Source organism: Thunnus albacares, chromosome 3 (assembly GCF_914725855.1).
Source record: "Thunnus albacares chromosome 3, fThuAlb1.1, whole genome shotgun sequence".
Lineage (NCBI taxonomy): Eukaryota > Metazoa > Chordata > Actinopteri > Scombriformes > Scombridae > Thunnus > Thunnus albacares.
Window position 1 is genome coordinate 26,098,916 of NC_058108.1, and position 254,699 is coordinate 26,353,614.

The 254,699-nt window shown below is 39.4% G+C and overlaps 8 protein-coding genes across 23 annotated transcripts; 2 read left to right on the forward strand and 6 right to left on the reverse strand.

Moving 5' to 3' along the window:
• The first annotated feature begins 11,911 nt into the window (after nt 1-11,911).
• On the forward strand, nt 11,912-72,207 carry tll1 (tolloid-like 1). The gene is made up of 22 exons (XM_044347296.1): nt 11,912-12,973; nt 14,660-15,146; nt 34,874-34,996; nt 35,191-35,271; nt 36,363-36,536; nt 36,636-36,753; nt 38,907-39,085; nt 40,852-40,957; nt 42,226-42,350; nt 43,922-44,037; nt 44,278-44,380; nt 45,345-45,461; nt 46,189-46,334; nt 51,697-51,892; nt 52,023-52,148; nt 53,466-53,626; nt 53,732-53,912; nt 60,001-60,126; nt 63,623-63,750; nt 68,040-68,253; nt 68,597-68,847; nt 70,595-72,207. Exons 2-22 carry the CDS (start codon nt 14,966-14,968, stop codon nt 70,727-70,729), a joined length of 3,087 nt encoding a protein of 1,028 aa, XP_044203231.1. The 5' UTR covers nt 11,912-12,973; nt 14,660-14,965; the 3' UTR covers nt 70,730-72,207.
• Nucleotides 72,208-77,867: 5,660 nt separating this feature from the next.
• Nucleotides 77,868-95,444, reverse strand: stox2a (storkhead box 2a). 2 transcript variants are annotated; one of them, XM_044347298.1, is made up of 5 exons: nt 94,254-94,332; nt 86,122-87,542; nt 84,340-84,492; nt 80,142-82,671; nt 77,868-78,268 (listed from the first exon to the last, which is right to left on the reverse strand). In XM_044347298.1, the coding sequence occupies exons 2-5, from the start codon at nt 86,297-86,299 to the stop codon at nt 78,067-78,069; spliced, it is 3,063 nt and encodes a 1,020-aa protein (XP_044203233.1). In that variant the 5' UTR covers nt 86,300-87,542; nt 94,254-94,332; the 3' UTR covers nt 77,868-78,066. The 2 variants fall into 2 exon arrangements, with proteins under 2 accessions (XP_044203233.1, XP_044203232.1); XM_044347297.1 differs by lacking the exon at nt 86,122-87,542 and having other exon boundaries at nt 94,254-95,444.
• Nucleotides 95,445-100,828: 5,384 nt separating this feature from the next.
• Nucleotides 100,829-109,025, reverse strand: casp3a (caspase 3, apoptosis-related cysteine peptidase a). Its single transcript, XM_044347319.1, has 6 exons — nt 108,831-109,025; nt 108,307-108,455; nt 103,174-103,302; nt 102,840-103,015; nt 102,616-102,727; nt 100,829-102,509 (listed from the first exon to the last, which is right to left on the reverse strand). The coding sequence occupies exons 1-6, from the start codon at nt 108,875-108,877 to the stop codon at nt 102,277-102,279; spliced, it is 846 nt and encodes a 281-aa protein (XP_044203254.1). The 5' UTR covers nt 108,878-109,025; the 3' UTR covers nt 100,829-102,276.
• A 1,218-nt stretch (nt 109,026-110,243) lies between these two features.
• LOC122979662 (oxysterol-binding protein 1-like) lies at nt 110,244-122,536 on the reverse strand. 8 transcript variants are annotated; one of them, XM_044347311.1, is made up of 17 exons: nt 121,501-122,536; nt 120,439-120,609; nt 119,507-119,715; nt 118,958-119,117; nt 118,718-118,829; nt 118,424-118,622; nt 118,148-118,262; nt 117,935-117,998; nt 117,664-117,831; nt 117,334-117,579; nt 116,926-117,046; nt 116,531-116,634; nt 116,239-116,334; nt 115,499-115,683; nt 115,131-115,360; nt 114,707-114,754; nt 110,244-113,231 (listed from the first exon to the last, which is right to left on the reverse strand). In XM_044347311.1, exons 2-17 carry the CDS (start codon nt 120,570-120,572, stop codon nt 113,089-113,091), a joined length of 2,334 nt encoding a protein of 777 aa, XP_044203246.1. In that variant the 5' UTR covers nt 120,573-120,609; nt 121,501-122,536; the 3' UTR covers nt 110,244-113,088. The 8 variants fall into 8 exon arrangements, with proteins under 8 accessions (XP_044203246.1, XP_044203251.1, XP_044203248.1 ...); XM_044347316.1 differs by lacking the exon at nt 114,707-114,754 and having other exon boundaries at nt 118,433-118,622; XM_044347313.1 differs by lacking the exon at nt 114,707-114,754.
• A 97-nt stretch (nt 122,537-122,633) lies between these two features.
• On the reverse strand, nt 122,634-125,488 carry sart1 (spliceosome associated factor 1, recruiter of U4/U6.U5 tri-snRNP). The gene has a single exon (XM_044347317.1). It carries the CDS (start codon nt 125,131-125,133, stop codon nt 122,812-122,814), a length of 2,322 nt encoding a protein of 773 aa, XP_044203252.1. The 5' UTR covers nt 125,134-125,488; the 3' UTR covers nt 122,634-122,811.
• Nucleotides 125,489-125,562: 74 nt separating this feature from the next.
• Nucleotides 125,563-146,506, forward strand: pcm1 (pericentriolar material 1). Of its 8 annotated transcripts, XM_044347301.1 has the most exons (41): nt 125,563-125,740; nt 126,104-126,174; nt 126,940-127,054; nt 127,356-127,604; nt 129,139-129,465; nt 130,802-130,972; nt 131,572-131,691; nt 131,982-132,168; nt 132,456-132,565; nt 133,124-133,397; nt 133,492-133,642; nt 133,994-134,206; nt 134,464-134,630; nt 134,894-135,123; nt 135,420-135,562; nt 135,696-135,825; nt 136,216-136,386; nt 136,481-136,653; nt 136,847-137,056; nt 137,148-137,424; nt 137,527-137,672; nt 137,768-138,006; nt 138,616-138,796; nt 138,893-139,197; nt 139,410-139,571; nt 139,821-139,877; nt 140,103-140,275; nt 141,237-141,368; nt 141,978-142,107; nt 142,591-142,758; nt 142,885-142,982; nt 143,181-143,315; nt 143,421-143,624; nt 143,712-143,771; nt 143,876-144,026; nt 144,629-144,777; nt 144,869-144,929; nt 145,019-145,215; nt 145,335-145,427; nt 145,528-145,651; nt 145,801-146,506. In XM_044347301.1, the coding sequence occupies exons 3-41, from the start codon at nt 126,959-126,961 to the stop codon at nt 145,824-145,826; spliced, it is 6,390 nt and encodes a 2,129-aa protein (XP_044203236.1). In that variant the 5' UTR covers nt 125,563-125,740; nt 126,104-126,174; nt 126,940-126,958; the 3' UTR covers nt 145,827-146,506. The 8 variants fall into 8 exon arrangements, with proteins under 8 accessions (XP_044203236.1, XP_044203234.1, XP_044203242.1 ...); XM_044347299.1 differs by lacking the exon at nt 126,104-126,174; XM_044347306.1 differs by lacking the exon at nt 126,104-126,174 and having other exon boundaries at nt 125,564-125,740; nt 137,768-137,862.
• A 217-nt stretch (nt 146,507-146,723) lies between these two features.
• On the reverse strand, nt 146,724-153,245 carry asah1b (N-acylsphingosine amidohydrolase (acid ceramidase) 1b). Its single transcript, XM_044347318.1, has 14 exons — nt 153,101-153,245; nt 152,911-152,957; nt 151,358-151,448; nt 151,177-151,263; nt 150,988-151,066; nt 150,363-150,437; nt 150,216-150,261; nt 149,979-150,123; nt 149,782-149,836; nt 149,608-149,689; nt 148,714-148,845; nt 147,756-147,879; nt 147,513-147,569; nt 146,724-147,419 (listed from the first exon to the last, which is right to left on the reverse strand). Exons 1-14 carry the CDS (start codon nt 153,167-153,169, stop codon nt 147,330-147,332), a joined length of 1,179 nt encoding a protein of 392 aa, XP_044203253.1. The 5' UTR covers nt 153,170-153,245; the 3' UTR covers nt 146,724-147,329.
• A 2,227-nt stretch (nt 153,246-155,472) lies between these two features.
• On the reverse strand, nt 155,473-167,765 carry frg1 (FSHD region gene 1). The gene is made up of 9 exons (XM_044347321.1): nt 167,624-167,765; nt 165,799-165,866; nt 164,667-164,789; nt 162,640-162,697; nt 162,053-162,167; nt 160,434-160,538; nt 160,141-160,232; nt 157,041-157,151; nt 155,473-155,631 (listed from the first exon to the last, which is right to left on the reverse strand). Exons 1-9 carry the CDS (start codon nt 167,761-167,763, stop codon nt 155,595-155,597), a joined length of 849 nt encoding a protein of 282 aa, XP_044203256.1. The 5' UTR covers nt 167,764-167,765; the 3' UTR covers nt 155,473-155,594.
• Between the last annotated feature and the right edge of the window lie 86,934 nt (nt 167,766-254,699).

Here is a 254,699-nt window from a genome sequence, read left to right on the forward strand (position 1 = left end):
GTGGGGATGCATGATATTGGATTTTTTGCCGATATACGATATGCCGATATTTCCAACTCATTGTGGCTGATTGCCGATACCAATATATGCACATATTTTTTTCCAGCTGGCTGAGGAGACTATTATGCATGCAAGCATAGATTGTACTAAGTATGATCAAGAAAGACAATATATGAAGGAAGAATTTAGGAAGACAGACAGGATTAATGTGTAGGATTTAATCTCTGGTCCACACTCCGGAGAAAGTGGCGATAATGCGCCTAATACGCTGGTTGCCAACCGCTGTTATGAACCAAAAAGAAGAAGAAGAAGTTTTTTATTTTTCAAACAGCGTGGTACATCCTGTCAGCCGAGGGATTTCCTATTTGTGCAGCCGAACACCGTAGCACCTCGACGGACTGTTTCTCCCTGACGGTCCCGGTGCTTCCTCCGCAGGCTCCACTATGGCTCCACCTCACTCAGCTGCCCGTCAGACCCGCTCCTTCTTCCCACTTTAACCCGAATAACAAACCGGGGCTCGGTGGTCTAGTTGGATCCACATGGAGAGCCGGCGCTAACGTTAGCTGGGAGGCTAGCAGAGCGTTAGCCGCAGCACGACCGGAGGGACACACAGCCAGCTAGCCTTCGCTAGCCTCCCAGCTCATGTTAGCCCTGGCTCTCTATGTGGAGCACTGAGCCCCGGTTTGTTATCCGGGTTAAAGTGGGAAGAAGCAGGGGGTCTGACGGGCAGCTTGAGTGAAGTGGAGCCTACGGTGGAAGCACCGGGACCGTCAGGGTGACACAGTCCATCAAGGGAAGCACAGTCAGGCGGCGGAGGAGATGGCGACATATCGGCATCTCATAATCGCCAGAATTCGCCGATGCCGATATTTCATTTAGAGCTTTTATCGGCCGATACCAACGACGTGCCGACAATATCGTGCATCCCTAGTTATTTGATATGATGTTGAACTACAACACGTTCCTCTGACATTGCACCCCCCTTTTTTTCTACTAGCATTAGTAAATGCTTAACACAGTTCTTAATTATTTTGCTCTTCATTTATTTTTTCAACTGTAAACCAGACTGATTACACGTGATGAGCTGTAAAACAAAAAGAAGCAAAGAGAAATCTGACGGGTTATTATTAATATAAATGTGTTACAGACACACACAGACAAATCTGAGTGACTGTGAGTCTGTATGAGGCCAAGTTTGTCTGAAGTTTTTAATCCAGGGATGGTTTGACTGTGTACATTCTCTGTGTATATATCTGTAATGCTTTCCCTAAAGCAAGAATCCATTGTTCCCTAACTATTCATCCCCCGATGTACAAACACACACACACACACACACCGAGCAAGGGTGGCACTTTTAGTCCAACTATGCGGTTGAATCAGCTGTTTTAGCATTAGATGCTAACTCTGCAGATCAATGGCCCCAGCGGCCTATTAGTCATACCGGCCCTATTAGCATCTGCTATTAGCATCTCCTCATCAATACCATTGATCAAGCTGCTCTGGCCTCAGGACAGAGCGGGACACAGAGGAGACCTGGTGAGAGAGAGAGAGAGGGCAGGATATTCATCTGATCAGAAAGTCAACATCAGATATTAGATCACATTACTGTAGGTGATGATTTTTTAGAAATACACATAACAAGTTTGTGTCATGCAGCTCACAAGAAGAAAGAAGAGTTTCCTGAGATTATGCCATTAATGAAACATGATGACAAAGTGTTGACAGTAGCACTGAAACAATTAGTTGATTAATTGATCAGCTGATCGACAGAAAATTAATGAACAACTTGTTGATTATTTGCTTGAGTCAATTTTTCAACAAACATTTACTGATACCAGCTTCTCAAATGTGACATTTTGCTGCTTTTCTCTGTTTTATAACATAGTAAACTTTATATCTTTGCACTTTGGACTGTTTAACAGACGTAAAAAGGACATCCGAAAGGTCACTTTCTGGTCTTGCTAATCGTGATGAATATTTTCACTGTTTTTTGACATTTTAAAAACAAAACAATTAATAGAACAATCGAAAATCTGCAGATCAACTGTGGGGCTGCAACTGACGATTATTTTCATTATTGAGTAATCTGTAGATCATTTTCTTGATAAGTTCATTAGTTGTTTGGTACATTAAATGTTAGAAAATGTGAAAAATGTTGATCTCTGTTTCCCAGAGCCCAAGATGACGTCTTCAAATGTTTTGCTTTTTGTCCAGAACAGCCCACAACCCAAATATATTCAGTTTACTGACACTGAAGACTAAAGAAATCAGAAAATATTCACATTTGAGAAGCTGGAATCAGATAATTTGGACATTTTTCTCTTAAAAATGACTCAAAACAATTAATTGGTTATCAAAATAGTTGTTGATTAATTTAATAGTTGGCAATTAATCAATTAATCGTTGCAGCTCTAATCAAATGATACTGAAAATAATCATCAGTTGCAGCCTTAGTCATTAATTTTTTTTAGCATTAATGGAACATTGTTAGCAGACTTCCCAGTATGAACAGTATTTAGGTAAAAAATCTCCCTTCAAAAGGAAAAATCTCCCAACAAGAAACCCTTGTTTTCTGTTGTTTTTCTTGTTCATTTTTATGACATGAGACAATATTATATTCTAAAATTGCTCAGCAGCACAGATCATCGTAGACAACAGGGACTTTTTGGAAGTATTAGATTTTTAATATACCAAAGAGGAATATTTTTGCGTAGGCTTTCTTGTTCATAGCTCTCTTTCAAAAACTTCACATCGACGCTGGAGTAACAGATGTTCATTGTGACAGCTGTACGTCTTCCTTTGTCATTACCTCTTTGATCCTGCAGATGACAGTAGTGTGCTGATGACCTGACAATCACTGAGAGAAGATTGTCCCTAAGGGGCATTGCAGCACAGTTTACTCAAAGAGCCAAATCAGCCTCTGCAGTCCCTCTGTAAGGATCCACAGTCTGGTCACAGACCGTTATTTTTGTGTGGATTTAAGCTCTTGCATCATAGGAAGTGGCTGTTGTTAGTTGTGGAGTTTGTGGACTCTGTGAATGTTCCTAATTAGGGAGTGTTTTTCCCTTCAGAGCCCACCGACTCTCAGAAGTTCAAAGTGGCTGCGGGCCCATCTTTTCAACAACCTCATCTAACTGGAAAATTGTACTCATTTGGGCAAAAAAGTACATGTAATCTTTTTCATCTGATATGTAAGAAAGGGTGCACAAAGTGGACTTATTGCCGTGAGAACAATAAGAACCGTTAAGAACACGAAACAGTACATCTCCTCTTATCTGTGCTGTGTGTGTGCCTTACATTAAGTGAGTGCTTGGTTACTTTACTCTCAGTTAAGAATTAAATAAGGCCAAAGATCAGTGGAGCAAACTGCCAACAAACAGTACGACAGTAAGACATCACTGTAAAAAGCACTGCGTCATTAAAGCAAAAGTCATAAGTAAAAAGAACATTTTTAATAGCTGTGAAGTACTTCTATTTATTTGGTAGATTCTAAATAGTGTCAGTTTACTTGTACTCAGTATTCATATGATTTTAAAGACTTATGTTCTTATTTATTTCTAAAAAAAAATTAATTTTCTCAGTGTTAATCAGTGTAATTACTGAATTAATGAGTCAGTTAAAATGTGTTGACATCATCAACAACATAAAACAAACAAACCAACAAACAAACAGTAGCTTATTAACACTTCCCAGCATGAATTGAATTTGGGTTAAAGCCTTAGTTTAGTTTTTCCTGTTAGATTACAGGTACATGACACTAGAGCTGCAGTGATTAGTCGATTAATCGATTAGTCAATCAACGGAAAATTAATCGCCAAGTATTTTGATAATCAATTAATCGTTATGTGTCATTTTTTTAAAGAAAAATGTCCAAATTCTGTGATTCCAGCATCTCAAATGTGAATATTTTCTGGGTTTTTTCATCTTCTATGATAGTAAACTGAAAACATTTGAGACATCTGTGGACGTCACTGTAGAGTTTGGTAAACAGTGATCGATATTTTTCACCATTTTATGACATTTTCTAGACCAAACAACTAATGACTTCATCAAGAAAAAAACTGACAGATTCATTGACAATAATTGTTAGTGGCAGCTTAGAAGAGAAATAACTCTCTCTACCCCTGTACTCTTTATGTTTATGACAAATGTGCTGATGAGTGGTAGCTACTTATCATGCCTCTGAATTTTTATGTGAAGATGACTGTAAACTTCAAAGATGAAACTAATGGAGAACTGACTTGAGAACTGCTTCAAAGAACAGAATAGGGTCAGAAAATAAGATTGCAAAACTGTACGTAGCTTGGAAATGTTCTGTTTTTTCTGTGGCTCTGCCAGTCTATCTCTTTCCAAGAGGTGCATCAAATAAAAGACCTCCGAAGCTCATTCGATCATTTTACCAAATGTCTTTATGAAAGCTGGAAAAAGACTTCAGTTTTTACAGTGTTCCAAAGTTGCCTGTCAGTGCTAAAAAGTCTTTCCTCAGAAAACCAACTGTCTCTCTCTCTCTCTCTCTCTGTCTCTCTCTCTCTCTCTCTCACACACACACACACACAGTATAAGGTCTCTGCTGCTTATTTCTACAGTCTCTCTGAAAAGGAAGCATATCTGCAGGGAGCAGAGGCCAGGACGCATATAAGCACACACATATATACACACACACAATCCCAAGTTCCCGAAGAAGTGCTGTATCAGCAAGGGGCTACTGTTTACATTTATACACACTCGCACACACACACACACACACACACACACACACACACACACACATACAGCATCTTCGGCTTTCAGCTTTCAGCAAGGTGGTATGAACAGGAGGATTTAGTCTGTTATGGAGTTATTGCACTTATCTGACTGTCAACTGTTCAACTCACCAACATCTAACTCAGCATCTGGTCTTTTATCCAACTGTCAGCCTCCTTTTGCAGCAATGAAAAAATGCCAACATCAACAAATAATTGAATCAAATCATATCTGGATCGTATCTCTTGCTGAACGAGATGGGAGGACACTCAGAAGAGGAGAATCACCTGGAAAGACCTGAGGAACATGGAGGCAAACAGGACGAGTTTCCTCATCCATGCCACATATGAAGTCCTTCTTTCTCCTGCAAATCTAAACCTCTGGCTGGGAGAGGATGCTGCCTGTCCCCTCTGTTCAGTTCCTGCCAACCTCAAGCACATATTGATCAGTTGTAACACCAGCCTAACACAAGGCAGATACTACCAAGTACTGAGGCAGCTGAACTTGAGGATAAAAGAAGAACAACCAGTGCTATGCCACCGAATGCCTGGGTCAACCCTCCCATGTCTAACACCTTTCCTCCAAGACAGAAAGAAAAGAAAAGTAAACTCCTTACATCCAGAGTCAGGTCCACTGAACGGGGGGCCAGGGACTAGAAAATGCTTGTCGACCTAGTCCAGAAACTCACCTTTTCCCTGGAAATTGCCAGCACCAGTCTGAGACCAGATCTAATTCTCTGGTCCAAATCTCAGCGATATGTCTTCATTGTCGAGCTAACAGTCCATTGGGAGGATGCTGTGGCCGAGGCACATGAGCAGAAGAGGCTGCGATATGCCAACCTTGCAGCAGAAGCAGAGAACCAAGGCTGGGACGCCAAGGTACACCCAGTTGAAGTGCGATACAGTGGATTTATGGCCAACTCCATAGCAAAGCTCCTGAGGGAGCTGGGAGTCAGAGGACAGGCCAGCAGGAAGACAATAAAAGCAATTGTGGAGGGCGCCGAGCCAAGCAGTCACTGGCTGTGGCTGAAAAGGAAGGACACCACCTGGGCCAACAGTTGACCACCAAGAGAGGCCAGCAGTTGGCTATGGGACACACACCTGGGTCTGATCAGCCTGCGGTGAGCCTGCCTCAGCTGAGGGTGTATTGTGAGTGAAAGGCCGAAACCCCCAAGGACACTGAGGTACACATCTGAAGATGTGTCCCAACCATATAACATCCTGTGGTGGGCAACTTTACGCCCAACATCAGGACAACCCCAGTCAAGTAAAGTACTGATCTACAGGGATTGTAACACCCAGTCCTGCTAACCTATCTAGTCTAGTCTCTAAGTTCACTTCAAGTGAGATTTCACCTCAAAACACCCTGAAATAAGATAATTCACTCTCTAGAGTCAAGGCAGTGTTTCATCATTACATCTTCATCAAGTATGAAGATGAAATGTTGTAACTGTACTAAATAAATTGTCCTTTTGGCAGCATCTAGTCAGTGTGCGGGCACCTTTTTCTCTTGCCCTCGCACCTGATATCATGTTGCGTACACACTTTCTTAACAGCAACATCTCATTTTGGGGCAGCTGTTAAGTGGGCACATAGCAAATGCTGATGTTTTTGAGTGTGTGAATGTTTTACAGAGCCACTGTGCCATAAAGTACGACTCGGATCGGGCTCCTTCCTCAACCACATCATTACTGACTCATGTTTTGTGTACAAGAACTGTTAAGATGCACAATTACACATGCACACTATTATTTTACATTTTGCATTTCTATTTTTTAAATTTAATTCTATCACAATTTTTATCTCCAAAAACAGTAAATAAAATTCAAAATTAATGACACGCAAGACTTTTCATTGGGTGTCGGATGTCGGTGCACTAAATGTAAAGCTGGAGTCGGGGCACGTTCAGACTGGAAGCAGGTGGAAACACCAACAACTCTTAAGCTTGCTTATTATTATGTATCTAATCCATATGTAAACAGACATGTAAAAACAACTATCCCAGAGAAGTTGAATGGTTTGGTACCATCTTGCCTATACAGAGAACAAAAGTAAAACCTTTGCTCACCCATTGTATCTGGCAACCTTTGCACATAGCTGGATACGCTTCACATGAAGTGAAGGCCGGATGGATAAACTGCTGTTAAGAAATAGTTACAGCATGTAACCACAAATTGTTGTTCTTAAATTTCTGTTTGTGTCTGCATTAAACAAACAAGCTTGAAGGCCTAGTATTTGTATTTTTTAACTTTGGAGAGAGCCGGCTAGCTGTTTCCTCCCTTGCTTCTAGTCATTAAGCTAAACTAGACTAACCACCTCCAGGCTTTAACTTTGTACTTAACACACAAACATGTAAATGGTATTGATAATCTCACTTCACTCTGGGAAAGAAGGTGAATAAGCGTATTTCCCAAAAATGTCGAGCTATTCCTTTATACACTTTAGGAAATAATCTTCTGTAACTTAAAGGTTAAGGGGAAATTTCAGAGAATATGTGGAGCAAATTTATGGCTGATGCAAGGAGACCTACTGTAGATAACTATGTTGTCGGTCTTGATTTATAGTTGAGTGTTGGATTTCTCCCATTGGTGTCATCACTGCAACACTAAACTGATACATCATGCTTTAGTTATATTCCCTACAGTAACTGTCTTTACATTCTTTCACTCATTTTGTGATATGAGTAATAGTGGGAATGTCTGCCTTGTTTCGTTACTTGATATGAGACTATTCCCTGCTGTTGCTGTGTTACTTTCTTCGATTGAGTGTGATAGAGAGATCATGGCAAGCAGAATGTTAGTGTTGGAGATAGCCTTGCTAAATGTTCATCACTCAAAAAAGGAGAGGATAACTGTGGCTTTTTCAACTTTTTAAATGTTTTATTCACTCTCATCCATCTCTACCATCAGAGAAAATACAAACTGCCCAAGCTGATCTATCCTAGTTTTGCTGTCGCCATGTGGCATCTTCTTAACCACCTATAAATCAACCTTAAAAGGTCATGGGTCTGAGACAACTGCCCCTCTAAGCACAGCCTTACATCATTTTATAATCAGGTGTCAAACAAGAGGATATCATGCTGAATTACTGAAACTGACTGTCTTTTATCCTGGTATTCATTTGTTTTTCAATCTCTTCCTCCTTGCAGCTGTAGCATCTTCTCACTACAACATGCATCCTGCCTTCATTCCTCTTCTCCCCTGTCGGTAAATTCCAATGGCACAGAGACAAAAGCATTCTGTGTCATCTTTCCCCTAACGCACGATCAGATCGTAAACGTGAGCCACGAGCTGGCACATGCACACCCACACAGTCACGCCCACGTGCACCAACACACAACAGGCAGCGGAGGAGAGATGAAGGTGGAGAATCTGAGGTGCAGAAAAGAGGAAATAAGAACAGGAGAGAGAGAATGGCATGCACAGCTTGGCATTTAAACAGAGGATTTCCTCTCTGTACCTCGTCTTCCCTCCGCTCTCTCTGTTTACATAAAGAGAGACTACTTCACATAGCTCTTATGAGTGTCTGTGAGTGTGTTTGTGCCCTGATGTCTGTGTGTGTGCTAGTTAAAAGATAAAAAGACTAAGTTTCACATTGGATCTTCATGTGTTTACTGGAAGTGTAAATCCATGATTTGTTAAAAAAAAAATGTTAATATTCCTCTTAAACTTCCCCTTAAGTTGCTTCAAAATGAATGCTGTCTCATATTTTTGTTTATTTGGCAGCAATAAAAATTTAAGGAATAAAACTGCATAGACATTTTTTGGAGCTACTAAACAAGATCTGAGCATTATCATTTTTTATTTTGCTCTGCTGTGGTGTCAGCAGACTGTCTTCCGGTGGCATTTTAGCCAAAAGGTGATGGATGTCTCTGGCCACCCATTTGCTTCCTCTGGGGGAATTTCATAACACACTTAAGACACTATCACAGTCAGCAGGCCTGAGAGGAAATATAATATTTACTTATTTTATCTTACCTCAGGTATTCTTATTAGGGATGTCCTGATCAAGTTTATTTTGGCCCACATCCCATTCAGAGTCCTCTAATAACAAGTATCTGCAGAGTCCAATCCAGCAGGGCTTCTTATATCTACCTAAATCTTCATTAAAAAAGTACTGTATCTGACACAGCTTCTTGATCCTATACTGAAAGTCCTGGTTCAAACCTATTGAGTTAATCAGAGTAAATTATTGAAACATAAATGAAAGTGTAACTGGAGAATGTGACTCCTGAAGGTGACGTGAAGTGAAGAGAAAAGACTTTTGTTGGAACTACATGGTACAAACACGGAGGTCAGCAAAAACAAGATTTTCAGCTTGTAAACTTGATTTTTTGGCCAGTTAAACACACCTATTTACCCATTTATTTGCCCTTTACAGCGCGACATTAGTATCCATTTAGAATCATCTTTCTGACCAACTGGCCTTCTCTCCTTTTAGCCTTTTGGTCTCCACCATCTCCTGAGGAAAATATCTGGCTCTTTAGCTGCTAAACGCTCTTATATGTTCACCAGCTAGTCGCTAATTTTGTCAGTCAGACGTTTGGTTCTCGACAGGTAGTGTAGCCTTTTTGCTGAAAACAGTTGCCTGCAGCAGCTGGAAGGTTGATGAACCAAAACAGAAAAGTTGCGGCAGTAAAACCAAAACAAAGACCCAAAAACTCCATAGAGATGAGGGGAACTGCAGGAGAAACTCCTCTGTGGGTTCATCACTACAGGTGACCTCTGTCACATAGCTCATAGGCATTTGATTCCTTGTTAATGTAAAAATATAGATTAAAGTGCAGCTTTAAGTCTGATTCCAGTCAAGTCTCAAGTCAACAGTTTTGGGAAACACTATATAAGTTTTTGAAATGTGAATGCTCCAATGCTTTGGCAGAAGTATTGCATTTAGAGATATACTGACAAAGTGATGATTGTTTAGAACATAGTAGGGCTTCAACTAACATTTATTTTCATTACAGATTAATCTGTATGGTTTGCTCTATAAAAATGTCAGAAAATTGTGAAAAATATCCATCACAATTTCCTGAACCCCAAGGTGAGATCTTCAAATTGGTTGTTTTGTTTCAGCAACAGTCCAAAACATAAAGATATTCAGTTTAGTAACATAAGACAAAGAATGCTGCAAATCTTCACAATCCAGATGCTGGAACAAGGAAACATTTGGGTTTTTGCTTGAAAAACAGAAGTTTCTATAGATGTTTTGATACATTTTCTGCAATGAAAATTGATTATTACTGGAATACATTACAACTGGCTGAACTCAAACTATAAACAGCCACTCATCTCCATCAGTGAGAAAGCTAGAGACTTTCAACAACTACCTTTTGATTGCTCAAAAGACAGATTTTGGCCAATGTTTACCTATTTAAAGTTAAACAAGTACAGTGCGAACCTTGTGGACTTCAAGGCTACCGCATATAGAATTGATGGGAAAGTGTGTTTGAGGAAAACAAAGCTAATAATAGTGCTCCAATACCTGCAAACCACAGCACTTGGGGGAGTCTCAGGGGGCTGCTGCTCAGATTGAGGGTTCCTCCTAGTGTGTGTGTGTGTGTGTGTGTGTGTGTGTGTGTGTGGTCAGTGTGCTGGGTCAGAATGCTGGCGAGGTACTTTCACAGAGTTTCAGAGACGCACTGATCAATAAATGCTTTAAATAGGGACACAAATACCTGCACACAGCATTAATCTCAATACCTGGATCCTATTTAAGAAGGAAGCATTTTGCTGAATAGATTGGATGGATGAAAACCACACAGAGGCACAGTAAGTGGTTGGAGAGGCCCAAACACCACTCAATGCCTTCCACAGTGTTAATTAGCAATTGCTCAGGAGGGAAGTCCAGACCACAGACACACACATAAACACTCACACACATTATGTTGTATAGTGGTTTTTCCACAGATTTCCCCAAGTTTTGGTTTATTTAGTTTTAGAAACTTTATTTTGTTTGGCTGCCCACGCACAGTGACAGTAGTAACACTAACACACACTCCAGCACATATTCCAAGAAGACATTTAGCTCAGGGAGCAATTTAGCCACAAAGTAAGAACAGCGTGTTTAATATGGTTTATCCATTTATAAATAAAATGCCCGAAAATGGGACCAATTAAACGGACAATAAATTTGAAATGAAACTTAAATGATTAACGACTGTGAAAAAATACAAATGAAACACAACCTTATAACTTATGTCAAGAACACAACAAGCAAGTATCACTTGTCATTTCAAAGGTTTCACAATTGTGGGCACGAAAACCTCCCACGTCTTTTCTTTGGAACATCTTAGCATCCGTATCCAGTCACTTTATAGAAAACTAAAAACACAAAACCTTCTAACTAAAGTATGGTTTGAACTCTGGTTATTTCCTCCAAAAACATTTTTCTAATGATTCAAGAATCAAACCATTATAGAACCAGACATTTCAATAAATTTCTTAACCATGTTCCTGTCACTGCATAAAACAATATAAAACAAGGCACCGACCACAAAACACAAATCTTGCTTACTTTTTTTTCCCTGGGGAATTGCAACCTGAAGCCTTTTTAAATACAACAGTAACATTTTCTGATCTCATATATTTATATAAGGAAATAATTTATGCCTGTTTATTTTTGCTGAGAATTTCTCGTCTTTTGTCTTATAATATGAAATTCCCTCTGCACTTCAAAATGTTTTGTTTATTGTTGCTTCACTGTGCAAGATGTGGGTTTGACACTAGGAGGCTGTTTTTACATTAATCTGTTCACATTAAATCAAAACATGTGCATATACGAGCATGATGTGTGACATCACAACTAGTTTGGAAGCCAATCGTGGTCCAGTATGCGGCTTTGACAAGTGTGATGTTGAAACTTGAAACCTCCAGTGCACATGCGCTGAGAATGTGAAAGAGACAACTTGTGTCTAAACTTGGTTAAAAGGGATTAAACTTTGGAAACAAAAAATATTTGCATATTCATAGATTCTGTATTTTTCAAGAAACTTTATTGTGGAAAAACCATATCAGACATAAATTAATCAAAACATTCAAAGCAAGAATATTTCTATATGTCTTAAAGGATAAAGCTGCATGGTGATTTTCTATATTTTTCTTATTAACAACTCTCATGTGCAGAGCCAAACCAACAATAAACTGATTGTGTGTGCATCCAAAGCCTGATCTATCTTATTCCTCTGTGCTGTAGACCTCCTTTGCTGTCCAAAAACTATTAAAAACATGTTAATAAGCTACACTGTTGACATGTTGCCCTAAAAATTATGGCAACGTTAGTTTGTTTAGAAAAGAGATCATGTTTTAAGTCTCCAGAGAGCAGTTCCTTGTACGGCAGACACCGCTGCGTGAGAGTTTCGCTAGCTTATTGTGCTACATAACACAACCTCTTGACATTGAACTATATTCTAGAGTCTAAAGTCAAGAGGTTATGATATGTAACAGAAGTGAAGCTCTGTAAGCAGAAGCGTCTGCTGTACAAGGAACAACTCTCCTGAGAGTGGAAATCTTATCGCTGTTATTTGTCTTTGCTGTTTCTAAACAAACTACCGTGATGCATTCAGGGAAAATTAATGAACATGTCACCCAGTGCAGCGATGTGGCTCACTGACATGTTTTTAAAAGTTTTCGGACAGCAACGGAGCTCTAGACACAGAGGAATACGATGTATCAGGTTTTGGATAAACACACACAATACTTGTTAGGAGGATGAGTTCATTTTGGTGTGGCTCTGCACATGAGATTTGTTGACAATAACAAAAATCTAAACCTCCAGACATATCCTTTAAAACACGTATAGAGGGGATCTGTAAGGTTCAGGTCGTCACTTGTTTTTGGGGACAAAGATGAGGAGCGAGTTGCTCCACACTAAATAAATTCCGTGTGTGTGTGTGTGTGTGTGTGAGTGAGTGTGTGTGCGTGTGTGCTGCCTCCAGGGGATTGTGTCCATGCTTCGGGGCGTGTATAGTGGACAGCTTGCGGCTGGATTGATAGAGTGACGTCAGCGCGCCGCTACCTCTCCCCGAGGGCAGGATTAGTCGGGAGCAGCAGAGACAGCGCTCCGGTAATCTCCCGGTAATAAATGGGGGGAGACGGGCACGTTCGGAACTGCCGGTACCGACTGATACCGGGGGCCCCCTGAGACTCCTGAGAAGATTCCTGCATTTGAAGCATGATGGGTCGCTTCGTGACGCCGCAGCAAACCAACGCGCACCGGGCAGGTAAACGCAGCAGGTAAGCTGTGCAGACGCAGGGTGAACTCGTCTCAGGAGGATTTACCTTGGCAAGGTGTTCACAGGCTGCACCGCTCGTCTGTCAACAACTGCTGCAGCTTTATTTTTACTGCTCGTGTGTGTGTGTGTGTGTGTGTGTGTGTGTGTGTGTGTGTGTGTGTGTGTGTGTGTGTGTGTGTGTGTGTGTGTGTGTAGATTGCACTTCGGAGATTATAGGTGGTTGTTGACAACTTTGCAGTCCGTGCAAAATTAGGGGAAAAGACGCCAGTTGTTTTTTTTTTTTTTTTTACTGACTGCAAATGTTCTTTTCTTTTTATATAAACCTTCTATGGTTTCACACACACACAAACACACGGAGTAGAGGTTCATTCACTGCACTTTTGGGTGCCAGGGATGTAGTGGAGGATAAACCCACATGAACTCAGCTCACTCATCTGTTGTTGACCGACCTTTATGACAGATTAGAGGAGACATCATAGGTGAATGACTGGTGCAGCACCACATTAATCTGTCTGTCTGTCCGTCTGTGCACCTTGGAAAAGAAAACAAAGGGGTCAGTTTTCCGACTTTGCTTATCTCACAAGCAAATAAATAAACAAATAATGATATATAAAGAACTGGTTTTAAATAATTGTTTATATTTTCTATGATTTATGATAATTTAACACATTCTCAAACATTCGCGTTATTTTAATTGTGATCACCCACTGAATGCTTATTTTAGACTTTATTTCTGTTCCACCTTGTGCTGCATGTTAGGTTACTATAAAGTACCCCACCTATATCGAGATCGATCCTGCCACATCGATAGTGTTCTGCATGCTGAGGCCTAGAAGGCGCACCTCTTTTTACGCACTAAGCCCAATTAAGTTCCTTAATTGTTTTAATTGCATTTAGGTCTTTAACTTAGATATCTTCTCAATTTTCTCCTTCTGAGGCAGCAAGTGAGGGGAGGAGATGCAGTAGGCAGCAAGAACTGACTTGTCATGACCATAAAAGCATCCTCTATACAACTATCTCTGGGCGTTTTATGGTTTGGTTGTCACCTACTTAGCACCTGCCTCTAAATAACCAGATAACAGCTATTATGCAGCAGGTCTAAAAGGTGATGGATGCTGAAACCCACAGGCCAATTTGTAGCCTCCGTGTTACTTTTACCGCTACCGGTTTTTACTGTAAGTTCACTTTATGTTACGGATCTGTGTGAGAAAAGGTCCAATAAGCTGAAATGATCAGGGCGCGCTTCCTTCCAAGTGTGAAAGAGAAGAGGGACACATGACAACAGCTGCAAAGGCTCAGTGAATAAAGAAAAAAGAAGACAAAAAAAGTTTTCGTTCTGCACCACTTGAGTCGAACAGCACAGGTATGTGGCGGTGTGTGTGTGTGTGTGTGTTTGTGTAGGCGGTGCGCTGGGTTGAGAGAGACAGTACCACTACCGGACACACAGAGAGAGAGAGAGAGAGAGAGAGAGAGAGAGAGAGAGAGAGAGAGAGAGAGAGAGAGAGAGAGAGAGATTGCACTGAGCGAGAGAGTGTGAGACAACAGTGCTGGCTGGAAATATGCGAGGCGGATGTTTCTTGTGTGAGCAGCAGACACACCGCCGCGCGTCTTTGCGCTCACAGATCATCCAGTCCTGATCCCCTCACCGCTTCTCTCTCTCTCCCTCTCTCTCCTGTTTGTCCCACAGCAGCCTCACCTGCGAAGCCACCACCGAAGACAGCGGAGCTCCTCAGCGGACACTTTGCTGACTGACAGACACCGGGACGCACCGACAGATTCTTTCAGTGCACTTTTACCAACCATGGAGGAGAGCCGGGTAGAGTAACTCCCAGCAGCCTATAGTGTCCACAACCAGACTGTCAGAGAGGAGACCGTTCTTCACAATGACCCGTTAAATTCCTGCCGCCGATGCTTTCTCTGGAGAGTGGATTGACCATCTCCTAACAGCAGAGGAGACGAGCAGAGGCCTTTATTCGTTTATTTCAGTCTTCAGATGGACCGAGTGCCCTCGGCACTGGCCGCTAAGATGCGCTGGATCACGCTGGTGCTCGCCGGCTTGACTTTCTGGGGCAAAGTGACTATTTGTAACTGTTTCGACTACGAGGAGCCAGACTATGATTATTATGAAGAGGAGAGAGCGGAGACCATTGACTACAAAGACCCATGCAAAGCTGGTGAGTCCTGAATTTATTCTATTTGAGTTTTTAATCATGAAATGAGATTTTTTTTTGCGCGTCTGCCCATAGTGATCCGACCCTCTTACCGAGCGCGCATGGCTCAGAGGTGGCACGTGTATGTGTGTATGAGAGATGGCAGCGGGTGTATGTGTGTGTGTGTGCGCACTGGTCCAGATGCCGCTCTTTCCTCCCCACCCTTCATAACCGATAAGTCAGCGCCGTATCCTACGGGTGGATGCACGTGCAGCCTGTCTCATCTTCGAGCTGCACTTTTCACCTCAGAGCGTGCATCACCTGTGGGCAAATTTCTGGGCCCGACAGTGGCCGAAATGTTGGTGCATGTGAGAACAGACTGTGCATGTGCGCGCGTGCATGTGTTTATGTGTGTGTCTGTTTGCGTATGTGCGCGCGTGTGTGTGCAGATGTTAAATCAACCATCAACGAAGATGAGAAACAGCTGGACTCAACTGTACCAAAACATACGCGGATGCACGCTCTCTCTCTCTCTCTCTCTCTCTCTCTCTCTCTCTCTCTCTCTCTCTCTCTCTCACACACACACACACACACACACACACACGCGCGCGCGCGCACGCACAGTGATAAAATTTTTGTTGGACATTTAATGACAGTCTGGGAGCTGCTGTGGAACAACAGTAAAACCACGTTTGGTCTCATAATATGTACAGTGTGTGTGTGTGTGTGTGTGTGTGGTTATACTGTATATATGCGAGAGGCAACATTTATTGCATTTACGTTATACATTAATGTATATTGATTGTGTGTCATTGATTTAAATAGCTTTTTATACACAAAAATGTAGTTTTCTTCAATACATTATATTATAGGTCTCTTATAGATGTGTGTGTGTCATATCTTTGTGTGCTCCACCCGAATGAACTCATGTTTTCAACATAAAGTCTGGAGATTCACTTAAGATTCACAATGCCTGTGTTAAAGTACGCTTTCTTTCCTTCTGTCTTTTAGTATTATGTTGTATGTTTTCTATGTGTTGGCATCATCCATCTGCTGTACTTCTTAGTGTTTGTTATAATTTGAAAATTTTCAGTACCTGGTGCCAATACTTGAATTTCAGTTCAGATACCACTACAATAATTTTTCAATATCTTAGATTAATTCCCTACTTTGAGGAGTATAACTATGTTTTTCTAAAAACCCTATTTTCGTTTAACACAATATGCCAGTGTTGTGATTTAGAAAAACTTTTTATTCATATGTCTTGTAACAAAGCTTAATGACCACAATGTTGAACTCTTTACAGCACCAGCATCATTACTCAAGAGCAGGTGGAGGAATCTGAACCGCTCCTCTCCTCTCCTCTCTTCTCTCCTCTCCTCTCCTCTCCTCTCCTCTCCTCTCCTCTCCTCTCCTTTACTCTCCTCTCCCTTTGAACCTCTTTTAGTTATTTTTATTACCACCTCTTTTCCTGCTGTTTTTGCAAAGTTGCAAGGGAGACATTGTGGTGTTGTAAGACCAGTAAGCATCTTCCTAAGTCAAGATTTTTTATTTTGGTAACACCCCGCCTGTGTGCATATGTGTTTGTGCGCACGTATACACATGTTCATGTGTGTTTATGGCTTAATGATGTCTGCGATGACACATTAGACTGATAAGAGCTCCACCCAGAATACTGAGTGTCCACAAGCTGGCCAACACACATTCCACACATACCAAATACACAAACCTGACAACCCTGGACACTGGCCAGTGTGTATGTGTGTGTGTTTGTTCATGTGCATGTCACACTGATCTCTGTGTGGGTGATTTTATGTTGATACTGCAATCCCATGACTCTGTGGTTTTTAGTTATGCTAAGAACTTACAGTGTGTGTGTGTTAGTGTGTGTGTGTGTGTGTGTGTGTTTGGATGGAAGCCCGGCAGGTTACAGGGAGACAGTCAGTCTCCATATGTTTGAGTAACTGAGCGACTCTTGTAGGTTAAAATAACTGAGTGTGAAAACGCTGATTATTTGCTGGAAATATCAGCGTACACAGAGAGTGTATTTATACTTAACATGGTTACATTTCTTGCAGCAAATTCATGCACGCATGCGCACTCAACGTTTTCCAGAGCTCCCCATAATTATTACCTGTTTCAGTTTTTTTCCAGGTTTGTTTCATCAATTTTCTTGTGTGTATGCTTTCGCTCAGTGTTGCTTTAAACATTCAACAGCAGCAAAAGTCCTTGTCTGGATTACATGGTACAGTCGCATGTTGTTTTCACATTAAAAGCAAATCAAATTGCTGCCTCGGTTTATTCGTGCCAGTTCGACTGCTGGTTTTCAGTCCATCTATCCACAGACAACTAAGAGACATGTATTCTTAATGAATATACAGACATTTTCTGTAGCTACCCAACAAAATGCACGTGTGAGACAAATCTCAGCACTTACAGAACAAAGACCTCCAGTTGTTTTTATTGTGGCCATCTGTTTATGTCCCTCCAAAGTTTTGCTTTGAGGTCCATCTTAAAGGAAAAGTTTGAAATTTTGGGAAATATGTTTATTTGCTTTCTTGGTGAGAGTTAGATGAGAACATTGATACTACTCTCATATCTGTCCAATATATCTGTCCAAAATATGAAGTTAAAGTCAGGAAATGGATAGCTTAGCCAACTCCAGGAAGCCTCTGCACCTGGCCAAGAAATAGTTGAACACACTTAAAACCCCAACCTGTTATTTTTACAATTTGGTGTTTATACAGATTAAACAAACAAAGATATAATGTGTTAATTAGTGACCTTTAGAAGTGCTGGTGAGCAGACCTTCTGTCCTAGGCAACATACTGTACTGTAGCTTAATATTTGGCGGACAGAGAACGGTATTGTTTGACTTGTCTAACTCGCAGCAAGAAAGCAATGTATCTTCCAAAATGTCAAACTATTCCTTTAACACACCTGTAGACCACTTCACCCTCATGATGCCTAATAAGTATCACTAATATAATTGAAACAAATACATAATGATTACAAGAGTTTGACTTAATAATAAAACTTAATTCATACAGCACATTTCATACAAGATGAAATTCAATGTGCCGTTCGTTCTTTTCTTACACTCTCTCATATCATGACAAGCTTCTGAATGAGGTCTACATGTGGAGCCGTTTTCGAACAAACTACCGTATCCATTGCCTTCAGGGTGAAGGTGAATAGTGCAGCAATGTGGCTCACTGATGTGCTTTTAATAGTTGTTGGACAACGTCGTAGCTCTATGGCACAGAGGAATAAGATGTATCAGGCTTTGGATACACACATGATACTTGTAAACAGGCTCAGTTCATTGTTGGTTTGGCGCTGAGATTTATTGACAGTAAGAAAAATACAGAAAATCAGTAGCCTCATCGTTTAGTGAAAGAATCTCTCTTTTAGGAACAAACTTGTAAAAGAAACTCTCTACTGTGTTCAGACTGTTCGAATGAACGTATCAGCACATGTCTGATTTCTTGTCTTAACCTGATTTCTTATAGTAATCTAGTTTTTGTACAAATCAGTCAATGTAGTCAGGTGTAATGCACAATATGTCTGCAGAAATAAGTCTTCCAATGTAAAATAAAACTGATGAAAGGACCATCCACAATCCTAGTAACATAAAAACATCTCTGTCATACATCTACCTGTATGTAGCATATCTTATGTATCTTCTGTTAATGCTTGTCTCCATCATCTTTTTAGATGTTTTTTTAAATGTGTAAATTTTAAATGTTAATTTTTACTTGATCTTTACACCGCTGGGCTTCTGGGTGCACACCCAGGAGACCCTGATGGTAAATGGAGCCATGATCGTGTCTCCGTCACAATGTCTGGCCAAACCCATGACCTGCTGGAGAGGAATCTCCTTGTCACAATGATGTGATTCTGTTAACATGTGCCAAGTTACTATTGTTTTTAGTCAATTAACCAATTAATCATTTGGTTTCTGTTATAGTTGGCAGGACAAAAGCAAATTAAACTGGGCTCTGGGGACTTATGATTGGGATTTTCTTTTTTGAGATTTATTATTTTTCCATCACTATAGTAACACAATTCACATGTAGATACACAGCTCACTATATACATATTGAAATACTGTATATATGGTTCTATAAATATAAATCAAATCATTCTTGCACCATCTTATGCTCATCACCCATTTATACATCCCACTTAACCCCCACCCAACGGGTAATAAATGATAATAATAGTGAACATGTATCTTCCCAACGTCTACATGTTTACCACAAACACAAACCTTTAACAGCTTAATTATCCTCCGACATACATACATAAATGCGGAAACACATGCACATACATTCAGAAATTTCTGGGGAAATACAACCAAAAATAAACCTTTTTGCATGCACGCACGTGACGGGCATTTTCACTATTTTTCGAGAATGAGTAATTGGAAAAATAATCAACAGGTGACTCAGTAATGAAAATAATCATTAGTTGCAACAATAGCAACCCATTTCAGTGTGTAAAGAGTCAGCGTCCGTGTCCTTCTGTGTGTAACTCTTGTAAGAAGTGGAAGCGCGGCTCATTCCAGGTCTGACCCTGTGGCATCGGTCTGAGTGGTTGGTATTCCGCCTCCTGTTTTTGCTGGGAAAACACGAGGGGAATATTTGGCTGTCTGCTTATCTCCTCCGAGTCCCGCACTGGTAGACAGGAGAACACACACTTCCAGGCCTTTGTGAAGTGATTTCCCTACGCGAACACACACATGCACACACACGCACACACTCGATACACACACACGCAGAGCTCCCTCCATTCACCCGCGCTTATCTCTTCCTGGTTGTCTGCATCCTGCTACTCAGCTGGAGATGACACACACGCGTGCACGCACGCACACACACACGTACGCGTGCACACGCTCCTACGCTCACTCAAGAGTCATTCATGCTTCCTTCCAAATCACTGTTCTCATAAAATGCTCACACACACAGAGTGAAAGCTAAACAAACCACGGTGTCCGAATGAAGCTGCGGGTCATTTCTTCAGGAGTGACCCAAGAGACCGACTGCCTGCTCTCTTCTTCAAATACAATAGTGGTGCATAGTAACAGTATAGAACAATGCATGCTGTACATTTTCTCATCCACACACGTGTCTAAGCTCACATCTTACAATACAGGATTTACAATAAGAGTTTATTGGGCAACAAAGGTGCACAAAGGTGGTTTTTGCACAGTTTTGGCAACATTTTGGATAAAAAAAATGCATTTTAACTCTTATGATTTTAAAAACAGTTGAAAACAAGACTAGTGGTTTGTTCTACTCATCATGTACAACTTGAGGTCCTCTTTTTAGAAGCAATAACTAATATGCAGCATGACTGCAATAGATTCCTCCCAAGATACTGGAACAAGAAACTCTTTTTTTTCCCACCTCCACACAGGGATCGGAAGACAGGGTCAGGATTTATACCATGATTTATTTGCGTGAATGTAATTGTTTGAGTGTTTTTGTAGCTCATGTTTACTCACCACAGAGCTGAGCTGGCACATTAAAAGGTCAGGATTCGACTGATCTCAAAACTGGAAAGTTCAGTTGTTTGTTATTTTCCTCCGAGCCTCTTCTTCCTTTTTCTTCTTCTTTGTGTGTTCGTAAAGTGGACTTATATAGTTTGGCAATGAGCTTCAATTTTCTTTCAGGGTTAGAGCTGCAACCATTAGTCGATTAAATTGATTAGTTGATCGACAGAAAATGAATCAGAAACTATTTCGATGATCAAATAATTGTTTTATTTTTTTTATTAGGCAAAAATGCTAAAATTTGCCGGTTGCAGCTTCTCAGATGTGAGGATTTGACGCTTTTCTGTGTCATACGTGATAGATTTGATCTGTTGATCAGATAAAACAAGACATTTGAAGACATCGTCATATAACAGGCCTTTTTCACTATTTTCTGACATTTTGTAGATGAAGCGATTAATTGAGAGAATCCAGGCCAGCCAGGCTTGCACAGCATCAATCACCACTGATCAGCACACAATGCATGCCAGTTAGATTTGTGTCCAACTTGATCCCGACTTACTCTGACGTCATGCACGCGCAGGCAACGATAACCTCACGAGATCAAGGTGGCTTCTGTTTTTAGAGCCAGGCGCCGCAGCTGATCTCCACTGACTGCAAAACCCAAGGGCATGATGGGAAACGCCTAGCTGTCGCCTGATCAAAGAGCTGATTGGCTCAGGTGTTTGGATCAACAACATGACGTTTATCTTCATGTTTTGTTTGACTGTAAACATTTGAATTTCAGTAGTCTGATCCTGTACTAAGAATTCAGATGTGTGGTTAATGACACGTTTTATCAGCAAGAGACAGAAAACATTCAGTAACCAAATCTTACAGACAGACACAATATGAACATTACGTCATTATTTAATTCTTACAGCGTTATAAACTGAAATAACATAAAACTTTTGGTAAGAAGTGTGACATGAAGATTATTCTCCTCTGTACAGATGTGCAGTACAGTCTAAATATTCAGCTAAAGGATATAATGTCTATTTCTGCTTTTCCTCTCCTCTTGCATTTTTAGTAGGTTTGATTTGTGTTTTACTTTATTTATTTATTTGTTTTTGCATTACAAAATACTATTTTCATACGATATTTGAAAATTCGATATGTACAAATTCTAATGTAGAAATTCACATATAGGTTAAAAAAAACAAAAAACAACTTTAACTTGCATATATTCAGCTATTCATTCATTTAAAATAAACAAACACTTGTGCAGGAAAGGCAGGAAACCAAAAGCTTATACAAAGACCTCTCCCAAACACTCAAGACAAGATAGATTAATTTTGTTTTATTTGAATGAGTTTGACAAGTCAGCTGATTTATGGTTGGCATGTTGGCAGGCAAGTAGTGGTCCGCTTGCTGCTGTGGTTAAATTTCTATGAAAAATAATTTAATAGACTAATAGAAGACATTACAGAACAAATGCTGTTTTGATTATCACAGGGTACCAGGTAATTTAAATAGGCTGTAATCTATCACACAGAACATTATTAAAATAATGTTAGTGATTGAGTAGCTACAAGCTTGAGTAGATTGATCTGATAACATTTTATTAAATTGGGACCAAATCTAACAGGATGTAACTATTTCTGTGACTTCCTGTATATTCTTGGAAGGCTGCTGGAAACTGTCCGCCTTGACTGCAGTAAAAAGGAAATTAAATAACACATCCTCATAAAAAAAGAAAAGAAACAACAACGGTATAGGTCTGAAATTCAGGCCGGCAAAAACAACCTATAGTTTTGTTTAAACCATCTAGCGCCTGTAGTAATGCACTCCAGCTTTCCAACACCGTTACAAATCACTGTTAAAAAAAAAGTCATGTTTTATGGTTTGACAAGACTGTGGTTAAGGTCTGGTGAGATTTAGGAGTAAAAACCACTTGGTTGGGGTTATTGAAAGATTGTGGTTTGGTTTAAAATTATCATTTGAAACGTGGTTTATACTTCCTTAAAGTTATGCAACCTTCATCATAATGGCAACAGTAAACACCACAACGTTACGGCTTTTAAAAGCCCGGCTTGCGTTTGTGACACCCATGATTGGAAATTGGAAGTGAACATTTGAAGATATCTCCTGCAACAAAGTCCACTATCTATCCAGCCATCCACCCAACCCAACTTCTTTCAATAAGGCGAAATCACCTTATCAAGTCACCTTATATTCATGTTATCTGAACTGCGTCACTTTCCCGGGTTATAAATAATGCTAGATGACGTAAATGAAACTGTAGGTTGTGTTTGCCGGCCTGGATCTTAGACTTTTATTATAGTTATGATGTGGATGTGGACTGTGTACTCTTTATAGGTTTTTCTTGGCTATTGTGGGTGACAGTTGCTGGTCGTTCATTAAAGTTGATTGCTCTGGGCTGTATTGTTTATGGGCTCCAAATAATTTTAAAGCAGGAAAAGAAGTGAGTGAAAGCGCCAGAAAAACAACACATATCTAGTAATTTTATCTTTTCTGGATTTGGGAGTCATTTCAGTTGTTCATGTAGCTATTTTGATACATGTTTAACTAACACTTTAGTATTCTGTCAGTGGACAAAGTATCTTAAACATGTGTATGTGTGTTTATGCCCATGCCCACGTATACATTATGTGTGCTTTGAGCTTTTCAGTCAGCGAGTGAAGCCCACCATGTCGTGACAGTGAGCTGCAGCTACTGTTCACCCCTTCCCCCATTCCTCAGTAGGAAGGAAACTAGAGCAATGTGTGTATGTGTGTGTGTTTGACACCATGGCTGCGTTGTGTGTGTGTTTTTGTGTGTGTGTGTGTGTGTGTGTGTGAGGCAGAGAACGAGCGGTCTCACTCATATTATATTAAACAGGATTTTCCCGAGCAGAGAGCTCCTGCCACTGAGCTTCCGAAGTCTTCCTCAGGATTCCCGCCTCAGCACAAACTCTCCGGCCGTGCTGAGAGCCGACTGTTTGTTTTGGAGTGTCATTGTTCCGGAGCCGGAGAAGCCATGAGTCAGCAGCGCCGTCACTCCGCCCACCTGCCACGCATTGCTCAATTATTAAATGTCTGGGTGCTTTTATGTCAACTAGCTTTTCCTGGTGGTATTTATAGCTGCAAAAAAATCATTCATTTTCACCTATTATTGGCTGAGGAAAAGTCACCTTCTACTTACAGTCTTTTTTTTTTTTTTCGTGGTTCCTAGTATTGTAGGAACCCAACTGTGGTCACAGATGCAGCCTCACCACACTCCGTGACAGACAGTTACACACCCCGAGCTAGGCTAATACTTTAGCTCCTACACAGAGTCGAACCAACAATGAATTGATCTTGCTAACAAGTATTGTATATGTATTCAAAGCCTGATATATCTTATTCCTTTCTGCCGTATATCTCCGTTGTTGTAAAAAAATATTAAAAACACGTAAATGAGCCACAGCGTTGCACTCGGTGACATGTTCGTTCACCATGAAGAGTTTGGCCACATCAGTTTGTTTAAACGGCTCCAAACACTAATAACAGCGAGTAAGGCAGAGAACACTGAGCATGCGCGGGAACACGGTTCAGTTTACAGAGCTTCGCTTGCTTGTTGTGCTTCATAACACAACCTCTTGACTTTGTGCTTCATTGTAAATTTCTCCAAGAGCATCAATACAAAGTCAAGAGGTCTTGATATGTAGCACAACAAGCTAGCAAAGCTCTGTAACCGGAACCGCATCCCCACATATGTGCAGTGGCGTCTGCCTTACAACAAACTACTCTCCAGAGACTGAAAATATGATTGCTGTTATTACTCTTTGGAGCCGTTTTCTAAACAAACTACTATGATGATGATCTTTGGAGCGAAGGAACATGTCACCCAGTGCAGTGGTGTGGCTCACTGACGTGTTTTTAATTGTTTTTGAACAACAATGGAGGTCTATGGCACAGATGAATAAGATATATCAGGATTTGGATACACACACAACACTTGTAAATAGGATCAGTTCATTTTTGGTTTGGCTCTGCACATGAGATTTGCTGACAACAAGAAAAATATAGAAAATTGCCAGCCATATCCTTTAAATAAGTAATAACTGAACAATAATGTGAATAAATATCCAACATGTTAAGCGAAAGAATCTCTTTTTAGAAGCAAACTTATAGCAAGGAGCTTTCCACAGCGTTCAGACTGTTCAAACTTGTGTGCGTGTCAGTGCATTCAGCTGTATTGTATGATTTGTCTATGGAAATGAGTCCTCTAATGAGTAAAGCTGTGCAGTCGCACCTGATGAGAAGACAATCTGTCTTCAATCCTCATAAGTCAAATCCCTCCTTGACACAAAAATGTGTTTTTCTTCTTGTTCCTACACTTGAACGCTGGAGCTTCACTTTGCAGAATGATGTATGTGCACAGTTTGACACTAAAAGGCTGTTTTTTCCCATTCATCTGCTGAAAGTGGAAATTTTCTCTGTGCTCATCTGAAATTCTGATTGTAAGGGCGGGCCTTCGAGCATGATTGGTGACATCACAATTAGTTTGGAAGTCAATCTTGGTCTGATATTTACTTTGTCAAGTGTGATGTGGGCACTTGAAGCCTCCAGTGAATAAACACTGAGAATGGAATTAAAGTGTGTCCAGCAGTTAAACTTCTGAAACGAACTCTATTTGCATATTCGTAAAATCTGTCATTTTTAATAAGGGAGAAGGAGGAGATGTAATTTTAAGGATTTTAACATAACATAGAAAAAAAAAAACATATCAGACACACATTATTGTTCCCAGCAGAGTATTTAATTTTTTTTTTTTTCTGTTATGCATCTATGCACAATATCTTATGTATCTTCTGCTGACACTTTTATATATAATATATAATCTTAAATGTATAAATGTTCGATCTTTACACATGTCAGAGTGTGTCAGCATGCTGGGCCCCTGGGTGCACACCCTAGGACACCCTGATGGTAAATTGAGCCATGATCGTGTCCCGTCATAATGTCTGGCCAAACCCATGACCTGCTGGAGAGGAATCTCAGTGTCACAGTTATGTGATTAGGAGGTTACACCAGCTCTGTGTGTGTGTGTGTCATATGATATTATGTTATTCTGTCTCATACCGAACATTTCTTTGCCTGTTATCCTCTTCGGTTTATGTGCCGGAGTGCTCTTTAAGTGTGCAGTCCTTTGAAGTCACTGATGTTCCTTCTGCTTTGCCTTAAATATTATAATTATCTACATTTCAAATTCAGTTACAGTGTAACAAAAACAGGGACTGTGTTTGCAAAGTAACTGAATAACTTTAGAAAGATATTTTGGTACTCTCTTCATCCCTGGCAATTTATAATCTGTTTCTTCTCTTGTGTTTTTGGCCTGTAGTGCTCTTGTCAGGTCACGGAGACCTAACTAGAGCACGCACATTTGAATTTGTGGTGATTTATGTTCGTTCAAATAAAAAAATAAACAGTTCAACTGATGACAGCCTGACAGTATTTTCCTGTTAATTGGATTTGTTTATGATCAGTCTGGACTTTATTTCCTGGTCATTTAAGATGTCCAGTTGGAAGGAACTTTGTCTATTCTAGTCTGTAGACAAACACTGCTGGAGCTAAACACTCTGTCAGCGTAGAGGTGTGCAATTGGGTCTTTGTCAGTTTCTGGGGCTATGTTTAAGCCAGTAGAAGTGTATGATTATGTGTGTGTCTCAGGGTTTGTGGTACTATGACATTACAGACTATCCTTAACTCTGCAGATGGACAATAAACATCTGTTGAAGATAAATTGTGGTAAAAGGGTAAGCTAAGTTTGTCTGTGCCGCTGGTGATCCGAAAAGTTTGTAATTATCATGTTTTCGATACAATTTTGTTCTTCAGTTCTTCATGATCACTCACATAAACACTACTCTTTGTTGTTCAAGATATTTCCCCTTATGTCACTGAATTTGAGATAATCACCTCTCTCTCTTAGACACGTGCTTGCAGGAGGGTGGGGGTGTGAAGTTTTTGAGCTTGGACTAAACATCTACATTTTTCTTTTTTTTTTTTTTCCCTTGGAAAGCACATTTTTGACCCATGACATTAACAAACTCAGCCTCTAGTCACATTCCAACACCTTACAAAGCCATGGGGCACATCGTTATTCCATAATAAATACTCATGAAGAAAACTATAAACAGTAATCTCAGTTTGAATTGCTACTTAAAGTGATACTTTGCTCCACAATGGACAATGGAGGTTGGGATGAGTATCAAACCTCCATAGAAACTTAACATCCATAAAAACTACCCATGTAGCATAATCCAGCCTGGTACGCTTAGAAATGACACCCATATTGGACAATTCAGCGTGACTTGTCCACTGCCAACATTCAGTGCCAGTGCAGAGAGTAGTACAGAGCCAAAGTGAAACGTGTTTGTTTGGACCAGCATTCTGCTCTTTCATCGTCAGTCCTGCTCTATCCAAGCTCACTCATTGACTCATTAGTGTGATGCTGCTCTTTCTACAATTAAAACAAAGTATGGCTGAGTAGAAGTTTAATGCAAGTTTACCGTCATAAACATAATGAAGGTAAACAGGTGAATGAAGGTTGAGTCCAATATTTTGTTTATAGAGAAAGAAACTGTAACTGAGTACAGTACAACAATAACTGAGTTGAAGGCAGGTTCATCAGGCCAATGAGTGAGCTAGGACACAGCGGTTCTGACCAATGGCAGAGCAGGATGTGAGCGCTCAAACAGGTGCAGACTACTCAACAGCTGGACAGGGTCATGAGTGAGGATTGAGACAGTAGCAGTATATTTAAACATGTTCTGGTGAAAATAGCTCCGTTTGGAACATATATGCTGCCGGTTTGAGAACTTTCTATGGACATTGGACATTGTGAAACTTGATTTCTAAACTTATTGGAATCAGTTATAAAAGCTGTGATAGGGTGTTTTCAGACCTGCACTTTTTAGTCCAGTTGAATCAGACTCTGGTTCATTTCCCCCCGGTACAATCTGTTTGGGGAGGTGTGAACACAGTAATTGCACTCAGGTGTGGACGAAAACAACCGTACCAAGACCATTTAGAAGAAGTGGTCTCAGTCAGGTTCCAAACAAACTCTGGAGCGGTTCATTTGTGGTGGAAACGTGATCTAACGTCGATCTGACCCGACTACTAGGCGTACTCTGTGAGTTTGAGCAGAACGGTTCCTGTAGCCAGGTTTGCTTCTCACACTGGGATGCGGATGAGTGAATTTAATAGTTGTTAACAACTAGCCAGAGAATTAATTCAGATCAGACCTGGACTAGCGCAATAAAGTATGTTATATTTGGCCAGTGCACCTTCCCCCTGTGTTTACGTTCTCGCTCCTGCCTCGGACACATCTGACCAATGAGCAGAGTGAATGTTCTCATGTGGCTTGCAGTGAAGCATTTTGGTTCGCTTGGATTTTTCTCAGCGTGAAAAGAAACCAAAACAAGGGGAAAACACCAAATTTACCAACTCATCCACTGATTCAGACCAGAGCAAACAAACTATAGGTTTGAAAACTGCTTAGTTGACTGAAGCCTCTGTTTAATGCAAACTACAAACTTTTAAAATCCACCTTTTCAGCTTACAGGGTTGAGTGAATCATTGAACTTTTGGGTGGAGGAGTTTCTGAGCCGGCATTTTTGTCCCCTTGCCTCATCATGTCAGACACTCAACACTGTCAGCAACTGTCAGCGTACAGTGAGCTTGAAGTGCAGCACCTGCTGTTGCTCACAAAGGGTTAATACGAATCAAGCAGCTTGCACAATGATTACTTTTGGAGAAAATCCTCAAACAGGGCCGGGATAATCTCTTTTTAATATTACAGTACGGTCACAGTCACAGTTATATACAGTATAATAATATCACACAAGTGGAACGGCTCATACACATGCACATGTTCACACACACACACATCTTAGCCCACCTACAGTGTGACCTTATATTTGCTTAATGAGGAGCTTAGTGAGGTGTGTGTGTGTGTGTGTGTGTGTGTGTGTGTGTGTGTGGGTGTGTTTGTGTTAGATACACCCCAGTGAGTACAGCATGAGTGCATAACTCAGCAGTGCATAATTCTCTACTGCATCGTCCCTGTAAAATGTCAAAATGAACAGAAAAACTGATTTAAAGTGACACATAATGTGGGGAATAGATCCTTAAAAGTACACTGATGTATCTGTTGGCATCTTGGGATGCCAACAGATACATCTGGGATACTATGGGAACACTTATTGAATCATATGTAATGGAAAAAACACTGTAGTAGATTTCACAGCCATCGAGTCTGTGCCAAACTCAACATGGCTCACATTATGGAAGATAGTTTAAGAGAGAACTGAAACATTAAAGCATCAAAATTCAATTGCCTTCTCGTCATGTGAGAGCTGCTGTTACTTCTCAATGGGTTTGACCTCATTTAGTTTTAGTGAGGCTCAATCGTTCTATTGTAACCTTAGTAATTGTACTCATTACGTCTTGGTTAACTGTGAATATTTAAGTTTACCTTACTCATTTATGTTCTGTTATGAGGACAAAATTCAGTTTACATACTTTTGATGTCATAATTCTGCAATATTATTTTGAACTGATTCAGAGATTTGTTTTAGTATTATTTCTGCAAAAGCCATTTTTTTAGGTCCACTCAGCATTTTAACTATTGTTATTATTTATATGTAACATGTTAGTTTTTTACTTATGTCCCCTCGCATCAGTGTAATTTTATTTTCTACATACTGTTGTTCTCCATATGATTTCACACTCTCATCAGCAGGAATCAGCGGGACATCATTTTTCTTTTCCTTCCAACACCATTATAAATCACTGCTGAAGCATAAATCCGTTGGAGAGTCAAGAGACTGATATAACCCCAGACAGAGTGATGTTCTCTGTTTTTTTCCTGAATAATCTTAAACAAGATTATTCAGAGAAACTGTAGGTCATTTATCACCCACAGCCCAGAGTGACAGTGGGTAACACTACTACATCAAGAATTCAGGGTTAAAAAATGCCAAACGGAGCTGTCTTTAACTTAAAACGATCACAAAACTAAATGTAAAGCAGGAGACAATTGAAATGTGTCATTGAATGTGTGAGAATAACAAAAAATGCAACATCATTAATAAAGCATTGAAAAAAAATAATTGAGCAATTGCACTTAACAGAGATTGGTTTTAAATGATTTATTCATCAAACACAACAATAATGAAATTGAATTATTAATTAGCACATTTAAGTTCATTTTATTATTATTATGTATTGTTTTACTTTTTATACCACATCTTTTAATGGATTTAAGTCATCAATTTAGACATTTTTATTGTAATGTACAATTAAACACTGAAAAAGTTTATAATCAGGCTGTTTTATACTCAAGCTATAATAAGCTGCTACTACAAACTGTAGCAATACTAATATGTTTTTCAGTAAAGTAAAGCACTGTATGTTTCTGTGGACATTATTGCATAACGATGAGCATGGTCACATATCCAAAATAGATGAGGTGCATGAATGAACCTTCAGAAAGCCGACGTTAGTCCTATCTGCCTTGATCAATACAACGCAAACCGGTCTGCTCGTTCTTCAAACAGCCAACATGACGAGAGGAGCTGGATGCATGTGAGGGAGTTCTTCTTCTCAGTTTGTATTTGGTGCATTACTCCTGTGTGTGTGTCCCTGTGTGCTGGAGTGTGTGTGTGTATGTGTGTGTGTGTGTGTATCTGCTGCAGTGCCCCTGCTGAAGGGCGAACAGTAAGGCCCTGGTCAGCATGATGTAGGTCTCCTGGGACGTCCTGGGGTTTTTGGATCAATACCTTTTCCTCCTGCATCTCCCTGCCTCACTGTCCTCACCCCTCCTTACCCACTGGCTTGACTTTGGGCTATTTATGGTATCTCTATGGATTAACAAGACCCCAACAATCAATGGGCCAAACTTACTATCACTGTACTCTCCCTGCTCCTCTTGCTTTGTATCTCTGCTTGTGTCAGCTCCTTTTCTCTGGAAAACTTTTAGTCCTTGTAGTTTCCCTTGTTGTCCTGAAATATCTGAAGCTGCTGGGAGTGTAATGTCCCAAACACACTGCCCCACAAATAGAAACAAAAGCCAGGGGAATATCATTTCTAACGCAAGTGCAACATGATACAGGCTACCTTTGCAAGGATTTTACAGAGATAATGACCTTTCGCTGATGAAGTGGCTTTGTTTTTAGGTGTAAGAGGACTTTTTTTGCAGCCATTTGGTAGTTTTTGCGGCTTGCTGTGGTACCACTTGGGCTGGAGAGGGGAGTGTCAGTACAAATTATGTGGCACAGTGCAATTTGGTGTTTAAAAATAACATCTGTAGCAGCACCTGCTCAGACCACATCTTAGTACAAGCGCTGCTGTAATTTTGTTGTTTTTGAGGCTTTATATGGAAAAGTCACCCACATCAACTCCTCTAGAATCAAATGAAACTCTTTTATATAGTATGTCATGTTCGACTGTTCTACTTTTTTGACCAGTGATGAAATGAATGAAGCCCTTTTTTTAATACTTAATTAAAAAAGCACTCAAATTAAACACATTTTATTGATCTGTAAAGTTTGTTGTCGTTATTGTGTACATAATTGTTTCCAACCGGCGATATGCGTCACAAATCAAACAGCAAATAAGATGAGCTGGTTTGGTTGGTTGCGATTCATGCCAGCTACAACATCACCAAATGATTACCGGTTATCATTTGGTGATGCAAAAGGGGAAGGGGATAAGGATGAATGGCAGGGAGGAATGTCCAGTGGCCGGTGAGGAGAAGATGAGGTTCCTGGCGTGGACAGGCAGAATGGCAGAAAGGCAGGTCGGTGGAGCAGACGGAGCAGCGGGTGAGAAGCGGTCCTGGAGTACAGAGAAAACAGGATTCGCAGAAATGGAACAAAGCACAAGGAAGCAAAAAGTCTCTAGGAGTAAGCAAAGATTGGCCTGAGTACTACCACAGAGGGTAAAACAACAATCTGGCGATGAGTGGGCGAAAGTAGATATACTGCAGGATGATGAGCTTGATGGGAGACAGGTGTGTGTAATCAACCAGGAGTCAGGAGAGCCAGGGAGGGAGTGCCACGCCCACGCCACACAGACACAGAGACCAGACAGGGGAAAAGAGGGGAGGGGGGATAAACACAGGAAAATGCTGGGAAATGCATGAGAAATGCAGGATTAAGGCCACGGCCATAACAATTCTCTCAAAACCACCACCACTGGTGCACCAGCTGTGTGATGGTGTATCTGCTCAGGAAATGACCATAATGTTCATCATGGCCAAGTATTTCTGCAATATAAACCTGTGCCAGCACTTGTTTGTGCTTATACCCTGTGTGACTGAAACTATAGCGACTGACACTATAAACTATATGTATATGACGTTTATATGATGTCTCTTTAAAACTGGTGTTTACAAAAGATTAATTAATTATAACAGAGAAATAAGATAAAACAGGTTGAAAAAAAGTAAAGCAGTAAAATAAATAGATAGTTCACGATTTTGGTAAATACGCTTTGCCTTTTTGCCAAGAGGTAGATAAGACGATTGATACCACTCACCATATCTGTATGATAAATATGAAGCTACTGCATGCAGCCAGTTAGCGTAGCATAAAGAAACAGGAGGACACAGCTAAACTGGCCTGTCCAAAAATGAAAAAAATCCACCTACCCACATCATAAATGTTCAGGCCATACAAGTTTGAAAAACACAATGTAATTTTGAAACATTTCTCAGTTTTAATACAATTTTACATTTTAAATTAAAATTTTTACCATTTTTCTTTAAGGTTTTAGATTAAACCCCTTAACAGCTGCATATTGTCTACATAACATGTGATGATACATACAGTATCATACAGATAATAATAACTGCTTTACAGCAGCTCTATGCTCTAGATCAGACATTATCCTCATATCTATCTAAGAAACATATCATAGGCCACCATTCAATTGCACACACTCCCAGTCTCTATCTGATATGATGATTTGTAAACCATCTGCGGTCATTGTGGTTTGCTCCTCACTGCAACAATAGTATGGAGCCGAGCACAATGGCACCCTGACCCTGTGTTTCCTTTAGTGGCAATCCTGATTAGCTAAATGACAAGCTTCTCCTATGCCATTGTTAATGTATTAGTGTCTTGAATCCCTGTGGAGGCCAATAACTCCGTTCCGCTAATCATTTAGCGATGGTTATCGTTCAGTTGTTCATTGTCAGAGGCTGGGAGATTTACTGTAGATATGGAGGGAGAGGGGGAGGTAAAGAAAGTGGGTGATCCAAAATGTACTTTGTCTGATGCTGAGAGGTGTGTATTCGAAACACAGCCAAACACGCACCACAGTTAAAAAAGGATGCAGATGGGGATTGAAACAGGATAAAAGTTTTTTTGGGGTAAATGACGGAGAGAGGCAGATGAGGCATGCTTTCAGACTGTGGGAACACGGGTGATTGCAAGGTTTAGAGAGAAAATTTATGTCCAGTGCATGCTTTTTGCACTGGTCTATATACTCTTGCACACGCTATTGCAACTTTTATGAAACATGTCATTACAGCCTGCCTGTAGACCTGATCTGCCTCTCAAAATCTGAACCTTTGCGGTCGTTGTTGTGCTGACTGTAGCAGTTCCTTGTTGATGATTGGTGACCAACATTTCTAATCAGCCGGCGACACAGAACTTTTATTTTGTCCATCCCGCATGGGAACATGATCTTTTTTGCAAAATAATAGACACCCACTGTTGACACTCCATGTTTAACAGATCCACATACTGTTAAGCAAGATGGTTTACACTCCACCTAAGTCAAAAGACTTATTTTTGCTGAGAGACAGATCACCATAAAAGAAAGGTTAATAGATAATGAGCACACTGCTTCAAATTTCTGACCTAGTGGGCAACAGGCGGAATTATAAAATTAACTAAATATCCACTTAACTTCTCACCTCTGGGCACTCCCACAATAGATGTAACAAAGAACCTCTGCTACCACAACTATGCCATCATAGGTCGGTAAAACTGTCCTCAATTTTGTAGATACAGATGTGATATGAGCTCTGCACAAAATGGAACTGATGATCAAATTACATTATCAGTTTCTCAACACATGACATTGCAGAAATCCACTATGGGAAACAAACGTCCTGGTTGAATTATGTTAATAATGTCTCATTGCTCATTCTCTAAAATTACCATTACTGCAACAAATGATCAGCATCATACAAAGTAATCAATGGGTTTGCCTGGTTTTACATCATTGCTGTCCAGTGTTCTCGTTATGGATTTATCTACAGCACAGTTTTATTAGTTAGTATGAGTAAGCAGGGAGGGAGGAGCAGTGGAGGGGACAGCAGTGAGAGTGTCACTTGCCAAAAGGCTTAGACATGGCCTGATATCAGACCACTGTAAGACCACTGGGGCTGACTAGTGACTCTGAGTGTTTGTATGTTTGTGTTCGAGAGAGAGACAAAGTTGCTCTGACAGATATCAAACACAAGTTTCTATGCATTCTGGTGGAGTTGATGTGTAATAAGAGCGAGTGAAACTGTGACAACTCTGTACTGTGGTATGACAGTGTTGTTATAACACAGACAATCAATAACCAGAGTACAGAAAACACTTGATTAACTTCCTGGCAAGTGAAACGTACCTTTACACCATGACTGTACTGGTGTGACATCTAACCTGCTGGCTGCTCAACAAGTACACATTGTATTTCCTTAATGAGAAGCTCTTAGAGCTTTGCACTGGAGGTCTTAGCAGGTCGAACAGTTTGTACCAGAACTGAACTTAGGAGCAACTGAATCTAAGCCTGAACAGCCTTAAAAAACAGGACATCATTAGGAAAAAGGCCCTAGTTAACTGGATTAGGTTTTGTTAAGGTCCAGTGGTCCAGAGGCAAGACAATCAAGCATTAGAGGACAGTGACTCAAAGGAGCTCTAGACAGAAGTTTTTTGTTTTTAATTAAAGTCAGTGTGCATACTTATATGTGTATATAGCTTGTGTGTATATATCTAATATGTATGTGTGTTTATATGTCTGTGCCACTTCATGTAAAGCCACTCATTCACTAAATGGGGAGGGACTAGGGGGGAGGTGTGAAGTTGTTTTCTCTTTTTGATAAACTTTTGGAAAATACAAAGTTGGGCTTGGTCAAAAGCTCCAGAACAAGTGAGTAAGTTAACCTTGAGTTGAGATTGTTTTGACGACTGATTATGATGATAACTGAGACGCATTTTTCTTACTTCCAGCTGTTTTCTGGGGCGACATCGCGTTAGACGAGGAAGACCTACGCATGTTCCAGATTGACAGGACGATAGACCTGACGCAGCACACGCACATGCACACACACTCCCGACAGGGACACACATCTGGTGAGTGAACTCAACATATCACTCTCACTCCATAATCACCATGTAAAGCTCTATCATGTTTCCTCTCACACACTCTCTTCGGCTGTAGAGTGAAGCCACTTGAATAGTAAGGAAGCAGACAGGGGACCACCCGAGGATATCAACATTTATGGTGCATTGTTTGTGTTTTGATTCTTGGCTTTCGTGTTTGTCAGGTGGCCTGGAGGAACACGAAGTAGCAAAGAAGAGAGGATCGTTATACCTACTGCTGGAAAGAATACGTAGATTCGGTTTCGGTAAGGACCCTAAGCCTCACTACATGCTCTGATATTTGTTACAAATACGTTAAAGGGCATATCCAATTAACTTCAAATCCTGTATGCCATATCTAGTATTCCATTATGACTTCTTTCAGAAAGCTGTTGGTGTCTGTTTATTTCAGCACTGTATAAAAATTGACTTTTCTGCTGAGATTTGATGCTTTGATTAGACTCCACTAACCAACCTGGAAACATTTTATTAATACTGAGCTTCTATAGGAATGCAAACTCAACTTTTTGCACATTTTATTATGTGTATTGGTAACAGTGGTAGGGCAATATGGCCTTAGTCATTTGGAGTTAATAGTCTGAAGACGCGTTCACAGTATTGTGGAAAAACAGCAGTGAAATATCAGCCTTTACATTCAGCTAACACGCTGTCTGAGTCTCTGTAGTGATTTAACTACTGTCAGTTTAAGAATTTTCACATCACAGCCTGTAGGTCTAGTTTCATCTTGTTATAGAAATGGTAAATGCATAGAAACTAAAGTATTTGCAAATAGCTGTTTGCCAATGATAAACCTTCCAGATTCATACACAGCACAAGAAGCTTTTTTTTTTTTTTTTTTTTTTAAATTTGCAATAATGTGCTTTCATGCAAACCACTGGTCCTGTCAGGCCTTATTTTATGACAAAGTGAGACATGTCCAAAGCCTCCAGGTGTCAGCTTTGTAATGAAGTTGTTTTCAGTACCACAAGTGTTGCTAGTTACAAGATGGTGAAGTTGTGTTACTGAAGCCGAATCAGATCCAGAGCTACTGAATGTTTGAGTTGCCACTTAGTGCAATTCAAGTCATTCAATATACATTATGAACTTTTCAATTAAATATTTAATAAAAACATATATTGCACTGCTAGAGCTATTTCTGTTTCAGCTTTATTACTCTCTGATCTGAGAACAAACTCTGAAAGGTCGAGTATAATAAGTGGAGTGATCCAATAGTCTCTGAGCACATTTATGAGCTGATATTTATAATAATAGCCCAGTAATTTACTCTGTTTAAACACACGCACACAACCTGATCAAGATAAATTGGACTGTGGTTTCTCTCTCCTCGCTTCGTTAGACTATCTCCCAAAGAACTTCAGTAAGGGAGCTGCCAGTCTCAAGAGCCAAACTGGGAAAGGTGGGAAGACTGGGAACGTCGCAAAGAGCCGTATTCCCAGAGCTGCCACATCCCGAGCTGAGAGGATATGGCCTGGAGGAGTTATTCCCTACGTCATAGGAGGAAACTTCACTGGTAAGCAGCTCCACCGGACCGCTGCCTGTACTACTTACAATAAAGTACACATCGACGTGTGATTGTGTAAAAGTAGGATGTAAAATGTGTGTGTTTCAGGTAGTCAGAGGGCCATGTTTAAACAGGCCATGCGTCACTGGGAAAAACAGACGTGCGTAACTTTCATTGAGAAGACAGACGAGGAAAGCTACATAGTGTTCACCTACCGACCCTGCGGGTGAGTTTGGAAGATCTCTTTGTGTGTGTGTGTTTGTATGTGTGTGTGTGTATACCTAGAGTTCAGTAGTGACCTTGTCACAGCGAGAGACGATATGGTCACTCAACAATGGCTCTACTTTCCTTCCTGTCCTGCTCCTGTTTCCCCATCCCACCAATCACACTGCTCCGTCTAAGTGTTTGTATGTTCGTGCAGTTTTTTTGTTCATATTCTGCAGAAGTGCATTGTTCTGCAGTGTGGCAGCACGGTGGGGTCAGAGTGTGTTTGTACAGCGGTGGCACTTCACTGACTGGTAGTAAGTTTAAAGGTTTTAGAGTGGCTGAGATAAGGACGTTTGGGTTTAGCTCTCCAAGCCATTGTTATGCACATGGTTGAAAGAGTAGGATATCCAGCTATATCTGTGGAGTTGCAGTATATATTAGCACTACATTACCCAACAACAATTTCGATAATAAACTGATCAATCGTTTAACTCATTATGCCAAAATTGCCAAATAATCACTAGTTTCAGCTTCTGAAATCTGACGATTTGCTCCTTTTTTTTGAGTAGTTTATTGTGAAAGGGTTATACAACCAACAGGCAAAAACTGTTGGTTGTGTAACCCTCTGGGAACTTATATTTTGCCAGAACATATAACTTTTTACCATCCACTGTTCTGCGCACAAGACACTAACACTATGATATGAGGAGTCACATGAATACAAACATGAAATTCATGTACTGATAGAATAGACTCTTATCTTTATGGTTATTATAGTCATTTTAAACTGAGTATACATTTGAAACCTTAACCTCCATACTCTCAAAGGATTTCTGACAGTCCATCAATGTAAAAGTGTCTAATGATCAGAAATAGCTGATTTGTTCTCATGTAGGTGGACCACCCCAAAAAGGGGGGTATATTGAGTGAACTATTAGGATCCAGGTAGTCATTTTGGATGGTTGCACCATTATATTGAATGTTTTTTTGCACACACTTTCCACACTTTAAGTCTGAAATATTTGTATTCGTAGAAAAATGGAGATCTCAACTAGAATTTAATATGGCTGGTTATCAAACCTCAATACATTTTGGTATTGACCAAAATATGTTTCTAACATTGCATATTGAAAAATTTCAAGCACTTAAAGGTAGAGTGTCCGGTCAGATTCAAAATCGTACTTATTTTTTGATTCGATAGTTTCTGATATAAAATATAATTTTTTCCAATTTTAAACTGTATTTTTTAGGTAAGTTCTTGTACTGCTTCTTGTGTTCAGACAACATTAAACATTTGATCATTACATTATCAAACATTATCAAAAACTCAGGTATTACAATATAGTATTACAGTATATCAGCACAAATATCAAAAAAATTGAAACGACCAGACATAGAATTTCATAGATGTTATGTGGATTGAACGATGATCTTCACACTACAAAGTTCACAATGATGGGGTTAATGATGTTAATACTTACAGGCATTTGGAAGAGCTGAAGATCTGCGTGTTAACTGATGATGCCAGTTGTCTCGTGTTCTGTGACAGGCTGGCTGCATCAGAGATTAGACGCTTTAATCTGATGTATAAATACCCTGTTGCTTGGATGTGTGGTGTGTGTGACAGAAAGAGAGACGGAAAAGTAAGAAAGGAGTGACGGTTTATAACAAAACCAAAGAACATTTTTGGCACCTGTGTGTGTGTGAAATAGTTGCACTGATCAAGCTGCATTTCCTACAAGAAAAGACTCTATCTACTCCAGTGACTCCTGATCCTTCTCCTGCAATCAGCTCGGTGGATAACTTTAATCAGATTTGTTAGCCTGGCACGGATGTCTCGGCTACCCAGAAAAAGAGAATGAGTGTGTGCGTGCGTGTTTGAGTGTTCTGTGAGAAGCGATATGTGAATTCTCACAGCTTATTCACTTCGGGTTATGAAACTTCAGCCTTATTGGAGTGTTGTATGTAAATAAATCCTGGCACTTTTCCTCTGGTGGATGTAGTACAGGGCAGGAAATCCTGAAAGGACTAAGTGTATTTGTGTGTGTGTGTGTGTGTGTGTGTGTGTGTGTGTGTTCATAAAGCACTACTGATGCTCTTTCCACTGCCAAATGTGTAGTAAATGTCATCCGCCTATCTCCCTGCTATCAACTTCCTACTAATCCTTATTAGGTGTTGTTCCTATGTGGGTCGTCGTGGCAACGGTCCCCAGGCTATCTCCATAGGCAAGAACTGTGACAAGTTTGGCATCGTGGTGCACGAACTGGGCCATGTCATTGGCTTCTGGCATGAGCACACGCGGCCTGATCGTGATGATCATGTGACCATCATCCGGGATAACATCCAACCAGGTGAGACTCATTACCCAGGATGCACCTGGGTCTCTGTTTAGAATCATTCAGGGTTGTTTTCTAGCTGGAGACAAATGAGGACATTTACGGACAACATGTTTGTCCGTTTTCAAATTCACACTCGTGTGTTGCTCTGTGTGAGTGTGAATGAGGCTTATAATGACTGTGAAGTCACCTAGACCCCCAGACTGTCTGTCACGTTTCCTCCCACACACTCCTCTGCACCGCAAGACATTCACAGTCTGACAGGTGTTAAATCAAATGACATACCAGTGTATGTCAAGGATGTATGACAACGCTCCTAAGTTCCCTAATCTATTCAAGCTTATAATACATTTATGTGTGTATTTTTAGCAGTCTGAGGGTCAGATTTACTAAGAAAATGGCATTGCACAAATTAGATTTTAAATACAAAACATTTAATGATGAACTACATGTGAGAAAAACTATTACTGTTGGTCAAAATAGGCTATTACTCATGAAATTATTTCATAATTTTAAGCTTATGTACAATTATTAACAAGTTAGGAGCCAATAAACACGTTCATGGGAAATAAAAAAGGAAAGAACCTAGTTTCAGCTTGTAGTGTGTTTTACAGTTCCCTGATGGTCAAGTTTGATGAAAGTCCATCAAAATTAAAACACATTGCACAACTCTTCTCCAGTACAGTGTGTTCTTCGCCAAATGTTTTCAGCTTTCTCGCCTTCGTGAGGCTGCTTATGTTTTCCCTTAAGTATATATTTCATAGATTCACCATGTGACCAATGAATCACTATAAATACCACACAGACAAAATTAAAGAATCAATCACTTTTTTTTTTTTTATGATATACAAAAACTCAATAATTCAAAGAGGAATGGTGATGGCTGTACAACCAGTACCTATAATCTTTTTACAAAATTATCTATAAAAATGTACTCTTTCATCTCACTCCATCAATCAGTAAAAAAGTTAAATATTCATCTTTCAATTCAGTCAATAAGATTCTGCATCCAGACTAGTCTTTTGAAACATAGCGTATTTACATAATTCCCATTATTTTAATGTGTATGAATAATCTTAGTCAATTCCAAAGTGCATCTGTAAATTGAAGTGAATTCATCCATCTATTAACATAATTTCCCATATTTTGCAAAAACATTTTTCATTCGTGAGCAAATACGACCCAGTAAATTCTACAAAAATGGCTTTGACGAAGGTTTGATGAACAGAAACAGAAAAATATTTTGCTCATTAATAGTATCCTAATCTAATAATTTTTCTTTCAAATAATAAGGTTTTAGTTATATTCAAGCTCATATTTAATGCCCCTTTCTTTACCCCACTACAACCTTCCTTCTGGCTCGTGTAAATCCAGTCTGGGTTTAGATGAGCACCTGGTCTTCGGAGTCTGAGAATCTTACCCACAACATCTGTTAACATGTCTCCTCTCTTTTATTTGCGTAATCCTCCCTTAAATGCACATGCAATGAGGAGAGGGGACCACCTTGCAGACACAAATGACATGCAAACTGTGACTCCATCCTGATGTGTCTGTTTGATAAACACACAGCATGTGTTTGGGGCAGAATGCGTCACATCTGTGCCTGAAAAACAAGCGCGAATGCCTTAGGAAATCTGATAATCTTACATTCGTTTTTTTTTTTTTTTGCTGTGTGATAAAACTGAGCCTTCTAATGCTGCTGTCTCTGCATGTGTGCAAATGTGTCTGCGTGTGTTTGTGTGTTTATGTGTGTGCGCGTTTGTTCATTGTATCTTTCCCAGGCCAGGAGTATAACTTCCTCAAGATGGAGCCAGGGGAGGTCAACTCTCTTGGGGAGCCATATGATTTTGATAGCATCATGCACTACGCCAGGAACACCTTCTCACGGTAACCGGCAGCCAACATCATATCTGTGTAGTTTTGCTTTAAAATTTACAAACAGATCAGATACTTGATCTGCTGAAACAGCTCTTTCTCAACCTTATAAAGTCTGCTAAAGTTGGCTCTGTGATTTTGTGAAACAGAAACCTACCTTGATCGTTTTTTGAGTGATTCTGTATGTTGTGATTTATTCATGTGGGGTGGAGCAGATAGTTACCCTTGACTAACCTTCATCACCCACTGCAAGTAAAGGCTTGGTGCAACATGTTAAAGTGAATATAGAAAGAGCATAACTCTCTTATTTTGGGATTTATAGCATTAAATCATTTTTGACATTATTATTAGTGAAGGGAGCGTAGTTCCACTCCTGCATATATGTCATGAGTGACTTGCTAGATCTTGGAGGTTTTATAGTATACTCAACATTTTTAGGTCAGACAGAGTGTGATACAGTTCAGAGCAGAGCAGAGAGAGTTAATATTATTATTTGTAACTGGAATACAGCAAAAACAAATTACAAATGCTGACCTAATGTCTCACTAAGGCTGGCTATTACTTTAGGTTAAAAAGCTATTTCCCTCCCTTTTTACTTTTGACCCTTTAAAACAAATCAATCTCTACTTTTTCCACTAGTCATCAGTTGGATATGGTTTACCCTTGTGACCATTTTTTTTAGTTTTTTCCTTTTATTTAAATATATTTTTAGAGAGCCAAAGAGGTAAATGATGCAATAATTCATAAAAAGGCAAATGTTTGAGGAAAGTCTGAATAAACATATTTTTTTATAGCAGAGGGCATGTTTTTTTTTTCTTTTTTTCTGTAATATTAATCATCTCATGACCCAGCAGATTTATCTTGCAACCCCATGTGGGAGTCTCGAACCCCCAGGTTGGGAACCACTGGCTTAGATTATCTATTTAAATTAGACTTGTGCTTGTGTTAACATTTACAGCAGGCCGTGATTGTACTATAGCACATTTAACATGCTTTCCATGAGTGAGGATGCTTTTTAATCTCTGCCATAGCTACTGCTATAACCCTGCTCAGCTCCAGTTAACACATAAGAGGAAAACTTTTAAAAACACAACAGTATGGGGGGAACTGTATTCGCATGGAGGTCGCTGTTTTTGGAAATGACTGATTCTTCTGAGAACATAGGAAGTTATATTACACTGTTTTGAAAATGAATGCATGCATGTTGTAATCTCTTATTGAATTTCCCTGAAATCAGAGCAGGATGTGTTTGGTAACTCTCTGTTTTTTTCACTCTAAAGGGGTATGTTCCTCGACACCATCCTTCCATCCAGAGATGAAAACGGGGTCCGGCCTGCTATTGGCCAACGGACCAGACTAAGTAAAGGAGACATTGCACAGGCAAGGAAGCTGTATAGATGTCCAGGTACTGATATATTTACTATGAGACCACAATGTGTATATGTGCATGTGTGTAAGGAAGAAACTAAAGATGATGCCTGTTAATCTTCTCGTATCTTTGGTGTAAAACTAGACCACCTCTTTAGTCTCAAAAGTACAGAGTTAAGCAATTGTTTTTCCATGTGACGCTTCCCTCTGTCTTTTTTTGCGGGGCTGTGCCTTAACACACACACATCATACACAGTCTTACCGTCAGTTCTTGCACACACCCCTGCTGATTTGGCGTCCCTCTGGTCCCTGGTTAGCCACTCTGACGTAATCTGGATCTGCTCTCAAATCGAGCTCTGTAGTCGTGTTGTAAAGGTTTACAATCTCAAATGTTGCCATCTCTCTTTGGCCCACACACACACACACACACTCATACCCCATGAGGAGTTCACACTTTAGGTCATCATGAGCGTGTGATGAAATAAATATGAAACAAACGGATTAAACATCAATATTTACAAGTTGTGTCACAATTCTCTCACAAATCTTTCAAATTTTCTGGCACATCGTTTTTGTTTTATATCATTTAACTCAATAAACTTTAAAAATACTGTATATCTGGAATATTTTACCTTTTAATTTTCAATATATGTGCTTAGACAACAAATGATTAGTATAAATAAGTGTAATATATATGTAATTTTAATAAAGCCCTTTTGATACTGGAATGATGGAGTGAGTGTGTGTTAGCATGTCCCAGCTGGAAATAGATAAAACTTCAACCTTATAAGGTCATATTTGAGTGATACCATATTCACTGACAGATGAACAGAGCCCCAGGGCATTGTGGGGGAAAACAGCATGCATGATGGGATAGGAGGGGCACATTTGGCTAACCTCCTTTTGAGAGGGAGCGACGGCACTAAATTCAGAATGAGGGATAAAGAGAGCAATATTGTCCGATATTTTCTTTGTTTTTTTGTATGAATATCCATCCAGCTGTTACGGTTATTTTTTATTATTTGTCTTTATTGTGAAGAATTAAACATCTGTCACTCCAGTTCACTTACAGTAAATGACTCTTCTACAGGGCGATGATTAATTCTGCTAAATGGTGATGGGGCCTAATGATTGTGGTCGGACCTCACATGCACACTGATTCACAAAGGAATACAAACGCGCACACTGTAGCCTCCTACATGCAAAACTAAAAGAGGCCAAAAGCAACATGAAACATGAGTTTGTTTGGGAGAGTAATTTTAATCCCTTTACTGTTTTCCGATTCAGAAATGCAGTTCTAACAGTTTCCATATGGACAGATCAGATATTATGGACATAAACTCAGGCACAAAAACAGTGCATGAAGCTGTTTTGACAAAATGTCTGTAGTTTATTTATTTTGCTAAATTGGCAGTAAAAAGATGAATTTGTGCAGATTGAGAATAATAATAGATATGAGAGCCATGTGTATTTTAGTAATGTACCAATCATAAGTATCAGCACACAGCTGAAAGGATTATGCATTAACAGCAGGACTTACCACAAAAATGTAACTCCATCTGTGTATGTGTGTGTTTGTGTGTTTGTGTGTGTGTCTGTGTGTTGCAGCATGTGGAGAGACACTCCAAGAGTCAACGGGCAATTTCTCGTCTCCCGGTTACCCCAACGGATACCCTTCATACACACACTGTGTCTGGAGAATATCTGTTACACCCGGAGAAAAGGTGCACACACACACACAAACACACACACTCACACACACACATAGTAGCCCCCTGCAGTGCAGTGAATGTGCATGCATTGCCAATAACAATAAGAGACTGCTGACAGAATGACTGTATATTGATTAAATCCTCACAACACAGGTAACACCCTCTTCCTCTGTTTTGTCTCCTCTCGTCTGGTCTCTGAAGTGCAAAGATTTGTATTAAATATGTTTTTTCTAATCTTTTTCACTTCTCCAGATTGTTCTCAACTTCACCACCATGGATCTGTATAAGAGCAGCCTGTGTTGGTATGACTACATTGAGGTTCGGGATGGATATTGGAGGAAAGCTCCACTGCTCGGTAAGAGCAACAGACAGTCAGCCATTGGCGAGCTGAAGGAGAAGGCCTTATTTAGTTTTTTTCTTCATTGGCTTTTTAATTGGCTTCACACACTGTGATCACCTTAATGATGACAACTGCATTGATTGTAAGGCAGCGTTCAGACTTAGAGTAGTGCTGCATAAAAAAAACACAAGGGGCTGCATTGATATGGCTGTGTTGCTATAGATACAGTTGAGAAAATGAAATGCAATCCAGGAAGTTACATTTTGGCGTGGTGGGTGAGCATTTTTGCCTAAGGTCGGTGCTCTAAACCCCTAAGCCACCTCCAGGATGCCAGGAAGTCCAGTTTGATGGATAATCAGAGGTTAAGATGCTGCACAGCTGTTTAAGCTTCTTTGAGGCAGGAAATACAGCTCTGAACAGTTATCATGGCAGAAATTTGCTTGACCAAACCCCCAGGATCAGGGCTGTGAGGTGATTTTGATATAGTGGCTAGTCAGTATTGCAGGGCATGTGATGCACACTGCCTCAAGACACAGCTTTTTCTGGGCGTCACAAACACTGTGAAATAACTCTTTGTGTTATCAGAATTCGGAGGAAGCCTGAATATTTTCAGCACACTGTATGTGCCTGGCGAGCAGCTTTCTTTGGAATGAGTGCGGTACCACCTTGGAATATGATATCTAATTCTCTTGATATGTGGTTTGTGCTTACATGGTTCTACGTGACATTGCATTGCACTGCAGCAAAAAATCAACCAGAATCAACTTTTTTGCCAAATGACACTTAATATTTTAGTCAGAGCCCTCTGTGACAGCACCACAGCTGTGCCAATACTGTGGTCTTATTGAAATGAACGAGGAGGCTACATTTTCTTATGCAGGGCTTTTGTCATCCTGAACTCAGACTCTCAACAATTTTCCACACATGTTCCTAACAAGGTGTGTGTGTTTGTGTGTGTGTGTGTGTTCGTATTTCACAGGCAGGTTTTGTGGAGATAAAGTTCCTGACGTCTTGATCTCCACTGACAGCAGAATGTGGATTGAGTTTCGCAGCAGCAGCAACTGGGTGGGAAAGGGCTTCGCTGCCATTTATGAAGGTAACTTTTCTACCTCAAAAACAAACAAATATTCGAACAAATAAATATATAAACACATGAAAATACAGAGATTGTAAACCCACTTTACACGAGGGCTGGTTTCAAATTTGATGACTGACAGTGACTTTTGTTAGAAGATGTTACACATAAGGGTTGAAGGATTTCCCACAATTTCAAAATCACTACTTCCTGGGATGTATTACTATTACTGGGATTCCCAGGATTTCTAAGCATGAATGACATTTGATTTTAACAAAATAATTGCATGCAAATTGATTTAATACGATGTTTATTCAGATTTTGGGGTGTTTTTCTTCCATATTCAATAGTTGATGCGGTAGTAGACTAAAAAGTAGACAATAGGTACATTACTGAGATGGAAAATTGCACCAATCATCTGATTTTATGCTTGAAATAACAAAGTACTGATAGCTCTGAACTCATTCTGAGGGCATGTGCTTTGTTACGACAGTTACGTGGTAGCGATAATGAAGGCGTCTTTGTTTCAGTTGTCAGTAGACAGGCAAACACATGCCAAAAATCCAGTGTTCCTGCAGGTATTTTTCCCAGGACAGGGGAGCAGATTTTGGCATGGAATACTGGGAAATCATGGGATCTCAATTCCAGGCATTCAACTCTGATACGCATGAATTTCGAGTGTTTTTGGTCAGTGCAGTTGATGCTAATCCATCCTGTTTTTCACTCTCTTTCTCTCTCTCCTGTGCAGCGATCTGTGGAGGGGAGATCACCAAGGACTCAGGACAAATTCAGTCTCCCAACTATCCTGATGACTACAGACCCTCCAAAGAGTGTGTGTGGAGGATCACTGTGTCTGAGGGATACAACGTCGGGCTCAGCTTCCAGGCTTTCGAGGTGACTCACTCCCTGTGTTTGTTTGTGTGTGTGGTGTGTGTGTATGTTGTTTCTCTACCTCCTTCTGAGTGTGTATGTGTGTGTGTGTGTGTGTGTGTATGTGTGCACTTAGGAATGTCTGGGTCATATTTCATGCATGTATAGCTGCTAGGAAGTTAATAAAGGTGGTGTGTGTGTGTGTATGTGAGTGTATAGAGACACAGAGCAGGCAGCTGAGGACTGGTGTTGTAGTTTTTCACTATAAAAATGTCAGTATGCTAAATGACTCGATCTGTACCCATACTGACTTTAAACATGTCAGGTCAAAGGTCGCCTTTTCACAGGGTAAGATCAGCCTCTACTAGAATTGCATTGGTCTCAGACACTTTCTATTCTATTCTACTCTATAAAGCAAGCAGTGCCAGTGGGTGCAGTTAATGTATGTAACCACACTGTCTGCTTAGTGTTAGTCAACAACATAATTGTTTGTGGAAATAGACTTAATTTTGACCCTGCTGTTTGTGTCTGAGCCTGTCTTGTCTATTTCCTTTTTCATTTTATATGTTTGACTTTTTCTGTTCTAAAAGCATAATGTGAACAAATTGCTTGATAGAATTTGGTTCAGAGGTCCTTCCTCATAGTGCACTGATGAATGCACCACAGTAAAAGTCACAGCTGTGACACTAACACCAATGCAAAGACTGACCTAAATTAGTAAAGTAAATAAATAAATAAACAAACAGTAGAACTCACAGACGTGTCTACAGTAGCTGAATTTCTTTATCTGTAGTGGTTCAGTCTGTAAGATCCTGTCAGTGTCAGATGCTGCAGGCCCACAGATTGTGTTAAAGAAAGATATAGTTTGTTTACAACCTGGGTATTCACTAAGTAACCATTTTTCCTTTTGGTTATGATTTTTTTCCAAATCAAGAGCTGAAACTATTAGTCAAATCATCAACTGAACTATATTGACTGAAATATAATCTGTAACTATTTTGATAATTGATTATTCATTTCATTCGGGTTTTAAGATTGAAGTAGGAGATTTTTCTGGTTTCTCTCAAAATATGAATATTTGCTGGTTCTCTTAGTCTTCTGCAATGATAAATTGAATGTCTCTAGATTTAAGACTGTTAACAAAACAAGCAATTTTATATACAATGATTAATTGATTACTTGAGAAAATGAGATGAATTGATAATGAAGATAATCAGGTGTTCCCCGGTCCAACAGTCCAAGAAACACGGGCAGTCAGACAATTGGACAATAAACCAATCCAATTTAGGAAACTTATTTAGGAGAAGATTAAGGCGAAATTCCTGATTCTGGATTCTGAAATGCTGACAGCCTCTTAGAAAGAAAAGAGGGGTTGGGCCACATGGTAACGCCAGACCCATCAGAATTCCAACGCACACAGTCCTTGCCAACTGACAGGGCATAAAGCTTACCAACTCACTTTGCAGATGCAACAGCGAGGAGATAGGCAGTCTTACCAGAGAGTCATCTGAGGCCCCTAATAGGGGCTCAAACGGTGGGGAACATAAAGATTCTAGGATGATAGGCAAATCCCATGAAGGCACCCGTACAACACATAGGGGCCACAGCCAAGAGCACCTTTCAGAGAACAGCTTACCAGAGGATGTTACCCACAGTTCGATTGCCCACCAAAACATGTCAAGCTGAGATGGCTGCAGCACACACTTTAATGGTAGAGACTGAGAGCCCCTTATCCGGCAACACCTGCAAATATTTGAGCAATATAGGCACAGAGAGAAGATCCTCTCTTGGTGGGAGAAGCAAAGGCACTCCATTGAGAAGCTGATGGATCACAGGGTACCATATCCTCTCCGGCCAGTATGGAGCCACCAGCAGCACTGTGTGGTTCCATCTGTCTATTCTGTGAAGTATCAGCATGAGTAGTGGAAGTGGAGGGGAGGCAGTCTGGCCAGGGGTGTGCCAGTGTGTCCTGCTCCAATGGACTGATTGGTTCTGAGAGGGACAATGTGTTGATGTTTCCGAAGCAAACAGGTTGACATCCGCTCTGCTGTACCTCTCCCAGATCATCTGAACCACCATCAGGTTCAGTCTCCACTTGCTGGGAGAGGGCTTTTGGTGGGAAAGCTGCCCTGTTCTGCACACCTGGCTGATGCATTACCCTGCCCTGAGACTTGCAAGGCAAGGTGAGGCCCACTGAAGGAACCTCTGAGCCTCCCTCAGGGACTGACTGGATTTGGTATTGTCTGAAAAGACATTTCCCTTCTAAGAAAGGAAGAAAATGTCTGAGGGCTAAGTGTACTGCACACAGCACTCACATTTATGTGCTGGAGCCTCTGCTGCAGACTCCAGGTCCCCCTGACTGTCCTGTGGTTCCACACAGCCCCACAGCCTGAGAGGGAGGAATCTGTTACTACCATCTCCCAGCGGGAGGGAAGTGAGGCCGAGGGAACACCACGGCACAGATAAGCCTTGTTTTTCTAGGGTTCCAGAGACCAGAGGCACTTGCTTGAGACCATCACCATCCTGCTTTGGTGCCTCTTGGGGTCAAGGCCCAAACCCTAGATCCAGATCTGCAAGGGGTGCAATGAAAGGAGCCCTAGTCAATTTGCCCAGCAACCGGAGGAATAGGCTGTATGTTATCCTTGTGCCTCTCTGAAGCAAGAGATGAGGCTGAGAATGTTGTCCAGACTCTGAGGAGAGGGAGAGGCCCTCATCAATACTGAATTGAGGCCAACACCAATGAACACGACTCGCTGAATGGGAACTAAAGAACTCTCTGCAAAAGTCACTGTGAGCCCCAGCTGGGTCATGTGGGCCAAAAGAGTCGTTGTGTCACAGATTGCCTGCTCCCAGGTTGGTGCATATATCAATCAATCATCCAAGTAAGGAGGAATGCGCATGTCCCTGGCAAGCAGAGGAGAAAGTGCTGCCGCAATGCACCTGAGAGCCAGAGACATCAGAGGGTCGTTGACAACATTAATTCTGGCCCCAATGAATTTCGGGGACTGATGGCAAAGGTGCCTAGCATGAGTTGGCAAACTGTTACTTGACTTTGTTCACTTGCACACTATGCTCCAAGCCTTGTTGGGCTGCATGCCCAAACATCAGGCCTGGAATGACAGGCGGTGTGCTAAGTGTCTTCCTGCACCCCTCTGACAAGGGATACTGGACAAGCCACACTTGGCGCTAGGCCAAGGTCAAAGTGAACATCAGTCTGCCAAGCTCTTTGGTCATAAAAGCAAACACCTGGAACGGAGCATTACTCAGGCTGTGTTGAGGCCTCCAGCAATCTGGAGAGTCTGCAATAGAGATAGAACAAAAGTTTCTAATACAGCCCATTTGAGCTGCTATATCATAGCTCTTGGTAAGGAGGTCATCAGTGATTCTACAGTGTGGGCTTGGACTTTGAGCATCCAGTCTAAGGGCTTCATCTGGAGATTCTATCAGAGAGGTAATGGAGGCATCGATGGCAGGCATTTGGTCTAGAACATACTGGGTGGTATCCATCTTAGCAGCCAAAACCCTGCAGTCACTTGGTAGATGGAGGAATGCCTTGGGGTCTCGCCAGCACTTCTGAAGTTTGTCAGTGTATGGTACAGAGGGTGGAACTCTAAGGGCAGATGGTTGTGGAGTGCACTTGAAAAAGTCTCTAGAGGGAGCAGCCTCTACAGGGGCAGCATCCAGACTAAGCCATAAGATGGCCAGTTGGATGGCTTGCTTATCTGTGGAATGACCCGCCTCAGCATCCTTTAAGGCATCTGCTCCTGACCCGTGAGAACCTGTCACAGAGGGGAGGGGGGACTCCCTCTCCAGTTCCTCCTGTGCTCCTGTTTCCTTATCAGTAAAAAGATTCCCTGAGGCCGCAACAGATAGTGAATCCTCATCATGCTGACTAGCAACAGAGGGTAAAGTAGCTAAGCCATCACTCTCATCATAGACCTGGAGTGACGGCTCTGAAACAGCAGTGACAGCAGCAGTGGACGGCCCGCCAGGCGGTAAATTAAGAAGGGCCTTAATCTGGGCAAACTCAGAAGCCAATGTATCTACTTTAAGAGCCAAAGGTTCATCACCCTTCCGTTTCTTCTTAGTGTTGGAAGCGTCACCCTGTGTATGCCTGTGGCACTTAGAACCTGAAGGGGCGCTGATTGCAGGCATTCCTGAAAGAATAGAAAAAGTAAGCCAGCCTCAGCAATGCTACTGTCAGACAAGCACGTTCCTACCCCATACAGACACTGCCAAGGCGAGTGCACTTCAGCGTGTGCACTTGCTATTATAGTTTGATAATAGCAAAAGAGTGAGACACACCTGCCTACAAATCCGAAGTAAACCAGCACCTATAGCACTGTAAAGCTAGCAATGTGGCAGTAGAGCGAGAAACACTCAGCTACAATTCCAATTAAACCAGCACCTATAACACGCGTAAGGCTAGTGATGTAGTGGTAGAGCAAGAAACACGCAACTACAAATCCAATTTCCGCTAGTGTCGCAGGTAATTCATACAAGTCACCCTCGCAATCACGTGTAATTACCGTTAACAAGTATTAAGTCAGTTGCCAAGGAGTGAAAAAACACTCTCAACTATGGTTCCCCAACCATTGACACAGTTGTCATAACATGGTGAAAACATCTCAGCGAGACTGGTTGGCAAAGTATAAAAACACAAGCTAATACAGCACACAGTAGTTCTTCACCCGCAATGGGGAGGGGAGAAAAGTCCAATGCTTTGTGATTGGAGTTTCGGCAAAACTCCTGGCGGGATGAGCACTAGCTATGCAGCCTCTGGAAGACAGAACGTAGCTCCAACTGATAAGTTATGAGGCTACTGGCATAAGTGGTCAAGCACTGATGCTAGCTAATGCTAACAACATACATGACGTGCACATTTAGGCAAGAAGAAAAGGAGACGACTGCTGGTTGCCAGGCCCCTTTATCAGGTTGCTTGTGTCAGCCAGTTCACACATGTGACTTTGTCGGTATTATGTCTCAACCTCCTGCACATGCAAACCATGCATATCCAAGTATTATATTACGTCTCTGGCAGTCAGAAAAAATGAAATAGAGCAAGTGGTTTAGATAATCTACCCACTCATGTTACCTGCCCTATTGAACTATGTAGTGAAGGCACTGTAAACAAAATGTTATCCAAGTTGATACAAATGATCACCAAAACTACAGAAATGAGGGTAAAAATATATTGTTTCTTCCTCAGGGTGTGGTATGGACTTGTTAATTAGGTTACAGTGATAGTCTTTAAATCCCTGAAGACAGAAGAAATTAAAAGCTGCATATAAAATATTACCTGTGACTGACAAACGTATGACAGTGAAGATGTTGAGTTATGAATCTCACTGTGTGTTTCTGCTTACACACCTGGATGTTTGTGTAGATTGAGAGACATGACAGCTGTGCATATGACTACCTGGAAGTTCGAGACGGCCCTCTGGAGACAAGCCCTCTGATTGGCCGATTCTGTGGCTACGACAAACCCGAGGATGTGCGCTCTACCTCACACACACTCTGGATGAAGTTTGTCTCAGACGGGACTGTTAACAAGGCGGGCTTTGCTGCTAACTTTTTCAAAGGTGTGTGTATGATTGAGAGAGGCTATGTGTGTGTGTGTTTGTTTCAGTTGATTGTGTTTTCTCACCTGGCTTTTTAGCCAGAGCATTCTTTAAGTGTCTGAAAATGCGTTCTGACGTGTGTGTTTTTCAGAGGAGGATGAGTGTGCCAAGCCAGACAATGGTGGATGTGAACAGAGGTGTGTAAACACTCTCGGCAGCTTCAAGTGTGCCTGTGATCCAGGCTATGAACTAGCCCCTGACAAGAAGAGTTGTGAAGGTAACAGTGTGTGTATGTGTGTGTGTGTACACGTTTGTGTGTGTACACGTGTGCGTGCGTGTGTGTGTGTGTATGTCTGGAATGCTGAATATGTGTTTATATGTGCATTCCATTGTATGCTGCTGTGTGTCTCTGTAGGATATGAGTCTAACTCATTAGAAAAAAAACATCCGAACAGCCTCCATCAACAGGAAAAAACATCTTTCTGACACAAAGCCACATTGCCTTGTTGTTCCAATGCCACGAATGCTGTGAAGGTCCTTTAATCCCATGAAATAGATTAACTACCCGTAATGACCCACATACTGAAACAACTGAACAAACCACTTCTGAAGCAGAGAGAGAGAGAAAAAGCTATGCTAGTCAAACATCTAAACTGTGGTTATGCTATATTTCTTTGAAGAGCTGTGGTTACTCTGGCATCCCCAGTGAATTAATGTGTGGGAAAATTGTTTATAAAGTGGATTTTCTCCTCTATAAAAGTCCATATATATATATATAATTACAGTGACATTTTGACAAATTTTTATAAAGATGTCTACCATGCCCAACTCAAAATAGTCACACTAGGGAGAGACCTAAACAAGGTCAAGTACAACAATAATGAATAAGGTTCAAAAAGTGAGTCTTGATACCAATGAGGTTTTGGGATAATGGAGTCGGGGGAAAGCACAGGGCATGGCGTGAGTGACTTACATTAGTAGTTACCTACATCCCCTTGAAATTAACAAACATTAGTAGCAAAGACTTCACATACACTTTTCACATTTCCTTTGAGCTGAATTTGATGGATCCATGATATTCCTGCTAACGTCAGTAGAAGCAGAGACAGCAGTCGACAACAGATTTGTTTATCTTCCACATTCCTTTCTTAATATCATCACATTAAAAACACAACCCTCCTGACTAAAATTACTTATTAAAAATACACAGCTGTGGTCTTCATCAAAAATGTGGCAGTACAATCCTTAAACATGAAAACTTGTGTGTTTGCGCTCTCACAAACACACAAGTTAAAAAATATTAATAACACTGAATTTGAAACTGAAACTATAAAAAAAACAACAACTGATCAAGCATTGACCAGATTCACGCTCACCAACAACTCAGTGGATTGTGCCAGAGTTAGGGGAATCCCACTCTCTAATGTGACATAAAAAAATGGGAAACAAAAAGCTCAACTCCTACATTTTTCCATGCAGTTCTGCTCTTGTGGTTTGTAAAACATGTAAACACTGTGTGCTGAATTATATTTCCCCTCTAAGCGTGTGTGTGTGCGTGTGTACATCTGATTTGTTTGTATCTGTGTGTTTGCAGCGGCGTGTGGCGGTCTTCTTTCTAAGCTCAATGGGACCATCAGCACTCCTGGCTGGCCTAAAGAGTATCCACCCAACAAGAACTGTGTGTGGCAGGTGGTCGCTCCCACTCAGTACCGCATCTCTATGCAGTTCGAGGCTTTTGAGCTGGAGGGCAACGAGGTGAGTGCATCTGCGTGTAGTATGTTAATTAGAGCAAAAGGAAGTTGCTAGACATAGTAGCCACTTTGTGGATGTGTGTTATAAGAGCTTTATTTGTGTGTTTAGGTGTGTAAATACGACTATGTGGAGGTGCGCAGCGGCCTGTCACCTGACTCTAAGCTGCATGGTAAATACTGTGGCACTGAGGTCCCTGAAGTCATCACCTCTCAATACAACAACATGAGGATCGAGTTCAAGTCTGACAATACTGTCTCCAAGAAAGGCTTCAAGGCTCACTTCTTCTCAGGTAAGACACGTGTGTGTGTGTGTGTGTGTGTGTGCTTGTCAGGGGTGGGCAGAGCTGTGTATTGAGTTATATCTTGTTCAAAATGTGAGTTTTTGGAGCATACTGAGCAAACAGATGAACAGGGGATAAGTAGGTTATGGTGCAGCAGTGGTTTGATACTTTTGAGACGTTTTAATAATGGGTCACCGCTGGAATCTATTATAACTGACATAACTGACAAACTATCTGTGTTTTGAGTGTTTGATACTCAATAGACACATTTTGTGTGCCACTCCTAATATGAAATGCATACACAGGAGAAAGGATTGTCATAATAGTTTACTCAGTGCTTTGGTGGTATTAAGTATTCACCCACAGCATCTTCTTAATTAGTTTTAATGAGGAGATAATCACTTCTTAGTGGTTAAGTACGTCACCTGCACACTACATTTCCAGCCTAAAATACTGATAATGGAGGATTCTGCAAAACCTCCCAATGCCAACATGTTTGGACGTTTGATGACAACATTATGTTAAAACTTTAAACTTGTTCCTACAGGCGCTATGCTTTGCAATTTCTGCGTATTTAAGGTGTGGTTACAGTACATTTAGGCAACTGAAACTGGGTTTCTTGGGTAGGGAAATTTTTAAGAAGGTCAGTGCCAACATGAACATCACACGTCGCCCTGAATAAATGCTCAAAGCACTCACTGGATGTAAAGGGCGTACTGCAGATTCATACAATGCTAGTGTAATTCCTGAGAGAGTGGGCTGACTATTTCACATTGCCAAATTTAAGTTGTAATAGTCTTAACAACACTCTGGAAGAGCAGAAAGTGTCCTCTGTCCTCATCTGCTGTGTGTAAATGTGTTTGTGTATGTTTGCTTGCATTTGTGGACGTATCCATATATATGTGCTGCGTTGATGCAGCAGCTGTTTTCCTGCCTGTGTACATGTGCTGTGTCTGTCTCTGTCATGCTTTGTCTCCTGAGCCTCCACCGGCTCTCAGGCCTCCTGCACCCACCCTGCGCTCTGCCCTCTCTCCCTCAGACAGGCTGGCACTGTGTCAAGAGCGTATGTTTGTGTTTGAGTCATGCCAGGACATAAAGCGCGGCCGCTCTCCCACTCGTGGCCGCACCAACAACAAGCTGGCAACCTCATCAAAGGTCAGAGGTAACATGACCTCTCAATCGGCATCTCTGATTGGATTCTGGTCTACCGTGTGATATGGAGAAATGGATGGATCCTATTTTAACGGTGTGGATCGTTTCATTATCCATTCTCCTCTCGAGGGAAACATGTGCTTTGTCCCATTTCCATAATATAGTACACACTAATACTACATAGTATTACTACTAAAGCTGAGCGCTAATTCAGCATTCAACCTTTACTGACTTTTCAGTGGAATCATTATGTTATTGCTCTACAAATTTATGATTCTGAGCAAGTTGTAATTAAAATGTAACAAAATTAGTTGTTCAAGTTTTTGTTTTACACACTTGAAGAGCTTGGTCACACATCAGTTTTATTTTATATCTAATTATTAAATATCCTCGTTCATATGTTTTTGTGCAGTGGGAAATAAATGAACTGTAAACTTTTATAGTAAAAAATAATAATACATGATTTGCACCAATAGACGGGAAGCTACAGCCATTTTCAAATTTAAAACAAAGTTGTTGTTTTTTAAATTTGCAAAATGTAATACTTTTATCATCTGCATTGTCCCAGGGACATGAACACTGTTTTCAAGCTGTGACTAGCTCCCCCATTGCATTTTAAGACAATAGTCTCCATTAATTAACCTGATGCTCCAGATGGTTTGTTACACAGAACCATCTGAGAAGTCGTCCATGGAAACTGTTAGGAAAAGGGCAGGTGCTTTCAAAAAATACTTAGCAGGTGATTGGATGAACCATCTGTCTATCACCGTCTTACCTTGCAAGGCAGCTGGAATCGCGAGATCATAGGAGAATCCTCATAGGACACAGATTGGTCCAAACCACCGGTGGTTTGGACACAAGCACATAACTTCTCGCGTGATCTTGTGATCTCACGAATCCAGCTGCCTCACAAGGTAATCCTTTAACAACAACCCTCAAAAATTCAGCAATGTCAGAAAGCATCCTTTCATCTTTGAGTACACTTTATTTTCTTAGTTTCCCAATGTGACCACACTACAGAAAACACACTTAGGGCTTAGCATGTAGTATGAAAGTGGGACACAGCTATGATTCCCCAGTAAAAACAACAACAAATATCCCCTACTCGCTGTCGCAGGGATGAATTTGTTGGATGTTAACATCACATAATAACAATTTTAGGAAATTGTCCTGAAGAAAAGATCTAGATTTCTCTTTTCTTACTCTAACATTTACAGTAACTAAAAGGGCAAAAAGGCAACTTCAATTTAGCTTTTAGGTACGTCATCCTGCTTCAGGAGAAGTAGAGCTGTCAACTGGATGAGCTCGTCAAAATTCAACCACCTGCAGAACACCTGGGACAGTTAAACCGCTCAGTGGAGCATGGTTGCACAGAGAAATTACTTCCTCTGATACAGATAATGTGTGTGTGTGTGTGTGTTTGTGTGTATGTGTTAAATGTTGCTGTGTGAGTGGCTCAGCTATTGTCAGAAGCTTCCAGGGATAGCTTTTGGTTGGCGACCAGCCAGCAACTTTAGGGAGGTCCCTTCGGCCTCCCACAAACTACTAATCCATGTGAGTGTGCGTGTTTGTGTGCATGTGTGTGTGTGTGCATGTGGACATTGTGTGCTTGACCCGAAGAAAGCTACAATGAACACTGTGTAGCATCAACCGCAAAGCTTCTTAGCCTCTGATAGGGTGAGACTGAGCCCACAATAGCACCGTAATACCACATCAGACACACACACACATGCACGTGCACACGCACGCACACACACACACGCACACAGGGCAAGCGAGAGAGAGAGAGAGAGGGGGATTTAGTGGTTTCATTAAAAGCAGATCTAGTTTGATTCACAAGCTCTTGAGTTGAGGTGAGACTCAGCGTCTGTGTCTAATCTCACATCTCTTTATAGGAATCTGTCTCTCACTCACAGTCACAAAACTCACCACACACTCCCTGTACAGCTCCTGTCTCCCTGTGCGGTCATCTGTCCATGTCCACCTCGTTGTTTCTGTCTCTGACACCATCACTTCTGTCAATGTTCCCGCCCCACACAGAGCCAGTCTTCTCCACTTTTTCCACCTCCACCCCCGTGATCCGCTCTGTTCTCATGGTGTTCAGCTTCAGCAAAAGGGCTTTGTCATCACCTAGCCACACTGAGGCGGAGGTGTTTGGGTAGAAAACGCCACAAATTAAAGGATGAGGGAGAAAGAAAAAAATGAGCGAGAAGCGAGAAAACACCTCATTTGTGTTGGCTCTTTAAAAACCCCTTAACAAGCAGCAGCCTGCCAGTAGGTCAGTCATTATAAACTCTTGCTGCTCAGCCAAACATTGTTCAGATCCACAAAACTTTAGCTTAGATTTTAGTGGAGATTGCAAAGTTTCCAAAGATATCAAATATGTGAGGCTGAATTGTGGAAAAAATGTGTATAAAATGACACACGAGGCATCTGGAATATATCCATTTGATGGAACTGTGCAGCCATAAAAACATGCAGTCTTTGGTTTGAATGTTTTACTGAGTGTAAACATCATACAGCTTCAATTAAGAGCTGGAACAAACTGATACAAAATAAATATATACTGTATGATGTCAGAGGGTATGGAATAAACTGACTTTTAGCTGCCTTTAAGCTACCAAAGGAGGAACAAAAGGGGAAAACCATTTGTTAAGTACAATATACACATGATTTAATGTGTTTGGCTAATTAGTAAAAGCCTGAAACTGTTAAATAGCCTTGCTGTTCCACCGTTACTGTATCAAAATGTAACCACTTATGTTAATGGGGAAATTAATCAAGCCAAAAAAGGTGTTAATTATGTCATTTTAGGTGAAATCACATAGCACAACCACTTTATAACAGCAGTAAGGCCTTGTTATAGTTTCAAGAAAATCAGTTCTCCGCGTTAGTATGCAAATTTATGGAGCAAAGTGCCTCAAAATCTAATCAGTTTATTTATAGGGGGAATTTGTGGTCTACATTTAGGCGTCACCATGACAACTTAATGTCCCACATACCCTACCATGTACTGTGGTGGTGGATCATAAAAAATTACAGAGAAATATGTAGGTCCCCCATATCTTCCCAAATTTATAACGTAACGGGATCCAAATGACAGAAGCTCTCATCACATTTTACAATTTCCCTTCAGTTGGCTGTGTGAACACATCAGGCTGATATACTGCAGCAGTTGCGGTTTGGCCCAAGGAGAGTACAGCTGATTTGAAAGCAGCTGTTATGGTCAGAGACGTTTCAGAGCCAAGGTTCAAGTTTGACCACAGAACAGTCATCATAACCTCGACCCTGAGGAGCAGCACAAAGACAGTTTTACGAGACAAAGTCCCACACACACTAACTAACTTAATCCTTTGTAGCATCTGTAGTTGGATGTTATCTTTCTCATCATCTATTAATGCCAACTTTTGTTAGTATCATACTTTTCTTCCCTCTAACCTCTCTTTTATAAATCTTTAGAGTCAAATGGTAACAATTTGGGCTGCAGACAGCGTTTAAAGCTGTGATGCTTCTACTTTGTTGACCATCTCGTTTGGCTTTAACTCTCTAATAAAAACCTTAAAGGATAGCTTCACAATTTTTCAAGTTTTTCTTAAAACAAGTGAGATACCCAAATGAACATTGAGACAGGTTTTGCTTGCTGTAATCATTCCTCCTGTTCATACTGACCATTAGAAGAATTCCCCCAAATGGGCTTACAGTGTAAGTGATGGGAAACAAACTCCACAGTCCTTGTTTTGAGCAAAAAAAATGCATTTAAAAGATTATCTGAAGCTTAACTGAGGCTTCAGCAGACTGAGTTAGTCAAATAAAGTAGTCATCTTCCACAGTTACAGACTTTTCAGTAAAAAATTCCCCCTTTGTGTCTCGACGGACAGTGTTTTCCTGTTCAGCTGCAGTGGAAGGTTCATGACAAAAAAGAGAGAATTTCTTACTAAAAAGACTCTAACTTTGAAAGGTATCGACTTGATTTTAAAAATTTTGGACAGCTGAAACCTCATATTATCTTCAAATAAATGTTTAAATACATTTAGCATGGAGGCAGGGCTGTGGATTTTGTCTCCCATCACTTATATTGAATATATACCTAGATAGCATACAGAAGTGGGCCACTTCAGGCAATGATGCGGCACTGCTGGCCTTCTTCTGGCCCGGATAAAATGGATGTGAGCCTGAAATGGCCCACATGTAAACTAGCAAATATGGCCCAAATATCCCAAATCAAATGTGGGCCTTTTTTGGTAAAGATGCGGTGCTCTTGCTGGATGTGGGCCAGTTCTGGTTTATCTGGTTTGTTCTTGGTTGACATACGGCTTGCTTGTGGCCCAGATCTGGGAAACAGGAGTGGACCGCCATCATCGTATCATATGTGGGCCGGATGAAAGTGCTGACAGTGTCGGGTGTGGGCTGGTTCTGGGCCACAGCAATTTTGCTATCTGGGTAATGGCCAGTATGAACAGGAGGACTGATTACAGCAGGAAGAATGTGTGTCAATGTTCATTTGGGCACCTGACTGTTGTTTTAAGACAGACTGTGAACCTATCCTTTAACTTTGTTAAAGTTGAATAGTGTGCTGTCCATCTTGCAGTCTTCTTCTATTAGTTAGTGGACTAGCACTGCCAGATGTTTTTGTTCATACTTTTCTTTATTAGTCATTTGTCACCTTCTCTTATTTCTGCTGTACCTTTTTCTTTGTTGAGTTTGATTTCCCTCAGGGCTTCTCTCCATATCTGTGTTTGCTCCCCCTCCTCTGCCTTTCCCCTGTTTTGCGTCCCTCCCTTCTTTTCTTATCACATCCTTTTCTTTTTCAAAAAGCCTCCTCCCCTTCCTTAAGGTCTCATCCTTCCCCTCCTCTCCCCTGATTGACCTCCTTCCCTCCCCCCACACCACCCAACCTCTCTGCTGATTCCCCATGAGTGATGTGTTGCATGTGTATCTCTCACAGACAAAGATGAGTGCAGCAAGGACAACGGCGGCTGCCAGCACGAGTGCATCAACACAGTGGGCTCGTACGTTTGTCAGTGTCGCCATGGCTTTGTACTGCATGAGAACAAACATGACTGTAAGGAAGGTGGGTTTCACGTACATTCACATCTGCACACACACTGGCATAAAAACATCGGAGCGCACATGCATGCGTTCGCACATCCACACAAGCATGTGCTCATTCATAAAAACAGCCATCGACCATCGTACAGCCCGTATTCTGTCTATGATCATCAGAGTCCACATGACAGCAGACTGGTCCTTTCCATTTGAAGAGAAGAATTTTTTTTTTTTACATACATTAGATGCACATATATTTCTACAGTGTATGTATCAGACATTTACGTCTTAAAGAAATGTTTTCATTCACCTTGCAAGCAGAGTTGTTGACTTGATGCTTTAGACTTGGGCTTGAGTTGGACTTAAGTCACAAAAATTAGGCTTGAGTCCTCCATGAAAGCAAAAACATTCAAGTCTCAAGGTTCGATCTGGTGAAATCCTAAAGCAAAACAAAAAAACATCAGCCAGGCTTTGCAACATATATGTTAGTTTTGAAGGAAGCCATTTCCTTTTAACGGTCAGCCTTCAGAGACCTGAAAATCTTGAAACTTGACTTCCAACTGGCTTATGACCTGTCCTGGACTTGAACTATAAATTTTGACACAAGGGAGTAGCAGCAGTCCCGCCATAGATACCTTTTATGGAGATAAAAAGGTTTGCAGTAGCGATACTGAAAAGCAGTAGATGACTCAATCTTTCCTTAAAGTTCCTAAATTCTGTCTTCACTATCAACTATCTCCACCAGCATTGAAAGTTACTCCATGTGGTATCACTTTAGCAACTGTAGCCCCCCCATGTAGTTACATAACCCCTTAACTCAAAACTATAAATAAAAGTTTACGCTAAAAGACATCACACTTGACTTGACCTTGAGATTTACTTTTACTTTTTTATTTTTTATTACCTTTGGCAGTATTTTAATTTTTTATTGACAATATAGTTGATTGATGGCCAATGAGGGACTGATTACATCATGTGCTGATGGTTGACTTTGGTTTAAAATCAGATTCCTGTGGCTGTGAGTATGACAGGAAGTGATGAAAGATGCAGCACACGGTTGATTACAGCACAAATAGCCTATAAAGTTATAAAACTATTACACAGCGTGTTTTTGCCACAAAGCAAATGCTGTGTGGCCCAGTACTGGTCCCTGGCTCAGGGGTTGTTAACCAATGTCCCGAGACTGAATCGAAAGGCCTGAGACTGCACTTACCCCAAATTACTTTAAAACAGCTCTGCCTGCAAGTCACCAAAGCTGTGTTCACTGTGATGTGTGTTTGTGTTTTTGTGTGACACTCAGAGAGGGGAAAAGGTTTCAGTGTGACAGAAAACATTATTTATTGAAAGCTATTAGGACATTCCCATGTGCACACACACACACACACACACACACACACACACATACACACACAACCAACTGTTGAATTGACATATTTTACTCAGCTCTTTGAAGTTGAACTTTTGAACATGAACACACACAAACACACACACACACACACACCACATCAATACACACATACACACCTCAGTAAGGCTCCCTGTGCTGCTCATAAAAAGACTCATGTTTCAAACATCTGGTTACTTGAAAGCCTGTAGCGCTGTCTTCCTCTGTGTGTGTCTGTGTGTGTGTATGTGTGTGTATATATGTGTGCATTAGACCAGCCTGACCCAGTAACCTTGCAGAGTCATCCAAATCCATATTCCCATCACTGCTTATTTCCGTGTGTGGCGATGTACTTATGCACATATGGGAGTGTGGAAGTTTCAACATGTGGCTGTTCGGATAGCGTGACGTGTGCTGTTAACAGATCGGATTGATAGAAACATCACCTTTAAGTGACAGCGGTCACCTGCCTGAAGTATGTAACACTTTGAAGAGAGAAAGGCAAAAAAACATAAAGTCAGTGTTTTATTGAAGCTTTGTGGTCTCAGGGATCGACTTCATTCCTTTTCGTGATAGGAAAACATCTGTTAAAGCTGAAATTGTTGAATTATTTACTACTGTTAATACTGTGATGCTGTGGCATTGTAAACAATTACATTTCCTGTCACTGTTAATGTCTGTATATAATACGTTGCATGTTAGACAACTTTCTTTTACATTTATACGTTGTTCTTGTAAACTCATCCATCTCATTCTGAATAAAAAAACTGTCTCTCTCGAACACATTTTGTTTGTCTTGTGCATGCCTCATGTCTCCCATCACCTTCACCGTGTCATGGCATTCATCTTACAACTTACATACAAGCACCCACACATTGCCTCAATCTCTGTTCCTGAAAGCTCTTACCAAAGCTTTTGGTGCATTTTTTAACTGATGCAAAGTCGTCAAGAGGAAACCAGTCAACAAGAGTTCAGCTTCACCCGACAGAAGTTGATACACAGTTGTTAGCACGCTAAGATGTTAGCTCACAGCTGTTCAGTTGTCATTAAGTACAGTGAGTTAATTTGTACCGATTGAAATTGGAAGTTCTTTTGATTTAATGAACATTTAATGGACTGAACAAGTGCAAGAGTTTGTGTTTGATCTATAATATAACCCCTCTTATTGCTTCAATTTATTTCAAGATGATTTATTGATGAAGAATGAGAAATTAATTGATGGTGTTTTTCCTAACATATTATTGTGTAACTTTGTAGCGAGGGTAACAAACTATCCGGGTTATCATCCATTTATTCATGTCTATATTTAAAGTGAGAGGTTTAATATTTGGATAAACCTACGCTACATTACAGTAATGGTTTTTCAATCACCCATCAATGACAACTGAAATCAAGCTTCTACTGTATTTTGCAAGGTGAAACTGGTGGCAAGGTGCCAATCAGAGTCACAGTGTAGTTAGTACTCTTGTCTTTGCAATCAGGAACAGAAGGCAGTAACTTATTAAAAAGAAATAACAACACAAAGTATCTTTATAAGATGTTAGGCCACCACCAGATGCTGGAACAGTGTTAATTCTTAACCTAATTCAGGTTTTTATCCAATCACAGAGGGGTTGTATTTTAGATAGCTGTGTTTGCAATGAATACTATACTTTGTAAAAACAGTTAAAAACTGTCTAAATGACAGAAAATGACATTTCCTCTGTGCTGGGTGCATATGACTGATTTTTGCTCCTGCCTCTATATATACAAATAACGTTCAAAGTTCAAATAAAATGAGGAATAATGACATTAAAATCAAATATTGTACGTAATAGCTGACTTGTATTTCTAATACAGATATTTTCTGTCTTTCGTTTCTTTGTGTGTGCAGTTATTTTGCCATAATACTCAATTAGTGCAAAGTACAGGAGGCTTACTACAGTATTAGTTTAAAGCATGCGTGCATGTCTTCATGTGAAATTCACACTGAACTTGTCACCAGGATGTGTTTCTTTGAAATCTTTTCTCTCTCTTTCGGTTCTCTGGTTTCTCTCCTTCCTGTTCCCTTTCCATTTCCTTTGACCTTTTCCTGTGCAGCCATGATTTTAACTTCCTGTGTGTGTGTGTGTGCTTGCGCGTTTCTGTGTGTCTACAGCTGAGTGTGAGCATAAGATCCACAGCCCCAGTGGGACCCTGAGCAGCCCCAACTGGCCGGACAAGTATCCCAGCCGTAAGGAGTGCACCTGGGACATAACAGCCACGCCGGGACACCGAGTCAAGATAGTAAGTGTCCTTAAAAATCAAGCAGACAACAAATGTTTCTGGGCTTGTGAAGGTTTAGGTTTTTTCTTTCTCTCTTTAGACCCTTGTCTTAAACATTACTATCTTGCCTCCTTTCCTCATAACAATGCATTATTCTGGCTGTGGGGTCATATTGTATGTAAAAGCCCCAGGCTGCCCTCCTCCCCTCTTCCCCCCCGATGATCTCTCTTTCCCATGTTCCACTTATGAAACCCAAATGTGAACGGGGTAGAAAGTGCACGTTTGTATATTCGGGCTAACTGCAAGCGTGTGCTCATGCGTTAGAAAGAGGCCTTGGGCAGTGGCCATCTGTGTCCTCGTGTCTTTCTATGTGTGTGTGTGTGTGTGTGTTTTGCCTGCAAGTCTGCACACATGCATCCATTTGTGCATGGAGGAATTTATGTGTCAACACACTGATAGTCGTCTCCACATTTTCAGAGTTACTGCAGATGTATGTATTCATGAATAAACTGACATATAATCAGAAACACAGTCTTAATTGAGGAACTGATGAACTGAACTGGAGCTACTCGAGAAACTCAGACAAGCAGCATTTCCTAATCTCTCTGTAGAGAAGATGCAGTGTCATGTGTATTATGGATTAAAGATAGTCGAGGGTGAACATTTCAAGTCTGATTTTTTTAGTTATTTGTCAATGCAACTACTTTAAAGTCAAGTCTTAACGCTCAAACAGAAGAAAAGAAGTGAGGAGCAGACAAAACATTTGCAACGTCAAGGTGTAAGACTCATAATATTCTTGCTTTTTACCAACATGTGCGCACAGACAACTAGCTATGATTCGCACAAGTTGTGTGTATCTGGAGGATTAAAAAGCATATGCACCAGGGGACAGATCAGAACAGAATCATCCTCGGCTGATACCAACACTTTCACTTTCGCGAGAACTCCTGATTTTACACAACTTGAGCATAACTAATCTTGGTGACTCTTGAGGATATTACAACATTATTAATATCAAGATCAAGCCAGATAAAGTAGCAGAACTGACAAGTTGTATTAGTTTCTCTTCAAAATGTTCTTCTATTGTTGTTGTCATTCATACAGTAACTTCAAACTGATTGTGTGATGACATGTAATGTTAATTTGTGAGAATGCACACAAGCAATCCTCTATAGGAAGGCGGGATATGTGTCATTTAAAGCACTAGAGCTACAACTAACAATTTATCTTTGTTTTTAACCTTAACATTATTTTTTAGATGTATTGTTTGTCATTAAAATGTCAGAAAATAAGGGAAAAGCCCATCATAATTCCCTGAAACCCAAGGTGACAACTTCAAATTGCCCACTTTGTCTGACCAATAGTCCAAAACCTGAAGATATTTGATTTACTATCACATAAGACAAAGAAAAGCTGCAAATCCTCACAACTGAGAAGCTGGAACAAGAGAACAATTAAACAGTTAATCGGATATCAAAGTAGTTGCTGATTAATTTTCTGTGAATCGTTTCAGTTCTAAAAAGCATTTATATCTGGAGCTTAGAACTCAAATTGATCCTCACAAAGATACAAGTACAGGGGCACGCATGCACACATTCACACAGCGTGCTTCAGATAATCCTCCCAAAGTCCAAGTTAGTGTCACACACACAAACACGGTACAAACTATACAACACGCACACACACACACTCAGGGTCTAGATAAACACACATTCACAGTACAATCTGTAGTCCTGCAGAATATTACAATTTGGCTCCTCACCTCTCTTCCACTCTGCAGTCACATGCTGAGCTCGCTGCATGGTATCAAAACCGTCATTAACTGTCATTTAGTTTTTGATAATCTCTTATGTAACGGAAAACACATTATGTCATCAGCAATGATGTCACGTTTACCAAATTTTTTGCACCTGTTCTGGATGTCTAACTACATGTGATGTACACACAAGTTTGGAAATTCGTTCTTGTGTGTGTGTGTGTGTTGAGATTAGCGGGGTGCTCTCTATATCCTCGGTAATGACATCACAGCGGGATAAATTTAATACCAGAAATCTGAACATAGACATGAAGGTCATTCTGTTACTGCTTCTTCACTCTGTCTGTCTGTCTCTCTCACCCACACACGAACACACACACACACACACACACATATGAACTCTATTCTCTCGGGAGTAGTAAACAGATCCGCAGCTACAGTTTGAAAAACATCTGGAAGCCATCACGTCCCCAGAATCAAACGCTTCCCCTCTCGGTAATGACATGCTCTTTTTTTCCTCCTTCCGCCTGGTTGGTAAAAATCAATGCAGTGTGGTGGTTGTGGTGGCGTGATGGAGCAACGCTCAGGAGACAATCAGAGACGTGTGTGAGTGTGTGTGTGGGAGAGACAGGCCTTCAAGGTGTTATGACTCATTGTAGTCTGCTTCACAAACACAGTGACTTGATTAGATTATGAATCGTGACACTGTGTACATGCGTGTCAGCGTGTAAGCAGTGTGGGCAAAGACAGAAGCAGGCAGGGGTTCTGCTTTCTGCTCTGAAGTATTACAAAATATGAGATGTAAATATATTTATTTTGGTTTCGTGAAAAAATGTCAACACAGTGTGAAGCTGGACAACACTCACAGAGCAGCCTGAGGTTGAATAAAGTCTGTTCGCACAAGTTATGATCAAACAAATGACATAAAAAATAACGATGGAAAGTGATTTCAGTCTAGAGCTGCAACGATCAGTCGATTAATCTATTAGTTGATCGACAGAAAATTAATTGCCAACTATTTTGATAATCAATTAATCAAGATTAGTCAAAAAGAATTGCCACAATCCTCTGGTTCCAGCTTCTTAAATGTCAATATTTTCTGTTTTTTTGGCCTCTCTGATAATAAGCTGAATATCTTTGGGTTGTGGACTGTTGGTCGGGACAAAACAAGACATTTTAGGTCACATCTTGGGCTTTGGGCATTTTCTGACATTTTAACGACTAATCCATGAATCGAGAAAATAATCAACGGCGTGTATGTGAAAATAATCTACAGACAAATTGATAATGAAAATAATTAGTTGCAGGCCTATTTCAGTCCTTTTTAAACATGATCTAAACTATACTGTTTACTATGATGAAAATAAAGATCTTAGTCATACATTCTCTCACTAGCAGAAGTAAATGTCAGTCTGATTATTACTGGTGACAGGACTTAGATATCTTTTGGTTAATTAAAGGCTATGTTTGTTTGCGCAGTAACACCTTTTAATGTTTTCTATCTCCTCCGTTTGCTCCATTAACTATCAACTCTGACCTTTATTCCACTGATACAGAACTCAGGTGTGAATTCCTGTGTTTTATCTGATGATAAGATGCCAAGTCAGAAATACAAAGAAAGCAAATGACCCCGAATGAAGACAATATAATGAAGGCTCCAACAAGGAAACTCTCCTCTCCTCAGTCGTCCTCTCTTTGTATCTCTCTTCCTCTCTCTATTCCTTACACTGTATCTGATTTTACAACTTTCCTCTCTCTTTTGGATCGTGTTATGCTCACGTATATGTACAGTATAATCTATACATTTGTGACTTTTATGTTACCCTTCAACAAATAAGAGCATCACTAAGAAGACTGGCTGCCTCTATCAGCTGCTACACTGCTCTGAGCAGTAGTTTGTTTGACGAGCTTACTTTATTCACTGAAGTTACGTGCGTTACTGCACAAGACAGGGAACTGACCGGTGTTATTTCAGTGCAGTCGGAGCCAAACCTGTCAGAGTTTCCCTACAATGATGAATGCATGCAATAAGACAAAAAGGTGACAAAGGCAACAGGAAAACAGGGTTTATGGGTCTTAATTTTAAGAAAAACAAGCACTAACAGTAATACTTATATAAGATAAAGGGCATTATTTGTTTTGATTAAAATTCTACATTTTACAGTTAGATACCAAGGTGAAATTGTTTTATAATGATACATGAATGCTACATGTATCTGCCATCTCAGCTCTAAAGGGTTAATTCACCCAAATTACAAAAAAGAACAGATTTTCTCACTTTGAGATATCAATTTCTGAGATTTCTGCTGTCGACCCAATACAATGGAGGTGAATGCAGTTTAATTTGTGGTGTTCAAAGCATTGACAAATAACATTTAAAAAAACTCAACAGCTCTGTGTCTTTAAGAGACATGTCTGGCTTAATCTGTATAATCAACAGCTTCAACAGTTTTCACTGGAGCTACTTTCTAAATAAATATATAAACTGGAGAGCAAGGTCAACAACACATTTCACTCAGCAGTCTCTCTCTACATTTTCTCTCTGCCCCTCCAGACCTTCAATGAGTTTGAGATCGAGCAGCACCAGGAATGTGCGTATGATCATCTCGAGGCCTTCGACGGGGACAGTGACACAGCGGCTATCCTGGGTCGACTGTGCGGCAGTAAAATCCCAGAGGCCCTAGTCTCCACCAGCAACAAGATGTACCTCCGCTTCATCTCTGACGCCTCAGTACAAAGGAAGGGCTTCCAGGCTACACACTCCACAGGTGTGTGTGTGTCTGTGTGGAGGATTACTTTTATTTTATATCTCACAGAGTTTTTCAGACTCTACATGTGAGTTTTTGTGTGTGTTAAGAGCATCACTCTCTGTCACCAGCTTGGATTTCCCAACTTTGAGTAGTTTTTTTTTTTTTTTAAGATCAACGTCTCCCTCTAGTGGTTCACAACATGCATCACATTCAAGATGAGAATCAGTTATGAAACCTGACCTGAGTTCACCTGAGACAACACCAAATCTACCAAATGCCTAATTTTTCAGGTCAAAATGTATTATTGTTTATTAATCATGTAACTTACCTGATGATCTTTCCTCCATCTATGTGTCTGCAGAATGTGGAGGTCGTCTGAAAGCAGAAGCCCGCCAGAAGAACCTCTACTCCCACTCCCAGTTTGGGGACAACAACTACCCGGGTCACACTGACTGTGAGTGGCTGCTGACGGCAGAGCAGGGCTATGGCATTGAGCTGAGCTTCATCACGTTTGAGGTAGAGGAGGAGGCCGACTGTGGTTATGATTACATCGAGCTGTACAATGGGTACGACGCCAACTCACATAGACTCGGTCGCTTCTGCGGTTCAGGGGTAAGCCATGTTTTTATTAAAATGATTTCAGTCTTTTAGTCCCTTAAGTACGAATCATGCATACTCTTCATATTTAATGATCTTTTTTAATGTATACTATATAGTTTTAGCTTTCTGAATGTAGTTTTCCTCCTGTTCCAGGCAGCCATTAATTTACATTTATCGTAATTTGGTATGATAATGATTATTATCAGACTCCTGAAGGATATTCTGGCAATATTCTATAAATGTCTAATTGTCAACAAATTTCCTTAAAAGACCAAAACCAACAATGATCCTACTAACAATTATTGCCTGTAACCAAAACCCTGATATATTTATACTTATTGTTCTACATCAATGAGCTACACTGTTGTTCAGCACTGTAATTTATTTCGAATCAATCAGCATTCATCTTTCCACTGCCATAAATCCTCACTGGAGCACCAAATATGTTTTAATCTGCAGCTGGAAATAGTCCCAACAAATGCTCTATTTATTCCTGTTTGAATAACTTTGCTTAAAGCTACAGTGTAGGAGAGTCCTGCTAGCTGAACGGTTACTGCACATGCCACATAACCTCAGTGTCCCTGATTTGATTCCAGCCAGGGACCCTTGTTGCATGTCCTACTAGTCTCTCTCTCCTCTTGTTTCCTGTCTGCCTCTTTACCGCCCAGTGTCCAAAAGATAATCTTAAAAAAAACTACAATGCACAGCTATTTTAGGAAATTGCATTCTTTCTTAGGAATGTAACTATATATATGGGAATGAATGGGCCTCAGACAGGTCATGAAAGTTGGAAAGTTTCGACAGACGGACTGACACATTGTTGATTTTAGTTTTTTCATGGTATTTGTTGACAATAAGAAAAATATAGAATAACATTAGTCTTATCTTTATCTACAAAACATGCACCTACTTTGCATCTTTCCTTACAATTTGAAAATCATACTGTTCGGTTTTGTATCTTTTCCTACTGCTCCAGGCAGCCATTCATTTCCATCCAGTATGCAAATCTAATAGCAGGGTCTTGAAATTTGCTTGGTTTTGTAATCCATCAGATTTAATCTGAAGTATATTACTGTGCTGTGATAATGCAGTTTAAGTTTAAATTGATTTAAAAGGTCTGCACTGCATTATCAGATAATAATAATGTAACTTTCAAAAAATATTTTATAGGTTTTTTGCCTTATTACTGGACAAAATCAGATATTCAGTTTACTATCATGTATGACACAGTATAGCTTCAAATTCTCACATTTGAGCAACTAGCAAATGTTTAGCTTTTTTTCTTTAGAAATTACTCAACAAATATTTAATTATCGAAATAGTTGCCAATTAATCTTCTGTCAATTGACTAATCAAATAATCTAATCAAATAATCATTGCAGCTCTAATTAGCACTAATCACAAAGTACAGCTGAGGCTGATGGGAGTGTCATTGGTTTTGCAGACAGTTTTTACATCATAATGGTGCAAGATGAAAAGTCAGGGGATCACCGAAGTTTTTACAATTCATCTCTAGGTGAACACAAATGTCTGTGCCAAATTTCATGTTGATCCATTCAGTAGTTGAGACATTTAACTCCAATCCACAAATGTGAACCATATGGTGGCGCTAGAAGGAACATTAGGGAATTAAAACCCGAAAACACACCTGAGCTATGATATAAAGTAAATGTGATTTGTAGTAAATAAGATAAAACTAATCCTATGGACCTTTAAATGTCTGACAACTGCATCACATGTCTCTATCTTCCCTCCATAGCCCAGGGAGGGGATTTACTCGCCTGGAGATGCTATGCTGATCCGTTTCCATAGCGACGACACTATCAGTAAGAAGGGCTTCCACATCCGCTACACAAGCACCAAGTTCCAGGAGAGTCTTCACACCAGGAAATGACCTCACACGCAGCCCGTGACCTCTGACCTCTGTGCAGCCCCGCCACTGTTACCCTGACCTTCACCATGGCAACAAGAAAAAGTACAGCCTGTCCCCCCCCCCCCCTCTTCTCGGACCCACACACAAACGTGGACGTTGTGGACATTTGCCAGCCACCAGAGGAAGACGACTCTCACGTGAACATTTGTCTCCCTTTGTGGCTCTGGTGGTCATCGCGATCTGAGACGAAACAGGAAAAACAATAAGATATCAGTTTGATTTTCAACAAACGTGGGGAAACATGCTGACGAGTTTCTTGACTTGAGTGAGCCATTTTTTGTGGAGGAGATGGATTTTCATCACTGCACATCAAGCTGCTCTCGTTCGATGTGGAAAGAGGGTTTAAAGACACTCAAACAACTTCACACACTAGATTCATGTTCAGAATTATAAACTATGGATGCTTAAAGAACTAAAGAGCTACAACCTAAATAAAAAAAGAATGCATTCAACAAGGGAGTTTTGAGTCTGACTCCTTGATTCTTGAACTGTGCGACTTACTGTGATCACACGGCTGCTCATCACCCACAGTAACTGAGAAGAAACTCTAAACAGACGTTTTTATTGCCTTTGATGCCTGGGAACTGGTCTCGACAGCCCAGCTCAGAACGGCTGCAGATGATTTTACTTGTCATGTCTTATTGTACAGCCCATGATGTTTGTGTTTACTGTACGTGTGTGTGTGTGCATGTGTGGGAGTGTGTGTGTGTGTGTGTGTGTGTGTACAGAGAAAAGAAAAGGCTCAAGCCTGTCCTTGCCCTTTTGCTTAAAGCTTATGCAGATGACCATCGTTGGAATGGACAAATAAAAATAAAAACAAAATGCAAATGGAGAACTTTCCAAAATGATCTGTGATGTTAATGTTACGCCTTGCATCATGTTGTTTGTGTGTGTGTGTGTGTGTGTGTGTGTGTGTGTGTGTGTGTGTGTGTGTGTCAATTCTGTTTTTTCAGTTTGTCTTCTAACAAACTTTCATGGATGTCCCCGATTCCTCTTCACCCCAATAATCATGAGATTTGTTTTTTTTTTTTTTTTTAGTGGATATTGGAAGGGAATATTTTTCACAGCTGTCTCTCAGGAGTGACACGATTCTGATTGAAAGGAGAGATTCCCATGGTGCTAAAACAAACATACACTGAATGACAGATAACTGGAACTAAAGGTTTTCAAATGGAGACACAGCGTGCAAACAGCACACTGCATCAACAACACTAGTCCTGTGGAACTACATTATTGCCTTAGAACCAAATGTATGCTATCGGAGGTCGCTCCTATGCTCTTGCACGGGTTGTCTTGTGTCAGCGGAGTGTTTTCGAGGTTTTTTGGCAGCGTATTTCATTTGTTTGAAGATCTTGAATGGTATAATTGTGAAAAGAAACAAAACATGGGAAATGTAGTCTGTGTGTGAGATAGAATGTCTACGGTGCATGTGTGTTTTTGTGTGTCATTTTTGTAGCTGCTCTCAGAGATACATACACACACGCTTACATGTCATAAACACATAAAAACACATTTGTGTGCATTTTTCCCACCCATATTTGAACACACACACTTCCCTTCTGTATATTTGGAGCGTGGAGAGAAAAGTGCTGTAAAGTTGAAGGAATACCAGGTGCACACAGGTTGCATCATTTCTGTGTTCAATGCAAATGTTGTATACATGCATTCTGTGTAAGTGTGTGTTACTGTATAGCAGATTCTAGAGAAATATGTGAGTGTATGTCTGTAAGCTGTATGTTTTTAAGTTGAATCATTCATTGCTGTACGTGCCAAGCTCCAGGTGACCCTGATCCACTGTAGGTTTGTTTTATCATTCCACCTCTGTGTCTGTAGTTCAGAGACACTGACATGACGTCCTCTGCATCAGTCATTAAAATACACACAGGTTAAAACCACACACGTCTGTGTTTCATCAGTTATCGCTACATTCTGTGAATAAATTTGTTTTTTTGAGACCTGTTTAGATGAGAGAGTTTCTATAAGGGCTAAATATTGATCCACAAATCGAATTTGGGCATTTTCCCATCATGACAATATCATTCTGAAAGCACATTTGATAGTATTTGAAGACTCAAATTATGTGCATACCAGGTCTGTGGTAATTTATGACAACATTTTTCACTCAGTGTCTATTATTTGTGTTTCTACAGCCATTTTATGTTTTCTGTGTACAATCTGTGGAGTCTGAGTGTGCAACCAGAATAATTAAAGCAGCTATAATCAATATTTTTCATTATGACAATGTATCAAATGACTGTGTAATGTGAGAGGCTTGTAGTGATGAAACTACAGAAAATTATCACCCGACTCCTCCACCCAGCTCCTCACAGCTTTACAGAGTTTTATAGCGAGTTTCAGCTCATTGTTTTCAATCTGGCTGCAAATTTACCATTTTGGTTCATTCTCACCACTCTCATAGAGCCGTTTTCAGCCACAGCAGGCAGCTGTTTTCAGAGAAAAAGCTCTAAAAACCCACCGTACACTACCTGTTCAGCAACAAACGACTAAGAGACACAGTTAGTGACAAGCTGGTGAACATAGTGGAGCATTTAGCAGCTAAAGATATTTCCCTCAGGAGTTGGTAGAAACCAAAACAGAGCTAAAAGAGAATATTGGACTTACGATCATCGGACAGAAACACAACTGAATGAGTAAATGAGCAACTGTTTGCAAACAATTTCAATGTATCAACTGAAAAGGTGACAATACCTCAATGATGTGTTCACAACTTGCTTCTGCTGCCTCCAAGTGGCCAAAAAAATCAGTAAACGCTACATGTAAGAATATCCCCAGCTTGTCCTGTCTCACTTTGTACCTCAAGAGGCGATAGTGAGTCACTGTAGCATCCAGTCTGCCCTCAGAAAATGAAGAAGTGGCACTGCCCCAAACAACTGACAGCAATAGTGGATATTTTGAGTCAGGCTAAAAACTGTTGTAATTTTCGAATTGGGACCATTATTATTCCACTTAATTCCAGTTTTAATATTTTTTCAGGCGAGTAACCACTTAGATTCCCAGTATGTGGTCAGTTTATCCAAATAACGCTTGTTTGAAAATTTGCTCTGATGTTTTCGGAAATGCCATTGGAGCCATTGGCCAGGTGAGACAAGCAGGTCATCTCGGCCGCTAGCAGCCCAACACCTGAGATTATCGGCCAGTCAACATTCATCGTCATCCCGGGGAGCAATGATCCGTTGAGCTGATCTGTGCAGCTCTTTAGTAATTTACCGCTGGCTCTGATGTCTCTGTGGGATTTTGATGTTTTGACGACGCCATAGCACAGACTCACTGTAAACTGTAGGCTTCTTTATCCTCTTACGGTAGACTGAGGGCAGACTGGACACTACAGTGACTCACTATTGACTCTTGAGGTAAAAGGTGGTACTATGAAACAGGACGGGCCAGGGCTAATTTTACATAATATAGTACCTTTAAAGACTTCTCAGTGTTAAATTAAAATACATTTTTTAATTGCTACATTTAAAGGAATAGTTTGACATATAAGCAAATATGCATATTCGCTTTTTTGCTGAGAGTTAGATGAGAAGATCTATACCACTCTTGTATCTGTACAGCAAATATAACCACTAGTAGCTGGTTAGCTAAGCTTAGCTTAGCATAAAGACTGTAAACAGGTGGAAACAGCTAGCCTAGCTCTGTCCAAGGGTTAAAAAAAATCGAATCAAATAAAAAATGTGTCTACAATCACTCCTAAAGCTCACTGAATTTTCACATGAAGTATAAAAACAGAATAAACAAACGAGATATAACGTTAAGTACAGTAATAAATTATGAATTAATCATCTAATTTTAAAATGCAATTGCAAATTGAAATCAAATATGGTTTTTATATTTATTTTTGAGTATGGAAGTTCTTTCTTGATATTTGGGAAACAGTTTATTTAACAAAATAAATAAAGAGTTTTTAGAGCTTTCAGATTATTAGAGGATTAAATTTTATTTTCTGTTGTTACATTTATTTATGTGAGCCACAGAGCAGCAGCAGGAGCTCGGATTGGCCCGCTGTTGAGCTCTGACCACAAACACAACTCTTGCCAGCATCACCATTTCTGACCAACACACAACCTTCCAATTAGATCTCCTGTGTCTGCTCTGTCATAATTTTACATTCAAATTGAAGCAACTGATTTATAATTCCTTTTCAAAAGTATTAGTTTATTAGTTGATTACAATAAAACACTGAAAACCTCTGTATTTACTCTGGTGGCACACTACAGACTCTATACCAAACCACACTGTTTCCTGATAAATACAGTGAGATTCTTAAAATATATAATGTTTCTGTCCAGGTGAATAAGAAGTGACATCTTAGAAAAATATAAAAAATACATTAGCATTTTTATTGTTGTTTCAGGCAAGTAACTATTTAATACACCTTGTTTTGTTGGTCTTTGTACCATCTGTGAACATATTTTGACCCATTTAAAACACCACAGCTTGGTGGTGAGCGAGGACAAGCCACTTACCTTTATAGGATCAGTTTGATGAGCTTCAGTTGTCACACGTTTGGTGAAACACACACCCCAGCTGTTGTCTGCCACTGATATATTACCAGTTACCCACTAGAGGGCGTCCGGTTTGAGCTTTTCAAAGGTCAGTGCACTGAAATGTTGCTACAATCATTTCACTAATTTATAAGGGTTTTACATCAAAAAGAATGGTTGTAGGTTTACAAGAGTATGAGCTTACAGAACACTGATTGAACATGTGTAAAATTCATAAATACTTGTTTTACGGTGAAATAATACTGGTAATTTGAGCTTTTACTGTGAGAACAAGGCTATGTTGTGCAAAATCTGCTTGCACTGTGAACTTTATTAGAAGAATTAACACTTTATGTGGAACTGGGTCAGCCAGTTTCACAATGGTGTCTGACCCTGTGAAGCAGCAGCAGTGTTAGATCTGCTCCTGTGTTTTTACTTTGTCTCCACCTACAGTTCATCCACAGCACTGCAGTCAGCCTACAACTATTACTATACCAATACTGGACCACGCTTATAGGTCAGTTCCCCCAAATTACAAGAAAATATATTTTCTTACACATGATAGTATCTATCCATGCAGACAGTTTTGGTTTCATTTGCTGAGTATAGAACTTTATTTGTGCAGCTCAAAGCACTGACATGTACAAAAAAGCAAACTTCAGGCATTCACTCTTATAGGAGCAGGAGCAATGTGAAATGTATTTTTAAGAATGTCTTTTTTTAAATTCAGAGAACCTGATGAACCCCTGCAGAGCTTTTTTTTTTGCAAGTGACTCATGAACAAATCATGCAACCAGTAAACACTTTTAATTATAAAGTCATCACTGTTCCTGCTTCTATGTATCAGTACCTGAAGTCTTATTTGTACACGTATGAAGATTTACTCTTGCCAGGCAGCCTCAACATCATCTCATGGTCTCCACAACTCTGTAGTTCCTTTAGCTTTGCACCACATATACAACACTACACACATACCTCCACTCATCCGGAAATGCTTTACGCCACTCACTCCTTCCATATCCCCACAATCTACCTTATTAGTGAAATAAACTTAATTAGCATTAGAACCCTTTGTGTGTGTGTGTGGACTCCATCTCTTGTTACAAGCCTGATCCAAGTTTGTAACAACATGCATTGGAAAACAACATTTAAAAAACTTCCAGAAACAATGTCCTCCTTACTCTTGGATGATACATACTGCACTATCAACATTTTGTAATCGAAAAACCATTTCTTCTGAAAATAGAAAATGCTGGAATCTGGGTGAACTGACCATTTTAACATCTATGACAGCTGAGTCTAATGAAATTGTAGCAGCTGTATTCACACTATCTGTCATTCTGCCTACATTTTCCACAGTGCACCATGTGTATACCTTCAGGAAGCAGTTAGATGAAAACTGGAACACAAGGAGAAATAACAGAAATAAAAGAAAAGCGAAAAGGTCAGAATTACCAACATAAACCCAAACTATTCTATAATCCCACCCTTGAGACTCCAGGAACCTGTTAAAATTTAAAAGTCAATTCCTCTTTATAAAAAAGTACATGTAATGAGATTAAAAGTTGACATTGGAAACACTAGTCGACAAAACAATCTCACCACAATATCTACAATTCCATAACAACTGGGCAAACTCAGTCTGCTGAGGAGGATCATGTCATATGAGTGAAAGCTCCAGAAGAGCTACTTAATGGAACTTGTGGTACAATTGTTTTCATAACTGCTGTTTCCATGGTGAAGAATGAAGTTTCAATCTCAACCTTTCAGCTAACATGGATGAAAAAAGTCCTGTAAGTGCTCAAATAAATGGAAATTTGAACTGGGCAAACTCAATCTGCTGAAGAAGATCATGCGATACAACTGAAAGCTCCAGAGCAGCTACTAAATGAACGTGGTGGTGAGATTATTTTGTCAACTGCTGTTTCCAAGGTCAAAAATGAAGTTTCAATCTTAACTTTGAATCTAACCTGGACAATAAACGTCGTTAAAGTGCTCAAATAAACGGACATTTTAACTGAGCAAACTCCATCTGCTGAGGAAGATCATGTGATACAACCAAAGCTCCACAGCAGCTACTAAATGAACATCGATTGTTTTGTGAAGTACCTTCAGTGTTCTGTAGTGTATATGTGATGGATGAGGTGCAGCTCATTTTGGTCACATAGCATCTTTAATACCACCATTATAATAATTAGGATATCAAAAGTATCGAGTATACATACATCATTTGCATTGCGGTACACAAATCTGAGCTGATTTATGTTTTTATATCTTTCATTCGTTGTTCTCAGGATCAATGTTTATTGTCTCGACATTGTGCTGATACATTGAATCGTCCTGAAGAACCGACGCTATTTCAGGAAGGAGAACATTTAATTGGACATGTATTGTTAAGTAATATAAAAAGTTTTTGATATTTCCAAATGTAACTTGAATCCTATAGTCTACTACTTTCCAATACCAATAATCAAGAATCTTGATATAAGCCAAACTAGAGTCCATGTCACCAAAATCAAAGTACTTCAGGTAGGTTTCTTCACCTACAGTGGTCTTGATATTCTCTTGTTTTTCTTCTCTTTTTTGCAGTAAAGTTCTTGAAGCTGTGGGAACAGTCTCTTGAAGCCATGCCTGTTTTTGTAACAGTCCCAGTAAATGGATTCTCAGGAGTCTGAAGATGTGTGTGTGTGTGTATGCGTGTGTATTGGTTGAGGAAAGTGAGGGTCAAAATGGTGAAACACCTCACGTCCTCTCTCCTCCACCACCTTCAATGGTCTCAGTCTGTGCTGCCTGTCAGACGCTGGTGATGGAGGCCAGGCAGTTCGATGACTTCTGGAGTTTCTCAGGCTGCGTGGTGGGGGGTTCCGGGATGGCGCGAAAGCTGAATGGCAGTCCGATACTACTGGTGCCAATGTGGCCTGGGCTCAGTGCTGGATTCTGCCGTCTATTGCTTTCCACAATGCTGGATGTGTTGGATGCAAGGCTTTCACGTGTCCTGCACAAGAGACAGCATGATGTTACATGTTTTTGGTTTCAAAATACATCATGAAATAAAATATCCAATTAAAAAATTGACAAGAGGATAGAGAGAGAAAGAGGATTACATAAAATTCACAGTTTTAAGCCATATATTGGAGACTGAGGATAGATAATCTAACATTAGTAAAGAAAAAAGCAGATGAATTGTAGTTGCTGAGAAAAGTAAAAACAATACAATGAAAAAATGAAAAAAATGAAGAGAGAACAAAATTGAGATGAGAAAAATCTAAGATCCACTTGCTAGTTACAGTGCTTCCTGAGCTTTCAACTCGTTATAATCAATGGATGGAGTATGAAACTTTGGTCAGGTGACAACTTGAGATTGTTAAACTAAGACTGTTGAGTTGAAAGCTCAGCAAAAGGCTAGTATGTGGACCTTGTGTTAGGATTTTTAGCCATGCTAGGGATGTCAGTGTCCGCCCATAGTTGGTTCACAAATTTCGTCCAGACTGAAATATCTCAACACCCAACCCAGTGGACTAATCCTAATGATTGTGGTGATCCTCATCTTCATCGAACTGCAGGTAAAGTTTTGCCCATTACTTTAGTTTATGACCAAATACCTGCTAAACTAATGACATTCCCATCAACTTCAGCTGTACCTTGTGTTTAGTGCTAATTAGCAAATGTTAGCCTGCTAACAGGCTAAACTAAGATGGTGAATATGCTAAATATTATACCTGCTAAACATCAGCATGTTTGCATTGTCACTGTGAGCATGTTAGCATTTAGCTCAAAGCACTAATCTTGTTTTTCAAATATTTCTACAAAGTTTTAAAAACTTAGCAACAAGCGTTTACAGCTGATTCATCCAGTAATGATGATTACATTGTACATTTGTATTAAAAAATAAATATGAGCTTGTGTAAGGACTCAACATTCTTATGAGTTAAATGTCATTCATATTTTTTATAATTTCATGAATATATGTCATTTACTACATTACTTATTATTTTCATGTATGTTATGTAGAAGTCTGAAGTATGAACACACTTTAATTTACATATTTAGCATCTTTGACCCTGAACATCTCCACAGTTCAGGGTCAAAACTGATGCAGTGAGATGTGAGCATAAAGATACTTCACAGCACAACGTGTCTATTCTTGGAGCGGATTCTGCTGTAAGAAATGTCACTGTACTGTTGAGAAAAACTGGTACTTCTCATAGTTTCATCAACATTTTATGAGATGAGATAGCACCATTGGAGCATATTAGAAAATTGACACTCAAAATAAAGATAAAATATAGATTCAGATATGAAGGCATAACCTGAATTGGACTGTAAATGCAATGTTGCAGCCTCTCTATCGTCCTTTGTGATATTTATTTAATTCAGTTTGGTGGCATGGCCTGTTAAAGTTTAAATTCATGAGAGTGTGTGATAGCGGTGGATCAAAATGGATCAGAACATGAAGCTGTCAAAAATGGGGTGACCAAAGCTCCACTCCTCCACTGAGGAAGACTGTGAGATGCAGCTGAATGCTTTGGGGAAAAAAAATAGAGTGGACGATGACTAAAGATTATTATTTTTTGTCAAAATAAAAAGGTTATTTGGACTTAAAAGTGTACATTTACTACCATGACACCTTTAATTTAGCTATGTGAGTGCAACCATGTGTGTCACTCAAGTCTTAGATACATTATCCAATAAAGGGCACATATGTCAATATATGGTTTAACAGCAGTCCTGACATTTGGGAATATTTGGAGTCCTACTGTGTTCTCCCCGAGTATCCCTCCCACACTCACAGACTTAACATTTTAGGACCTGACAGTTTTTATAGTGTTAGATTGTAATACACATGCACACTTCATTTTTGCACATACCTAGGGGAGTTGAATCCACTGTCCACCGTGACACTGCTGCTGTCCATGCTGTCTAAACGGGCAGAGTGGGCCGACTTCTGGCTGCTGCTGTTCTCGGTCTCCTTGGGGCTGAGTAAGGTCAGATTGGTCTCCAGTTTCCGCTGCAGATCATGGTCCTTCTCCCGCTCCAGTAGCCACTGCATGGTTCCCTCCCCGCCGCCACCACTGCCTCCACCGTTACCACCCCCTTCCCCGTGGTCTTTGTTGTCCTCTGCCGTCGCCAACTCTTTGTGCGAGTCCTCCTCTGCCTCTTCTTCTTCCTCATCATCTGATACATTATAATAGTCAAAGGAGGCTGAGGGGACTGTTGGCTCTAAGCAGCCCTGTAAAACTGCAGGTGACGCTGAGGAAGTGGCTGAATTGGAAGGCTGCTGGGGCTCAGGATTGTCAAGGGCCTCTGTTGATTTGGCATGTGAGGCTTTCCGCAATGTGCCGGACTTGGTGTAGCTGCTGTCCACGTAGCCTGTGGACAAGGCATTGTGTGGAGGTTTGAACAAAGTGTCCTTGCTGAAGATCTCTTTCCTCTTGATCACTATACCACCTCCTCCCCCTCCAGGATCTACATTGTGTTGGTGTGGCGTCAAACGGGCATTTTGCACCGGCTCTGGCGTCTGGCTTGGCGTTAGTCGGACCGAGCCGTTCTGTCCCTTTGCTGCCGACAATTCCTCTTTGTACTCCATCGTGTGAGGAGAGGTGAGGTGAGGCGTTTGGCGGTCAGCCGGAGAGCCCTTTCGGAGTCCCCCTGATGAGGTTAATGTGTCATATTCTGATTTTGCCTGAGGCGAAGGGGCAGTTAGGATTGTTTCATTTGACGTATTGCACTGGAAGTACTCATCTGTTGAGGGCTTAGGAGAAAGTCCCATTAGCTCATTGTACGTTGGCAAGCTGTCTCTGCTTTTGTTCCTCTCCATCGTACTCCGGATCCTTGACTCGTCCAAACTCCCTTTCCCCAAATCAGGCACATTAAAATCAGAGTGGAACTTAGCAGCAGAGAACATGATCCTTGAGTAGTGGGAGGACTTCTGCGTGGCCCGCAGGGTGCCGTCATCAGTGTAGTAATGACTACGCTCCTCAAGACTGGGGTCAAAGTCTTCTGGTGCCCCCAGTGTTGGGCCCTTGAGGGAGTTGTCCATGGACCGAGAGCGTTCTTTAGCTTGATCTGACCTCTCGTGCCGCGACTTCCTGTCCTGATTGTGACTGTGACTTCTTTGCACTCTGGACTGGCACGTCCCACGTGAGGGCTCAGGGAAGGGCATCTCCGTTCTCCTCTTAGCTAGCTCCCCAGACACATCCCACTCAGGGGTAACAGGGCAGTACGATTCAGTAATGTTGGGGTTACTATGGACCAGGTACGCTGCGCCTCCACTTCGCCTGCGCTCCATGGTGTACATGGCCTCCCGAGGCGAGCGGACTAACGAGTGGCTAAAGAAGCGGTAATCCCTTTCCATGAACACCAGGTCCCAGTTTGAACCCTCGGACGGGTCTCCCCTGGAGGTTCGGGGTTTGCTGTGTGAGCGGGACTTACCATGTGGCGCTCTCCTGTGGCCCCTCCCCCTCCTGCTGCGTGCACTGTGCTGGGCCGAAGACCCCGCCTTGTTCTTTTGCGTACGCTCTTCCTCCAGCCTCTTCATCACAGCGGTGTGCCTTGCCACATTCTCCACTGTTAGGTCTGGGTTGATTCGGCGGATAATCTCCATCTCCACCTCTCGGGGGATGGGTGTGGTTGGCACATCCTCGTCACGAAGAGGCCACTCCTCTGGGGGGAACTGGGCTGAGAAGGTGGCCAACTGTCTCATTTTGTCCTTCTTGAAACTCAGTCTGAAGAGTCTGAGCCCAAACCTTTTGGACTGCTTCTCACCACTTCCGCTGCCACCACTTCCTTCTTTCTTTTTGGTCAGAGTGTCAGTTTTATAAGGGAAAGAAGTGATGCTTTTGCTCTTATCGGCTGGCTCTTGAGGCGGCGGTTGCTGGACAGGAGGGGAAGTGGGGAGAGGGGGATAGGGGTATGACGGCGGTTCTCCTCGGTGCTCCTTGGCTGACGTGCTCGGTGGAGGTTCTCCACCATTGTGGTCCTTGGGCGGTTTACTTTGATAGGAATCTCCCCTGTGCTCCTTTGGTGACTTACTTTGGAGCGCAGAGGCGTGATGTCTGGGCGGGTCTTCGCGATAGGAATTATATGAGTCATTATGATTCTTTCGTGCAGGCCTCTCTCTCAAGCAGCCAGGTGTGGATGGTGTGACGTTGCCAGACTGAGGCGAAGTGCATTGCTGAGGTTGCTGCTGCTGCTGCTGCTGCTGCTGTTGCGGTTGGCGCTCTTGCAGCCGATCATCCAGGTGATACCACTTGTTGTTGGTTCTGATGAGGGAGGGAGTGATAAAGTAGGTCTGGGGAGTGACAATGAAGTAGCCCTCTGGAGTTGGATAGATCTTCCTCTCTCGCACCAGCATGTTCAGGGTATGTCGCAGAACCTCCGAGCTGGGTGTAGGCACGCCTGCAGGAAACACAGATATTTAATGAAGTTAAAGCACAACTTTATAAAATTTTAGTAAAGACAATGTCAATATTGTGTATTGTATTACATAAACAGATCAAATATGGGACTTTTTTTTTTTTAAAAGATTTACGATAAAAGAGATCTGTCTTGCACTTGGTGAGATGAACTATTAGAAAAGTTTTTCGAAAAATTAGCGGTGGAAGATGGTGGAAGAAAATGATGTGAGCTATTTCATGATTTTTTTTCAGGCTATGATGAAATTATGGCTGACTGCAGTGGGAATTTTAAGTGTAGAAAAAAGCTGTTGTTAGATAACTAAAAACCAGAACATGAATTAACTAAACAGACAAATAGTAATAATCCCAACAAACAACTGATTATTCACACATTTCCAAACCCTCTGTTAACCGACTAAACTGAAGTGTTGTTTAACCTCAAAAACTGTTTCCCTTTAAATTACCCTTCACATTTCTTTGAAATAGATAAAATCTCTAAACTGTATCACAGTATCACATACTGTATAAATTATAAATCTATCTTCATTTGCCTGTCTACTTTGAATTAAATTTTTAAACCAAAGCTGCTGTGTTTTTATGGATATACCATTCCAACATGGGAATTTGGAGAATTCAGCCTGACATATTCAGCATCTATGGAAATTTTGGGATCTCGCTAATATTTAAAGTAAGTTTCAGTTGGTTTGGCCCCATAGTATAAGAAGTTAATAGGTTTATTTTAATGTTCCCTTCTCTTTTTATATTTTTAAAATATTTTTAAAATTTTTTTTTAAATCCTCAAAAAAAAAAAAACCCTGAAAAAGATGGAATGGTATTTTTTTGCGTAGCTCTTTTAAAATCTTTAGCAACATTTTACATGATATCAAAGGGGTGTTTTTTTCCCAGTTTTCCTTCACTCAACTAACTTTTCTGAAATTGACTCACAGACTTAGTATATTTGTACAGAATACCCATGAGTTGGGTATTTTAATATTAACACAAAACTACAATGTAAGATTAACCCGTATCTAAGAATAAATGGTGCCAAATAAACCAAACATTTTAGTTCAAGGATGAGTCCTAAGGATATTTTAATCAGGATATAAAGCACCATCAGTCACCTCAAGAGCTCGGCGTACAATATGTTTCCAAATCAACATTAAAAGTGGTCCACCATTCATAACCTTTGTCTAGAAAAGCCTTGTGTTGCCTGACATTACATCACCCTTGTGTTCATTTTTTTTTTACACAGAAATGATGCAACGTATAAGTTCAACTCCTTTCCACTCTTAGTAGTAAGTAAAGATGAATTTGAAAAACATGAAGATGATCACTGTGTTTAGTACATTTTAGGCCTGCTTGTCCAACATTGTTTAAGAATAAACCTGGATTTAATTGTGCTATTGAATCATTATAAAGCTGAAATATCTCAATTCTTAATTAATCAATTAATAATATGTCATGGATGTCCTCAATAGATATTTAAAGATATTTAAAGCCTACAAAGATCACAAACCAAGGTATGACACACACACACATAACTATATTTAATTTATTTTCTCTTGCCTAATATTTCCTAAATTTGTAATTTTTCCAAACGCACATTTAAAAATCTGTATCTACATACTTCACTGCAGCCGTAATTTGGGCTGAGGTCAGATGAGCGTACCTGGGAAGCTGGCAGTGAGGTGCTCCACCAGAGCCTCCTGGTTGACAGGCTTGTGGGCAGAGTTCATAGCAGAGATGGCCAGGCACAAGATCTCCCCCAGCGGGATGAACTGTGACTGGCTGATAGGTGACATACTGATCGGAGACACGTCACCTGCAGAAGGAGGAGGAGGAGGAGGAGGAGGAGGAGGAGGAGGCACAAGCACAACTGTTAGATCATGAATGAACAGCAGGCGCAGCGTGTGAAGCTATGATGTAATGGTCAAACAGCAGCAGTTTGCATGCTGCCTGGAACGGCTCCACCCCTCCTCTCTGTGCTTCCTTAGCCTCCTGTTTCTCGTAGGTTAGCAAAGCGAGGCAGCTGCTGCAGCAACCGTAACCGTAGTATGAGATCACCTGAATCTTTTTCAACCTCGGTATTCAATTCACAACATCTCACAAATAGAAAAGGGAGCTTACATGATCACTGACTGCATCTCAGTGGGTAAAAAACAACATATAACTGACTTTAACATCACATTGAGAGCTTACACACAGAAATTCTCTGTTGCCTTTGTTGAATTAAGCTGGCTTTGCTGTCAGCAGTGTGGCATCGTGAGTAGTGAGATCATCCTACAACCAGGCGGCCCGGCTTCAAGCCCCTCTGAGAGCAAACATCTGCCCTGCTGAAAGGTTGTACAAGCAACAAGCTGAATCCACAGCTGACCCTGTCCTCTGACCTAAATCCTGGCGATCAATAGAGAATCACACGATATGATGTACAAACTAAACACCAAAACCTCCATATTCTGTTTTTTTAATCTGACATTATGTTTCCTGATGTCTACATGGTAACCTTAAAAAAAATCAATGTTGCCTGATTGACAACTGTTTTAAAAGTTTTGCTGTCCACAATTTTTTCACCTGTGCTGAAATCTGTGCAGGGCCCTGCCTCCTCACCAGTGTGCTAACACTTAGCTGAATGGTCAGTTAAGCAACACGATGACGTTATCTCTGCTTAGTATCACAGCCCCTTAAGCTTTATGTGGCTTTACAAGGCTTTACTCGGTTTTTAGTAAACACGAGAAAATCTGGATCTGCTGCAGATTTGGCTAAAAAAAAAATAAATCACCATGTCCTTTGCATTTATAGTATTTTACATTTTCTTTTGCAAGTATATATGTGTGGGAATGATTTTGTAGAAAGACAGCAGAAAAATGCAAATATTTATAATAAAAGGGAGTAAAATTATCAGATTTCCTTGGTAAGGATGTTAGTTCATGAGGTGAGTTGGCCCAGAAGTGTTTTTGTAATCTCCACAAACACAAAATTATCATTTGTCACAATATTTAGGGCAAAGGTGATGCAACTGATGTAACCAACAACCACTCAACTTTCAGGCAGTCAGGACGATACCATAAATCATTAAAAACCATTTAGATTGAGCAAAACATGCCTTTTTCCAGTGTTTTTCCATTGGTTTTATTTAACTTTTTAAATAGGGTTCAGATGGGAAAATATGTCAGTGAATAAAGTTACAGCGATTTGAACCACTAAGACAGTTTAATGGATTTTAAAACCAAATGTGTGGTTGATAAAGAAAGCTTCAGATTAAATAATTCAAAATATTGCTCCACTTTCTCTTTTTTAAAAAATTTCACATCATGCGATATATTAGAGGAGTAAAAAAGGAGGAATAACACGAAAATATTGCCCGGTTTGAACCCTTCCCTTTGCCCCCAAAATTTGAGCAGCTCTGTGTAGGGAGGGTGGAGTTACTAGCGGTGGGAGTGTCAGAACTCACCTGGCGCACGATAACTTGGCGGGGACGGAGAGAAATGAGGAGGAGGAGGGGGAGGAAGATGCTGCTTCTGCACACGGATGTCTTTCTCACTACGGGAGAGATTGTGCTCCAGCGGGCGTTCGGTAAGCTCCGAGCTGGGCCAGGCCCGCCGCAGATTGCTGCTACGGTTCTTCTTCATCGTCACCCCTTTAACCAGGTGGTCTTCAACCCCGGGGGCTTCTGGGATAAGGAGGGGGGAGGAATGGGGAGGAGGGGAAGGAAGGAGGGAAGTGGGAAGGGGGGGTGCAGGGGGAGGTCGACCAACCTCAGGCTCAGTGCCTCCCCCGCATCAGTAAGAACGTCCCGCTAGAGCGATCACACACCAGACATGGCAGGAACCAGTGTGCACCTTCACACACATCCACACGTCTCATTTACATCCACAAGCAAGCTACAAACGACTGTGTTCGCACTGTGGGTGGTTGTCATCGGCTGCTGGGCTCTCCCAGGCTGATCTGGAGTGACGGCAGCGGCGGTGGAGGTGCAGGTGATTGCGCGAGGCATCACCCTTTCATCGGCATCAGTCCCAGCCACCATTTGTAGCATCCCCATTTGCATGCGTAGGGAGGCACATTACGTAGCCGCTCTGATGTGGGAGGAGGGAGCAGGAGAGAGGTGGGGGGGCAGGGGTAGAGATGAGGGAAATGGGGCATTGGAAGCAAGGAGGACGGTAAGGAGAGATTTCAGTGGAGGTTTTGGGATCCGCTTGTTCCTTTTGAGTAGAAAGTAACAGGGGAAGGAAGGTAGGGGATGGATGGATGGTCAAAGATTCAAAGCTTAAGAGGCCCAGTCTTCGACAATAGCTCAATTCACCACAGGAGTGCTCGGCCGATCCCCGGAAAACAAAAGAGCCCACTTAAAAAAAAAACTGAAATAAAAGCTCCATTCACCCTAACGGGCAGTGAAACCTCAATAGTATGCCAAGCACCGGAGACGCCACGTTCACCTCCATCTTTATCCGATCAAGCACAAGACCCCATCGTCCTTTCGACAACAGCACACCAGGAGAGGGTGGGGAGAAAAAAATGGAGAGCATAGAAATAAATAAATAAATTCAAGAATAGATATCCACCGTTCCCCGCAATCCAAAGGAAGAAGCTCCCGAGCCGATCGCCGTAGCATCCATTCATTAACAGGGGGGGATGCAAACTCCAGTCAACGGCGAATCTCTTTCAACGCTAATGCTGCAGCTGCTCCCAGCACCTCCAGGAAGGGTGTGTGAGTATGTGTGTGTGTGTGTGTGTGTGTATGTGTGAGTGTGTGTGTGTGTGTGTGTGTGTGTGTGTGTGTGTGAGAGAGAGAAGAGAGTGTGTATGCGCGCATCCGCCTGCTGCGCGCGATTCTGCGTGAGCATGCATGCGTCTGTGTCTGGGTGATTGAGGCTGAGGGGAGGGGAGGAGAGGATGCAAGAGAGGGAGAGAGAGAGAGAGAGAGAGAGAGAGAGAGGGAGAGATCGAGGACATACATAAGGCAGAGAGGAGAGCAAATATCAACAGCTCTGAAACACACACACACACGCACACACACATACAATAAAAAATATTTAGCCCTCAGATGATGTCCGGGGAATAACAAGAGCTCTAAACCTTTGGCTAAATTTCCATCCTCACCCTCCTTCCCCTCTTGAAGGATGAGGGGCCCCTGAAACCACCATCCATCCTCTTTTTGTATCTAACCTGACAGTAACACCAAAGCTGAAGACTTGACAACCAAAGAGAATCATTTTAAAAAAGGTGGAGATTTATGTCTTTCTCATCAGTGTTTCCACCGGTTGATTCAGTAACTACAATGTGTGAGAGCTGCCACTAAAAAAAAAAAAAAAAGAAAAGGAAAGAAAAGAAAAACCCAAGCATCACCTTAATCATGTCCAGAGTGGCAGCTCCTGCTCACTTCAGACTCCTGCTGACTCACATGTGTGGAGTGTGTATGGACGGTTGGAGGGATAGAATAGGGAGCAAAGTGAGAGGGCAGGACGGGGCACGGGTGGAGGGGGACAGTGTCACAACCAATCTGCTCCAGTTCACTGATACCAAAGAGAAAGAGGAGAGGAAGGGAAGGGAAGGAGGGGTGAGGAGGAGGAGGAGGAGGAGGAGGAGGAGGAGGAGGAGGAGTAGGAGGAGTGGTGGTGGGGTTGGAGCGACACCACGCCAGCCATTTTATTTCTCAGTAGTGCTGCAACAGCCTTTGTTGCCATGACGACGCAAGCCGATGATCTCATAGCTGTTACCTTTGAGTGCTGTCCCCTTAAAGAGCCAGTTACTCAAGATAGAAGCAGACAGACAGCACACAGACAAGGACTGACTGTCCTGTTATGTGGACAGAACATCCTGCATCGCCGCTGAAAATGTGAGATCCCTCAACACTTTACAAATTGAGCTCTGCAGGACACATTTACACCGACTGGGAGGAGGGGAAAAAAAATGGCAGGATGTCTTGATAGCTAAGGGGAAAGAAATTTTCTGAAAAATATCTATAGTGGCTGCAATGATTTTATATTTATTGCTGGAATTCCCCTGGAAAAGCCTGGTGCTGAGTTATTGGTTAATCAGTTAATATATTGACAAAATATAAAATAAAAATAAAGTTCATTAGGATAATTGTTAATTGTTTCAGTCATTTTTCAACAATTCACTGGTTTATGCCTCTCACTTGTGAGGAGTTGATGCTTTTCTTTGTCATATATTATGGTAAACTTAACATCTTTGGGTTCGTTGTATAAAAAAAAGCAATTTGAAGACATTACTTTGGACTTGGGGAAATTATTATGGACATTTTTCACTACTGTCTGACATTTATATGGAGAAAAAAATTCACTGGTTAGTCAGTTATCATCAAATTAATCAATAATTGTTTCTTGCAGCAAGGTGCGGGCACAGCGGGCAACTGCCCCAGAGCTCCAGAGCTCACCAAAAGCCAAACAGTTACTGCATGCCAAATGATTTTTTGTGATTTGATTAATTGCTATTTTTTAGAGGAACTGCATTATTTAAACATATATTAATTAAGGGCGAGCCTGCAATATTACTTAATCCCAAGACCCTCTTTAGTAGGAGGGCCCTGTGTCAAAATCTAGTTTTAAGACCTTTATTATTTTAGTTTGGTAGGAGAGTGTTCGGTAGGGGTCCAACTTGCACCAGGGCCCCATAATAGCTTAACAGGTATGGCTGGTGATTTTCTATATTTTGCTTATTGTCAACAAATTTCATGTGCAGAGCCAAACCAACAATGAACTAATCCTACTTACAAGTATTGTTTGTGTTTCCAAAGTCTGATAAATCTTATTCCTCTGTGCTGTAGACCTCCGTTGTTGTCCAAAAACTATTAAAAACATGTCAATGAGCCACACTGTTGCACTGGGTGACATGTTCCTTCGCCATGAAGAGTTTTTGGTCACGGTAGTTTGTTTAGAAACGGCTCTGAATCACATTTTCACCCTCCAGAGAGTAGTTCCTTGTTAGGCAGAAGCCACTGTGCATGCAGAGGAATGCGGTTCCATTTACAGAGCTTTGCTAGCTTGTTGTGCTGCATATCACAACCTCTTGACTTTGTACTACATTGTACGTCCTAAAGAACTATAGTATATAGCCAAGACTTGCAGCTCTAGAGGGGATTAATATGTTTTTTATTATTGAAGTGTCCATTTGCTAGTTTAGCAAGCTTTATGGTCAATCTGACAAAAGGTTGTTATCCATATTTATTTAAAAATGTCATCAAGATATAAGTTGCATTGTATTGAAGCTGTTAACAGCTGTGTATGTCTCAAAATCCTGTGCATCAGCTCAGAGTAAAACAACACCAAGCTAGTGTAGACTGGATGTGTCTTATGGGTCGCGCTACATATTACCAAGTAGCAGTCTTTATTAATGATATCAATAAATCGATAATAAACCAATGAACCATTAAATGAGCCCTGCATGCAGGACAAATCCTAGATGAAACAGATACTGATGTTGCATTGTGTTTAGATTTACATAATGATAGTAGGATTTACTATCCTGCTGTTTAAGATAGTAGTTAGCCATTATGTATTTAGCTATAAGACACTAAAGGATGTATGGCTTGTTGAAAACAGGATGATTTTTGCCAGTGGTCTGCCCTCCAGTGGAACATCTATGACAACACATGTCTTTCAAAATTCAACTCTATAGTAGGCCAGACATTGAATAAAGAGACAAAATAATGTTCCATCACAACAGCCTACATACCACATCCTGATCTGACAGTAAGATATATGGCAACAAATCTCTCCGCTGCGTCAAACATTTCCCCCAATTCTCTGCTGCGACCCTCCCTTTCCTTCCAATGGATGCGTCTGGTGCAGCAGGGAATGCGGTGAAATAGTCCTTTCCTGAACAAATGCTCCACTTTTCCTTCCTTAAGAGCCTCCCATTCCATTGTTTATTGCCAGTCAACGGATACAAAGTCCCTCACTTAATCAGATTGAATTGTCAGTATTAAAAAACATTTTGTTACCACACAGCTGAAAATCCACAACTTTTGTCTAAATGTATTAGTCCAGCTACGTTTTTGGCTGTCAGCCCTGATCAAACATTCTCAGGCACTTTGTGGGATAATCTGCTTTATGCGAAACTGTAGCAGTCATATGAGTGAATGCACTAAAACTCTGACTTCAAAATGCATTTCACAACAATATCATGATGCATGCAATGACTTCACTGAACTGTAATAATCAAGTTATTTAGACTGTTAATTATTTTCTAAGTGGTGTGAGATTTTATTCTATCCTTGTTATCCTGAAGGCTTAATAATGCCTAATCAAACACAGGTTGTGTTTAAGTTTCCTTCTTACAGTGAAAGATATGTCCATAAAAAATCCTGTTAGTAAAAGATCATATTGTCATATCATTTAGTAAGCATACAATATGCCAAATACCTTCTACACACATAGTTAATGAATGGCCTGTAGGTGAAAATTTGTCTGAACTTTGTTTGAACTTGTCATCTGACATCTTGACATGACAACCAAGAGTCACACAGATACTTGCAGCTCACACTAGAAAATCAATACTGCAGTGGTTTGCATATTATTGTCATTTTTGTAGGACATTTTCCATAAGAATTAAAACACAAAACAGGAGAATTCTGGACGCCTTAAACTTAAAAAAAACTTGCATGTTGAGCTGTTTCAGGGGCTCTGAAAGAGGCAAAACAGTTAAAATGTAACTCCTAGTCGAATTCACAAAGGCTTACTATTAAACCAAAGATTGATTACGCTGCTCAATAATATTGTGGCCACACAGGTGAGTATGAAAAACACAACCACCTGCACTTTTACATGCATTCTGATAACAACACAATGACTTCTAATCATTGATCCTGACCTGAATTGATTTTCCAGGTTATTATCCAGTATGGATTATTACTAATCTGGTTTAGTTGTGAAAAACTGACTCAAAATTATAACATATACGCTCTGTTGGTTTAAGCATTATAGAGTCTGGTGAGTTATTAGCTTTAAGACAAACATTCCACAGCTTATCAGTGTTTGCTTCAGTAGTGTTACTGAAACTACGACACCTCTTCTGACGGGCAGAAAGAGAGACAAACCACCGACTGACACACAATCACAATCTAGTTGAAGATTTACCTTTGGACTACAACATAGCTTCAAGTATTACAGCTTTCTAATTCAATACAATCAACATCTGGCAGCTCAATGTAGAAATCTGATAACACAAAAGGAGCTGGAGAGGAGTTTGAGTGTTCAGTACACACTAAAATCCACAGCTCAATCAGCAGTGGGCGTACAGGTTCAGTTCTGATAAACATTAAGTGACTAATCCCAAAGTTAGGTCTGAAAATGATCTTCTAAACCTGCATTAATTGTTTGTTTTTTGGCCAATTGGAGGCGTTAACACAAGAGTAACATAAAGTATTATCACCTTTTAAAGCTGTTATCGCAAATGTGTTAGCAAACAGTCGCCTAGTCCACCAGATCAACATTAGCATTTATTTGGAGTCATGTTTCTGGTAACCTGATGAGTGCAAATTTCGCTCTCCTTCTAGCTCTGTTTTGGTCTACACCAACTCCTCTAACTCCACCTCTAACTCAAAGGAAAATATCCAGTTTTTAAACATCCGACTATGTTCCCCAGCTAGTCATTTTGTCTTTCTGCCGTTTGTTGATGTGCAGGTGGGTTTATCAGAGCTTTTCTTTTGCTTAAAACAGCTGCCTGCAGCAACTGGGGAGGACGCTGATGAGAGCAGTAACAATAGGGCTGCAACTAACGATTGTTTTCATTACTGATTAATCTGTCGATTATTTTCTCCATTAGTTTATGATATTAATATCAGAAAATGGTGAGAAATGTTGATCAGTTTCCAAAGCTCAAGCCCTCAAATGTCTTGTTTTGTCCAAGTCAACAGTCCACAACCCAAAGATATTCAGTTTACTATCAGCACTCTGCTCTTTGTCTCAATAGGTTCAAGCTTTAGTTCATAGAATAAAGGTGTTTATGGGTGGCCCAACTCTGCTATAAAACACTGGAAACACCCTGATATTTTTACGTTTATTCCTTAAAATTGCAGTACAAATGCGTGACAAGTGAGTTTAATGATGTTAACCATGTTTTTATTTAGATACAAAGGTATCATGCAACCAATGTGATGACCAAACAGTATTACAAATTTAAGTCTACATCATCCCTCCCACCTGCTCCATAACTTTTTCAGGTTCCTCTGCTTCAGTTTGATGCTGCTCACTGAAGCTCTTTTGTCTGAAGCTCTATTGTGAATCGGACATAAATTAAATCATCTATGGCAAGCTGCACGCCTCCCTCTTCTTTGCACACTCACGCATAGAAGCTTTTGAGGGCAGTATGAAGGGTGCAACGGTTAGACTTGCTGACAATACCACAAGTCGTCCAAACCTGTCCTGGCACATACAAAAATTATAGCCTTGTCAGGGGAAGATGAGTTTTAGTGTGGGAATGTTGAAGTGGAAGAACTGGGCTTCAGTCTTGAATCTTCTATCTGGATGAGTAAGCCTATATGGCATGAGGAAGCTTAGGTCGGAAGGTTGAGATGCTCCCTAAACTCCTCTCATTAGACTAGCTTCTACTGGCTTCATGCAACCTACCAGCAGAAATCCAGCATTGACTCATAGAGGGAGTAGATCATTTCAGATAAAAACCTCTGGGAAAAGTATTTTAAATCACACTTACAAAAAAAGGAGGGTCATATTAAGTTGGTTATCAATCAACAGTATTTGCCAGCTCTAAAAGAGGTATGAAATCAGCAGAGCTCTGAAGAGCCACGAACTGCAGCTAAATCATGTCAAAAAGGTATTTAGCACACCATAAAATATGAGAAGATACGCCAAACACTGAGAAGCTACATGGACGAGGAGTAACAGTAGTCCTAAACTGAAACCGACCAACAGGTGTGAGACAGACAGTAAAGTAAAACCCCAAGTGTTCATAAGCAACGTGCAAGTCAGTTACAAGTCTCTCAGGTCTCTGAAGGCTGATCTTTATATTTTCAAGCATATTTTCTTTTGAATGCATGGGCCAAATAAATAGATGTTAAGGGCGAGCAGTTATGTAAGACTTGGATGTTGTGAGTTGGTGTTATAGTGTGTTGGAATGTGGTTCTGAGTTATCTGTTAATGCGGTATGTATGTGTAAAGGTATAGCCACTGTTTTGATAAAGTTAAAGGGATCCTGATTAATTAAATGAAACACTGAATGGAAATTTAATCTTTTTAAATAGTTTTATTATTTATTTTAAAATCTAGGACTTGAATATTTTTTGTTTTATTGATTATTTCCTTGATTAGTTAGTTATTGCAATTACACCGTCTATCCTACAACTGCACAAAAAAGGGGAAAACATTGCTTACACATATATGAATAACAGAAACCTCATGATGCCTCAATGCTTTGTCTCTCTCACTACTGCACCCTTGAACAAAATACCAAAACACACCTATATGTGTCTCCACGTCAACCAGTGTCAGTGTCAGGGCAGCTATTGGCGTGTACAGCTGTGTAAATTGTTACAGCGTTGTTATGATTGCAGCTCAACTGTCTTAACTTTTTAATTACCTGAATACATACATATCGGATACCCACCCATGCACTTGATGTCAAAGCCCTGTGGTGGTTTTAGGGTCCGTCTCGTCCACCCGTTCCTGAGGACTTGAAGGTGAACTTCTTTCCCCTGGATCAGCAGCACATGCTCATCTATCCAGCCGAGGAAGAAAATCTCCGACAGCGCGTGTGTCAGCGCCTTGTTCCAGTAGTGCTGCATGTTGGTGGCTTTAAAGTCAGCGAAGACCTCGTAGCCGACGTGATGCTCTAACTTTACTGAGAGCACGGCTTGCGATGATGATGATGATGACGGTGAATCCTCTTTATCCTCTCCGCAAACCCGCGACAACACCAGAGCCAGAGAGTGCGGAGCTATTTGGAGCAACTTCTCCATTCCTGTTGCAGGCAGAGTTAACTGTAGTCCACATGAAAATAAAAAAAACAAAAAACCGGACTGCTTCTTAAATGTGGGGCATTGTTCAATCCATTCTTAGGTTTCTATCCAAAAAAACTGGCTGATAATCTTTTAGGTGTGTTTACTACAAGGTGGAAAAAAAACACACTGCGCTTGTTGTCCAGAGTCCGCAGCGGGATGTTGAAGAACTTTTACGCACAGGTGCTCCATGTAAAAACCAGGGAAATCAGCAACCTGACACGCCGTCCACTGGAGCCAACTATCCCCAACTGTCAAAGAGTATTAAGGTCTATTTTCAGCGACAAAAGAGGCGAGGACTTGTGCTGCGTTCAAGTGCTACTCGTAAACTCCTAATTTCCTCTTTGGAGTAGCATCCAAATCCTAATTTTTTGAAGCTGTTTACCAATGTTATCTAATTGTGAACATTAACATTCAATGTAATGTATAACTAGGAACACTAAAATAAGTTTAGCAAATTTGTGGCTCAACACACACTAATATAATGAAAAGTTGCCAGAAATATAGAAACACCTGTAATATGCAATGCAACATCAAGTTTCCCCTCTGTTTTCTTATTGTTACTTAACTTTGATGTTTGAGCTTCACTGTGCAGACTGATTTATGTGCAGAGTTTGACACTAGGAGGCTGTTTTCACTTTCATCTGCGGAGGTGGGAAAGTTTCACCAGATTAAAGATCCCCTCCAGACATGTTTTCAGACATGTTAAAAATCTGACGCTTGGAATAATAAATTGTATATGACATGGTTTTTCCACAAAAAATGTTCAGTTGCCTTGTTGACAGTCCTTGAAATAACATTTACTCCTTCTTCCTGATTAAAAAATCCTCAATCTATGAATATGCAAATATTGTTAATTTCAAAGATTTAGAAACTGGATATTAAACGTCTCCTTAAGTCCATTCTCAGTGTATGTGCCCTGAGGGGTGTACCACGAAGCAAGATTAGTGGGTTAGCGAGGTGTGTTGAGCCCAAAGCCAGGGTTTTCAATGTCACGAAGATGGCTCTCTTTTCACCTGGCTACATCACCATGGTAACTTATACTGCAAATTTAACCTGGTCCGGAGCAGTTTATGTTCTGAGTTTCGGCTTAAATCGGCAATAAAAAGTGCTGCCCTTTCACTACCTACCTGATTTGCTGCCAAGTCCATTTAACACCGCTGGTATTGCAGCTAATAGGACACCAGTTAGAAAATTGATTAGTCTTTTATCATACTTACCATTGATTTGATATGTCATGTTGTAAATTTGTAATGGTGCAAGAAGTTAGGGTTACTTGCAGGATGGGATTTTGTTAAAATATATCAAACTGTATTTCAAAAAAAGAAGAAAAAACTAATAAAAAAATGAAGAAATACTTAATACATACTTAATACAAAAATAAAATAAAATAAAATTGACCATTCTATTGGTATTTATCACAGATAATAGGGGAGACCAGGGACAGTTGTAACATGGGATGGTTGTAACACGTTGAATTCCTCCAATTAGAAACAAGCTACAGTGGTTACACTCACTCTGCTTGTGCTCTGTTAGATTGTCTTCTTGTTTACAAAAAAGGAGCCACATTTGAAACTCCCAGAGAAAGTTACAAGCAAAAGTGTTTTTTGAGGTAAAAATTTAACTTTTCTATCAGATGTATTTTTTGGATACTGTCCTAAGATCAAATGTTGAGGAATCCAAACAAGTATTATTAGAATCACTGTTTTATAAGCAAAAAATAGAAATGGCTAACATGTGTCAAACTAGCAGTCAAGCTAGTTCACATGAGGTGAAAACATGGCTGGTGATACTGGGATGGTTGTAACGCCTTGTTGAACCAAGTTTCATTTATATTTTAAAAACCTAAAGGCCTACATAAACTAGATAGATAGATAGATAGATAGATAGATAGATAGATAGATAGATAGATAGATAGATAGATAGCAAATTAATTGTAAAATGTCATAAAATTACATGCTAAGTTAATGATAATCAGTTCCACATCAGTGGAAACAGGGCAAATCAGTCAGGACAGTGGCCAAATCATACGGCATTTGCCATGTGACTCTGTACTGAATGTTGTCCTCAAACTAATCCATTTTGATTTCATGTTTAAACTTTTTTGAGGATGTGTGTTCTACCCATTTAATAATTTTCTTGCATATAATTTGATGGCTTCCCCTCTTTTTTGTCATGAAGTGTGAAAAAGGGTCTTCATTATTAATACCTTTATTCATTAAAAAAAAGAAATGAATAGTCACAATAACATGAATGATAAATAATCTTTTTCATTTTGAGTATATGATCGATTAATTATGTATATTTTTGACATGTTACAGCCGTCCCTGACATGTGTTACAACTGTCCTTGTACACTGTGACAGTTGTAACAGTGGAGTGACTGTATTTAAATCAATTTTGCAACCTGTACATATTTCAGAAAACCACTTAAATACATTGTTTCAGTAGTTGGCACATTGCAGTTTATAATATAGCAAATGGACTGTTCCAGTTCCAATGGTTTTTGATTTATTGGGAAAATCGCAAAAAGTATTACAACTGTCCCTGGTCTCCCCTATTCAATCTATAATATTAATTTCACTTTGATTTGGCCAAACTCTAAAGTGATTTCCACTTATCCTTCATTATGGGACAAAGTCAGACCTAAATGCACTTCTTGAGTATAATGTTTAAATCTGCAGCATCAAGTTTAAAGTTTTAGAGCTCTGGATGTGGGAGGCATTGAGTGGTAAAATAAATATGTTAACTAATTTCGAATTAGTTTTTTAATCAACGAATTTACGCAATCAGCAATTTTATGCCAGCATTCCTCTCTTGCCTTATTTGCAGCAACAGCATTGCTTTTTGCTGTGATAATGTATTTATATTATTTATATATAAATAGCTCTCCATTATAATGACCTGTTCCTCCTGATTGGAGCAGGCAGCACGTGATCGGTCCGTTTTGTGCGGAAAAAGAGTCAAATGACGTGCCAAATGCCCCCTTTCATGCGAACGCGCACAGAGTCTGAAGCAGAAAGCCTGAGTTAACAAGGACATTTCATAACCACCATTGTGATACCACTTATCTCTGATTGTGAGTTTAGGGTTTGTCTAACCAGCTCACACAAAGAAAGCCTGGGTATGTTGAACTTACTTTGTAGTAGCCTACACCTCTCTGGAGGCTTCAAGTGTCCACATCACACTTGTTGTGATGTATACTTGCCCTCAATTGGCTCCGCACTAGTTGTGATGTCACAAATCATGCCTGTAGACATGCCCCTTTAACTCAGATTTAAGGTGAGCACAGAGAAACACATTTTTGACTGAGGTAACTGTTGTTGTTTTTTTGGAAAAACCATAACAAATAACAGACACAAATTGTTATCCAAAGCAGAGTATTTTATATGTCTTAAACATATCTTTAACTTCATTGCAGAAATCATAAACAACCCCCCCCAAAAAACCCATTATAAAATATATTATAGGGGAGAACGGGGTTGGTTGTCACATTCGTTAGACGTTGCTCCCTAGAGGGCGCAAAATTGTTACCATTAAAAAGTATGAGGAGAAAGCTATAGTTTAGTTTTTTCTTAGCTACGCTACAACATATGGTTGTTAGCTTTGCTGGTAGCAAAAAAATCCCAGTTGGGAATGCTTGTCACATTCTCTTCAAGGTTGGTTTTCACATTCATGAACATTCAACATGAAATTAAACTTTTAAAATTATTTTTTTAAATTGCCTCCATTTCTTATTTTCCCCCATTAAAATAACAAAGGGACAACCAACCCTGTTCTCCCCTACTAAAACACTGTAAAAGTCACATAAAACAATCTACATCAGTGACTGCTTAACATAAAACCTGTTGTACATTATGCCATCATTGTTCAGTCGTCAATGATTTAAACAAGAGCACCGTCATCAACCACCAATATCACACGGAAGACTGATCATCAGCTCATTCATCGTGAGAATTCCTCACCCTGTCAGACCTGGTCTTTAGTAGTCTCCATCCAGAGGGAGATTCAGATATTTAATACCTTACTTAACAGTTTTTGTTGAGGCTACGTAGTTGATATTAGACATTATTAAGCCATTGGTGTGTGTAGTTGTATTGGACAACATTATATTATATTATATTATATTATATTATATTATATTATATTATATTATATTATATTATATTATATTATATTATATTATATTATATTATATTATGTCCATCCTATTCACATATGTGCAAGAGCAAACAAATTTGAAACACCATACAAAATCATGCAATCCAGTATAAAAACACAATAAAATTCAGTCTCAAAAACTGCCACAGAGCTGAATAATAAATCTTTGAATAAGTTCTACAATGGTATTATTTATTAAATGGCTGCTGTACTGGATTGCATTACAATGCAATGATAGAAGGGTTTCTCAGGTATTTACTCAGTATTTTTTGGCAGAATTCAAACGACATTCAGTTGTTTAAATAAAGGTGTGTCTGCTCATTAGCACCTCCATGTGGAACAACTCGCAATTAACATGTAGTTTGCAAGTCAACCCCATAAGGATACAAACTTAATTGCACATTAATTGTACAAATGATGCCCTGTGCTTATGTAATATTGAGGAGCCAGATCATCAGTGTTGAATTTGAAAGCAATTCTAAACTTTAAAACTCATTATAGGTGAGGAGTAAGAGTGAATATGTGATTCAAAGAGTGTTTATTTGATACCACTCTGGTTCTCTGTTCACACTGCTTTTAGGTAAGGGGCTGCTTGGACTATAGCTGACATGGGGACAACCAGATAACCAGTCAGCTCCCAGTAAATACACACTGGTGTGTTTATCTACCGTATAGTCACCATAGGTAGGCAGCACAAAAGATAAGATGAGGCCTGATGTAAACAATAACCACAATTACAACATTCATATCAGATTGCAGTGATTTACTTTTGATTTCTAATCCTGCAGATTTGATCCAGTCACACATATAGCATCTTCTTATCAAGGGTGAACAAGATTAATACACAATATGTTTGTATAAAGATAGTTTCAGGTGGCAGTGTTGAGGTCTAACTTGTTAAATCAACATCTATTCTGAAGATATACTGTATTTAGTTGGCATAAATGGGTGGTTCAGAACATTCAACATGTAGTAAGCAGCCTGTTGTTTGTGAAAGCGGTATAGGTAAAGTGCTTCTGTGCTGGCAGTGAAGGAATCTGAGGCCCAGTTTTATTTGGCCCAGGGCCTCAGGATCTGGTGGCCCAGTTCTTCACACCTCCTGGTATGCCAAATCTGGAGTAATCCTGCCTGTTTACACTTGTTACGCCCCACCCTTAGTCGGCCCTATGGGGCGAACAACACTCCATTTACCCAAAGTAAAACCCTAACACCTTTTAAAATACCCAAACCATGGGATTTATTAACAAAAACATACAAAACAACCAAGACACTAAATAAATACTATAAACAATCAAAATACAGAAACACTAAATAAAATAAAATCCCAGGCGGAGAGGAAGCAAGACCAGCAGTCCACAAACAAGAAGCCTCTCTCTGCAACTGGAACCAGGAGCATTCAACCCTTCCTCCCTGGCCAGGTGCACCTCATTGTGGACTGATTATGTGGAGGGGACCTGGGCAGCGCAATAGATAGGAGAGGAAGAGGACAAGAAACACAGGCAACACATACAGCCATAACACCACCACCCTTAAAACAATGAATAGTTTGTCCCGCAATCACACGAGTACAAAAACATTTAAAATTCAATGTGGCACTAATATAGCACATCACAGTTCACTGTGACAATTACCACCTATTTATTCATCGCAATACATTTTATTTTGAAATTAGTTGACTGCTACTTACCAAGGCGGTATGTTAAGGTAAAACACAGCTAAATATACAGACCAAAATCATTCAGTCCACACCTGCTGATCACTTCACCACCTGTGAGCATATACAAAATTCATATTGTACTTGAGCTCTTGCACCTAATACTTTTGCCACTTATTACACAGACAATTCCTCAATATGAATATCATTGGGACTATTGCTGACAAAAGGTGTCAACCTGGGTCCAGACGGTGTACACAAGTAGTTGTATGGGAATGTGTGTACTTTAACTTGAGGAATACATTTTGATGAAGTTAATATTGTTGCAGTCTATGAGCCAAAAACAAAATGAGACTGTTTTACAACACAGAACAATGAAAAGTGGTCTTTATTTTCAGGAAAAAAAACCTCACAGGATAGCTGCTTACAAAATAGTGACATGATAAAAAAAAATCCAAGGAGTGACAATAGCAAACTGGCATATTGATATCACTAAAAAAGTGGATTGTCAAACAACAGCAAAGTGATTTAATGTATTTTGCTGTAAATATTTAATGCAATCAGTTGACTTAAAAATGACCTGGACTTGGATCAGTACACAATCATATTGTGCTTGTGTGCCTGTAACGAATAACACATTTGTTGATTTTCATACACATTTCCACAAAAGTCTGTAACTACTGAAGCAATCTGAAAAGGAATCCACGTTTCCGCTGGTCTTTAAAAAGTACAAGAAATACAAAAGCAACAGCCCAATAAGAAATGTAAAGTTGTGTTCAAGTATGAGTACCTCTGTAAAATATGCCTGACATAATAGCACCTTGCAGGTTAAATGGTTTTACTCGTGCATGCTACAAAAACTGGGCTAATTTTACATTCACAAGCAACAGTTCATACAAAGAAATTCATGTTTAGAAAATAAAGAAGGCTATGAAAAATATTAAAAACAGAATCCTGAACTTTATCACTAACAAACAGACAGCTTATGGATGTTTCTGAATTTGCAACACAACATTATCCTTTAAATTTACTTACTGAGTACTGGTGTTGTTTGTTTAGGATTTGCATAAATTGTCGTGTACAAATTCACTAAATGATTGGTTATTTTTGGTTGTGCAAACTGTGCAAATGTTATATGTTTACACTTTCTCAGTAATTTAAACCAAAGAACAAGAATGTATACAAAAGAAAAGAAAAAACAAGCACAGAAATTACACACATGATCCCTCATCACAGACTGTTGTGTTGCTTAGATACTGAGCATAAAATAAACTGCTGAGTCATAAAAATGTTGGTGTTGGAGAGCAAGAAGCCCATCTATGGTTTCATAATTAAACAAATACAGAAGGTCAAACTTCCTATCAAACTGGCTCCAGATACATTTCCCTGAAATGTGTGTATTGTAAACAGCAAAGAGACGTCTACTGGTAACAAATTGTGAACTTGGAATAACAAGGCCAATTTTATCTAAGATTCGTGATTTTTTTTTATGTTGCTATTTTTTTTTTTTTAAAAAAAACCTTTTTCAGGTTAAAAGTTTAAAAGAGAACACAAAATAGTTTTCCTGCTGGGAACAAAATTTAATTGCCGGATATGTCATAACTGTAGTCAACACAGAGAGAACCTTATAATGCAAAGCTTGTGAAATGTGACAGCAGTTTTACATCACATCTACTCTCCCAGAAATATGTAAGCTGAGCTTTCGTGAACCAGTGTAAACTAAAATAATTCAAAAATATCACTCCGTACAAATCCCTCAAGCTTTTCTTCTGCAGATGACGGCCTGCCAGGCTAAATTCTTCTGATGTAGAGACAGCATCAAGGAGTAAAATACATCTCTTTGGTCAGCATTGACACAATGCATGGGATTTGTTTCCTTGCATCAAAACCGGGTGAATTGGAGACAGACTCAAACTCTACCGCCACCTTGTGGTTCACTCGTGTCATGATGTGCTGGAGCTCCACTCCTTCTTTTCCGTATTTGCTCATCATATCGCACAGTGACTGGATGAACCAGGACCCGGTCATAGTATTCCTCCAGGAGTAGTAGCCTGTAGACATGTAAGTGAAAGAATGATGAGAGTGTCAGTGCAAATAATAAAAAGGAAACAATGAGTTTACAAAAAGACCTGTGTGAGGGCAGGTATGACTATTAACCTGGGGCTGTGGAGAAGGCATAGAGGAAGTCTGCTTCCACTGGGATCTTGGTTTTGCCATCGTCCGGGCTGTCTGCTTCAATGCCTGCATCCAGTTCAGTACCTCTGCAAGCCTGCACCGTGCGCACAGAAACAAAACAAGATCTGGTTACAGGTTGGATACTTTAAGCGAAAACCGAGGTCAGTGAGTGCAGGAGGGGATAAAAAGACAAACTCTTACAATACCTGGATGAAAAAAAGTTTGGGCTTTCCCACGAGTGATTTGCAGCGATCGCCCCGAAAGAGTGATGTGAGGTATCTGAGCTCTATTGAGCGATCTGTACCAAAAAACACACCTTCATCTCCATGACTCAGCAGAACACAGACGAAAGATGCTGAGCAGCTGTGATCTTCCTTTGACACTGAAAAAAAAAAAGGAATTGTACTCTTTATTACATTTTTTAGACAAGCTAATACGTAAAACAGCAATTGAAAGGAGTCAATCGTTTGGAGCCATAGTATTCATTAGTGTGTGTGTAAAGGTTTTGGGTGATTTCTATGAATTCTGAATCGTACTTACCGGCAGTTAAAACCTGTGTCATCTGGTCGACTGACTGGTCATTGTAAACCTTCACTTTATAACCCAACTTGCCAAACACTTTCATCGCGTTGGCTGCATCTACGTCTGTACCATTTCGTTGATTCATGCCTTTAAAAAAAACAAGAACAGAAAACATTTTTTTGTGGTTATTTGAAGAACACAACAAACACACAACTGCTAAAATAATTTTAAGGGACTCACATCTCTTTTTCTTACAAGCTGATTTTGTCTTTAGGACACAATGTAGGCAGTTTTATACAAATGATATATTGACCTTTTCCCTAAAATGTTAATTCTGACTAATTATTTCCAATAAAACTTTTATCTTGCCACTAAATCAATACTATAAAAATAGTGTATTATTTTTTAACTCTTAGCTATACCTTGTTGAACCTTTTCAACTCAGAGCTACTTCACCCAGACAAGTTTCTCCCTCCAAGTGTGCTGACCAAATCTTGTTGGATGGAGACTTGATTTGACTTTTGTTTACAGCTGAATGATGCTACCTTTTGACAAAGTTGAGGAAGCACAATTATGTTTCGCGCAGTCAGACTACACCATCTAGCCACCCGGTCACTGCCGATCTGAAACCTTTGGGTTTAAGTTTATTAGCCTCAACTTTGTTTGTCTCTTTGTGAGAGTGAGGCTACTCTGGTATTTTATACACAAAATATTTATTCACTCTTGCACAAAATGCTGCATTTTTTCTGAAAACATATGTGTGCATCAATGCACTGAAACAGGATTTTTTTTCTTGCTCGAACAGCTGGAACTATTCACAGAATTTAGCAATACAGGCTTAACTACTGTTGATATTTACCCCACTTGTATGCTGTACTTGCTCTCGGGGCATTGAACCATCTGTTGATCAAGCAGTCATATGTATTCAGTTAGTCCTGCTAGACAGGTTTGTCAAATATGAGTCTGACAGTAAAACAAGACTATCATACTGCAGCTCTGATGCTCTGTGGGAGCACAGACTGGAGCTGTATCCACTTGCATTGATATCCAAGGTCTTCTCAGCCAGAATACTTTACATCACACAATGTCCTGTTTCCCTCAAAGGCAGACAAGGACTAAGGTCAATGTAAAGTTTCATACAGTATCTCCACTTATTATAAGCCTCAGGTCTTTATATGCTCAGTGAAGGAAGTGAACAAACACTCCCCTACAGATCCTGTACACACAAAGGATGCATACTGTGTGAAAACAGCTGCAGTGTCTGTCTTTCTTACCTCAAGACTACCAGAATATCTGTGTTTTGCCAACAGAAATACATGTAAATAATGTAATGTAATAAATGTAATAAACTTGGGAGAGGAACTAATCAAACCGTGGGTACCCATGTGATAATGTGATGCATGTCAAATCACACTGCAAGTCATGCGGGTCCATGAAATTCCTTATGTGCCAATGACAGTACGCTGCACAGGGATCTAATGAATTATTATCAAATGCGAGGCTACATATACAAGGATTATTGCGGCTGCCTGCTTATTCTCATTCTCTAAAGTCAACATTAAAAAAGCCACAGAGGGCAACCAAATCAAACTAACCTGAACATCTAATTAACTAGCCGGAAGTGTGGTGGTTTATCATTAAATGGTATCCACAGCAGCAAGTGTAATTGGGTCCCCTAGCTCACCTGTCATCTCATGTGGGTGCGAAAGCAAGGGGATGGAGGTGTCTGATCTGCCATATTGTTCAATGAGATGGTGAAACCTTACCTACTGTTATCTCCACAAACATGTAGCTTTGATTCTCAAACCAACATGTCAGTTTCAGTAAAGACAGGTCCACCTACCAAACACAAACTTATCCACAGACAAAGGCCAGGTGTACTCCAACTGGGAACTGGAAACACTATGACAGGGATATCACAGGCACGTCTGACGCTAGCTAACCTTCTAACTACTAATGAAAGATTCAACAGTGTACATGTGAGCCAACTGACCCATCAACTGTAGGCTAACTTGTTGCTTTAGCCCACATTAACTAAGCATTTCAAAATAACACTTAAGTTCCCAGTGTGGCTTTTTCTGAAGGAGGCCCAAGAGAGGATTGTTGGAAAATAACCATGGTGCTAAAACATACTTGTCGACATTGGGCTTTGAAAATAATGGAGATTTTCCAGGACTTCACCTGACCATAACTTTTTTTTTTTTTATTTATTATTTTTTATATTTATTTCATTATGAGATGGGTTTCTTCTCTAGGCTCAAGAGATCTAATCACCAGGTGCCTTTATTGCCTGCCCTGCTGTAATCGAACGGATGGTTGATGTGTTCTTTGTGCCTTTTTGGGCACACTTATGTTTAACAGACCTAGCATGCTGGTTAACATCATCCTTCCCACCATGACCAACACTAACGTCCATCCTACACACCTTGCAAAATGCACGGTTGTTTCCTAACACTGCCATTCGGGAACTATTCCTTTGCATGCCTTTTGTCAGAAATGGGAAAACAGTCTCCCACGTATTTAAATATTTACACAGAGATTTTGTTTTTTCTTTTACTGGTGTCTCACCCATTTCGTTAAGGGACAGTTACTAAGGTCAACAACCTTTTAATAGCTTAAGAAAACACCATGTTAATAGAGTTGTTGTGTAGTGTTAGGACCTGTATTAAAAGATCTGTAGATCCTTTTATAACACGTTTCAATCTTGTGCTTCGTTAGTGGGGATGCCCTTTAGTGTACACTTGAATTTGCAAGTGTACACTTTGGACATTTTGCAAACAGACTGAGCCTTTAAAAATATTTACCAGAACAGTAATTCATCTAGATACTGGTGTAAGTTCCTTACCAGTTTTCCTGCTTTGAATTTGTTCATGTCTCTCCATCACCTGTCACCTGGGCTGCTTCTATGTGTTTCCCTTTCCTCAAACTTTTTCTTTCAATCTTGAATTGGTTGCATCTTCTTTACTCTCTCATTGTTTTCCTTTCAACACCATAACATCCTTCAATTCTTCCTCACTTCTGTCCCCTCTCTCTTAATTCCTTCATTCACACTCTGGAAAAGTAAGAAGCCTTCCTTTTAAAAAATCTGACAGAGCATGAAGCAGAACTTTGACTTGTATAGTGTCAATTTCAGTAATTGTGGACAAACAACACACAGTGGGAATGAATTAGCAGTCAAGCTATCCAATCTATCAAGCTCCAGGCTCTGAAGCCAATCTGACATAGCGGTCAAACTGTGGAATAACTACTTCTGGGTCCGACGGGGAAAAGGAATGGCTTTAAAACGGTAGATACATTTTTCTGAGCATCACAACCCCTGCAAAATGAGTCATTTCACTGTCAGAATTTGATCCATTCAGAGTGTGTGTAGAATGTTTTCATCAGGGTAATTTCTTAACAGCAGGAAGTGGCTTTTTTGGCTTCATGTGCCACTCAGCAACTTTCATAGGAATGTACAGAGCCCCGCCTCCAATGCTGTGTCCAGTTCTCTTTATACATCCATGATCTGAACCACTAACAGCTGTAAAGTGATGAAAATTTGTTAACGCCACTTCAGAATTTGAGAGGTGTGTAAACGCCATTTATGTGTGTTTAGCTAGTTAGTTAACGGGGAAAAATGGGAGATTTAAAAGGGAAAATTACCAAATGGGAGCATGGTAGGAGATGGGTTGAAAATATGGGAGAAACCTGGGAAAAATAAGGGAGTTGACAGGTCTGCCCTAATATCAAGAGAGAATGAAGCAGTATGGCCAGGACCCTCCGAGTGGCACCTCGGTGGTGGCCTGTGGCACCTCGGTGGCAGTCTGTGGCACTCTTGTCAGCAGTTGAAAGACTTGCTGTCAGGTAGGGCGGGGCCAAACTTCCTGGTTTGTTTTCATGACAGGTCAGCAGCTGTAAGTCTGTTTTGGGATGGTTGTCGAGAAACCATGTTCTACTTTCTTGTTTTTCATTCATTTTATGTAATTACTTCCACCAAGGAGGTTATGATTTCGCCCATTTTAAAATAAAAAGGAATAAAAATACACTCTTTCCTAAACCTCCATTGTATTATTGCAAGAGTGAAATTGTGTTATGTACACATAATGGTGTAAACACAGGTTTAAATATAATTGAGTGAATATACGTGTAGTAACATGTAGGCTACTTCATAAAGAAAAAATGAAATAATGAAATATTTTTTATCTAAGCAGAAGCAGCATGACAACTGACACTGACATGGTTAGATGGTGTGTAGATTCAAATTGCAGATGTTGTGGTTACGAGATAATTGTCTTAACCAGCATTACTTTATTTAATATTTTACAACTTAATCAAGTCAGTGTCAGTCATCACTCTGCTGCTGCTTAAATGTCATAAAAAAGTTAAAAGCAAACAAAATTGTAGATGAAAATGTGAAAACATGTAGCTGACTTTTTTTCCCATAATTTAATCTTTTATTTATTAAGTGGCCTACATGTTACTAAACTTATGTTTTAACCTGTGTTTATGCAATTATGTTTACATAACACAATTTCACTCTTGCAATAATAAAACAGGATTAGTGTCACTAATTGGCACTTGGAGGATCATGGCCTCTCTCCAATGACGACATCAAAGAAGGACTGCAAGTAATTACTTCCATTACCTTGTAACTAATACTATAATTTATATTTTGATTTACTGAATTAAATGTAAATAAGCGTCAAAAACCCTAAGGGTATTTAGTTTACAATGATATACAGAATGAAGAAAAGCACAGAAATTCTCACCTCAGGGGTTATGTGTAGGGCCACAACTAACAAATATTTTCATTATTGATTAATCGAAAATTGTGAAAAGGGTCGATCCCTGTTTCCCAAAGCCCAAAGTGACGTCTTTGAATATTTTGTTTTGTCCGCAACAGCTCACAACCTACAGACATTCAGTTTACTGTCATATAAAACTAAAGAAACCAGAAAATATTCATATTTAAGAAGCTGGAATCAAAGAATTTCCATTTTCTTCTTTAAAAATAACTCAAAACGATTAATTGATTGTTGAAATAGATGGTGACTAATCGATTAATCAACTAAGTACTGCAGGTCAGGTTATGTATTATTCACAGCAGCTTCAATTTGAATATGTTTCATCTGACTGACCCCAAGCCCTAAGCAAATGACCAAAACCACAAACCTGTTCTTCTATCAAAGTTCTTGTTGTTGATGATGATGCATTGGCCAATGCTGGGGAATTTGAGGCTATATCTGAAGCTGTGGGAGTGGGGCTTAGCATCCACATCCATGTCCATGGGAGCAGGGGCAGAAGAAGCAGACCCCTCCGGCCTGAAGGACAACAAACCATAACAAGGTTTATCATGTTATATAAGAGCAAGCAGCAAATAAATAATGCGACACACACACGGAGAGAGAAAGGGGACTTATTACACAGGAAGCATTTAAAATACCAGTTCACTACAGGCCAGCTTTAGTGCTTTGTTTCATATAATAATAAATAATTCAATGCTCCGGCGGTTTATATAAATATAAACTAGCTAATATGTAGCTAACAGTGGGTGAATTAATTTACTAGTTACAAGGTCGTCAGCAGTCTTGGAAACTAACGGAGATAACCAGTTTCCGCAACAATGCCAACAATAAGACGCTGTATATAAAGAAAGCTAACGTTAATTAAAATTAGCCAAAGTGACCATTACTCACTGTTTTCTTGCATCTGCGTGGTCCTCTCCGGGTCTGTTAACCGACATGGTTCAGATTCAGCTATTTAATCACAAAACACAGCTTAAGATTGTACGCCCTGAACGGTAAGCAGGAAACCTTGCGAACCACTGAAACCGATATCAAGTTGTGCTCAGACAGAAGTAGCTGCGCTTCGCTAGTAAACAAAGATGCTGATGTAATGCTGAGGGGCGCTCGTTTTACTCCCCGGCGCCTGCCGCGTGGGAGGCGACTAAATCTGTAACCAGGATCTTAAAAATACAGAGGTCATGGTTTCAATTGAAGAAAAGTATACAGCAGTGGTAGAAGAAGTACTCAGATCCTTTACTGAAGTAAAAGTACCAATACAGCAATGTAAAAATACTCCATTACAAGTAAAAGTCCTGCATGAAAGATCCTACCTAAGTAAAAATACATAACTATTAGCAGCAAAATGTACTTAAAGCATTGCAGTAAAAGTAGTGGTTTGGTCCCTCTAACTGATATATTATTAAATATGATATCATTAGATTATTAATACTGAAGCATCAGTGTGTAAGCAGCATGTTACTGTTGTAGCTGCTGGAGGTGGAGCTACTTTCAACTACTTTATATACAGTTAGCTAGTTTAGTCCAGTGGTTCCCAACCTAGGGGTCGGGCCCCTCCAAAGGGTCACCAGATAAATCTGAGGGGTCGTGAGATGATTAATGGGAGAGGAGAGAAGAAAAAAAACAAAGTTCTGATACAGGAATCTGTTTTCAATTTTTGTACTTGTTCTCTAATCCTTGATTTTTGGTGAAATATTGAATCATTTGAACATTAATCTAAATGGAACCATGTGAGAAGTTTAGAGGGAAAAATCTCTAAACAACTCATAGACATTGAGTTTATCATCTTTGGGCCACACATGGATTTTTAAATGACATTTAATGTCACCTGTTGACAAAAGGAGGAAACATGATGCTAGCTCATTATTGTGCTTTAGCAGTAAGCCTTTTTATAAAAACATTTTTGAGATATCAAAGTAGGGATATAACAGGTGTAAATAATAAGTCATGCTGTCATCACTTACTGGGACAATTTCAAATGTAGTAGTATGTAGTTTTTCCAGGTCTATATTTGTAAAATGACACCTGTCAACAACAGGGTGTGGCAACCTAACAGCTGGTTACTATCTCATAACTACAGAGTTCAACATTCCCACATAGACTTCAGTAGGATATTTTTCAGAACGCTTAATATAACCCCAGTCAAATTGGATGTTGTCTGCACTTCATATAAAGCTCACTGAATTGATTTTTTTTGTTTTCATTCCTTACTTATGCCCACATGAAGAGGCATCTTTAACCACTTAACCAGTATAAGCCATTTTGTGAGGCCATGTAGAAACAATTAATGACAACAAAAGATGCACGTCATTTCTATTCCAGACTTTAATATTGTCACCCTCTAACACAATCCTGCTAAAAAACTGCAGTAAAGGACAGAAAAGGTGAAAAGTATTCTCAGGACTGTAAGTCAATACATATGTATATATTTTTACTTATGTACATGTCTGCAATTACTGAACATGATTTAAGTTTCCAAAACAAACTCACAAAATGACAAACTCTTCAAACAGCAAAAGGTGACCATTTATCAGTCAAATCAAGTAGGGCATGTTAAATAATGGATGTACTGTACTAAAGTGCAAATGACACCTTCAGTCTCTTTTTAAGAATTGTGGTAAATTGTAGCGTTGTGAATAGTGACAGGGCAAAAACAAACAAACAACACAGCAGGAGGAAAAGAGATAAAAAGGCAGAAACCTTAAAAATAGAAAAGCAAATAAAAACACGGGGCTACACAATTAAGACCAGTGGCTAAAAATCAAGATTACATGTATGTGAAAAAAAAAAAAAAAGACAAGACAGAAACTTGTAAACTCATTCGGTAACTGAAGAGATGTAGTGTCGCATAAAGATGTACAATCCTCACACTCACTCTTCTTATATCAATATGAATCATATATGAAGCGATAGTAGCAAGAAATGGTTTAGATCAAAACATATTAGTATAAATCAAAATAGAGCTATCCTAGCTGTTAAGATGAAATCTCATAGTAACTCTCAAAAAAAAAAAAAAAAATCATGTTACACTCAGGCTCAGGAAATGACAATGCATCCAGTTCTGAGTAAACAACAATGAAAGAAAAAAAGAGAACCAAACGTTTAAATAAAAAAGTGCATCGCTGCAATTAGATTCTCTATCAACTTTACCAGTTAATATCACAATTACTTCAACTATTTAATATATTTACACAGAAATATTTGCAACATTGTGTTTTGTGATCTTAATGTCAGTGTTCTATTTTAAGTACACTTGAATATAACATGAAATTTAGATTTTCATCAACCATACAGTCCTTCCACTCATATCACAGATAACAAATACAAAGACAAAGTTATTTTTTTTTGCAGTTTGAACGTTCTCCTTCACACTGTCCTCACATTTAATTTCGTGCCGCATGTTACATAACGAGGCACTCTTATTGCTGACAGTTAAAAGTCTACACTCGCAGCACACAAAGATTTAAATAACCTTAATCAAGATTAAAGCTATGATCAGTAAGTTCAAAGGGGAAGCCAGGAAGACAAAAAAAACTCTTGTCTCACATTTCCGCTCACTTTGCTGATCGTTAAACCAGAATAAATCAGCACACAACCCAGTGACACGTGGGAGCCACGACTCTGTAGCTAGTAAACTAATCTCAGCCTCAACATTTATGTTGAAAGCAGAATTGATGGATGTTGAAATGTTTGATCCAAGTTTTAGTAAGAGCACAAACTTTACAATACAAGTGTGAAATTCAGGTACTTGGGAGCGGGGTGGAGTTTCTAACACATTTGATCTCAAACATGAGGATTTAAGTAAACTGAATACAATCTAACATAATTTAATTCAACCAGGATCTTAAAATTAATCATTGAAAGAAAACACACAAAAAACAAGTGACAAATAACAAAAAGACAAAGTTTTAAATGTTTTTTCACCACATTGCTGGCCAAAGTGCCAGTGGTATTTTTCATGTTTTCATGGGTACTAATACAAGTTTGTTTGGTACCACTATTTAATTTCATATAGTATTCAATATTGTATCATATTAAATAAAAAACATATACAGTATTCAATTAAAATTAATGTGCTACAGGAATATCATTAAAAAGTAGAAAAAAGAAATGTCATTCTTCTACAGTGTAGTGAAAAAAGGTCAAAAGACATATGAAATAAAGTATGTAGCCATTTCCGACCCACAATTATGGATTGTCAAGATGACCTAACCAGACTTTATCAGGCCAATATAAGAGGGGTGGCATAACCATCATGAACGACTTCTGATTTCACATCTCTTCAACAGTAACGTATTTTAAAAGTATTTTCCCAAATTTTGACTCAGGGGGGGAAAAAAAAAATCAAAAAGAAGAAATGAAATGTCCTGGTTGAGTGCAAAAATGAAAAGAAGGCTATTGTGTAGACATAATATGCCTCCAGAGTTGTTGTTTCACTTCGGGGAATAAAGTAGCACCACAAATCATGATAAACTCCAAGGCAAACTCTGCATTATGTTTCAGTAGTATGTTTAGTGTTTCTGACACATTAGTCATTATCTCTTCTTTGTCAGAACCAGTGAAGCCTGTTGAAGCTGTGCAATCCACATGGTCTGAAACTGGTTTAGTGAATATTTTCTGTGTAGGCTGAAAACAATTGGTATGAATGAACTTTGACTTGTAGTGGTGCTGTGCTGAGGACTTGACTGAAGTTGTGATAAATTCATTGCAAAAAAAAAAAAAAAATCATTACATCAGGAGTGTACCACATAAACAAGCACATACATTACATCTTAGGTGGTGGGTCTTTCTATTTAAGCAAACCTATTCCTTTCACAATAGTGCTGCTCAAGAAAATACATAATGGCCTTGCAAAATGCAACGAAAAGGCTGCAACAAAGACTGCAGCGATGACAACATGATAAACATCAGCATTAGAGTGGCAGTGAGAGGGAAATCTGAACTCTAAGCAGCTACGATGTGCATTGAGTTTATGTTGAGGGTGAAGAGAAAAAAAAAAACAAGTCCAGACCCTAGTCCTGAGAAGGGGCTTAAGCAAATCTATGCTGGGATAGGGAAAAGGTGGAGGTTGATGTCAAGTTTGTTTCCTCACTGGCTTCTCATTTGTTGAGGTTGTACACCACCGATGGAAACAGGCTGATTCGGGCTGTGATCAGAAGATATCAGGGCACATGTCCCAGCTGCCGCTATCCTTAGTCTCCCAGTAGCCTCCTTTGTAGACATGCAGGGTCTCACCAGATACGGGATCGTCTATCTTCTCGAACCACAACGCTTGATGATTGTCTTGATGGGCGCCTGAAGGAGATGAGAATCTTTAAGCAAGCGAAATCTTTACAGGGGCCCTAGATGAGGGTTATGAAGCCACTGAGCCATGAAAACATACTGCATCATGCTTAAGTTAAGCTGATACGCTCTTAGATGGTTGACTAAAAAGATAGAGATAAATATATTCATTGTTACTGATTACTTGGTCTTCAGAAACCAAATGCAGGAGGCAAATCATAGATAAGTACTCCATGAAATCACCAATTACTTACTTCCTCTATGATGTACCATGTGATAAGAGCCAGGCTCACGACTGCCAAGGACCACAGTAAAGACAGATAAAATACTATTCTAAAGTATTGTAGTACTAGGTTTATTGCACCACTTCTACAGCTACAATATTCTATTAGATTCACTAAAGACTACAAACACGCATCTAAATATGAAAAAAACAAAACAAGGGATACTCGGAGCAACACTGATGTTACTTGCTTTTCACTGGAGCTTCATAAGGGCCTTCATTGCCTCCCACTAAGAAAGGATGTGAGGAGGAAATGATGGAAGATGAAAAGGGGGGTTTAACTAAATTAAATAAATTTTGAAATACAGTAATGACACTGTACGTGTTATATCATGATCAGAATACTTGCTTAGATAAGGGAGGGGTGATGGTCCATAGGGGGCTGGAAAAAAAAAAGAATGACGGATGAATCTTTGAGACATAAAAGAAGGGGGTATGATACAAAGGATGAGTGAAAGTGTTAAGGGGCTACTTGCATGCAACAGGCGTAAGAGGGGGAGAGTCCTCTGTGTCAGCTGAACGTCAGCACACAAAAAATCAAGTCAATCCATAACTCAGAAAATTCCACACCAATCTGTTGTTTATTTTCACTTTTAAACTGCTGCGTGTAGCATCTTAAGTAATATATGTTTGTCAAAATGACTGACAGCTCAGTGCAGTGACTGTACAGAAAAGAGACCTTTGCTTCTTCCATTTTTTTCTTACTACTTTTGTACTGAATGATGCACAGTGAAGCAATACTGTTACCCATAAAATTACTAAAAAAAAAAACTACTTCAACTATAATAGACAATTACCTATTTAATCTGACTTGGAAAAATGCAATTTAGAGGCTGTTATAAGATGGGAAATCTGATCAGTGCTGGTCTCATTTTGATGTTAAATGAGCATCTAAATCATCTATGATCTCTGTCAACTTGTCACTTGTAGCTCTGACCACCGTGACCAAACAACTGAAGATACTTAAGGAAGAAATGATGTGACCTTGTTACAAAACAGCTTGATTTTTGAAAATTTTAAAATCCTAATGTCATCCAGCACATGTTTAAGTAATTGTTAGGTCACTGGTATTGAGAAAACAAGCCAATCAATCTCCCATGGATATGTTAGGGTAATTTTTTTTTTTTTATTTACCCACTTAAGACGCTACACAAAGCACCTTTAAAAGTACATATTATATGTTAAGCTGTGAGGTGATACTTGCTTTCATCAGAAACCTCACTTGCTTCTGTGCCAGTCTCCCCTGCATCAGCTAAATGGAACAGAAATGGATGGAGGGATGGTAAAAAGGTCAATGAGTGTTTAAAAGATGGATGTAGAAAACATTTAGCACTTTCCTATTACACGCACGGACATGTTTCACATGTATTTCTTTAAGCCGAAGTAAAGTGCAGATTTCGAGTGGGAAAGACTAAGAAGAGTACTTGCTTTTCAAGGGTGAGTCATTGATTGAATCCTCAGTGACAGCTTAGCGTTGAGACAAAGACAAGCAGACAAAGTATACCGAGACAGACAAAGTGGACAAAAGATGAATGGACAGAGAAACATTGCAAGACAGAAACACAAGACACATACAGCATCTCTTCTTCCTTTTCCCTGCTTTATTTTCGTTCTCCTCCTTTTCTTACCTTCCTCAGGTGAGCTGGCTGCTTTAACAGCTTCCCTCTCCCGTTCTCGACGGGTCGTGCGCTGTTTCTCTTCAAGCCTTTGTTTCTCTGCGTTGGCCTCATCCCAACGGCCGTCCTCCATTAATCTCTGGTCAGGGCGTCGCCGACTGTCTGTTGGTGCCACTCCCTCTTCAGGTTCATTGAGCGTCAAGGCCAGTGAGGAGAAGTAGTACATGTTCTCTGCTCCCTCTCTGTAAAGTCGACATCATAAAAAGGTCGGAGGCAGAAAGCTACAGCAACAATACAGCCTCGCCTGTGCAGATCTATTTGTTATAAAGCACTTTCAACTTTTTCCAATATTATCAAATATCTATATGACATAAACTTACGGTAAAGGGTTCTTTTTCCAGATTTCTTTGGCTTTGAGGGTCTGATATACAGTTCTCTGTTTGCCTTCAGTGCCGTTCTCGCCTTTGCTGCTCTGCATTATCCTGGAAAACTCCATCTTCTCATCCCAGGTTCCCGACAGCACGTAATGGGCTTTCCCCTCCTTATCTGTTACAACTCCTGTTACCTTTAAGACAAACACAGGTTTCAGTTAAGAATGTAATCAAATAACCTGCAGTAGGTAATATTCATATTATTTTAAATTAAAATCATTTTAAACCAGAAGCAGAAAACCAAATCCACTTCACTACACTTAAGAAAGACTTGGCCATTTGCTTTTACACCCCCCCAAAAAAACATTATTCCTATCAATTAAAATTTAAACGCAAGTTCTTTAGCCTACAGAGATCATCATCATTATGTCAAAGCATGAAGTTACTGCAAAAAAACTGGTAAAATCCCAAATTAACACCAAAATTAAATAAGCTGTTACTTTGCCTATCTAGTCACAAGATTTCATATAAATTAACGACATTTTTGAGATATTCTGCTCACAGACATAGCCAAACAATCTGACTAACCCGGGACGAAAGCATCAACTTTTTTTAGGAGATGTATTAAGTGTTATTCTGGATAGAAAACAAATCTCAATTAAAATCATTTAACTTTTCATATTCTATAAAGAATCAGTCCTGGTTTTAAATACAGTGAACAATATTAACAAGAACTAATCAAAACTCACCTTTCTTGGTACGTCTCTGGAGAAGTAACTGTAGGGAGCAAACTTGAGGTGGCAACGATCTCCTGTCATGTGGTTCACCACGTCTATCTCCCCTGACTGGAAAGGAACAAAGGAAAGAGACTAAATGTTTTGCTGTTGAAAACTTAAAGGGCTAACATTGTAGAATGATCAGCAAAATATTCTATGAAGACAACTATGACATTTATTTTTCCAAAAATAGTTGGGAGTGGTGTCATATGCTTAATGATAGAAACACTGCTTTTTACCAATAATGTATCAGCATAAAAGTTACCTGATCAATCCATAGTTTCCCCACAATAATGTTGTGTACCGTTGTAGTCACTTTCTTCCAAGAGTAGTGATTGTTACTCTTATCAAATATGCACTGGATAGAACCTGGAGATACAGACAACAGTCTTTAACCAGCTCAATCAAAATGAATTTATTTGAATTCCACATATCCTACACACTGAGCTTACAAATGAGATACTGCACAGGGACAAGGATTTTTTTTTGTATGTACACAACAACAAACATGTTGGTAACCACTGCTCTGACTAATAAACTAACCTTCAATCAACTACAGAATTGACACAGGCATCTTCTCACATGTTGTAATGAAAAACAGGTGTAACATCTCTTCTGTTGTGCAATTATGCAAACACACACACACACACACACACTCACCTAAGGGCATGATAGAAAGATATTTTCCTCTAAACTTGCTGGCCAGGGTAATTTCTTGTCTGAGGCTCCAGCCCTTTTCAGAGATGGCATGGTGAGCGGCAGCAGGTGGGTGGTGACTCACCTGAGAGGAGAGGAAAGAGAACAGGTAGCAAAGTCAAGATGTGATCATCACCATTATGTGGCGGCATAGAGTATTAAAACAAATGAGCATGACGGCGTAAACATAATTTGAGCATGTTTATTTTTCAAAACTGGTCGAACCTGAATGCGATCGTGTAGTTGAAACAAATAAAAACAGCCTGAACTGATACAACTTTGGTCTGCAAAAAGTCCCTTGCTAAATGTGTGATGGTGTCTTTTCCGAGTTGTTTAAGATTTTAAATGATTTCCAGTTTGTCTCAGATATACCTGTTCACAGAGGGAGCGGTAGCCACAGTCTTTTAGCCGATCCAGCTCAAAAGTTTCTCCCAGCAGAGGATTGAAGGGTTTTCCTGTGCGGTGGACGGTGGTGGAGTAGGAAGAGACTGTGAAAGCGGCCACATAACACATCTGCTCTAGTGAGCTCTGACATTTAGCGGCCTTATCCAGCAGCTCGTAGTATTCAAGGTCTTCAGACAGACGTTGCAGCATTGAGAGGGGCTCGTTGAAATTCACCTGGTAGGTAGAGAGAAGTATAGTAGTTACTGCTAATGACTTGGTTTCCATATATTAATAACAACAAGTGCACAGCTTCCTTACAGGCATTGGTATCTTTGAGAGCTCCTTTCCAATACAGTTCTTCATGATGCTCCACAGATTGAGGTAATAGTTGGGCTTGTCAGGGATACGAGTCCGTCTTTGTCTAACTGGCTCTAGCTCAAGAGGTTGTGGAGACTCCGGATTGGATGCCAAAGACAGTTCATCAAACTGCAGGAAGATAAGGAAAAGGCTGTTACTGGTTAAGTTACTGCAGAAGATAATACAGAGTAAAACAAATTAGTAATTGCTCGAAAACACAAACTAGACATACATTTACAGACTGATCGTCCATTCCAGTCTCACTGCTGAGCCCACTAACGTTGCTGCCAGATCTCCTGGAAGACAGACAAACATGATAGTCAAGATTTAACAGAAAAACAGAACACAGGGGGAGAGAAAATAAAAAACAAACAAACAAACAGAAACAAGATTGAGATTAAGAAATAAAATCACTGACATCTAAAAAAGAAAAACAGTTATTAACCTGTGATACTTGGGATCAGCGGGGACAGTAATAAACTCTGCTGGGTCTTCCATAGCATCAAAGAACTCATTTTCATCATCCTCATCACTGGCATCACCTTTTCCTGAGGCACCACCTAAAGCGAAGAGAGACAGTGGAAGAATAAATGGTAAATTGGAGCAGGCTTCTGCTTGATCTGGCCTCAATTAACTGGCACTGGTATGTAGCTTGGCATATATGCTTTGAGTAAAGTCTAGGCTCCAAAGACAAAAGCTCATTTGGGGATGAGAGCTGTACCTTTGTTACCTAAGGAAGCATTGCTGAATGAAGGAGGGAGAACTGTTGCTCCTCTGAAAGCTCTTTCCAAGTGGTTGTGTTGTTTTGCCAGCTGCTCCAGAGTCTCCTCCAACCTTATCCTCTGGTCTCGTTCAACCTGTAAGGCCTTCTGCCAGCGCTTACTGTGGCTCTGAGCCAGGGAGAGGAAGTCTCTACATGCCTTGGGGAGCATGCAAACACAGAAACAACAAATCAGCAAATAAATCATTAATTAATATGATGCGTTTCTCAGTGATTGACATGTGGGTGACTTACATTGATCATGGCATTAGAGGTGATCCGGAACAGTGTTGCCCTCTCTGTAACTTGTCTGATCTTTTCCCCCATGTCCCCTCCGACACGAATCCCCTCCAGTTCTGACAAAGACCTGTATGTGGAGTAAAGTGATCAATGAATAAGGGAACAAATAAATAAACAAACACCACCACCCTTCTTTTTCTTGGATAATAATGTTTTTTCTAGAGTAGTCAAACTGCTCAATCTAATAATAGATACCTTTGAAGGGCAGACCCATGCTTGACAATGAGATCATTGCAGGTATTGAGGTCCTCCACCTTGCTGCTTAGTGTGCGTAGTGTGGTCTGGACTTCTGAGTTACGGCCTCCACCCTGTCCTGGGGTGGGGGGCACGGCAGGACAATCATCACCCGAGTCATCTGAGAGAGAGGGAAGGGAAGATAATTTAAGGTAAGGTAGGTAAAAATACTTTATTTGATGCACATATAGTTGTACAATGAAATTCAATTTCTGCATTTAACCCATCCTAACTATTGGGAAAAGTGGGAAGACACTGTGCAGCACCCAGGGACCAACTGCAGTTCTGTGCCAGTGCCGTTGGTCAAGGGCGTTGACAGGAGAATTAACCTAACATACATGTTTTTAATAACCAAAAAGCAAAAAAATATCACAGGGAAATGCTTTGCACATATAAAAAGACACACATCTGTGCCTGGCATAGCTGCTGCTGGTGGTGGTATTTAGGCTTTTCTATGGATATTGATATTATGTCTCCTGAATTCTCCTACCAACATTTCTACCCGCTCACCTGATTCGGCCTGCATGTGGACGGCCTTTGCCTTGGCGAGCTCCAGAGCAGTGATCCAACGCTGGCGCTCTACCTCTGAGTTGGCCTTCAGATGGTAGGTCTGTGCCCCTCCATTTGAAATGACAAAATTGCATGAGTCCTCCACAGCAATGTTGGCCGTGGCCAAGTTGATGGTGCCTCGGCATGTGTGACCCATCTCTGCCTGGGTCCTATAGCCAGACAGAGAGAATGAAGAACAGTCAAATGTTGAGTTTCTAAATCACTGTTTTGTGAAGTAAGAAATTAGAACTGTGATAATTAATCAATTAATCAATTAGTTGATCAAGAGAAAATGAATTGCCAACTATTTTGATTACTGACTAATCATTTTTTAAAGAAAAAATTCTAAAATGCCCTGGTTCCAACTTCTTAAATGTGAATATTTTCTGGTTTCTTTAGACCTTAATGATAGTAAACTGAATATCTTGTGGGGGTTTGAGGTTGCACTTTGGAAAAACAATAATCAACATTTTTCACCATTTTCTGACATTTGGTAGACCATATGACTAATCAAGAAAATAACTGACAGATTAATCAATAATGAAAACAATCATTAGTTGCAGCCCTATAAGAAATATTATCTAACCATTAAACTTTTTTCTTGTAAGGCTACTGTTTATTTTTTCATAATGATGCAAGTAGTGTTATTTAATTAAGAACTATTTACTGTTCCATAAAATGGCCTTCAAAAAGCCTAAAGAATTTGCACAAGACACATGTGGTCAGACAAGACATGACACCTCGGGCTCTGGATAATTGTGATGTGCATTTTTCACTATTTCCAGACATTTTTAAGACTAAGCGATTAATCAGTTAATTATAAAAATAACAGACAGATTAATCTAATCTAAAAATAATCATTACTTGCAGCCCCAATATGCAACATGACTTACCTGTAGTAAGACAGCAGTCCATTGCTTAGAACAAACCAGCGTCTCTGGTAACCTTTTATATAGTTGGTCCATTTGAAGAGCCAACCTTTGTATGTGTCTCCAGCGGTTGGAGTAGGGGGCTTAGGCTCTGACATCACAACAGCCTGTGGTCTCACTGGGTGAAGTTAGAGCCTGTGGACATAACAAATCTAATTATGATTAACACAGACACTTCATAGTTGGGCAAACTAAGTCTGCTCAATGTACATATGACACGTGAAGTGAGCAAATAAACTGGTCTTGTGACTACAGACATTTGCATTACAGAGTAAACTGGTGTGTCACCGCTTATTAACTACTGAAGAGTCAAAACTGTTTTATGTCATTCTATAATGACAGCGTTCAGTTTATAAATCCTTCGCCTCAGGTATAATTAAATATTGTGTACAGTGTATGATACCAGCCTACTGCGTATCCTTTGTGAGGATTTATAATGAAATCAGACATAAAAATACCTACAAAATCATGGCTGAAATTGGTCGAATGTACCGTGATATGAATGGATGCCGGATGATCCACACTTGACAACAGCTATGAACGCTAAGTAAAGGAAGGCGATTAGCACGAAGATCTGTTTCCATCATGTCCCTCTTACTAGCTTGCAGCTTGAAATTTACTTTAACGTGAAATCTACAAGATATAACACACAGCAACAAATAATTGAGTGCTGACATGACTCCTGATAATCTGTTTAGCTAACATTTACTACGTTATATTGGAAACTAGAAAACACAGCTCGCTATTGAAAAGTCATCTTAACCCACCAGTTCTTTGCCAGGATAACATACAGGTGCCAAGTAAAGGATTCTGAGAAGTACTTCGAGGAACACGATACCGTTTCCAAGCATCAAAGCTAACTGTCCGTCACTAAGCTCGCTAGCTAACTTAAACAACAGGAAGCTGTCAAACAAGCTGACGCGTCGTAGACGATGTTTACAATTATTTTAACTGTGCAACTCTCTCTGCGTTTCTGTGTTAAATATAATTGTTGACATTATAGGTTCTAATTTTCATGACACTTACCGTTACCGTGTAAGGCTTTTGCCATCAATAGTGTTCATGTCGTGTCGGATAAACGATGTTAGCTCACTAGTGTTAGCAAAGCTACTTTGCTACAGGTTGTGCACCCAATAGTGTTCGAGTAGTTCCTTAACCGTGAACGTTAGTTCCGCCGAGGAGAGGCGGCACACTGTACTGTAGCTATGTATCAAAAATATAATATGTAACCTGATAATACCTGATTTATAATTTGTAGTCATTCTCATATTATGAGTCATAATAGTTATTTGGTAATCTGGACGAGTGTGTGAATTTCTTTGGCGGTATTAAAATAATCTTAAAACGTCTGAGAGTTTCAAACAGTTGCATGCGCGATATCAACACTTTTCTGAAAGACAAAGTAAATCTCTGCTTTTGTTTGAACTATAACTTAATTATAATATAATTAACAAAAATGAGAGCGACGCCCCGTAGGCAACCACTCACCAGTGTCATGTGCCTTTTGACAAACCCTTACAAGGCTGCCATCTACTGGGTAAAAATTCACCTGTTTTTGAACAGTATTTAATGTAAACATTTGTGGAATACATAGTTATATTGTCATATAATGGTTATAGTCCGTTTAATTTTCTGTTAAGTTAACCAAATTCAAAGGCCGAGAATGAATTGAATTTGTAACGCAGGACTGTTGGTCCACTTTCTGTGAAAACAATATCCTCCACATTGTGTAAGTATGTTGTTTTGCCGTTTTCATAAAAATAATTTATGTAAAATTCTATACAGCTTTATTAGTGTTTAAACTGTTGCATTATTTACTGTCATTTTAGTTCTGTTGTAAGCCACATTCAACTTAAAAAAAAAAGCTGAGTCTGAACTTTCTCTCTGGTTTTGCCACTTAAAATCAGAACCCAAATGCGTTTGAAACCCTTTTGATAAATACCTCTTCCCCTTGTTCACTAGCACTAGACCTGTTTCTGACCTCATGCTGCAAAATATTCAACAGCTGTCATGAAGATAAACAAAGACATTAAAAATTGACAACCACAAATTTAATTACACATTAAAACAATATTTTTAATCCTGAAGATAGTTTCCTTGAGTTACTCTCCACTTCACAAATTTGCAACACAAAAAAAGCAAAAAAAAACATTTCTCCGATTTGTATTCATTTTATTGAACAATTCTTTATTACAACAATGAAGCTTGTATGAATTATGCATGAAATTATAGCAGGTACTTTTTATACTTAAAACAGCCTTTAAATGTATGTATGTGTGTGTGTGTATCTGTGCATGTGTATTTTTGTGTTACAGATGATTCATTCCTCCCCAAAACTTATTTAGTAATGGTGTTTGCATTCATACTTTTCCCACTCCCACTAAGCACAATATATGGTGTTTTCTGGGATTTCTGCTTCTCTTGAAGCAAAGCCACCGTCCCAAGGGGAGTATCACTGCTGCTCATCTTCTTCAGCAGCGCCTCCTCCTCAAGCTTTTTCATCCTCCTCTCAGTTTTCATCTTTCCAGAGCCCTTCCCATGGAAGCGATGTGAAAGCTGCCTGAAAGCTTCTTTTGGGGTCAGCTTCCGCCCAGACTCATCCACATACTCAATTTTGACGTCAGGTTTATAGCTATCCTTCTCCTTGAAATCTTGGGTGAAGCCTCTGTATTCTTCTCGGCGACTGTACTTGTCATCGAAGCCCATCTTGTCCTCGATGCAGTAGTTGTCGTTGGGCAGGGCGCCTTTTGGTGCTCTGACACGGGCGACCTTCTGCATTTGAGTGTCCAAAAGACCTTTGTTTTTGCACAACAGCAAGGCAGCAGCAAGCCCAGAGTTGACAATGGGCTCTTCATCCAAAATGGTGGCAGAGGCTGTGGAGAAATCTGGTTGTTTCTGCTCTTCATCCAAGTTAACTGTGCTCCATCCAACATTCTCGTCCATATCCGAGTCTGAATTTCCAGCATCATCTTTCTCTTCCTCCTGTTCAAAATCCATAATATCCTCTTGGTCCTCTCTGTTGCCTGACAGGCCATAAGTTGGAATGTCACCCAGAGTTCTGCAAAACTCAGAGGTCGCGTTGAAAACAATGTTGTTCCTCTTCTCAGGATCATTGTCATGGTCGTCTTTACCAAGCACTTTAATCTGCTCTGCCACCTTCTCCCCAGAGTCTTTGAGAAGCTGCTTTTGCTTTAGCTTCCTCTGCTTCTCCAGTTGTTTCTGCAGCTCCTGCTCTGCCTCGTCCTCCTCAATTACAGCAGGCTCAGGGGGTGTAAAGTCTTCGTCTTCGCTTATGTCCATTTCTGCCATCCTGATGTCATCAGACATTTGAGGGACAACATTTGGTATTCTGCTCTCCTCCTCCTCTTTAACTTCCTCACCGTCCTCGTCCACCGGTTTGCGGCCTCGGCCACGTGTCCTGGAGCCAAAATCAGAACTCCGAGTGTCATCAAGATGTTCAACTCCAACTGTCTGCTTCTCCTTCTTTCTGATCTTCTTCACACGGCGTTTTGTTTTTTTAAAGCCCACCATTTCCTCAGGCGTGTAGTACTCTGATGCAATAGTGAGAGAGGGCATTTCCAAAGACTGAGCCTGATTTCGTAGAGCCTCTTTTATGGCCTGGAGCTCCCGCTCCCGCTCTCCATCAGCGAAGCCCCCTGTATTCAGCCGGAAGCTCTTTTTCTTTTCGCCCTCAATCTCCTCATCATACTTTGACAGTACAGAGTGGGACTTAAACGTAACCATGTCATCCACACTCTCCTCTTCTTCATAGGGCTTGTAATCTGGCTTTTTCTTTTTTAACTCCACATTCTTTTCTGCTTTTTCCTTGTCCACCAGTCCCACATTTACAAGAACATCTTCCTCCTCCTCAAGCACACCTTTGTCTTGCAGTGTCAGGATGACAGTCTGGCCCTCATTGAAGGATTCCACCTTGTGCTGTACTTTGAGTCCCTTTAGATCTCCAGATGTATAGGCATCCTTCCTGCTTTGTCCAAACTCCTCCTCAACCAGACTGCTGACACCAAACTCCTCATCCATCTCTTCCAGAAGCTTGGCTCTTTTCTCTGCCATTTCTTTTTCTTTAGCCATTTTCCTGCTTTTTTCCACCCAAGCAGCGGTGTCATCCAGCCAATCATCATCTGCTAGGGACTTGACTTTTCCCAATTTCTGGTTCTGGATGCGTTTCTCTTTCATAGCTGCAAGCTTCTCTCTCATATCTTTCTGCTTCTGGATGAGAACTGGGTTGATGGTCTCAGCCACCACTGGGTCCTCTTTAGTGCCAAGCTCCTTTTTGTTCTCATTTAATTCCAGGGGCTTCAGACCCAGCTTGGCTCTAAGTTTGTTTGTCTCCTCAATGCTGAGCGATACATCTCCGCTTGCAGACTGAGGTTCCACCTCTGTATTACCTTCCTCATATCCGAGATCAACTTTCTCTTTCTTCACCCGTGGCTCCCCACTGCTCCTTTCGCCTTTGCTGCGGCCCTCCCGTCCGCTCCTTTCCCTGGACCCGGAGCGTTTTCGTTTCTCTTTAGTCCGAGCCCCATCCCGGTCAGAAGCATCTCTTTCTCGGTCCTTGTGGCGATGTTTCTTATGTTCGCGACGGCGCTCCTCCGTGTCCTTGTCGCGGCTTTTTTCCTTATGCTTCTTGGACGAACCCATTGTTTCCCTCGGCTGGTTACAACGGTATCAACTCAAAAACGTTAAAATATATTCGCTCACACAGTCTCTTGGATGGGATTAATGGGAAGGAATATAGCTTGTCTTCGCTAACAAACGTTAGCTGGCCCACATTAGCTTCAGTGCTAGGTGGCTAACGGACGGCTTAACTCACTCAGTGCAGACACAAAAATGAAGACTTGAACTCGAAATCCCACATTAACCGACGATAGGTGAAGATGTATAAAAAAAAGCCAAGCTGTTGGTTTTCTTTAAGTCAGTACAGCCATCATTGCCAAGTTTAGGAACACGACCAGGTCCTCAAACGAACAGCGAACGACAACACGATACTGCGTCTTTGAAAGCACTTCCTATGGTCCAATACTAGGAAATGTATACTGCCTCCTGCTGTACGGGAGTGTTTATATCAGGCCAGGGTCACGTCCATTCAAGGAGTTGATGGTGAAAAGAGGCTTGCTGCATTTTCTGGGACCGACAAGACATTATCATTTCTCACATGGCTTTAACCAGACTCCTAGAGAATCTGTAAAGCAATCTGCAACATATGAAGTGCTCGGTTAGGACGGCTGTTTCAGTTTCACTTTGAACGGTAACATCAACGTTCACTGTATTAAATTGCAAACTAACTTGGCTAGTACCATTTTAATTAATATGCCCAAATGCCAGATATTTCGTTAGCTGTCTTCTGTTAATGTAAGCTAGACTTGTCAGTTTACAAACCCGAGCTTCAATTCTCGATGCCTGATTGAAGTTGAGCTTGGTTAACATGAGCTAAGACGCTTGTTTGTTTCAACTTTTGTGTCGAGGCATTTAAAAGTTAGCTCCGCTGTTAGCAAGCTACATAGCATTAGCCAGCAACCTGTGCAAGCTCGGTGACTCTTTGAAATTGGGCTTTGTTCGCCTTTATGATAGACACAAATAAATGTAAAGGTGATGTTCTTTTGACATTCAGCGTGTTAGCTAACTTAACGGTGCAGATCGGGGTTGCCATGGCGATTCTGGGACGGAACTAGGTCACAAATGGTAAGCTAGTAAAGTTCACCAAGAAACAAGCTACACACACTGACAATCAACGTTTGTTTGTGCTGACTACAAGCACTGTAATAATGATTATAGCTTCACACTTTGCCTGCCAAGCTAACGCAAGCTGCGGTCCCTGCGGGGAGTAGTTACAGAAGGATCGCGCTAACTCGCTGCGTGGTGGAGGGAAGGTCTCATTGTTTTTCCCCGGGAATCCGAGCGGGCCGTAAACAAGAGTCCAACGGCAGCTAGCGTTAACGGACAGGGACAGAATCACTAGCCAGTATACGATCAACGCACTGATGTTGTCGAGCTGTTCGTGACTTGGATAAGTTAACGTTAGCTAAAGTTAACTGCTCACTAAACGTGCTGTTGGTAAGAAATGACGCATTTGATGCTTTCATGTTAGCTATACAGTAGGTTCTGAAAACGTATCTGTGTTATCAGTGATAAGTGAGCAGCGTTATTAACAGAGAATTACCGTTAATAGCTAAGTAATAACATGCCAAGGACGATACTGGGAGAAATCTGATGAACTAGCTTAAATAAGACATGTATTACTATGTCAAGTTTGCTTTCTAGCTAACGTTACAGTGTCAAGTGACTAAGAATATCTAAAGTAACGTTAGCTAGAAACTTAAAATTCTCCTCAACTGTAGCATGTTTTTTTTTTTTTTTTTTTTTTTTTAATGTAGCAAGACTTGTGTAACTTGCTTGTTGATGTGCTATCTGTGTGATGACCAGTATGAATTTTGTTGTGAATTCCAGCAAGCTGCAAGTGGGTGACATGGCAACTGGAGGCACTCCTTTTGATGACAGTGCAGAAGAGCTGCACAACTGGACTGTAACAAATGGCAGTCTGGAAGATAGACTCAATAACATGGTATGGGATGGTCAGAATAGCTGAATATGACAGTTGTACATAGTGTTATATTTGAAGGGGTTTCGCAACACTTCCTGCATTTGATATACAACCAATTTCACCATAATTCTGTAATTGACACTCTTAAAACTATAAAGTATGCACTGTTCAACAAAATAAACCTCTCTTTCTAGGTGAAAAGCATAGCAAATGACCTTATTTTTGTCACCATATGTCTGATATGTACAGTAGTAGTTTATCTGGCCCCACGAAAGTAAGCACACATAATAACTAACAGTTCAAATGTTTTGTTGTTTATCAGGACTGGGGTGTGCAGCAGAAGAAAGCCAACCGATCCTCAGAGAAAAACAAGAAGAAACTGTCAGCTGCGGTGGTGGAGAGCCGCCTGACTAATGATATTTCTCCAGAGTCAACCCCTGGGGCTGGTCGCAGGAGGGCCCGCACTCCTCATTCCTTTCCTCACATCAAATACACCACCCAGATGTCTGTCCCAGACCAGGCTGAGCTGGACAAGCTGCGTCAGAGGATCAATTTCACAGACCTGGATGAGGTGAAAAGCTGCTGTGCTCCATTAGAAACATTTATTGTTCCATGTGTTTTGTGTGATCAATATGTCGTTCTTAATGCATGTTCCAAGAGAAGAGGGCTAGATTTTTTTTTAACATAAGGTGGCTTGAGTGACTAACTGGTAGTGATATGGATGCATAGACAGTAGCTCCGTCTGTGGACAAAGATATCTGAAAAAGCTGATGGTTTGTCAGACACTCAAAAGAAATAACCACCCATAGCCAAGGCAACATCTTTAGTGTATTGCCAGTGTATCAGTAATATACCAGTAACTGCAGATGGCCCTACTTGTCAAGTCTCATCTTGTGGTTTTTAAATGTTTTTGTTAACACGTCCCATTTGGTGCTGTTCATTTCACTTTGACAAGTTGTTGGCTTGCTGGTCTGTTACACAATACACCACATAGTGGGTAGTGTCTCTGTAGTGCTCCTAGTATGATCTCATTGGATGTAAAATTTGACTTTAAAGGTACACTGTGGAGTTTTTACCACTACTAGTGCTATAGAGCAATGTTTTGATGAGCAGTATTGTAAGTCTCCTGCCAACATAAGTATGAGGAAACACAAGTACTGCATTGACATGATGTTAATTTCTACTGATTGCAGATCAGTAGAAATTAAGGCTCACTTTTTACTAGTGTCATTTTTAGAATCTCATAGACGTGAAATAAAAATCTTAAGCAGTGTTTCCCCTAGAATTTTTTCAGGCCCAGCGGTACACACCGAAAAAACCCTAAAGAGACGAGGCACTCACATCACGTCAAGAGTTTCCCAGGCAATGACACAGAGGTTGACTCACGTTTCAGAACAGTGCCGCACAGAGGCTCCCAACTGCAAATGATTATTGATTTCCAAATGAATTGATATTTGGCCTTATTTTTGGCATCAGAGAAAAGATTTTTTGGCCCAGAGGGGCCTCTCGTTGGCCCGGTGGCCCACCAGGCCTGTACAATTATAGGGGAAACACTGCTTAAGGTTTATTATGCTGTCAAACAAAGTAAAAAGTTGCAGTTCTTGTTCAGCGATAAAATGCCAGTGCACTGCTGTGCTGCTCCAGCAGCCAGCAGAGGAAGCAACTGCAGAATATTTTTCATAGTTTGGTATGGAGTTGTTTGGCCGGCCTTGGTCTGCAGCGGAGCTGAAGGAGGTAGAATAGCAGAGCTGTACATGGAAACAGGAGAAGAAAGTGAGAACAGTGTAAAGAGAAAGCAAGGTTGGTATTGTATTGGTGAGGCACTTCCTTGGTGGACAAAGCTGAAGTCAGAGAGAAGATGTTGTACCAGTGCAGATGGGGCATAGTTTTTACTGGACTACTGTCACATTTACTTGTGTAGCACAGGTGGTAATAACTCCTTATGTGGGTGTATACAATGTGTTTTGGTCAGAAAAATACAATGAAAATTCCACCTCTCTAGGCTGGACAGTAATTAAAACCTCAATGCTTACAGTGTCTTAAGTTTTAAAAATAAAAGTCTAGAGTGGATAATTTGTCTGACTTGCATCTTCTTTTTTCCTTAGAGGAGCATCGGCAGTGACTCCCAGGGGCGTGTCACAGCTGCCAACAACCAGCGCCAGTTAGCTGGAGAGAACAAGAAGCCCTACAACTTCCTACCTCTTCATGTAAATACTAACAAAAGCAAGGAGCTGCTCCCTCCCTCCTCCTCTGCCCCAGCCACCCCAGCTATTGCCAAGGAAACTAAGAAACAGAGCCCAGGATTCAGGGATACATTAACCCCTGTAGTTCCTACCAAGGAATCGTCAAGGCTCAGCCGTGGTGGCATTGAGAGAGGGCCCTCGGCGCACAGAGAATATGGGAGAGGAGATCCCAGAATAGACAGCAGCCAGGTAATATTTAGTTTCATTGGCAATGTGTTTTTCTCTGCTCTTACCTTTGTTTCATGATTGAGCATCCACTTGATGCCATGTAGTCTGAGGTCTTGCTCTGGAAAACACACAGCAAGTCATATGAGAAATAAAATATTTTAATGTTTTGTGTCTGTTGAACTGTTGAAGCCTAGGTTTGTACAGAACCAATCAAAAGTTTGGACACACTTTCTCATTCAAGTGAATGGGAAGGTGTGTCCAAACTTTTGACTGGTACTGTAAGTAAATGTTTTTTTGGTCAGAATTAAGACTTTACTATTCAGTCTGAGATATTCATTGTCTCTATACAATGTCATTCTTATATGACAATGATTCTGCTATACTTGAATTAGCAGTGAGCTCAATTGCAGTAAACCAATCACTGCTAAATCAGTATATAACAAGAGTTTTTTTTTTTGAAAAAGAATACAGAAAATAACTTTATTAGCTTTTTAAAAAAGAAGTTGCTGTATGAATAACTGCGTAGAACTCGATTATGTTTTGATATTGAATTGATAGTCCTGTTCAACACATCCAAATTACAAAGACAATAGACACTGAACGTTATCTCATATCTTTTTACTTAACTCTGTTTTTGAGGGATTACTTTTTACAAATTTTAAGGTGAAGTCAGTAAAGTTAAAAGTTTCATCTCTTGGAAGGCACAGGGAACTACAAACACTGGCAAACATGTCTCTTCCACAACCTTTTTTAAAAAAGTAAATTCCATATTGTGGTTTCTCACAAGTGTTACCAGCAAATACACAAAGAAAACTAGCCTGTCTGTTAGTAAGGCTTGATGTAACAGCAGTAATAAACACTGATAAGCAACACTGGCACACCCTCTTTGAAATATTCTGGTTACTTTGTGCAAAAACCCAGTATAATATTGGTGTTTATTGCTTTTAATGTTTTCATTAAATTTCATTTTGTAGTTAACAACCCTGCTTTGGAGATTATTTTTTACATTTAATTTCAAGCTTGCCTCCCTGGTCGTATGTACATAGCATATGTACGTATCACTGCACTCCAGACTGCTCTGAGAAACCAAAACTAGGATGAAAGTGAGGGAGAGCTAGTGCAGCTAAAACTAGGCTGTATTTAGGGCAATTTATAAATATGCCACCCTTGGTGCCCGGTGAGTTTTGCGCCCAACCCCCTTTCTGCCCTTGTTTAGCCCAGTCTGAGCCATCGCTTCAGATGCTCGCTTACCTTTCCTTTCCTTTAGTCTCTCTCTGTCTTCTCTTTGGTTTACACCTCTGATACTCAAACCCTCACACCACCACCCCCCCCCCCCCCTCTCTTTGTATGGTCTCAGGTGGTGAGCAAACTAGTACAGATCCGGGAGTACATCAGTAAGGCGAGCTCCATGCGGGATGACCTGGTGGAGAAGAATGACGTGCCGGCAAACGTGGAGCGCCTCTCCCATCTCATCGACCACCTCAAAGAGCAGGAGAAGTCCTATTTACGGTTCCTGCAGAAAATGCTGGTTAGTCTGTCATTTGTTTCTTTAGCTTCTCTTTAATCTTCTAGTACTGTTTTTTTCCTATTGTGTCAGACAAATGTTTACAATTTCAGTAAAATGTGTTCTTTCATATATAAGGTTGTTTCTTAGCTAATACATAGTTGAAAAGGAACCTGTTTGCCTTTTTATCTTGGCAGCTTGCCGCACATATATTATTAATTGCTGTCTTTCTGTGTGTCTCGAAACACTTCAACAGTCAGGTCATGTTTCATCTGCTTTCATCTTCTCATAAAAATGAGGACATAGCATGCTACCTTCCTTTCCTGTGTAATTCTCTTTGGAATTATTGTGCCTTCATTTATTTAGTCATATTTGCAAGAAATATAAATATTTATTGAACAGATGGGTTTTTGTACTCTGTATTTCATTAGTTGATGTGTGCATGCATTCTCATGTATGGAGCATCTGGGGGAGCATATTGTCTTTTGAATAGTTTTCAGTAACTTGTTGTTGTTGTTACTTTTCATAATGGCAAACAGTTGATGAGCAATTTTTTTTTGGTCATCTACTTTTCATACTTCTTTACATTTGGCTACCTGTATGTCACTCCACTATTTCCATAGGCACGGGATACCGAGGAGGATGATGTGGGGACCCTGGACTCTGCAGTGGGCTCAGGTTCATTGGCAGAGAGCACTTCTCTTAACATTGAGGTGCGCTCTTCAGATACCTCCAATGCAACGGTTTGTACATTTATTGAGGACTGTTTAAAAAAAATCTGCCACTTTTTACCCTTGTTCATGCTTTCTGTTGATTGCATGTAGCCTGTGTTATTGGTATCATGATGTTATTTTGTCTTTAAACTAAGCAATTTTCGTTTTTTTTAAAAATCATTGTAGGTTATTCTTTATTTGCTTTGTCAGTACCTGACAAGCCTCTTCTACCATTGCTGCTGAGTAGCAGTGTAGTATTGATGTTGCTGTGTCTTGGTAGAGTCAGTCTTGGTAATGGAATGTGGGTGTGTATTCTGTAGGGCGGCAGGCCAGAAACTGTGAGAGCTGACCAGAAGGAAGAGCTGGAGAACCTGCGTAAGCAGCACGAGCTACTGAAGAAGATGCTGGAGCAGCAGGAACAGCTCAGGGCCCTGCAGGGCCGACAGGAAGCGCTGATGGCCATGCAGCACAGTGCAGAACAGGCACTCGCTGTGATTGAGGACACTGGTGAGAAACACACACACACACACACACACACAGTCACAGACATGTTCACATACTAGTATTTTTTGTGTGGATTTAAGGTAAGTCACTCACAAAAATTTTTCTAAAGGGGAAAAAACAATATACATTAATTTTTCGCTGACGGTTGCATGACTAGAAACAATTTATTGAGATTTTAATTGACAGAACTGTTAATAATTATTTCTGGTAAATGTATAATTTTTTAATTTAATGATTAAAACAAAACGCTCCACTATGTTTAATTCCTTTGGCATTTGGTGTTGCATTAGTTGTCACAGAAACCACAGGCAGTGTGTCAGGCCTGAGCATTACATCAGAGCTGAATGATGAATTGAACGATTTGATCCAGCGGTTCCACAACCAGCTACATGACTCTCAGGTACAGTAGTCCCTGCATCTGCACTGTCTTCTTAAATAATAACATTATGTCATTTTGGAATATTTCCTTTAATGAACTGGCTACTGACTTATGTACTCCAATTCATTAATAATAATAATAATAATTATTAAAGCATTGTGTCATAATGTCACTGTTTATGTTATATTTTGTTAAAAATATAAAGAATTGTATGTTACTCATAATTGTCCCATGAAATCAAATGTTTTATTTGGTGGTTTACTGCAAATAAAATCTTCTAATGTTTAAAATATACAGTAGGGTCCAAAAGTCTGAGTGGATATCATGCTGTGACATCTAAAAAATTTAACTTTAAATTTATGTAGATGTAAAAACTGTGAACCACAATATCTCTGTGAGAATTTTGTCACAATACAATTAAATGGAGAGACTAAGTGATAATGTCGACATGTTCGGCCCTAATCTGTCACTCATCTGACATGCAACATTAACTTTTTTATTTTTATCAAGAAATGTATCTAAACACTTGAATGTATTAACAAAGTTTCAGTTCAAGCTGCCACTGTTTATGCCCTGCAGACTAAGGCAGTGCCAGACAACCGTCGTCAGGCAGAGAGCCTTTCCCTCTCCAGAGAAGTGTGTTGGTCCAGGGCTCCCCAGGCTGTTGGTCCACCTCCACACAGGCCCCTTCTTCACTCTGCATCTGGTCCCCACTCTGGCCTAGACACTGGGGCAACAGCTGCCAGTGCCAAACTCACTAAGCTCCAAGAACTCCAAGACAAGAAGCAAACTATGGACAAGATCCTGCAGGAGCTACATTCACTCAGAGACCAGACACTCAACAATAACTCTTGTAAGAATATTTCTCATGCATTGTTTTACAATATTCTGTGTGTGTGTGTGTGTGTTTTTTTGTTTTTTTTTAAACTGCATGTGGTTACCCTCAGGTCGTGGCTTGTCAACACAGTGCAGTCTGAGTATGGGAGGATCCTCAGATTGTCCATCTGCTCTCTGCTCTAATGGGGCCTCAGCCTCTACTTCCTTTCATCCCTCTCTCACACAACACCAGGACAGTTCCAACTCCACAGACAAGCTCAGGTACACAAAAAAAACACAAAACACCAACCAGTTGAACAGGCGGGTCAGATTTCAGCAGCAGAGTATTGTAGAATAGAGTGGGAGTGGTGTAGTATAACTTTACAGCAGGAAAACCTACTACAAATCCCTCTGTGGACTAAAATCAGTCTTTGCTGAAGTGTTCATGAACACCTGTCTCCACCCGTTTTAAGGGTGCTTTTCTGTAGGTGACCTTACACTTTGACTTTTAATTGAAGGGGGAATTGGAAAGACAGTGTCCTGGCGTGTCACATAACCTTTTTAATTATTAACTCCAGTGAGTATTCATATTTCATTCACACATTTGTACACTCTCCCTTTGTCACCCTACAGGAAGCTAAAGGAGGTTCACAAGCGTCTGAATGAGCTGCGTGAGTTGGTTCAGTACTATGAGCAGACTTCTGATATGATGGTGGATGCAGTCAATGAAAATGTGAAGGAGGATGACGATGAGGAGGAGGAGGAGGATGAGACAGAGGACGGCTCTATGTTTGAGGCCATGTTTGACTCTGAGCAGGAGAATCGCCAGCCTGTAACTAACATCAGGTGGGTGTGTAAATACATAAAATGACAGTTTTTCTGAACAAATAATGGATTGATTGGACTTTTATCAAGAGGTTAATCATATTTAGATTGAACAGATTTTGTTAAAATGGCGAAACTATACTGAAACACTGTCAGTGGGAGGGCAAATAGGGGAAAGCTGTGTCGTCTTTGGGCTCAAGTTCAGCATTAGATTATGTGTGTGTAATTCAACTACTGGCTTTTGTGATGTATGCATAACAGTCAGCCGATCTGTTCAGAAACCCACAGCGCAGTGGAAACTGGACAGACTTGAACAGCCTGACCAATGGGCGCAGTGTCAGGAGTAGTGCCACTAATAACCGGGATGGCAGACTCAACACTGAGTGTGAGATCAACAACCGGTCAGCAGCCAACCTCCGCAGCCTTAACATCCCCTCAGCCATAGGTACACTCATGCACACACTCATAACAGCTCACCGTTATACCTGATTGTAACAGTTCTCTTGAGTTTTCACATTTTATAACTGAATTTTTCCTTGAAAGTTAAATGGGTTTAAAATATTCTTTTCAAACTTGGCAACATTCAATCTCAGTCAATCTAGTCTAATCTAGTTTACAGTAGGCAAGAGACCCACTTTTCAATGACATAATATTACAGAGTGTTTTACGAAACGTAGATGATAATCCTATAACTTTGCTCCCATTTAGAGTGCCAGTATAATAGGGACACCCCCTATAATCAGGTGAAGGATGATGATGAGGATGAGGACGGTCTGAATAATGATCAAGGGGCACAGGCTGTAGCTCCAGACAGCGAGGCTTCGGGGTCTAGCCGGAGAAGCAGCCTTGGGAATGAAGCAGGTTTTGCCCAGAAGGTTCATCGGCAGACAGCGAAGCAGAAACTACGGCAGCTGCAGGAGCTGGTGGCCATGGTTCAGGTGAGGCAGATGACTGAATGATATTAATTAACATTTTCTCAAGATGTTAGATCCAACCAGATCTAACATCTTGCATCATGTTCGGTGATTTTATTTGTGGGAATAAGAAAAACAAAAACAAACAAAAATGGGCCCATGACTGCAGATGCCCTTGAACTGCATTAAAGTGTTTTCAGGTCTATTCTTGGTTTAACAACTGAAGTACTGTCTATCCTTCTGCATCCAGAATAGCACCTTTTTTGTGGTTAAGGCCTATTGACTCAATCTTAAGCTGAACAGTGTGTGTCTGTTTGCAGAGTGACGACACTGATGGCACAACAGCAAATGAGGACGAAGCTTTACACCAACAGCCAAATAATACCAGAGCTACCGTGGCAGGGCCACTGGGGACTGGATCTAAACAGAATCCCAGAGACCTCACACTCTCTAGCAAGGCTAGGTATGGTATATGAAAGATCTGAAAATCCTACCTGACAAAATTTAAAGTTTTTTCAAAAAACTTGTTTTTCAGTGTATTCTGAATATTTTGTTATCTTCTTGTTTTCATCTTTATGTCCTGGGTTGATTTACAGGGAGAAGCTGTATGAAGAGAAGCTGCGTCAGCAGAAACAGGAGCTGAAGCAACTCCATGAAGAGCGCCAGAGACTCATGGAAATCCAGGGCAAGATCCAGGACCTGCAGTGGGCTTGCCCTGACCTGCAGGTATTTCACACACAAAAACACAAACACGGAGAGTATGCACAAAAAAATAGTGATATCTAAGTCTACCCATGCACACAAATACACACAAATTGCACAACAGGTCTCCCAATAGCCCCTGCAAGCTGCCAAATGCTACTAAATATAAATATTAATGATATACAGTAATGGTCTTTGGCCTTTGCTGTTCTGTTTTAGCTATATTACAATATATTTTAATCCACTCTAGGTTCCACTTTACAAACACTGCATTCATTCTAAAACAGTCGATTGCTGAGGCTGTCTCAACTGTGCAAGGAAAGAATTAAAACTATATACAGCAGCTATGTCTTTAAATGGTTAGATATATGTATCTGAAATATACTATTTTATCTCTTGTGGTGTCTATTCTAGTCGTCTGTGTCAAGCACAGTGAGTCAGCAGGGTTTGCTAAGGAAGGTTCCAGTTGCAGCTTCCACTCCAGCTACCGTCCAAGTGTCTTCTTCCTCTGGACACAAAACCAATTCACCTGTGCTCAAACCCACTGCTCCAGAAGCAGCTACTTCTTCAGTCACTGACAACGAGGTGACACATGTCAAAATAAACATTCAAAACAAAACCTCTGCGTTGAGAACCCCATAGATCTGTTAACCTACCCCCTCTGTTCTTCCATTACCAGCAGCTTTGGTCAGAGATGCGTCGCCACCAGATCCTGCGGGAAGAACTGCGTCAGCGCAGAAAGCACTTAGAGTCCTTGATGGCTGAACACCAGAGGCGTAGTGGTCTCTGTGACAGGATTGAAGACCAAGAGGGACTTGCTACACCCTCACAGTCTGTCAGTAGGGATGAAAGGTAGGAGACTTATTGCTCCAGGGGCTTGTCTCATGAAGAAGTTAGAAGTCGGTCACCTTTTTTAAGTTATTTTGCATACTGTTGTTATTGGATAGCAGAGCGCTTCTCACTGAGTTGTATTTCCTAGTTTCTAGGAGGAATAATTATTCCACAAGCAGCTCAATTTTAAACCATTTTGCTGATTTGTCATTAGGACAATGGCTACTTGGGGTTCCACTCCCTGCCACCTTGATGACGTTGATGACGAGGATGACGATGATGAGGAAGAATATCGCTCTGAAATGGGTGCAGAGGAGGAAGATGAACAGGACGACTGTGCAGAGAGCAGCTCTGACGATGACATCCACATCTACTCATCCAGCAGGAACCAGCGGCCCTACAGTAACAGGAAGAATCAAGCATGGTCAGACTGCAGAATGATTTTCCTAAATATCCATTACTGATATCTGTAATCTGTCTTTTAAAATGATGTGCTCACTTGTCTGTGTCTCCAGCAACCTGAAGCCTCCACCAGCCTTCTCATGTGAGAGTAGTGGGCATCCCTCTCCTCATACTAAGGCGAAGACCAAACAGCAGCAGCAGCAGCAGTCCAGAAGTTTGAACCAGTCCGTGAGCCAACATGGAGGTACAAGGCGGCAAGAGAACCTGCGCTGGGCTTCTGAGCTCTCCTTCACTGAGGGTTCATGCCACTGGCAGGAGCAGGTCAGCCAGCTGCAGAGACAGCTGGACTTCAGCACCAGCATGTGTCAGACACTCCTGCAGGACCAGCAGGTTGGTTTACCGAACACATGCACGCACAGACACTGAATGACAGTCGTAATTGACAAATGCCTCAATAAATATCATTCCTCTCCTCTCTCCCTCCTTCCACAGACGCTGTCTTATATGTTGCAAACCCTGCTGACGGGTCAGTACAGTGTGTTACCCAACAATGTGTCGTCACCACAGGTCCACCTGGTCATGCACCAGCTCAACCAGTGTTACACCCAGCTGGCTTGGCAGCAAAACAACGTACAAAGGTGAAAGCAGTAGTATAAAAAAGTACACCACTTTTTTCTATGATGTGGTTCATCTTTTTTTAAATGTTCTGTATTCTGTCAAACCTTTCTTCCAGACTAAAACAGGTCCTGAATGAACTCCTCCGCCAGCAGCAGCAGCAGCAACAACAGCAGCAGCAGCAGCAGCAGCAGCCTTCATCTTCAACAGCAGGTTGGCAGACACAGAACCAGGGCTCATCCCAGGAATCCAGCTCCTGTCCCTCAGTCTCTCCTGGTGTCTTCCTCCCCTTCTCCTCTACTCTGCATCCTCCAACCAACAACATGTCAACTGCTGCCTTATCCCCGTTCGCTCCCAGTATGACGTGCATATTTATCAGCCCTTGGGCTTGATTTTCACACAGAAAATGTCAGGAATTGCAGGCATTAGAAGCAACAGGGAGCTAAAACATCTAAATAAGAAATGATAAATGCATTCTCTGATTATGATGTGATGTAGTGTGCAAAAAACCTTCTCAGTTATTCTAAAATCAATAAAGGTACATATATTCATCGGATTTTAAAAATCCTGACAAAAATCCTCTGCAATAAAAAAAGTACTGTAGCTTAACTGTGCTGCTATTACTGGTATGAGTAATCATTCTCAATTTTGCGTTAATATTTTTCAAACTAATAACTCATTTCTAATAGTAATATAGGATATGTTATGAATATGAATGTGGCTTTAAGACTATCTGCTGCGCAGGCAGGCTGGACCAAAGTAATGAAGTACAGAATCTTAAATCCACTCATTTTGGTCAGTAGAAGGCATTGACCTGATATAGTAGCTCGTTGTATAAAAGATGGAGAGTTTCATCCAGAAAAGGGAGCACAGTCCTGCTGTTTCATGATTTAATTGATTTTTTTTTTTTCCTATTAACACGCCAACTTAAGAAAATATTATTTTTTTCTTTCTCTCACTCTGCAGGCTTTAACTTATTTCCACTCTTCCCTACTGCCATGGGCGAGTTCCCTCAGGGCGCGGCAGCTCAGGCTACCCCTGACCACCAGAAGCAGCATTTAGACCCAAACGCTTCTATCAAAACAGAGTACATGAGTTTCCCTCCTCCACTGCAGCGCTCTCCTCTTAACTCAGCTACAGACAGAGGGTATGTCATCATTTTTTCCCTAAAAAGACATTTGTATTTATTCTTGTCAACATTGCCGTTCATACTGCATATTTATTTCCCCTATGACCCCTTCAGAACAGCTGGCTGGCTCAACACCTCCTACACAAACAACACCGTCCTGCATCACCTGTCTAAAACAGAGGAAGAGTCTCCGACTTCCTCCCCCACCCTGGCCCGCCGCCGCTCACGACCTCAAGACTTTGACCAGGCCTCACAAGAAAGCTTCAGCAGCATGCCTGATCCTGTTGATCCCACCACCATCACAAAGACTTTCAAGGCTGGACGCAAGGCCTCCGCTCAAGCCAACCTGGCCTCCCGAAGCAAGACACCAAGCAAGAGTCGCCGCAGGAGGAGCAAAGGGCACAACAAGAACAGTGAAGGTATTAAAGCAGAGTTTAATCAACACTTCTCTGACTGTCTCATCAAAGATTTACTAGTTACCCAAAGGTAGTATTTGTGGCTTTGCAGTATTAGATTGTATTGGATTGCACACGTTTATTTTTTGGTGTCCTTCCAAGTATTTACTCTAACCAAATTAATGAGAAAATTCTTACTAGTGTTTTTATTCTTATTTTTTTGGTGCATTCCTCAGGCCATGAGAGCGACAGTGTTAGCAGCACTGCAGACTTTGTCCAGGAGAGGGCAGCCCCGCCTCGTCAGAAGGATCAGAATCAGAGTCTGTTGGACAAGTTGACTCAAGAGAAACTAGACAGCAAAACTAAGCTTGGGAACAAACGAAATGATCTCTCCTCTGGTACGGCTAAAACTACTTTTTGTGAAAGTTTTAGCACCCACCTCCACCCTGTTGTATGTTGTTTTTTTTTTAAACATTTATTAAACTTCAACTGACTTATTTTTCTAGAATATTTCAACCATAAATATAACATCTCCTTTTTATATGATTTTTCTTCTTTTTTTTTTTTTTTTGCACATATTGCATGACCACATGTTTTAATTTTGGGTTAATTTAATTTGTTGTCACTTTAATTTATCTTACTCACAGCCTATGCTTGGAGAACACCCTTCCTCTCTAACAGAATTGCATGCACAGAAGCACCAGGTAAACTCACCATGCAAATCCCAGCATCATTTGGTTGTTCTGACATCACCTAAGCATCCCACGCATGGGCAATTGTTGGTTATTGAACTTAAACCCAAAACTTCCAAAACTGACCTGCGTAACGGTTGCTTTGAATATTACTATCTGTTACTGTGTTGTTTTTACTCACGAATGACACGATGCAAGTATCCATCCAAATCTCTTCCTGTCAAATTCAAACTGCAGATGCAAGCAGCGACTTCTCTCTGTTTGAGGCGCTGAGGGAAACCATTTACTCTGAGGTGGCGACTTTGATCTCCCAGAATGAGTCCCGACCCCACTTTCTCATCGAGCTCTTCCATGAGCTGCAGCTGCTCAATACAGACTACTTACGCCAGAGAGCGCTGTATTCCCTACAGGTAAATACAGATTCATGTAACTGGCTTAGTGACCAACTGCTGTCTGGATCAAATATGTTTATGCCCTTTATGTCAGGCTCAGTTTATAATAGATATTCATGCTGCTTTACCCCTCTTTAACCATTATATTTATGTATATATATGTCAAACATACAAAACACAATAATCATTAAAGCGAGAAACAAAAAATAATCAAAAATAGATTAAAAACACAAACAGAACAATACAGGGAAAAAGGAAAAGAAGAAAACTACTAATAATGTACATTTTGGTCAGACTCAAGTCACAATTGCATTTTTCCAGCACACAGCAATTGTATATTAGGCCTGGAGATAACAAAAATATACCATATTTTTCTTCTTATAGCTGAAGTTTCATATACAGTAGCACCCTAAAACTTTCCATAGATTTAGACTATTCAATATTTTTCCCACATCGTTAATTATGAACTTCCTTAGTGGCCCCCGAGTTATGTTTACTTGATATATTTCCTACCATATCAATGCTCAGGACAGAATAATATGGTAATGTGACAGGTTTTCAGACTTCTCAGTACATTTCTACACACAATAGCGGCCGCCTCGATAATTTTAGACTTGCTTGATTTTTGCAAGAATCTGAATCCGAATGTCACTGCTTTCTGAGCAGACCAGACCTGCAGTAGACAATAAAAGACAAATCAGCTGAAGAGAAGGAAAAGAGGGGACTTTGGAAATGGCAGCCGCAAAAGCTAGTGGAGCTAAAGTCTATGATTCAGCATTATTTTCTAATCTTAAGTTTCAGTGTGTTTGTGATTTGAGGGCAGATATTATGTGAAACATTATGTATATGATGCAATTTGATTTCAAGTTGGAATTAAAAAAGGGGGGAAAAAAAAGAGCCCGGCCTTTTGATATAAATGGCATGTTGCCTTGACAACATCAGTCCGTGGCACAATAGGCTCTCTTTTTGTCTCTGCCAGGACATAGTGACCAGGCATCTGGCAGAGAAGAGTGCAGCTGAGGACCAGTTGCCTCCGCTTGGCCCTGTGGCGTGGGCTGCAGGCTCTCAGTCTGAGCTCACACCCAGTGAGAGTCTGGCTACCAGTGATGCAGTAAGAGGCACATTATTGCTTCCCAGCGTGGAATTCTCACGCTGCCCATCCTTGTTTGTTCTCTTTTCTCTCATTTTTGTATTGAAGTCCTGAATGAAGTCTTTCTCTCAGTCCCTCTTGTCATCCTTTCCATCTTCATTCAGTTTTACTTTCCTCTTTTACATTTCAATACATCTTTCATCACTTTGTCTCTTACCCTTATCTCCTTTCATCTTCCCCTGCCTTGTCTCTTTTCATCGCTTCACGTCTCTCTTTATTCTGCTTTTAATTTTTCCTTTCCCCATCTTCATTGTCTTTGAATTTAACTTGACAGCAAGACTTCAGACGCCTCTCTGTAAGAAATGACCCCCGTCTCTCCACGTCTCTTCTTCCAGATCAGACATGTGTTCTTTGTTCTAGGCCAAGGTCTTCTGTGGCCTTTTTTATGTCTAAATAATGCCTTTGTTCAAGAGTGATGGATGAAATGTCTAATTTTCTATGTTATGCTGTTGTTATTTTCACATGCGATCTGTGATGAATCTCCTCCTATAATTAGGACATCCTTTGGTTTAGGAAATGTAAGATACACGCTGTGTGTTTGCCTCACAACAGAATCTCCACCTTTTTCAGGAGGTGGTGGAGAAGAACTTGAGGCTCACACAGGACACAATGAAGAAGAGGGATGATGCAGAATCTGTGGGCAATGAAAGCACCGTGTCGACCTCCTCCAACCTGGATCCGTTCGCTAAGGATGATCTCGGTAATGCATGCTAGTTATGCATGTATAAACTATTTGATTTTGGGGGGGAAAAGGAGGGGCTGAAGCTTTTAAAAACTGCATCTGAAACCTTTCCCCACATCCCAGTATTCAACTGAAATGCTTTGCTTGATGCCTTTAACTACAGCAGAGCTACTCAGGGCTGCACAGGGCTTGTCTTGGTTTACTAGCCGGTTTACACCATAGGATCAATACCGCATGGACAAACGAAATAATATTTTCAGGACTGTTAAGCAATGAACAGATGGTCTCTCATATTTCTCATATTTGGGGAACTTCAGTGAGAGATTAGATGTGAGGCCTGGCGTACTTTTGTTTGATCCTGTTGTGTAAACCTGGTTGCAGATGCATTAATATCCATTATAGTCTTCACTCTCTTGCTTCATTGATTTTTTAACTTTTTTGTATCCCCATCTCTGTCTCCTTTTGACTCCCCTCGCTCTCCTTTCTGTGCTGCTCTAATAGGCAACACGGTGATTCATTTAGACAAAGCTCTGGCCAGGATTAGGGAGTATGAGCGCATGAAGCTTAAAGTTGAGTTTAACCCCTGCAACGCCAGCACTGCAGGTGCAGGTGGCTCTGAAGTCTCAAATGCTGAACATCCTTCTGCTAACGCTGCTGAACCAGTGGAAGGTACCCAATCACATGACCCCGCCTGAGTCCTGTAGCAACACGATCACCGCCCTCCACTTTGCTGTTTTTCGTTTAGCGGAATGTCTGATTAAAATGACGTCGTTGTTTGTGTTTGTCTGTGAGCAGCAGGTGCGGCCGGTGACGTGCGCTGTCCTCAGATTGACACCCAGCAGTTGGATCGTCAGATCAAAGATATCATGACAGAAGTCATTCCCTTCCTTAAGGTATGATAACTAACACAGGGAGCTCTAGGGCGGATATGGTGATGCATTTGTGCCAGCAGAAAAATCTTAAGCCTTAATATGATGTTGAAATGAGTTGTCTTGTATTGGATTTTATTTCTTTTAGGTAGGTGCCCCTCAGTGATAGGTGCACCATCACCTTAACAGCTAAATCACTTTTTTCATGTTTCCCTTAATTAGGAGAACATGGACGAGGTGTGTTCCCTCCAGCTGCTGACATCTGTGCGGCGTATGGTCCTCACTCTCACCCAGCAGAATGACGAGAGCAAGGAGTTTGTCCGCTTCTTTCACAGACAGCTGGGAGGTATACTGCAGGTATGAACTCTGCCGATCGCAGTTTCCTCAAATGCAGGTGAAACGAGTTCAAATGATCAGCAGCAAACGATCTGATGTCTGACTCTCACTCTTTTCTTGCTCCAGGAATCTCTCAGTAAATTTGTGGGCCGTACTCTGAAGGACTGTGGGGAGGACCTCCTGGTGGAGATCTCGGAGATCCTCTTCAATGAATTGGCCTTTTTTAGGCTTATGCAAGATTTGGACAATAGCAGCAGTGTCTCTTTGGCAGCCAAACACAAAAACAAGAAGAAGGCTGAGCAATCTAGTAAAGCCAAACACAGTCTAAAGGTCAGTTGTTTGTGTTTTTGGTAATATAGTTAAAGTATGTATGAGTTAATCAGACTTATTTGACTCTCTGTTTATGTCCCCCATTAGGAAAATCTAAAAGCCGGGGGCGATGAATCAATTTCTCCAGCCTACTCAGATGAAGACAAGGTCGTCAGTCATTTTGATATTGATAATAAAACGGTCAATACAACTCACTACATCAGTAATCAGTGTTACATTAGTGTCTCTCTCTCTCTCTCTCTCCCTTACAGGACCAAGACGAGGCCGAGCAGGACGGTGATTCTGCTTTCCAGGAGATTTACCTGCAGACAGAGACGAAGAACCGCAGGAGCAGTGATGCTTCAGAGGCTGAAGAGGAAGATGAGGATGAAGGGGATGGACAGGGAATTCCTCTGTCGATCAGTAAGTGAAAATCCTTGCCTCTGTCATCATCACTCCGTTCCAAAGAAAAATGTATACTACTACCAGGACATCATATTTTTGGCAGACATCTAGTTGAGTTGATTGGACAGTCTGTCCCTGTCAACATGAAGGTGGCAATTCTGTTTTGCAAAGTTGTGTCAGGATGTAAAACTGAGATGTAATATCAAACAATTCACTTATAAGAAGACATATAAAAGTCATATTTCATGTTTATGCACAGTGCAAGAGGTGAGGCGAGACATGAAGGGTGACATATTACTGTTTTCTGCCTGCCGGGTTTCCACATTTTCTTTCCACAACAAAACATATTCTTCACAGAAAGTGCTTTACCTTGTCAGAGTGAGACATTTTTATTTGAAAATATTGACTTTGAAAAACAGAAGAGACCGGGAGAAAATGACAAATGCATCATTAAAAAAAAGAATATGACCAGTAATGCAGGAAATAAGTCACAAAAAGTGACTGTTAAATGAAAATATGTATCTTTACCTATCTACGTGTTTGTTCTGCCTAAATGCGATTTATTTATACATGCATGTTACGCTTGTACATCTCATTCTTGCCTGTTGTCTTTCTTTCAGGCCTTTCCAAAGCAGAGACTCAAGCCCTGACAAACTACGGCAGTGGGGAGGATGAGAACGAGGAGGAGGAGATGGAGGAGTTTGAGGCTGGACCTGTAGATGTCCAAACCTCCTTACAGGCTACTGCTGACGGACAGGTGGAGCAGGAGGTCAGAGTGAAAGATGTATTCCATGAAAAGTCATAGCTTACATAAACACCTTTTTATTTAGTCTGACCTGTGTTATTATGTCCTCCTTTAGGTGACAACAACAAATGAAATCCAGGAGACTCAAAGTGAGCAGAGGTCTGAGAAAGATGATGGTGAGGGACTTTTTTTGGTATTTTCAGCCTCTCTGTACGTCTTTTATTCCTTTGTCCTCTCACATAAACTTTTCTTTCCCCTTGTGTAGCGGAGACCAACAACAAGTCAGCTGGGATTGTGGATTCCACAGAAGAAGAACATGCAACGGTGGAGGACCAGGTCCCCGATAAGGAGAGTAAAGTTGCTGCCTCAGAGGAAAGCACTGAAGCCTCTCAGAACTTCACCAAGGAGTCAAACACCACTAGCAGCCCTGACACGGACTCTCCCGTCATGATCAATGTAGATGTAAGTCCAAGGCTGAAGATGCTGGTTTAACAAAAAGTGTATTCATCCTATTATCAAGATTTTACCAAAAATAGTTGTACTTTTCAGTGGAATTCACACCTTAAACTTTATTGATGCAGGAGGTGGGCTCAGGTAACACCAGCCAGAAGTCCGATGAGGAAGACTTTGTCAAGGTGGATGACTTGCCGTTGCAGCTTACAGTCATGTGTGAGGTAACAATAAAGACTAAACTTAAACAGAAGTCAAGGTGTAAAATCCCTGTGAGAAGATCTTTATCTAACAATATACTTACTGTATGTGCTGTAACTTTAGGAGGAACTACAGAAGAGAATTGTGGAGGAGCAGCAGAATAACAACCTGTCTGTTGAAATCCTCAATGGGAACACTGAATCGCTGACTGGGCTGGTTGGAAATGCGCAGGCACTGAAGGAACCAGGTATGGATTACAATCCTTGTCATTTAGGATTACAGTTTTGTTTGTGTAGTTGCCAAAACACCTTGGCAATGTTAGCCTGGATACATCAATATATAAAAGTTTTACCCTTTTCGAGTAAATTGTGTTTTTTTTTCTTTTGTCTTTTTCAGAAAATGTTGGTGCCCAGAGTGTGTGAAGAACTATACCGACGTCTCCAAATCTACTGATTTTTAGCAACACTATGCTTTCCACCCTAAATCTGTTCTGGATGTATGATTGTTGATTCTTAATCTGTTAGTTTAAAAGGGTAAAGCCTCATAATATTCGGTCACATGTTAGCAGTGACTCTCACACACACACACACACAACAGATAAAAACTAAACCTCTACACATAATTAACACTTAGCTCATTTTATTTCCTGAATGTGTTATGTGGTGTGGGGTTATCTCTATGCTGCTGATCACTGACAGTTAAGCCTGTTTGAATCTTAAGTACTGAAACTCCTGTTGAGATCCGCCTTAGTCTTGGTTCTGGGATCAGTTTGACATGAGTTGTGATTTTTAATGTTTTATTTGTCTTGGCCTTACTGTTGTACAGCTCATCTTTCCTGCACTTGATTCCTAATTATAAAGAGATTACAGTAGAATGGAAGTTTAGTTGTAGCTGGCTGACTTTAGCTAATTGTCTCTCCAGCTTGAACACTTTCCTTTATATACCGTAAAGCTCCATGCTCAGACTTAACTTTTATCCCCTCAGACACACCTTTATATACTGTTCTGTTCTGTTAACGGTTAGTTTCCCATGATTTTCATGTAATTAAAATGTTGACTACGGTAATAAGTTTTAAATAATAAAATGCTGGAACTCTCAAAAATGGCTGTTGACAAATTTTGTACATCTGTGTCATTCATCTCCAGCTACTTTCCAGTGTGTTGCACCGACAAACCTACACTACTGTAAACTGAATGTTACTATCATGCACTGTAGTTAACACTTCTGCACAATACTTGAGAAATCTAGTACAATCTCATTCAAATATAACCAGTTTCACATAGATCACACTGCAAATTACAGAAACACAAAGTAGAAACTCAATTAGGGAATCATTTTATTAACCATCTTTAAAAAAAAAAAAAAAAAAGGAAGCAGTCAGCTATGCGGTACACTGGTCAGTGTTACTGTGTGAAATGGTCAGTAGTCATGGTGATGGCCAATAACCTAAATAACCAACTTTTTTGACTTGTAACCCTGGTTAGAAACAAGAACCAAACTAAACCCAACAGTGTCACAGTGTGCAGGCACAGAATGGCTTCTGATTTTTAGAAACTTAACAAACGTGCTGAAACAATATTTAGCATAAACTGAAACACATCAGAATTCATATCAGGGGTCCCTAAGCCCATGTTGAGAACCACTGATGGACTCATCCTGTAACTCATACAATCATATTTACAGTAAAAACAAAAAGGAAGAAGTGAAAGGCTGATTCACTTCTGTACCAATTTCCCCTCACAACAAAGGTGTTTAGTATTTTGATCAAAGCTTTAGGTATTCGTTAATAGTTTGAAAAATGCAACAGAAACGTCACACTGACATCATGGTTGAGACAAGCTTTGGTTTAGGTGATTTAAGTCGTTGCTGGGCAAACATTTCAAGGAACAGCCTCAGGTTTTGATCAGGATTCAGTGCTTAGAGGATCACCAGGGCATGCAGGGGTTTGGGCAGTCACGGATATACGATTCCAGTTTGCCTTCGGACACTTGCATCAGTGTTGTGTACGTGGTCAACTGCAAGAAGCACATAAGAAAGGAGAAAAAAGGTAATTTACAATGAACTGATCTAAAACAAATATATACAGCAACAATCATAAAAAAGCTCACCTTGTTCAGCACTGGTTTAGTCGATAGCACGTCGTACAAGGTCTTCAGTGAGACGTTCTGTGAAGGAATGACAGATCAAAGGTGTCTTTACCAATTCAATAAAACAGGAATGCAACATGTCAGAGTTGTACTCCAGACCGTAGAATCACATGACGGACACAACAGAGCTTTAACTACATCTGCAAATATTGACATCTTCTTTTTCAGATAGAAATGTGTCCAGTTCTGGACATCTGTACTCACAGTCTGTGTGGTCTGGTTCATACACTTCATACCAGGAGTTCTGCGATCATCCAGGAAAAGAGGCTCCTTCCAGTGGTCATAGTTTGTCTCCAGGACATACCACCGGCCCAGCTTCAGGTCAATCCTGAAAAACAAGAATTAAATAAGAACTCGTGATCACTAAGCAACACTAAGCAACTGATTTGTGAAACACAGTCATATCAGGTGATATGAAACTAAAGCCGTCACCAGTTCCTCTGGTAGTTGAGAAAGAGGTAATTGTTTCGCAAGGCAATGGTTTCACAAGAAAGGCAGTGTCATTGTGACTTTTAAGGATAGGTTCACAAGTTTAAGTCTTTCTTAAAACAATATTGGCATGTCTACATGTATATTTTAAAGGATTATTGGTCGCTGTAATTTTTCCAATGAGCACAAAGAAATACCTTCCTAAAATGATGTCAATGTATGTGATGGGGGGACAAAATTCACAGTCCTTATTCTGTGCAAAAATGACATTTAAAGTTCAGTTGAAGATAATATTAGGCTTCAGCAGTCTGAGTTAAACAAATCAAATTAGTGGTGAGAAATTGTTTTCACAGACTGTTTCCTTACTGAGCTGCAGCAGAAGGATAGTAACAAAAACAAAAAATGAATCAGGTACTATTTAGACTAAACTTGGAAGATACCCACTTGTTTGTCTAACTCAGACTGCTGAAGCAATATATATCCATTTTAAATGTACATATGGGCATGTAAGTATTGTTTTAAGCTATGAGCACAAAAGGACGCACCAACATTCCACAATAACAAGTCAAATTCATGCACAACTCAAAGTGCTGAATCATTTTGCCTCCATCCAGACACACAGATCCCCTGTGCTTCATTTAGAAACACAACTCTCCATACATTATGCTACACAGGAATGCAAATGTATTCAATTCACACATCTAATGCTCTCAAAAAATAATTCAGTACTTACTCCAAGACATCGATACTGAGCAGTCTGGACCGGGTGATGATGCAGCCCTGGCCTGTGCTGTTTCCCCCGAGGATGAAGTAGGCTGGAGCGAGCAGCTTGGTCTGAGCCAGATGATTTTTGGCCTCCTCGTAGCTGATGACAACATGATTAAAGTCATTGTTTGGACAGAAAATCCTGTCTTCATTTTACTTTTTTGAAACAGATTAGAGCAATTTTTCAGGATGTTAAAAAATACGGTACCCTGTGGAGCTTTTGTTGAGCTCCAAAAATAAATTGATTGACAGAAAAATAGCCTGCAAGTATTTTAATAATCAAATAATTCGTTTTAGTCACTTTTTGAGCAAATATGCCCAAAATTTGCAGCTTGCAGCATCTCAGATGTGATTGTTTAATGCTTTTCATCGTCATGCATAATAGTAAACTGAATATATTTGGGTTTTGGACTGCTGTTTGAACAAAATAAGACATTTAAATAAGTCTCCTTTGACTCTAACAGTCATTTTCACTATTTTCTGACACAAACCATTAATTGAGAAAATAGCAGATTAATAAAATCTGATAAAATCTGCAGATTAATTAATAATGAAAATAACAGTTAGTTGCAGCCCTGGTTGAGTGAATTTTCTACCCCATTAAAACATTTGCAAAGCAAATGATGTGAAACGTGTATTCTGTACATCAGCTTATGGCCTTTTTCTTCTTCTTATACTGGTGCACTGCCATCCAACAGAAATGGGTATCACATCACCGCCGCACTTATGGCATGCATGTGTGTCCTTGTGTACATACTGCTAGATCACCAGATATAAAAAACATACAGAGACACTGCTCTACAGCGCCAACAGTGGTCAAAAACTACACAGTGTATCTTTAAATATTAGAGAGAAAGACTACCTGGTTGCATTTTCTAGGACAGAGCGAGTGAGAAAGCTCATCCACATCCCATCTCTCTTTCCCAGGATCCACTCCAAGATTCCTGCAGGGTGAGAGATCATGAAATATACATAATCTCTCTAACACGCTCTCTAACTGTATAAGCAGTACTGAGCAAAACAGCTCATCACTCACCAATGTATCCTCCATCGAGGCTGAAGCGCTCATTCATAGTCAGAGTGAATATGTGCTGAGGGGGAAAACAAGGAAACTTTGGTTAATCTTTCTTACATCAAAGACTCTGGAAGAAGTACACAAAACAACGTCTGTCACTGATGTTCAGTTATCTTTTATGCTGATGGAGTCTTCACTTATGATACTAAATTACTTACAGGCTTGATGCCAGTCAGCATGCCAACATATCCAGCAAAGTTTGTAGATTTGAAGACTGTCTGGTTATTTCTCTTGAACTCGGTGTTGACCACCAGAGGCTTCAGCTTCTCACTAATGATCCATGACTTGTTTTTGGCATCCCAGCTGCGAAGAGGGACAAGTCCGTCTCATGAGGTGTTATTTTACTAGATCTGAGCCAAGACCATCAAACCTAAAAATAAAAGTGATGCTCTTACCCCATAAATAATCCAAAATCCAGATTTCTACCATGAAAGAGGTTACCTGAAGAGTGCAAAGCCCAAAAGCATTTCAGTACTCATTTTTTTAATCATTTTTTTGATAAATTAATTAATTCTGGACCAGACTACAGCATGCCTACCCACCTTTAGAGTCTTCTGCAACAACCGAGGTGCACACAGTGAAAACCTCATAGAAGATGTTGAACAAGACAACTTCACCTAGATTATAAAAATATAAAAAGACAAAAATAATATTGTGTTCAGTCTGTGGGGTCGATTGAATTTTATGCTGTACCCCAATATATTCAAATATGTATAATTCATGTGATTCCTACAACTGTTTTTGCAACAATTTAAATGTTCGATTATGTTGTTGTTTTATGTTTTCTGTCAGGTCCCACCCCGTTTTCTTTTTTTTACTGAATCTGTTATCCTGCATGAGGGCCCAAGAGTGACAAAGAAAAGAAATAAATAACCATAATTCATTAATTAAAAAATAATAAATAAATCAAAATGTTGACAAATAAATACACAAATGTGCAATAAATAAATAATAATATATTTTTCTGCATTTTTTCATTTATTTATTTCCTTTTTCCCCACATTTAATTTATACAGTCATTTATTTATTTCCTGTGTCACTTTTGGGCCCCCATAATCCCACATCTTGCCTAAATAAAGGCCGGGATGTGCACACAATTACCTACAACCCTCTATTTTTACAAATGATCACAGAATTGAGGGGTTACAACCTTTTTGGTTTTCTTACCAAGAGGAACGCCTGAAACAGCTGCAATTCCTTTGATTTCATCACTGAACGGGTACGGCAGCGTTTCCACCATCATAGGCTGCAGAACAACATTAACAAACACATTGCAGTCATAAAACCTTTCATCGAAATTATTTTAAGTTAGTTAATGTAAGGAAAGTGGAACCAAGTGAGAGAAATGACACTCACCAGTGTAACGTCAACCATCTCTATCAGCTTCCCACTTGGCACAAAAGCATTGGCCAAGTCTTTGATGGCCTGGATCATGTTGACCAGCTGTAAAGAAAAGAGTTAATGAGTAAAGACATGATATTTCTGTGAGAGTTGGATAATTAGCTAAAAAAAAAAAAGTACTTGACAACGTTCTTACGTCTGTTTTTTTGTCAGTAATCAGAGCCGACCATCTCTTGCTGGGCGGTAAGTCGAGATCCACCGTGTACCAAGGGACAGGTCCTTTGAACCTGATTAGAAAAGTAAAGCTGTGAAACTACTGAAGCATAATAATGCAAATGATACAACATCCCGTTCACACCATCATCGTTTGGACATTTTTGTGTTATGCCTTTTAAAATCTGTTTTGAATTAACTTGAAATTTCATGCATCTGGAGTTCAGATGTAGCAGCTGAAGCCATGCTGACTAATTCTATCTGACCTACAGCAGAAACAATTCATAATTCATTTCCAAAATATTTGCCAACCATTTTGATAAGTGAAATCATTTATCAAGCAAAAATCACCCAAATTTTCTAGCTCTGGCTTCTCAGATGTGAGAATTTTCTGCCTCTCTGTTTTATTTCTATGTAAACTGATTATCTTTGTGTTTTGGACTATTGGTTCGACAAATAAGCAGTTTAAAGAAGTCAGCTGTACACATTCTACACTGTCTTCTGACATTTTTCTGACTGAACAATAAAGCGGTCAATTATAAATAACAGAGATTCATCATATCATTCAGATATGCAGCCCCCCCCCTTTTTAAAATCAATGTTTTTAATGGTTTGCTGCCTTCAAGTGCTGTTTAAAAAAAGAAGGAAAGACAAAAAACAAGAAGAGTGGTCATTTTCTAGGAAACAAAAAGTTAAAGGGGAAATCCATTAATTGTAAATAATATATTCATTAATACATTTCTCCTGTCATATAGATTATTAAGCCTTCTCCCAAATCCTCCTAATTTGCATGGACGTGCACAGCTGTTTGTCTTTTTTTCTGGTCTTGCAACAAATTTCTTAAGAAAAAACTCAAAACTGGATAATGGTATGTGTATATTTAAACACAAACACATGACATAAACAAACACTAAAGTCCTCTATGATGGTCAAACTGTTTCTAAATTACTTTGCAATGTCTTGGTAATTATAAGTAACATCATATCATATTATATCATATATCTGCCAGGCCAATTTATGGGTCAGGTTACTGGTTCACCTTTTATCATTCTGGCAAATCTTTTCCTGGTACTCCATGTACTGACTTCACTTTAGAGAGCCTAATACCACAAACTCAGCTATTTATTCTACAGAGGATGTGCAAAACAAAATGATTCATCAACATGTGATCCATCAATGTCTGATGTACATTTTCTTTTCAACATTGTGCTGCTGCATTGTTTTGAGTCATTTTTTTAATGAATACATGATAATGAAATTGTAAGTAATCATTTAGTGCAGCCCTACAAAACAGAAAAAATAAGTAAATAAAGCTACAAAGTCATTTTTTTAAATGAGAAGTTAGGCTACAAGCTGCAATTTGAGAATTTAGATAGTAAGATTTACGAGGAACAAGTGAAGTAACCTCAGATATGACAGGCGTTACAAAACACACCGATGACAAAGCTGATTTAATGAACGGAGTTTCTTTGACTGTTAGTTGTAACAATGTTTTCTTCTCTGACAATAACAACACTACAGATTAATGATACTTACGTGGGACCATTTGGAGGATACATGCCTGTCCGGCAGTCTTCTGTATACTGTAAATAAATGTGTATTCAATGCAGTAAATCACAGAGTTTAAGACTTTAAAGTGACTGCAGAGTAGAAACATTAATACAGTTCAAACTATGTCAGTATAATGTGTTTAACAGCACAATGACGGAGCAGAAATATCGCTTACCGGAGGTATAAACTGAGTCGATGTGACGGAAAATAAAACCGCTAAAGTGAGAAAAACAAAGTGACCCATTTTCGCAGGACAACAAACAAAATGATCTCCGTCCAGTGTCGATTTACTACATAAAGTTTACTGCGGAAGCTGCTACTGTTTACCTCGTGACAGCGAGCGGACTTTATGCAACAGAGGGGGAACAGGAAGTTCTCACAAGGTCATAAAACTCCATTTGCATATAAAAACGAGTAATAAATCACATGTTTTCAATGTTATTATGAAATGATGGATTCAGCTTCTTCTGCTTTTGATAAAGACAGCAATAGTAATATAAAATAAAGATAGGAGTGATACAGAACACCCCTGTAAACAGTCAGGACGAACCAGTGGTTGTTTCCACAGGGAAGTGAGAATAAATTACATGATTACTCATATGGTTGATTGACTATTTCGCCCCGTGACACCTGCTACATCCATTTTAAAAAAGTGTTAATATAGACATATCTATTGCAACAGCATTTTGCTTCACCGGGTAACTTTACATAATGTACTCAATACACTATTTTATAAGGATTTTACACTCAAGAGATGCGAAGTTACAGCTCTTAAATACATGATGTACCCACACATTGTATTAAAAAAGGATATACTGTACATAATGGAAACTGTAATAGACTAATCACATAAAAATGCTGAAATTCTCTGGTTCCAGTGTCTCACATTATGCTCTTCTCGGTTTTATTTCTAAAATAAACAGCAGCCAACAGAACAGATGAACAATATAAAGCTATAATGTCCTAATCACATAAGTGCTGCAACAATTAGTCAATTCATCGATTAGTTGATCACACAGAATGAATCGGCAACTGTCCTTTTTTCAAAGGAAAAATGACAAATATTTGCTGGTGGTAGCTTCTCAAATGTGAGGATTTGAGATTTGTTTGTGTCATACATGATAGTGAACTGAATATCTTTGGATTTTGGACTGTTGATCAGACAAAACAAGACATTCAAAGACGTCACATTGGGCTCTAAGAAATTATAACTAGTGTTTTTCACTATTTTCTGACATTTTATAGACAAAAGATTAATCGATTTATTAAGAAAATGACGTCAGATTAGTTAATAATCGTTAGTTGCAGCCTTAAATCACTGACTAACTCATTGGTGTTGGAGGTACAACTCAATGTGGCCAGCCAGATACCTTATATACTCACATACCTACAGTAGCACATATATAAACATGCATTTGTGCATGCTGTACATTATATGTGTATGTGCTGCAGCTCATGACCATTTTATTGAAAATTAATCTGATAACTTTCATCAACTAATTAACCATTTGTTCCATAAAATGTCTATAAATCAGTGATGAATGGCACAATTTCCCAAAGCCCAAGGTGACATCTTCAGACTGCCTGTGTTGATTGACCAACAGTCCGAAACCCAGACAGTGAGCTTACAACAGTTTATGATGTTGTAAGACAAAAAAATTGCAGCAAATCCTCACAGCTGAGAAGCAGGAACTAGAGAATGTCTGGCACCTTGGCTAGAAAAAATGACAAATAATTATTACCTCATACTTTTGTGATCTGCTGCTGTTTTTCATGTCTTTGGGTCCGTAATATTCTTTACTATATGGCAACAGTTTGGGGAAAACCTTTTCCTTTATTAACATGACAATGCAAGGTCCATTAAAAAATTATTTGAAGAACCTGAATGACCTGCAGAGAGCGCTGACCTTAACCCCATCCAATACTTTTGGGATAAACTGGAACACCAACTGTGCGTCAGACCTCATCGCCAGACATCAGTGGCCGACCTTACAAATGCTTTGATAGCTGGATGTGAGCTAATCCTTACAGTCAGGTTTCCAACATCTTGTAGAAAAGACTTCCCAAATGAGTCGAGGCTGTTAGAGCAGCATTATAATAACTAGTGATTGGAATAAGATGGTCAAAAATCCTATTTGGGTGTACTGTTGTGTTCACATAGTTACATCCATTGGATGGGGGATGGAGGAAGGAGTGGAGGGTAAAATTCAGATGGTATTAATCAAATAATTTCAAACTGATGTAAGTCACAGTTTAATAAATCATACATTCTGATCTTTTAGTAAATGTTAGTTAAAGGATGGTTTTTGGGGTTGTTTTATTTATGAGTATTAACTACTCAATTATAGTTTATATATCATTTTACTGACCACTACTTTACTGCATACATCTACAAAATGTGTAATTTCCAGACATAGGACATGCTATAACCTAAAACAGTTTAACAAACAGTTGCTCCACAGCAGAGTGAAACGATGGTTAATTATTTACACTTAAACCAAATTCTATAAATGTCCCCACAAAGATAAACAAATAAACCAACCAAAGTGATTTGACCATGTCATGTTTATTCAAAATATAAAAACAAACTAAAAAGTACATCAAACAGCCAAATCTTTAGAACCAGGACATTTACAAAGACATGCCAGTAATCTACAAAAGTTGGATCTTCACTTGCAGTACCTGTCTGCTTTCATTTTGCTCCTCCTGTAATGAAGAGAGATTGACAACATCTTACACTCAGTGTTACTTCAGTGCACAGGTACTTTGGTTATTTTCAGCCTTTTTTCTTTTTTTTTTTTTGAAAATTTGTCCTTGATGTCGAATGGCTTTGTTGATCTCATTTACTTGTTTTGTTTCAAACTACTGGTCGTCTGCTGCCTTCATGTAATATCAGAAGAAGATGAAACAGCTTCATTAATGTGTTTTATTAATTTGGAAGTCGACGCCACACATTGTTTATTGTCACAAATTTAAAACCAGCCATAAAGGAACGGTAGCAGATATTTCTTGCATTACATTATTATATTGCATCATACTAGTGTAAATAACAAGGCAACAAAATCTTTTTTGTTTTTTTTCACTTTGACAGTCAACATTAGTGGATATGCAGCTCTGTTTACTGCTTCTGTTGACACACATGCGATATGTGATGTGAAAGGTGACAGAACTCCTTCCTGCATATCTTGCTTGTTATTATTAGTTGGATGAAGATGTAAATAACCAGAAATGTCCAGTTAAATAGGCATCACAACAATATAAAGTAATACCGATATATTATATATATATATGTACATGCACATAAAAAGCACTCATACATTTTCTTGTGCCACATTATTTCAATATGGATTTATGTAACATGTTTGACTATAAATCAATGTAGGAAGGGAATTCAGGAAGTTTATCTTGGGGTAAAATATTCTAGTAGCAGAAAATTCTCATTTTAAAATATATGTGCATTCAAATGTCATTCAACATTCAACTACAGTACCAGTCAAAAGTTTGAACACACATTCTCATTCAAGGGAATGGGAAGGTGTGTCTAAACTTTTGACTGGTACTGTAAACTTTATTTGTACATTTTAGTTGTAGTTGTGACATTTTAAATAGCTCTTCTTTCTAAAATCATTGTAATATTTTCTGACAGTATCTTAAAGGATGTGATGTTCAGTTTTTGCTTTAGATCAATGTTAAATCCATACATAACCCTTAAGATAGGGCAAGATAGAGATATACTCATTTCTCTGTTATTGTATATAAAAACTTTTAGTGATCTTCATGCCCGTCATGTCTTTACTGTGGAAGTCAATGAAATCATAGCATGCTGCTTTAACATGTTCTTGGCCTTGAATTCCCTGTGTATTTCACAACCCTTTTGAAATGTATTAAAAGAAGCTGATGCATTTGAAAGCACATTCAAAGCTATAAATTATGATGAAGCCCCAGTGATATAAAGCTTTTTGATTTCACAGGCAAATGAGCTAAAATCCAAGTGAATATGTACGACAACATTTAAATTTCAATTTTATAACATTCTGCTACTTCCTTTGAGTAAAAATAACACCTGGAGTAGTGTGATTATAAAATATATACAGAATATGAGCTTATTTTCATACCTGTCAAGCAAAGCTTCATGAAACTTTCCCTCTGTTCTGGCCTTCTTTAGCGTGGTGGGGTCGTCCTCATTAACCCTGAGCCGCCGATCTTGAAAACTCTGAAACTTCTTCCTGTAATTCGCACAAAAATATCATTAAGACTATTACAAAAGACACGCATAAACAGACTGGCCCTCAAAATTACAGTCATTTTCACAATGTATCCTCTTTTGTGAGCTGACACTGAGGCTCTAAGGAGCTAAATCCTTATTAAATCCAGATAATGAGTCCATGTATTAACTATAGCAGAGTATTTAAATGTTGTCAGCAAGCTCAGCCAAGTTAGGAAGTTTTACTGGGGATAACAGTGGAATATGCTAATTGAGGAAGAAGATCTTTTTTTAGATCCTGATTTTATACATGCATCTAAATAAGCTCCGCCAGAAATGCATCAAGGTACCACTGCACTGCAGGGACTTAAACTATCCTCTCGTGCATATTTTCCCTCATAAATGTGCCTGGAACAGCCTAAAATAATCTGTCATTTCAGTGTAAAATTTCTAGCACAAAAGCGCAATAAACAAACAAAGCATCTTGTCAGAAACTACTGATATTTCGTTTCTCTTTGCTCAGGCCGTGTTTTATGATTCCCTAGTTGCACTCCCACCTGAAAGGCATTTGAGACGCTAAGCACTACATCAAGACACAAGCTCAAGGGCAGCCATTATCAACATGTCAACATGATGAGTCCATTTCCCCAGCATTCATCTAACAAATAATAGAGTGGGAACACAAGCCGAAGCACGCCAAGCAAAAAACAAAAAACACAGCTTCAGACATATTGCCTGGAACTTAATAGGCCACAGACGGGCCGTATAAAATGTCGGAAGCTAAAGTGTGGTGTTGCCGTGCTTTCCCGTCCCATCCAAACAGCACACAATCAACTATGTCTATGTGAGATTGATGAGGCGGTAGCTAAAAGACCTGATCTCACACTCAGGGATGCGATTTTGCTGTCAAAACTTGTTGGAGCACACTAACAGGATGCAAGGATAATTGGAAAGAAATGACTGCAAAGATTAGTACACAAAGCTTTTACTTCCATCATTATCAAGTGTTTTAGGATGCAAGGTTTATTGCTGTAAAACTGATATGAAAAAGTATCATTATTAAAGTATCATTACTGATACAATGTGACAAAAACTTAAAGACATAATCCACTAAAGAAGTCACTTTCAGAGTCTGAAACAAGAGAATCAAGAAAGCCAAGAGATGCAATATGTCCCACACTGACACTAGATGACATTTTCAAGTATGTGAAAATGATTTTTAGTGTAAATAAATGTGCATGGACACGAATGCATTAAGAAACATCTAAATCACTAGATAGATTTTTTGAGGCAATAATGTGAATGTGTTATCAGAGGTCAGACTGAACAATTCACAGAAATTGCGTACACAGAGTGGCCAGAAAAACAGAAACCTCTTAACAATCCAATCCAGTACAACAGTCCTAGAATATTGACACTGTGTCGGTGAGGAGTTGTTTACGCTCTGGCAGTGGTTCAAACTTTTTTTTAGGCTTGTGACCCTTAAAAACAAAGCAAAGTCTACTTGCCACTATAACTGGTAATAACCTGTATATCGACTTGGACAAAAATGATTTGTGAGGTTAAATCACCCAGGAAGGGAAAGGGAAAGATTTGAAGAAAGTCTGAAAAAATAAAAATGCTACAATTTTGTGTAGTAGAAATCAGTTTTTTTTCCTGTTATCTGTCATGTTGCAACCACTTAGATTTACCCTCTCAGGTTTGGAACTACTGCTATAGAGTGTTTCTAATATTTTGTCCACATCATTTACACATATGGAGGAGTTATACAAAGACAGTATTTATTATGGGACTGGTACTTGATTGTAACATGATGTACAGAATTGTTCCATTTTCATGGTCACTCTGTGTTTAAAGGAATACTTTGACATGTTGTGAAATATGCTTATTCACTTTCTGACGAGTTAGATAAGAGGACTGATATCTCTCTCATATCTGTCTGTTACAGCCAGCAGCCTCTTAGCTTAGCTTAGCACTAATGGCTGATTTATGGTAGATCTCTTTTCACTTTTAATAACTGTCACTCAACAGAAATTAAAAAGATGTGCAATGTTTTCAATTTATGAACGGTTTCAGTTGTCTCCATGGGAACCTGACACTATCCTCCAGCCGGCTTGTATAGTTACATTATATCAACCTAACTGGGACTAATTAAACAAGAACATTACAAGTTACAGACCAAAATATCAATCAGGAAATTCAGCAAAAACTACAATCTCCATGGCAACGTAAGTAACACTATCCAATCAGATTGTGCAACAGAATATGGCAGTGTCTACGACATAAAAAAATTCTCCAGGTGAGCGACATGTAAGGAAAATGTCGAGTGACACTTTTTTTTGTTGAAAATATGTAATTTCTGTTGAGCAACCTGATAAATCAGCCTTAAGACTAAAAACAGAGAGAAACTGCTAGCCTAGCTCTGTCCAACGGTAAACCCCCCCCCAGCTTACCAGCACCTAAAGCTCACTAATTAACATGACGTTATATCTCATTTGTTCAATCTGTACAAAAACCAACTGGCAACTGCTTAGAGCCAAGATATAGTCTAGCACACAACCCCTCATAAAACGTTAGTGTTTTTTATTATACGGATTAAATAAACGAGTTAATTAGAGCGCTTTAGAGCTGCTGGTACCTTTGGTTAGAGCCATGTTAGCTTTTTCCAGTCTTTATGCTAACTTAACTTAATATGTAACGTACAGAATGAGAATCGTATCAATCCTCTCATCTAACTCCTTGAAGGAAAGCAAATATGCGAATTTCCCAAAATGTCAAACTTCCCTTTTAACATGCATGAAAACTAACTTACAACAGCAGCCACCTGCTCACAGTGCTCCAACTTGTGAGTTCATGAGCAAAATAACTTCTGACTGGCTCTAAAATTGCACATTAAATCCAGCACAAAGCAGTGAACTGAACCTAGCAGAGAGAATCCAACACGGTGCTTCCTTCAAACGTTTTTGATATATTAAATCAGCAGTATACATTACAAAATGGAAATTACGTACACATAATTGACCTCACAGGACTTCACGTTGCCCCGGTCTTCATCTGCAATGTCATCTTTACGCTTGACCTCTCGTTCCGCACATGATCTGATCTGTTCATCATTCAGGAGGGAAAAAAACAGAGCGAGAAGTTCTGGATTAAACATCAACACCTTGAACCCCCCCCCTCGAAGTGAGGTCACAAACATTGCCCCCCCCCTCCCATCTCAACAGTCAGGTCCCCACAGAGACTGCATGCTTAAAATGAAAGGATTAACATGCAACCTTGTGGAAGAACACAATTTACACCTCACCTTCACCATCTCGCCGTCCCCTGCTGTCTTGCTCTTGGCCTCGATGTCCCCGCTGTCACTGTAGGAGATGAAACAGCTATTTGCTGCCAGGAGAGCCATTTTGCCCTGAAGCATAACAGAAAGAAAACAGATGAGGAGGCAGTAGATTAGATAGAATTGCAGTGGGACTGGTTGTTGTGACAAGCGCGAAAGGTTGCCTGATATTTCATGTAAAAGAGTCTCAAGGTTGTGCTGGGCAGGTTGTTTATAGGTTCAACAAAGCATTAAGGCGAGTAGTGCGCTGCTGTGATAAGGTAGATGCACCCCGCATAATGAATGAGTTGTTCATGACTACCTCTAAATGTTATCTCTCATGGGCTAAATTCCAATCAGCCATGAGGCAAAGCATGAAGGGCAGGGGACAGCGGTAGAAAAGTGGGGTTTTTTTTTTTTTACATGATGTGTAAAAATGTACAGCTAAATATCAATTTTGACACATTAAAATATACTTTAATTACATAAAAATCCTCACTGCGGTGGTGTCATTAGATTTGTTATGTTGCTGCCTTTGGCCGCTACTCTTAAAGAAAAAAAATCCTTTCTGTCAGCACCTTGTTCAAAACAAATTTAACCAGAGGATTTCATTGGTTAAATAAGAACAACATTAAACAACTGCCGGAGGGGCTGAAGGTAATTAAAAGCTAAAAGTAATTAAAAGCAAATCTATAAATATAATTGGTCACTTTAATCAAGAAGGAATGCAGTAGTTAGATTGGTTCACATCCTATCAAATGCCTTGAAGGGTCGGCCTATACTTGTTCAGAAGTTGTTTGTACGACGTGTTTGGTCACGTCAGAAATCAAGAAATCAAAAGTGTTTATAGTTGTTCAGAATGCTAGAAAGGCAGAGTGAAAAGACGGCCATCATAGGGGGGGGGACGGGGGGGGGGACGGACGTGATATTGTTTAAATAAAGGGATAACAGAGCATATTTTCAGACAGTCTCCCCTGGAAGACATTCATAGTGTTGCACTTGGTTGTTCACATTAGAAGTGATAGTTGAGCAACAAAGGCAAAAGAGAACAAGAGAGAGCAGATCAAATCCTGGCTCCTTTATTACCTCCGCACAGCTGACCAATCAGGCGTGAGGCACTAAGGGTGTGAAGGTCAGATTGTCTGTTTTGGAAAGTTATAAAAATGGCCCTAAACAGCCCCCCTAATCAGAGGTCGTAAAGGTGTGGGGAGGCCAAGCTATTCAACCATCTGACAAGCACTGTGGATGGAGTATACTGACCTGTTTCGGTCCAATAAAGGCACTTCACATTTAAAAACACTTTTTTAATTTAGACCTACCATGTTCTTTGGGTAAAAGCTTTACAGTATTACTTGGAACTGGAAAAAGAACAGGATCAAAATGAGAGGGCACCGGCAACAATATAGGTCACAGGGCCGGGAAGGTAACATAAAGTTGGGTGAAATGGGAAGAAAATTTCTTTTTTGCATCACCCTCCATTACAGACTTAAAAATAAAAAATTCCAACAGTACCCCAACTCACTATTAATGACCTGTTAGCCAGCAGGGTTAAATCTAGATGAAAATGCACCAAGATTAAGAGGAGAAACTTTAAAAGATCCACTCACATCCTGAAAAACAGGTTCCCATTGTTCCCTGGAGCCAATAGCATCGGACCGCCCCACCACCAGACCGTCCGAGTTGATACCGATGTACTTGCCATATCCGGACTTCAAGGCTATCCTGCAACAGCAAAATGATCAAATGAAATTCTACATTATCATTAGAATTATATAACAGCATCAGTTTGCTTCACTTTTGTTCAAAGCGACTTACATTTTTTCCCCCCACACACACAACCAAGAGCAGTTTGGGACCTCCGCTACCACCCGAGCTAAAAACTACTAATCTAAAAAAAACTAATCTAATGTTCAGCACATATTGTTTTCTCTCCTGGCGTTCCCTCATGTCTTTCTTAATGACAGTATAATGTTTGATACAGTTATATCAGTATGAATCTGAGATCTGCAACTGAAAATCTTCACATGGGACATTTCTTCCTCAAGGAAAGATTTCTAACATAAAGATAAATTGCTGTTGTGCATCTAGACAATATAAACCCTTCATGTAATATGCAGAAGGGGGAATTAAATCTGTTTGTGAACGATGATCTGTGGAAGCAAATACGTTGTGCAGTTTGTCTTTGTATACTCACCTTGTGTCTGAGAGCTTGATGGCGGTAAACTGCTCTGGAGGGTCTGGTCCTTCATCATCTGAAACATACCGTATTAAACGAGGTTCAAATTATGTTAATGTTCAAATTATGCTCAAATTAAGGTTCAAATTATGTTAATGTTGCTTATATTGACTTGTTAAATGACTTCAAATTAGTCTTTATAGAGTATTATTTTGTTTCTTTAATTTGCCCGTTGTTTTTAAATGAGGCTCAATTCAAACGAAATGTTGCAGCCAAGTCAGAATATTCTGTGATACAAGATCTTTGACCCATAACCAAATTTTGGAAACAGAACAAAAGGAAACAGAACAAAAGCTTTTGCTTTTGCAGAAAGAATTGTTTGGTGTTTCATAAGTAATAATCATGTGTTTTTATTAAAATGTGCATAATTTTCTCTCATGCCAAGTTTATCTATGAGTCCTGCCTCGTGTGTTACTTATGCATTCTTGTAATTAATAATGCAGACCCTCTGGCTACGCAGTTCTGGGCTGATGTGGGTCCAGCTCACCAGCACTGAGACATTTGGAATAAGATATGGAAAGAACTGTTGTGTTGCATTTAAATGTTTTATTTCATACTGAGGTCTCCTGGGCTCCTCGTGATTTCATACAACTGTGACTTCCCAGTGTTTGGGCCACTTGCTGACCTTTACAATAAATCAAAGCTTTGTGCAATTTGTAGTGCGTCATGCAGACATCTGGTCAAGGAAGAGCAGAGCTTAGTAGACGTTAACGAGGAAAGCATTAATAACGCAGAGGAAAATGTGACGTTAGGTGCTTTTTCAAAAGGCTGATTATATTTGGAATATGTCAGACTGTAACCCTCCGAGTTGGTTATCAGAACATCAGCATATTTACTCTGACCTGCAGGTGAATGTGAACATTTTTCAGCAGATTTCTAAAAGGCTGTGTCATGAAGAGTGTGTTGCCTGTGCAGAAAATCCAGTAAAGAGAAGAAAATCTGTAGTCTCTCTTTCTATACTGCAAGCTCACATCCTCTTTCATCTCCTAGAAATGAGCTTATGTGCATGCAGAGGATGAGGACCCACTCAGGGAATTGGGATGTTTCAATCTCCCAGCTATTTTCACTGGTTCTTACAAAACGTGGGCTGAATTCATTGCTAGAAGTGTCTCTTTCTGGGCAGACTCTTTCAACGAGAACCACTCCCTCAGAACTGCCCGAAGGCACAAGTGAGTGGAAACACGGAGTTAACTCTGTCTTTCCCCTCAACTCAACCCCTGTTCAGCCTTTTTCAGCCTGGTGTCTGGATTACTACTTAAATACTTGCTGCTTTATGGGCTGAAGGCAAACGTCCCCCCCCCCCAAACGCCTGGAGCCTACAGTAAATGAAACGTCAAAATTGAGTTTTCAAGTGTGTAGAACTGTGGGATAAGTGAACTGTTGTAACAATTTGCATCTCAATTTGAAATGAAGAGAAGTAGAAAATGAAATACAGAGCAGCTTACATCTTACATGGTGTTATTTTTGAATAAGAATCCTGATCATTTCTCTGAGGAGAAGAGTACAACTCCCTTCTTCTGTGCTACATATACACTCAAGGGCCACTTCATTAGCTACACCTGTGCAATCTAATGCAGTCCAATACAACAGCTCTGCCATAAATTCTATATTTATGAAGCTTATACATTCTCAGTTTTTGCTGATATTGTCAGAAAGGTGATAATTCTACTTTATATTTATTATTGAGGTTGTAGTAGGTGGTGGTGTACTTGGGTGCATTTTACTGAATGGTGTCCCTAATATTTTGTCCACCTATTCACATATAGGAAGGGGGCAAAATATTAGGAACGCTTTTCAAACACACGTGGCAGAGCTGTTATATTGGATTGCATTAGATTGCAAAGGTGTTCCTAATAAAGTGGTCGGTGAGTGTATATTTGTCATGTGAAAAAAAAAAAAAATCTTGCATTAAAAAAAAAACAAAAACCTGATTCCTCCAAAATGATTTGGTCAAATTCTGAAGTGACTTTAGTACATATTCTCACCTTTGTGTGGTGCACCAAGTGTGAAGAGACCAGTATCCAGGGCATGGATGTACGAGTTGTTCTGCATCTCTATGGCAACTGTTCCAGTCATTTCCCCAAAGCTACTGACAGACCACCAACCACCTGGTGAGCAGAAAAATTCACATCAAAAGGTCTGTGCTTTTTATCCAGCAACATTAAAAAGATACAGTGTAGATTCAGTCTGGTGACATTTTTGTAAACGGTAGATAAAAAATGTGCTAGGATATTAGGACTACTAATGGTATTATGTTAACTTACTCATTGATTCTTAAGGGCAACTCCTGTTTTTATCCAGATGTGCAAAAAGATAGAAAAACGGAACTTGCTCTCACTCTGAAATTGATTGACTGACCTTTTAATCCCCAACTAATCCTAGACAACAACTACATCTCAGTAATTAATGTTTTCTCAAGTTGTGAAAGGTTTGCTTAAATCAAAAATGTATTAACGCGGTTTATCTTTTGATTATTTTCTCAATTAATCGAGAAAATAATCGTCATTTGGTCTTCAAAATGTCAGAAAATGGTGAAAAATGTCAATCACAGCTTCCCAAAGCCCAAGGTGCAACCAAAAATGTCTTGTTTTATCCCAACCAACAGTCTACAACCCAATTAAATTTACTATCACTGAGGACTAAAAAAGCCAGAAAATATTAAGATAAGACTTTATTGTCCCAGAGGGAAATTTGCCTTGGACACATGATGTTACTGCCGTACAGCATCAAATAATTAAATTCACATTTAAGAAGTTGTAACCAGATAATTTTTAGCATTTTTTCTTTTCAAAATTACTCAAAATGATTAATTGCTTATCAAAATATTTGGCATTTAATTTTCTGTTGATTGAGTAAATGATTAATCAACTCATCGTTGCAGATATAGAAGTGCCAATTCTCTATCAACAATTAAATCTCTTCAATTATGAATGGAAATATATCTCAACTTTTTATGGTCAGAAAAAAAAGAAAGAAATCAGATTACCCTTTAAACCTCTAGACTAATTTGCTCCAATTATTTTAACAACATAGAACATGCTGCTAAATGGACACATTAATATGATCTAAACTTTCTTTAGTTGGCTTCTAATGTGGAAATACAGCAGATACACATACCAACGACATCAGGTTTTTCTTCATCATCTGCCGCCTTTCTCTTCTTATCTTTATTTTTCTTCTTTTTCCTGTAAAAACATCAGAATAAATATTATGTAACAACAATATCTATCTATCTATCTATCTATCTATATATATATATGTATACACACACACACACACACACACACACACATATATGTATTGTTAACAGCATATTCAAACAACAAAAAAAGAATATACAAGGACTGAGGTTTAGTATCTCTGTCTGAGTGGCTCATTATTATCTTCTATCTTCATCAATGGTTGCCTAGAGAGATTCCACATATATTTTTCCATTTCACAATAACAGAGTTTTCAGTAATCCTGTGCAATTTCTGCACTCTATAGATTGTGTTTTCCAGGCAGTTCTTGTCAGTTTATTGGACTTCATGAGGTCTCTGTTGATAAACCCTGTCAAAAAATAGATTATGTCTTTATACATATACAGTAACAGTCACAAGTTTGGACACACCTTCTCATTCAAGGGTTTTTCTTTACTGTTTTTTACATGGTAGAACAATACTGAAGGCATCAAAACTAAAAAATAACACATATGGAGTTATGTTAGAAAATGCAAACAGTCATTAAAACAAAGGGTGGCTACTTTGAGGAAGTTAAAATATGAAAAGATATTTTGGTTTGTTTAAAACTGTTTTGTTTACTACATGATTCCATGTATCATTTTATAGTTTTGATGTTTTCAGTATTGTATAATGTAGAAAAAAGTAAAAACAAAGAAAAACCCTTGACTGAGTAGGTATGCCCACACTTTTGACTGGTACTGTAATCAATAGTTTGCCATGGCTGGACGCTGAGTCATATGCTGACATATGTTGACATTGCAGATTTTGATGGAGGAAGATGGAGGTTGTTTTTATTATATAAAACATACAAATGTTAGGGCTGCATCTAATGATTTTTTTCATTATTAATTCATCTGCCAGTTATTTTCTTGATTAATTGCTTTGTCCAAAAATGGCAGATACTAGGTAAAAATACCTACCTACAGTCCAAAACCCAAAGATATTCAGTACACATATCAATATACAATCATATAAAAAGAGAAGGGCAGGAAGTTTTGACATTGGTGAAGCTGAAAGCAGCCAATGATTGGGATTTTAGCATGAAAAATTAGTAAACGATTATTCGATACTCAAAATAGTTGCAGATTAATATTTGATAGATAAACAGATATTCCTGTTGATTGACTAATCTCTTAATCGACTAATCAATGTGGCTCTAATAAACATGTCATAAATCGTTGTGTGACTGTGCTGGATTTGAACTTTTATAAATGCAACAGTAACTGTTATGCTTGTTTTTCTCCATTTAACATAATTATGAGCTGAATAATATGCATTTCTCTGTTGTTCAAGCATAGTAAGCATTTCTAAGACATCACTTTGGCCTCTGTCATCTTGTAATGGATATTTGACATAATGCGTTTTACACTTTATCGGACAAGATACTTATTTTATCTAACGTATGTGCTAATGTTACTGCTAAAACTACTTTAAGAAGTAAAGTAGAGACTTATTAACTAACGAAGGAAGGGAACACGGCCGATACGATGGTACGGGAAGGTTTCTGGTAATCTCAGTCACTGTGTTGATAGTTAGTTTAAAGGTTTAGGGGTGGATAAATCAAAAATAGAAGCTTTGCATGGTACAATATCATTGTTGCAAACGTTTCACTGAACGCTAACACTTTTAGCCTCAGCTACATTTAGCACAGGTTACAGAAACAGTGAATAATACCGCAGGTGAAAGGGTGATTAGTCCTACTACGTTAGAGACAGACTTACCCTTTGTTTAGACCTTTCAAAACCAGCTTGGATGATTTTACGTGAGAATATTCAGCCATTTCTTTACCTAAGCTAGCGGTTAGCACTGAGTGAAGTTGTGTTTCCCTGTAAAAACAAGTACGGCGGCCGCAGAGGCACATTCAAAGTCCGAGCCGAACTCCTCAAGAACTATATTGAACTTATTGTTTTCCAGGAAGAGTTAATGTCCAAAAACAAATTTAGATTTTTCTGGTGTGTGTCTTGCTGACAGCTTTGAAAAATCAGATATTATAACCTGCATTAGCTGTTTTTTCTTGTCACTTGAGGGGCAATGTAATGGGATAATTAATAATAATGGAAATAATGGAAATTGCTAGCTTTAGCTATAAACACAACTTATATTATCACTTTACACATTTGATAATGGTGAACATGTTAGCAAACCATTGCTTATTTACACATCGAGCAGACATTATCATTCATTTGGAGTCAGTTTTCAATCCACTTGATTTTAAGTCCAATATTCACTCTCCTTTTAGCTCTGTTTTGGTCTCTACTAACTCCTGAGGTAAATATCTGGCTGATGAGAGCTGTGAGAGTGAACCAAAACAATAAAGTTGCAGGTGTGCAACCAAAACAAAGAGCTGAAAGACGCTAAAAAGCTCCATAGTGCCGAGGGAAGAGCCAGGTGATTAATTCTCTGTGGGTCAGTCACTATGAAGTGAGTAACATTTTCCTTTCACAATGTGCAAAATTAATCATGTATTTACAGGGTATACAGGGTATCTGCAGGTCTTGAAAAAACCTAAAAAGTACTGAATTCAGTTTCCCCAAGAAAAGGCCTCACAAAGTTTGCACAAGTAAATAAATTTTTTCTTGCCTGCTGTAGACAGTAACATTAGTTATAGCTTTTTCTTGTATCTGACTGCAGGCTGTCAGGAAATGTTATATACCTATTACCAAAAACTGGGATTGTTTTGACAGTGGATCGTACCTCAAAAAGTACAAAAGTTTTAAAGACATTCAAATAAAAATCATATGTTTAACACAGGTTCTTTTTTATATCAGGACTATTGCATTGTATTGGACTGCAGTACAGTGTAATTTTTTGATCACTCAGTGTGTATGTACAGTAGAACACACACTTAAAAATCTAACAGTAGTCTTTCCCTGTCCATATGAATTACTAGTGTCCCCAGCACATAATATACAGTATAATTCACATCATTTAATTTCCCATAGGTACCACAGTTTGTGTTCTTGAGTTATTGTCATATATATAAATTACTTCTTCGAGGGTTTTGAACAGACTTTTGTTGGGATATCTCTATATGTATGGCACTGTATTGCTGCCACCATGACAAAAACATTTGCTCAGTTTCTTGTTATGACAAGAGCATTGTCATGTTTGATACTAGATACTAAATTATTCTGTTTTAACAAGAAACTTTTCTTCTAATAACAACATACCACTTTATCTTGTTATATCACAAAACTTTTTCATTATTTCACAAAATTAACAGATTTCATTAAAACAAGCTTTTGTCGTTATAGCATGATAAATTGTTATAACAAGAAACTTCCATATGTTAGAAAAAGATCCACTCAGTGCCTAAACAGGCTATATTGTAGCCTATATCAGCTAAAAAAAGTGAGAATTATTGTTTTTTATGGCTTGAGTAACTTTTATTTCATGCTTGGGATGGCAAAGTATCTTCAGAATAATCTGGTGTTTGGTAATAATAAGAAAATATATCAGAATAACACAAAAATATATTGTCTTTGTGTTTGTGTTTTGTCTGTGAAAATATTTTATTATAGCTTAGACTGTCATACCCATATTATTTTCTCACAGCTCTTTAGGATTTGTCCTAATATGAACCTGGGTGTTTTTTAAATTTCCATACTAGACTAATATCCGGTCAAATGAACTACAAGAGGATAATCATTCTGACATGATTGAATATCATGTACTGAGACTTGCGTCATATTTCAGATTTAATCATGGCAGATCATAAATCATCGACATTTTGTCATTTCCTCCTATATACCAGGATCAAGGTCAAGGTCTAAAGGAGTGGCAGTTGTCACTTCTTGCCCGCCCCCCAACACACACACACACATAAGTTAAATGTTCTTTGAGTTAAACCCTGGAGACCCTTCCGTCAAAGGCAAAAATATTCACACCAATCAGCTAGTAAGGTAGGCAGGTGGAGCGTGACCTGAAGGATGGCGTCCTCGTATAACTGTTTATGTTAATGTCACCTCATTTAACAGGATTGGCCCAATCAGGAGCCTGTGACAGGAGGTAATAAATCATTTGTGGACACTGTCAAGAAGCAAAATAAATTAGACAGAGTACGTGTTATCTGCCTGCTGCAGTAAGACCAAAGTGGTAAGAACTTTATCATCCAGCAGAGAAAAAAGTGGTAAAAACTGATGAAGGCTGCCCAAACCCTTTGGAACCAGTCAGCCTCACCATGTCTTAACTGATGCTGGAGAGAAACTACTCGAATACCTCAGAGAGAGTCCTGGTGTTACTGTGCTTGAAAAAGTTTGGTTCAGAGAGCAGAAGATTAATCTAGTCAGAATAAAAGTCCTGTAAGCTTTAAGAAAGTTAGTCAGTCAGGTTTCTAAAGTCATGAATCATGAAACATTTTACCCTGAAGTGAATCCCAGTCGTACTCGTTCTGTCATTTGTCAAATTCAATGATACTCTGACAGCAATCCCTGTTGTTGACAGGATTAAACAGTCATAACTTGTACAGAAAAAGCTGAGTGGTTAAGCCCATAAGAACCTAAAAAGAGCTGAAGGAAGACAGCGTCAAGCGAGGACAAGCAAATTGGTAACGCACTGTGCGTGCTACTTCAGGCTCTCAGTATAAAAATAACAACAAAAATGACATGCAACCAATATTTCAGGCCTTTAATACAACAACATGACATCTTAATGCTTCAATGCTTCAAAACAGAAGTAGCAACAAAGCTGATATTCAAATAGCTTATTGTTTAGGTATTCAAAATGAAGGTACCAGTGGAAATGACATCCTAAAACAAATTCCAACCGAAATGACACCTCGGAAAATTTTCTTATAAGTAGTGAAAAGCAGCTCCTGTCATCTGCACACGACATGTGCTTTGCCATCACAAAGCTTTGATGGAGTGACTGCAAATGCTCCCCATAACGTTTAGACAAACTTATGCAAATAATCTAACAGTACGACACCTCTGACAGTTTAAATATTAGATCTGTCATCTGGTGAAGGATGAGTTAATTCAGGAACACTCCTATGTCCTTTGTGTCTTTCATGTCCTTGTTAAAGTGCCTTTTGTCTAACAAGTCTGCCTGCTCCATTAGCTGCCTTTCAACTGTGAAAAAGCACATTTATCATCCTTTATATATACTGTACAAAACCTACAACAGTGTTGACAAGGAATTAACTCCTTCTTTGGGGTGAAATCTTCTTCTTGTTTGTTTTTGTCCCTAAATCAGGATCACAAATGATAAAAAAGTGCAGTTTGATCTTTTATTTGAAGTAGCTTATTTTTAGCCACAAGATCAGCAATGTCTGTTAATCCACCACTTTATCCAGAATGAAAAACCTTGACAAATATTGGATGGATTGCAATGAAATTTTGTAAAGACATTCATGGTCCCAAGAGGATGAATCCTAATGAATTTAGTTGGATGGATTTCCATAGTTGAAGTGAAAAACATTGTGCTTGACACTGGGGAGCTGGGGTAACCAAAGAGTCCAAAGCACAAAAGGGGGTTCACACACCCAAATCAATTAGATTATTTTTTTATTTCATTTGAATTGCCCAATACAAGCACGGGGGAAAAAATGCACAGACATTTCATCTATGTGTTAGTGTTAATCAAGTTATTACCAACAGGTGTACTTAGTTGCTACCTGTAATCAGAGGCGTCCTCAGATTTGCCTCACAGAAAACCTCACAAGGCCCCTTTCAAACATTAAATCCCATAATTAAAACAACCAAATGGATTTCTGGATTGCCATTAAATTTTAGACTGCACTTATGTGGTGTTTTTCTACCTTAATGGACAAAATGCTTTACAGTTTCTGCCTCTCATTCACTCATTTACCTACACAGACTCAGACAACATGCAAGGTGCTGACATGACCATCGGGAGCAACCCGAGGTTCGGTGTTTTGCTCAAGCACACGTCTACACATGGAACACTAACCCTGTGATTAGTGGACAACCCACTTCACCTCCTGCGTCACAGCTGCCCGCAAGGCTTTAGTCTTGTTATTACATGCAAATCATACAAAAAGCATTAATTAAGGTAACATATTGGTGTCAGGTAGCATATACTTACACAAAAAGACACAGTAGGCGACTTTAATTGGCATCACACACAAGGCACAATATTAAATGGCTCATTCATGTTATATTGCAACTAATGAAGACTCTCATTTCTCCTCCTCACGCCTTTTCCAATTACGTCTCTCACAAACTTGTATCTTTCTGATTATTCCCTCATGTGCCTCTTTCAGCTGTCTTTCTATTTCCACTCTTCTCTAAAAGACTTTTACTTATGAAGTTGCTTCTGTCACCCCACCCTCCACCTCACCCCTGTCACCCCCACCCCACTGACCCCCTCCTGTCCTACATCTGTCACATGTAATCCTCCAGTGGGGATTTAGGTGATAGAAGGTTAAGTTGCTGACAGTGTGGAGCAGGTGTTTTCATGAGTGGCGACATGCTGTTACATTGCACTACGGCCGCACTCTCACTCTGTCAATGTCACCGCTACTTCATGATGTGTTTCCTCCGCTTTCATGGTGTGTGTTTGTACAGACTGCCAAAGTTTATGATGTGGACGACATGTGAGAAAGCGAGACAGATGAAGATGGATCAAGTAGCTCAGTGTCCTGGGGCTGCTTAGTTAAAAATGGTGTAATGATGTAATTTCCTGAGAGTGACACTGGAGAGGAGAGTGAGTTGTTGGACAGGTGCAGAATTTATATGTATGGCCTATTTAAGCCATTCAGTGTATGTAATGTATAGTTCTTCATTAATGTAACTAAAATGGATGACAATATTTAGATAAAGTGTGGAATAAATCACAGCAGCACATAAAGGTCTATGTAAGAGCTTAATGATAGTTATTAAATTGTATTTATCATCCCTTGATGGCAGTTTTTGAATAATATAATGAAGGTTTCTGCAATGTATTAAACTTTCACTTGGCTAAAATTACCTGTCACATGGTAATTATGTGATGGAATATTGCATCTCAGGTTGTGATTGAACACAGGGTGAAAAGTGAGGGTCTTTTTAAAAGGAAGTGTCTAACATGCACATTTATTTTTGTATTATTAAATGAAGGGCGACAAAACATTTATTAACAAAAGACACACAATTAAAAAGATTAACTCGAGAAGTGCAAGGAGAGCTATTTATCCTCAGATGAATAGAGCGCCTGCCGTAATGCTTTTCATGGGGGACTGGACTGCCGTATTACTTGACTTCATGGAGCTCTGGGTCTGGAAATTGACTACAGTCTACAGTCATTTAGAGGTCTTGCGGCAATCTCACCGCAGGTTATGGAAGAGAGGCGTTCAGTGAATGGATAAACACCTTGGACATTTCCTTTCAGCAAAATCTCGGTTCAAAATCTCTCTTTAATACTGTAGATGCACGTTAACCTACAACTTTAGTTGTGAATTCACTTGACTAAGTTAGCTTTAAAGATCCACTCCAGACATGTATTAAGATTTATAAAAATACTCTGTTTGGAACAATGCTGAGTGTCTGATGTGGTTTTTAAGTATAATTACTACTTTAAAATCCTTAAAATGGCATCTACTCCTTCTCCCTTGTTAGGAAAATCCAGAATCTATGAATATGCAATTATATTTCATTTTAGAAGTTTAACCGTTGGACACAAGATGTCTCCTTCTTCACTGTAAAGTCTATTCTCAATATATGTGCACTGCAGGCTTGGACACGGACTGACTTCCAAACTAGTTGTGATGTCACAAGTCATGCTCGTACGCCCACCGATAAAAATCAAATTTTCACTGAGAAACCTTCTTCCATCAGCAGATGAATGTGAAAACAGCCTTCTAGTGTCAAACTCTGCACATACATCATTCTGCACAGTGAAGCTCAAACATCCAAGAGTAGGAACAAGATGAAAAACATATCTTTGAGTGGAGGGGGTACTTCAAAACATACAGCTTAATTTATACTGACTTGATCATATAATGAATTACAGTTAAAAAATATGTGTGAATCCATTTACATGTTCTTGATCTAAATGTACTTGAAATATTGTGCTGAATACTAAATAATGCAAAGTGTGATCTGAATGTGTTGAAATTACAAATATGCTGTCTGTGACTGCGAAATTGTATCATAAAGACTCCAAAAACATAAACCATCATGCTATCAGTGACCTCTTTTAAACATATGTTACTCATCAAGGTTATAGAGGAAATAAGAGATGTTACAGTCTTTTACAGCCGGCTGCCCTTGATGACTGTGTTTAGTGCCAAGATTTTCAAAAAATACAGTGGCTTCTATCTAATTATAAACTTTCTGAAACCAGTAATTTTGCAAGCCACTGAAAATAAACTTTTTTTTTGGTAAAATTTTTCTTTATGGCTAGAAATAACACTGTGGCATTGTTGCAGGCATGTATTTTTCCAAGTTGAAAATGATGACAAGCATGTGGTTAACGCTTGCTGTCTGTGGCTCTGCACTGTTGGCTCACGCAGTCTCGTTCTCGCTTCAGAGCACCCCAAATCCCTGCTTCACTCCTTCTGTCACTCCCCCCCCCACCTCCCTCCTGTCTCTTCACTCAGTGCTCACCGTCTACACAGTCCTTTCAACCCCATCTTCACAGACCTTGAGATTGCCTTCCTTGAGTTGTGAATGTTAAAAGAGACTAATTTATTACCCAACCCGGGTCCCTCTGCAGCAGGGCAGGAAGGCAGTCAGGCTGCATGAATGACTCATCTTGTAGTTTTGCTCATCATCACTGGGTGGCAGTATACACACACAGAGCTCTGCGCATCAAACACAAGCCACTTAAAGCCCAGCATGACATGATCTCCACTGATCGCACTTTCCTAATATGAATTTATGAATTTTAGGTAGCCTCCCATAATGAATCAAGATTAGATATTTTTGAGTCATGCATAGATGTATGATTTAGATGAACTGAGGAGATAGTTTGTAAGATTTTATTTTGCCTTCAGAGTGTTTCTGTTAACAAGAAGTGGATCTAATTCCAAAGAATAACATGAAATGATGGTATTAATTCATTTTAAATGGTATACAGGAGAGTATGCTTTTCTTTATTAACACATTTTAAGACATTTGCTGCCATTTTAAGAAGAGAAACTGACAGCAAAGCGTGAGTTTAGCTGCGTGGTAGCAAATTAACTGCCATATTTACACACTCCATGGGTGGTATATTCTCTCCCCTAATTATTCAACTGTTCTTAATTAACTAATTGCACCTTTTTTGTTTTGAATTAAATTGTGCAGAGAGCTTGAGAGTTTTGTAGTACTGGAGCATAATATAAATGCTGCTTCACGTCAGACATTTCACCTCCAATATCTAATGTCACTTAGGGGCTTCTTGTATTTGTTCTGATGGGCCTCTGTTATATTTCTTCTGTTATTTTTTTTGTTATTACACACAGTGGCTGTGTGGCATCAAGTCGAAAAGCCTCTCAGAGTATGAAGCACTGGCTGAATAATTCACAATCCTGTGTATTTTTAAACTCATCCTTACATTTATAATGCAGAGAAATTTGAATCATATGACACTGACACGCTGTTAATCTTTTAGCGTCTGCACATCTCGGTAGGCTTTTATCGGTGAATCACTGCCTGTTAGCAAATACTTAGGATGCATACAATCACACACACACGCGCGCACATCTGTACAAAATAAGATTTGTAAGCTTGTGTTTCATTTCCTTCTGAACCTCCATGAGCACATATGGCCTCTTGTTTTCCTCTCGTCTCTCTAACAGAGAGGAGTTACTCAATTTGATATCACCTGTTACAAACTGGCAGGAGTCCATCATATCTTTGAATCTGGTCCAAAAATTACCAGTGCAGAGAAAGGGTATTTTGCAGCATCATTCATCCTGAATAATGTGTAAGATTTAAAGATACTGTGTCTCTTTAATTAAAGACACTGTACTGTATACAGTACACACTAAAGTGAGAGAAGATGGAAGAAGATAGGACATGAATCACCAGCTGGATCTGAACCAGGTTTGAACCCACAGTCTCACAAGCATATGGTAATCATGCAATAATGAACTGTTGTCTGCTGTGCACTCTGCGAGGTATTCTCCCTAACATATTGCAGTGGGTCTGTTCATACCATGGTGGTGTCGGTGCTTTGCTTTCCAATGCGCACACATACACACATAAACCTCCCTACAACCTCTCCCGCTCTCTGGGAAGTAAATGATTGTTTTAACAAATCTAAATGAATCATATAAACAAACACACACACACAGATTCGAACACATAAACAAGGGTGGTGTGCTGTTGGCTCACATTTATCTTTGAAAATGTCAGTGTTATTTAATAAAGTTGTCAATGATAATGAAAACGGAACTTCAGTTTGAAATGTTATATTCTTATAGCACATTCAATGCACATTTTTGGCTTTATTTGTTATTACAAGGACAATGTACATTAATCAACATCACTGTACTGTAATGTGCCTCGTGTTAGCCAAGAGGTTAATTTTCATCTGTTGTCCCTCGCCAATACACATGATAAAGCCTTCTGTTTATACATTTGCAATATGTATTAGGAAGAATAAGATGCACTGAATAGACAGGCAATATTTTATGTTCTTCTGAGCTGAATGTTTTGGTGCATTGTCAAATATAAATTTTGTGCATACAGGCAAAATATTTCTGCCGATATATTGCTGTATATATATACACAGCATAATAAAGGTATTTATGTTTAATCAAAAAAGTAAGTAAGTAAGTAAGTAAAGCTTTATTTAAATGGCACTTTTCAAAACATGTTACAAAGTGCTTCACATTAAAAACATTAAACAGCAAACAAGCATGATAGTAATTATGGAATTTACAAAATAGCAGGATTGCTTCCTGCAAAACATTTACAAGAATACCTTCCAGTGTGCTGATGATATATATACCACCAAATAGCCACAAAATCAAAAGTGAATCATGGCACACTACAATATTCCTCATAAGTTCATATTCATGTTCATGGTTATGTTCAGGCAGTGAAACCATTTGTTAGAGGTGCAGTTACGATAAAATATTGAAATTGACTTGAAGTGTTGAAACACTTTGTACAACCACCCGCCACCCGAGCAGACCTTTAGTTTTCTCTGCGGTAAATTAATGTCACATTACTTCTTGCATTGGGACTAAATTTTACCATTTGGTGATGTTGCAAATGAAATATAATTTGTTTGAGACAGAATTAGCAAGAGAGGGGTTCACTATTTTTCATGTCTGTCATGTTTTTCAGGTGCCCAGATGAACATTGACACGTGTTTTTCTTGCTGTAATCATTCCTCCTGTTCATACTGGTCATTAAGAGATCTCTTCATAATTCACTTACAATGTAAGCGATGGGGAACGAAATCCACAGCCCTCCTTCTGTGCAAAAATGTATTTAAAAGTTTATTTGAAGATAATATGAAGCTTAAGCAGTCGTAATTAGTAAAATCAACTCAATATCTTTCAAAGTTACAGTCTTTTTAGTGCCAAATTGCTTCTTTCTGTTGCTATCTTTCCTCTGCAGCTGAACAGGAAAACACAGCCCATCGAGACACAAAGAGGGATTTTTTTTCTTTCTTGAATCAAAAGCATTTGGTGCTACTTCTGTTTAGTGTTGTGGGTTTTTGGGGTTAACTCACAATCTGTCAAAACAATCTGGCAAAACCAGTAAGTTTGGTTATTGGTTGCATCCAATATTTCTTGTGTGTTAACGCATTATGTAAACCTCTTGAACTGCTTTTATGTATGAAATGTGCTATACAAATAAACCTGCCAAGCCTTGCCTTACCTCATAGACTTTCACTTTAATCATCATGAATGATGCCTGTTGAACTCATTGCTTAAATCAAGGCTCCTGCATGTTCGTTAAAGAAGACTGGAGTATTGATGAGAGTGGGCAATGTCATGTTCTCTCGATCAGACATACTGCTTTTCGAAAATAATCAGCTACACTGACACAGTTCAAGTGGAAAATCAATGCAGAATTCCTTGCAGATTTCTTGAACTTATTAACCACCATTTTCCGTGCCAGGAGTTGTGAGATTTACTATGATAATGATCCAAATGTTCATCAAATCATTGTGAAAATACAATATTACTTTTTTTCCTGGGCAATTTTCTAATTAGAAACTGTTTGGTACACTTGGATTGTTAAAATAATGTTCAGAAAACCATGAGGTGAATTTTTCCACCTCATATTTTTAAGCTTAAATCAACACAACATGCACTAAATTCAAATCTGCTACAGTGTGTTTAAATACAGAGCTCACTTACTGATATTGGCAACCAGTCCTTTTCTTCTAACCCCATCTTAATCCTATAGAAATTGTGTTAGGATTATGCACAAAAGGCGCTTTTTAGACACAGATTTGCATGTTTGGATTAGTAAAGCCTTGTAATGGAGGCTTGCAGAAAGCCACCATCTTGTTCTGACACACATTGAACCGACGCATGGTTGCTTTCCCTCTCAACTACCAGACATTACTCATCTGTCTGTCTGCCAGCTCAGATAATTTCTTGCAAGGAAAAAAAATTGTTCTCTTGCTTATAAATGTAGAAAGCAGAAGCAAGATGCTCCCTTTTTTTTAATTATCAACCTCAGTAGCCAATCTCCTTGCCTCTACAGTGTCTTCTAAACAACAGCCACTAGATCAAATGCACTCATTTGCATTGGAGGCGTCGAGAAAATTGAGTGAGTGAAGCATAGTATTCTGTATTCCTGTACCCCTTGGTGACACCCTACCAGTTTTTAATACATCTGAAACATAATTTACATGAATATACTGAAGAAAATACAAATTCTAATGATAACATAAACTTTCAATGGTTGCTCATCAAGATGCATGTTTGATGAAACACTTGCTAGAGGAAAGGCAGGTTTCCTCTGGGATTCTGTGTTACATTTAAACCCATTTTTACTACATTTCAAGCTTGAAACAGTTAACGCACACACTGTATCCACAGTAGATGTAACCAGGAGTTAATGATGTGTGAGACTATCAGACATGCTTTTGTTTATTACAGCTTGCTTGAGCTTCAAATGATTTTGCCTTTGACATGAATAAATATCATCTCTTAACAAATCTATATCTCATGCTGATGTGATTTCGCTTAATATCATAATTGAGGACAATACTAAAAAACAAAAAACACTACAAGCTTAGCAGAGCTGTTTAGACACAACCCTCCTCACTTCACTTCCTGGTATGTCAATTCTTGTCCACATGACATACCTGATCAAAATTACTGAAGTTGACATTTGATGTGAACTGTTGGTAATATATACTGGAGATGCTAAACACCCATTATTGTTGTGTGAAACAATGGCAGCAAGTCCATATGAAGACTGGTCAATCTCTGAGAAGTGAGGTTAAAATAGTAAAGAAAGTTTTGACTTTCATTTAAAACTTCATTAAGTGACATTTTGGCCATGTGGGGACATCTTATAAAGTTGGCGTGATGACAGTGTTAGCAAATGTTTGCCTATTTTGCACATCTAGCAGACACAGAACAACATTAACAATCATTTGGAGCCAGGTTTCGAGCCACTCCATGAATGTAAATCCAATATTCACTCTCCTATTAGCTCTGTTTTGGCCTCCATTAACACCTAAGGGAAATATCTGGCTCTTTAGCTGCTAAATGCTCCAAAGTGTTCACCAGCTTGTCTCTAACTTTGTCTGCCATTTGGTGCTAGTTAGGTAGCGCACAGTGGGTGTATCAGAACTTTTTTGATGACAGTGGAGTTTGCAGGCTGGAAAACAAAACAAAAAAAGTCCAAAATGAATTAAAAGGCTCTATAAAGCTAAGGGGAACTGCAGAGTCAGAATGCAACACACACTGACTGTATCACAGACATGGATGTATTATAGGAACTGGATACTGGACTCAAAGATGGCGCCTATTCACTCGAATCAAAATTGCTCCCCTGGTGCATGAGCCAAAAGAGTTTTCTAGCTTCTGGGTTTGCCACCTGAATAAGCACGATAGTGTTTCTCTGGCTCTGTCCGCTCTGTTCCCTCTCAGCCCATAGACTTTACATTGGGATGACACAAACTTAAAAACTTTTCCAGGCTCTGGGAAAGTTTTACAAATATAAAACCTTAATGGATTAAAAAGTCGAAATGCAATGAGTAATAATTAACCTTGTTTGCAGTTCGAGATGTACCGTCTCTTTTATAACCGTGGTCTATGGGGAAAATGCTTTTTGGGCCACAGGGGATTTTTTTCGCTGCAATACCGTGAGTGTGAAAAATTGTCAGCAAGGCTGAATAGCGGTGCCGTATCCAGCTGTCTCGATACATCCAGGGTCACAGAGCATTACATTGTTTGACATGTGTAAGTCGACACCGGTAGCACAAACTGGATACATGGCACAGACAGAAGAAGTAGTCATGGTACAGTAGCTGGAATGTACCAAAGTGCAGAGCAAATGTAATGACATTGCTGCTTTTTTGAGATCGATGCTGGGAAATAGCAGGGTCGATAGTAATTTGAATCATCAAAATATTGATAAGTGCAGCTTTAATCACTTGATAAGGATCAGGGATAATGCTGGTTACAGCCCGTAGCATACAGCCTAATTATAATTAATTAACAAAAATAATTAGCCATCTGGGAACTTAAAAATCATTTATACTGTATTTTTAAGGGGTACCTGTTTTAGTATTACAAGATACGTATGACCCACTGAGGATTGGTTCTTTAAAGATTTTATATCAATCAACACATATTGGTGGTTCTTGCTTTCCTGCATAGTTAAAAAGCTGTAGTATAGAAAAGGATCCTGAGATGGTATTCTGAGTTTAAAGAGAGACACAAATTCAGATGCAGTTTCAATGTGAGATTCATACTACGGTTCACAGCATCTCCATGGGTACCAGACACACCACATTTGTATTCATCACAGGGCAGCAAATGTGGTTCTGGGAATTTCATAATGGCGGTGCTGCATTTAACTCCAGAAATATTGAATAATGCGACTTGCTATTATGTTTATTAGAAGAGAGATAAATAATCAGCAACTAAAAAATATGATCATGACCCATATTCAATATGAAATATTAATGAGTGTCTTAATAAATGTTATAAATACACAGATAGATGAAAAAACACATTTACAGTCACACACACACACACACACAAACAATTATTTCAGCATGAATTGCCTGCTATTAGCATACTTAAATACCATGAATTACTCGAATCGACTAATAAACAGACGCATAATAAAAAGCAAACATAATATATAAAATGAGCTTTGAGCATTTTCCTCCAAAACAATTAACCTTCCCGTCTCACAGGTGGTGTGATATTACCATACGTGCTTGTCATTTTGCCACCATTCAGAACAATGGCAAAACATAAGCTTATTAGATGAGTAGGGGTGGACTCTCATTGGCACTGACAAGCTGACAGAAAGAGGAGGTGTGCAGAACCATATGGCTCTGTTTACACAAATCATTTCAGCACCATGGTGTCATTATATCAGCAGTATCACAAAGCTTTAAAGGTTATCTTGGTCGAAACAGCTTTACATTGAAACTGTAGCTCACCTGAATTTGTCTGTCCTTCGGTAAGGGTTACAGTGTTAAACAAATGGCAGTTCAATAAGGAGGGATCAATTGGAGGGGTATAACATATTTATTGATGTTAGTGACAGAAAGAGGTTTGGCAATTAGACTTTACTAATGTGAAGAATGTTCATAAAGCCTGAGCCTATGTGAAAATAGGAGCTAGAACAGGAAACCTCCTCCCCCGAAGTCTAGATGCTAGTGGTGGTAGATCAGAGCTAGCAGGTGGTTGATGAAAACCTTTGGATGAGTCTTCCTGGATACCATGGAAGTCATGGTGGTGATGGGGTGGAGGTGGATTGGACAGAATGGCGGAATTGCAGAATTGCAGCGATATTTAAAAAATGGCATCTGGGGACTGATTGGCTTCAGGAACGCAGGCAGAAGGATCATTGGTCAGGTATGGTGACGTCAGAATTGTGAATGAAGGGATTTTAACAACATTGGGAAAGTGGAATAACAGAGATTAATAGAGCAGGGGGAAATAGACATTCATACATTGTGGAATATACTGTAAACATAATGTGAGGGAGGAGATCTTCCTTCTTGAATTTTTACCAAAGCTTCATTCACAGTTTCTCAGTTTATCAATAGATCGTGACTTTGAAACAAGGCTCAAACATACACACAGAAGTCACAGTCCATGTTCCATTCATCAGATATCTTCACTCCATCCTAGCATAAACCCCTGGCAGCACACCCCAGGTTATTTTAGACAAATCAATGTAAGCCTCCGAGCCTTCAAACATACACAGTCATGAATATTCTCATCAGGTTCAGACCAGTGGCCGGTCAGGACCTTGCTCAGAGGACACCCATGGGGCCACGGAGCAGCCAATCAAGTCTTAGAATGAGGGTCACTGGTGATTATGATGCAGGGCATATTTTCCATTACCATCCACTGAGGCAAGACAGCATGACACGGGCCACAAGTTGGTAACATACTCCTTGCAGTTTCTTGCTCTTTACAACTTCAAGTCTGCTGCATTTAAAAGGAAAGATTTCTCTCTGTGGTAGATTGTAGCAAAGCTTACATCAATATGGAACATGTCATACTGAAACATTGAGTCGTTTTTTTGCAGCATAAGTGATTTTGAATCACATCTTTTAACTGTATAAGACCTTAAGGTGTCACAACTGAAATCATGTCTTTATTTTTCAAGCTGCAAGAAGAAAATTTAATTTGTAGTCATAGTTCAACTATCTTAAATTTTTAAGATTAGATAAAATAAGATAAGATATACTTTATTGTCCGCTAGGGGATCTTTCTTTTGTGATGAGCCCCAGAAAAATCTTATCTTAACATTTAATAAATATTCCTATTTTTTTTTCTTTCTAAGATTTAGAGGTGAAAATCAAAACCATGGTCATGTTGTGCGTAAAGGAATAGTTCCACATTTTGGGAAAAATACGCTTATTCACTTAGTCTTGCCAAGAGTTAGATGACAAAATTGATACCACTGCTACTTTTGTCTGTTTAATATTCTTTAAGTATACATCCAGCAGCCAGTTTGCATAACTTAGCATAAAGACAGGAAGCAAAAGAGAAACAGCTCCCCTGGCTCTAAACCTAGGATAGCTGTTTCCCCCCATTTCCAGCAACCCCCCAGGAGCAGCGCCCGGCTTTGAAGGCAGTTTGACAATACGTAATTACAACGCCATGTGATGACTTTTTCTCATGTACTTACACTGTGAAAGAGACATCTGTAAATCAGCTGATATTTTTTTTGAGCATCACAACCCCTGCAAAATGACTGCTTTCACAATCAGAATCCATTCGGTCCGATCACATTTCGATTCAGTCCTTTTATCCCCTTTCAAGTGAGCCCGAGGGCTAAACTGGAAGCTAGCCATCTCAACTGGGGGAGCATGCTCCATGGGCGCATTGGGCCCATAGAGGATGTGCAGTATGTTTTCAGGAAGTTGCTTTTTTGGCTTCATGCACCACTGAGCAACTTTCATAGGAAAGAAGGGGGTCCCGCCTCCAACACTATATCCAGTTCTCTTTATACATCCATGATTTCCAGTCTTTATGCTAAGCTAAGCTAACTGGCTGCTGGCTGTAGCCTTACATTGAATGAGGAAAAATGTTGAGTGGTATTGATCTTCTCAGGAGGTGATTAGCCTCTCTTGGTACAGTAATTTGTGGTTTTAGAGAGGGGGAGGAGAGTGATGCATGGTGTAAGTACTTCTTGATGAACAATAGTTTATCCATCTACTGTTTCTGCTGGTTGCCTGTGACAATGAGTTACTAATATCAGAGAGAAATTGTTACAGCACGGAACTCTCCCTAAAACCACAAGCTTTTGATTTAAACAATGCTGTCTTTGTACAGATTAAATCAAACAGATATAATGTGTTAACTATTGAGCTTTAGAGGTGTTGGTAGGCAGATTTTTGAAGTTTGGACAGAGCCAAGCTAGCAGTTTCCACTTGCTTTCAGTGCTTAGGCTAAGCTAAATCTCCTGGCTTCATACAAACACACAGACATGAGACCTATGGTAGTCTTTTTTTTTTTTTTTTTATCTAACTCTAACTCTCTAAGTGTGTTTTCCCCCACATTATTGAACTGTTCCTCTAACTCCAAGTTTAGCTCAGTCAGTCAGTCTGAATCAGCCTCTGATTCACCTCAATCACTTAGTGATTTTTAAACTCAATCTTGAGATCAAATGTCTCAGAGGGCAGAGAAAGATTTCACTCCATCTTTCTAAATGTATTTTAGTAAATCTATTTATTGTTTGTCTCCACCTCTCTTGCCCATTAGCAAGCACAAAATGGCTCATTTATCATCTGTGAATGAATTAGCAACCAGGCTCCAGATGTCCTCTGCCTTCTCGTGTCTTCTGCGTCTCCCTGGATCTGTCTTGTCTTGTCTCCCTCCTGTCTCTCACGAACCCTCTCAGTATGCTGATGGTGCTGCTTTGATTGGCAAGGCATTAGACAGACACAGATGAGAGATGAGAGAGGGAAGGAAGAAGAAGAAGAAGAAGAAAAAGAAGAAGAAGAAGGAAGAGGAGGCAACGGTGACAGTGAGAATAAGTAAAGAGGACAGAGATAAAGTATAAATGTGTTTGTAGTAAAGCACTAGAGAGAAATGGCTGAGGACAGAAGGGGCTGAGAGGCGTAGAGTCAGAGAGGAAGAGAACAAAAGAAAGTTTTACATAAGTGAAAGAGTAAGAGCATGTGCACTGAGGTGTGTATGAAATATTTCCCCTGCCCTCTCCGTCGCTTGGTATTATCCCTCAAAGAGCACGTTAAACTCGAGCCAGTGTTTTATGAACACGAAGCAGTATGGCACCTTTTGAAGATGTGACAAACCTGCAGGTGCAAAGCCAAACAGCCCTAAGTTAGGTCAAAGACTTGTTCAAACGCTACTGATAACATTCACTGTATCAACTCCTTTCCTTAAGAAAAAGCTCTGAATTCAAAACAGTGTTTGTTCAATTTCATTAAAGGCGTCTGAGCCACATCCTATTAAAAATAATCTGTACAAATAAGCATTTATTTGTACTGGGATCATTATTTTTGTTTAATTTCTTCATTATTACGTTACACATATAGTGATGTAACAAGGATACCAGGGTGTTCAAGTGATTTTTTAGGATTTAAAGCTGCATTAATAATTTTCTGGCCATTACGGGGCAGAAAAAATGTAAAAAGAAACTGACAGACGCATCCATTCATCCTTCCATTTTGAGACATTCCTCTGGTGCTTGGCTGGGCAAGGGGTACAGTAACTGCAGGTTAAACAAGGTAGCCCGGACGTCCCTCTCTAGTTGCTGCTCCTGGGAGATCCCAAAGGCCCGATAGGATATGTAGTCCCTCCAGCATGTTCTGGGTCTGCCCGGAGGTCTCCTCCCAGTTGGACGTGCCTAGAAAACCTCTAAAGCAACGTTTCCTTGAGGCATCTTTATCAGACATGTGAACCACCTCAACTGGCTCCTTTCAATGAAAACGAGCAGCAGTTCTTCTCTGATTTCCTTCTGGATGTCTAAGCTCGTTACCCTGTCTCTGCAGACACAGCTACACGTTAAAGCAAAAACGGTGGATAGTGAGCACATCCAACCCCAGTTTAATTGAAGTGCAGGACAAAAAACAGCAAACAAAGAAAAAGAAGAGGTTATTGGCACACTGAAATTTTCAAGCTCACCTACACAGTAATGTGGAACAAAAAGCATGTTATATATATAGCCAAAGAAATTACAGTGCCACCTACAATTAGCAAACATGTTTGCAAATAATTGCACATCGAGCAAACACAGAGCAACATCATCATTCATTTGCAGCCATTTTTATGGCCACCAGTTAAATCTCTTCTTTTAGCTGTAGTTTTGTCTCTGTCAACTCCTGACAAAAATATGTTTGACGTTCTTCACCAGCTGGTAGCTAACTTAATCTGCTGTTTGGTGCTTGGCAGGTATTGTAATATAAGCCTTGGTTTTTCCTGTAAATGTTGGCTTGCTATAGGGTTTGGTTACTGTAAAATGTTGTTCACTGGCATTAGTAAAAAAATGTTTTTCCTATCTGCAGCTTTTGCAAAATTAAATTGCCAAGATTTGAATAGCTAGCAAAGAAAATACATCATATTTGACAGATCCTTGCTTCCCTATGGACTTACAATTCTGCCTTTAGAAATGATTATAACTTTTAAAGCTCTGCTGGGACTTATGCCCAGTTATATTGCTGAGCTGTTAACCCCTTATGACAACACACCATTTAGGTCTACAGATGTTTTCCTCTGGGTCGTTCCAAGGTCGAGATTTAGCAACAAAGGTGATCTTGTCGTTGCTGGACTCTGGAAGGACCTACCTGTGGAGATCAGGGCATTTCTCAACTAATAAATGATTTTACCACATTAATTTATGTTACTCTACCTTATTAAGTCTTTATGTGTATTCTGCTTCTGTTGTGATGCTTTCTGTGTCTCATTGTGTCTATTTGATTGTTCCAGGCTTTGTGTTTTGTAAAGTACTTTTGCAACCTTGTTTTGAAGTACCATATAAATGAAGTTAAATTACATGTTTACATGTGAACGTCTCTGCAAATCTATGCTTCAAATGTGTATAGTTGTGTGTGTGTGTGTGTGTGTGGACGGTTATAAAATATTAAAATCCTTAAAAAAAAGGGGGGGAGGGTATGGCGTGCACAAGAAATGCTAAGTAGTTGACTGAATTTAAGGCCAGGATTGAGAAGGTGAATGGATAAATCTTGGGTGGGTCTTTGGAATAGATTTGAACTTCTCTTTTATTAAAAACACTGTGTTTGTGTCATATTACCTCCTCCCACGCACAGACACACAAACACACTTAACCACACTCCACAGTCAGAGAGAGAAAACTATGTGTTGGAGGTACAGTCGTTAGAGAACAACCCTAACTGAACAAGCACTTCTTTTTGAGTGCTCCCAGGAGAGTGAATAAGCCTCTGGTGTTGTTGAGAGATGCACCGTAATTGATGATTGCTAACAGTTTGGTATGGTGCTCTGTAATGTGACTGTACCTGTATCAAAATGCTATGACAGTCGACTCCCTGCAGAGAAAGGCCTCTCAGTATTTCTGTCAACAAAACAAAACCCTGCTTTGTTATTTTCTTCCCTGCTGGCAGAAAATAACAAGGAGAATATTACCTGCCTTGTTTTTTTTTTCCTCACACCCCTGCTCTAGGGGAGTATTGAGCTGGCTAACAGACGATGACAGTGTTGCTTTAGTGAGGTGTGAGTGACATTAGAGAGGAGGCGAGTGTGTAGGTGGAAAATTCAGTCACGCTGTGAATCTCATATGCAGAACAATCTTACAGATGCAGAGTGAATAATTCTAACTCTTTGATCGGGCCAAATCATTTCAGGAATTTTGCTCTGCTTGGTGTGAAGAGATGTTAAAGAGGGCTGGACCTGAAGGAGAGAGACAAGGAATCATTTCTGAGTGTGGGAGAGGGAAGAGCCTGGATATATGTGTGAACGAGTGAATTTCTGTCTTTGTATTTTTCCATAACATGATGCGTTGATGCAGGCTAACAGGCCCAGTGCACCCAGAGAATCAGACAGCCTTTCAGAGCTGAGCATAAAGTCTGAAAATAACTGGATGACACCTAAGAAAACATCCATCACGGCACATTGTTTGATCACTCAGCATGTCTACTAATGCTCAAATAATCATTCAGTCCATCTACAGAAAATGAGTGATAGAGGACAAGTAAATACAGAGACATAATGAAACACTGGGTCATTTTATGAATTTCAGGAGACAAGATTTTGTTTTCACACAGAGTTGATGATTGTTTCAGCTCATTAGGATGTTACCTGTTTGTTTTATTTATACACTTTACATTTCTCTGAGATCTGTCTGCAGGAGGAGAGGAAAAACAAAACAAAGCCTCTACCCTCATGGGTTGTTTTGTTCTGGGAAAACTTTGTGGTTAATGACACAAGAACAGTGTTACCAGGTGCTGGAAACCAAATAATTGTATAAAGACTCCAGAATTATCATAGTTCTGACTCCTTGCACACCCAAAACTCAGACTGCAGTTTTTGTGCTACAGTTTACAATACATCCATGGGTTGACCATGCTGACTAGCAGCACAGGACATCAAAGGGCAATCCACAGATTTTACACATCAAATTTGGTTTACTCATCACGGGGAGTACTACTCAGCCTGTAAAAACAGCTGTATAATGTCTTCTGTTGCTCTCTGGGGGAGTTTTGTGTAGTCTGAAATAATAATCCTGGTGATCTCATCGGTTTTATCTCAGTTTGGGTTTGGAGACAACATATTTATAACAGAAAGCCTGTGTTAGAAAATGGGGGTGTGGACTTCCAAAAACTGTGGATGTTTACCAGTCAGGGAGGGTCTAACAGGAAACCCTGATGAGTTGCAATATGGAAAGTTGAGAAACTAGTGTTTTTGGAGATTGACTCATAATAGCAACCAAAAGTCAGGAAATTGCTCTCTGATCCTCTGGTGATTCGATTTAACCATTCTTTGTTTAATCTTTCATGCAGTACTAAATTACCTAAAGACCCCTTTCAGGAAAACCATTAGAAACTTAAATTATAACAAAACTTTTTTTATACGTTTATAATGTTGGTTGTCTATGTTAAACATGGTCAAAAACTTGAGGTGAATGTATGTAAAAAGGCCACCTTCAAGTCAAAAACCAGGTCTTCAGTCTGCCATGAATGCTTTGTTTGCAATGTTACCTACTGTTTGTAATGCTTCGCCATCAAACTGATGTCAGATTGTTTGCACAAACAGATGTCCTCAGGTAGCGTTTGTCGCTAAGGTTTTTCCATGAGTTGTTCACGTTGTCCACTCTCATATTACAGATTCGATTCAGGCTTGAACATGTATGGATGTATTCAAGAAGTTTATATTTTGAGTAAAGAGCAGGAAAAAGAAACAAAATCAATCTATTGTTTGTTTATGTAACCTCAGGAGCTGAGGGAAGTCTGCTGAGGAGCTTCTGGAAGCTAACCAATCAGGACAGAGTGGGTTAATTGGGAGGAGGCCTTAAAGAGACAGGAGCTAAAATGACCTGTTTCAGACAGAGGCTGCATAAAGGACCAGTATAAGTTAAATACGGAGTCTTTTGAACTGTAGATCATGCAAACATATTCCAGTACAGCCCTAGAATATAAATATAAACCTGGAAATGTGCATGATATGTCCTCTTTAAAGTACAATGAGAAATCTGACTTGTTACAAATCAACCCAATACCATTTTTACTGTTGCAGAACGAAAGGAAATAATTACATTTTTAAATGATTGTTTGTTAAACGCACAATATGTAATTTCTGCTGCCAGGGGTCTCTCAGTCAAAACAATAACAAGACGGAGTTTGATGATGTTGTGAAATAGTGTGGGATCATGGGGGTTGTCTTCACTGTTAAACAACCAGCTTCTCCTGGCTGGGATTCCTTCAGTGTTCATCGTTAAGGAGGTTTTAACTGGGAGCTGAATTATCTGCAGAGGTCTTTTCCTCTCCAAAACAAATGGACCTGGTGATTAAAACCAGTAAAAACACTGAATAAAGCAGTTTCATGAATAAAATCAGTGTTTCTCCAACGCTGATTGGCGGACATAGGACATCAGGGGTTGTGAGCTGAGCTGCTGCTAACATTTGCTCAGCTTGTTTGTCTGATAACTTAAGAGCTAGATGTCCGATGACTAAAATCCTTCACCCAGTTAAAACTTAACAATGACCGAACTCTGAGCAGTTCATCGTTAATATGTGGCTTAAAACTGAATAAAAGTCAATTTATAACAGTTTCTGGTAAACAACCACAACGCATACACGACCTATTATCTTTTATGGTTTGGTAGACGCCATTGTGGCGGACAACCACAATGCTGATGCATTTAGTAGAGGGTTATGACACCATTGACAGACAACCATTGGAATCTCACAGCAGGAAGATCCTTGGTTCAAATCTAAACTCTTTTTGATATTATTATTATTATTATAATGTTCATTATATGATTTGAACTGCTGAAAAAAATCTTGGTAATCTCTATGTGTCTGGGGGTTTTCATAAGATGAAAAAAAGACAAAATATCATGTATTTATTACAGTGTTTATGTAATGGTAGCCAGCGGGTACAGTGCTGTGCTGTGAGTAAACTCCACTCCCCGACACCTTTAAAGACGTGCTGCCGACAGATGCTAGCGCCCCATGAGTTTTAGACTCCTTGCTAGCATGCCCGCCTCCCATGTCCGAGGTCACGAGTCAAGGGGGACTGTGCTTGTCTACACAACGCAGGTTACATTTACATATTTCTAACTCGGTTTGCAAAGAAAGAATGGGATGAGCTGAGGTTTATTAAATGGGACAGCAGTACAATGTGTTAAACACTAAAAAATGAACAAACAGAACAAACGTTCATAAATTAAAGACAGACACGTCCAAGTGTGGAGAGATGATGGCATTTACAATATGATCATAACAAATGGACCAAAACACAGTGTAATTACTCCCAATGTATAGAGTAAGACAGATGGAAGAGGTTGGGGAAGTGAAGTGACTAATCTCCACACACAGCAGTAGCTCTCTTGATTAAAATAGGTGTTCAAAAAAGAAGGTTAAGATCATTGGCTTGATGTAACGCAAAAGAGTGTTAATTAATGGCATACTGGGCGTGTGGAACTGGAAACATTTGCCACCCTGAGTTATCACTAGTATCTGTTCCCAATCTGACATATGATATATCACTGATCTAAGGGTATAGCTTCCTGTTATGAACGCCAAGCAATGCCATTTCTATTCCAAGCAGGATGACGTCTTGAACAAAGAACCAAGTATTACCCATCCAACTTTTACACTATTTAACATTGATGGCTTGTCTGTTTGATAAACACTGAACAGTTGAGAGAGTTATATCGTTATATTGATTTTGTTGTATTGTGACTATTGTTCCAGGAAGGATTCAGGGCAATTCACTGGTCATGAGTCCATGTGCCTCCAATGCAGTCCCTACCCTACTTTGTTTTTCACTGCTTGGATTTTTCATGTTTTATTTATTCAGTTACCTGTTCCGTTATATTTTCTGTATTTTTAACTTCCCAACATGAAGGTCTCAATGTGAAGGTCAACAGGAATAAAATTCTGCTGGACAGATATGGAGTCCTTCACAGTGCTGAGTATCAAACCTCAATACATTCTGAGTACAAATGTGTCTGTAGCATTGTGTATGGAAAAATGTAAAGTATGATTTGAAGCGGGAGACATTTCTAGCTTTGGACTACATATTTTTTTATTATGCAAAGATTTTTATTTAACACAAATTATCACCAAAAGTAAATTATTACTTTATATGCACCAATATCAGCTCTAGTTCTTTCATTCTTTCTTTTTTGTTTGGCTGAAAGTAACCCAATTTAAAGCTGCATTAATTTAGTTTTTGGACACTTGGGGGCAACAAGCTGTAAGTCAATGTCGATACACATCATTGACTTTTTTTTTTTTTTTTTTTTTACAAGGAAATTTAATATCTCTTTTGCAAGAGTGTCCTGGCCAAGACAGGCAGCAACATAAAGTTTCAGACAAACAACATAACAAGTAATACAGACAGATATATCACAACCTCTGGTTAGTCGATATAAAATAATAAAATCATGAATGAAATTACAATAAAAGAGAAAATGAAATACAGTGTTTAAACACACTGGAATGAACTGAGAAACAGCAGCAATTTGAAGCATTCAAAACCTCCTAGCAAGCACCTGTTATCACCTTTAGATGGTGTGGATAATGTGCTAATAGTTTCTTACTTACAGAGCATAATTGTATTTTGCATTTCGAGTTGTGTTTCTGTTCACCTTGCAAATGTAAGTCTAGTGTTAACTCTCTTTTTAGCTCTCAGGGTTTTGGAAATGAAACAGTAGACTGTAAACTATTGTTTCGACACACAGTCGAGTTCTTGTTTTTGTTATCTTCAAAAATATTTTTTTTGTCATTTGTAAATTGATTGAGAATTGCAGAGGATAAAATGTGTGTTTATTTTTTCATCTGCCCCTACTACCTCTACTACCCCTAGCGACTAAATGCTTCAATATGTTAGTCGTTAACTTTGTTTGTCTGCCATTTGGTGCTGGACAGGTAGCTTACTGTGGATTTTTCCGGCTTTGTAACATTGAAAATGATGCTTGTGAGAGTGGTGAGACTGAAGCAAGACAGTAAAGTTGCGGACCAGAAAACCAAAACAATGAGTTAAAAGAACTCAAGAGTCAGGTGAAAATTTTTTGTGATTTCACCATTACGAGTGACCCGTTTCACATTACACATAACCACATGATTCATTGTAAATGTATAAATGTTGATTATAGCAGCTTTAAGTATATAATGTCTTAACATACAGAGGAATCAACCAGTAAAATACCCAAATTCCCAGAAAGAAAACAGAAGACATAACCTTAGTGTCATTAGTGGCTTCGGCCCTGGCTGGATTTAAGCCAAAGACCTGTGCCACCAGGAAGCTGAAATAACTTAATTTATAACAAAGCCCTTCAGTCTTTATTGCCACCATATTTTGCATGATGTTTACTTGTGAGTTTTATTGGTCTATAATTCTAATTTATTAGCATATACATCTATAAAACACCACCCACGCATCTTTTTAACTGCACTGTAAATTCTCACAGCAGCCCCCCCCCCCCACACACACACGTGGATCGTGTTTGTAAAATCTGATGGATGACAAGATTTGCTCGCAGCTCTTCATCTTTCTTTGAGTGTGTAGGTTGTGTGGCAGGACCCCTGATGGTTTATAAGGATGACGAGTTGAGGTGTCGCTTCACAGACCCGTCTTACCTCCCAGCAGATTGCTATCACAGACTGCTGCAGTGAGATGTGTCACCTCGGATGTCTAATAGGATGTTTCTCGTTTCCACAGTCGTTGATTTTGTACATAAAACCATTGGAATATATCTAAATGACAGACTTAAATAGAGCTAATAGCAAATGCAGAGCATCTTGCCAAAGACAGTCAGCAACAGTGTTCAGTATGTGACAGGAACTTATATACAGGTAAGTTGCATTATTATAGAAAATTACAACGCCTTGTGATAAGGGCCTCTATATGCAGCTTCATATCAAAACAACAAAACCACAAACAAAGGTTGACTGTAATGGGCATCCAAACTAATATGGCTGCCCCCACAGATGTGCATCCAAGTGGTTTTTCTTATCCATTTTCCATTTTCTCATTCACACCTTATTTACCATCCCACTGGTCTCATTTGCATTGTAATGATTAGACTGTATGCATGCAAAATAGCTTTTTAAAAATGGTTTAATAGTCCCAAATATATTCATGAGATTCCAGGGAGAGTTGTGCAGCCCTGTCAGAGTGGAAACCCACAACTCGCACACATAAAAATGGCTGCAAAATCCTCAGTTCTTCTCTCAGTGTGTAAACCTGCAGAGCAGAATGTTCAACCAAATGATCTGATGATGATATAAAATCCACTGTAAACAGTGATAGATAAAGACAAAGGAGTGCATCTATGCTGTGTGTTGTGCCTGTGGAATTATTCATAAGTTAAAAAACTAGAAAAATTACGTCATGAACCAGTCTTCAAATCTCAAGATCTTACTTTTCATTGAAGAGTTAAAGCTTGTGATCTGAGCAGTGGTTACACAGAGAGAATATGGAGGTCTTTGAGAGTAAAGACAGTACACTATATTTTATTTATGCACTGCCTCATTTACTTGAAATGGAATGTTAAAAAAAATCATAAAATCATAAAGTTATTAACATTAAAAAACTCTCCTAAGACTACACTGATCTACACTGTAACATATATAGTGGCCTGAAATACAGCTGAAACCCTTCAGTAGTAATACATCTATGAGCAGCTGTTGACATTTTTTAATCCAGTCTTTATCAAAGTGTCTCTTCAGTACTGTTAAACTGGGAGAGATGAGGCAGAACTGGGGGCTGCTTACGGTGAAATAAAACTTTGATAATGTCATTGTCTTTCACTATGAAGGCTGTAAAGCTTTCAGAGGGGAGTAACAGGGTACTAACCACATGCCAAGGTCAGAGAATGTGGAGTACTGAGTTGTGCACTCTTATCACACCTATGTGATGTCTTTTACATTTAAGCACAATGCTCTGTTCGACCTAGCCACTTCCATGGGTTCCTATTTGTGCAATATACTGTATGTGATTTCCCCCCCCAAGATCCTTGTTTCCCTCATGTTCAGGGTCGTAGCTGCCATTCTGGAAAATAAGATTTTGTCCTTGAAATTTTGTCTGTAAATTTGGTGGTTTTTAGCAACCTAGGGCACAGTGGTGGAGGAAGTACTCACATCCTTAATGTAGCAACACTGCAATATAAAAACACTCTATTACAAGTAAAAGGTATTATTGTATGTATTAATGTATTATTAGCAAAATGTACTTAAAGTATCAAAAGTAAAAGTACTCATTATCCATAAAAATGGCCCCTGTGAGTTTTATTATATTTTACTGGATTATTATTGCTGATGCATTAATATCTAAATAGCATTTTACTGTTGCAGCTGGTTGATGTGGAAATAATTTTAGCTATTTTATATCCTCTTGGGTGGTTTGATCTATAACAGTGCATCAGGTTTTTTGTGTGCATCATATGTTTTATATGTAAAATCTTAATCTGAAAAGTAACTACTATCTAAAGCTGTAAAATAAATGTTGTAGAGTAAAAAAATACAATATTTCCCACTGAAATGTAGTGAAGTAGGCGTATAAAGCAGTATGAAACTGAAGTGCTCATGTAAAGTGTAAGTAACCCAACTTTGTAGATAAATACAACCCCCCACTGCAAGGAGAATAACAAGCTCCATTTCAATAAGGAGACATCATTTGGAAGTGTGAAGAAGTGATATTTATTGAGGTTAGCAACAGAAAAAGATTTTTGGCAATTAGAGTCCATTTATATAATGCATGTTTCCCAAGCGTAGGCCCCAGCCATAACTCACAGAAATATGTGAAATGACCACAACTTCTTAATTTAAACACCTTACGTGCCACCACCATGTAATGCGTTGTGTTAATGTGTTAAGAGGTTGTGTTCGTCGGTCTGAGAGACATGATTACAGCAATATTTAAAAGGTTGGAATTGTGAATAAAGGCATGTTGATGGCATGGGAAAGAAGAAGTGATGAAGAGAAATAGAAATAGCAGAAATTCACCCATAGAGATATAAAGGCAGAATATGAGGGAAGAGATCGTCCGTCACTGAAAAGAATGTACACCTGGCGGGTATATTATACACTGATTTCAGTATTTTTAAAATCATTAGACTGCTTTTAGGCCAACCAAAAATAAACAAAAAATTTGAACTGTCAAATAATCAAGTTAGTTAGTTCAAGTGTTAATTCAAATTAGATTGAACACTTCCCATATAGCCTAATGCTTTGTGGAAGTAATGTTGTGCTAACTGGAAAGCAGTTGCATTTTACAAAGTCAACTGTCTTACCTTTACTCGCCATTTTTCCATCTTTGATGTCAAATCCAAAAAAGCTTTTATACATTACTTCTCACATGGTTTGGTGTCCTGATTATCCATTAAGCACGACTCACTAGTTTTGTCAATAATGTGTTTGCCAATTGAAGAGCAATTGCCCAGTTTAATGACAGGGCGACAGGGCATGCAGAGGGTCAGTGTGTTTTAGGAGTGCATGTGTCAGGGGAACCTGGACTCATGGCTCTATTCTTGTTGGATATGCATGTGTCTTCTATCAGATATCAAATGATTAACTATTTTTGTATTATTCTTGTAGAGCATCTAGTTACGATGTCTGTCAACAGTTTCAAGTGTGTTGTTGTAATGCCAAAGTCAGACTCACAACAGAACAAATGGCAAAAGTTTAGCGTTGTGTGAAACTTCAGCTAAGCTGGAAGTTGAGTACGACATAAGAGAGCAACTTCAAAAACAGGCCTGAAGAGGTATGAATTAAGGGAGAGAGGCAGAAGAAGAAAGTAATGGTATTTAATTCATCCAACAGTTCTTAATTGGATTTAGCTTTGATGTCCAATACCAGTCACCAAGGGATGGAAAAAATGAGGGGCTTTTCTTAGGGGAGATTTATTTTATAGGCGGTTAAATGGTCCATATTTCCTTATTAAACGGAGACTGGAATTGCAATTACTTTAAGACACAATAGTGGAAACATTTGTCCTAAGAACGTCTTTGGGTTTTTAACCTTGCACTATATATAAAATATATATATTTTTTATTCTCTACCAGGTGTTCTATGTGGCTATATAAATTATTTTAAAGTGGGTTGGAACAGTAAGTGATGCTGCAGGAAGAAATAATAAAATCTGTCAACTGGAAGGATCCCACTGGTGATATAGTACACTGTGCAGCTTCTTGCAAAAACAATTTATTTGACGGGAATTCTCAAATCCCATACACTTCTAAGCTACTCTGGAAATGTTTGGCAGCATAGTGAAGTGCCTGAGAAATATAGAAGGCATTTCTGAACTTAATTAAGTCACTAATCAGCTTGTCATCTGTTTATTCTACATTATGATACTTGTGGATAATAAGATACTAACTACATCACGTTTTCGATAAATCAAGTTTATAAGAGTTTGACAGTTGACATGAACCTTACACAGGATTGTTGCAATGTTGCATCATGGGAGGGAGCATTAGACCGAAAAAACATGATGTTGAGAATGGAGATGTTGTGGATGTGAACTTTCCACAGTGTGGTGCTTACAGAGTTTTGACAAAGATGCTGCCAATGCTTTGTAAAAATCCCTGATACACTCATGTATTAGACCAACAGATCCTGTTCACAAGCATTTCTCTTATGAGATGTACCGTTTTTTTCAGAGTCTTACTTTGTCTTTTGTCTGCAGCTGGAAGAAATTAATTGGGCCTTGTGGATCTGTTTTTGTGAATTAAAGCACAAAGGGCACAAAGCGCAGTTAATGGAGCATGACGCAGGTACACATGTGTGGAATACAATGGTTGGTTTTCTTTTCTGGGCATTCCCATAGGTGGGATTAGGAGAAACACACTGTCCATGTGTCACAAACTGCCTTCTTGTTTTGAACTGACGTTTCATTGTGAGTGCAAGTGAAATAACAGCGAGGGGAGCGATAGGCGGAGAAAAGGTTAGTCATGGCCAATCAAATCAGTTTTTCCTTCCCTTTAAAACTCATTACGCTCTGCAGTGGTGCTTTTTTTTGTGTGTGATGGAAAGAACAGTCTGGATCCCGCCTGAAAAAATTCTCCGGAGTGAAATCTGATGTCCTTGTATGAGAAGTACAGAACTGCCAAGAGGGACTTTACGGTGCTTCAAATGAAATCAGCTTTGTGAGAGATAACACGGTTTGGTTACCCTGTTGTTGCTCTGGTCCAAGGAGAATCACTGGCTAATGTAAAAGGCATTTCAATGATATTAGGCAATGAGCCAAACAGAAACTGGAGGCAAACTATAGGGGCAGTATGGCTACTGAAAGTGGCTCTCCACAATCCAGACCCTGATATCTTAAAAATGACACAACTATAATCTCTGACATTCATTCAGCTGCTGTATATATACATAGTTAGATTGACTGGGTAAAAATGTTTGGTCCTGCTTTAGGGATTTATGTCAAATTAAGATTTGCCAAAAATATCATCCCTAAAATAGGATTTTTATACTTTTGAGTAGGATCAGTTCAAGCCTGCATCACTGATAGTCATGAAAATATCACATGACTGTGCTGTTTGTACACTTTGACCTGGTCTGAGCAGGTGGACACACAAGTGCAAACACTGATAATCTTTAAGATCAAAACCATTGCTTATTTTTGACACACCCGCTGCTGTGATTCCTCACTCACCTTTGGTGCAGTGAAGGTCACAGTGCATCAGCAGCAGACATGCACAGGTGCACTTTGTCAGTTTTTCCAAAATAGGCACAAAAGAAAAGTTACTGCCCTCAGGCTGCCACCAAAGCCACACCTCAAGTTCTCGTAGCAGGGGATTCAGTGTTTTTTTTTTTTTTATCACTGACTTAAATCACTGGCAGTGCCATGGGTCCCTGTACCTGAATTTTTGTTGTATTTCAGGTGTATTTTATTTAACTTAAGAACTTTTTTTGCAATCCATGCACAGATCTCTAAAAGTCATGCATGCTTATCAAATTCTGCCTTTACTGAGGAAGAAATGAGTACAGTACGTTTAAAAAGACAATAAACTGCAATGATATTTTGAATGAGGATATTAAAAACACAGCTTAAATTTCTGTCCATGTTTGCTTCAATTTTGAGACATCATGTACCAATGTTTGTTGTCTTTACCATTTAAAAGCTGAATTGTGTTGACTAAATGTTATTCTAGTTAATGATGATGTATATTTTCATTGAATTGGACTTATTACATGTGTGAGTAATCACAATCAATCATAGAACCTTTGTAATTAATTACAGTAAAATACTACAATGTTTATTTATATCTTTATTTTAAACTATAATGTGCAGAACTGTAAAATTCTGCACATGATAAGGTGCTAGGTTCATGTTGATTTGGTCATGACAATAAATATAATGACGAAATTATACAAAATGTTTCAACATTTGGCTGATACAGGAATCATTAGATCTTTTAAATATTCAAAACAAACTCACGAATTTGATCAAATAACATGACATCCTTAAATTCACTTGTTTTTAATTGGGAACAGGCTATACTACTTGCACACACTGGAACTTGGAAAAAGCAACTGTGTGAAGATAATAATAATAACACATCCTCTTGGGTGTGCAACATTGCAAGGAACTGTTTTCTGCTCGAAATCATTAAACACTTTGTGTAAGACTTAAAATTTTGTGTAGTTCCTAATATGTCTTGAAAAAAAAACCCTCTCTCTAAAGTACAGTAACACTTTGCCGTTTCACAGTCTGAGCTGTGAAGTGATCAGCTACACTTTGGAGGAAAGTAAGCCTGACACTTTGTGAAGTAAGCCTCTTGATAGAGTGCTCACAAAGCTGACTGCCATGGGATTTAAGAAGTTTTAAACTAATACCCTGTCATATATTTACCACGTCCCACCAAGTTCTTGGATATCCTTATATAACAATCCACTCTAACACTCTACTTCGTAAGAATTACTTTTGTTTCTTTAGAGTCCTAAACTTGCTTTTTGTCATGATGACACTGTGGGTCATCTTGACCTACCTTGTTCAAAGTATTTTAGAAACTCCTGTGTCGGTGGCAGAGGTACTGAGTGTTGCCAAGACACATTTATTCGCCTGGTTGTGTGACTTGTCTAACAGTAAAGCTGGACGGGTTGCCTGCTCTGTCCATTATGCTGCAGAAATGTGGAAATCCGGTTAGTGGTTCAAGATCTTGTCTGCAACAAGTTGCAGATAAAGATGTGTGACAAATTAAAGTCAAAACCTGAATAAATTAGTGGAGAAACATAATGAATGTAGATGCTTCCACAGAATTAACATTATAAAATTAAAAAAAATATATAAAAATGCAGAACAGGCTAAGTTACCCTTGATTTTGGATCAACACAAGTCAAACATTTCTATCCTGATGAGTTGCCTGCATTCACAGGACCAGAGGCCACAGAATTTGTTTAGTGAGTATGAAAATGTTGTGGCCTTCACAATTGCCAAATCTCAACCTAACTGTACACCAATGGAAAATTTTGGACTGATGTGTAAGACAGCACTCTCCACCAGCATTATAAAAACACCAAATGAAAGAATATCTTTAGGAAGAATGGTGTAGAGTTCAGGAGGCTTATGGTGGCTGAACTTCATGGATGGTTTACAATAAGCACCTGGCCACACATGTGTAAAAGGTCTCCCCTTCTACCTAACAACTGCAATATGCAGAGAAACAAATGAGGAAAAATATAATAAATAAGTAGATATCTGTTCAGACTCTGTATTAGCAGATACTCGATCATAAAGGGCTCGATTTAGGATAAAAAAACATGACGATAATTGAAACATATAAGGAAGTGCAGAGAACACACCACGTGCTTAGTATCAGACTTCAAAATCTTAAAGGATAGGTTCACAATTTTTAAAGCCTTAAAGTCTTAACAATAACAATAATCAGGTACCCAAATGAACATTGATTGTTTTTCTTACTGAAATCATTCCTCCTGTTCATACTGGCAATTTAAAGATCCTTTCATAATGTACTTTAAATGTGACATGTATTTGCTGAAGTCAACATAGAACAAGAAAAGCCTCTACCAGAATGGGAAGAGAAAACTAAGTGAACCGGCCACAGACATTAAGCAGTGAACTAACTAAATAATTCTCTTAAACGAGGCAGAGTGGACTGGAGTGAAAGCAGCGTGTCTCCAAGACTCAACAGCCAGGATCTGGAACAGCAAGGTTTATATTGTATAGTGAGCTTAACAAGTGAGACAAATGATGAGGCTGAGTGGTCATGACAAACTACTGGCCATCAGTTCCCTCCAGCAGGATTCAATCTGCACATGTCAGGTAACACCAGAAGTTTTGTTTTTTCCTTTAATTTGTAACTCAGCTGTAGCTTGAAAATGTGTTCTTACGTGTTCAACCTGTAGAAAAGGAGGAAAAAATAACAAGTTGATTAAATGTTTAAAGTCCAAACCCACTCCAGGGCTATTTAATTCATTTTTGCTCATTACAAAAAAAGAAATTTAATGTATTTTGCAACCGTGAGCCCTATGTTCAAATCCATCTTTAAGATGAAATGGAGAGCTCACTGAACTAAACTCAGTAATAAAATTCATTTAAATGGAATGAATAATTGGATTTTAAATATCTGCATCACTTTAGGAAATAAATGAATGTGAAATAAACATAGTGAGAGGCTTCTTTTTAGACTCCAGTAATGTGTGAAACAACCCTTTATACTCTTTATAACTCTTCTTGAATTATTCAGTAACTGTGAGTGACTTGGAATAATTTGCCGACAGCCTTTAACATTTTGCTCAATGCAGCGAAAATCAAGGTGAATCATATTAAAGTCCATGTAAAGGAAAATCAGAAATTTCTTTTGAAACACATTATACATGTTAGAAAATAATTGCTGGAAACATGTGAAAAAACTGTGAACTATGTAGTACTGAATTGTGGAATTAGACCGTTAAACTGCTTTTCACCATTTCTGTGTTCAACATTTTTTGGGCGGGCCTGAAATGGTGGATCCATTCCATCCATTCATTGCAAGCTTAGCTTAGCAATTTTTTTATACTTGCCATTTTTTTTAAAGATTCAAATTTGGCTGGGTGGTTAATAACACATTTTTCTGTGGTGTGAAAAATGTACATATTTATTATAGCTTTACACAGACTTTAACTGCTTCCAACACAACATTATTTAAATGTTCTAACTTGTTACTGGAAGCAAACTTCCCCCTAATTCACCAAATATATTACATTACATTGTCCTTTTGTTTCTATGCAAACAGGAATTTCCTTCCACTGATTTGGTCAGCCTCCAACTTTCTATCAAATGCTGTGAATAGCCGCTCTGCCATGAGTCTTGACTCTGAAGCCTTGTGTTTGATTCCAGCAAAAGACCGCACTGCCTCCCACTCTCTTCTTTTAACAGAGAAAGTATGGCCTTCGCTGTTTGTTTGTTTTCTTCCCACCACTTTACACTGCCTGAAGCCAATTTTCAAGAATAAATAGTAATAAAAGTGAAATGCTCTAGAGTAGTACCAGTAGAGACTGGAGTGGCTCGATGGGAGTTTCCTCACACAAGGGTGATTGAATTTTGTGCACTCACTTCCTTCAAGTGAAGACACAAAGAGACATTATTTAAAAAAATGTTCACGGGTGTTTTGCAGGTTACAGGAGCGGTAATAAATCCACTCATTAGCGATGTGATGAGTGTGATAATCCTTTGCTCCTTATCATGACAGGAGTGCCTCTGTTTTCTATGTATTGAATTAAGCATGTACACTTTAACTGTGGAAGATCAGCAGCTAGTATTTTGCTTGGTTAAGTTCGATGGATCACACTGTGTCATTCAGTTGTCATGTTGTGTTTATGTCTTATTTTTATTATATTGAATTAAGTAGCTCCTGTTTTGATGCCTGATCCATATTCTATTCATTTTCAAATTTTCTTCAAAGTGCTTGCAAGAAGCAAGCTGCAACCCCATGCAGCCAGCTTTGCTCTCTTGACAAAGTTGACATCTGATGGATTGCTACATTGAGGATGAATATATTGCTGTGATCATTCATCTTGCCAAATGTGACACATCAGCATAACAGGGCATAACTCAAGGTACATCAACTGCTGTTGACAAAAGAACTGACATTACCCAAGGGCAAACAGACTAACATCAGCTCTTAGAGCCTAAACATCCACCAATTAAAACATGATAGCTCAAAGCAACCCGGAGAGAGAATGTGTTTTAATGAAAAGAAGTGTCTTCATTCTGACAGTAGAAGTGACATTTAAGGATTTACAGAAATTATGTCTTTAAGCCCTTAGCTTATAATTAACTGGCTCAGAGACTAAAGTGTTGCTGTACTTTCAAAAAGGCCTCACACCTAAACAAAGTAGGTAATTTGTCAGTGCCTTCCCAAATTACCCCTATGACCACCTACCCAGTGGTTAACGTAGCCTATAAGTTTATGCAACTAATATGCACTAGCAAAACCCATAGTCAATGGCTAAACATGTCCCCTAGAAATGAAATGTTTAGCAAATATATTTTGTAGGAAACATAATGCTGTTCATATTACATTTTGTCTTAACATAATGAGAAAATGTTTTTATTAATATATTTGACAAGTTGCCAAAGTGTTGACACTGAACATATAAATGAAATGCTCAGTGACAATGTATTAAATTTTTTCCCCATCAAAATATCAGATCTTGCAGCACAATGTCTGCTGTTAATAATTGCGGCAACATTAAACTGGCAAAACACATTGATAATCAGATAAGCAATGTGTTTATAAAGATGACAAAACAAGGAAGCAAGTAGAAAATGTGCTGTAGAGTGGTGACACACAGCCACTGTAAAAGTTTTGACTACAAACTGTCATGTTCAGCTTTTCCTACCTCTTCTTCAAAGCCAGGGATGGAAACTCAAGGGAAGGGACGCTGCAGGAGATGAGTCGAACGCACTGTGGGTTCAGCAACCTAACGCCATGTCTACACAGTCGTCTGTCTCACACGTGTCTGAAAGAACAGATACGCTTCTATTTTTATTAATACAACTGTCTACACCAGCATATTTTATGCTTCAGGTCTATTTTCCTCTTTTTTAATGTGTGAAACTACAGTGATCGTGTGTCATGAAAGGTATGACAGATCTGAACCACTCGTAAACTTTGTTCATACCTGTGATAAAATTCTAAATATGAGAATATTGGTGAATGCCAGAAGTTTGCTTAAATCACTCATACTGTATATGCCTGTTAAGAATTATAAGTGGTTCTAGCAAATGTCTCTATTTTCCTTATAATTAATACTATAGCACATTGCAAAGTTATTTCCAGGAAACTTTAAGGGAATTGTTTGAAAATTATTAGTATATAATGGACTGCAAAATAAAGTGTTATTGTTGTTTTAAATGACCAATCGTCACCGTCTGTTGAGGACATACTCGTGATTGATTTTTTTGGGCCACTTGGGGGCAGCATAACAAGCTGCAAACAAGATTTTATCGCTGAATAAAGTTGATATGGCTAATGGGTAAGCAAACTGTTGCTTATTTATACAGCAGACACACAGCAACATTTATTTGGAGTCAAGTTTCTGTCCTCTTGACAAAAGAAAGTCCATTAATTATTCTTCTTATATTTCTGTTTTTCTCTCCACCAGCTCCTGAGGGAAATAGAACTGACTATACTGAATATTTACTCAGCTGAAAACTACACCCATGAGAGCAGTGATAGTGAACCAAAACAGTAAAGTTGTGGTTCAGAAAATCAAAAAAATGGACTGAAAGATGCTAAAAAGCTGAGAGGAACCACCAAGCTGCCTGGTAATTGGGTTCATCACTTTGAGTGACTCTTTACACATTACAGAGTTTGATACATTGTTAAAATAAAAAATATTGATCAGAGCAGCTTTAATAAAAAAGAAGCTGATTTCTTGCCAATTAGCAACAAGCAAATTGATTCAAAAAATCTCCTCAATATAGTTCAGTAGCTGTAGTATTTATTATCTAAATGTTTCTGGACTGTAGCTCAATGGCAGAATCACAGCCTTTCATTCTAATCAGTGTCACCCTTGTAACATTTACCTCATCGTGCTGTGTGTGAATGCTACCATTCTACAATGTTTTTGGGACTCGGAAACACTTCTTTCAAACATGCTGGTAGCTGAATGTGATTCATATCATGCTTTTTATTGCAGGAGATAGCCTCTTGTATCAGCCCCCAGCATGTAAACACAATTTTGTTGCAATTCCTTCCTTATCAAGGATAACTTCTTTGGCAATCAGTGTAATTCAGGTTATATCCGGAGTTCTCTCAGAGCTCTGCGTGTATATGTGTGTTTGTTTGCTGTGGTTTGATAACATTAGACTACTGGGAGTAAATCTGTGGTGGTGCACAGCTCACTACTTCTGTGTGTGCCTGCAGAGCTCAGATTAAACTTGAATTATCGGTGTGGGGACTGCCTGCTGCTTCCTCCTCCTCAATCATAGGGGTTCATCTCCCAGTTGTTATTGCTGTTATTCTGTAGAGAAAGAACTGCCGCAGTCCGCCGTGTCTCTCAGGACACCTAAGAAACATGTCACTCACCATACAAACTTTAGATGTCATACTATTGTGCTGTTCTGCTTATTCATTCTATTATGTTTTGACCCTCATGACTGTGTTCATATCCGCAGTAATTTGAGCTATCACAGTGAGGGCTAAATGAAGGAATGTGACTATTTGTGTGTTTGGTAATGGAAGAGATGAACACAGCTGCCATACACCGCGTACCTGACATTCATTACTCAGCAAACGCACAAATCCAAAATAGTTAAGTGACAATAACACATGTCATCCGGTGGTTTAGTTGTCCAGAACTTTAAATTGATGTGGTTAACATATGATTATTCTTGCTATTTCAGTTTGATTCCTTACAAATAGGTGTTGCAATGTCACCAAGTAACATTAATAAAAAGTGCTTTTTTCCAACTGTGCATAATTAGAAAATGATCATCCATTTTAGGCCATGACAGCGGTGTCAGTCTGGTGTACAATTATAATGACATGCTCTTCTGATTGAGTGATATATTTTCTCAGCCTGCCTTTGTTCTTAGTTTCAGGATGTTATCTTGTTATCTACCATTTATAAAGCCTAAAAACAAAAGCAATGTGGCATATTAATTTGACTGTGTTTCATACCTTATTATTGACATAGTGGCCTTATAATCAGACTGATTTACCATTTCCTTTCACTTAATTATCCAGTCTGCCATTGTGCACTTGCTATTTTCTGTTTTGAGGGGGTCAACGTCATTTTCACTCTGCACAGATGCTGCTGCAGTGGTTCCTAGGAGCAGTTAATGTAAAGTTTTTCAGGGTTGTGATTTCTGTAAGTCAACTTGAACAACCTGAACAGCGGCATCAATCTCATCCATGCTTGCCACCTCTTTTGTGGCTTCTTTTATGGCTTTATTTATTTGGCTCTGGCACAGGGAGATGATAATGGCTATAGCCAGGGTTTCAGAAATAGTATGCTTATGAGAAACCACAGAAATTTTGACCAGAACTCAACTAATCAACTAAACAACTACTTATATATTATTGTGTTGTGTTAAAAGAAGTCAAATTTAAATATATGGAGTCTAACAGTGTTAATTTCACAAACGAAAACTATGATGAAAACCCTTTTTTCCATGACTAAGATGAGACATTGACAAGCTAAAAATAGATCTTCGATAATAAAAACTATGACAAAATATATGTTTTATTTTCATTGATGAGACGTGACGGGAATCTAAAAATACTTGAAATGAACTCATAAGACACCCAGCATGTCAAAGGTTGTAATTGGTAATTTCCTGGAGGCTGCAAAAACCTTCAGATACATGACCTGACATGACCTCAGTGCCCTCAATGGTAGTTACGGCCCTGAAGATGGTGTCCCCATTCTCACTTCCACCTACAAACCCCTCAATGATCACAACACGATATGTACTTTGAATTTCTGAAAATAAATAACACATTAGTGAAGTTTTGCAGCATCATGGTGACAACTAGATACCCTAACTGAATTTGTCTGAGGATGTCTTGGTGTTAGTCTTGCAGAAATTGCCTGTCATGAAGCTATTAGTGTGCTCACCAGGGCTTAGACTCATCAGCGGCCATAATTTTACATCCTCGCCTGACTGATTGGCACCTCTTTTTTTCAGTATTTCACAGCTGGCATGAATATTACATGAATAGTTATGAGATCTGACATCAGAGATCAGTTCTCATAAGTTGTCCAAGTTTGTTAAGTTGGTTTCAAACAAAGATGAAAAGTGAGCTGTATTTTATCCCCCATCCCCCAAAACAAAAATGCAGTTTTTCCCTCTGCTGTGTTTTTCTGGTCTGTTTTTTAAATTCCAAGTGTGCTCTCGTTGGAGGCAGCATGTACAGTATATTAAATGATATCTGACCTTGCCTGACAGTCATGTCTTCAGCCTAGTATGTGGCCACACACTGTAGTTGGATGTCTGTGATGAGTGACAGAAGGCAAGAAATCAATAGTGGGATATAAAACTGTTTGCAGTTCACCCGTCATACGCTGAATGATACATGAATGACGCGTGTATCAGGAGCCAGGTTGTCTCTACACAACTAAAAATAAATGCTCAGCCATCAGTATGAATGAGGGGCATTTGTTTTGCATGTATTTGCCCTGCGGTTACTTGTGAGAGAAATCACCACACACTTTCATGTACTATTAAAGATGCTCTTCAAGCAGCATCTCTATTGTTCCCACCAACAGAAGCTTTGATTGATAGTATGTTGTAAGTGTTAGTTTCATTATGTATCGATCCTCTTGTGAATATTTGATTAGTATTGAGTCAGTGCAGAGGTGATCTGCCCTTAGCTGTTGAGACTCTCCCAGAGGGCTGTGACCAGGATGCTAACAGCAGGCAGTCCGTGTCTGAGCTGATGAACTCAGACACTTGCTGAGGCAGGATATTAACCAGAACGGGTCAGACTGTGTTTCATCTTGAACTGAAATAGAAACAGGACATTGCTGACGCTTGCTGCTAGCAAAAAGATCCAACAGCGCAGGCAGCATCTCCTTTGACAATTTCCCTGTGTGAATGCAATTTCCTAAATATATTCTCTATTATCGTATCAATTTATTGTGACTTTGTATCTTAGAATAAAGTGCTGTCACTGCTTGCACAATATTATGAAAAAAAGCCTATGGATAAAAATCCCTTGTTTCAAAGATATATTGTCAAATCAAATTCCTTTTTAAACTATTTTGCTATACGTAATCCTCTGCACGGTGTATATTTGAGGGTACATAGAAAATTGAGCATAGTTTTTTTTTCAGTACACGCAGTTAGTTTCTCTTAATCTGAATTCAAGCACCTGTCTCAGAGGATATTTTACCAAAGACATGTTTGAATCAACATTATACGACTGAGGCTCAGCTACACTGAAAAGCAGTCAAATAGAACAAAACTACTTAAAGTTGGTTTCCCAGTAGTAAATTACACTACCCAGACTTAAAAACATTTGAAGTGTTATGAGTGTGGTAGCATGAAAGTGCTTCAATTTGCATGCAAATCTGTCCGTGTACCGACATAATTTATATTGGAGTTGTGATGCAATATCTCTTTTTAGCCACACTTGCCGGCATGGCTTTATGGATGGCAATATCGGTCCACCACTTTGGTACACAATGAAATAGCTCAACAACTATTGAAAGGATTACCATGAAATTCTTACATGAATCTTAATGACTTTTCCTCTTGCATTGCCAACAGGTTGCCAATTATGGTAAAATGTCTCAACAACTATTTGATGGATTGCCAAGAAATTCGGTACAAACATTTATGTTTCCCTCAGGATGAATTGTGATAAGTTTGGTAAGAACATCCTCACAATCCTGTAGACTCTTTTCGTTTCATTTTCAAACGTATTGTTGGTTTGCTCTTCTCCAAATCAGTGGATAAGTTGGATAAATTTGTTGTGTTTTCCACTTGGTTCTGTTTCTTTTCACATAGGTCCTGAAGAAGCTCCTATCTGCCCAAATATCAAGAAGGCAACATACTTCATTGCAACAGTCCAGGTTAGATCTCGATTCACTCTCCAGCTAGCTGGTAGCAACTGTTGATTGTGCTTACCTGCATCCCAGGATGTAAAGTGAACCTGATGATAGGAGCTGTTTAGCTCAGACTTGCAGAGTACGCCATGTAATTGAATTGGATCGACCTCACATCAAACTAAACCACTCCAGAATTACTTTGGGACCACTTCCTCAAAGGGTCTCGTGTGGTTGTTTTGGTCCGCACCTGAGTATGATTGCTGTGTTCAGATCCTCCTAAATGAATCATACCAAAGGGGAAAATGAACCAGAGTTCTATTCAACCAGAATAAAGAATGCAGGTTTGAAAACACCCTCAGTCTTGTTAAAGGAAAAGGTATCGATATGGAGAGAGCAGCTTAAAGATACAGAACACTGATATCAGCAGCAATCTTTTATTTACCGAATACAATTTTCCAATGACCTTGTTTGATTTTTTCAGCCTTTCAGATCTTCAGCAGATTAGCTGACTGCAATACACCTTTTCTCGTGGTCTTTTAACTTGTCAAATACAGGTGCAACTAATAACATTAGTAACTGGCTTCAATCCATTCAGGTGTGCCAGATATTATGCATGCTGTCTACTGGCATGATTCTAGCACTCATCCATGTTTTTAGTTACACCTGGGCTTTACTCACTGTGATAAATTATATGATAAACAGTTCTATAGTCTTTGCTGCTGAGGTTTTTCCATGTGCTGGTTGCGTTGTCCACTCTGATATTTCGGATACGATTTTCATGTAGGGATGTATAAAAGCAGTAAAATCCTACTACTGTTTCGTGGTTTGTTTATGTAGCCTACGGAGCTGGTGGAAGTTTGCCAAGGGGCGGCCTCCAGAAGCTAACCAATCAGAACAGAGTGGGCCCATCAGGAGGGGGACCTTAAAAAGACAGGAGCTAAAACAGCCTGTTTCAGACAGAGGCTGAACTGAGTACTGCATAAACGGTCATTACGAGTTTTTTGAACTGTAAATGATGCAGTGATATTCCAGTACAGTCCCACTTTAAAAATATGGAAATGTACATGATATGTCCCCTTTAAAAATTTGATAACCTAGTTTTTTATTTCAGCTTCAGTTTTTGTTTACCTTCTCAGTGGTGCTCAAGTTAATAGTTAATGTAATATTTTTATAATTCAATGCTCATCCCTTGAAAAAAAGGGTAGGTGGTAAAAACTGGTCATTTTTACCCTCATGGAGAGCACTGACTGTGGTGAGGCTCTTCCCCTTCAATCTGTATGGTCATTATGGTCCAAGATCTCTTTTTGCCAGATTTGAGCTAAATTCACTCTTTCACACTTACATTTGTAGCTCACTTGCTGGTTGAATGTTTGCTTAGAACTGCATCCATCATACAAAGGAGAGCTACTTAGTTTTGCTTAAAGCATAACGTTTGTAGAGACAAATTGCAGAATGAACAAGCTCATCCTTTGGGATGTGCTAACAAGTACTATCTAGTTGACGTTTTATTATCTGGAGGCATCAGGGAGGCGTCCAATTTTTAGGAGACCCTGAGGCTGCCCTGGAACAAGCTAAGGGAAAATATATCCCTGTTACCATGGCAATGCCCCAGGATGTCCTTACACAGTTGTTGTATTTTTTTCCTTTGTCCCTTTAACATTATGCTATTTTCAAGTGTAATCTAACCCAAGCTAACAGCATTTTCATGGTGGGTGTTTATATTGATATGTTGACACAATGCTATTCTCACACTTTGGCCACAACATTCATTCATAATTTGGTCTCTTTCTACTGCATCAACACACAACCTCTCCTTGTTTGATGTCTTTTCCCGCTACAAATCACCCTTCATTACCGTGTAGTCAAGGTTACAGTTTCTCTGATCCTATGGAGATTTCAACTTTTAAATGTATGACCAGAATCAAATCAGACCCAAAGTGTACATTAAAATTTAACTTATCTTAGAACATTGAGTAGACTTTTATATAGTCATATATTAGATTGTCATAACATGGCCAGTGGGTAAAATTTACCTGTGCGCCTGGCTACTGCATTTCTAATATTAAAAAATGTACTCTGTCATTGTATTAAGGCATTGTCTTCACAAAGGAATGTCTAAAGTCACAAAATTTGTTTAATCATCACCTGTGTTTTGGTCCTGTTGTTTTATTATCTAAGTATCTTTGAGAGCACTAATCGCTTTGCATGGCTGTCAGAATAAAGTCTAAAATGACACTGAAAGGAAATATTTGCATATTTGGGGGGTGTGATATTATTATAAAACGACATTCATCACATAACGAGATAACCCATGTCATTTAAATAACAAAAGTAGTGTTAGTAAATACCCCAAATGGACAATAATGATCCATAATAATAACCAATAACCATAATAAACAACCACCACACTTATGGGTGATTCAATGTCGTAACAAAATCAACATGACAGAGTCAAGTGCACAATTTCACCTAATTAATTATTAATGGATGAATAATGTGTGAATGAGAGAACATCACAAAGAAACTTGAGGTAACCATTAAGGCTTTTTTTTTTTTTTTTAAATTTATAACATCATAACACAAATATGTATTTTTCTTTTGATGTTCCATTCATGAAAACAGAGTAAGGTAACAGGCAAATTAGGCTAAATAGCCTGTAAACAATAAACAGTAACATGGCAAAACAAAAATGAATGAATAATCAATTAACTAAAAATAAGTTTTACACACAATGAACATTTGTGAATAGGCTAATGATCCTCATTTGAAGACTACGTGTCCTTCAAACACACTGAGCCGACATTCAGCACCTTGAGCACCTTGTGAATTTTTCACTGCACTTTTTCTTGCACTTCAGGCACTTGGTGAAGGTTTTTTTGCAGGTCATTCTCTTCTCTTTTTATAATTTCATGATGACTTGACGTAGTTGTCAGCACTCCAACATGACTGTCTAGCAACTTAAAATGTTTAAACATAAACTGCATTGAAATGAAAGCATTTCATATATGAGTAGATTTACCCGGTGGCGGTTATAGGTATAAATACCCATGTTTTTAATCTGGATTCATCTTCAGTATTTTTAACAATAGGGTGTGCTACACAACGTTATTTTAGGGAAAGTCAAAGACTGCGGGACATGAATATTTTATTAAAACATAGTAACATACAATTGAAAAACCGCCACAGGTGAATTTTACCCCAGTTCTAGTGTTAAAACAGGAGACCACTGTTTCCTGTTTCCTACTCACGGTCAACATTAGTTTCTTTTAACCATGACTGCAGTCATTCCCTGATCAAAATACTTTTTAAAACCCAAACCAATGCTCTTTCTCTAAACCTAACCAAACCTTAATCATAGTGTTGTCACATCATAAAACATAGTTATTTTTCAACAGTGATTACTAATGGTTTTAGGAGGCTCTAAGAGAGAATGTCATCCTGACGATAGGGGTGTCAGATCAGTAAACACTTGTAGTTACAAACAATGTATTTTGTCTTTTAATTAATTGAAGGACTTGATTAAGTCACCAGAGTTATCTTGAATTGGGCTTCAGACTTAAAATGTTTAATAGAAAGCCTGTGTAACAAACTGAAGGTGTAGAGTATGAAAGAAGTGGTAATGTGGGAGGTAGGGAGAGTCTAATAAAAGAGAGGAATTCAATTTTTTTTAGCTTTACACACATTAGGGACTAAAAGGAAGGATACCTTGGGCTTTGCTGCTTCAATTTTGACCATTTTTCAAGACAATGTGTCTCTTGTGAGTCACCAAACTATGTGGAACTGCAATACCACAGTTTTTACAATGTTATTTGAAGGTTTATTTTAAGTATTTGGCTTGGTTGGCTTGGTTTAGTTTTGAAAATAGCAAGTGATCATTAAACATTTATTATCATACTTTAAAATGAGTGAGCACATCCATTGAGCAGTAAAACATATATATTTCTGTATATTGATTGCATTGTGTTTCCCATGTTACTGAACTACAGCACACATCTTGGATTTTTTAACACCTACAAATCAGAACAATGGAAGGTTTTCACAGTCTCCCTATTCTGCTGATATGACGCGAGTGCAGCAAAAGCCTTATGGGAGCTGTAGGTGTAATTCAGGGAGGCTGAGAGTTTGGATAATTCCCAGCAAATACACATAGCTGGGTCAGCCTGACTGTGTGGAGAGCAATGTGGTAACAGAGGAATGACTCACATTTATCACCAACACTTGCAAGCCCCCGCTGAACTAAAATATTACTCACTGTACCCTTATAATGTAAGAAAAACGCTGAACATACTTTATTATCCGCTGGTTTGCAGCTATTTTCTATTGTATATGCATGTGCTTATGACAGGGTTGCATTGACATTTAGTCTGATAAGGGTGACACATAGCCTATTTATGTGAAATGAATTCATGTATTATATTTAATAGAATTATATTTTCATTTACTTGGCTATGCGTAATATAAAATCCTGTGAAATGATAACTGCCATAGAAAATCAGCAGATTGTCACTTGGGCCAATATTTTATTGTTGAAGCAATGAATTATTCATACCAGCTCACAGCGTTTTAAATAGAGACATGAATTGTCCTTTTACTGACATATAAACATGGACAGATCCTTTACACAAGCCACACAAATGCACTGTAAAATAACCCATTTATCTCTTCATTTGTGTGCAAGTTTCCTTCCAATTACATATTCATAGATTCACAGGGCAGAGTATGCACCTTTGAGAGAATTCTGTATTGATTTTTAAATACATTAATTTAGTTTCAAATGAGAGGAATGTGAATTCTCTGTTGAAGGACAGCTGGTTATGAATTCTAATTCTGCCCTCTTCATATTTGCATGGAGGCACTATTCTCTCTTAACAGCCATGCTGTGTAATAGTCATTTAAAGGTAAATGTCTGACTGGAGTAATTTATCTGTCCTGAAGGTTCCCCAGACAAGAATTTCACTTCTGACATCCAGAAAGACAGTCGGGACCAAATCCTGACAGAATATTCAACCCGCAGGTCTAATCCTCTGTTCTCTGACACATTATGCATTTAAAGTTAAGATCAACTTCTAATTAAATGGATGGGAACAGTTGTAATGTATGTGTAAGAAACCTTAAAGACTGAGGCTGTTAACAAATCCCAAGAAAAGACCAAAACCAACAATGTGTCTCTACTTTCAAACCTTCCCATCCGGTCTGTGGCTCTCAGCCCCTTAAGCCCACTGGTTCACACTGAAAATATCCTAATATACTAATAATATATTAAAAAAGCAGGTGATGAAAATATTCAAAACACCTGTGCACTGTAGTTTTTAGCTAATGTTTTGACAGTTTGTACGGGGATGAATACACATTTGGTACGTTAGAGTATTTAAGGTAGCAGGACAGTGAAGGTGGGATCGACTCAACAAGGACTACAGTTAACTACAGTGTTCATTGTAATGAAGGAGCATGTCACCCAATTGTTATCAATAAGATGACTTTTACTTAAGTGTATTCTGTAAGACAACAGAATAATGTAACCTTGGAAAAGAAAATGGGGAAACCAAGATTTTTAGCATCAAAAATGTGTCCTCTGCTCAGTGTATTTTTAAAGAAAAACTTGGTTTTCATTAAGCAAATTCAAGCAGTAACCTATAGAGCTACAATGAAAGTGCATAAAACATGATGTGCGTTACAGAGAACATTGTCAGGGAAAACCTCTGATGAAACAGCACTTGGCTGACTGGCTGTGTGAAGCTATCACACAGGCCTACTGTATGTCGCAGCAGGGGAAGACCCCCTGCCGGGTATTCCTGCCCACTCTAGGAGAGCTTTGTCCTCCTCCACAGCTCTTCTCAGAGGAATGGCAGTGGCAGACATATGTGCAGCGGCGCCATGGGTTTTACCGTGTCCTTTTATTCGGTTCTTTTGCCGTGATACGTCTGAGTTTTCTCTAACTCATACAGTATTGAATGTGCTCAGGGACCAGTGACACGCTGGCAGCTCTGGGTGTGTTACACACACACAGTCATCTCAGTGGAGAGCCGTTATGTGCACTACAAGCTGTCATATACTCAAGCCTTCTTGTAACTTATTTGTGTCTTTGGGACTGCCACAGTGCGTAACAACTGTCCCTGCCTACTCTCCCAACATAAGTTCACTACGTGTGAAGTGTGTGTTAGTGTGCCCACTGTGCACACCATCCTCTACTCACACCATTGTGGATCAGTGAGTTATTTTGTCCTTTTGTTCCTGCTTACATTTGGGACTTTTACGGTGCATGGTAGTATATCGTTCTTTATTTTAAAATGTATTTTAAAAATATAATCCTGCTAATAATCCCCATTTTTACTAAATGTATCTGTAATCTGATTACGTCTTTTTTTCTGTAGCTTTAACGTGATACAGTTACTGTTTTTTGTATCCTAATTACGTGATGCCGTTCCATGTATTCCATTACTCTCCAAGCCTGCATGTCAACATTAAAGCAGAGACACGCGAGGGTGAAGCTGATTCATCACCCTTATTTCCGCTTTGATGACACACTAATTGAACATAGCATTCAAACAACAACGAGCTGTTACCTGCTCTAGTAAATCACGTAAATCTGTTCATTCAGGAAACTGGAGGAAATTGTATCTGAGATTTTGTTGCTGAAGTTAGAGCATAAAAAGCAGCAGAGTCTGAAGTTCAGAGACTCAAATTGGGAACTGAGGCTTCACTTGTGGTTCAGTGTTTTCCCATCTGTGGAATGAGGTGCAACATCAGCACTAAGCTACCTTACTGCACACTCACAGATGATTTAACAGCCAGCTCTTAAGCGCAGCCATGGATTAATAGAGCTTGACACAAAGCCTTTTCCACTGGCTTTATCTGTTTCTCCTAAGCTTGGGGGAATTGAGCACTGGGGCTTTTCCCAGCGTGACACCAGTATCATTTGCACTGTCTCACAGTACTTTTTTTTTCTTTACAAGCTTGGGAGTTTATGCTGTGTTGGCAAGCATCGTCACTGACTCTCTTAAGAGATTCAGAGAAAAGAAGTATTGGCTTGTCTGCACAAAGATTAGCTAAAATCAAGACCCAATTCTATGCAAAGCCTCTGAGTCATCTAAATTGGTATACACTAGAAGACCATCAAATGCAAGTGTTAGTGGTAGTTGCTGCATTGGATTATGGGAGGTTATCAAGGCTGGCCTCATAATCCACTTGTTTACAGAGACACTCCCTGATTTTGTTATAGCAGCCCCAAACGCTTAAACCTCCTCCCAGGTTAGGAGTTGTGAAATTTAACACAGTTCAAAAATATAACAGTCAACTGGGAGGAAATTTGGGGATATGGGGATTTGGGGGGCTTTAATAAAATCAGGGAGTGTGCCTTTAAGCTATGTGCAGCTGATTCTCCGTGTCTTCCATCATCCTCAGTGGTCTGCTCCTGCCTGAGGAAGATGAAGAAAATGTATTTTATTTCCTATTGTAACTATACAATCGCAAGTTAAAACATTTGCACCACCGTTTTTTGGTCTCGCAGTTACTTTTGTGTTTCAACTGTCAGTTTAAGAATACCCCATGTTATAACTCCCACAGGGATTTTACTTGAGAATAAGGCGGCATGATAATGGATGTAAGTTAAGTGGGGGTTTTCTTGTCTAAACACTCTCCAAACCTGCAGGTGACCTTCGAAAGTACAAAGTCAGTCAAAAAAATCCAGATCCATATTGAAGTTTTCACAAGAAAGCCAGCCAGTGCTCTGAATGTGAATTAAGCCACAGCTGAGGAACAGGGGAAAATACTGCCGAGATTAACTGGAGATTCTTCTGAGATGAACCGGAGGATTGTGCTTCTGCTAATTGTCTCCCTCAGGAAAAGAGTCAGCTTTTTCTGTTTTAAATTGTAGAATTCTTGTGACTTCTTCTGTGTGTTTATGTTGGGAAAGGAGTGATTTCCCAATAATATCTCACAAAACAGACATTGCTGCTAAAACTGCCAGTATAGTGATCTGCAGAGGTCACTCACTCTAGTGACAGTAAGAGCAAAAAAGCACATGCGGTGGTTATTGCTTATTGTATTTGTATGAACATAACATGCACTTTAGTAATAAATCCATATTGGTTTTAATCATACCACTGCAATTATTTACAAACATTTGCCTTTAAGCTATGACCACATGTCCTGTTTAACCTCTTACGACCAGTTCTCTGCCATATGGTGACCCCGTGGTAATCTTTATTGCGTGAGACTGACGGTGATTAAATTCCTGGTATAATTGCTGAGATTGAGTTGGCCTTTTGCAGAGCTGCGAGAGACAATGCAACGCCCACATGTTTGTAGTTTTACATGGCAATGTACTGAATCTGACAACAAATCCTCCTCTTTAATAATCCACATTCTGATCCATATTTAGATCAAAGGAAGAAATGGCAGCCTTGTTTTATGTAGACACTTTGTCTCACTGTAAAACTGATGCTCTTTCTCCAGCTTGCCATTTCTGGTCAAATCAAGTCAACTTTATTTATATAGCGCCAAATTATAACAGAAGTTATTTCATATAGAGAAGGTCTAGACTGTACTCTTTACAGAGACCCAACATTCCCCCATGAGCAAGCACTTGGCAACAGTGGCAAGGAAAAACTCACTTTTAACGGGAAGACACCATGAGCAAAATCAGGCTCTAGGTGGCTCTCGATCCATCTGCTTTGATCGGTTCGGTTGACAGAGAAAGAAAGAGGGGGAGAAAGAGAGAGAGAGAGAGAACATAGCACAATGCAAGTTCCGCATAGAGATGTACAGCAATAATAATGGTGACAATAATAATAATAATGATCAAGACTAAAAATAATAATTGTAGCAGTGGGTGTTCAGCAGGATCACAGGAGCAGTAGGTGGCTTCCAATCACAGATCCAGATTCTACAGTCCTGGAGGCAGAAATACCTGCAGAAAGCAACAGGAGGAGAGAGGAGAGAGATGAGAAAGCACAAAACTATGGGAGAGAGAAGATGCTGAATTAGTTAACATGTATTAACAGGACATAAATGCATACAGATGGAGAGGAAAAGGAGAGAGGAGGTCAATACATCATGGGAAGTCTCCCTGCAGTCTAAGTGTATAGGAGCATAACTAGGGGCTGGTCCATGGCAAGCCTGGCCAGCCCTAAGTATAAGCTTTATCAAAAAGGAAAGTTTTAAGCCTACTCTTAAACGTAGAGAGGGTGTCTGCCTACTGGACCCAAACTTGAAGATGGTTCCACAGGAGAGGAGTCTGATAGCTGAAGGCTCTGCTTCCCATTTTACTTTTGGAGACTGTAGGAACCACAAGTAAGCCTGCATTCTGGGAGCACAATGTTCTAGTGGGGTAATAGGATACAATAAGCACTTTAAGATATGACGGTGCCTGACCATTAAGGGATTTGTAGCTGAGGAGAAGGATTTTAAATTCTATTCTGGATTTTACAGGGAGCCAGCGCAGAGAAGCTAAAATGGGAGAAATATGATCTCTTTTCCTAGTTTTTGTCAGTACACATGCAGCTGCATTCTGGACCAGCTGGAGAGTCTTTAGAGACTTGTTGGGGCAGCCTGATAATAAGGAATTGCAATAATCCAGCCTAGAAGTAACAAAGGCATGGACTAGTTTTTCTGCATCTTTCTGAGACAGGATGTGCCTGATTTTTTGCAAAAGGGCAGTCCTTGAAATTTGTTTCACGTGGGAGTTAAAGGACCTATCCTGATCAAAGATGACTCCCAGATTTCAGTGCTGGAGGCCAGGGCAATGCCATCTAGAGTAGCTATATCATTAGATAATGTATTTATAAGGTGCAGCACTAAGACCTAAAAAGACAAATACACAATTAGGAGGTCATTTGTAACTTTCACCAGTGCTGTCTGTCTTAATTCTGACTGAAAATCCTCAAATAAACTATTGTTGTGTAAAAAGTCACACAACTGATTGGCGACTGCTTTCTCAAGGATCTTAGAGAGAAAGGGAAGGTCAGATGTAGATCTATAGTTGGCTAAAACACCTGGATCAAGACTAGGCTTTTTAAGAAGAGGTTTAATTACAGCTACTTTAAAAGACTGTGGTACATAGTCTGTTTAAAACTGATTGATGATATCTAGTGAAGAAGTTCTAACTAAGGGTAAAAATTTCCTTAAAGGTCCAGTGTGTAGGATTTAGTAGCATCTAGCAGTGACGTTGCAGATCGCAACTAACTGAATACCCCTCCCACTCCTCTTTGAAGCATGTAGGAGAACCTACGGTGGCTGCGAAACTCAGCCCTCTCTAGAGCCAGTGTTTGGTTTGTCTGTTCTGGGCTACTGTAGAAACATGGTGGTACAACATGGTGGTTTAAATAAAAAAATTGTTGAAGTTAGTTTGATTGGAGAAAAAACTGTCTAAATATATATCTGGTTTTAAAGCTGTTTCCAAGGTTCCTGTGTTTGAGGATAAATCAGTGCCAGTTGAGGGCAGGAGGTGATGAATTTTGTCTCTAATTTTGTCTCTAGTAGTTAGAATTTTATCATTAAAGCCCTATGAAAAGGGCTGTTTTTATTTTCCTCTATTATTTATGAGTAACAGGCAGCTCTGGATTTTTATCTAAAACTCTTTGTGGACTGTTAAGTCTATATATTCAACCAATAAAATACTGTTGGTGCACAGCAGACAGTGGAAGATTTTAGACCTCAACAGAATTCTCTGCCAAACCTGTGCAGTGGAAGACTAGTGTGGATCATAAATGCCTGCAGCTAAAGGACGAAGCCTTGGGGACCATCGACAAGCTGTCACCAAAATACAATGGAACACAAAAGATTTTACACCAATTACTTAGAGTACCTGCTACGACAGTGAACAAGATAAATAATGATATAATATAACAACAGAAAGCCAAACAGTGAGGCCAAACAAAAGCAAGACAAAATTAAGGTTAAGTTAAGATGAAGTTATAACAAGAAAACAAAAGATGCAAAAACACAGCAGAGAGAAGACAGAAGGATGATGAAAGATAAGGATGATAAAAGAGATAAAAGACAACAAAAAACATTAAAAACTGTAAATATAAATAAATAAAAATAAAAAGAATAAAAGCAATAAAAAATCACATAAAAGCAAGTCTATAAAAATGGGTTTTAAGAAGTGATTTAGAAGAAGTCACTGATTCTGCGAGCTTTATCTCTTCAGGCAGGTTGTTTCAACGCCGAGGGGCCCTGATGCCAAAGCATGGTCATCTTTAGATTTAAGCCTCGACTTTGGAACGGCCAGAAGGGCCCCACCAAAGGATCTAAAGCTGCAAACTGGCTTATATGGGGTCAACATATCTTTTATGTAGCTTGGGGCCAGACCCAGACGTGCTTTGAGAGTAATTGGTAAAATCTTAAAATCAATTCCAAATTGAACAGGGAGCCAACGGAGAGAAGCCAGGATTGGAGTGATATGACGTCTGTTAAAACCAGTAAGAAGCCGAGTGCTGCATTCTGAACTAGTTGGAGGTAAGAGAGTGATTGTTGGGGAGTTACAGTAGTCAAGTCAAGAGAAAATAAGTGTGTGAATGACTTTTTCCACGTCAGAATGTGAGAGCATTGGTTTAATTCTGGAGATGATTCTTAATATAGTGCAGGATCTTTGCCAAGTTGAACAGCTGAAGTGTTTGTGTGTTCTTTGTCTAATTGGAATTTCAATCAGGAGAGATAAGTGAATGAAGCAAAAATAATTGTTTATTATACCGATGATATTGATGATTAAGTCTTGTCAAAAGTCTTTGGTGCTTAGACTTTACAGGGAGATTTTGGATTGAGGGACATCAGTCCTATGTAGCAACAAGATAAATACCCCCCATGGAGTCCAGACACTGGTGGTGGTGGTGTCTGATGACCTCTGCTGAGACTGATAAGGCTGATGAGGTTGATTTAGTGATGCATTGATGAATCTGCGAAGACTGGGTAGTGATGGGGAGGTGGTGGGGCGTGAATAACGGCTGTGTGAAAGCACTAAGGCACAGAGGAGGAGAAAACGTATTTTAAAAGGCAGCTGCAAGATGACAATGAAGGTGAGTTACCCATGCTATTGGTTAGATGTGACCAGCTGATGTGAACAACTGACGTCTCAACTGACACCCAGACAATGACAGCAAGGTATATTGAGAGTGAGGGATAGGAATAGATGGTTTGAGAAATAAAACTACAGACCCGAGCATGCAAAAGATAGTCCTCCATATCAATGTACTGGCATTGTTGTGTCAAGAACTAATTTGACTCACTTTTTCAAACCACACTGACCTGACCTATTTTCTTTCCATTCATTTAACAGTCCTTAAATACTGATAGTACAACAACGACAACAACAACAACAACAACAACACTGATGGCCATCACACAGTATCTTTTATTTTGTCAATAGTCGCATTTGTGATGGTGATTAGAGGAAGGCTGGGACTGGAGTAGCTGAGTTGTCAGGATTGCCAATTTAGAGTGCCTGGTGACCACATGAACACAGTGACACATACACACACGATTCGAGAGAGATGAGAGGGGGAATGCGTGTTTGTTTGCGAGAGGGAAAGAAAGCGAGAGAACATCAATCTTGCCCAATGTGATTTGCTGACTGGATGAAAGCACTCCATCTGTCTTATACTGTTTATTGAGGGAAAATTGGTTGAATTTAGCACAGTTGTTCCACAAACAGACAGGAAAAAAAGATTAGGAGATGTCCTTGTCCACACCTGATGTGGAGCGACATTACAAGGATTGTGTGAACTCAAGAAAAAAACCTTAAATAATACACTTTATACATTATTATCACGTACCATACAGTCTGTGAGTGTTTAGACAGTGGCACATTTTATATTGTTTGAGTTCATTGGATTTGAAATGAAACAACAGCAACGTAGGTTGAAGTGCTGACTTTGAGCTTTAAGGGTGTGGGGAGTTTCATATCCATATATATTGTTGGACTCGTAGCCCTTTCTACATACACAGAACATATGCATCATAACACATACAATATGAATGTAACCACCTTCATATTAAAGCTGTAACATAGAAATTGTTTGAAGGATATATGGATTTTTGCATTTTTTGTAATGTCAACATTTCCCATTAAAAGACTCAAACCAACAATGAATTGATCCTACCAGCAAGTATCGTCTGTGTAGCTAAAGCCTGATTATAATTCTGTGTGACTTCCTTTGTTTCCCAAAAACTATTACATACACATAAATTAGCCACACAGTTGCACTGGGTGACATGTTCCTCCATTACAATGAACTCAGGCACATACAGTACACCATCCTTCTGCCCTAAATATTCACTAGAGCACCAAATGTGTATTAATCTGTGGCTGAAAATAGTCCCCAACAAATTCACTATTTACTATAATCATGTTTGAGCAACATTTGTTAACAACTACAGGTTGTTTTAGGAAATTACTGATCCCTTTTTTAAAAAATGAAACAATGTATTTGTGACTGTTTTTTTTAACATTTTTTTTAAACCTTGTGTCATTTGGCAAATGACAATTTTATCTAAGCCACTTACAAGTGAGACAAGACAATCAAGCGAGGACAGTGACTCAAAAGAGCTGTGGTACAAATTCTCAAGAAGCTTGTTTTAAATTATTAAAGTAAGAAATGACTGGAAGTAGAGAATTGCATAAGAAATACCACAAACAACAAAAAAGTAGTGCATCAATCAACAAAGTGCTGAAATTTAAGAGGCTCAAGTGTTGAGGTGTTCATGGAAGAGCTGAGTTTTCAGGCATTTCTTGAATGCACCAAGGGAGTCAGCAGACCATGTGGAACAAACGAAAAGAGTCTGGATCGTGATTTCATACCAGGCAGTGATGATATTACCAGATGCCGTACATTTGCAGACCAGAGCGGACAGGAGGGAGCATATGGCCTGATGAGTAACTCATTGTAGGAGGGTGCAATTCCATTGGTCGCCTTGCTTGAAGGCAAGCATCAAAGCTTTGAACTTTATGTGAGCCACTACCGGGACCCATGGAGGGAGGTGAACATAGTATATGGTATGACATGAGCTCGTTCAGGTTGGTTGAACACCAGACGCGCCGCTGCATTCTGAATCCTCTGCAGAAGTTTAACAGTGCATGCTGACAGTCTAACCAGGAGCGAGTTGCAGTATTCCAGTCGTGAGATGACCAGAGCTTGAACTACGAGTTGCGCTGCATGCTTGGACAGGTATAGCCGAATCCTCCTGATGTTGTACAAAGTGAATCTACATGACTGGGATACTGCTGCAGTGTGTTCAATAAAAGACGGCTGGTCATCTAGTATACAGTAGACTGTAACAGGGATGACTAAGAAATCGAGAACCGCTTAAAGATTTATGTCTTCAGTAGGAGCAAATGGTCTTGGGCTGAGTGCCACAGACAAAATAGGAAAGTCGGAAAGTATTTAGAGATGGATGGACATTATTAGTTTTGGTCAAAAACTCAAAAATTATTGACAGAAACCAGGAACACAAGATTAGAAATTGGAAAATGTATGTCTTATTTCATTGTGTCTTTAAGGGTGTTTGGGATTCACATCCATATTCGGTGAACTCTGTCAGACTCATGATAAAATGCCCTCTAAGGTGCCCATACAAAGGAGAAAATGTACCAAAGTCCTGTAATTACTGTCTTACTTATGGGTAAATCAGGATAAAGTGCTCTATAGAGTGCCTCTATATGTGACAATTTGGACTTAAGTACCCTAATGGGTGCCCTGTCAGTAGAAGAAAATGTGATAGTGCCCTATAAAATACCCCCACAAGATATGATACAGTGCCCTATGAGTTGCTGTTGTAATGGGTTGAGCTGGAATTGGCCATCTAGGCTGCCCCCGGGTGTGAGAAAACATGATGCCATGATGAGTGCCCTTTCAATGAACAAAATCATGGTTAAGTGCCCTATAGGGTGCACTGTGTAGCAAAAAAACATTGTGAAGGGCCCTTCCAGTTAAGAACATGAGATACTGTGCTCTATAAAATGCCCTCACGATGGAGTTAACTGGCCATTATGGTAGAAATTAATGTATCCTTTATGTAGGCTGTTGTAGCTGACATTATTCCATTCAATTGATTTTGGTACAGTACTACTCACTAGTTTGCTCAGTCACACTCCCCTTACATTGTTCTATAGTCTTTTAGTCTGTGCAGTCTAAGCTGCCAGTGAAAACTGCATCAGTCGCGCGATCATTCACCAACTGATGGTGATCAAGAGCCAGCTTCGAAAAAGATGTGGACAAGGAAGGCTCTTCTTCTGTTGTCCACGAGAGGGACATCCCAGTTGACCATAACGAGATCATTAATATTTACAAGCTCATGGCCAAAAGAATTCTCCTTTGATTCCTTGCTTCTCGCTTCACTGACAAGACAAAACAGCTTATTCTCAAAATGTTAATAGTTCCATGTTTTTACTACAGATGTGTTTGAGAAATAAACATTTAAAACATTACTCATTCTCTGTATTTTATTACAGAGATGTTTGCAAAAATAAATGTTTAAAAAGTTAATCCTTTTTAACACAGAGGTGTTGTTTTCTTTATATTCTGAATCACCCTATAAAATGTTCATTTTAATTGGGGATGTAGCCTTTTTACTAAACACGTATCATTGTTCTCTGCTGAAAGGGGCCCATTGAATGTATCTATATACAGTATTTTTTTTTTCACCCCTGCTCCTCAGATAGCCTGAGTCCGCCACTGCATGGTCCTCAAAGTTGTTAACAATGAAGCGGGCTACGTATTCAATGTTCAATATGGATGTGAGCCATCCTTAAATTAAAGCTACGGTCAGCACTTTAAACTTATAGTCATATATTATATATTTCATTTCAGATCCAGTGTGCTGCAGTGTAGCAACAACACAATAAAAAAGTGTCCCTGCCCAAATATTTACAGATTGCATTGTACTGTATAATTGTTCAACAAATATATTGAACCCATGTATTTGAGACACACAGCAAGAGAAGCCTAACAAACAGCAGCCCTAAGTTAGTCTGTCTTAACTCAACAACATTATGCACTATATTATTGCCTTCTCTTCGGGAAATCTGCAAAGTCAGTGTAGTAGTAAGGTCATAGTCTCCAAATCAGCCCCTCTGAACTCAGTGGAGTATGCTTTGTCAGCGCTCTTAGCCAAATTAACAAGACAAAGGTTGTGCCCTGCCAAGGCCCTAATCTATGCCCACTCTTTGCCCTCAGCTGTGTGTACCAGTCCATGACTACTAAACAGCTTGCTCAGAAGTATTTTCGCCCTTGGAGCATTAATGGAGCTTTCTCAAACTTTCTCCTCACTCAAAGAGAAAAGAGCGCAGATGAAGATGTTGCAGGGCATCTTAGTAGTTCAGTGCACAAAGACATGTTCTGTACTACACAAATGTGACATCCATGGTAGGGCTGCAACTTATTATCAATCTTATATCTTATATCTTATTATCAGACACCCCAAAAAGGATGTTTTCACCACTGATGATGATGATGATGACAAGAATGGTGATGGTGATGACAGTGGTGATACATTATGACAAAGCTTGAAAGCTATCCCATACTCATCTACTGCGTGTCAGTGCATCTGTAAACCTATAAACTACTTGGCGTGCTCAGCCTGTCCAAAATTAGCAGCATAATCATAGGTTAATAATGCCGCATTTTGCATCATTATCCTTCAATCACTTTGGACTGTATAATGCACCACCCATGTTGAACTAAGCTGTGAAATGATGGCAAAGTCCTGATTTTCTTTCCCAGATTTTTTCAGCAGCTGTTTTGAAAAAAAAAGGAGGACCACATTCTGTGAGGAGTTAGTCCAAGTGATCACAGACACAACAAATGTTTGGCAGGAGGATTTCTCTTTCTGCTGCACACTGTTGGGATTTTGCCCTGGCAAAGTTTCTCTGCTCATTTTAACCAGATTCTTTGTGTTTTCTGCTACTTAGGCATGTTTACACTGCGGTAGACATGGTGATGACTGCCTGTGTTCATAATGAGCAGAGATTTTGGATTATAATCCCTCCTGGCGTAATTTAATGCACTGCTTCACACAGCGGGACCAAAACGACTAGCCACACTGTCAGTCACACTGGCGTAAATGTTGTATTTTTTCCTGGCTTTATAGTTTAGCTGAAAATGTGACAGCAATCATCTTTGGTTGTTATTTAAAATGAGGAAGGGATGTCATAAAGCTCACACCAGATGGCAGCTAGCCAGCCAAAATCCCAGCAGAGTGAAATGCAGAGTAATGTGTGTGACACTTCCTCATGCCTCTCTTGGAGGAAAGAGAAACAAGCTACACAATTGAATCTTCTGTTTTAGGAAAAAGAGCTGACACTTTAATTAATGGAGGAAATATAAAATACATTTTAAGAATATAAGAGTAATATTAAACTAAACATAAACTTATCTGCTGTTTGTTATCTAGGGTCCAGTTTTACATCTTATAGTTAAAAGATGATTCCACCGTTGCACTCCAATAACACTGTCAGACCCACAATGGACAAAAAAGTATCAAAATCGATGCAACAGAACCACTTTTTTGAAAACTGCATATGATACAAATGGGCCATAATTGTAAATTGCATTAAAATAAACAGATTAGATTCCCCAAATTATTAATCTTCATTCATGTGAATTCTTGTCTTGCAAATTTACTGGACAATACCGTATGTTTGAGGATGCAGCTAGTCTCTATTCTGGTTCTATTTTACCACAATTTCAACCATTCAGCAGTTGCGCTAATAAGGCTAATTTAGGCTACATAGTATTGCTAACCATTTCCTGAAGCTACAATCCGGCCTACAAAGCTACATGATGACATTTAGGGTGGGTGGATAGCAGATAGTGTGTGGTTCGGGTTGCTCATAGGATCATTAGCAGGGGTGTCAATGCATAGAACTCTGGCAAAACAACACAGGGTCATCAGGCAAAAAAAGTTGACCTTTTGCTGCAAGACACTGTCACATACATGTGGGCTGGTGCATTACTTTGTAATGTGAACGCCATGTTTCTGCTGTTTACCTCGCGATTGTCGCAACAAAAGATAAAATAGTTGCCGTCATGCTTACTTTCCACAGCTGTAAAATCCTGTGAGCTTGTGAGTATTACGAAGCGCTGTGCAGTGTTTTGGTGTCAGATAAGCCTTTAAACACATAAATCTGTTGCTACAACTTGATTTCCTGTATTGTATTTCATCATCTCACTGGTACCTCAAAAAAAAAAATCTGATATTTATGGTCCCCAGTCCTGTACTATGATAAAGTAAACTGTAGAAACGTGTTTTGGCATCTGAGAAGCTTTCAGATTCACATATCTGTTTCTCAACTGGACTTCCTTGATTGTATTTCATGTCTGAAGCAATATGCCCCCAACAACGCAGCCCCTTCCCTTCTTGGTTGATTTCTGTCTGAACACCTGCTAAGCCTTTTCTGCTTCCATGCCAGCAGACATGTTATCTCCTGTGGTTGGTCAAATTCAAATGTATGACAACCATTTCTTCCCAGGGAAGAATAAAGATGTCAACACTCTCATTCACTCACTCACGCTATTTCTATAACATCCTTATCTGAACAGCAGGAGTCTTCCAGTAGTCCAAACCCCGAGATGGCATAGCTGAGGGTAAAATATAAAGTTGTCATCAGTGGAGGAACTGCTCTGGACTAACATGGTTACCTCTGTGCTTCTCTGCCTACAGGGAGAACACTCAATCCACTAACATCAGTCTTTACTGGACACATGGTAGCACAAAGCAGCTGGAGCAGAGGCCTGTGCAACACCAAAGTAACTTGAGGGTAAAGACATTATTCTTAGTCTCATTTCTTGCATTGCTTTCATTTACTTGCTGATTTTATTTTTTCACCTTTTTTGACTTTCACTTTTGACTAACTTGTTAATATGTTTCCCATACACTTACACATATTTCCCAGTGCAGGCCAGTGCTAGCCCACAAGCTACATGCATGTTGAAGAAGTATCAATGTCCACCCCTCGTGATAAAAATCCATATACAAACATAAAAATATGAGCTCCATGATGCTGACTCAATGCCATCCCTTCAGCTTACATTTCTGCTGAAGATGATTAACAACCTAGGGCTATGCCCTCTGGCTTCAGAGCTGTTTGCCTCATTTAACTGATGCTGGACATTTGACAATTATATCTGAAAAAGCAAATCGCACGTGATTGACAACAATAACTCAGATTTTCACAGATGATCAACCAATTTTCCTCAATACCGAAATAAGAGATACTGTACTTCCCACCACAGATTTTGTGTTTTTCATCTTAGAAGAGGTTAAGTGGGATGCACCTCAATCACTGCCAATCATATGATGGAATGTATTTGCTTCAATTTCTGTAATGTGGTTGATTCAGCGTGTAGACACGTTTGTGCATCACTGAGTGTGTGTGTTTGTGTTTGTGTGGTTGCAGTAAACGGGTGTTTTGTTCTGGTTCCAGACGCAGCTCAGGGACTCCAGGCAGAAGCTGATGCTCACTGGGGAGAGACCATTTGATGGATTCTCAGCACTCCCAGGAATAACAAAGCCCCTTTTCTCTTGTCATTATTGAGGCTACTTCATATTTATTTGGAGATGAAAATAAAGGCATGCAGCAGATTTGTTTACTCAATATCTATCTTTAATAACCTGTCCGCCTTGTGCCTATATCACGCTGAAAAATAGATTGTTTGACCCATGATTTTGCAATTTTGTGCTGCACTGGCAGGAAGATGAATAAACAAATAGGCCTTTATTTTGGTTATATTGGCCACTTATGTGAATGACAAAGATAACAAAAAGTGTGTGAATAGGTGCACTGATTCCTCGGTCTTAATTACAGAGCTCCATTAGGAGCCACAATGATCCTCAACAAAAGTCTTCAAAGAGAAGAGTGCAGATTATAAGAAGCTTCGCTCGTCCAGGCCTCAAACTGTGTTTGTGAGAAAGGCTTCTCTAACTACGAGACTCTTGGTGTAGCTCCATGTCCTTGCATTCATTTCCATAGCTATCTTTAATACTTCACAGAGAGGGGTACGAGCTCTCCTCGTAGACAAACACAGTAGTTTCATGCTCCTGCATAATTCACTGTCGTGTGCAGTAATCCACAGAGAAGCTGGAGTGAAACCGCAGAGCTTTTAATGGTTAGATGGCTGGCAGCTCAAGGGTCATTGTGGCATTAATGACTGAGAGAGAGCCAGGAGCCAACATGTCTCATATTGGTTAAAATCAGCTCTATAATTTACAGCAAATACAGATAATTCATAACCTGAATGAATGGAGTCCTGCAGTTACTGAGAAGAATGTATAATGCCTAGCTCATTTTAAATACTGCACCAATGTAATGATAAATACATGTCTGAAATCACTCCCACTTACTTTACTATAGTATCGTGTACTATATTTACCCTACACCATTTTATTGAGTGTGTGTAAATATATCCACTATAGAGTGCTCTAAAGAAATTAGTGTCCATGGTATTTACACTACTTTCTGCTAACAATGCACAATCCACAAATTTGCCATTGTGCAACTCTACAGCTGACAATGATGTGTTAGAATGATGATGATTAGTGAGTTACCAAAATTTCAGTTTACTGCTCACTTTTGAATGTCTATTGTATACGGAGTAGTGAATGAGTGACCGATGGAGTGATGTCAGACACAGCCATGCTAGTTGATGTGATGTTGCAGCTAAATGCAAATGCTAGCATGCTAAATCAATTAATTAATGTCTTAATCAGTTTTTGTGGTATTGCTTTATTTGTTTTTTGTTTTTTTTACATTTCTAATTACTATTATTGCTGTGTTTCTATGATGTACCTCATTGCTCCTCCTGTTTATTGTATTTTGTCTTGGCATTTGCATTTTTTACATTTTTAAGATACTTGCAATGAATTTTTACTAATTGTTTTTAAAGTATGCCACATTGAATAGACAGCTTTTGAGTTAGGAACTCCTATACACAAATATTTCTCCTGCTTATGAACCTAATATGATGTCACCTATAGTACCAGTCAAGTGTTTGGACACACCTTTCCATTCCCTTGAATGAGAAACATCTGCTAAATAGCACCAAACAGAAAGTACAGTTGAGACTGATGGAAATGTCTTTAGCACTTGGTCATAAAACAAAGTATTGGACAAACTGAAATTTGGACCTGATGATGGTGCTAGATGAGGAATCAGGGGCTCTCCAAAGTTATCACAATTCATCTTGATGGGAACATGAATGTCTGTACCAAATTTCGTTTTGATCCATCCAATAGATGTCGAGACATTTTACTCTGAACCAAAAATCTCAGTGTGCCAGGTGCAATAGAGGAAAAGTCAGCAGATCACCAAAGTCATTAGGATTCATCCTCTGGGGACCTTAAATATCAGTACAAAATTTCATGGCAATCCATCTCATAGTTGTTGAGATATTTCAGTCTGACATTGTCTTCTCTAAACCCTAAAAACATCAAACCAGGTCCAAATCATGTACCTAATGCTCATGTTGCTTTAACCCAAGAGCTATTGGTAGTAGAGGTAATAGCTAGTGGTAGAAGAAGTTTTAGTGACCTGACCTTTCAAAGTCTGATACTTTTGGTGCAGGGAAAATTAAAGCAGTTTTGTGTGAAAGGTTTGTTGTTGTGACAGCTAGTCAAGCTGTCTGTTCTTACTTGTGCTTTTGGGCTATGTTTACTTTTTTGTGTGGTTTTACCTGTGCAGAGGTCAGTTGCCACGATGAGCAGATGAATCAGATGAATCAGATGAATTCAGCTTTTCAATGTATTTATTTAGTGTCATATGTCAATATTACATTCCGTGGTTATCATCACAAACAAACTCTACCTCAGTCTACTTGAAAAGCACTCTGACACATATATTCAGGAAGTCTGAGAGTAGTCGTCTGGTGAACATCTGAACTGAATGGCATAATTTTCATCTGCTAAAAAAACAAACAAAATGCTCCAGGGTTCAACTGAATCAAGCCAAACAGTCTATTTGTGAACACATGTGAATGACCTTTTATTGTATGTTCTGCACCAGTATTGTGTTTGAACAAGAAATGCATCAAATTGATGAAGTAAAATATCTTTAAATCCCATTTCAATGATATTATCATCATTATCATATATTATTAATTATAAATGATATTGGGTAAGGGGAAATACTTTAATATCCTCTGTAGTTTTATGATTTAAACACAATTATGACACAAATCATGAACTGAAATAATTGCTTATTGCTTAACTACTTATTCTCCCTGCCCCTGCTACTGTAATTGTTTAAATTATCAATTAAAATAAAAAATGTGCTTTACAATAAACAATCAAATTACAGTAAAAAACAACATTACACCAAAAAGAGGACAAGTAAAATACAACACCCACAATAAAATGCAGTTAATAATTGTACTGCACTTTTTATACATGAGAATTTTCTATTACTTTATTATTTGATAGACTATGTTAAAAATAAAATAGACACAACACTGCACAGCAGGATCCATATGGAAAACAAATATTTGTCTAAACACCAGTTCTGAGTTTCACCTCCACTTTTATCAGCTTTTCTCCTCTCTGCAAACAGAGGTGTCAAGTTGGTGTCAAGTTTACACAAACATGCAACTAGAGTGTCAGTGGAATTCTAAATTCAACATAATTTTCATCTTACAAAGTATGTTTTTCCTACCTTCAAACCACCTTAAAAGCAAAAACAGCCATGAGCTGGTTGGAGCATTCCCGGAGGAACCCGTCCAGGTATGCCGTCTGGGCTAGCAGCCTTCCATGTGCTCACTCTGCATAGTGATCCTTTGATCTCCTGGATGGGTGGGGGTTTTGGTGGCTGGGTCAATATTGTCTTTGTCAAAGTGCTGGACTTCACTACAATAATTAACCTCTCAATGTCCCAGTCCATAGTCCCCACATGCTTCACGACCACTTCTATCATCTCTGTCCTCAAGAAATCATCAACCACATGTCTGAACAACTGCTGACCCATAGCACTCACCCCCATTGCCCCAAGTGTTTTTTTCGAGACTGGTCCTGGCTCACATCAAAGATGCTATCCCCCCCGCACTTGACCCACATCAGTTTGCCTACAGGACACCATTGCCACTGCACTGCACTCTGCCCTGACCCACCTGGAACATAAAACACATACATCCAGATGCTGTTCATTGATAAGAGCTCTGCTTTTAACACCATCATTCCACACATCCCAACACCACACCTCCTCTACCCTGACCCTCAGCACAGGAGCTCCTCAAGGCTGTGTTCTGAGCCCCCTCCTCTACTCACTCTTTACCCACGACTGCCTGCCAATTCACAACTCAACCTCAATAATAAAGTTTTCAAAAGACACCACAGTTGTAGGCAAATTCACTACCAACGACGAGACGGCTTACAGGGATGAGATCCTGCACCTCATCATGGTGTGCCTCTAACAATTTCGTTTTCAATGTACAGAAGATGAAGGAGCTGATTGTGGACTTCAGGAAGTCCAAATGCTGTAGCCACTTCCCCGTATGTATTAACAGGGCCAAAGTAGAGCGTGTCTCCAGCTTTAAATTTCTTAGAGTCCACATCAACACGGACCTCTCCTGGACATCAAATCCAGCTCCCTCATGAAGAAGGCCCAACAACGCCTGTATTTCCTGAGTAGGCTGAGAAGTTCCTGCCTATCAATCAAAATACTTTCCAACTTCTACCCCTGCACCACTGAGAGTATCCTGACCAGCTGCATCACAGTGTGTTACAGTAACTGCACATCAGCAGACCAGAAAGCCCTGCATCATCATCAAGGCAGCCCAACATATCACCAGCACCCAGCTCCCAGCCATAAAAGACATTTACCATAAACACTGCCTGTGCAGAGGTCTCAACATCAGCAATGATCTTACCCACCCCAACCAGTGCCTGTTCTCCCCCCTGCCCTCCGGGAGGCACTACAGGAGCCTTCGAGGCGCTACAGGAGCCTTTGAGCCTGTACTACCAGGCTCAGAAACAGCTTCTTCCCCTAGGCTGTTACCCAACTGAACCTGGCCACCCGCTGCACTCTACACACTCACTCACTCACACACACATCCCACCCCTCCCTCAAAGCTGAGCCCCCCTGAACCATACACATACACACTCCCCTCTATTTTCTCTCATCTATCAACATCCACACCCTGGTCTCTCCCCTCTGCCTCCTCTTCCTCCTGTTTCTGCACTTTTTTCTGCAAGACTTTCTTTTGCTCTACTGCCATATGGTTACAATGTCATTTGCACAACTCTCCTACATATACTTCAGATGTGTACTACCTAATACATAATGCTAGTATATATACTGATATTTTTCTTATTGTGCTTTTACTATTTTTACTATTTTTCACCATATTATATTACTTTATATTTACTATATTGTGTCTTACTATGTGTATATACTGTGTTTATTCATGCCATGTATATCCTTATGTGCCCCCCTCCCACTGTCTTTGGTGAAGCCGCATCCCTCTGTTTGTTGCATATGTGCTTGCACATTGTGTTATGACAATACAATTGAATTGAATTGTGATATCACAAGTTGGAAGACTCAAAAATGTAACACAGAGGCCATTTGTTTATATACAGTTGAAGTCAGAAGTTTACATACATTTAGGTTGAAGTCATTAAAACTCATATTTAATCACTCCACAGATTTCATGTCAAAAAATGATAGTTTTGGCAAATCGGTTAGGACATCTACTTTGTGCATGACACAATTTATTTTTCCAACAATTGTTTACAGACAGATTATTTCACTTATAAATCACTTACAAACCCAGTGGGTCAGAAGTTTACATACACTGAGTTGACTGTTCCTTTAAACAGCTTGGAAAATTCCAGAAAATTATGTCATGGCTTTAGAAGCTTCTGATGGGCTAATTGACATCATGTGAGTCAAGTGAAGGTGTACCTGCTGATGCATTTTAAGGTTTACCTTCAAACTCAGTGCCTCTTTGTTTGATATCATGGGAAAATCAAAAGAAATCAGCCAAGACCTCAGAAAAAAATTGTGGACCTCCTCAAGTCTGTTTCATCCTTGGGAGCAATTTCATACACCTGAAGGTATCACGTTCATCTGTACAAACAATAGCACGCAAGTATAAACACCGTGGGACCATGCAGCCGTCATACCGTTCAGGAGGGAGGCGTGTTCTGTCTCCTGGAGATGAATGTACTTTGGTGCAAAAAGTGCAAATCAATCCCAGAACAACAGCAAAGGACCTTGTGAAGATGCTGGAGGAAACAGGTACAAAAGTATCTATATTCACAGTAAAATGAGTCCTATATCAACATAATCTGAAAGGCTGCTCAGCAAGAAAGAAGCCACTGCTCCAAAACCTCAATAAAAAAGCCGGACTATGGTTTGCGACAACACATGGGGACAAAAAAAAAATGTCCTCTGGTCTGATGAGACAAAAATGTAATTGTTTGGCCATAATGACCATCGTTATGTTTGGAGAAAAAAGAGGCAGGTTTGTAAGCTGAAGAACACTATCCCAGTCGTGAAGCATCAGGGTGGCAGCATCACGTTGTGGGGATGCTTTGCTGCAGGATGGACTGGTGCACTTCACAAAATAGATGGCATCATGAGGAAGGACAATGATGTGGATATTATGAAGTAACATCTCAAGACATCAGCCGGGAAGTCAAAGCTTGGTCTCAAATGGACAATGACCTCAAGCATACTTCCAAAGTTGTGCCTAAATGGCTTAAGGACAACAAAGTCAAGGTATTGGAGTGGCCTTCTCAAAGTCCTGACCTCAATCCGATAGAAAATTTGTGGGCAAAACTGAAAAAGTGTGTGTGAGCAAGGAGGCCTACAAACCTGACTCAGTTACACCAGTTCCATCAGGAGGAATGGGCCATAATTCCAGCAACTTATTGTGAGAAGCTTGTGGAAGGCTACCCGAAATGTTTGACCCAAGTTGAACAATTTAAAGGCAATTCTACCAAATACTACGTGTATGTAAACTTCTGACCCACTGAGAATGGGATAAAAGAAATAAAAGCTGAAATAAATCAATCTCTCTACTATTATTTTGACATTTCACATTCTTAAAGTAGTGATCCTAACTGACCTAAAACAGGTAATGTTTACCAGGATTAAATGTCAGGAATTGTGAAAAACTGAGTTTCAATGTATTTGGCTAAAGTGTCTGTAAACTTCCGATTTCAACTGTATTTGTACTTCTTAAAAGACAGAAAGAGCTGTAGTCTCTCAGGCTGTCTGACAGCTGACATCTAAATTCTGCTCTATTTCACAGATGCAAATTGTCCAAAACAATTTACACTGACTAATGTAATGATGGAGAATAACTCACAATATAGGTCCTTTTTTTTAAAAAACAGACCATTTACAGCTTTTTAGCTGTCACACACTGTTAGTCCTTGAGAGAATCTGTGAGTGCAAATGTCTTCAATCCAAGGGATCAAAACAAACCAAAACCAATATTAGGATGACAGCTTGTCTGCTGGGTATACCGTGTTGCAATTACAGTCTGAAGCTTTGAAAGATACATCCAGGGGGCTTGCAATTTTGTAAAATATAGCAATTTTTGGACAAATAACAGTGAGTAATGCTGAGTCTTTTATATCAGCAGCATTTAGAAAATGTGATCTATTTCATGTAGGAGCACACTCAGACACAGTGCATTAACATATTTGCACACACATACATATTTGTACTTCTAAGCTTTTGAGGATCCTCACTGATATAACCAAATCTCTGCCTCTGAATTTGTATATATGTATGGGTGTATGCATTGATTTTAATGTATATTGTCTTTTAAATTAATTTATTAAGATTTCCTTTATGTGGAGCACTCAGACATTGGGTCTCATGCTAGAACATTTTTGTATTTTTATCCTAAACTTCTTCTGTACAAACATTCAGGTTCAGATTTAACAGTCCTTTGTAACTGTGCAAATACGTCCAAAATTCCTTATTGATGAAACAAGCCCAGAAACGATGCCCAGGAATGGAGATGGCAGGTAGACAAGTAGCCTTAGATATAGCAGCTTAGGGGTGTTTATTATGCATATCTCGCAAATGCGCACCTAATCATGAACAGGTGGCTCCTGTTTATGAGTAGTGTTTGTGAGGTTTTGATAATTAAATCTCATTCCTAAATCTCACAAATCCAGTGTTGTTTCCAACAAGTACTGAAATGTAGAAGCTGCTGTGCCAAAATATGCCAACAGAAATGATAAAATCTCAACAACCTCTAAGTAAATTGGCAGAACAATAATTTTGCATAAATTTTTTTTTGGTATATATTAATTATTATTTCAGTTGATTTTGGTATCACATTTAAACTGCAAATTCTTTCAGATTAAAACATAATCATTAAAAGTCAAACAAATGTTTCTCCCCTTGTGAAGAAAGTCAGACTGTTCATGACTCATATGACAAGTCTGGACCAAGTGACAGCTACCACAGCTTGAGGCTGACACTGATGGTGAAGTACCTTAAAGTGCAATGCCACTGACAGCCGCTACATGCTGACTCTAAAAAATCCCTGGTTCCAACTGACTCTCATTCAAAAGCCATCAACTTCTCTCTAGAAATACTAAGTAAATCATTTTTTTCAAGAGTCATTATGGTCTCAATTGCTACATTTGGGCCCTCTAATAAGTGTGCTGGTGGTCATTTTGGAAATTATTGCTCCTTTGATAAGATTTGAAGACTTATAGTAGGCTTTGATGTCTGCCATGTGGGCGAATGATGGTTCAGACAGTTTGCTCACCTGCTGCTCTCCCCCGGCTCTGGGAATAAGACTATTGTTGCAATATTTCTGTTAGTTTAATGTTACTTGATAACAATACTTGTCCTCTTAGTACAATTTAGCTGAAGTAGCTAATGTTAGCCCAAATGTGCACTGCTCAGTGTTCCAAGTAAGTTACTGATTGCTTCAACTCCGGGCCTCAAACTGGCTCCATTGGGTGACATCACACCTCACTACATCCATCTTTATATACAGTCTATGGTCTGGACCCCTTGTAATTTACATTTGTACCTAAGAGACAGTATGAGAAAAATGATGAATGCCACAAATATTTTTAAATCAGTCTTACGTACCTCTTTATTTCTGGTTAAAGTGTATGAGAAAGTGTCTCAGCGAATAAATTGTGCTATATAAATAAACCTGCCTCGCTTTAACCCCTTGAATAAGTGACCCAAAAGGTCCTCAATTTTCAAAAATGTCTTCATTCTTAAGGTCCAAGCTCAAATGGAAATACAAGAGCACAAACACGCACATACAAGATAATTTCTGGTAAATCTAAAGCACCTTGGAGGAATGTGGAAAGAGTGAAGGCACTAAAAAGAACCTGCCGTAAATTTGAGCGCAAATGGCGTAAAACCAAATTACAGGCTGATTATATTCTCTATAAAGACCTGCTCAGTAAATATAACAAAGAAATAAAAACATCTAGACAGCATTACTTTTCTCAAATTATTAGTGAAAATCTCAAAGTTTCTGTTCAGCACAATTGATAAACTGGTCAATCCCTTCAGACCAATACCTGCTGAACTCCACTCTTCACAAAAATGCAACGAATTTGCCTCATATTTTAAATCCAAGATTATTAACCTTCGAAACAAAATCATGGCTTCTGCTGGTGCGAGTGACTTCTCTTCTTCCACTCAGTTCCATTCTGCCATCACCCTCTCCAACTTCACTCCCATTCAAAGTTATGAGCTGCAAGAAGTAGTACAACAGTTAAGCTCTGCTACATGTGCTCTTGACCTAATGCCCACCAAGTTGTTTAAAAGTGTTCTCAACTGTTTGGTAAATGATGTCCTTGAAATTGATAATACCTCTCTACTCTCTGGAATCTTCCCCACAGCTCTCAAACATGCTATTGTTACACCACTGTTAAAGAAGAGCAATCCTGATCCATTTGTCCTAGAGAACTATAGACCAATCTCAAACCTACCATTCCTGGGGAAAATTCTTGAAAAGCTTGTATATCAACAATTACACATGTATCTGTCATATAACAATTTCTTTGATGTTTACCAGTCTGGTTTTAGAGTTAACCACAGTACAGAAACTGCCCTGGTCAGAGTTGTGAATGATCTTAAAATTAGCTCTGACAACTACAAAGTTACTGTCTTAGTACTTCTCGACCTCAGTACAGCCTTTGATACGGTTGACCATGTGATACTTCTTAAGCGCCTTTAACACTGTTTAGGCCTTAGAGGCACTGTTCTTAACTGGCTTTCCTCTTAACTTACTGGTAGGTCTTTTTCTGTTGCTGTTGGTAACTCTGAATCAGATGTAGTCAGTGTTCCATATGGAATCCCTCAAGGGTCAATTCTTGGCCCTCTACTGTTTAATTTGTATATGCTCCCACTTGGGTCCATCATTCAACAATACAACATATCATATCAGTCCTATGCTGACGACACACAGTTATACATATCTGTTTCTGCCAACCACCTTAACCCAGTGAATGATCTCATCCAGTGCATTACTGAAGTTCAATATTGGATGGCCAAAAATTTCTTGCGGTTAAATGAAGACAAAACGGAGATTCTTTTAGCAGGTCCGAAGGCTTTGAGGCACCAGATTAACTCTTTGTTAACTCCCCTATCAGTAAAACCCTGTGATCATGTCAAAAACTTGGGTGTGATCTTGGATGCTGATCTTAACTTTCAGAAGCACTTTTCCAGTATCTCTAAGACTGCTTTTTATCATCTTAGAAATATATCCAAAGTTAGATCTTTCCTGTCACAATCTGATTCTGAAAAGTTGGTTCACGCATTCATTTCCAGTCGACTAGACTATTGTAATGGACTCTTTGCTGGACTGGCAAAGCAAACACTTAATAAACTCCAGCTTATCGAGAAAGCTGCAGCCAGAGTATTAACCAAAACCAGAAGGTGTGAACACATCATTCCTGTTTTAATCTCTCTTCACTGGCTCCCAGTAAAGCAAAGAATTGATTTTAAAATACTTCTTATGGTTTTTAAAGCTATGAATGGCCTAGTTCCCACCTATGTTGTTGACATGCTTTCTGAATACACGCCAGATAGACCCTTGAGATCATCAAATAAAGGTCTCCTCACCATACCCAGAATAAACACTAAATCAGCTCATGGTGCCTTCAGCCATTATGGTCCTAGTCTTTGGAATTCTCTACCACATGAACTCAGGTCTGTTAGAACAGTGTCTTCCTTTAAAAGCAGACTAAAAACATATCTTTTTTCACAAGCTTTTAGTTAGGTTAATGGGTGAAACCTTTTTTTTTTTATACTGTCTTATATGTTTTTCATATGTTTTTATTTATGTAACATCTTATTTTATGTTTTATCGTATTTGTTTTATATATGTAATGTTAATATTATATATTTGTTATGTATGATCTTTACTTGTTTTTAAGCACATTGAGTTTACACTTGCCGTATGAAATGTGCTATATAAATAAATTTGACTTGACTTGACTCACACCGATAGAGGAAGTAAAATATCAGGACTCCACTGTCTGAGAGGGAATCATTACTTTCTTTCAGTTTGAACTCTTTGTAAACTCTGATTCACACTCCCTCATCTTCACTCCAGTTTTTCCACCTTCAATCTCTCACTTACACACACGCACGCACACACACGCACACACGCACACACACACACACACACACACACACACACACACACACACACACACACACACACATTCACCACATCTGCACTCATGACCGTATCTGTGTGTGTACACAGTGTAGACACCAGTGTTCACAGTACGATACAAATAGGAGATTCCTCATGTCTGGCTGTGTGGGTGATGAGAGTTCAGCTCAAACCAACTGTTCTCTCTTCTCTTTTTTATCGTGTGTGTCCCTCTCTATTCTACTATGTGTTAGTCTGTCATTTCCTCTGCCTGGTTCCTGTAGGAGTCAGGCTGTCTGCTCCTTAAATAGACTTGACCTCAGTACAGACTCTGGGGCTGCTTCAGTCTTTAACTCTGCACATGCTTCTCCATTTACATTAGTGTGTGGTTTTGTGGGGTTGGGTGATTTTCATACAGGCACTCTGCCTGTAGCCACACATACTGTATAGCCATAGGCTGCACTGATGTGTCTTAAATATTTAATATCAAATCATTTCCTCTATATACGCTATAGTCCACTTTCACTAAGTGCTCATGTTGCATTCACTCCCAAGTTCAGAGACAACAGAGGTTCATGCTCAACAACAAATCCACTTCATAACATAGCTCTCATACACCGGGGAGAATTAAATAATGCATAATGGATACAGAAGAATAACAAAAACACATAAGTAATAATAAAAATGGTAATGGCATGAAAACAAACCCAACCTCTGTCAGGGACTAGCCCTTGACTGCAAGTACTGATTTTTCATTACAACCACAAATAGTATGCTACACGGGGTGAGTCCAGCATGTAAAGACATACATACCAGCCCATGTATTAGAAATCATAGTGGCTTGGGTGAAAGGGGAATGAAGGATTTACACCTGTAGTTCCTTTTCTGCAGTAATACCATTTCTTTTGCTCTCACTCTTAATGTCCCTTTTTATTGACTCCCTTTTTGACAATGTGCAGTTCATGTGTGATCCATGCTCCAACAAGTCATCCAAATTACATGACAAAATATGACATTGGTCTGTGCGCTCCAGACCGATGACTGATGTCTGATCTGACACCTCTATCTGCAGGACAACATGCATCTATGTTTTATGTTTTATGTGACAACACTACGGTTAAGGCTTGGTTAGGTTTAGGCACAAACTTTAGCCTCTTTCACACATGCAGTCTATCCCTGAAATATTCAGGAACATTTCCTGCATGGGGTCATGTGTGAAAGGGAGCAGGGATCAATATTCAGGGAAATCTATACAACAATTTCTCACCTCAAGACCTAGTAACATTTCAAGGAAAATGCCAGTATGGCTGTGTTGTGAATGAAAGCACATTGCAGGGACAAGCACATAAAGGGTTACGTCCTTCTGAAGAAAGACGCTTTCACACAGAGTGAGTGAACCAATCACAAGACTCTGCTGATGACATATTTGAATCTGTGACTTGTTTATGGTTGCCTTGCCAGTGGTGATTAAATAACTAACAAACAATACAAGTTATTTTGTTTGTAAACAAGCTCCATTTTTCAAGAATGGCCGGAAACATTCCTGAAAATAATAAGAGATGTCTTCCAAACATCCGTACACATACATCTGGCCTTGCCCCATCTTCTTCTTCTGTTGAGTTTTATGGTGGTTGGCATCCATAAGTATTGCATTACCGCCATCTGCTAGACTGTCCCTTACCCCATCTATTCCGGCATTGCCATGGAATGTGTGAAAAGTTGCAAGTCAGAAATGTTCCTGAACGTAGCTGCATGTGTGAATAGTAAAAACTAGTGATGCCTGAAAGGTTATCCTAGTAATTTACCGGGAACTATGTGTGAAAGAGGCTTTTATAAAGGTTTGGGAAACATCATGGTTTCTTAACCGTCTTTACTATGGATTAGAGACCTTTGTTGTCATAGTTACAATAACAACCATGTGGCTAGGGTTAAGGCTTTGTCACTTGAAATTAATATGTTGTGTTCTTTAACTCTGCACAGTGGCTCTGTGAAGCTGTACTTAGGCACAGTGATGCTTTGAGTGAAATGCTAAAACCAGCAAGCTAACATGCTCACATTGATAATGCTAACATGTGGGTGTTTAGCAGGTATAATGTCTACCATGTTTGCCATCTAACTTTAGTTTAGTTTAGTGGTGTTTAAATATAAAACAAAGTATTGGACAAATGAAAAGTTTGACCTGATAATGGTGCTAAATGAAAAGATGTGGGATTGTTAAAGTTATAACAATTCATTCTGAGGAGGAAATTTCATGGCAAGCCAACCATTAATTGTTGACACTCAAACACTCATGGTGGCACCAGAGGAAAAGTCAGGGGATCACTGAGGTCATTAGGATTCATTCTTTTGGCACCATTGATCTCTGTACCAAATTACATGGCAATCCATTAAATAACTGTTGAGATATTTCAGTCCGGACCAAAGTGGTGGACCAACCGACCAACCAACATTGCCATCCCTGGAGCCATGCTGTTACTGTGGCAAATAATCCTGGCTATTCACAGTGTAAAGCTACTGTTCTTGGTAATCTGTGACTTTAAGTGTTTGGCTTTTGCTGTGAGTTTTTCGGAACTCTTGTTATAGTGAAGTATGCATGATCCGAATTAAATGACAGAATATGCCATTTGGCCATGCACTCCTGAATGACACATAGGAGTGTTTTCAAATCTGGTGCCCCTATTGGCAGTAATCGCCAGGACAACATAATTTGTCTGTGCTTTCCAAACCCATTACAAATCAGTTTTAAAAAATAATGACGTTGTATGATGTGACAATGCAATGGTTAAGGTCTGATTAGGTTTAGGTACAAAAATCACTTGGTTAGGTTTAGGGAAAAATCATGGTTTGGATCAAAATGACCCCTTTGTTAAGGTTACACAAACATGTGGTGTGGGTTAAAGCTACTACTTCCTTAAAGTTAGGCAACCTTCATCATCATGGTTACAATTATAACCATGGAGTTATGGTTAGGGGACGATTGTAGTTACTTTTAAAAAAAAAAAACTGTCCCAACTCGTGGTTGGAAATGGGAAACAAACAGCGCAGTCCACTGTTGTATGTATAGCCTCCATCCACCCCGCAATCCACCCCACCTCCTACAACAAAGGAAAATTGTTGACATATATATACATACGTCATCTGAATTGAGCCACTGCTCCGGATAATAATAACTACGGCCTCTAGATGACATCTGTCACTTAAATGTAAGTATAGGTTGTTTTGGGGTGACTGACGTTACGACTTATTGTGTCGTTTTTCTTGGAAGGACAGTCTTGCATGATCATGAGAAGAGTATCTTTAGGCCATGTAGAAGCTTCTTATTGCTGTTGTGTATTTTGAAAGGTAAAACATTGTGATGGGCATCATGAAGTCATCATAATTTAGTCAATTTCTATTGTCAGCTAAATTGCTGCAGCCCATCCAAACATGGTTACGTGAGATTGCAGAGAAAATGGACACCAAATGGTCTCCTTGAGGGGTAATGAATAAAAATATGCAAAATCCAAATAAACAAAAATAAATTACTGTGCAATGCCTAATTGAATGTGTCAGTGTGGCACAAATGCTCCTAGAATGCAATTATGGTCTCGTCCCTTGATGTGAGTGCTCTCTAACAGCATGTTTTCTCAAGTGTGCATTGAGAGAAAGCACGGCTCATCATAATAGCTTATTTTCTGGTTTCATATATCACTTAAATGCAAACAAAGCCAGGACATAGACTGCATCTAAAAGTCTCTTCATCTCCTCACACTTACAGTGATAGTTTCACAAGGATGGAGCCATTAACTCATAATGAAAATTTTTCATTTAGCTTTACTCTCAGCCTGCTGTAGTTTTCATGGTACATTAGTGTTAAACTATAGTAGCCAACAACATGGAGCTCTTCAGGTTCCACCTGTTTAAAAATGTGTCAGTGCTACAGTTAAACTCTAATTATTTGCAATGCAAACTGGGGAGCTTGGCTTAAGCTTATTCACATGTGATGGAGCATAAGTAAGTGTAAAAAAAAAGTGTTTACTTCATGAATTATAAATGCTTTTGAAATGACTGGACATAAGCTTTGCTAAGACATATCCTGTTAGGCATCCTCCAGTGAGGTGAATCAAAAAGTTAGCTCACGAGCTACATCTGTTCCCTAAGCTTATCACTGCTGGTGGGGATTGCTATAGAATTATATGCAAGAGGCAATGTTTACTTCAGCTGCGTCCCATTGATAAGGCGGGAGGGTGGAAGCAGTGAAGAGAAAACTAAAAGCTCAGGAGAGAGCAATAGTTTGTGGAGCAGCAGAAGAAAAGGACTGCAGTCCAGGACCACTATTACAAATGATATCCTGCAAAGCGCCAGTCTTAAACCCAGAGGCATGGGAGAGGCTAAATGATCACAGTGTATAATAATGAGTCATAATGAAATATGTATGTGTCAGATAGTAAGGCCATTGCATAAAGCTAACCCAAGTTTCTGTGGATAACTGTGGTGGTTTAGACACAGTATGTTGTGAATATAAGAATGAAATACACTCTAAAGGAAACTGCTCAAGTCAAATTTATATATAGAGGACATGTTTACCATAAATTGATAAATAAAGGGACACAATTGTAAAAAGGTGGGTCTTTTGCTAGGATTTTAAAGTGGCAATAAATGGGAAGATCTGACAGTGAGGGATAAACTGTTCCACAGTGTGGGTGAAGCAATGGAAAAAGCTCAGTCACCTTTAGATTTTGACCAGGACCGTGTAATGGTGGTCACAAACGTCCCTCACAAAAGCCCTAGTGAAACAGTTACTGTTCGAAGAAATAAGAAAACCTCATTCAAAATCAAATTGATACTACTGAATAATGATCTAATATAGTAATTTATTTAACATCTCTGTCTTTAGCAGACTTTAATGAACACTATTTCCCACTGTTTTTTTTGCGGGTTAAACATCATCATCTTAAGTCCATGGGTGAGATGATCATAACTTTGCATAGTTAATGAGAAATCCATAAAAAAACATGTTGTTTTAATCATCTCATAGGGAGTCTAAGGATAGAGGATGTTGTATGCTGTACAGATTGTAAAGCCGCCTGAGGCAAATTTTTGATTTGTGATATTAGGCTACATAAATGAACATTGACTTGACTGAATCATGCAGTTTTGTGCTACAAAAACTATAAATTCTTTCTAGTAATTCTTGTATTCTGTGTGGTTACTATGACTTTTCTCAACCAGCATGTAAAAGCAATCCCATAAACATCCACATTAACGATATTAATATCTCAGCCATTGTATACACTCCATTCATTTTTCCAAAATACACAGTGTTACACACCGATTAACTCTACATGAGCTTGTAATGATGACATATGCAGTTTATGAGTTAATATGGGTTAAATAATTAATTAATGTCTGTGCAGAGCTATTTAGCCTCATATTCATAATTCAGCACTTGTATACAGTACAAACTCGATTCAAATTTTAAAATACTCACTAAAAATGGTCACTATTGCACATTGATTAAATGTACATACATTTATTATGATAAGCTGTACAGCTGATGAGCTAGATATAGTAATTCATGAAAGCCTAATGCAAAAGTGTGCCAAAAGCCCCATTTACTCCAATTGCATCAGTGCACACACATTTTCTTCAGGGAATTCTCTAGTTTAATTTCACCATCCTTACTCATATGGATGGGAAACTCCAGGAAGATGTTCCAATTTTTCAGAAAGACTGAAGGAAGAACTGCTCAATGAAGGATTGCATTGAGTTACAGAAACTAACTGAACAGTGGCCAGACAGGAAGTGGCATCAGGTCTTTGGCTCTCTGTATGTACCAATTTTTCTATAGAAGATATTGTAGTGTGAAATGAAGTAGCACTACACATTCAGTATTTTCACTTATGCTGTGGAGCTGACAGCAGAGTTATCACAAGCAATTTCACATTCAGTCTTAATGGTTAATTACATTTCCAAGGTGTTGCTTACTACCTGGGGAGACGTTTGCTCAGCGAAACCTGGAAAAGGAGGTGACTTTGCCTCCCCTGAGCACCGACAACGCTCTGAAATGGAACATGGGTCCTGAAAGGTGGCATTAGTGATCCGCCGAAATGAAATGGTGTCAGCCTTTGTCTTACCACATGAATGAATTTAATTTGTGTGATCCCCATGTCCTCAAACCAGTGGAGCAATCAAAGGTACTGCTGATGAAGCTCAAGGGCATCCAGCAGTGCTTTTATGAACTGCAAGTAGTTATACTGAGAATGAAAAAGAATTTTTGTTGTGTGAATAAACAATAATTTAGATGGTTCAAATGAGTAGTTTTCACATTTTAGATGACAATACAAACAATGAACTGAGACTGAAAAACCAAGACAGTAAAATTAGGAAGGCTGTAGTCCTAAATTATAATCATCTTGTTTCTTTCTTATATTATACCAAAATAGCACTAAAATACATGTTTGTTGTTTTTTATGCTTTTAAGTGTGGGAATATAACTGGCAAGAAATATGAAAATCAACAACTAACCCAAATGAGCAGATGTTTTTCCTTAAATGCAATGCATTCTTGTACAGAATATGTTCTGGCACATGCAGATGTCTGTGCATTTGCATACAAATACAGTGTGACAGAGCTCTCATTTCCTTCTCTGCTCTCTAACACAATGTGCTTTTGTGGTTTTAAAAGAAAAAACAACCTCTGTCTATTATATCTCATCTGTCAAATGTGTCTTATAAATTGAAGACCACACATAATTTTCCTATGACAAGTAGTAAATGTAAGTACTGTCAAATGCAAGATTACTGTAATTACAGTAGAATGCATTAAAACCTCAGTCTTTTTCTGTCTAAATCCATTAGTAGGATTCATAGAGCTCAATTACGCAGAACATACATGGAAAATCAAGGCGCACAGCTCTGCTTTTGTTGTGAGAAATGTGCACAGGCAGAAACTGCTAGCGTCTTTTTACTGTCACCAGGCAACTGCAAAATCAGCTACTGTCAGTCATTTAGATAGCATAACTGATGACATTAGCTAATGTCCTTAATAGCTTTAAATGCTAACTAAACTGAAAAGAAGTTGCCCCCCATCTCAGTCACATCACTTGATGCTACAGTAAGTATCTCTCTGAAACAGGCTGTGCAGAAACAACCACAGTCATCCTGCCTGTTTTCCACCAGGTGGACAGCAGTGAAAAGGACAGGTTGATGTAGATAATATCTCCTTTCACAGTTAAACATTTAGATTTTTCGGCACTGGAAAAAAAGAGGTACCTGGAGGGCAAATGCAGAGTACAAAGAGCTTCAAAGTCATTGAAAACACCATTGTGTAAGATTTAGTGGCATCTAGTGGAACGGACTTTGCAGAAATGGAATATAATATTCATAAGTATGTTTTAATTAGTGTATAAACCCCTCGAAATAAGAATCATTGTGTTTTTATTACGTTAGAATGAACCCTTTAGCGTTAGGGTTTAGAGGGAGTGGGTCATGTTCTACAGACCCCACCATGTTGCACCTACAGTAGCCCAGAACGGACAAACCAAACACTGACTCCAGATAGGGCCTTTCAGGTTTTTCATGAGTTTCACGGCCGCTGTAGGTTCTCCTACACGCTTGGAAGGGGAGGGTAAGAGGAGGACTATTCAGTTGGTTGCAATCTGCAACCTCACTACTAAATCTTACACACTGGTCCTTAAAAGAAGGCCAATCTGCTGCAATTCTGCTTTCTGCTATGAAAAACATGTCCTGTGTGATCAGTGATTGTAGCTTGTCAGACTGTCAAACATGTCAAACACATATTTTGTGGTTTTCTCTGTAAAATAATCTCTTGGGTTTTCTTATGTTTTTACTGATTTATTGCATCAATTTAGGGTTGCTGATGGCCGCTGTGTCTTTATCATGCTTTGATGGAGGGTTGTTTTAGCTGTGGACACCACATGTAGATAACAGGTTGTTTTGAGCAACAAAATAACTTTGTTGCCATGTACTGTATAAAAGATTTATGTAGACAACTTAACATGAGTGTAGATGGGGTTGTTCCCATGTACTGTATATGTAAACTGAACCAGTATTAAATGGCAACGGCAATGGCAATTTTACTTATATAGCACATTTCATTACAAGTAAGCTCAAAGTGCTTTACATTGAAAAACAAAATATAAAAAGTGCTATAAAGACTATTTGCAGGATTTTGAAGGTGATTCTGTTTTGTACTGAGAGCCAGTGAAGTGATTTCAGTACCGGAGTAATATGTTCAAATTTTCATGTACATGTGAGGACTCTAGCTGCTGCATTTTGAATGAGCTGGAGCCATCCCACTGACTGGGTAATCCTGCAAGTAGAGCGTTACAGTAATCTAACCTGCTTGAGATGAGTGCATGAACCAGTTTCTTGCAGTCAGTTTGAGATATTAATGCTCTGAGTTTTGATGTATTTTTAAGTGATAAAATGCTGGTGATATTTGTAATGTGATTTTCAAAATTGAGGTCAGTAAATAATGCCAAGGTTTCTGACTTGCTCACTGTATTTCAGAGACATCGCACCAAGTGTGAATACATTTCCTGTCTCTGAATTTAAGGACCAAATATGATTATCTCAGTCTTGTCTGTATTCAGCTTTAAAAAGTTTCTGGACATCCAGTAATTAATATCATGAATACGGTTTGCTAGTTTGTTAAAAGGACTGAGATCACCAGAGAAAAGTGAAATATACAACTGTGTGTCATCGGCTGTTGTATCTGCCCTGAGGATGTAGCACTCTTGTAGCTCAATGGCACTATCGGGGACGCTGCTGTTAAGCCATGTCTCCATAAAAATCATGATGTTGCAGTCCATAATCCTTTTATGAGTGGTGAATTCATCCATATTGTTCAACAGAGACTGTACATTGGCGAGGAAGATGCTGGATAGGGATAGCTGATGAGGAGTTAGCCTTTGCTTAGCCCTTAGCCTTCCTCTCTTCCCCAGTTTGTTTACACTCTCTCCTGGCTGGTGGAGCTGGGTTGATAGCTGCCGGTGTCATGATATTAGCTGTTACTAGTGAATGGGGCCATTTTTGGTCAATTTTTCGGAAGTGCTCAAGGAGTTATTTCAAACCCAGCTGAAGCGTCTGTTGACAGGCAGAGTCAGTGTTAAAGCTCTGGTCCACCCAGAAGATATATCCATGTCCCACAGCTGGTGCAGCACTGCTGCGGGAGCCGTGCCTGTGTGGCTGCCTGTACTATATCCAGTCTCACCTTCGCTGCCTTGGGCTGTGCACTACAGACGTACTCTTGGCTGCTACATCCAGCCCCTCGCTGGTGCTTTTCAGCAAAGACGTGTGAAAAATTGACACCGAACTTCATTGAAAAAAATGACAATTTACCATAACAATGACTGGTGATGGACCACTTGTTAACAAGTCATTTAACATTTACCTAGAAAATAGCTGCCGAATTAAACAATGGCTCCTAGTGTTACTTTATTTTTGAAATATCATCCATGTTGCTTGTCTTACACCTACAAACAAGCCCTATTTTAAATTATATTTATATAGTATAGTATATTTTTTAAGGGAGTTCAGCATAAGTGTTGTTAAGTTCAGAGGCTCAGAGGCTGTTCAGTTGGGGCGTGGTTTCAGCGCCTTCAGTGGACATGCCCCCAGTGTTTCAGAACTCAGAATGCTGCTTGTTTTTCCACGATTTTGAAACCTATTTTATATACTTGGCAAGTTTTTTAATTATTCAAATTTGGCTGGGTGGTTAAGACACATTTTCCTGTAGTGTGAAAAACTCAGAGCACATATTCATTATTGCATTACACAGACTTTAAAGAGGATGAAAACCAGTTAAGAACAGGACCCGCTAAGCCAACTGAATCATGGAGCCTTTGAATTAAAATGTCATGATCAACAGTGTCAAAGGCAGCAGTGAGATCAAGCAATACTAAAATGGAAATTCACTGTGAGTCACTGTTGATCTTAAAGTCATTGATTACTTTTATGAGAGCTGTTTAGGTGCCATGACTTGCCCTGAAACATGACTCGTATGAATAGAATGAAAAAGATATTCATCCAGTTGTATGTATACAACTTTTTCAAGTATTTTGCTTAGAAAAGGGAGATTGAAGATTGGTCTGTAATTATTAATTACAAATGGATCTAGGTTGTTTTTTTTCAACAGAGGTGAGATTACAGTACACTTGAGAGAAGCAGGGAAAACTGCTAGTATACAGGAAGCTATTAATAATATTTACTATGTCATTTACAAAGCAATGAAAGACAGTTTTGAACAGTTTGGTGGGGATGGAATCAAGAGAACAGGTGTAAGACTTTAGGCACTTAATTATTTCCTCCAGATTTCTGGAGTTAACAGGTGAAAATGTAGACATTGAGCTCATGGCAGTAAATTGATGTGAGGGTGACAAGGGGCCAGATGTATTGCTGCAAGAAATTAACATATTATCTCTAATATGAGAGACTTTTTCCTAAAAGAAAACATCAAATTCATCACATTTGGTCACAGAAAGAAACTCATGAGGGGTAGATTTGGAAGGATTGGTCAGTTTGTCAACTGAAGAGAATAGGAATGAGGCATCATTCTGATCATTGTTAATGAACTGAGAAATGTAGGACTGTTTGGCAGATTTCATATCTTTGCTATAACCGAAAACTGCAATCTTATAGATCTCAAAATCAACTTGTAATTTGTTTATCTTCATTTCTGTTGAGCTCTCCGGCAGATTCTTTTTGCCATTCTTACTTTTTCACTGTTTCTCCAAGGTGCTTTTGATGGTCCACGTATCTTTATAATTTTGGCAGGAGCAACATGATCAATGACCTGAGACATAACATTAGAGAAATTGTTAACCATGCCATCACATGATGGTAAGGTGGGTAATGTATACTTTTAAAATTCATTAATAAATATATTATCTGTATTATCATTAGTGTAACGTTTGTTAATTAATCTTTCAATATTTATCTGCTCAAATGAGCATATTACATTAAAAAATATGCAATAATTATAATAATGAAACTGCAACATCTAGAACAGCTGTTATGGCAATATTAAGATCTTTGGAAAAGATAAGGTCAAGTGTGTGACCCTTTGTATGGGGGGTTACCCATACAAAGGGTCACACAGTGACATGCTGTTTGAAATCAAATGATTCTAATAAACTGACGAATTGTTTTGTATCTGAGTTGTTGCTATTATCAACATGAATATAGATAATATAGATAATGGCTCACCAAATTCTTCCAGGAAACCTCAGTTTAGGAGGATGATAGATAGTAAGAAGAAGTACAACAGGAGATACAGATATATTAACTAGACCTAAATATTCAAAACTCAGGTAATTGCCAAATAACACAGATTTACAGCTAAAAATATCATTATATACAACAGCAACCCAACCGCCCTTCCTATTAGCCCAAGTGCAATGTACAAAATGAAGCTTAGTGAAAGTTCAGTCAGGAAGACTTTTTGCATGCCAGGCATAGTTCTATTGCTCACACCGCTCTGTCATACTCATCTCTCATGCATGCTCACTCTATTTCCTAGCTGTCAAGCCCAGGGGTGTAGTTTGAGTTTCAGTTGTCACCACCTGATCAATGCTATCCAATAGCACAGTGATCTGGTTGCATCTGGTTGCTGTCTTTTTAAAAATGTCTCTCTCTCTCTGCATTAGTCTGGCATGCAGCTGTTACAGTCGCCTCCCCACCACTCCATCTCCGCAAGATCATCAGTCCCATCATTCCCATCACTTCATTGGCAATAAGTCTCATCCGAAGTCATCAGCCACCACCACTTCCAGTGTCTGGACTCTATGGGGGGATCTATCTCATGGCTGCTCAGGGATAATGTCCTTATGGAGTCCAAGCACCGAAGACTTATGACTATAATTTCTATTTGTATAATAAACATAATCTTTTCTCCATTCAGTTGTCTCTCCTGATTGAAATTGTTGTTAGCTGGTGATGTTTCAGTCAACTCCTTATTACCAGTTTGATCAAGCCAGGTTTCTGTCTGTAAAAACTAGTTTCAACTAGTTTCAAGAAACTTTAAACATAACAAATGTTACGTCTGTTATGTCCTACTGCAGGTAAAAATCCATAAACTCTATACACAGTGCAAGAAAAATTGTTAACATCCTGACCCCTCAAAGAGGCTGCAGAGGGTACCATAGAGGGGCCACGTAGGAGCACATGTTGTCAGGAGCTAATAATTAATGCTGCTCTGCCTGGTGCTCTTATCCTCACCCACACAATCAGATTGTACAGTTTACATAATGTCTGATCTTATTATTGTTATATGCAGAAAGACACCCACAAGAAGAATTAACTCAATTATATTTTAATTTACACACTAAAGATATCTCCACTTATAACACTGTGGAATTACTGGTTTAAAAAAGTCTGAATAGACTCTCAGTAGATTTATTAATTACCAACTATTGTTGCCTCTATGTTATCTATACAGAGCAGGAGTGAACTTAAAACAGTGACAATAGTTAATTGTTATTTTCATCATTGTTGTTGTCAATGCATGATTTAAAAGCTGCAGTCCAATAACTAAAGTAAAGCTTTGACGAGCATGTTGGCTTTGCAAAGTTGAATAAATATATCAACCAACCAGCAAACATGAATGTAAATATATCTTTGATTAAAAGGATAAATAAATCATTACCATTGCCAATAAACCAGACAGCTGCCGGACAAAACAAACCTGGTCAATCACAGGTATCACTTGCTAACTTAGATACTTTAGATAGACACAATTTTACAATACATACAATACAGTGTTAATTGCCTGTCTGTTTTAAGTAATTTTGCTGAAGATCTGATGTTCAATTAACTTTCTTGGTTTTTGTTTCTAATTTATGCTGTGTAGTAGATTGGTTCCAGAAGTACTGCAACATCCATTTTTTTCAGTGAAGTCATAGATTTTGTGTATTTCTGCTGGTTTGAAAAGTGACCAGGCCAATCAGAGCTTTGAGGACAGGATTAAGTATGGGAACTTCAACGTCTCGTGACAGATCCAGACGTGGCTTGTTGCCACGAAAATGGCGACAAGCATGAATGACAACAACACAGCTACAGGTATACAGGTTATAAGGTGAGCTACAACGATAACAACTTTTAAATCAGCATTGTTTCAAACAATGTGAACAACAAAGAAATAGTTCGACATTTTGGGAAATATTCATTTACTTGGTCAGAGTTGATACCAGTCTTATCTGCGAAACAAAATATGAAGCTACTGCCAGAAGCTAATTGTCTTAGATTAGCATAAAGACTGGAAACAGCTAGCCTGTTGTATGGCTGTATACTTTATTGTGTTACTTTATCACTTAGCAACAAAAATCTAATTCAAATCCTTTCTTAGCACCTAAGTCACTCTTTTATTCTTAAGGAGAGAAAACCTTTGCCAAATAAAAGCTGTCACAATTCTTCTAAACCTACTCTAAAAGCCAATCCGACAAGTGTTTACTTTGTTTTTTATGGCTTCACAGTATGAGCTCATAAATTGCACAATATTTTATTAGGGTATGTCATGAACTTGACAGCTGAAGTCACCATGTAAATATGTTTCTTCAGAAGGATTTAGGATTATAAGGTTTTGAAGGAGTACCCAGTACCCAACTTTCAGTACAGTTCAATACAGTTTCAGTTAAACCTCCCACTGATGTGTGTGTTTTCTATGTGGTGACAAAAATACAGAGTTGGATTGAAGCTACCAATGTCTTTGTTACAGTTTATGTTGACAGGATCCCCAGGCTACAGCAAAGCAGAGCCGAAGAAGAAGGTCATGTCTGTCTATTCTCCTCTCCCTCCTGAACCTCTCCTCTCCTGGGAAGAGCAAGTCTCTCTATTTTTTTGAGAAGTGTCAGTATGGGGTCTGTGTGAAAGAAAATGGATTTTCTTCATGTGCTCTGTGAATATTTGCATCAAAGGAAGCTTATAGTGCCATTGGGGGGAAGGAGGGCAGTAGTGATGTCTGTTAATACAGCCACTAAGGCAATCACCCATGGCAAATTCTCTACAGACAGAGGAAGACGCAGATGCTGTGAAACTTTTAGGCTGATTCCGGGAACTTGTCAACCCTAACTGTCGTAAGTGCTGACAAGGTCCGCGCCACTCAGACACTGTGTCTACACCAGCTGGTACCAAATTGTCAATGCCAAACCAAAGTCTGCCTGCAATTTCTGAAACTATTTCCCTAGAATTACTTCCTGCAGTCCTATCATTGCATTTAAAGTTGATGTAGGAAAGAGAAATCCACATTGCGTATTTTGTTTGGCATCTGACATTGACTAAAAGTGTTATATATGGTACAGTGCAGTCAGAAAGTATTAGGGCAGTGATATTTTTTTATTGTTTTGGCTCTGCTCCAGCACATTGAATTTAAAATGAAACACTGACAATGAAGGTAAAGGGCTGACTTTCAGCTTTAAGGGTTTGAGGTCATTCATGCAGTGTTCGAATTACGGTGGAGCCAAAAAGACCTGAGTTCCCCAGTAAGCAACAAAATTAGTAATAAGTTTGGAGGGGTGTTGGTCTCGAAAAACTGAATTGAACATTTCTAATGCTGCACTGAAAAGAAATATTTAAAATCTAGTTAAAATCTAATGTCCTGTCTGCCATTTTTAATGTGTGTGCGCAGCTTTGCCCTGGTCAGTGTGGTTAATTTTATCTTCTGGCAATAATGCGTGAAACATTATTGATGGACATATTCAGGGTGTTTTTATGTATCCTTTTTCCTGGGCTGCCCCCTGCTTTGTGTGCCTCTGTGTAATTATTGTGGGTGGATTTGGTGTCAGATCAACAGTTCTCAATGACCGGTCCATGCAGTGTTGGCTACTGGATGCTTACCTCCTGACAGTGCATTCAGTTCAGCAGCCTCTGTCATCATTTCTGCTGTACATTAAAGCTGATCGCCTCTGTCTGTCAGTATGAAGTGAAGACTTTACCGCCCTTCCTGATCACACACACCTTCATGAAGCAGGTTTCTACTTTATGTCAGACACAATAACAAGATTTCGGAGAAGAATGGATGTAAGAAACCCCTCTCTGATTTTTCCATGAAATGATAAATCAGTCATGTAGTAACATGCCCACATTTCTCACTAAGTGGTGATTTAACCATTGAAATAATTTCTCTTTGTAATAAAAGTCTCTTTCTCTCTGTCCGTAGTTCTGACAGATGCATCGCCTTCAAAACAGTGATCTGACCATGGAATGAGCTTTTTTTACCTTTAATTAATTATATTTCACATGAGTGGCTGTGATTCAGGAGGTAGAGTGGGTCATCCACTAATTGGAAGATCGGTGGTTCAATCCCTGGTTCCTCCAGTCCGCATGTTGAAGTGACCTTGGGCAAGAGTACATGGAAGACTAGAGAGGTGCTATATAAGTGCAGTCCTTTTGCTATTTACATAAGTGGGCCTTGAGCTAAGTAACAGCATCTAAAATGAGCAAGAAGTTAAGACAGAAGAGAAACTGCTGCTGCTTTTCCTGCAATAATGTCAGCATTAATAATGTAGTAACCTCCTTAAATGTCACCATATTTAATTATATTTACATTTTGTGAAAAAAGTTTTTCAAGGAGGATATTCTGGTGTTGACAAGGGTTAATTCTACCCTGATCAGCTACCTGGTGGATACGTTTTAATCATCCAGGTACACACAAAGTACACAGATAAGTATGTGCACAGTGATGCACATGTCGTGGCTGCTTGTCCTTGCATGTGCATAAAGCCAGTATTCACTAGCAAGGACCACACCATCAACAAGATGCGTTTGGATGATTTATTAAGGAAAACGATAGATATGCATAGTTCTTCCGGTTGCTACGTTGTGGGCAAGCTTCCGCCGTGGCACCCGGGCAACAGCGGACCCCCTCAGGACCCTACGAAGGAGAGGAGAATCATGAAGAAACAGAGAGAGAGAAATCAGGGAGGGAGATGGGGGTGCAGAATACAAGAGCGGAAGAAGAGGAGAGGGTTAGGTGGTATTTATAGGAATGCCGGAAG

Excerpts from the sequence above, each read along its gene's own strand:
- tll1 (XM_044347296.1), top strand. The coding sequence starts at position 14,966 with ATGGACCGAGTGCCCTCGGCACTGGCCGCTAAGATGCGCTGGATCACG. Across the intron at positions 44,038-44,277 it reads CTGTTACACCCGGAGAAAAG|ATTGTTCTCAACTTCACCAC; the intron begins GTGCACACACAC and ends TCACTTCTCCAG. Across the intron at positions 53,913-60,000 it reads CAAGGCTCACTTCTTCTCAG|ACAAAGATGAGTGCAGCAAG; the intron begins GTAAGACACGTG and ends TATCTCTCACAG.
- asah1b (XM_044347318.1), bottom strand. The coding sequence starts at position 153,169 with ATGGGTCACTTTGTTTTTCTCACTTTAGCGGTTTTATTTTCCGTCACA. Across the intron at positions 149,837-149,978 it reads TGCTGACTGGCATCAAGCCT|CACATATTCACTCTGACTAT; the intron begins GTAAGTAATTTA and ends TTTCCCCCTCAG. Across the intron at positions 148,846-149,607 it reads GTCCTAGAAAATGCAACCAG|CTACGAGGAGGCCAAAAATC; the intron begins GTAGTCTTTCTC and ends TGTTGTCATCAG.
- LOC122979662 (XM_044347308.1), bottom strand. The coding sequence starts at position 120,572 with ATGTCAGAGCCTAAGCCCCCTACTCCAACCGCTGGAGACACATACAAA. Across the intron at positions 115,684-116,238 it reads CCAGAGACGTACCAAGAAAG|GTAACAGGAGTTGTAACAGA; the intron begins GTGAGTTTTGAT and ends TTTGTCTTAAAG. Across the intron at positions 115,361-115,498 it reads TGGAAAAAGAACCCTTTACC|AGAGGGAGCAGAGAACATGT; the intron begins GTAAGTTTATGT and ends TCGACTTTACAG.
- pcm1 (XM_044347301.1), top strand. The coding sequence starts at position 126,959 with ATGGCAACTGGAGGCACTCCTTTTGATGACAGTGCAGAAGAGCTGCAC. Across the intron at positions 129,466-130,801 it reads CCAGAATAGACAGCAGCCAG|GTGGTGAGCAAACTAGTACA; the intron begins GTAATATTTAGT and ends GTATGGTCTCAG. Across the intron at positions 132,169-132,455 it reads CGCTGTGATTGAGGACACTG|TTGTCACAGAAACCACAGGC; the intron begins GTGAGAAACACA and ends GTGTTGCATTAG.
- casp3a (XM_044347319.1), bottom strand. The coding sequence starts at position 108,877 with ATGTCGGTTAACAGACCCGGAGAGGACCACGCAGATGCAAGAAAACA. Across the intron at positions 108,456-108,830 it reads CACGCAGATGCAAGAAAACA|GCCGGAGGGGTCTGCTTCTT; the intron begins GTGAGTAATGGT and ends GTTGTCCTTCAG. Across the intron at positions 103,303-108,306 it reads GAACTTTGATAGAAGAACAG|GCATGAATCAACGAAATGGT; the intron begins GTTTGTGGTTTT and ends TTTTTTTTAAAG.
- sart1 (XM_044347317.1), bottom strand. The coding sequence starts at position 125,133 with ATGGGTTCGTCCAAGAAGCATAAGGAAAAAAGCCGCGACAAGGACACG.
- stox2a (XM_044347297.1), bottom strand. The coding sequence starts at position 94,605 with ATGGAGAAGTTGCTCCAAATAGCTCCGCACTCTCTGGCTCTGGTGTTG. Across the intron at positions 84,493-94,253 it reads CTTTGACATCAAGTGCATGG|GTGACGTGTCTCCGATCAGT; the intron begins GTGGGTATCCGA and ends CTCCTTCTGCAG. Across the intron at positions 78,269-80,141 it reads AGTGGATTCAACTCCCCTAG|GACACGTGAAAGCCTTGCAT; the intron begins GTATGTGCAAAA and ends TCTCTTGTGCAG.
- frg1 (XM_044347321.1), bottom strand. The coding sequence starts at position 167,763 with ATGTGCCTCTGCGGCCGCCGTACTTGTTTTTACAGGGAAACACAACTT. Across the intron at positions 162,168-162,639 it reads ATCAAGCTCTCAGACACAAG|GATAGCCTTGAAGTCCGGAT; the intron begins GTGAGTATACAA and ends TTGCTGTTGCAG. Across the intron at positions 157,152-160,140 it reads TCCTGTGAGGTCAATTATGT|GAAGAAGTTTCAGAGTTTTC; the intron begins GTACGTAATTTC and ends TGCGAATTACAG.